The 202,808-nt window shown below is 39.2% G+C and overlaps 12 protein-coding genes and 1 pseudogene across 20 annotated transcripts; 5 read left to right on the top strand and 8 right to left on the bottom strand.

Moving 5' to 3' along the window:
* Positions 1-388: 388 nt before the first annotated feature.
* gap43 (growth associated protein 43) lies at positions 389-13,341 on the bottom strand. Its single transcript, XM_044118881.1, has 3 exons — positions 12,887-13,341; positions 4,604-5,207; positions 389-1,645 (listed from the first exon to the last, which is right to left on the bottom strand). Exons 1-3 carry the CDS (start codon positions 12,914-12,916, stop codon positions 1,566-1,568), a joined length of 714 nt encoding a protein of 237 aa, XP_043974816.1. The 5' UTR covers positions 12,917-13,341; the 3' UTR covers positions 389-1,565.
* A 5,468-nt stretch (positions 13,342-18,809) lies between these two features.
* On the bottom strand, positions 18,810-30,199 carry mpzl3 (myelin protein zero-like 3). Its single transcript, XM_044118880.1, has 6 exons — positions 29,921-30,199; positions 27,706-27,872; positions 22,328-22,541; positions 21,605-21,761; positions 19,602-19,671; positions 18,810-19,412 (listed from the first exon to the last, which is right to left on the bottom strand). The coding sequence occupies exons 1-6, from the start codon at positions 29,985-29,987 to the stop codon at positions 19,332-19,334; spliced, it is 756 nt and encodes a 251-aa protein (XP_043974815.1). The 5' UTR covers positions 29,988-30,199; the 3' UTR covers positions 18,810-19,331.
* Positions 30,200-35,941: 5,742 nt separating this feature from the next.
* LOC122832289 (myelin protein zero-like protein 2) lies at positions 35,942-60,990 on the bottom strand. Its single transcript, XM_044118879.1, has 5 exons — positions 60,646-60,990; positions 41,107-41,276; positions 40,570-40,780; positions 40,005-40,179; positions 35,942-37,802 (listed from the first exon to the last, which is right to left on the bottom strand). The coding sequence occupies exons 1-5, from the start codon at positions 60,698-60,700 to the stop codon at positions 37,619-37,621; spliced, it is 795 nt and encodes a 264-aa protein (XP_043974814.1). The 5' UTR covers positions 60,701-60,990; the 3' UTR covers positions 35,942-37,618.
* A 4,758-nt stretch (positions 60,991-65,748) lies between these two features.
* On the top strand, positions 65,749-68,495 carry LOC122832288 (T-cell surface glycoprotein CD3 epsilon chain-like). The gene is made up of 5 exons (XM_044118878.1): positions 65,749-65,887; positions 66,111-66,311; positions 66,384-66,527; positions 66,631-66,674; positions 67,853-68,495. The coding sequence occupies exons 1-5, from the start codon at positions 65,824-65,826 to the stop codon at positions 67,913-67,915; spliced, it is 516 nt and encodes a 171-aa protein (XP_043974813.1). The 5' UTR covers positions 65,749-65,823; the 3' UTR covers positions 67,916-68,495.
* Positions 68,496-69,313: 818 nt separating this feature from the next.
* On the top strand, positions 69,314-74,334 carry LOC122832286 (T-cell surface glycoprotein CD3 epsilon chain-like). The gene is made up of 5 exons (XM_044118877.1): positions 69,314-69,644; positions 70,095-70,319; positions 70,405-70,548; positions 70,632-70,684; positions 73,407-74,334. The coding sequence occupies exons 1-5, from the start codon at positions 69,581-69,583 to the stop codon at positions 73,482-73,484; spliced, it is 564 nt and encodes a 187-aa protein (XP_043974812.1). The 5' UTR covers positions 69,314-69,580; the 3' UTR covers positions 73,485-74,334.
* A 1,547-nt stretch (positions 74,335-75,881) lies between these two features.
* On the bottom strand, positions 75,882-82,314 carry LOC122832285 (T-cell surface glycoprotein CD3 gamma chain-like). Its single transcript, XM_044118875.1, has 7 exons — positions 82,203-82,314; positions 81,810-81,871; positions 79,853-79,879; positions 79,557-79,733; positions 79,251-79,394; positions 77,879-77,934; positions 75,882-76,864 (listed from the first exon to the last, which is right to left on the bottom strand). The coding sequence occupies exons 2-7, from the start codon at positions 81,844-81,846 to the stop codon at positions 76,811-76,813; spliced, it is 495 nt and encodes a 164-aa protein (XP_043974810.1). The 5' UTR covers positions 81,847-81,871; positions 82,203-82,314; the 3' UTR covers positions 75,882-76,810.
* An 896-nt stretch (positions 82,315-83,210) lies between these two features.
* LOC122832284 (transmembrane protein 25) lies at positions 83,211-90,878 on the bottom strand. 3 transcript variants are annotated; one of them, XM_044118874.1, is made up of 10 exons: positions 90,620-90,878; positions 89,554-89,623; positions 87,943-88,056; positions 87,027-87,371; positions 86,654-86,944; positions 85,735-85,866; positions 85,591-85,624; positions 84,754-84,863; positions 83,851-83,940; positions 83,234-83,746 (listed from the first exon to the last, which is right to left on the bottom strand). In XM_044118874.1, the coding sequence occupies exons 3-10, from the start codon at positions 88,019-88,021 to the stop codon at positions 83,673-83,675; spliced, it is 1,155 nt and encodes a 384-aa protein (XP_043974809.1). In that variant the 5' UTR covers positions 88,022-88,056; positions 89,554-89,623; positions 90,620-90,878; the 3' UTR covers positions 83,234-83,672. The 3 variants fall into 3 exon arrangements, with proteins under 3 accessions (XP_043974808.1, XP_043974807.1, XP_043974809.1); XM_044118873.1 differs by lacking the exon at positions 90,620-90,878 and having other exon boundaries at positions 83,211-83,746; positions 87,943-88,059; positions 89,554-90,384; XM_044118872.1 differs by lacking the exon at positions 90,620-90,878 and having other exon boundaries at positions 83,211-83,746; positions 89,554-90,384.
* A 495-nt stretch (positions 90,879-91,373) lies between these two features.
* sik3 (SIK family kinase 3) lies at positions 91,374-139,233 on the bottom strand. 3 transcript variants are annotated; one of them, XM_044118869.1, is made up of 26 exons: positions 138,880-139,233; positions 121,908-122,024; positions 121,457-121,520; positions 120,016-120,177; positions 119,757-119,881; positions 119,550-119,673; positions 118,481-118,599; positions 118,196-118,306; positions 117,972-118,106; positions 116,614-116,694; positions 116,047-116,156; positions 115,234-115,390; positions 114,993-115,142; positions 114,833-114,906; positions 113,492-113,626; positions 111,295-111,436; positions 109,631-109,750; positions 108,430-108,488; positions 108,203-108,312; positions 106,113-106,282; positions 105,899-106,026; positions 103,218-103,990; positions 102,950-103,104; positions 101,333-101,462; positions 101,113-101,239; positions 91,374-94,439 (listed from the first exon to the last, which is right to left on the bottom strand). In XM_044118869.1, exons 1-25 carry the CDS (start codon positions 139,216-139,218, stop codon positions 101,118-101,120), a joined length of 3,912 nt encoding a protein of 1,303 aa, XP_043974804.1. In that variant the 5' UTR covers positions 139,219-139,233; the 3' UTR covers positions 91,374-94,439; positions 101,113-101,117. The 3 variants fall into 3 exon arrangements, with proteins under 3 accessions (XP_043974804.1, XP_043974805.1, XP_043974806.1); XM_044118870.1 differs by having other exon boundaries at positions 116,614-116,691; XM_044118871.1 differs by lacking the exon at positions 113,492-113,626.
* On the bottom strand, positions 94,983-98,819 carry LOC122833059 (annotated as a pseudogene).
* Positions 139,234-140,865: 1,632 nt separating the features above from the next.
* sidt2 (SID1 transmembrane family, member 2) lies at positions 140,866-156,085 on the top strand. Of its 3 annotated transcripts, XM_044118868.1 has the most exons (27): positions 140,866-141,731; positions 141,818-141,939; positions 143,324-143,488; positions 143,596-143,641; positions 145,646-145,747; positions 146,063-146,146; positions 146,252-146,417; positions 146,636-146,729; positions 147,410-147,465; positions 147,617-147,643; positions 149,294-149,332; positions 149,412-149,489; positions 149,615-149,677; positions 149,964-150,079; positions 150,470-150,543; positions 151,444-151,510; positions 151,590-151,663; positions 151,743-151,866; positions 152,089-152,206; positions 152,610-152,746; positions 152,884-152,992; positions 153,857-153,933; positions 154,043-154,089; positions 154,171-154,276; positions 154,358-154,468; positions 155,134-155,247; positions 155,358-156,085. In XM_044118868.1, exons 1-27 carry the CDS (start codon positions 141,483-141,485, stop codon positions 155,418-155,420), a joined length of 2,628 nt encoding a protein of 875 aa, XP_043974803.1. In that variant the 5' UTR covers positions 140,866-141,482; the 3' UTR covers positions 155,421-156,085. The 3 variants fall into 3 exon arrangements, with proteins under 3 accessions (XP_043974803.1, XP_043974800.1, XP_043974801.1); XM_044118865.1 differs by lacking the exon at positions 149,615-149,677 and having other exon boundaries at positions 140,870-141,731; XM_044118866.1 differs by lacking the exons at positions 147,617-147,643; positions 149,615-149,677 and having other exon boundaries at positions 140,872-141,731.
* A 611-nt stretch (positions 156,086-156,696) lies between these two features.
* On the bottom strand, positions 156,697-172,189 carry LOC122832281 (centrosomal protein of 164 kDa-like). 3 transcript variants are annotated; one of them, XM_044118862.1, is made up of 28 exons: positions 172,013-172,189; positions 171,542-171,625; positions 170,373-170,484; positions 169,595-169,820; positions 169,198-169,362; positions 168,975-169,106; positions 168,816-168,896; positions 168,604-168,708; positions 165,895-166,917; positions 165,383-165,436; positions 165,141-165,274; positions 163,151-163,678; positions 162,922-163,053; positions 162,324-162,519; positions 162,040-162,117; positions 161,807-161,929; positions 161,514-161,657; positions 161,350-161,433; positions 160,526-160,594; positions 160,191-160,450; positions 159,612-159,782; positions 159,355-159,532; positions 159,137-159,244; positions 158,820-158,922; positions 157,717-158,082; positions 157,559-157,631; positions 157,355-157,474; positions 156,697-157,174 (listed from the first exon to the last, which is right to left on the bottom strand). In XM_044118862.1, the coding sequence occupies exons 2-28, from the start codon at positions 171,618-171,620 to the stop codon at positions 157,081-157,083; spliced, it is 4,938 nt and encodes a 1,645-aa protein (XP_043974797.1). In that variant the 5' UTR covers positions 171,621-171,625; positions 172,013-172,189; the 3' UTR covers positions 156,697-157,080. The 3 variants fall into 3 exon arrangements, with proteins under 3 accessions (XP_043974797.1, XP_043974798.1, XP_043974799.1); XM_044118863.1 differs by lacking the exon at positions 172,013-172,189 and adding an exon at positions 171,712-171,871; XM_044118864.1 differs by lacking the exons at positions 169,595-169,820; positions 170,373-170,484; positions 171,542-171,625; positions 172,013-172,189 and having other exon boundaries at positions 168,816-168,909; positions 169,198-169,339.
* Positions 172,190-179,243: 7,054 nt separating this feature from the next.
* On the top strand, positions 179,244-181,230 carry LOC122832280 (apolipoprotein A-I-like). The gene is made up of 3 exons (XM_044118861.1): positions 179,244-179,936; positions 180,030-180,174; positions 180,262-181,230. The coding sequence occupies exons 1-3, from the start codon at positions 179,894-179,896 to the stop codon at positions 180,863-180,865; spliced, it is 792 nt and encodes a 263-aa protein (XP_043974796.1). The 5' UTR covers positions 179,244-179,893; the 3' UTR covers positions 180,866-181,230.
* A 706-nt stretch (positions 181,231-181,936) lies between these two features.
* On the top strand, positions 181,937-186,605 carry LOC122832279 (T-box transcription factor TBX1). The gene is made up of 8 exons (XM_044118860.1): positions 181,937-182,317; positions 182,491-182,665; positions 182,851-182,952; positions 183,322-183,493; positions 183,615-183,770; positions 183,891-183,958; positions 184,256-184,359; positions 184,931-186,605. Exons 1-8 carry the CDS (start codon positions 182,311-182,313, stop codon positions 185,095-185,097), a joined length of 951 nt encoding a protein of 316 aa, XP_043974795.1. The 5' UTR covers positions 181,937-182,310; the 3' UTR covers positions 185,098-186,605.
* The last annotated feature ends 16,203 nt before the right edge of the window (positions 186,606-202,808 follow it).

Raw genomic sequence — 202,808 nt, 5'->3', positions numbered from 1 at the left:
TTGAAGCAGGGAAAAATCTAAAACATACAGGGCAACAGGGATAGAAAACATTGATGTAACCAGTGGGTTGCTGGTTCAGAATCCTTTCAGTCTGTCTCTCATGTCCTTGGACAAAATCACTTCACCCACCTTGCCTGTGGCTGGTGGTCAGAGGGCTTGGAGGTGCTGGTGCATAGCAATGTTGTGAATTGCTAAATGTAGTTTGAAGTGTTTGGGGTCCCATAAACTTGAAAAAAGAATAATACAAATACAGACGATTTACCATTTGACATAGAGTCATTATTTTAATATATTTGTAAATACCTTGAGGCAGTCTTCGTCTGCAACCTAAATGTTTCCATCCATTAGACACAACAACTCAGCTTTAAACAAACTCAACTGCTTAGGATGGTAATTGGCACATTTGCTTTATTTTGAAAACAGACATTGAAACCATTTTTTATTTTTTTCATCATTTTTTTCACAAGTTTGAACTCTTTGATAAGTTTGAAACTGGACATTTTACTCACTGGAACATAGGAAAAGAATTTTGTATCTTTGAATTTTTCTTTTTCAGATTTTTTATCTTTTTTTTTCAGTAACATCAGTGCAAGAGTAATTTTTTTTTTTTTCCAATTCATAGAAACCGTCATAACAACACCAAAGACATTAAAAAGAAGCCGCCACACCTCTTAAGTTTTTGTGACTGCGAAGAAGTTCCTCTCGGAGGGAGAGTTCCCATCATGCATCTGGTTCCATGGTTCATGCTACTGTTCTCACGCTTGCTTGGCAGAACACAAGTCAATATATATAAGAGCCAGTTACATCAATACTCTAGTAATTTACTATAGTTTATTATAGGATTTAAATGGCAACAGGTCCTTTACTGTAAATGTGGGTTGACAGAGTTTGTAAAAGGGGTGTAAACCAAGCTTGAGTGACTCAAGCTGAAAAGAAATAGCAGTAATTTTATTGTCTTATTTTTGATATGGACTAGAACTACCCAACTAGAAATCTCACACATTTAGATATACATTCGAGTATCCATCTGATGTGTTGCTGTGTTTTCAATGCACTTGCGCGGTGCTGAAAACTGGAGTTGCATTTAAAAACTGACTTGTTTTTGTGCATGCTTTTGCAGAACAGATTTTTGTTTTCGCAATGTGATTTTAAAAAAGAGTGCATTACAATGCAAATGAACCATGGTGCATTGGCAATGCATTTTAAATGTGTGAGAGGTCCAGTTGGAAGCAGATAATCCAGTTGTGATTCACACATATTCAGTAGTGTAGCTTTTTACCTTTGCAACATCATTATCATCATCAAGGTAATATCATTTTTCACACTCATTAATACAGACATCATCATCATCATCACCACCGTCACACTATTAGCTTGAGCCAAAAAACTTCACGTTGGAAACTCCCCCAACATGAGAAAATCATTGCCACACAAAAAATGACAAACAAATAGAAACTGACTGCCCTCGACATTGGGAAGGCAAAGAGCAACCTTTTAAGATTTTTGTTTTTGTGTTATTCATCATTTTCTCGTGATTCTAATTTCCAGTGGGTAAGACTTTGCCTTTAGTCTTCCTTGGCCTCAGAGGTCTCCGCAGCCCCATCTGGGTGGGCATTCTCCTCCACTTTTGATTCCTCTGCAGCATCTGTGGGGAAGTGAGGGGAGAAGACAAAGGAAATAAATGTAAACCGAGAAAAAGGAAAGAGGAAAGGGAATCGTGAGTTTGAGAAGAAAAGTTATAAAAGTTAATTTTAGCCAACTACTGTTAGACTAGAATGATAAAAGTCTAAATGTTTTTTCAAGATCCTGAAAAGTGCTGCAAATATTAAATGTGAGTTTTAGAGCTTTAAAAAGTCATGTCTGAATAACATTGGATAAAAACAACATTATGGAAAAAAAATTTTTGAAAAACATGGAGAGGGGCAAAAATATTTAATATTTTTCATCAAGAGCTCACCATTTCAAGCTTCAAGCTAATGCCAAAAACATCCCTTCTACTTGTGTAAATAATAAAGGAGAAGAGGGCTCCTAATGGACCCATGAAGCCCTTGAACAGACATCACAATGCTAACAGCAGCATCTTGGCCTGCCACATCTGATTATGTGTGATGCCTATAGGGAAGGAGTGGGCTACAATAACAACCAGAGTTGGCTGTTGCTAAATGTGAATCGTTGGTTCCTCACAAACCTATATGTGGGTTTCTAGGCTGTGGGTTATGTTGTTCTGATGTTTTTATTTTACATTCTGTCTAATGAGTTTTTCTCTCCAAACAAAATTTTTAAAACAGCAAGAAAATCATACGAGGCAAGGTTGTATTAATAAGTAAATACTTCAGTTACAGATGTGCCAGACAGACGCATATTAGTAGAGTGCTCTTTGAGAGGTGATGTCACACTTGGATGATCTCATACTTTTTTAATGAAAAAAAAATTAAGCAGATGACATCATGGCAGTGGGCCCGGGGTGATGGAGTGCATGAGTGTGTTTCAGTGCATGTGTGTGAAGAGATGCAGGGAAAAGTTGGACAGTCATATGGCTGCACTAATACTATGACTCAAGACAGAATGAGTCATAGTAGATCTTCCAGGTGAGAGGTAATTAACTTGTTAGCCAGCATGACAGATTCAAGAATGTCCTTCTCCATGGCTGCTGAATGTGTGTGTAGCAAATACAATCTCATCCAATTTCCTGAGCCAATGCTTGTTTCTAATGTTGTGGCATTTGTTCCAAATTATCCATGGCATCATTGGGACCAGCAGAGATCCGTTGAAGAAAGGAACCAGTGTGACAAAATGGCTGGATTAGGATTTTTATGAATAAAATCCCCATGTTGCCACCTGTTATTTTCCACTTGTTTTTAAAGCAATTTGTCTGACAGGATATCAACAGTCATCAAAGGACTTTTCATAAAGACAGATAACTGATGTAACACACTATGCAGATGACATTTGATTGTTTAAAGCAGGTACTCCTTTTGGATAAATTCTGTCAGTAATATTTAAAAGTATTTGAAATTTATCTATGCATGTAATTTTGGATTTTTTTGTATCTCTTTTCTTGTTATTTTAAATGTCCAGACTTGGTTAGGTACTAAATGTACTATTTCCAAACGACCACTTGATGGTTATTAAAGCAAGCTAAGATTCCCATCAAAACTGAAAACAGAAAATCTAAAATGAAGACCTTCAAAAACCCTTTTTGTAATTACCAAATATTTGGTGCATCAATGAATCTGGATCCCAATACAGCAACATTTTGATGAAAAAAATTCACTTCCTGAACCTCTAAGCATTAAAGTTTTGTTTGAAATCTAGAGCTAAGCATTTTGTTATACAAATCATTGTTCTGTAGAAGTGGAAACACTTTAATAGTTTTTACTCACGTTCCCCTTTGTAATAAATACTAAATTATTTCCAAATTATTCAATAAGGAACAGTTTGATGCTATGAAAGTCAATTTTGAATGAAACAAATGCCAGACACAGGCCTCCTATATCCAACAGTGCTCTTCAGTATATTACACCAATCTGCATATTAGAAAACATAATCAAATTATTCAGTAATAAATATTAATTTACTCTGAGTCAGTTCAGTGAGTGCAGCAGTTTTTTTGCTTGCTGTGGCTGTAGGTAATTAGATGTTCCTTGCCAGGTTGTGCTTGTTTATGACATGCCTTCCCGGGGTTGACCTTTACCTATAAGGGATCATTAATCATTCATTTAAATCAGAACACCTGTTATGGCAGCTCTTCTCCACACAGGGCCAGCTATACCCATTGAGGTGGTAACTATGACAACAGGGAGACAGGTGACCTACTTTCTTTGTAGTTTTCGAGTTGGTACGTCTGTGTGCTTCACCATTTCACACCCCCACCGACTCCGCACTGAGCATGCTCCACTACCCACCTGTCTGACCCAGTCTGAGAGTCCTTGGACCAGAAATATCAACTCATGTCAAGAGCATGTTGTCAGAGTCTGCTGCATGACTTTGGGTTGTTACTTAGTGTTCATCAATATTTGTTGTTCATTTTAAAACCATGACAATGGGGAATTCAAATGTACTTCTGTCAACTTTAAATAGAACTGTGTAACATTTTCAAAAGATCTGAATGATTTAACAGGCATGGTGTGTTATCTTTAAATAACAAGTAATCTCTGCTTGTGAAATACAGCTCTGATTACTCCTAAAACACTCAGCACATTATTCTCAGAGATAGTTATTCTTCAACTCTGCATTTCTCTCCTAAGCATTACCACATCAGTATAGAGTTTCCATCAAGCTGACGCTGAGATACAAGGCTGTTTAATGTAATATTGAGCTGCATTTCTGTGTTAAACAGTGAATGCTGGAGCCCAGCCAACGATCTTTATATCCCAAAGACTTAACACGAAGTGATGTCCTGAGATGCCTGCCAAGCAGCCTGTCTGAAAGTCTACCAACTCTTCTTTATTACTTTTTTACACCTAGTAATTGCTTCTATATTGTCGGAATTGACTAGTATTTTCTGTCTCTTAAGTACAATCACAAACATATGCACAGAAACGTGTCCAATTAAACAGCTTGAGAAGATTCTTATCTAAATGGAGCGCTGTGATCCGCATACCTTTTTTATCATTTGTTTGGTTAGGCTCCTCCTTTTCAGCTGTCGGACTGACAGCAGCAGGCACATCGGCTTTTCTGGCCTCCTCCTTCTTCCCCTCACTCTTCTCCTCCTTTTTCTCCTCGGCTGTGGCTGTGGTGGGACTCTTGGCTGTGGCCTCCACCTCTTTGGGCTTCTCCTCGGCCTTCGGCTCCTCTTTCTGAGGTTCAGAGGGGGCTGTGGCAGCAGTGGGAGAGGCAGCAGCTGGAGCTGCTGCTACGGGAGAAGTTGCTGTGCCTGCAGGAGAGTTAGCTGGCTTATCTGCTCCTGGGGTTTTGGCCTGGTTTGTCTCCTCCCCCTCCTTCTTGGCCTCCTCTCCTGTAGTTTCCTCCTGCTTAGCAGGTGCCTCTTCTCCCTCCACCTTCTTCGTCTCCTCTCCGTTTTCTGCCTCTTCTGCAGCAGGACTGTCTCCGTCCTTCTCTTCTTCTCCATCTTTCATCTTTTTCCGAGTTATGTGTCCACGGAAGCTTGCCTGTATTTTGGTGGCAGCCTTGTGAGCCTTGTCTTCAGGCTTGTTGGGGGTGCCATCCTGTTCAATCTTCTGATCTGCATCATCATTCTTCTCCACCTGAGAAGCAAGAGACATTTATGCAAGTTGACAACTGAAACCAAGAGTCCAAGTTTATGAGAAGCAATCTGGAAATATTTATTCAAGGGTTTGTTTTTTGTTTTTTCAGGAAAATATACATACAGAATTCCTAAATATCTTGTTGGCATTTTTGTCTGTTCATTACACATAGTCCTAATGTAATGAACTGAGAGGTTAACAGCAGGAAAGGTTACTGAAGAAGTCTTTAGCCACCTTGTGACTCTTTTTCTATTTCTAATGCTGGCACATCTAAAATCACAACTGATGTAGTAAATAATAAAAAAGTTTTGTATTGTTCTACTTTGGATAATGTGCATTACTTTTAGTGCCAAATCACAGTTTAATTTTTTTCCTACTTAATAATAGTCTAAGCATGAGGGAATTAAAGACTACAAGAGTTTCCCTCAAGTGGCCATGCAATTGTTAGCTGAATCGATAAAAACATAAATAAATAAATAGCTTTGCCTACAGTCAGTTACATCCACTTGAAGCATTTAGCATGTTAAGATAAAGGACTCTTCATTAGTACAGATTGAGCATATGCATTGCATTACACAAGAGTCATACTGTAGGTTTATGGTTGTGACATTTGAGTAACATTTATCTCAGGCCTGTTTTAGTGGTAAATAAGTGTGATGTTTGTTTATTTTATTTATTTATTTGCTCATGGTGCACATGTATTTTTACTTTATTGTAATGCATGTATGTGACTAGAACCTAGCTTAAGAGTACTCAAGCTAACTGACTGACCAAAATCAAAAGACCTGAAGCAACATAAAGAAAACCAAACCAGCACATAATTTATAGAGGAGGAGATGTGCTGGCCTCAATTTCATACAAAATAACTTTGGGTTTCTTAAATTGCTTTGTGCTGGTTAGTTGTGATTAATAATCAATCATCTCTATGAAAAGAATCCTCTAGATTAAAATATATATTTAAAAAGCTGCCAATGTTCAAAGAAAAACTTTAGAAAAAAAATGCTCTCAAGCTGAAATTTAAGCATATAGTTGGTTAAAGACTTTTTCATTGGACTGAATAAACTGTATTTGTAACCATTAAGAAAGAACTGAAGGCTGGGAAAAGTTCAGATGCAGGAGGCATATAGCAAGATGAGGAAAAGGGTTAGGAGCAGGACAGTGCTGAGTGTAAGATTAACCAGGATTTAATGATTTTACCTTGGGCAACAGGATCCATAGCTGTCCATCAAATAGTGGGTTGTGTTATGAGTCATATAAATCTAATAAAAAGAAATCAAATCCAACAAAAGCATGAACGATGAGTACTGAAAGTGGCAAACAAAATAAATCAATACATTCAAAATGAATAGGAAAATAAATCAATATGAAATATTCATAAGTCAATAACCTGAAAACAATGTTCATCTCAAACCAATGTAAGTAAGCATAATTAAGCAACAAAATTGTCCAGCAGCATGGAGGTTGTAATAATTTATTTATGCTAAGTGGTAGTGAGGCAAATGGGGAAACAAGCAGCTTCTAAATGGTTTGAGACACTTCTTCCTTCCAGCTTGAAATTATTTAGCAGGAGCAGATGACTGACTCCAGAAAACATAGACCTGTAGTATCATTTTATGTGACAGTAACAGAAGACTTAAAGTTGTGAAATCAAAGTTGTGTGTGTGCGGGAACGGGTGGGGGTCGATTGTCTCCACATAACTGGGATTTAAGGGAAGACAATTTTCTCTGAGTATTTATTATGATGGTTCAACCTAGGCAGAAGGCTGATATTGTTCTCTGTGCATGTTGCTGAATTAGATTTGGTAAATCCTTCCCTCAGCATCCATTTTTCCCGTGCCGAGTCAATTTTCTGGTAATGATTTTCTAAAAACTGTAAAAGCCATCTCTATTTTCTGTGTATGGTTGGTGCTTCCCATCTGAATGAGATGCCTACACAAAAATCTCCTCAGCATTTATTCCCATACCCCTCCCAACCGTCAAAGGTTACCTTGACAACCAGAGTGCTAACTCATCACAGCTCTGTATGCTGGTTGGTGCTATGAAAGACCACATATCACCCTGATTGGCAGTGCATCTGACCCCTCGGGTGGAGTGGGCCAATGGGAGCACATAAATTAAGACAGAGCAATCGGGAACAGCTACAGAGGGGTTGCAATTCAGCTGCAGGGCGTGGTGGGAGGAAAGGGTGCATGTGTGTGCATTAATGTTGGTGGTTTGTGACATTAGGCAGCAGGAGGATGTAGAAATCTGAGTGGAAATTGTGTCCTCATCACTGTTACTGTACCTTTGTTTCATTCTGCCTCTGTTAGTGTCACTGTATGTGATGAAAGGTCTAAATTGGAAAGCTGCCTGCCCAGGGAATCACATCAGTGTCGGATGATTTACTGTCAGTGTCAGAGCCCCTAAGCCAACATGTTCTCTTCAGGGTCAGTGTGTCAGGGCAATAAGGTGCAGCAGTCTCACTCCTTCACATTTCCTCCCATGGGTTCAGATAATAAATTCTACTGCTCCATAGCAACCCATCCTCCTAAATTATTTTGCCCTGATAAAATTTTTAAGTAAAAAAAAAAAAAAAGAAAAACCTGTATAAAAAAAAAATCAATAGCTTAATCCAAATAGAGTATTTTAGGCCTGAAGGTTGCAGCTGATTGCAGAGAGGTCAATACCAAAGTAGTTTAAGCAAATACTACTTAGTGAAAGAATCTTCATTATGTTTGCATTAAGTGGTTAATTTTACATAATCCAATAATTATTTACACAGAAAATGCAAGCAGGAGGTTGTGTACCACTAATAAACTTCCTGTGTTAAGATGTGTCTACTCACAGTAAAAACATGATAAAATGTAAGGCAGTGCAAAAATCTTTAAAATGGTGTTCATTTAAACCTTAATACCATTTTATGAACTACACTACTTTGATTGTTCTTTTACTGAAAACACATACTGAGTTTCTTTGTTTCATACTGAGAACTGTGTAAATTATTATTGAATTATGTGAAATTAACCACTTATTGCAAATGTAATGAAGCTTCGAATCTTAGTTCCCTGAATAAATAACCACCCAACATTTTAGCTAAGTTCCAAGGTTCAGAAAGTAGCATTTGCCTAAATTGTTATAACATTTTTGAAGATGGATTTGTGTTAGGATAGTAGAAGTCTGGTGTTAGCACCTATAAATCTAGCTGTTAGCTTTAGCCTTGGGGATAAATCAGCATGGATTTTCACTAAACTAGGATGTCAAGACATTTACCTACTGCTGGAAAGAAAATAATTGCCTATAACTTTTTGACAGAAGCGCACTAAAAAATTGACAGGAAACATTTGCCAATTGGCTATTAAGTGTTGTAATAAACACAAGAATGAGTCCTTTCACTGGGCTGGACGGCATGGGAGACGGACAAACTACACTGCCCGGCCCTCTCCTCTTAGTAATATGCAGGCCTCCAGAGACTTGTTTGGCTTTTATTGGTCTGATCTCATAGAAGCTTGCAATTGCCAAAAAACTTGACCTGTGCACTTAACTCCAAACCAAATTACTTACCGACTGCATTCAGTGAGTCAGGCGGACAGAGAAAAGGATTGATGAGAGTGTTTGGGAATATAGACAGGGTTGTGGGGGGTATGACATCATTGTTGGAACAGAGGTGATATCATTTACTTTATAGATGAGTGGAAATATAAGAAAGCATCAGCAGACTGCTGAGTGATCTCATATCAGTGTATGAGGGCAGGAAACGCCATCACCTTCACATCACCAGCTTAATTAACTGCATTCGCCTGCATTACACTCTTCAGTGACGCTGCGCTGTCATGTTTTTCAGGAGGATGCTAGACTTGTCATGTCAAGTTCATTGAGCTGTAATATACAGGCTAACAGTGATTAAAGCTCCGCTTTGTTGGCTATGGAATGTGAAAACCCCCATTTTGTCTCAACAAGAACGTAGTTGCAAATGCTTTACAAAGCTTCTTGAAGAGCTGTTAATTGAGGCCCTAGTCACATAGGAATCCTCCTCCGGGCATTTTTCCACTCTGTCCCTTTGCGGCGCACATTTTCATTCATAAATACAGAGCTGCATCCCTCAGGTACAGCACACTACAAGGTACGCTCGGCTTAAACAAAGACTTTATGCCTGTTCATGCTCTTCCTCAATTCATTTCCGACGAGGCTAAATATTTGGATTATCCTGCTGATCAAATTACTTTTTAATAAAAATCAGCTAACAGAGTTTTCTCTCTTGTGCATAGTCATTTTGGTTGCCATAGATACAGAGGAAGGACGCATAAAATGTGAAATCTTTGTCATGTGAAGGCAGACAATGTCAGTTCTGACTGTGATGAAAAGCCTTGAGTGTGTTGGGATGTCTAAGGCGTCATGCTTGATGTAAGTAACCCACAACGACTCGTATCTACCTACACAATCCTGCAGAGGACAAACACCTCTCTTCTGTCTTGTTTGGTTTGTAAAAGTAACAAATAACTGAGCAAAAATGTCTTCAGATCACCATCTACTGGCTGAATGTGTCGATTAGAGCTTTTGCCAGCAGCTGCAGTTCGCCTCCAGCCTTGGCTAGCCACCGGGAAAACCACACCCCACACAGCCAATGGCTTTACCAGCTTTATCCATAGCCACTCACATCACCATCCCCCCCCCCCCCCCTCCTTACCCTCAGTGGGGACACGCTCTAACAATTTGCCACCTTTCCGCAGCCTCCCTGAAAATGCCATTAGGGACTTGTTCCGGGAAAGGGAAGGAAGGAGAAAGGATGGAAGTGGTGAGGAAGACACTGCCTGATCAACCACAGAGCAAGAGCGCAAGCTAATGCATACACAATGATGGGCATACAGACCAAGAAGATCTTTTTAAAATAAATATTTGATAGTTCTACACCAAATACAATTACGGAGCTATTAAGAGTAATTTTTGCATTCACAATGATAATGTTGCTCAGCATTGCTTGGCAGAAACTCTTCAGTCACAAAGCCAACAGGTGCAGAGGCTAAATCATTTTTATTTATTTATTTTTTACAAAGCCTCGTTTAGCATAACAATGGAAATTGCTCTCATATCAACAATTTAAATGCCAGAATAAAAACCAAATGGCAATCATTTAGAGCATATACTTCTCAAACTTTGGTCACTCAGGTGAGCTAAGGCTCAGTAGAGCGCCCCTCGCTGAAAGCCTCCACAAGATTTAAATATCTGTACGATGTCTCCAATAAGCATCCAGACACCAAAGAGCAAAGGCTGCAGTCTGCATCCACTGAGCATCTCTTCCTCGTTCTCTTTCTCTTGTCTTTCACTCTTCTTCTCTGTGAGCAAAGTGCCACCTACTCACTCTCCGTCTCTCTCTCTCTCAGTCTCACTCACACACACACACACGCACACACAGGCACAGCAAAGCACCACACCCTTTTAGCCGGCTGTCTCCTGCAGATGAGGAGAGAGAAGTGGGAGGGGGGACTCAGCTCAGGTGGTGGCTGCCACAATCCCCACTCACCCTCTCTCTCACTCGCTGCCTCTCCCTTGATAATGAATTCATTAGGATGTAATGTTTCTTTACCTTTTTTTTAAATTATTTTCACCACAGCCCAGAAAAAGATGCTTTGCAGCAACCACTAACAGCCATATGCTAGCTTCATTACATCCTCCGAAGCAGCCTTTAATTGAATTACACCGGCTCTCTGTCTGAACAAAGGCTCTGCAATCACGCTGATCTCATAGGGGGCCGAGGATAAGGATGGAAAGAGAAGCTGGAGAAGAAGAAGAAGAAGAAGAAGAGGGCTGGACATGAGAGGTGGGGGCTAGTTGGCAGAGGATAAGAGACAGTGGTCTCATGCTTCGGCTTGGAGTTAGAGTGCAAGAGCAGCCAAAAGAGAAGAAGGAACAACTCAAGTAGAGAAAAAGGTCTTAATAGCTGAGACGATAAAATAGATCCCAAGATAAAACTGAAGACCTTGATGCAGGTGGAATACAGGTAGAGCCAAAGAGGGTGAGAAATAATAACTTCAGCTAAAAAAGTGAGAAGGAGTTGGAGACAGCTTTGAATTTGGGTAGGAGCTGGATGTAGAAATAAAGCTTGAAGGCATGCGCTGGCAAAGATACAGCCATAATTTGGGGCAGCAGGGGACTTCTAAAGTAGGTGCTAGCAGCCACTCCTGTACACTGAAACGATGCTGCAGCAGCACTTAGTGCTCCACAAAGACATGGTCCAGTATTACTGTGCTAAAAAGCAGAAAATCATGCTCTTTGCTCATCCATCCATGAGGACCACAGAATGTGTCCAGATTCATTTATTCTTAGAAGCGGGAAGATGAGGATAAGTGCTTATGGCCCGGGGGAGATATCTCTCCCCAGCGATGAAGTGTGCAGCCTCACCCACATGGCTGCCGTCTGCAGCATGCATGCCGGCTTTTTATTCCTTAATGTGTCCACCCCCACTTTGATCTTACTCACCTTTGCGCTCGCTCACCTGCTCCTCATATTATCAGCCGCCACTGTCTTTCCTCTTCATTCCTTTTTTTTAAATCACCTTTGCAGCATCCCTGCCTCTGCTGCCATGCCTCCCTTGTGAATTGTCATTTCCTTTTGCATCTTTACCCCAGATCACCTCCATGTGCAGCAGCCATGCTCCCTCTCTGCCTGCATCTCTCCATGCAGCCTCGTGCATGCCTTTTAAGCAGCCTTAGCTCTACCACTCTCTCTCCTCCCTCCTTGCCAGAGCTAATATGACTCATGTAAGCTGACATTTAAGAAGCAATCAAGGACCATCAGAATCCAACATGTTATGAGTCTGATAAATTCCCAATATGTCTGAGGTAGCAGCCTGAACCTTTCTGAGATCACAGAGAATGACCATGATGAATGCTACCTCCTTCTCTTTCTTACTATCCTCCACCACTGAGACCGGACTCTGGTTTTCATAAAGAACCCTTTAACATCCTTTAAACAAGCACTCTCTTCACACAACCTCTCCACTGACTACATCCACTTGTAAAAAGCTGGAGGGCTGTGATAATCCATTTATACTCATTCATTCCCATTGTATTCCCACGAGGCCACTGACATGATGGTGCCGGCAAACTCAATCCGTACCCCACCCATTTTCTTCCTCGCTGTGGAAATTTTCTTTCCCCTGTCACCAACTAATGCTCAAGATAACCCAATTACAAAAGACACTCAAACACCCCTCATTTAAGGTATCAATGAAGACATCATAGAAGGTTGGTCCAATTAATATGAAGCATCATTAAGAATGATAGATTCTGACTTTTGGAGAGTTTCTCACAATAAAGTGCCCTTTCATAATCTTTAACTTTTTGTCTCCAAGTGTTCATTGTATAAAAAAAAACAGCTGACCAAGATTATGTTCCAGCCTTTTGCCTCCTCACTGGAGCAGTGTGAGGTCTGAGAGACATTGTGACAACATCCATTCATGCGGGATAATCACATTAACTAGGCGTGTCAGGGCTTTGTGGCTAGATTTCTATGAAGAGAAGTCGGGCCCAGAGTCAAAGCAAATGAGCCCGATGCTTCCCTCTAATCTCCCCCACCCCACCCCCAAAGCTTCCTAATCTGACTACCAGGCAGGCTGTGACAAAAGTTCAGAGATGAGATGAATCATTTAGCGATAGGAAAAAAGATGCTGAGGATGCTGGAGAAAGCAAAGCGGTGCACTTTACCGGTTTGGTTCTTCTTATGCAGCACAGCATAGTTGGAGTTGTAGTATCCTCCCTTTCTCTTCTCTGCTTCTTTCTTCCCTTTATCCCTTCCCTTTCACTTCTCTCTCACCCTCTCTCTCGCTCTCTCTCACTCACTTTCTTGCACACACACACACACACACTCTCTCGTTCTCTTTCTCTCTGGCTGTATCACCAGCTAAGCCTTCCAGTGCATTTATTCATCCCAGTTTGCACACACACGCTCTTCACTGCCTGGGTGCAACTCTTTTCTCTCTCTTACTCTCTGCCTGACAATGCCTACAAGCCCATCCTTTAGGCCCCTCCCTTCCCCTCTCTCCTCCTCCTCCTCCTCCACCATCACTTTTAGATCAGCACTCCTCTCTTCTACATGTTCTCACCCTCCTCTTCCTCCTCCCTTTCAGCCTAGCTCCAGCTAAAGCTGCGGCCCCACCCAAAAAGGCAGCCCCCTTTGATAACTGAATGGACACCTCCAGCCAGGATTTACCAGAGTGGTTCCATTTTATTCTGGTCAAATTTACTTTTGCATTACTTCCCACCCCTTTCTCTCACACACAAATGAAGAGATGTCTCTTTTCTTTTTGTTTGGCTCCAGTATGAGGAGTGGGGGGTCAGGGGGGGGGGGGGTGGAGGGAGGCTTGTCTGCTTCTCAGATTGCGAAGACTCTCAGTGTGTCAGATTATATGCCTGGATGTGCAGTGCCCAAATTTTCAGGGAAATGCCAAAAGCGCGTTTTCTGGCACAGCCAGGGAGCAGCTTCTGCCAGCACAGACGTATGAAAGACAGCAGCGATGAGCACTGATGCATGCAGACACACACACACACACACACACACCCATATATATATATATATACACATGCACGCTCAGTGCTTTTAGGACACGTCACCCACATCACCAAAACCACCCACCCACCCTCACTCTCTCTTCAAACCCCCCTCGATACCCAGCGCTCTCTGTTCTCATGGAAACACCACTCTAGAAGAGCAGAGGAGGAGAAGGAGAGAAGGAAGAAAAGGGAGGAATGACGGCAGGAGGACGAAGCAAGAAGGCCGGGTGTGGCAGACAGGCGGACTGCTTTTCTCTCTCTTTTTTTTTCTTCCTCCTCTTGTGTCCACCTTTGCACATAGTCTGGTTTAATGAACAGGGACTGGGCAAGCACTTCCTCCTATTAGAACCATTAGCATAGAGTGAGGCTTACAGGCGCATGCTCATACAAACACCCACACTCTGTATTTGTATTTCATAACACACACACACACACACACCCACACGCACGCACACGCACACACGCCGATACACAGTGGTGTCAAAACTGTCCCCACCCCCGCTCTGACACCAGCAGGCTTTAGCCAAAGACACAGAGACACAATGAGGATGAGAAAACAGGTGGATGAAAGGGAGGAGGGGTGGATGGTGTGAAAGAAAAAGAAGGAGAGGATAAAGACCTGGAGGCGTTTCCAGTTTACTGAAAAAACTCATCAACTGGTACCACCACGTCTTCCCCTGCCTAGTGGTCACTGCTGTCACACATTCAAAACCTAGCACCATTACTTGGCAGCACTACATCATCACTTTGTGTATTCATGGTCTGTAGCAGGCACAGTGACACAAGCTGTGTAATAATGCAGGGTTCTGCTGAGTGTGCCTGATCTCGTTTTTACCTCTGCATAGTTATGCACATTCTTGCTGAACAGCTGCCAGTCCAGGGTCCTGTATACAAAACTGATGCACTGCAATAACTGTTAGATATGGAAAATGAAAATGTATTCTGTATTCTGCCTGGACTTACTGAGACAAAATGAAAAAGGAGGTCAACAAATAAAGTTCACAGAAGAACCACGAGAAATAGGTATTTTAATAAAGCTAAATAAACAATGATATTTGTTTATTTAGCTTTATTAATTTAGAAAGTAATGGAAAAGAAACAATTGTGAATTCAGAATGACATCACACCATTACCAAAAAAAAAAAAGACACAGTCCTGTGGTGACTATTGTCATGTTTTGTCATCTTTTATATTTTCTCTCATTAGCTCTACAATTACTGCTCAACCTGACAGAACATCAGCACACAGATCAACAGAAGATGCAGTCTCCATTTACACTAGCCAAATTTCACACATTGATTTCAGCCCACACGTAAAACAATTATACTTCACAAAATAGACCAGAAATTGAACAAACGTTTGTTTTGGCAGGTTGCACACAGAATCTCAATGTCCCGAGCCACAGTTTGTAATGTAAATAATTCTAACTCAAATTCAGACTGGGGCCAGGCAGCATTTCTGAACAGCAATTTGAATGTCTTGCCACAGATTTTCAATTTGATTCACTTCTGGACTTTAACAGGGTCATTCATACTTTGATATAAACTATTGTTTCTCAATTTGAGTCACCAGGCACCATTGTCCTGCAAGTTTTAAATATGTACCTGTTCTAGAACACCCAAATCAAAGTGTTGTATAACCTCCTCTTCATGCCATCAATTGCTGTAGAATCCTATTGAAAGCGAAACCTATACCATGCAGTGGTTCCTGAGAACTGGATCCAGAAACATTGAACATTGTATATGGTTGTGTTCCTGCTAGAACATGAATATGTCTTGTCTTGGAGGATACCACAACTCAACAACCTTATCCAGAACTTGCCTCCTGTGTTTTTTGATCATCATGATGTTCTGTAGACAAGTTCTAAGTTCCTCACAGATCACTTGCATCTATACTGAGATTAAACAGAGACTCAATTCACTAACCAACTTGTAGTCTAGTGGTTGGACAAGATTTGATTTTCAAGAGTATAAAGGGTTTTTTTTCTTTCTTTTAAATTACTAGAATAATTTAATTCCATTTTACACTTATGCATTATTTTATGTTTCATTCATCTATATTTACCAAAGATTTGCATCTATGTCAGTCATCATTAGTGCATTTCACTGTTGGTAAAATATTTACAGCATCAGCAGTTCAACATTAAAAAGCAAATCACTTAAAATCAAGTCCCCATTCTGCAAGTGCTGCTGCAAGTCCTTAGAGAGAACAAATAATAATCAGCTCCCATTTGAAATGAAGAGGGCTGTTAAGAAGAAAAACTCAACAAAAATAATAATCAAAACATTTCAATCCCCAGGAGTCAGAAATCAGGCCGGGGCTGTAGAATCTGCAGAAACCGGGCGAGAGTGTGTGGGTTGGCCTTTGAAAACAGTCCATCTGCCATTGCAACAGATTGGGCTGCAGTTGAGTGGAAACTAACTCAGCAGACATTATAGCTGTTCCTGCTTCCTGAACAACTTGGTATGCTAATGTATGTCCAGTTCTTTGATTGTTTTGTTAAGCAGTTGAATCTGCAGGATTTACCGACCACAGAAATCAATAATGTCACACTGATCGGCCAGCGCTGCCGTGATGTGTGCTTCGGCAAGGCTTCACACCTGGCAGACTGCACCTCCAGTCACAAAACAAATATGATCAGTTGTACTCAGAGGTTGGCAGAGTTTTTTTTAAGTAACTGTTGAGTCAGAGTTGCATTATTTCAGTATGCTGATTATTAAATCATTTCTAAAAAAGAACCAAGTCATTTTTGCACAAATGTTACAGAATTATAGTATAACTGGCTGTGCTGATATATTAAACTTATTTTTTCCCCTTTCATTTTCACCTCAGGCCATCTCCAATTCTAGTCAAAGAGAGATTTAACATTCACTGTGTGCCCAGCTGAAGGCCGCTAAAGAGGGTTCGCAAGAGTCTTAAATGAATGTGCATTCCTTTAAAACTTATGAAGCTTGTTTTTGCAATATTTTAACTATTTGTATGGTTACAATAGTCATGTTCACTTTTAAGGTATTTTAAAGCATTTTATTGCATTCTTGGAGAATCTTCTAAGGCTGTGGGTGAGAATATCTTAACCTTTGTTAAGGTATTATACTACACACAATTGCTAAAACTTAGCAGGCAGGGTAAAAAAAAATATCATTAGAAGTAATGCATCCTTGAATTTCCTTAACACTTAAATCTACTAAATGTATAAATTGACTCTGTACATATAAGAAAACTGCTTACCGTGTGTCAGCCCTGTACACTTGTGAGTGCATTCTGTTTGTTGCTTAGTCGATTAACAACGTACCACTTTCCTCGCCGTGATGAAGCTCCTTGTCTGCAAAATGAAAGGTCACCATGTCTGTGAAAGGCAACGAGGTTCACAAGTAATATGCCAGCTGCTAGCTATGTGAAAATATTAATGCCAGGGCCAGTTTCACCTAATTGACCATAACTACTGTAATTGATTAATTTCCTGTAGAATGCTAACGCAAATGTCAGAACTCAAGCAGTGCAGATGGCCGTGAACTGTGAAATATTTGGCTTTCTAGAGTTGCTAAAGTAGTCATTATCAGCTTATTTATAGTCAGCACTTTGCTATTTGGTAGTATATGACACATCCCACATGGACTTTAAATAGATGATTCCAACTGGGCGATGCAAACCAACTCAGCTATACAGACATACAGAAACATTTATAGAGGTTTGTAACAATAAACAGAATGTGCAGCAGTAACACAAACTCCTCCAAATAAAACAGATATGATGGGTAAGAAGTGTGAATGTATTTTTGTCTGCTGTTTGAACGCCTCGGTACAAACAGCTCAGAAAACATTAGGATTGTTTCAGTATCAGCAAGTTTTAAAATGTAACTACCAGTAATTATATTTTGTTTTGGCACTTCATGCTGGTTGTGCCTCTCCTGAAGTAAATTAAAATTTAATTGCAGCATTAGGATTTCAAATTGAAAGATTTACAGAAGTGACATTTGGAGGGAGTTTCACCTTCCATAACCAGGCACTGGTACATGCCTAAAGCTGAATTTCTTGTGGTGAGGTTGGAGATGGTTTGTGTGTCTGCCGTTATTGTTTTGTCCAGCATCTTGTGAATGATGTTCACAGGTTTTGTAGGTCTCTTGTATTACATTTTCTGTGATTCAAGCAACCAACAATACGCCAAGAACTGAAGAAAAGAAATTGGATAAATAATTTCACATCAGAAGCACTTCAGCTGGTAAAGAACTGAATCATTTATGCATACTTAGTAACAGAATAAAGACAGATAACACAAAGGTTTTGAAAACTGAGAAAATTGAGTTTTTCTTCTGTCTTCTCCGAGTGTGTTATCCACTGGAAGAAGACTTTGACATTGATGGTGTTATCATACAGCTTTGTAAGTCTGGAGTCCAAATCCTTTAACCTCCAAAACACATTCTCCTCGGAAAATCAAGTCCTTGCAGGAAACCGAGGCTTCTTCATTCAATCAATTTTCTTGATTTTCTTTTTCTGACCAACACTAGTAAGCTGTTGCCATGGTAGTTCAGATGAAGCGGGAATAATAATTGTTTCACCATAGCTGCGTGTGAATTATTAAAGCCTAGAGGGCATGAGTGAACTGACGGAGATGCAATGAAGTCAGAAAGATAAGGACTGAGTTTTATGAGGATTTAATGTTTGTGTTGTCCCTATGTCTCTTCACAAGAGTCAAAGCCTGCAACCTTACAGTGCAAGAGTCAAATCTTACCTACAAGATTTGCAGAACTACTCAGCAACATTAGGAAGCAGCTTATTCAGAAAAAGTATCATACATAAGTGGAGACTCAACTTCAACAACTTGCGCTTACTGATGAAGCACTGCATGTTGCCTTTTAGAAGGAAGTCTATTTTTAAAATCAATGCTCATTCTCTCACCGAAAAATAATCATCTCATTAATAATTTATTTAGGCAAAAAAGATGCATCCAGAGATAAACTGCCACTCAACAGCCCTCAAGAAAACACAATAACAAGTATACTGACACAAGGCGGGTACTACAATGAAACAGTGAAAGACAGAAAACATGTTAAATAGTCACAAACACAAAGTGAGATCAGTAGAAGTTTTAAATCAAAATGTTTATTCTGTCCTAATCTCAAGCAAACACCAAAAATGTTCCACTGCTGCGCAAAGACAACATGAATACAGCCGCTCTCTCAGGCAATAAATTAGGGAAAAAAACAACAAAATAAACGCATCCACAATAACAAAATGACACACAATAGGTAAATGAAAAAGATAAAAAAATATATACAATGCTCGGTTGGCTTGTTTTGTCAGGTTCCACCTGATTTAAGGGTCCTAGGCTTAGTAACTCTACTGAAGACAAATTAAAGTACACCATAACCCACAAAGGAATAAAGGATTTTTGTATTCTATCAGAGCTCAGCTTGCTCAGCTCAGCAGTCAAAAGTAAGCCAAATATTTGTGGTAAATATTGGGGTGGAGCAATTTCTAAAAATGTCTCAAAATAAAAATGAAAAAAAAAAAGTAAACTTGATGACCAAATGCCAATCAATAAGGCCAGTTTTGTTTTCTGTCCAGTGGCCAAAGTTTTTGAACGGCTATCACCGTGGATGTTAGCACTGAGATTCAACATACTCCTCTTCTCTGTGATGCATCTTCTGTACACTGTAGTATTCATCCTCTACATCAGAGTCCTTGAAGAGACCAGAGCAGGGATAGATTAAAAACTTTGTACAGGAAAATTATCAGTATGTTACGCATCTTAATGTTCTGCTGTTATGCAATGAGATTATGCAATATTTATTTGATGAAGTGGACATGTCTATTCAAGTTATTTAAGAGCTGAAAGTTATTGTTTTCAAGTGCAACACCGTTAGACGTACCATTAGACACATGTCACAGCAAGTGGTGCTCTTTATGTAGGCTGCCTGTGGGTAGCCACCACTTTCCTCTCTGATGGGAGGAGAACACACAGAGGGTTGTTAATGAAAATAACCACACAGACGGATGTCAAAACATGCTCTATGTCACACATTTTAACCTGTGTTTTGTGTGTATAAAATATATCTAAAGCTTATTTTTACCCAGCGCTGAAGTGTCTCACTGTCTCTTTCCCTCCTATTACTTTAATATCAAGGCAAACAACCATATAGCTTAGCAGGGCAAAAAAAAAAAAAAAAAAAGAAGAGTAGAATTAAAGAAAACACTTAGAGGCAAGTTCAAACAAAACGACTATTTGGAGATCTTTAAAATGACTATTTTCATGAGTTATCACCACACAAAAGAAAGCGGTGCATTAGTGCCAGAAGCTGTAATTCTTGGAGAGACTGCCTCCAAATGTGAGTCAGTCCCTGCAGACCTTGGTGTTTGAAAACCCTGCTGCTCAGTGCTTTCTCGCTGGTCTGGAGTCGGAAGTGGTGCATATGCTTAACTGTCTTTGCTGTTCACATCATGAACATGCATGTCTGATAAACCCTGATGAAGGTTTCCACATTCTTGCTCCCAAAGAAACAGTGCAATCCAAACTCTCATGAACTATGGTTGAGTCTGTAAATTTGAGTATCAGTTTCTCAACTGAAGACAAGTGAAATATTAAATTCTATTAGAAAAAAAGTGATTCATTATTAAAAGGTTATTAAATTGGGTAATAAATGATGGATGGCTGCTGCCCTGTGCTCTGACTAAATGGATGTTAAGCAAAAAAGAAAAGCCTAAAGCTGAAAGAAAGTTGTCTTCAGTAGTGGAGTTTAAAAACTTACATATAAGGACAAGAATTGATTTTGTCACAAAACTACACTATGCATTAAGGCATTTTTTAAGGTATTGTTTAAGGCATGTTTAGTAATCGTTTTATTTCTTTTGCTTAACATTGTCATCTCATTTTATAGTAACTATAGTTTGCAGTTTGAGCTCATAGTCCCATACCCTGAAGATGAACTAGTTGGAATAGTTCAATAATTTTTCAATTGGAAATTGTCCTTGATTAAGGAACCTGTAATAATTACTAGGAATAAACCTGAATGCAAAATATTGAAATTTAAAAAGAAAAGTTAGAGAAAATATGCTTAGGCATAATCTTGACTTCACTCCCTGAATCCCTTACATTTTAAATACATTCATCAAGTATAACTAAGCTACATCTCTATCCCATAACACACTTAGTGCAGGGGGATTGAGGTCGTAATTTCCTTCATGCTCCCCAACCTGTCGCTACATCAAGTTTATCTTGGCCTTCTGGTATATAGGTGTGTTTTATAAATCACATTTTTATTACTTATAATCTATTTAATTTTATTTTAACCTAAGCAGGGATTGATCCTACATCTCAGTAAAGCAATTACATTATGTTCTAAGTTTTTTTTTAACCTTGTACATATTGTGATAGTTTTCAAATATTGATATTTTTTATCAAAGTATATGAAGAGCATCTCATATTGGACCAATATAGCTACAAAGATATTATGGTGTGGTTTTTTTTCCCAGTGCTTATGTTTTAGGTTTAAGTGCAGATAATAAAAATATAATAAAGTATCTATCAATCCATCTATCTGACTTTTATTGTTATGCTAAGGTAACCAGTTTATCCAGAATCCCAAAAGAGTTAAAAAGAAGAGAAAACAGCAGCTCTACTCAGATTATGAAGTCACTGCCTGCCATCTGAAGCCAACTTAGAGATCAATCGTGGCACGACGGTGTTGATTCAAAGCACGTTCCTCCAAGACACCTGACCTTTCGTAAGCCAAATCTTTAACTTAGACCTCAGTTCTTGCTTAACCTTCGCAACATTAGCAATCCAGATGTAGAATCTATCACCGCTGAAGGCTGACTTGACTGTCATTATCCCCAAGAGAGCAACATCAGTGACTGGTAGAACAAATTTACTCACCCCTCTGTGACCTCTATCGGTGATCTGTAGGCCTTTGATTGGTTGTGCTGTTTCTTGGGACACAACATCCGTCCAATCAGGAAGAAGGTAATGAGGCCAGAGGGGAGGAGGATAAAGGCAAGGAGCACAGCAACATCCGAGAAGCGGATGGTCGTAGCTGAGGACAGCAAGAACATTGGGGTCATTAGGTACAAATTAATGACCTCAAGATGATCATCATCAGCTATTCACAGATTACACCAAGAATACAAAATCATTACAATTCTCTCCTCAGAGAAAAACAAACATTTCAGAAACATATTTAAAACAATTTCACTTCACTGTTTCAGTATAAACAGTTATGACTGTATACAGCAATCATAACTTCATTGACAGGAAGTTTGTGGTCCTCTTTGACTGGGACCACAAACTTCCTGGTTGCCTGGAAACAGCTTTCAGACATAAAAAACTAAAATGTGCAAAGTTTTCCCAAGAGCTTTAGCAGTGCTGCCACTGCAGGTGCTGAAACACACATGGCAGAGGAGGGTGATCTTCTCCCAATAGATATCCTCAACCTTACCTCAAAGCCAGAACATTTTGAGCCAGATTGCTTACGCTATAGGGCAGCCCAATGCAAACGAGGCCCAAATGTTTGCCTTAATCTGCTGAATCAAGAAATATTTGGGAGGCAGTTGAATTCAAAGGGCTGCCCACCATCATAATTTCCCATCTGTTCCAACTTACCCTTTGGAGTAACTGTCAGAACAGTGTTTGACTTTGGGGAGTCAAAGACATCTGGAGGGTTTGTGACATCACATGTGTATGTCCCATTGTCATTCAGAGTGGCATTGATCAGGGAGATGGAAACGTCCCCACGTGCAGGGGTTCCCTCCCATTTGATGCGACCAGCAAACTGACCACTCTTTGGAAGTTCAGCTTTAGAGGAGAAGTGGAAAAACTGCAATGGAAAAGAAAAGGCAAAAAAAATGTTTCATAAAGACCAGGTGGTGAAATAAAGTGTAGCTTGAGCAAAAGCTGTGCACTTTAAATATTTTAATTCACTGTCAAATATAACACCTGAAAATATCGAGTCTACTTATTCAGAGCAAATAAGACCAATTGCTGCAGAATTCAACATGGGACACTGTATTTGTCCTATTTTGGCAAGGTTGTTCATAAAAAAACAGCTGCAGGGATTCATGGTTGAGAAAAATATCTGCACATGCCTGAAAAGCAAAATTTAACTATCAAGTTGACATTTACCCGCATCAGTTTGTTTACAACAACAAACATCATCACTGAGTCACTACTCTGTTATGCCGACCAAGACCTTTTCAAACACTGTATCTAGAGTGTGAGTTTGTTGTATGTCTGTGTGGGAGCACAGAGGGAACGAAAAACATGTTTTAGAGTACATTACGACAATGGCTAATAAAGTTACACAAAAAAATTTAACTATAAATATAATTAGATTTAAACAAAAAATAGCAGTGATATATGATGATAGATTTTTCTAAATGTAATGAATAAGGACTACAAATGTTTTAAATATTGAAATGAGGGCCAGAAAAATAAAGATTCCTTGATACTATACGTGAAAGCTGGAGCTTAAACCTGAGAGATCATATCCAAGTTCAGCATGTTTGAGTTGCAGGATGAAAATCACCTGACCTCTGAATACAAAGATAATGCCCTATTGCTTCCACATACAGTGCACAAAATGACCATCATCTATATTCTCAAAGCAAAGATGAAGTTAGTATTTACTTCTAAGAGCATCAAGCCAAATTTGTCCAGCTGCTCCTGTTTTAAATCTTTCTGTTAGCCTTTTTTACCTATTACAGTGTGATTAATTTAAAACTCAATGTCTAAGTGTGAAAACAATATTGATGAATATAATCCTGATTACAATATTTTCAATTACCAAACAGCTTTAGTTCTCCTAAATCTCACTGGAAGAGTAAACAAAATTCTGTTGAAGCTAGCTTCCTAACTTTGCCTACAGGCAACAATGATATGGAGAAAAAGTGAAGACAGGGTGACTTTTTTACCCATCACAGAAAAATATAAGGTAATTCCAGGTAATTGAGGGTTTTAAACATTGGTATAAACCAGTAAATACCCATGAAATCTTCTGAATTATTCACAGTCTGGTCTGCTAACAACTGTAAAGAACAGTTAGTCAAAGCTTTAAATTCATGAACTCATCAAACCACATTTTTAAAATGTAACCAGACTCATTTTCTTCCATGTCCCCTCACCGTGGGACAAAATGTTGCCTGTTGCAAATTTATGCAGTGGCAGCTAGGTGAGTTCAGTAAGAGTGATAAAATTACAACTGTCTAAAGTAAAGGTTACACCGTTATACCCCATTATGCAATATTTCATTTGGCAACTGTTTTTATGACTCTTTAGTCCATATAACAGAACTAAGGCTAAAACCTCCTGAGACGATCATGATTAGATCTATAAAGCTTCCCGAGAGATTTTACTTTTAAAGCTAATGACTAATAAAATCATGTGACAGTCAACGCAATTAAAAAAAAATATCCAGACCTCATTTTTATCACTAAAATAAAGAAACAAAGAAAATAACAAAAATCAAAAACATTTACAATAAGAAATTATACATTTGCTCCCTAATGAGGATTGGTATAACTTTGTGGTTAAGGATGCTGTAGAGTTCATTTTGACAAATGAACAGGTGCACTGCAGCCTATAATCCTCAACACACTGACCACTGGCTGTCTACTGCATCGTCCTGCTGCCTCTGCCCTCCTTCCATCAAGCTACAACTGAAAAGGTCACTAATGTCACCAAAACTTCAAAAAAAAAAAAAAAAAAAAAAGAATTTTCTGAGATTTTTTCCCAATTTCACCTTATATTTTTTTTTTATTTTGTGTGTATCCAGGTGTGTGTTCAAGGGAACTATGCTTATTATTCATTTAAATACTGTACACAGAAATGATCCAAATAAGATTACAATTTTTAAAAAAATATTGTGTGTTTAATTCTCTCCATGTGCATATTGTGAGTATTTGAAGCGCTGAATTTTCATCTCTTGATTTGTTAGTAACTACATTCTTTCATTCAGCTTGTTATTGATAAAGAACACTGGTTTAATGGTTAGTGTGAAATTTGGATGTCGGTCTTACTCACAGTTGTGAGAAATAAACAGGAAACAAAGAGAAAGCTTTCTTTCTCAACCGATTACCAAGAAAATAGCATTCTGGAGCATTTTAGATCATAAAAAAAATGGATAAACTGGAGAGAACTGATAAGTAAGTAAGCAGATAAATCACACTCCACATAGTGGAGATCATCATTCCTGATCTCCACTACGCTAATTAGTAAAGTAAAATTGAGAAACCTGGTATATTTTGGAATTTGTTATTTTTTAAACATTGATCCAATTTATACGCTCAATAAAAATGCCTGAAACCTTCAGAAAGGAATTAACATAACACACGCAGAGTTATTTTGTTAATAACATATTCTAATGCACTATTCTGAACTTTCCTGCATCAATACTTTTGAAATAAAGATCACACAGCAACATTTCACTTGTAAGAGTCTCATGTTTATGTCCACAAGCATGCAAAAGACTGTGAGAAGTATCAACAAGGTTAGCTACATGTGGTTTCCCAAATAAAAACTATATAATAGCAAAAGCAAACAGAACAATCACAGCCACTGATATATTTTATGGTTTTACAACTCTCTGTGTCTACAAGCTCTACTTTCTAAGAGACTGACTGCATGCTCATACTGATAAAGCCAATCATCTCTATGTACTGAAGCTGGACAGGCCTATACACAACGAATTAGACCAGGACTAAAAATCAACATAGCATTTTAAACCAGGAAGACCTGGATGTATCAAAAAGGTTTAGAAAATAAGCATTTGTTTCAGGCCCAAAGAAGCTTTCAACAGCCAAATACTCCAATTACTATCATTTTCTACAAATATTTGATTGACTATTCAGCCTCTCTTCCGCAAAGTTTATTCTCCCTGAGACAGAGGTAATTACGCAAGCCACTGAAGCACTGCAGCAATGCAGATTGACACTAAAGCTTCAGCAGCAAATTGATATTTTCTGACAGGGTTTCACATGCTTATTCATGGTCTTTCCCAGTGTGATATACAGCCAGGGGCCCGCGGGCCAATAAACCAACGACATTAATGAAATTGGGAGGAAAGTAATTGAGGGCTTAGAAATAAAAATTAAAAACTTGTAGACTGTGCCGTCTGTGGGTCGTATCGAGATTCAGAATCAATAAAGCAAAAAAGGCTCCATAGCATGAGCACTAAAAATCTGAGGATTTATCTTCTTTAACTTTTTAATGGTCGCTGGTTATTCTGTCCTAAATACTTAGAGAAGACAAGTTTGTCTTAAATGAGCCCCACCAACAGCATGCCACACCAGCAGAACCACAAAGCATTAGCTTCCATTTAATGCTGAGTGCTCCTATAGGAAATTACTGCATATAGGGTTGCAGCTACCACACTATAGAGTCTCACAGTCCAAATGCAATTAGAAAGAACCACACTCTATGGCCATCTCCAAGTACAATGGAGCTGCTTAAATTATGTGGTGTACTCTTTGTGGACTGGAGAGTGAATGTTAGCCCAAAGTGTGCAGGGTTATAAGACTGAATGCAGTTATGGTTTAGAGTGGATACAGCTGAACTCATTTCAAACAAGACCACAATACAGTGAAGGAAGTGGTATCGGGTTGGGCCGGCCGATATTTACTGTGAAAGCTGCGGACATACACAAATGGTGGAAAGGAACGTAAAATTCTCAGCATGGGACTAATAAATCAAACATGCAGGTACAAATGGTGTTCAAATCGAAGATGAATGAAATCAGAATGAAATGCCTTCAGTTATTACCATCACAGCTTGTGCACTGATAGGTTCGAGAATTAGATCACACTAAAATGCAAATAAAGTAACCTGTTATTCGAACAAGTCACTTTCCTGTATGTTAAGTAGGTCCTGATAAGTTTTATCTATATGTAAATATGATCTGTATGTTTTTGGTCTGTATGACTCATAAAGACATTTATTCAGTGAAAAAAAAACTTTTTTTTGTTCAAGGCTGAAAATATGGAGAATGTCAAACCAAGCTAAGAAAATCAATCCCTATTTTAAGCACCAAATGAACCATTTTATGTGTTCCCAAGAGGCCACCATGCTTTTCAGACACAGCAAATAGGAAAAGTCAAAATTAGTAACTTATTGGTCTGACAACATATTCAGCTAGCAGGAAAATACATTCAGTTCAAAATAAAATTATTGGAATAAAATTGGAATCAGATTTTCAGTTCAAAAGTATACAGCCTGCTGCATCCCCTTCAGAGCAGACAAGGTCAAGATGCTGGTAGGTTGATTTCTCACAAAAACAACATGTAGAGGTCAGGAGTTGATTCTGTTCTGTGAGAGCTCTCACATTTTTCTAGTACTTAGATCTATTGAGTTCCTGGTTCATGTTGCTTTTTTAATCTAGGAAAGTACTAGATCAAAAAAGTACTTTCCTTTTTTGATAATAATATGTATTATATCTGCATAATACACATCCTTTTATGCAGATATTTTCAACTTTACACTCAGAGCAGAGATAATTGAGTCAATTAAGAAAAGAATGAAAAATCTTAGACTTGGAAATCTCGCCATCTGGTAGCTAACAGTGCATTGAAAAGTCATGAAGAGTTTGGAGGAGCATTTGTGAACCAGCTGCTTGATCAGGTTGAATATCAATTTAAAGAAAAGAAAATGAAATACTGAATAATATTGTCACTTTAGAAATGGACAATGGTGGGAGTTTTTTTTACCCCGTCAATCAAAATATCAGACAACAAAAAGTCTAGCAACAACCTCTGCATAACATAGAAAGTTCCATGATTTTAAATTTATATAATACTCACTCTTTAAACTTGTACTGCCTTAATACTGAGCCAAGTATCTAAGTGTTAATAAAGCAGAGTGTCAATAAAACTACCGTCAACCTGTGCTTGGTCCATTAGTTTGTCTTTAAGTATTATGCTTTAGAACACAACAACATTACATGGATTTTTAATATTGTAAGGAATTATATAAGCAGGTTCTCAAATACTCACCACCAGTGATGAACCTCCAGTCTGTGGTGTATAGGACCAGCTAACACGCATTTTACTTGTTGGGTTTGCTGTAGAGGTAAAAGTGCACGGCAACTTAACCGTACCCCCTTTAGTTGCACGGAGCTCTGGTGGAGTGGTCACTATGATGGAGGAAACTTGGGAAAGGCCTGGAGAAGAGATGAAGCCAAGTAAGCAATTGGAAATATGATACGAGCTGATTCATGTCTTCATGAGTTCCACAGAAACTGAAGTGGAGAACTAGAACAAAAAAAACAAAAAAAAAAACACACTGCATGTGTTTTTCTCCACCCACTTTTATATGAAAAACAACTGATATCAATCCAGAAATGTTGCAATGCTGTCACTTTTGTGATTGTCACAAAACTGACAGGACAGCAAGGTTCTCCTGGTACACATAACACTGAGTGACACTTTAATGCAAGTTTCTCACTAGCTGCTCTTCTTGCATTTGACAGACATGTTCAACATCTGTCCATCTGACCTTTAACAGTTATGAGTTTCTTAACATGTATCTTTATATCCATCAGTTCACTGAGGACATTAAGTGGATATAGAGATAACAACACGAGCAGAACTATTTTCTCATAAAAAGGAAATGAAGCAGAGGACTCTTGAAAGAGGAAACACTCTAAATCTCAGTGATATGATGGATGGTGCTAATGTGGTAATTAAAAGTATCATAGGAATCCTGGCAGGTCCTCTGTGGTCTTTGCACTGACACAAAGTTTCAAAATGTTGTGATAACCAAAAAAAAAACAAAAAACCTAGCAAGTAAAATTATGCAGAATAACACAATGTCACAGCCCCACAAATGGAACAAACACCTCCATCTGTATTTAGATACAATATATTCAGTTATTTTTAGATAACTACTTTTTGAAATAGTTATTTTTTTGCTCAGAATATCACCATCACAATGGGTTGAATTCATTAGTATAAACCCAACAGTTGTTGATTTATGTTAACTATCTGATTTAGAGAAGTAGTATATGATAAACAATATGTTTTTTGACATATTAATTAAAATTGTCACCGGGATTTAACAATCAGAGCCAGGAGGAAGGTCCTGGTGCTGCCAATCATCATTACTTACTGCAGCTTTAACTACCACTAACTGAACTTATATTTCTATAGTGGCTTGGAAAATGTTCATACCCCATAAGCTTTCTTTTTCAAACAAAAATGTCAAGAGTGTGCAGTGGATTTATATTCAGCCCCCTTTTCATGTGGGGTCATATGAGTAATCTAAACTAGTAAAATACACTTGTGTGTAATTTATTCTCAGTCTGCAAAGAAAAAATGGGGGCTTGGGGTGAATTACATTGATGTATTTGTAAAAAGTTCTGTATTAATGCAGGCAGGCTGAGTACAAATACAAACCACAAATTTACTGAGAGAACAGAGTACATTTTTCTTCAAAGATCTCAAATACATTAAATATAAACTAAATAATATGACAAAAAGGTTACTGGTTAATTAAACTTTAAATAATTAAGGCAAAAATAAAACTACCTCAGATTTATCCAAAAAGACACAATACTTGGTGTACATAAGCAGCATTCATTATGGATGCCCTGGCAATGTGAATGTTATTGTAACCACCCAGCATAACGCAGGTACTTATCCATATACAGAAGCTAAGCAGTCTGAATTAGTACTCAGTGCTAATGACTATTTATGTCCTATGTAAGTTATTTAAAGAGAGCTTTTGTTGGAAGGATGTTTTAGTGTATTTTAGACACTTCCTAGTCCACATACGGAGTCCCAGCGCAGAAGCCTGGCTCTGGGCTCTTCCTGAATTTACCACTGTAGGCCTGTTGTTATGCAATACTGTCCCACCCAAATACTTCTGTCAATTCAATTAATATTCTATTTACTGTTATTTTATGTATTGACCTTTCAACATAAGGTTTTAAATTTAGCGTCTTAAATTTATTAATGGTGTTTACTTATCTTCTAAAAGTAAGAAACATACTATACTGTACTAAAAATAAGTATTATAACAAACAAACTTGTACCTGCACTATTGATATAAGTAGGACTCGCCAAGACAAAGCATTTCTCTAAATAAGTAATGACTAAATAAGCAGCTTCTAAGAGCAAATATATAAGTATTTAACCGCATGTTCTTCAGCTGACGCTACATGTTGAAATATTCACTGCGACACGGCACCGGATCTCAGGCCCTACTTACCGAAAACGCCAAACAAATACAGCAACACAACTACATTTAAAGCTGTCCTTGGGTCCACTCGACACATAATTGACTTGAAGCTGGATCCACTCCGGTGACGACAGAAAAAAAATCTATAAGTTGCGTCAAAACTTTGGTAAATTTCCGTCCATAGTATGTTTCGTCTTGAGTCAGTTTTTCCCCCCTGAATACCTGTCAGGTAAATCAGGAAGTGAAAGCTCTGCGTGCGTAAGATCAGACAACAATTGGGAGGTGGTGGGAGGGAGATCAGCCAATCCTGGCAAACATGTTAGAGACAGACAGCTCGAAACTTACGCCGAAGGAAAAAATGTCAGATTCCACCATAAGATCCAAAGTCCATGACTGTTTTTGTTGTTGTTTTTTTGTTTTTTGTTTTTTGTTTTTTTAAGATAAATTAAAAACTGTAACCAGAAGTTAGTTTGGTTAAATACATTTTAAATTAGATAGCTGCACTATGTTCATTGAAAGACATGGCACAAAATAAATAAATAGTACAAATAATTTGGATTTCAATGGCAATGTGTGCTATTGGAAAATGCAGAAGCTTGTCTGAATATGTCTTTATTTCACATATGCATATTTTGGTTTTTGAATTGATTTAGACTCTTAGTGTGACACTAAGTATTCAAAAAGCTTTCAAAACAGACCTGGTCTAAATCAGAAGCGAACTAAGCAGCTGCTTACTTCCTTCCTCAAACCAGCAGGGGGTCTCCAAGAGCATTCCATTTGCCACAATTTCATTTACTTATTAAAGTCAGAGTAATTTGCTACTAGAACAACAATACTGAGCAGCACCTGTAAAATGGTAAATAAAGGGTAATGACAAATTATTTGAAATTCATTTAAAATATTATTATAAACTAACAAATTAAATAATCTAGATTAATTTTTTTGAAAGAATCTGATGGTGACACAGATGCAGTATTAACTCATAGGCTCTAGTATCCATAGCATTTTTTTATATATCAAAAAACATGTGTTAGTTTCAAAACTTTATACAACGTGTTACCAATAATCAAATAATCAGATGAAGTGTCATTCAAGCAATCTACAATTAGCTGCAATTATTGAAATAGATTACCTGATGTTGCTTTGCAGCTATAAGCTTTGAAGATACTTACAGTGGATCTGTTCTGGATAAAAGACTCATCATCATATATGGATGATATATATGGGGAATATTACTTGAGCTATGGTGATTTATGGTAGTTGGATGAAATCAAAATGAATTATATTACAACACTGTTAGAAGCAAACACATTTGGTTTTTAATTGAACCCAAACTTCTTTTAATATGAGCCCCTGTTTGCAGTCCTTATCTCCCTACCCAGCCTCTATACATAAAAAAATGCAGATGATCTGTTGGGACAAACTCCTCTTCTTTCCCTGTTCCCAATCTCCTGGTCCTACTGATGTAATTATGTCTAAAGGGAGAAGGTGTTTTCTTTTCCCAGCCTTTATTAGTTTACTTTCCCAAGGGGTGTAGTGCTTTATCTCTCAACTACTGCATGTGTTTTTTCAAAAATCCTTTGAAGTATATATGTATATATCTTTATTTGGTCTCCGTAGTCAATTTCCTTCTTACATCCATCATGTGTTCCCCAATCATTTTCTCTAAAGGAATAATTTCATGGCACATCAAAGGATATGCCAGGATAGCATCTTTTTGTACATTGACCCTGACATGCTCTGCACTTTTATGGACTTATAATAAATTCTAGTATTTGTCAACCTACACAGAAAACTAATGCTGTGAAATTTATTATATGACAAACAACTGGGAAGGGAAGTAAATTGTATAATACATTATTCCCAAAGTTGGCATTTCCAGTCCTGGTACGCTGATGTCTTCCATGTTTCAGTGGAACTGCTTCTGTGTACCTCATTTAAGCATTTGATTTATTCCTCATCTTGTCGGAAGTTCTACTAGATGCTGCAGATTTCTTATTCAAATCATGTAGATACAAAGTGAGAAAGAGATAAAACATTCAGAACTTCACTAAAAACTTGAACTGTACACCCCTGAATTAATTTATAAATCGATTCACAGTTTTTTACTGCGTAACTAAAATAACCAGCAGAGAAACCAAGACTCCCCTTACAAGGACACTCTTCGTCTCATTTTAGGGCATCCTGATGAGTTCCTAGGTCAGGAAAACGAGCACCGTCCCTTCAATGAAGTTTGGGTTTGGCATTGGTTCTCCTTCCAGTTGGATGTGCCCAGAAAACCTCCATAACATATGAGGTCTTTTTATTTTTAGGTGTCTAGTCTGGCTATGTTGCACTCAGAATTGTTGCTGCGGGCCAAAGAGAAGCACAACAGATTTAGTTTCAGAAGTGGAGCAGTATGAATTCTGCTGTATTGATCAAGTTGATTATATATATATATATATATATATATTATTTTTATATTTCTTATTTTATTTATTTTTTTATTTTATTTACTTTAATAAGTAAATGAAATTGTGGCAAATGGAATGCTCTTGGAGACCCCTGCTGGTTTCAGGAAGGAAGTAAGCAGCTGCTTAGTTTGCTTCTGATTTAGACCAGGTCTGTTTTGAAAGCTTTTTGAATACTTAGTGTCACACTAAGAGTCTAAATCAATTCAAAAAACCAAAACATGCATATGTGAAATAAAGACATATTCATAAAAGGGATTGAAGGAAATAAAAACACTATAGAAAGGACAAAAGGAATACATGAAAACAGATATCTCCTTCTTCTTCTACATAAAGTGACTAATAAACAGATAACCATGAAAACCACTGCAACAAACATCATATTTATAACAACATCACTGAAAAGTACACGGTACTAATTAATGCAAATTTATTTAGTGGCAACCACAGCCCAGTATAATGTCTCTGTAAACACCTGAAATTAACATGCAAGTGTGTGTGTGGGGGTGGGCGTGTGTGTGCGTGTGTGACCTCAGTGGTTGTGTTATGATACTTAAGGATAATAAAACACAATTTGTAAAGGTTGCATTCACTCTTTCATTACTAGGACGGATGACCAAATTAGATGTTTGAATCCAAAGTTTAGTAACCAGTTGTCTCCTTTTCCAGCTGCCTGACGCAGTGGTGTCTAGATGTGTCCCTGCTCCACATGAACTGAATTATGTAATTCTCTTAATTACCTTTTCAGTGTCTCCTCTAGCTGTGCAGAGGCCTTACAATGAACCATTTACAAATCCAGGGTTGTTAAATTAGGAAAACCCCTCAATATGCTGGACAATGGCCCGTAAGAGCTCATGTAGGACAGCAAAGTAAACCTAAGGAAAATTACCAAGGGAGTGACACGGTAGGGTTTTGGTCCTTTTTTTTAAGAAAAAAAAAAAAGGGGGGGGGGGGAGTAAAAGAGCAGAAAATGAATTCCAGTGAGGGATCACATTTCCCAGTAAAGGAGCATTGAATATTAACAAAGCATTCTTTTTTACTTTATGACAGAATATGCTCACAAAAGTGTGCTTCTCAGGTTGTTACCTCTTTTGTCTAAATTAAACACTTTACTGCATTATAGTGCTATATGAAATAGGTGTGTTAATGAATGCTAAACTGTTCCTTTTTGCATCATTAACTGTAAATCAGGACAATGACAAAATCAACACACAGCAAATGCAGCAATGTTTAATCAGAATATATGACATAATAGTTTCCATCTTCCTTTTTTGAGCTGGTGGTAATGGTGATGACCCATTAAGTGAGTATTTAATCTCACATCTTTCTAAAGAAAGATTGCATAAGCTGTATTTTGCAATCTGTTTTTACAGTCTGGTGCCTCTTACCTGGGTATGCAAACACACCATTGTATCCCGTGACACATTGTGTGTATGAATAAAAGGGTTCTCTGTTTGGCTACAGTCGCAGGTTCTCAGTTACAGCAGCAGTCCCCTCATTGACAATCAGGGCTCTCCCCTGCTCTCTTACTTTCTGGCTTCTGTGAACAACAAGAGACTCCTTTTTTTGCTGTCAGTGTGGAAGAAGACTAATGAAGGTGATTTAAATTTCTGGGCACCAAAACGTAGATGCAACCATTGTCTGGCCCCCCTAAAATGTAGAAGCTTTTCTGTCGTTTGGTTGCTTTTAATGCACTGAAAAGGCAATGATATACTGTCCAGTTCATGTCTTTTATTTAAGGTTTCTCATACACAAGTGTTAACTTCTCAGGAATGAACACAAACAAGACTGGATTGCACAAACGTTTAGAGCTTCTTAGCTGCACAATGTCCTATGAATAAAGCCGTCGCTCCACCTTTAAATGAATGCCAAACATTACTTGAACATTAGTCTTTGCATGTTAAGGTGCAGCCCTGAATAGAAATCCTAGTCTAACATTGAGTCATATTTTACATGGCAGTGAGGCAGCTATAATTTCTCTGTGAAACATGTCCTGCCAAGCCCATGTTTGTGTGTGTTATGTGTGAGCAGGCACGAGCAAAGGAATTTAATATGAGATTCCTGTGCCAGGTACAACCCAATGCAAGGTGTGGAGAGCAAAGAAAAATGACCGGTAAGTCTTAAGCACAGATTTACATTATAAACAGACTGCAGTTTTATGTAATAGTATGTAATTTCTTTTCAGAAACCTATTTCCTTTAACCAACTGTTCTAAATTGTGGAATATTACCAGTTTATTTCTGTCTTCATTGATATGTGGATCTACTGATTACATTTTTGTGCTAAGAGCAGCCAAGTTGAGACCTCAAGCTTCCCCTGTGTAATAAACACAGAATGATGTCAAATTTGGTTTGAAAAGATAGGAAGGGAAAGCTGGATGTTTCTACTCTGAGAAATTACTGTGAAGTAAACTCTGCATCTCTAATCAGCTTTCTGAATGACAGACTTGTTTAGACCTGCAAAGCAGCTTTCATGTCAGTTTTAGTGATAGAAATTTCTGATAAACTCAAATTAAAACTCAAGCACAGAGAAAGTGAAAGTGACCCCAATCCTCGCCCTCCTCCTACAACCCATGTCCACAGCATAGCATCCCTTTTAGACAACCATAATATACACTTGGTTTTCCAGATCTGTCAATGGAAAAAAAACATGAAACATGCTGAAATTATTGACACATTTGTTTAAGCAGTCATGCTGGGTATCATGTAAAAGAACATTTTTTATTATGTAGCAGGATTTTGGTTCTGTAATTCATTTACATTTTACTGAGAGACTCAGTTGGGTCAAATGTTTTCCCTGCAGAAAAACACGTTTTGCTGTGTTTCAAATTAATGTGTAGCAGTATGAAAGAGAATCAATGTTTCATAATGCACAAGCTCCGATTGTCTCTATTGCAGTATAGAAAAAAAAAGTCAAACTGTTTAACTGGAATAGTGTGTTCAATCCCACATACAGCGATAATTGCAGATCTATTTTCCAAAGTGTATAAAGAGATACCAGCTGATGCTTTCGTCATAAAACTATATTTTCCAGCAGGTTTATTGTTTTATCAATTAGCACAGGGAAATGTTTTTCTTAGCTTAAATAAACAAGCATTCCCCCCACCTCCCTCACACACACACAAACAAGATTTTTCTTGAGCGTGACTGAAGCCTTCTTCTGTCTGCATAATTCTGCCCACATTCAAGGTCTGTCATTCAGTAACTAAAGCTGCACCCACAGGGGCAGACTTTGATCAATACACACAAATAGACTCAAACACACAAGCTAATAAATGGAACCATGTATTCACAGTCATGAACAGTCAAGCATTCAACAATGAAACCCAGACAGGAATAACAGCAGAGAGAGTTAGCATAGTGAAAGCACAACAAGTTATTCACTACTGTCATGTTTTCAGGTAAGCATGTGAAGAGCTCTGCAGACAGACAAGTCATGATTACACAAATGGATACAGTGCATTAAATATACAAAGCATGTGGCTGAATGATATCATTTTGTTACATAATAAATGAGCACTTTCATATGGTTTCATTGGATTATCATTTAATGAGACACTCAGTTGAAGACTCTGTTGGAAATAAAATAAGGCAATGTAGAAAAGATTTAAAGCCTTTTTATTAGAAAACTTTTTCTTTATAAAAGCTTAATTACAAATAGAGTTTTTATCTATTACAAATACAAATGTAACATTTTCTTATAAATCTAGAACACTTTGAACACGAATATAAAATCTGCCACAAATCTGAAATATGGGCATTTTAACACACTTGTTAGTTGGAATGCATTCACAAATGAAAGAAGAGAGCACAGGCTTTCAAGGACATTTTGCAATCAAAAAGGGTTTTCAGATCTTACTGTGCACTCCCACTTGAGTGTCAGGGCAGGTGTGTACATGTGGTTGGTTCCCACTGATCAAATCTTTAACTTTTAGACAGAAGAAAAAAAAAAAATCACATTCTTACCGTTTAATATGAGAAATTTGATGCGACAAATAGTGTTACTTAAGCCTTAATGTAAAGTACTCTGCTTCTCATTCAACTTGCTTGGGTGAAATTCTCAAGTTATTTCTAGTGACTTAAAGCTTTAGGACTTTAAATTTACTAACAAAGCAAACTTCTCAAAAACTTGTCGATTTTTAGCAAAACAATATGTAACGAGGACATAAGACAATGGAGAATTTAGGGGAAAACACTAAAGTTAAGCTTTTTATGACATGACTGAAGATGTCTATTAAAGGAATTGGACACCAATTAATTCCGATAGCAAACAGGACAGGTGTGGCGAAAGAACGACAGCAGCCTTAACACTGAGTATTTTTCCACAAATGGAACAGTCACCATCCTCCATCCAAAATACAGCAGGTACAACGGGTGTAGGGTCAACTGATTTCTAAGCTGGACTAGTTAATCCAGTTGAATATGTGGAAGTTCAGTTTGTTTTTTCTTTTTGGTTCAAATACATTTTCTGTGAAATATTTTACAATAAAAACAAAAGCAACCAGGGAAAAAGCATATTTGGAAAAAACAAAAACTGCATGGATTGTTTCACAAGTGTTTCTTGTAATGTTAAAAACTCATGTAGTCCAATTAAGACAAAATTTTAAACAAATACAAGCACAAATGATTCATAATCACATTTTAAACCGACTTTCTGATCTTTTATTAGAGATGAACACAGTTAGCATGGCTAGCAATACTAAACCAGCAGCCTCCACATGTACTCACTGGAGAAAGCAGATTTATACCTTAGCTTTAAGATTTCCAAAAGGCTGCCAAGATTTCTTAATCCACCATTTCTCATGACAGACAGGTAGAAAGGCGTTCCAAAGGATTATACAGTGCAACGTTGGTCTTTCACATTCAGCCTTCCTGTTATCTTCTGAAAGTATTGGTCCATCTGATTCTGTTGCAGACTTAATGAACTGCACACAAGTGTTGACAGGTTTCCTTTTAGGTAGGTTCTTACGGCTCCATGTTCTGACTTAATTTTTAAACACCTCACATACTAAAAATAGCCAACCAAGTCTACTTTACCGACTTGTTCTTGTAACCTGGACTTGTTAGTGTTTGGGTATTGTTACCAGTCAGCACACATCAAGCTAGAAATCAATCAGATGATTTATTTGTGGATCTCTACAAATAGCTGGAGATATTTCCATTTTGAAAACAGTCTTTAAGAACAGACAACTCCCAAAATATTACACATTTGTGTGGCTCAGAATTACAGCAAAAGTTTCCTGGTGGGATCTCATCAGCATTCCTGTCTTTGGTTCTTCTCAGTCAGAGTCATCACCACCAAAATCATCATCCAAGCTAGGGCCATCATCCTCTGAGGAGCTTGGGTCTTTGGTGCTGGGGTCTGAGATCATGCCATCTGAACTGTCTGACAGGTAGAGGTGGGTGGCCTCTGATTGGTGGCTGGAATAAAGCCAGTAGAGGTGGATGGCCTTTGACTCGTGGCTGGGATAAAGTAAGAAAACACCAAGACCAATAAATGCAAACACAGAAGCAGGATACAATCGATTAGCATCAAACTGGGTTGGGCTGAGAGAAGGTTGGATAAAATCTGTTCACTCATCTGCATTTGTTTTGAGTCGGAATCAAAATTCTCAAAATTTTTGAATGAATGTTTTGTTTTGAAGCTTCAATAAATATGATCCCTAACAATATAAGCCAAAAAAAAAAAAAAAGCAACCCTTACAGAAAGATCTGAAAACCCAGCAAATTGGAAGAAAAACCTTAGGTCGCCAAGAAAATTCAGCAAATTGTTTGAAACAGACAACCAGCTATTTGAAATGCTACATAAAAACTGACAATATAAGAAAAAGAAAAAAAAATCTGTCAATAGAAAAATGAACTGAAATTATTTGTAAATTTGTACAATATTTTAAGATGTAAAAATTGTCTGTTACCAATAAGTGCTTACAATCAGGTATAATTATGTAAGACACTTATATCACAGAAATAAGAACACAGTAGCAAACAGAAACACAGTAACATGACTTCAGTAGTGATTTCTAATAGAAATGGTCAGTGGCCTTATAAGTGTTAACACCCCTGTTATAATTCCAGGTTTTCGCGTGTATGTAAATAAAAGTTGAAACCATAAACCGTTGCAACACTTTTAAAACATTTGACTTTTCAATTTCAGCATTCAATTTTCTTTGGTAGGAGTAAGTGAGCATCCATCATCTTAACTTGGTAATATCTTTCCATTCTGCATTGGAAAAGCTCTTCAAATCTATAAGACTCAACGGTAGTCCACAACCCTCTTCAAAAACCTCCTCAGATTTTTAAGTCCGAACAATAGCTAAGCCATAAAACATATTTTCTCTTATTAAGCTGTTTTGCTGACTTTAATGTGTGATAAAAACCACACTTCATATTAAACTCTCAGGTTTACTTTTTAAAAAATCCTTCAGACACCTGGAGATTTTTTTAAGATGTTTAAAAGAAATAAAAAATAAAAGAAGAAGTCTAGTGCCGTCTCCCAAAAATAAACACCAGGTCTTGGTGCTACCACTGCCATATTTCACAGTTGGTATGGTGTAATTTTGGTTGCTTCTGGTTGTTTTTCCATCAGAAACAAAATCTTTTACTCTTTGTCCATAAAAAACACAAGGTGTTGTAACATGTAAAACACAACCAGTAGTAGACGATTTTCTAACCAACTCAGTTTTAATGTGAAGGTCTCGGAAGCCCTTCAGATCAATTTTCATCTTGTCTTTTTATTTGTTTTCTGTCACTGGTGTCCCGTTTTTCTCCATTTATTTACAGGTGGGCTTACTGTTCCATGCCACGCAAAGACAAAACTAAACAATGCTGTGAGTGTTTTCACTGCTACTGTGTGTCTCTGAGAAGACTAAATGCTGGAATTGAATAAAGAAAGTGGCTTGATTCCTAGTTTATGTACGTATATATGCATAGAAAATTTTGATTCATCCTAATTTTTTTTTATTTGGCATTTTAACAGGGGTGTGTAGACTTTTAACATCCACTATAAGCAAACCCCAGAGGTTAGATCAGACAGTCACCATATACCTCCACTGAAAATGATCAGAGCTTTGTGCAGGGTTTTTATAAAGTGATCAAATACATTTTCACTGGAAGCTTGGAAAGTGCTCAATGTTTCTATTGTTTCTTGAAATAATACACCAAACATGTGTCATGTATTGCATTTGTACAATGGGGTTTGGATTGTATTAGTAGGGAAGAAAAAAGCAAGAATACACCATTGTTCTACATCTTTATCATCAAAACATTTACTCTAAACAGGAAATGTGGCTGGAGGCCCATTTAGCTAAACAGGAAAAGATGAATCGATAAAACAGTTGTTTCTCTCGAGAAATGAAAGGCGCATAGTAATTCCACAGAGGCTAAGCAGCAACATGGCTAAAGTTCAGCATCTAGAACGTTCTATATAAAGGCACATTCTTCCTCACTTTCTGTCTTACAACAGCTGCCTATAACCAGTACAAATGTGGGATCCAAAGGCAGAAGTCGTATATGGAGGAAGAAAGAAGCATCAAGCAGGAAAAGAGCCCAAGAGGGAGCATAGCATGCCCTGATCCCCAGAGTCTCTCGCAGAGGAAGAGAGAAAGCGTGTGAATCTTCTGCTCCTCTTAGTCCCCCTCTTCATCTGCTACACTTCATTGGTCTTACCACACAGTGGGGTCTTTCCTTTCTTTGCGGGGAACCTCTTCATCACCCTCCAGCTGCCTCTGTCTGTGTTTTCTCTTGCATCTCCTGCAGGACACAATGACTATGAGACAAAAGACCACAGCGGCGATGCCACCTCCAATGGCCAGGACCAGGTAGAGAAGTTCGTTGAAAGAAGCTGTGACAAGAAAACACAAGGATGAAAAAGACATGGTGTGCAGGTGTAGAAAAATAAATGCTGCATTTGTTAACATTAAGGTCAAGCAGAAAATTAGCACCGGATGAGCCACAAATAGCGGTTAAAAAAATCCCTAAGTGATAAAATCTTGCTCTCCATTAAAAGCCTGTGAGATGAGGCAGATGTAATCATTTCAGTCCCAAGTCTGAGCCAAATAATTTTATAATAATTCGAGTTATCCAGCAGATTGTCTTTGTAAGTTCTCATTTTTGCAGTGGCCAGTCGGACATATTGTTTCATTTATTTTAAAATGAAATTATGTTTTTTGCCATTTACTCACTGACAGCTTTATGCCTAGAGTGCATTTTTTGTAAGATTTCTGCTGCTCACCTGTTTTGACAACACGAAGACGAATCTCCCCAACTGGGCCATGAACATCAGGAGGATTTGTCACCTGGCAGGTGTAGGTGCCATTATAGATGAACTTGACCTCCCGAATTATAATGGAGGCATCACCCCCCATGATATCACCAGCCCAAGAGATGCGCTTCTTAAAGATGTCATCGAGAGGCGGATATGGTTTTTGCTGGTAATGAAAAATCTACAAATAGAAAAATAGTTAAAAAAACAAGAAAAAAAAAAACAAAAACAAAAACTTACCATTGTGGGGTAAGAATAAATTTTATTTTAAAGAAAATTACAATGACTCCAGACTTATTAGGATGTGCTGCTTCTTATTCTCTCAAATCTCAATATGCAGACACAAAGGAGCATAAAGACAGGCTCTCTTAGATGCTCCATTATGACTCACCACCTCCTCCTTTGGCTGGATGAGGGGGTGGCTGCACCCTGACACAGCAATGGAGGTGAGAGATTTGTTCTCTCTTTCTCCTGCTCAGACACACACACATACACATATGAACTCACCCTAATTACTCGGCCTCCTGAAAGGGGTTTGAAAGTCCAGGAGATGATGACAAGATCAGGGTTGATCTTAGCTGAACTGTCAAATGTGCATTTGAGACGAACGTCTGTTCCATTGACCGCCTCAACATCCCCAGATGTGTAAACACGCATTCCGCTCACCTGCAAAACACCTGCAAAGGGACATGTAGTGAAATGTTTACATTCAAAGCTAAATGGCATGAACAATTCAAAACAACATAATCCCCATGAATATGTTAATCAACTCTTTATGCAATGGAAGTGACCACATTCATGGGGCAAGAAATTCACCAATTGTAAGTAAAAGTAAAGGGGGAGACGGCGTCATCAGCCACCAGTGTCAAGCAAAATTGGTGCCAAACTCCCTGGAAATGAGCAAGCACTTCTACCCACATGCATTGTCCAGAATCATGCACACACTATGGCCTAGAAACACATTCATTTATTGCTGATGTACCGCCTGGCAATCACACTCCCCTTCTCCTGGAGATCACAAAAGAAGCAACTGTTTTTTGAAGCAGCCTGCTGAGAAAGCAGGCTTGTGGCTATGGGGAAGTTTATGTGAGGGCTGTCTGTTCAAAATCACCCCAGGGCTATTAATAGAAGGAGCCATGTATGCTCTAAGAATAGTGGAAGGCATTTCTAGCCTTATTAAAACCAATGCCCAGGAGAACAGTGAGCTGACCGTCTGCCAAGCTGCTGCACAACTCAGAGTAGACGAGACTTGGTTTGTCATCGTCACCATCCCTCTGTGTATAGAAGCTCTGCTGAACAAGTTGAATAGCACATAATGTCACAGACACTATTGTATGAATTGAAAGTAGTTTGGTTCTTTGACTTGATATGCACTCTTTGACAAAATCTGAAGATTTGGGAAGAAATTACAAGTAATTATTTGTGCTGCTGGATTATAACCACGTTGTAAGAGATCTGTCCTTCCTAAAAAGAAACACATGCAATAAATATAGTCTGCATTTTGTTTAGGATGGTATTTGGACTCAAACGCGTTGCTCAAAAGACCATTCAACTTTGAAAGGCAAAAAAAAATAATCATCCATAAATTTGATGTTCAACAGTTATTATCCAACAGCAAAGGCTTCCATTGTAACTGGCAGTACAAGAAAGTTCTGCTGGATGCATTTGTAGGAAGCCCAGTGGATGATGCTTCATTGTGATATGGGAAGTATTTTCCTGCTATGGTGTAGCTTCAGGTTGTGCAGACAAGTTGAACTAGAGTTGATAACACACAGATGTTATAGTGAGCATCTTTGAGTCCTTGTCTGTGCATTAACGACTGAGTCTTTCAATAGGACCTTTTGCCAATAACTCCTCATCTCTCTCTCTTGGTTCACCCATTGGAAATATTTCTGAATGCAAGCTTTACAAATTATGTCACATCCAGACCATTGATATGACCCAAGATCAACTCTTCCACCAGGAAAATTCACGCACCACCAATATATGAACATATTTCTGAAACGAACAACAAAAACAGCTGGATAATTCATAACAGTCATTTTCTGTTGCAAAATGTACTTCTAAAATAGATCTTCTAGATGTGTGTGCATGAGATTGACTAGAGGAGGTTGAGAAGCAGTTCAAGAAGGATGTCTAATAATTCAAGGCATTCAATTGTGTTTTTATGATTGTTTAATCTGGTGCAGAATGCCATGAGAGCTGGACTGTTCAGGACTCATTTAAGGAAAATACATGATCCCTTATTAATTCTAGCACCTTTCCACAACTCCATTGCAAATTCTACACCTCTTTTTATGTTGTATTCTTGCTATCTTTCCTTTGAATAAATGTATCCCTTAATCCACAAGAAAAACTTGTTTACTGTACTGGAATTTTATTTTGGTACTACAGTTAATGAGAATATTGAGTCAGAAGCAAGCTCTGAAAATATCAGTAAGGGACTTAGCTTTCTTAAGCTGCATTTTCAGCTTCTTAGCAGTGTTTCCTGTAGACAGGGAGGAGAATGAGAGGGGCTCCCTCACGTCATTAAAGAGACCTGCTACTCTCTCATCGCTGGGGCCATAACAACGCTCTGCCAGCCTAATGTGTTTTAAATGAGCCTGATGAAATCTGGGAGTAGGTCAAACAAGTGAGCAATAGAAAAACTGCAAGAATCCTTTCCATCCTTTAGTTAAAACACATTTGGTGTTCTGGATAAGCAGGCATTTTCTACCCCAACTTCTTTTGGCCTTTCAGCTACCTTGCTGTCAGTAAGGATGCACTGAAGTCAGTGGATTAAACTGCCAACATGGAGGATGTTCATTAAGCAGATATCATCAGTTCCAGCTCTATCAGTCAAGCCAGTAATAACTCCCTCCTTAGCTTGCATGTAGGTGTGTGTGCGCGCAGATGCGTCCTAAATCCATGTTGATAAGTTCAAAACACTGAGTGCGGATTGAATTATTTATTTTTTATGAGATTTGAAACCGTTTTGGTTAAGGTTGACCAGAAGAAATAAATGGCAGAGGGATGGAGGATGGTCAAGACAACATTTAACTGAACATCTCAAACAAAATATGACAGCCCATATTGTTTTGTTCTATAGTGATGATTTGCAGCTGATTCAACACTTGAAGAAAATAGAGATATTTAAACATGTGCTTTTAAGAATTACATTGTCAAGGGTTGTAGTTTGTTAGAATAATAAGTAAAACATCTGAATAAGGGACTCCTAATTTAAATGTCATGCAGAATTTCCATAAAGAAAACCTGGGCTGCAATTCCAAAGACAATTTAAAGTGAAAGTTGAAACTACCTAATGTTTCTTTGAGAGAAATAAAATTTACCCAAATAATTTCAACTTCTAGGACATGACACTGAGGTATCTCTTCACACAATAAGTGACCAGTGTTGCCAGATAATGATGAAGAAGGTGGCATTTTCCATTGACACAATAAAGAGAGTAGCACTTATGATCTGGAAAAAAAAATAAAATAAAATAAAACATGGAGAACAACAACGTCACCATGTTGGCTGATGTTGAACAAAAACTACCAGCTACTGTAAATAACATCTTGGCAATTTGGAATCACTTAAAAGTAGATGATATAAGCAGAGTTTGGTAGTTTACCCAGATAACTCTAGAGTCATTCACAACAGCCCACTAAGGACAGAAATCATTTCTCAGGCTATCAAAGTGGCAGAGAATACAAGTTAACATGTGAACCTGCTAGAGCCACAACACATCCTCCCATTTCAATATAGTAAACACATTTCTACCCAGGCTAGATGAAAAAGTCTGCAAATGTCTCTATGGTATCCAGCTGCTATTAACTTGAACACATACACTGTTCAGAGGTCTGACTAATGTCACTTTTTAGCCTAAAGTCATGTGGGGCGGATTCCTCTATGATTAAATACAGACTTTGTCCAGTGGTTTTGTAGCTCTCATACTGCAGAGCATATGAACAAGCTATTGAGGTGTTTTAGAGATGGAAAATGTTTCCAAGCCATTCTAAGAAATACAAAGGACGTGATTTATTGACTTTGAGTATTGGAGGCTTCAGATGCATATTTTAGGTTATACTCAATAAATTCCTTTGACAATGCAGAATTACAGAAGCACTGGGTACAAAGAGAGGAATATTGGTCATCTAAAAATCACTTCATACTTCCACAGACCTGTAGACAAGTCAATAAAGTAATTGAATAAAGTAATTGGCATCGATATTAGTAACTTTATCCTACTTATAGTTTGCACTTCTGGGTGTAAAATTCACAAGTATCCCAACTGATTGATAAATTACTTCTTTTGGAGGCTTAGCTTTTAGAAGAGTCTGAAAACTAGATGGTGCTAATGCTGTGGAGAGTCTCATTAAGCCTCTAAGATAGCTCTATTGAAGCATGCCGCCAAGACTTGTTTACTCATGAGGAAATTGAATTAATCTCTGCAACGTCTGCTTCTCAGACATCACAACCCAAAGTTAAACACATTACTTTTTACATTCTTCTTTAGTGCTTAAAGACCAGAGGCAAGATTAGCAAAGCAATCAAGTAAAATTTTAAATGACTTCAAAGCTCATATTTACATTGTCCCTCATGTCTACCATTAGAAAGTGCATTTCCAGGCCATAGCACTTCATTTCCCAGTCCTGCCTTAAGTCCATTTACAACATACAATTTGAAATTTCCACCTCTAATCTCTGAACAAGAATACAGCACAATGCTTTCAACAACACTGTCCTTTGACGTAAACTGTACTGATTGGGAGTTAAGGTTAATTAGGGCTTTTCGAAGGAAAACATTTAATTAGCAGAATGATATTGCTTTCTAAGCTATGGACAGTGCCATGGTTACTAATTTTTCCCAGTGGCAAAAAGTATAAGAACATGAATTAATCAGTCATTAGCAGGAACTAATTGGGATGTCATTACTTGAATAAGACCATAAGGATCCTAGAATTTGAGAAATTCATTCAAAGAGAGAAGAGATGAATGGTCAAATGATTAGCTTACAATAGTGGGATTTTTTTTTTTTTTTTTTAAAGAAAAATAAAAGGATGGAGGGTTTGTCTGTTTGCACTTTTAGAGTGAGCTAGCATAATTATATTTGTTTTTTCTGCTTATTGCCAGTGTTATTGTTGCATTTCTTGTTTTGTTTTTTTGTGTGTGTGCCCCCCGCCCCTTTCTAATCTAGGTCACCGACTTGTTTATATGACTGAACATCCTGTCTGGCCAGAGCTGACCACACCCAGCGTCCAGTGGTTGTTTCTGCAACTTGTTTACCTCATATTGGCCTCAGAGGTGACAAGATCTTAGGTTAAGTCAAAAAATTACCCATTTATAAATAAAGAGGGTTGCAAAACTAACCACTAATTAAAATAAATAATGTTGTGCAACATTTTTTTAACTTTTCCAGACCAAGGAAACAAGGGTGAAATGGTAAAAGGTAAAATTGAAAACTACAGATAGAAGAATGAATACATGGAAGCAAGGAATTAAAGGTAGAAAGAAAGGACAAGGAAGGAAACAACGTAGGACATATGAAAGGATGTAAGAAAGGAGGGTCAAAAGAAGAAAGGAAATGAAGAACAGCAAACAGAAGGAAGAGAAGATGCAATGGAAAGGTGGAAAAACACAAAGAAGGACTGAAGGAGGTAAGGACAAGAAGGAAGAAGGGAAGGAAATAGGGAAGGAGAAAACAGGAAACAATTTTTCAATTGCAGTGTTAATTTTTTTTTTCCCACAATGGATAGGGGAAGAAATCTGCAAGTACAAATATCTCTTTATCCACATTATCCAGACAAGGGAAATACATCAAATTCCATACTTTTTAAAAATGCTGTGGGACTGCATATAGGAGCCCTGTGTAAAGCAAGTTGATACAGTGACTGAATTCTATGAAAGTAGCTAAGATTAGCATCTCAAATACAAACACTAACTTGCTCAGAAAGTGTATGTTTGTATATTTGTGCATTTTTGTCTTGCAACTGCAGATGTTTAGAGTCAGAAAAAGCAGCAGGAACACTTTGAAAAGGTCAAAGTACATCTTTCCTCAGTGTGTGTAACTCAGGATGCTCATTGCTGACACACACACGCATACACACACTCCCTCCACGGAACATACTGCTGGACTTGGCATTACTCCATATTTTCTGTCAATATAGCCAATATATTACATTACAATGAACATGCTGAACCATTAACACACTTTATTCCACCTGTCAACACTACTTGGTGCTAGCTGCTCCACTTCACAGTTCTGTCTGGGGCCAAAGGGGTAAATACTTTGATATACTGTGAAATAATAAGCAAGGCTCACTCAAGTGTGATTAGATTTGCTTGGCTGTGATCCCATTACTGTAAAGAAAAGCTTTCTGAAGAAGACTAATGAATATTAAATAGTATTTGACTCATTAATAGGCTTAATTCAGAGGAAACCAGGGTTGACATGTTCTTACGCATGTAGCCAAATTGACAGATTCATGTTTCACACCATCAGGTTGGTACATTGCTAACAGAAAGTGTTTAGAGCACCTCAAGTTTTTGTTTCAGGTCCATTATGGCTCAAAAAGAATTTTTCAGACATTCCTCTGTTCAGCTATCCAGAGGAATTCTGAATCATTCCCAAGACTATTGAGTCATAATGAAAATAATCTCTTTAGCAGATAGTCTCTGTAGAATATGCCTGAAGATTTCTCTAGGAAGACCCCCAGACAGCATACATACAGCAAAATTATCACAACTGGAGCTATACAAAAAAGTAGAGTAGATATATGACCCAAGCCAAAATCTGGGCCAAAATTATGTCCTCAATGGTAAGATCAGGATTGGCCTTCTGTGGTGGATTTGATAAGCTTACAATACATACAGCACATAGAAAACCAAACAAGAATGCTGGATATGAAGTTATATTAATCTACTTATAGTCTAAATAGAGGAGTTGGTAGCTTACCCTGTTGAGGAAAAAAAGAAAGATGTAAAAGTTCATTAGACTGCAACAAGTCCAGCGCACTGCACACAGCCCTGCTTCAATCCTACAAATCTCACACCCCAGATGGCTTGCACTTGACTCACCCTGTGGTAACAAGCAACAAAATGGAGCTGGAAGATGTTAAACAAAACCTGCAAAAGGGAGACGTTATATTGCTTTCTCAAATTATGGACTAAAAACAAAAACAGTAAAATCTTAATTAAAATATATCAGGTTTACTTTGGGCTCTGGTCTCTAATTAAAGTTAATTAGTCGGGTTGGATCCGGCTCAGGGCGGGTCGGGTTGGACTTTTATAAGCCTGATGTAAATACTACAAAAACAGAGTGGCTGTGACTCAATGAGCAGAGTTCCCTTTTCCATCGCTAGGAATGAATCCAGCTGCAGACAAAGACTGTTTCATGAGTGAGGAAAGGGTGGAATAAAACTTTCCCTTCTGGTTCATCATTTTCTGCCCCACCTTGCACCAGCGCAGTATCTGCATTACAGCAGCCTGTCAGTCTCCCACCGGTGCTTCCTCCACCCTAGATATTTGAATTTCTTTTCTTCTAGAAGCAGCCAACTCACCCGAGAGGTGAAAACCCATAATAACCTCAGATTCGAAGGTGCCAACCTTCATCCCAGTTGTTTCATACTCTGTTGTAAACTGTCTCAGTGCCTCCAGGAGGCTGATTTAGGCCAGCCGCCTAAATGAACCTGTAGAGCAAAATGCTCCTTTTGCACTACATCTGCAAAAGGAGCATTTAAGCTTGAAGTCTTAAATGGTAAAGTCTGAACTGAGATCTTCCTGGCTGCATTTAGAAATTCCGTCCATGAAAGTTACAACTAGAATCAGTGACAAAGGGCAACTCTGGCAGCATCCAGAACAGTCTGAAAACAAATCTGACATTTATAAAAGCAATGCAAGCCGAAGTTCTACTCCCATTTGGTTTTCATACTTTTAAAACAAAAATAACAGTGGATAAACATTTGTGCCACTGACAGATTCTTTGAGACAGAGGCACACTTTCTTCTAAGCTTACAGAAGCAGCCATGCCTTGGTGACATTTTAGGAGGATCAGCAGAACCCAGACATTTAGTTTTACCTAAACTTTCTGTCTCCAGGAACCTCATGTCTTCTCTCTCTTGCAGCCAAAGTAATAAACAATTTTATCAATACTTTAAATGTCCACAGTTTATTTTATATACTTAGCATCCTAATGAACATTAAATTTACAATTCTACAATTCTGGTTTTCATAGATGCTTCCTATTTCACCACAGACGGTGCCTTCTCCTTAAGGCTTGCAAAAGTTTGGCTCCCTTGACCTTTGTTGCATTTTGTCATGTCAAAATCACAAATCATATTGTAATCCACAGAAATTTTTTGTGATAGACCAAGACAAAGACAAAATATGTTAAATAAGACAAATACATCAACGTTCATGTTTGCAATGTGAAAAAAGGCAGTATATCTTTTAAAGATTTAGGCAAAACACTAAGATTTATCCTGTATTGACATAAACCAGGCAACCTGCTCTTGTGTGTGACTGACAGTCATTTACAAAGAAGTATTCCACGCTCCAGCTTAGGTTAAACAGCTTACACAAGCAGCGTTCAGCCAGAGCTGAAAATCATCTTCCTTCAAGACTTTAAGAAAGGGGAGGACACATAATGACAGCAAGTAAAACGAAGGACCTGGCAGAACAGACTGAATCAGAAAAATCAGTGCCATTACATTACCCCCCAAATTGCCTGTTTTTGTGCATTTCCTCTCGTAATCATGGCTCAGAAACAACAGGACCATGGGAGGAAACCAGCCTCTTTTGCTGCCCCGCGTTTGAAGGACACATTTTAAGACGGAACAAAACACGCATAGAGCCGAGTCTCTTACAAAGAGCCTGTTCTGCTCTTTGTGAGACGTTTCACAAGGCCAGTTTTGGTTCTTTCTGTCTTTGTACAAGGCTTGCCTTTCACGAGGGGCTGGGAAAAGCCGGTTCAGGTAACACGTTTCCAGAATCCAGAGCTGAGGGAGCGGGTCAGTGTTGAGTGGTGTAATGGAAGGGATCCCCTGAGATGGACACAGTGCTGAAATAAACATTGTGATATAGAGATGGGAAAAGCTGGGAAGAAGTACAGTAATACAGAATTGCTGCATTACTGTACATTGTAATGCAATGTTTGCTAGCTAGAAATATGAATACCATATAGTGACTCCAGTCTATTTGTGGATTTACCAATTCACAATTTTTTCTCTGAAATGTAATTTCGAAGTATTGATGGAAAAAATTCACCCATTTGCACAATTATCTGCTGAAGCATATAGCAGATAGTTATGTAAAGTGTCCCAGTGCCTGCAGGAGGTTGATGTAAGCCAGTAGTCAGTTGACCAAAAATCAATCTCTCTTTTAAACTACTTCAACCATGCATTCTCTTTACATAGAGGAAAGAAAATGCAGCTTGGGAAGTGAAAATATCTAGTCAAAATGCTACTTGAAACACTATTAGCTGGCATTTACAAATTTGCATAGTTAGTCAACTTTAACTCTGACCTTTAATTTCATTGAAAAAAAATAAATCAGTAAGAAATCAGCTTATTGGACAATATTACAAATTTATACCAATAATTCCTTAAAAATATATATTTCTAAGATTTTTTCTTAAATCTCAACTTTTTCATGTTGATCATACATTTATGACAGTTCAATAAGTAATCTTTTATGTTTTCAGTAATTTTACATATGCACTTAATGTCTGTATGCTGAGAGCATAGAAAAAAAAAAGTCTTGTTTATGCACTCAATCTTGGCCAATAACTGATTCTGAGACTTCCTGTTCCCCGGGGGCAGAGGAAAATATCACATAGCAGAAGCCAATGTCTTGGAAAAGAACGGAATGACCTATCTAGCTATGGCAGATGCTTTTTATTCTTCATATGTGAGGAAATTATTTTTTTTAAAACAGCTACAATCATCTGTGATTAAAAAATGCTTGAAACTGGGACAGTTTAACTGAGATTGGACTTTTAGAATCAAGTATCTGGTTTGAATCAAAGTATACTTGTGTGAAAAAGTACCTCATCAGCACTGTACAAGTATCCGATGAAGTGGGCTTGTTTTTACTTCAATTGGCCAGGGAAGCTTATTAATGTGCCTGATATGATGAACTCAAACACCAGAAGATTGACATGAAAACTGGTCATCACTACCTCTTTCAGCAGTATGATGAGACAAAGATATTCTGCTAAATCAAGACAAAATCCTTTAGAAAACATGTGCTGAGCTGAAGAGAACAGAGATGGAAACAAACTGGAGCAAATAGTCAAAGATCCTTATCCATTTATTCTTATGAAATATTAAGTGCATAAAGAGTTGTTCAAAGTATTACAGAGGTGCCAATATTTGAGAGATGTGTGAATTAATGTAAAAACTACATTTAACATTTTTTTTCTCCCACTGAAAAAAATAAAAACAACATAAAATAAAAATTACTCAAATCAGAAATTGGGTTTTGAACAATTCTCAGGGTGAGGTTTTGCTACTCCAGTTAAAAAAAAAGTATTTCTTTTCACACATTTTTAATAGTGGAGCAAAGACGTGTAGAGGATGCTCCATTTAGAAAACATCCTACAAACAGGATTCTGCTATGCCAAAATGTTTATTCACAAAAAAATTTAAAATACACAAATTAAGCTTCACGCATTTGTTTTTAAACATCCATAATTTTCTTTCTTCCTGTGCAAGATTAAAACTGTCTCTAATCTTGTTCAAAGCTCAAAAACAACCAAAAGCAAAAGAAAGCTTTTAAAAACGTTTTGTATAAAAGGTAATGAACAAATTTGCTTTTTCCTCAGACTGAAAATGTTCATCATACTTGTTTTGCTATTAAACCTTCCATCCCCACTTTCTTTAAAGACAAAGGTGGAGAAACATGTCGGACTAATGTGTCCGACTGCAGTCTAAAGGTCAGTTCACCAAAGATCAATCTCTTTGAACTCTCTCCTCCTTTCTTTCTTTCTTCCACTCTCCTCCTACTTCCTCCAGCCCAATTGTAATTCATCAGGCGACAGTGTCCAGAGGAAACGTGAAGTGAGTGAATGAGGATAAGTATTTAATCCATCAAACTCCTTTCACTCCCACCAAGCAGCTGACTCGACAATTTCTCCCTGGATTAGATACTCTTGTGAGAGGTATAGAAGGAGAGGGTGTAAACTTCAATCCAGCTCAGCCCACAAACTCCTGGTACACAAACAATCCAACTGCAAAAAAGGCTACCTTATAATTTAACATATTTACTACTGCATTACATAGACAGATGTCCCTTGTGCAACAGTGGTGTGAGTCAGAATGGATCCAGTCCCACTGTGGTTTCCCCCTCTGCTCCAGAGCTGATGATGGAGTGGGCAAATGACAGTATACACAGAGAGGACAAGCCACATTGTGTAGGAGGTACAGACCTCTGATCGTTGCAAGCTGCCTTAAAGGGGCATGTACCAATTTTCCAAACTAGTCACAAAGAGAACTGCTCCTTGCAAACAGTTTTATTATGTGGTGTAGAAGGACTGGCTTTTTAAAGAGGAAAAGCACACTCCGTCTCTGTGTTTTAGGTTGAATCAGGCTTAAAAAACAATAACAAAAAAACAAATTTATATTTGTATATTCGCATAGTTCTTAAACTGTGACTCTGGTTCCATTGGTTCCACATTTGTCACCTACAGAAGACAAATTTGCTTCTTCAGTTATGATACAAATGAGTTATCTGTTACATGGCACTAATAACCACAGGCAAGCTGAATCTTCACACACTGATCTTTGCTTCAGACACATCTAAGAGAAGTGCAGTGGGGAAATAATCAAGAACTAATAAGGACAATAGTGAACAAAGAACAAGTGCCAGTGGCTGCTACTTCTACCATATTCCAGTTTCCACGAATGTCAGAAACTGAATCTAGGAATGACATAAACCCAACTCAACTTTCCACCAATTCCAAAAAGGAAGACAAATGGGATTTGTAAATTAATGTTATACAAGCATTGAATATTTCAGCTTGGGTGCCATGTGGCTTATTAGTAGAGCGACTGCAACGTATGCTGAAACTATAATCCTCCACACCGCAGTCCCAAGTTTGATTCCCCATCCTTGAACAATTTTACTGCATTTCTTTCCCTTCTCTTTCTGCCCAACTTCCTGCCTCGCTGCTAATGAAAAAAACCACTAGTGTCAAACAACCCTGCAGCTCTGTCATGGCTTTCTGTGCTTTCAAACACTGCAGGAACATATTATTGGAGAGTGTGTGAAACTTTAGCTTCTGAGAATAAAGAACTTAAGTAACATAAGTTCTACTTGAAGTACTTTGTTGATGTGACTGGCTATAACCTGCTCAGCAGCTTATGAAACTTTTTCAAAATAAATAAATTGTCTTTTTTACAAAGAATGACGAAGCACACTTTTTAAATTCCAATGTGTGATAAACCAACAAGCTAGTCGCATTGGCCCTTTTGTGAGCTGTTTATTTTGGTGTTTCTTTTCTGTTAACTTTAACATACTAATTTTACTTGCAAATGAAGTGAGTGCTTAGCTTTGTTCTCTTAGCAGTGGAAAAATCCACAAAGTGACAGTGTGGAGGTGGAGAAAGCAAGTACAGATTTTTTTCCAGAAACTTTGGTTTTAGCTCCAGATTTTCCTGCACCTCCAATGGCTGTGTTGAGCTTTTTATTTATTTCTCTGTCTGATTATATCCAGACCTTTGTTGTGTTTAATCAGCATTGGGGTTTGGGGAATTTTCTTCAACAGCGAGAGTGAAGCTGGTCACAGTGGATTGAAAAGGGTTTTATTTAAATACAAGGTGACACTGGCTAAAAAAAACAAACAGAACAAACTTCTTAAATCCACATAAGAATCTGTGGCAAGACTAGTTTGATGTTCAAATATGCGTTTCATCCAAACCTGACTGGTCTTGAGATGTTTTACAAAAAGATTAGATGTTTTAATTCTCGTGCTGAAAACATTATCCAAAAGACATGCAGCACATTGTTAAAGCAAAGACATTTCACAGTATTTATTCTGGGGAGTTGAATATAAATACAACAATTTTCATAAGCTTACCATTTAAAAACTCTAAAAAGAAACATATTGTTTTTATTCCACTACACAATTCCTACTTTGTGTTGATCTACAAGATAAAACTACAAAAAAAACCTGACACTATAATATAGCAAAATTAGAAAATGATAGCTTTTTAGATATATGGATACTCCTATATGTGAGGGAGTGCCAAATGTATGTACACTTCTGAATTAGCCAATAGAAATAATTTTGGTAATTCTAACTAACCTACAAGATGAGATGTTTGGTCCAATTTAAATTCAGACAGTGAGAAGAAATGTGTGCATTTTAATTGGATTTATGTTTATATCTGGTTTGGACTGTCTTAAAATAAATGACTGAAGATGGATCATATTTTTCTTTTCTGGCTTTGACACTGATTTTATCATTAATCTGCCCTTAATGTTTCTAGTTTCTTACAAGTTGACTTTCCGTTTGTCACAACGCAAACAGAAAGGGATTCAGAGGAAAATAATGACCAATATGGAAATTTACTTGAGGTCCAGATCTGCTTGTTTGTGCCTAGGTCTTTGAGAGCCGGGCCAAAAAACAAAATATAAAACTGCAGCAACGCAAAAAGAAAATGCTACTAGTACCAATGCAGAATTAGAATTTTCCAGAGATGGAGATAAATGTGTGTGAGTTCAAATCGTACACACACTGGCAAACCCAAACACTTTACAGTGTGAAATAAAATCAAATTCCCTGTTTGCACTTGGTGCCAATGACCTTGGTATGTTGTAAGACTTCACAGACTGCTGCTTGTCCTTGCGTATTAATACGTCATTGTCGACTCAACGCACACTTGAGCCGTTCTGTCAACTCAGCTCATAGGGCTGGGCTCACTCCAAGGTGTGTCAGCACACCATGTCAAAAACAACAGCCATGTTTTCTTCTGTTCCCACCACAGGGAAGAGATTAATGGCGCCAAGAGAGACAGATAACAAATACATCTCAGTAAACAGTTCCAAGATGCTTCTCCTGTACGGTAAACTCAACAAGATCCAACTGAAGCCTCACAGCCTGTGTAATCGTTTGATATGCTGCAGTCAACAGCAGCTGCACGGTCACTGGCAAAGTATGTGTTCTTGTGTACTAAACCTGTATGTTAAGACAGGCTGTCACATGTCAGCCTGTGAGCTTTCCATGTTACTGGCTGGAGAGAAAAAATCTTGTGGGAAGAGAACCATTAAAGTACAGGCATGAAAACGACAGAGCTACAGTCAACAAAGACGCATGGCTATGATAATAAACGACTTAGTTGGATATCTGCATTTGGATGAGACAAAGGAGACAAGGAAGTAATCTAGTTTAAGAAATTAAGACTGAGTGAAGTTGACTGGATCTTTCTACAAATTGTGAGTTGGGGCGTAAGTGAGTCATTGTCAGCCATGTCATTAAAAAAGAAAAATGTGACAAACTTAGTTTCTAATAACAGCAGTGTGCCAGAAAATGTGGTACCGATACTGTTCAGTATGACAGTTTTCTCTGTCTTGCAAGTTTTTAAAGGAAGTCTGACCTCATACAAGCCTGCACACTGTCACAGTCAAGCAAGAAACAAATTTGATTTCCAATTTTAAACATTCCCTCCTCCCCTCACTTTTTTCCTTAAAAAGAAAACAAATGACAGAAAATATTCAAAAAATTCTTTTTATTTCAATCATTTCTTCTATGGAGTAGATGAATTCAAAGTCAAAAATAAATACATGAAATAAGTAGCTAACACTACTCTGGAACTGAACTATGAGCATTAATGAAATATGCAGATTTTTCAAAAATTTAATCTTCAAAAACAGGAAATTCGATTAATAAAAATCTATTTATTTCCAAGCCCCAATGAGCCTTTTTTGTGTGTGTTTGTCTTGTTAAAGACTATGTTGGTGTAAATAACATTTTTCAATAACACATAATTACCTTGCAATATTTTCAAATTGACTGGAATGTCTATGTTTTTGACTTTTACTCAAAAACATAGTGGGCCATTAGATGACAGCCCTACCACGGAGCTTAGCAGGTTTTCTGGGGAAAACCCTGCCAACCCAATCCATGTGTACCATTTCTAAAACGCATATAGTGAAAGATTGAAGGACTGCGGGAAATGTTAAGTAGGACTAGTTTGGAACTGGGAGTTTGAACTAATGCATCTGACTCCATCCTCCTTCCGAGCTCACCATTTACAAGCTCAATAACAAAGCCCAATGAGTAAAAGGAGAACAAATGATGTGTGAATTATATTATTACAATGTGTGTCAGCGCAAAGACACTAAATGCGTTAATCAGAGGAGCTCAACCAACATAAAACACCTGGGAGTTTGTTGCCAACAACTTCAGATACAATCAAAACAACAACGTCTATCTAACGTCTACACTCGCTGGTCTTTGTAAAATCCCATGAGGCTGATGCCTGTATCCTAAAAAAAAACAAAACGCTACACACTCCACAGAAACACCCATCAGCTTTCTAAACCTTTAAACCCCAAATTGTGATGAATTAATTTTTTTTTTTCCCACTGATGAAAATTCTAAAATAAAATTCATTAAAACTTTGAACCAAAAAATTAATCCTCTTCGGTTTAATTCATGCAGTTAATTGCCTAAAGCACTGAGCAGCTATGAATAATTTTTATAGTACCATTTATGGCAAAAAAATTTTTATATTCAATACATTGCAATGCTTTTAAAACGTTTATTTAAATAACTGATTTCACCATGTGAAACCTATGATAGACTGTTTACACACATCAATGTTTTCAAGCCTTCATTTCCATTAAGATGAGTTTCTGTTACAGCTAATGAGCACAACATTTTAGGTAATGGAGCCTAGGCGAAAATTCAAACTGGGAGACTCGACCAGCTTCACCACATCATCTAATCACCACGCCTGGCCTCAGCCAATCCGGAACGGAGCTCCACGCCGCTCCAGCCAATCGGCATCCAAGGACACCTTCAAGAGTTCAAGCTACCCTGGGGACTTCCTGCTCGTCAGCCGTGCTTCGACCCACCTCCTCCCCATTGCCACCTCCACCATGAGGGAAGTCCTCCAGGATCCCCTGTCGTCTCCCTCTCCAGGCTGCTCCACCACCAGTTTCGGTGGAAGACTATCCCGAGTTCGCCGAGCAGACTGCCTGCTCACGGCGATCCTCGGCTCACGGTCTTCTGCCGGGGCCGAGCGCCAAAGAATTGTATCATTAAATCTTTTTAACTGCTATTTTCTTCTCTTTGTGAGTCTCTCCAGATTGAAATACTGGAACAAAAATAAATTCTTATTGCAAAAATGTCTTTTTGCATTTAAAAAAAACTACCTGCTGAAAGGTTATTTTAAAAAGGTACTTTTAATCTGTGATTATGTAGGTCCAGATATTCTAATTTACTGAAAATGACTGTACACAAATAAAATTTAAAAAAAGACAGATGCAAACTCCCTGATCAGCTTTAAGTTTTTCTAATGATTATTTTGATCATATTTTTCTCACTTAGTTTTTTGAAAACGTCATTATTGATTGCAACATTTGATTAGTAGTTCCGCTTACTAGTCCTAGTTTTGTGTTTACAGAGCTTGTTTGTTTTTGATCTGACCTTGTTTATACATCTTACAGGAATAAAATTCATAAGCTTATTATCTGTTTCAGCCTCTGCTATTCAGATCCAGGTTTGCATGCATGGACAGAAACAGGAAGCCTTCACCACTCAGCATCGTGAGCCTTCAGCAACCCCTAGATTGTTATTTTCATGTCTGCTTCATTACATTTTTTTTTTTTAAACAAAACCCTGGCTCTGTTCTAAAATCATATTATATTCCCAGAAATACCAAATACCTTCTATTAGGATGCAGTGAGTTTGTGAATTTTATGTTATTTAAATGTTTATCCAATCAATTCTTAAACAAGTTCACACAATGTAGGCTAACTATTATATCTAGTAGTAAAATCAGCAGTTTGCTCTACTTTGACCTGCCTGACGTCCAGGTATCTCTGGGTTGTATGTTATAGTTCTCCAGTACTGAACATGAAAGAAACTTTGTTCACCGAGAGGAAATTGGCAACATATGCTAGAAGTGTGGCAGGACCTTTGGTGGGGTAAGTATGTTAAGTATGAGGCTGTTTCAAATGAAAACATACTCAGTAGTTTAAGAATAGGATTAATGCTACAGAATATAGTCAAATATGAAGATGTGTCAACAGAATTTGGTTATACATTCGTATCTGAGGGATCTCTAAAAGCACAGATTGAATTATTACTTTGGTAAATTGTTGCAGAGCGAGTGTGGGTTGAAGCTGATGACTTCCAACAGAACTGGCTGCGTGGCTGACACCAACATCCATTATATGTAACTCAAATGTAACCACTGATGACAATTTTCAGAAATGTAGGCCCGTCTAAAAGTGCAGTACAATGATTGGCGGAAAAACGAAAACCACATTTCCTCTCAAGGTTCATATTTCTAACTGTGGTAGATGGAAACTTGTGGGCAGCAGTGTGGGCTACACACCCAAAACAGGGAGAGAGCTCCAAGAAGACTTAAGGCTGATGTTTACCAGTGATGGTGGGGGTTGGGAGGGAGGAGCAATTAACAACACAGCTTTCAAATGAATACAGACAGTAATCAGAATTTCAAATGTAATATCTTTCAAAACCTACAAAATTTACATTAGCAGTCATTACCTTTAACTTTTCACATTTTGTCACATTACACCCACATCCTCCATTAGTTTCATCTGGATTTTATGTGTTAGACTAGCAGGAAGTGGTAGATAACTGTGACTGGTTAATAGTCATGTGCTTGGATTGTTTGAGAAAGCTGACAAATAAAGACAGGACCCTCGGTTACATACGGAGAATATAAAAGCCCCATGCAGAAAGAAGCCAAGCTGGGATTCTAACATGGGACGTTTTCACTGTAATACAAATAAAATCCTAAAAACTGAAACTGGAAGGCATTGCATTGTAGAACCAAGATGATTGTCTCACCACCGTGCTTCACGAACAAAAATGATGTGCTTAGGATGATGCACACTGTTTGCCACACAGTTTTTGCTGGTGGGTCATAATGTTTGTTTTGCTCTCATTTAACCATCTTCCACTTGTTTGCTGTGCTCCCTGCTTCAGCTTGTGACAAACAGGGCAGGTTGAGGCAGGAGAACTCTGTAGCTCCTCCAGACTCAACTCAGGCCAAGGCAAGGGCAGCATCTATCAGAAAACGTTCCTTAGAAGCCTGTCAGTTTAGCCATGCAATTGTAAGTTTGCAGTTGTCCCATATTCTTTCCATTTTCAGACTATGGACTGAACAGTGAGTTGTTCAAAGTTTAGGACATTCCTGGTTTAAACTTCTCAAGAACTGTATTTCTAACCCGCCTCCTGTGTTCCTTGGTTTTAACCAGGGAGAATTCCTACAACCTACGAGAACTTAAACATATGCATTCTTCCTACAATTAAATTATGCACAAGTTGACTCCAATTTCTAACCACTTGACTTCTGATGGCATTATTTTACATCAGACATTTAGTGGTTTCAGCATAAATGGGTGCTAAATTAAAATAAGCATCACATTTTTTTTGGAGTTGTAATATGTTTTGAAAAGCCTTTATCTTTCATATTAGATCATCTCTCAAATTACTTCGAAACTATGCGCTACTTTGTTTTGGTCTCTCAGAAGAGATTTAGGTAAATGTCATAAGAATCATGTTTTTCATGGCCCTGAATATTAGAATGAGGTCATAGTCACATCTGCACTACATGTGATGTCCAAAGCTTAGGGCAACACCATTCTGTTTTGCAATATCATGAGTCTTTCTGTAAGTTCAATAATGAAAACCAAATGTCTTTAGGAAAATCTTTCACTTGTTAAATCAGCAGCAGGGAGAAGAGCAAAAAAAGTATTTCAGATTATGTAATAGAAACAGATGTTAAATAAAAACAGATGAAAATTATTTTTGTGCACATGAGTTATATCTATCATGAAAGTGAGACATGTGCTTTCTTGTTTTATTAGTGGGATGCCAGTGTAACAAAGCTTGAAGGAAATCTCTAGAGCAAACAATCTTGAGAACTGAGATACTGCTGAGCTGCAATCAGTTCCCACATAAACATGTACTTATTTGATCAGCCACTCTTCCACATACAAATATTTAGTCATCCTGCTGCTCAGGCCCTGTCAGACTGTTATGATGGATCCACAGGCACATGTTCACTGTAAACATAAGCAGCTTGCTGCTACACTGGATCCCTGCGTGATGCTTTGGCACTGGATGGAAATGTTCAATCAATATAATCCACTTAACAAGGCTGGGCGCAGATTACTTCAAGGTTAAACAACCTGCCGTATGCCGAATGAATTGCCGCTGATGCGCCCATTTGCGCACTTATTAAAACATGTTACATTTAAGGCGCTGTCTGGGCGCTTTAATAAGAGGATGTGCTCCATTACTGTTTATCCCAAGACATATCCTGAACCCCCTGCTAACGGGAAGCAGGTGGACTTGCCTGCGTCCAAGTGGCCACTTTAGAGTCTCCGCGTATACGTACACAAGCACGGATGCGCATTAATGGGCAGGAAAAGGAGGTTGTGCGAAAACACAAAGACAATGCGGCAGACCTCTGTTGCCGGTAAAATCATTAGCTCGTCAGAAAGAAGTTCTATCTAAGGATGTTTTACAGGAATTCTTAAACGACCCACCCGGTGTCACAGTGCCAAAGTTCTCTACTTCCCGATGACGCACTGCAGCGCGTTAAGATGAAGGTTAGGGGTCCCCACGGAGTCTTAACAAGTGGACAGTCAATTACGGTTGTCTTTTTATTTTAAACCTCAATTATTTATGGAATATCCAAATAGTCTTCCAGTTCTGTTTTAAAATCGCCGACCCCCCAAAAAAAGGATGGAAACTTTTGACTCGAAAAGTCAAATTAGATCGAAGTGTATAACCAAGAAAAAGATACAGAACATCAAGCGTCATTTTAAACTAAAAGCAAAACAGTGTTTTCAGTTTCACTCACCTGAAGCAGCGAGTCCAATCAGGACGGCGATAATATAGAGCCCCTTTACGCACATTTGGTTGGCAAGTCAACTAAGCAGTGGGGGAGAAGAGTCAACAAACCCCAGCCTAGTCAACCTTCTTCCACAGAGACAGCAAAACTGAGCGGCAAAAATCTACGGATCCCCCTTGCAGAGAGTTAAAAAAAAAAGAGGAAAAAAAGAGAAAAAGGTCGCGATAAGTCCTCTATTTCAGCTTTCCTGTCCAAAGACGCTTCCTAGTTCGTTTTCTGGCCTCAAAGATTTGACTTCTAGTACCCTCCCTCCCATTATAATTTCGGGCGGAGTAAGAAAAGAAAGGAGAAAAAAAGGGAAGAGGAACTAGATCTGAAGGACTTTTTTCGATGCTTACATCTATTTCTCAACAGACCAGTTCTGCTGCTACGTTTACGCATGCCTGGGGTTATGCAAACTAACCATAAGCTGGAAATTCTAATCAGTCTTAAACATGTAATGGAAACAATTTTATAATTTAAGTTTTATACACTATAAAAACAAATGTATATATTTTAAATAATTTAATTTAAAGCCAAACCTATTGTAAAGGTAACACAGCAATGGCTATAGTAGCAAAACTTGTTTGCATAGAAAATATGTTTTTATGCCATCATTTTTAAAGTATTCTTTAATGCGCTTTTCCATAATATTAAATAGTGAGATGTCGCCTCATTAATCTACTCGACAGTTTGTTTTTATTTATGACATCACTTCCCCATAAAAGTAAAGTCAATCATTAAGGCTGACGTTTTAAAGAAGACTGGAATCTTAGCCGACCTTTTTAGATATTAACTTTAATAATGACGTTTGACATCCCTTCACTGCACAGTACTGAAAGAAAAAATAAATTTTAATCTGCTTATTGAGAAGCAGAGAGTTTATTGATAAGCAGAGAACAAGTTCAAGAAAACAAAGACTACATATAAATTAAAGCTAATCAAAAAAAAAAACAACTCTTGTTACTTGTTGGTGTGTTATTGAATCGTCCAGTATTTGGTTTATGTGGCACTTTAATGTGCCAGGGTGAGGTACTCGGATTGATATCTTTTATTTTATTTTATTTTATTTTTAAAAGTTAATAACTAGTCTTGTTTAGAAAAAGATACCACAGAGCTTTATTTATATTCAATGCCCTTGCTCATAAAACAAAAACAAGCAAGAATTTGCCTCCAAAACTTTAGAAGAGAATGTTTGCTACAACTTACTTTGAAAAAGCATCACTTTGCATCATTTAGCCACATGGGGGCAGAGAAGCACCACAATCTCCACTAACTTTCATCAAGTGCGCCCATGCACTTACTGTTGAAGTTTAAAATAGCCTACTCTAAATAAAAAAAAAATAAAATAAAAATCTTCTGTGTCTGAAGTTAAATCAGAAATTCCTCTTATTTGAGGGAAATTAAAGTAACCACAATTATTTTTATTTGCTAATTGCCATTTTAATTAAAGGGTAGGTCAGATATTTATTTACTAAGCTCTTTAAGAGCAGATTGGGAAAGCAGAATATGTGACAGAGTGTTTCCAACCCTGGTCCTCAAGACACACCGCCTTACACATTTTAGTTATTTCCCTGCTTCAAGCACACATAATTTAATCTGACGACTGAATAACAGACTTTTGTGGAACTGCAGTCATCTGATTCAGGTGTCTTAAATCAGGGAAACATCTAAAACATGCACCGCAGTGTGTCTTAAGTTCCAGGGTTGGGAAACACTGAGCAACAGTGGCATGGTGCACCCAGAGCAAAGGGAAGGACCCAGTGGCAAGTAATGAGTCCAGGAGGGATATATACAGTTAGAGAGGAACTGACTGCAGCTGGGAAGGTAGCAAATGAGACTATATGAGATAAATGATTAGCAGCTGGGAAAGGGGAGAAGAAGAAGAGTAAATGGCAAAGTGACTAGGACAAAACAAAGATGAAGCTAAAAGATATAGAACCTAAATAATAAGAGAAATAATTACCAAGTATAACAAAAATTAATCCAAGAGAAACTAAACTAAGAGAAGGAATAAACTAGAATAAGATAATACTAAGTGCAAAACAATTCCAAAACACACGTATGACCAAACTGAAAGAAATAAAATGAAAATAAGAAATCTATACCCGAAAACAACAAAAGAAGAAGTCCACTAACAGAAGGGAAATGACAGGAACACACTGTTTTCTTGTTTGACATGACTGGAAAGTGAAAAAAGTCACTGGAAACAATTTTCAGACATTTGAAGGTGCCGCATTCGTCTGTTAAAACAATGCAAGTATAGAAATGATGGGACTGTCCAACAATCAGACCACTCAAGAAGGAGACTGGTTATACGTCCCACAGATGAATCCTTTTTGGTCCAAAATATACCAATAGACCCCAGAACAAAAGCCAAAGACCTTGTAAAGATGCTGCCTTGAAGGGTCATTATTCACAGTAAAATGTGCCTTGAACAGACATGGGCTGAAAGCCATTACTTCAAAAGAAACACAAGAAAGCCATAATGACCATCATCACATTTGAGTAAAAAAGGGGAACACTTGTAAACCTGGCAAGACCATGCCAGCGGTGAGATATGGAGGTGGCAGCCTCCTTTTATTTTGCTGCCAGAGGAACTGGTGCACTTTCTAGAATAGATGGCACCATGAAGAAAGAACATTATGAAGCAATATCCAAAGACATCAACCAGGCAGTTAAAGCTTAGAAAAAAGTTGTCTTCTAGATGAACAGTAACCTCCGGCATACAGTGGTTGCTAAATTCTACATGAACTCTTAAAATGATCGGAGAGCTTATGTCTAAAATGTGCAAGATTAAAAAACTGACTTTGTGGGTTATTTTGTCATCTGCTTCCTGGTCAAATGTGGACAACAGGGTTGGATTACAGGTGTGACCCCATGCATACTGGGTTAGGCTGTCAACCATAACATAGGTCTATGTCACAAACATTTACAGTGCCTTTAATTGCAAATTTACAAAAACATTATGTCAAAGTGTAAATTAGTGCATTTTTACTATTGCCTGATTAAATTGGGGTTTTACCTGTTTAATACCCAGCAATATAACACAGATTGCAAATTTGACAATCAAAAATTAATAGCACATTATAAAATAATCTTTAAGGAGGAGGATACAACAGCTGCAATGCTCCAGTGAAATGAAGTAAGCTGAACACAATACAATAGAGGTGTAGCAGCAAGAAAGAAGAATACACAAAGCAGCACAGACAAAGGAGCAACTGAAACCCTAAAAATAAAATTCACTGCGAAAGTAAATGTCAAGATGCATGAAAGCTTTTGTAATTATTCACAGGCTGGGTGTGAGGGCAGAAAGCAAAGAGAATGGAAACAGGAAATGTGACAAGAGCTATTAAAGACAAAACCAAAATGATTGTTATCAAAACCCAAAGCGATAAACAAAATGAGACAAAGAGTTCGCTCATTAACCAGGGGGAAATTTACAGTAAATGATATGAGACCCAAAACGCACAAAAACAATGAGACACAGAAAGCAGAACCTACTAAACTCTGATAGATACATTTGCTAAACCATTAGCTTTTCTATTTCTTTGCATGAGGGAAGAACACTGATGCCAGTTATCTGTTACCTGCTGTCAGCTCTCGTATACACGAGCTTATCAATGCATTAGGCACTGGTAAAATAATTGACATTGAACCCAGAATATTCTCTCTATTTTAACAGTTATGAATACTATAAATCACCAATGACTCTTTATATTTAATGTATATTACACAGAAATACATTGTTCTTTCATTGTGAACCTAACAAGCATGCAACAAAAACAGAAGAAGTTTTTTCTTAAATCACACAAATACAAGCTTCTTTTTCCAAAAAGTACTAAATATTATTATAAATAAACTATTTAAAGCAATCTTTGAATATGAATACAGTGAATCTTTTTTTACCCAAAAAATGAACATCATGTGAAGGTTCCAGACATAAATTTTTATAGCCGGAGCTGAAACACCTCTTGAAACCCTGACATTGATTTGTTGGTAGGATTAACAGCATCACCCAAACACAATTAATAGCGTCTTAGATAATATAACTATAATATAATGTGCTGTTAAAATGGAGCCGGTTGTTTCTACTGTCACCACATGCTTGCTCATTATAGTAGATCGCGCCTCAGTGTGGCTTTTTTCTAATAGACTCCCAAATTGTCATTATAAATTATTCTAGACTGGACTGAGTCATTAAATCTGATCAGTCAAATTGGTATGAAATTATTGTATTTTTCTTTATAATCATTTAATTTCTTTAGAAATTAAATTGACCTGTTTTTTTTTTTTCTTGTACAGTTCTTTGATATGACATTAATTTTGAAGTGCTATATAAATAAACAGAATAGTTGGGCGACATTAACATTAACGTTTGGACACTCTGAACATTTGTCGAGACTAACCCTGGAGACACTGACCCAATAGATCGCAGTGGAGTAATATAAGGGGTGCCAGTGCTGCCGTGTTGGTTTAAGGACCCAGAACATAATTTCTGAAGGTAAAAGGCACCAAATAATGTTCTCTCTTAAGTCATAATGAAAGATAAAATAAAATAAACTCTTCTAATAATCCAATCCATCAGTTGTCTCCATCATGCTAACCAAGAAGGTGCCCCACAGAAATCTTGCTCTCTTACTTTTTTATTTCATTAAAATGTCATCATGATACAATACTTCTAGCGCAGTTGCTGTAGATAATAGTGAGCAATACTTTCTAATTGTGGTGGACCGGGTCTTGATTTTTTCTGGGAAAACTTGTTTTCATATTCAAATTGCCTTCTTGATCACATAATTCTCATCTAGAGTTTCCAGTGTATTATTTGCCTAAATCTGTTACTTTTTTATTCCTGCTTCTTCTCCAGATTGTTTTGATCTGGAATAAGTCAGGACTCAAAATGTTTCTTTCTCCAAGCTTCACTTCAGTTTGACTTCAATGAACAGTGAAATCCTCTTGAAAAACTACACACTTCCTGTAAGGCTAAATGTGGGTGTCTTTTGTAAATTTATTAGTGCGCACAAGCGAGAGAGCACAGAGAGAGAGAGAGAGAGAGAGAGCTTCAGACTGTCATTAACCAGACTGCTGAGTATAATTCAGACTTCACAGATTTGATCCAAACTCCAGACGGATAAAGAAACACGCAGGATGGGTGTTCAGGTCATGTTCATTGTCCTTTTCATGTTTTTAGCCACAGTGGAATCTCAAAAAGGTAAGCACCAACATGTCCTGCAACCAGTCTTTAATTTTACTGTAAAGTTGAAATATTTCATTTATTTGTCTGGTGGTTGGACAAATACATATTTCAGCTCTAAATATACCATATGCAAACCCTTTAGCGTCTTTGATCGATCACAATTTTAACAGAAATGGATGTAAACATTCTGGACTTAAATGATTATAAAGTTATTGATTAATTGTGTTTGTGGTTGAAGGAGGAATCTCATTCTGGAGAGACCAGGTTACACTGACCTGTCCAGAAAACGGAACATGGACAAATAACAAGGAAAATGAAAATGCTTTAGGATCTGGTAAAACTTATGAATTCCACTTTAAAGGCCAGTCCCAACATTATTGTGAATATGACAATGATGAAGGGGGGAAGACAAAATACTACTTCTTCGTAAAAGGGAAGGGTGAGTAAAACCAGATTTAATTTTGAGGCCTCGTACAGACCTGTTGTTTGACGGATCACTTTTCTTCTCCAGCCTGTAAAAACTGCTTTGAGGTGGATGGATTCCTGTTCATGCTGGTGATTCTCGTGGATGTGATCGGGACTGCAGTGGTGATGAGGATAATCTACGTTTGCACCAAGAAGAAACACACAAATGTACCGCTTCAAACCTCAAGAGGTAGGAATGAACTTAAGATCTTATCCCAGTTTCTGGCCCTTGGGCCCAAGTACTCATAAAATCCTTGGAATTAATTAATATTTATTATCTTTATTTCTTTAAGCACGTAGAACCCGGCTTCAAGGGGACCAATCTTCTGCCTATGAGGTGGGTATTGACAGGAACCGTATCACATAAAGTCTGTTTTGTCTGGCATTTTTCTCATCTTGTTGAACTAAAAGAAGCATCATTATACTAATATGTTGTGGTCTAATCAAATCCTCCAAACTAAAGCTTTTTTGTACAAGAAAAAAATGTTTATGTATATATATACATATATATATATATATATATATATATATATATATATATATATATATATATATATATATATATATATATATATATATATATATATATATATATATATATATATATTAAAGTGATAAGAATCCTTCTCATTGAACCCACAGCAGGTTCTCACAGCAGGGTTTACTAAAGTCATGTTGTGAGAAACACGCTTTGTTGTTTGGTGTTTGATGAGAGAATTTTTTTTGACTCTCTTACTTACTGTAGATGTAAGTAAGTTACATATACAATCAAAAGAGCCGTTTATTTAGCGTAACCGTTTTCTTAAAGACATCAGTTTTTTTTAAAAAATAGGATTGTGCAAAGTGTGCCTATTTAGTAAAATCCTTCTATTTAGCAGAAAGTAGATCGTTCAGAAAATGGAAAATGTATGATAATTGAGCTGAGTCAGCACCAAGCTCACAGATTTTACACAGAGAAGCAATTATTTCTATTAACACCAACTTTTTTTTAATTAAACTATTTTACACGGAACAAATAATATTTAGTTTCAGCATAATAAAGATAGTCTTTTTATAAGAAGCCATCATTAAAAATGCCTTTAACCCTTTGGTAATTTATTATTGAGTACATCATAAAGTTCCAGTATGGTCTGAGTGTTTCCTCTATTTGAAAATAATTGTGATCAGTTATGACACTTGAAAATTTACTGAGGATCCATTGTTCTTCAAAAAAACACATTTGGAAGGCATTATACCTTACAACTAACACCCCTTAATACATGGGGATTTTGTAGCTAAATGTTTTATTTTATTTTATTTAGTGGCTAATTTATGTGTATTGGATGACTGACTTGAGGACATTTATTTATTTGTTTGTTTTATTCACATTTGCGCTTATGTATTGGGTGATTTGTGAACACTTTGTTTTAATTATTTATTTGTTGTTTGTTTGCATATTACTGTAATTTATTGTTTTATTTGCACATTGTAACACATTCATTTTAAAACTTTTGGTTTTGGATTGTGTCTCGGCAGTCACTGAACTCCAACACTCAAAAAACGGAAACTTACTCCACTCTGGTGCACAGGACAGGGTAGATGTCCATCATCAGGAAGGTCAGAAGAAGGCAAACATTTATAAACTGATAGCATGAAATAGCAAGGAATTACCAGGCATTATATTAGATTTAACTTCATTAAAACTGAACATTGTAAAATTAGTTTAAAACGATTTGTAATCATTTGTGTTTTTTAATGTTAAATTGCGCAGCTGTTCAAAAATTGTGCAGAAAACGAGTGGTAGAATTTCAAAAGCAGGGCTGAAAGTAAAAATATCTAATTTGTTCATGCATATGTAATTTATTCTATGTATTTCTGTACTTAGTTTTGCGATAGACAAATAAGTGGATAGAGACGAGTCATTTTGCAGACATTTTCTACTTTTCAATGCTGTGAAACAAAAGCTAGCAAACCACTTAGATAGTAAGCGTGGTACAGAGGAATCCTTCAAAGAAAACTAATTTCTTTTATTAAGGATGATGTTTAAACTGTTTGATTGAAATATTATTTTCCTTTTTATTTTGACTTTGAATTGCAACTCAGTATATTTTATAATTCATAGCTATGTAACATATCTTTTCATGGCTTCACAATATCATTGCTTGTAATCTGTGTAAAAGTAATAAATTCCCATATTTACTGTAAAATCAGGCTTTATCTACTTTTCCTTTTTCCTATATGAAGTTGTTGTTGGTTATTCTGCTTTTCTCTGAGAAATAAAGGATTATTTGTTTTCATTGAAAGACAGAAGTCTTTCTGTTGAGTTAAACCACTAGGTGGCAGACGTGTACTAAAGGATACACCAATAAGCTTTATTTATATATTTTTATGAGGATACAGAGATTACATTTGTACCCTAACTTGCACAAAACTCTTCCAAATATTTAACTGCCAATTTTATACATTATATTTTATTTTTTGCAAAGGCAATAGGAGTATATTTTGTAAGTCTGGAGAGAGAGAAAAATGAAAGAAAACCAGAAAAACATTGGTAAAATGCATCTGTTTGTTGCATTTTAGGTAGAGGGTTTGAAGTCAGCTGCTTAGTGGGTGAGATGTGTCCCTAAACAGTGTGCTTTTCTAGAGTGAGGTTGATAAAATGAAGAAAAAAAAAATATGTCAATATTTTAACTTTGAAAAATCTCCTGGCCGAACATGATTTCCAGATAAACATAATGCAGCAGACTTGAGGTGTAGCAACAAGTAAACAACCAGATGACTCAAACAAATGGGAGCAAATGAAATTAAATAAATAGAAGGCACACTTAAGAACAGGAAGAGAACATTTAACAACACAAGATTTTAACGTAAAGGGATTCCTTATATTCATATGTTTATGACATAAGTCATAAACATATTAATAAAACTAATAAACTCATAAACTAAGCAATTGTTTTACAGGGAATGGACAACAACAAAACACGAGTTTTACTCTGCACACGGTACTGCATGTAGACTTTGTTTTAGGGTTTGTGAACTCATCTTGAAAAAAAAAGGAAACACTTCCTGTGTGCATGAGTGTGTATGTGTGAGAGTGGATCTTCACTAGAGACAGTGTCAGGAAGACAACCATCAGCTCCATTTTGAATCGTTCTGGCTTTCTGAAAAGACAGTTTGATGTAAAGCATATCTTTTTAGAGAGTTTTACAGATTTGACCTAAACCTAAAAAAACATTCAGAATCAGACAATAAGGATTATTTAGGATGGCTGCTCAGGCTGTGTTCGTTGTCATCTTCATGTTTGCGACCTCCGTGAAGGCTGAAACTGGTAAATATGGCACAATATTACCTGATGTTGCTTTACACTGTAGAGTTGGATCAATTCAGTCTCTTTCGACTGAAGACTAAAGCAGATATTGTTTCCAGACATGGTATTTGTTAGTATCAACTCCATTTCCTATGTTAATGTTTCTTGACTGCTTACAATCTTGTTCTTTCTTATTATTTATCGACAGATTCTGATAATACTTTTTTTCAGTTATAAGGTGTTGATTGGAACACTTTTGAGTACAGTTCTATAAAATGATCATTGTGCGCTTTAAAGAAACTGAGAAAAAATCTGACATGCATAAACATTTATATGAGAGCCTATAACAGCTGTGAGAGCTTTCTGGTTCTGTGTGATAAGTACTAAGAGGTTGAAAACTTTGGTTTATTATAAGGTTTTAAACTATAACATATGCAAAAAAGTAACTTTATAACTGTACAACTGTTAAAGGAGGAGCAACATTCTGGAGAGAGGACGTCACACTAACCTGTCCTGAAAGTCATGGCATGACCTGGTACAATGAAAAATCAACTCAAGAAACGTCACCACTTGCAGTAAATCAACCAAATGAATTTAAATTTAGATATGAACGCCCAGTCCAATACAGATGTCAACACAAGAACAATGACCAGGACCCTAAAACAATGAATTATCATTTCTATATCAAAGGAAAAGGTAAGTAAAAACATCTTTAAATTTTTTGCCACCTGTGTTAATTACAGGACTAACTCATGTGCCATTGTTGTAATTTCCCCATCAGCCTGTAAGAACTGCTTTGAACTGGGTCCAATGTTCTTTCTGACTTTCATTGTTGTGAATGTAATTGGGACCGCTGTTCTGATGATGATTGTCTATAAGTGCTCCAAGAAGAAAAACTCAGATGGACAAACCTCCTCTATTAAACGTAAGGCTGTACTGCATGTCCCTTGATTAAAGTGGAGTGGAAAGTTTAAAAATCATTGCATTGTTTCTCTTTATGTCCTCTAGTGACTCCAAGACCTGGGCCCCGGGCTCCACATGGTGCATCTACTGAGTATGAGGTAAGTATTGTCAAAAACTTTTCAAGACAGACTGACTGTCTCTTTAATAATTACTTATTACATTACAGAAATTTTATTATTGCGCTTCACTATAAGTCATATATGCAGTGATTTTTTTTATTATGCTCAAATTAAAAAATCATACCCAAATAAGATGATTCAAAGCACGCCATTACCATTATTTGAGAGTAGGTTACTTGACTTATGACAAAGACAACTTGATATAAAATGTTACAGATGTAGGTAAGTTCAACCAAACAAATCTACTTAAATCAGAATGTACATTTGGCTTTGAACTACCTCCTTTATACAAGTGTTTATTTAATTAATAATATCAAGTATCTCATTGGATTTTATCATCCATTGGATTTAGAGAGTTTATTTCAAGCTCACTAGTTAACAAAAAAAAATTTTGTGTTAAATTTAAGCTGGGCAAACAATTGAGAATGGCAAATTTAAAAGAAATATAAGTAATGCTGGAGAGAGTGTTTTTTTCAACTCTGCTTGGGGCCCAAACACAGTTCTGTTTTGGGTCCCACAAACTCTTGGGCCAGTCTTACTGTCCAGTATCAGCATCATTATCAGTATCATTGTAAGATTTATCCCTTGCTCACCCAAATAATTCAAAATGTATCTAATGTATTGCATGGGCTTCAGTTCTAACATCAGAACACTTTATTTGATTTAACTCATCACAACTGGATTATCTGTTAAATACACACAACTACAACTTTTCAAATGCCCTGTGTGTGTTTTTGGACACACACAGGGCATTTGACGTGGTCAGCTGCTTGGTGGAACAGAAGAAACTCAACAATTACAATCTGTCTGCAAAACATTTAGTACTTCTTTTCTATCGATATGGGGTAGAATACTATCTCTGTGACTCTGTCTAGTGTCACAGAGATGTAAATAAAACAGTGGCAACGTATTTTACAATAACTAGAAAACAGAAGTCTGTCCCTCCCATCTATGTAGACCAGGGGTCTCAAACTCAGGTCCTCGAAGGCCGCAATCCTGCAGTTTTTAGATGTGCCACAAGTACAAAACACTGGAATGAAATGGCTTAATTACCTCCACCTTGTGTAGACCAGTTCTCCAGAGCCTTAATTATTCTATTCAGGTGTGGCGCAGCAGAGGCACATCTAAAAGTTGCAGGACTGCGGCCCCCGAGGCCTGGAGTTTGAGACCCCTGATGCAGACCATTGTCAAAGGATAGTTACAACTTGTTTTGGATCCAACATTTATGTTCAAAAGTCATTTTGATGCATTTTTTTATTCTTTAAAATACAGTTTGTTTTTAGGCGCATTTGAAATACACAGAATTATGACACTGCAAAAATGTATTTGGAAGCCGTTTCTTAGATTAATTACTTAGGGTGTAACGATGCCTAAAACTCATGAGATGAGGCATGAACAGATTTTACAAGAACGAAACGGAAATAAATTTTTATATTACTTTAACGACAACTTCCAAGATCAAATTTTGCTTTAAAAAGGCCTATAATCTTCTCTTTTAGATTGTGCCTCAAATTTAACCATGTGACTTTTCATTTTCTGATTTGTTTTCTTCTCTTCAGACCTCAGGACAGTTCTCGCACTATGCATGGTCTGCTATATGAGATTTCCCAGTTGTTATTGACAGAGTGGAGTGTGATTGTTACATAGCTTAACGTACCATTAGACATTTATCCATCGTTTGTTATGGTGATGCTTTCTGCCTCTTTTTGCACCTAAACAACTTGGAATACTAACACATTATCCGTGTCTTGGTTGTCATTCTGTTGCATTTATGATTCCAACTGGAAATCCAACATGCAGCCATACAAATGATTTAAATGTAGTTTGAGTATCTTCTATTCCACCTTCTTCATGCAAAGCCATAGTGACTGTAACTGGCAAGCGCTTACGAGATGGAATTTACCTCAACGAGAAATATTGTGAGATCTTGTTACTCTAATTAATTACTGTATTTTGTGTTGCTCTGAACCAAATGAGATAACAATAAAACCTCTAAAATCCCTGTACGACCAAGCCGTAAAAGTGATAGATAAAAGCCAGATATAAAACTTGATCAATTTAGTTGTGTATTCTAATGGGAGGCTTGTTTTTATAATTGTGAATATTACTGCTCCACCACTGAAACCCAAGTGTCTTTCAGCCTTTGCACAGAAAACCTTCTAAATCAAAGGTATTTAAGAACTGAATAAACTCCCAGAAAGTCTAAAACTCTCTGCTGACCTGAGGATTTTTCTCATGTTAGGAAAATGCTATTAGAAAACCAGCAGTGCCAGAACTGAAAATGAAAACTGTAATTACACAATTTAGTACTGTTTTTATTGTGATAATTTTACAACTTGGTCAGTGATTGTAAATAGGGTGTGTGTGGTTATTAAATGTATGTCGTATTATGTTAGACTGATATTAACTTTCATGCTCAGAGATTATAGATAGAAGCTGTTTTAAGCTAAACCTGGTGCACAGAACCATTGCCGTCCTGCGCTATTCCATTTGATTAAATTCTTGCTAAGCGCAGAATAAGGGGCTAGTTTATGGGGGAATTTTTATGCCATAATTTGAGAGCACACATTTTAGCATCTTTCATTAATAATTTTTTGTTTGTTTTTATTTTGCATATTGTCTCTGTCAGATTAATAAATTTAATTTGAAAGTCACTGTGATCCAACCATGTTACAAAATGTTTTCTGTTTGTTTTTTACAGACACTCAACCCTAACACTCGATCACAGGACACCTACTCTACTGTTGTGAACAGTGGTTTGGTGAACAGGACTGGATAAAGACATCTCCTCTACAATTATAAAACTCCTTACATACATCCTCACATATTTTCATTTTGCTTTATTGCAAATCCCAAATTCATCAAAGGTGTAGCTTCATACCGAATAGAGGAAATGTGCAGTCCTTGTACATTATGCCAGGTTGAAGTTATTTTATGATTTCAAAACACATGCAACCTTAAAACATTAAAACAAAACAATAAACATTGTTGACAGTTGACACAAACCATTTTGTTCTACTTGTCTATTAAAACAGTTTAAACAGCATAAGTGAAATAATAATTTATGGGAGATGTGTTAAAAACAAAGTTAATATGTTATATAGGAATGATTTTAAAAAGTACAGCTTTATTTTTATGTATCTGGGGTTTCTATAGGTTATGTTTTATTCATTTACGTCCAGTTTATTTACATGGCACAACTCATGTCTCAAGAAAATTTTAAAAAACAGCTTAAGGTAAATGTGAAATATGTTTCAAACTATCAAAGACAGAAAGTTTATATATGTAAACCTTAGAAAGCACAAAGGTGGACTGGTTTAAGTTTTTACAACTAATTACAACTTTCAGTTTTACCAATTAAGGGCATCTTGCCACTCTATATTATATGTATTATGCTTTGAATATTCAAACTTTTTATTAGATTCAATAAATATCAAACTTGTATGATCAAACTCAAACAGTTATTTGCTTTATTGCTTTTCTAACTGTATTTGTGCTTTTACTGATGTTTATATTGTACAAGCAGCACGTTTTGTCAGCCGTTTTACTTCATTCTCTTTTCTTCTTTTTGTTTTTATATTTTTCTCTGTATTAAGTGTCTCTAATTGAAATAAACATGGTTAAACATCTTCTCATTTTTCTTTCTGTGTATGGTTAGAAATGATACCGCGATGGCTCAACAGATAAACCGTGTGATTCATGAGGCAGTTTCAAATCCGCATGTCATATCCGCAGTACACCACCTAAAGAACACAATCACCACTAGTGTCTCGTTGTCTCCCTTCATGTCTCATGTAAGACAGACGTGATGGAAACATTCAACAAGTCTCTGAATATTTCACATTATAAGAGATAGGATGGAAAGGTTGTGTCACATAATGTTTCTGCTTTCTGTTTGTTCTTCCCAGCAGTGACAGAGAGCAGTTAGACTAAATGGAAATGAAAGCATGAAATGTGATGCAATAGTTCTCTGAAATGTAGATTTTTATTGATCACACTTATTGTAAAGCAGCTCATGTTGTATCGCTTTGTGGAAACACTCCACCTCTTGCTGCTCAGTTATCTTCATTTACATCTGCTGTTTTTTGTGTGACAGTGTAGAAATCTAAATGATGGTTTCTTCTATGACACTGTGTCAAGTCAAACCGCTCCCACACACAGACCTACATCTGCTCATCTGCTTGTGTGACAGAACATCCGTGCACCAGTGTAGATACTCGTGTTCAAAGTATATGTGCGCTGTATCATTAAAGTGTGTGTGTGTGTGTGTGGGGAGGGAGTGTGGGCGTGGGTGTGTGCATGCTTTTAGGTAGAAGTTGATTTAGTATGAGTGCGTGTGGGGGATGATTAGGGTTTGGTTTACTCAGCCCAGCTGTATGAAGCAGTCTCTCACTTTCGGTTAAATTTAAAGAAAAAAAAAGACGCATTTGTTACCAGGCTGGAAGCTAAGATACTTTATTTTATCCTCCTCAAAGACTCTGGTTTCCTCCTACCAGATTACTGAACTAACCCTATAATAATGTTAATTTGTTGGTAAAGTCCTCTCTTCAGTTTCCTGTCCTTGTTGCAGTAGTACAGTCTGCTTATTAACATTTACTATTGTTTTTCCATTAATACATGTTCTATGTCTCCCTTATTTCTCTAAATGTAAACCCAAAACCTAAACAAGGCTTTCTGATCAGATGCCATTTATATTTTTTCATAAAATGTTTTTGCGGTTCTAGTAACCTTTATTCATTAGTAGTTAAACAGGAAGAAGGGGAAGACATGTAATAAATAGCCCAGGGCCAGGATTCAAACTATTGAAAACTATGTTGAGGATTGTAACCTAATGTATATAGTGCACCTGCTCTAGCACTGAACCATGTGTCTTAAAGCCGTAGTAATTCCCTAATTGTTTTGTGATCATGGTGTCTTAAAAATGGAAACAACTTTAAAACACACTGGACAAGGATGGAAAGCATTTAGAAGTTTGAAAAATTCAATTAGCATTGATTTGAACATCACGCCAATAAGAGTCTTTATTGGTTGAGTGCAAAAGCGTTCAAAAGGAAAGATCGGTCGTGACTCACCCCTTTTCCCCCTTTGATCAAAGTTAGAAGAAAATGATTATAAATTAGAAGAATCTCCATGAGAACACAGTGAACATTTCAGAAAAACAACACTAAAATGCTCATAGTTTGAAAAACTGTGGTTTAATACACTATATATGTAGACAAAAGCAATAACAATTTGCTGTTTGTTTCTTAAATACAATGAAGAAATATCCTGATTGAGGGTGGGGTTGGGAAGCAGACAGATCAGGGATAAAGTTTTTTTGGGGAAAAAAACAAGCTTTCACAATTTTAAAGAACATTTTCCAACCATCATACAAGAACTGGATGATTTCAACCCATCAGTAAACCTTCCACGACATGACAAACCACTTTACTTTCTAGCTGGTGGAGACATATCAAAATACACTTGTAGGAAAGACCTCAGGATAAGAGACTCAGCAAGACTGAATACAAATACACATTTTTTTTTTTTTTTTGTAAAAAATATTTTGAAAAACATCCATAATTTTCCTTCCACAATCCTGTATTATTTTTGTTGATCTTTCATGAGGAAACAAAAATGCGAAAAAGACAAAAACATGCAATAAAACCAGAATAGATAATGTAACATAAATGAGCCTGTTTAAAACTTGCAGTCTAATAATCAACAACTGAAGTATAAGCAATAATAGTACACTTTATTTGACCAGCGACAAATATTTACTTAATTTCAAATGTTCCAATTTACCAACTTTCCACCTTTGAAACATGAACGTAACTTAAGAAGCTTTTCATCAGTTACAAAAATCAACATGGAATTAAATATTTTCCATTGGCTGACATACTGAGTTCATCCAAAGGGTCAGAAAGAGACCCATGTTCAAAGCATCATAAATGACAAATAGAAATTGTTTTCAAAGACAATGCTAAACACAGCAAATTACATCAGTTGAGGACAGAACAGGTTGTACACATATCACACCGTCCTGATGGAGACTCAGGAAGCAGGGCCGGTTGTTTCCTCCGGTAGAAGTTTGCTTGCAGTCGAGAGTAAGCATGGACCTCCGTTCTACTTTTTGTTGAGTACATCATATTCATCTTTTCCTCTCCTGTACGTCAGTGGCTGAAACAGTAATGGCCACAGTGAATTTGGGGACAGTGAGATCAATGATAGGCTGATAATTACAGTGTTTTTTTTCATGTGCTTTGGGGCATTTCTCTAATCAGAAGTGCAGTTCTCATAGCTGTTAGCTCAACCTCTACAGCATTTAGTATTTGTGCTCATCACAGAAGCAGTCTGTCGTTCATTCAAAGAAATTGCATATTAATGCACATCCATCAATTGTCTCCATACACTTCTCTACTGATTTTGCACTTTCTCATTGTTATCTCTGTCAAAGCCAACTATACTCCCCTATAACTGGCAGCTTGGACCAGCTCCTCTGGAGAAATCTCAGGCCAGCAGGGAATCAAGGTCCCTCCAGCATGTCCCGGGTCTTCTTAGCTCGTCCCAGTGGGATGTACCTTAAACACTTCATCATCACAGAGACAATGTGGAGGCATCGATGCCAAAGTCTGCTCTCAAAGAGGAGGAGCAGCAGTTCCCATCACCCCATCTTTAAAGGAGAGCACAGACGCCCTGCGGAGGAACTCATTAGGGCCGATTGTATCTGCAATCTCATTGTTTCTGTTACTACCTATTATGCTGTAAAAATGTGAAGCATCAATTCAGTGTCTTTTACTCAGTTAACAAAATACAGTAACACTAGATTTCAGATGGATATGCAAATAAGCTCTGGCGCTGAATTGAGCATTTCAGGTATTGTTACCAGGATCAAATAGTTTTGTATTGGAAAACAAAATGCGAGTTGTCATAATATTAACATTTGCCAGTCTTGTTCAGAAACATGGTGTCTGACTTTTCATTTTATGGATAATGATACTTTCATTGACACAAATACTTACTTTTCAGGAATGCATTGATTGACCATTTTGAGTAAGTGAAAAACATTTGCAGGTTATCAACCAGGTCTTGCATTTTGCACTAATTGTTTTGAGAAATGCACCAAAAGCACCTGAAAAAAAAAACAGTAAAAAAAACAAAATGCTTTTGATAGCTGTTAATTAATTAGCTCACCTGGTAGCTGGGGTCACTGGGTGCTTCATTATGAATCAGATTTTGTTTGTCAGACCCTGAGGAGGGAAATTATAATGATGATGAAACATGACAAAGAAGCTATAATTTGATTAAACTTAAAGTCCTAATGCAAGCAGGCAGGCTGATTTCAACAGACACTTAACTTTGTTTTATTGTGTTAATGTGATGTGCAACAGTCAGATTTTTTCCCCCTAGAGCTTTCTTCAGAATTAGGTGTGTCGTCAACAAAGTAAAGAGAGTTTGAAGCTTTTGTGATTCTTAAAGAGCAATTCAAATAAACTTTTTATTTCGATTTTCCTGATTCTGATGTACTGAGGAAAAATTGTGAATGTAACAAACATATTAGATTCTGTGACATATTATTGTAGGTCGGCCATATAATATGAGTTTCATGATTCTGTGGGGTGGGTGCCGATTAACTGTAACCTTAAACTATTTGACTTCTGCTAACCTTACATAAATGGTGGTGTTCTATTTCTATGTGGCTGTTATGGCAATTAACTATTTTAAATGTCTTTTGTTTTCAGTCAAAAGAGTTTTGTGTTCACAAAGGTAAGCAAAAAAGAAAGTTTCTGATTAGCCCAATAGTCACAACTGCAAGTCCTGAAAGAGGCATATCAAATTAATGTCTGTTACATGAAAATGTGCTAAAATCAGAATTTATTGACTAGAGGACAAAATGCCAGAAGAAGAGAAAAACTTGTTCTCTTCATGTTTTTATATGACTTGAAGCTTTTTCAGTCTTATTGTGATATAGTAATACGTTTGTGGCTCATTCTCTGCAAACAGGTGTAAATGACATGTACAGGTGACCCAGAGCACCTGCTCATCATCCAACATCGGCCTGCAAGCTCATGTTGGAATGAGCCTGCAATGGCTGTTATGTTGGTATTTAACGTAACAGCTCACTTTCTTTTAGAAACTATTGGGGGGTTTTTTGTGTAAATTTGACCATTTTCAGAATTTAGAAGAAAAAAAAACCTCAACCACCACAACTCAGCCTCTTGATTATCCCAACATGCTACCAAATTCTTCACGTACCATTTTGTGTTGTCTGCATTAGAAACTTATTTTCATATTAAGCCATACAAAGGGGTTAATCTTGGTTTATCACTCTCATCAGAGTTTAAATCTAGTACCACTGAAGAATGCTTTTTCTCAATGACAGTTCCATTAAGAATTAATAGAACTGTTTAAACCTTGCACAAGTAAGTTTTACTAGTTGTATGTAGAGGAAATGTCCCTCAGAGAAAAACAAGACAGAGAAAACAAACTGGATCAGTATCTTGTTTCAGTAAAGTGTGTATGGTACAACAAATGGAAAATAAAAGATAGACAGGTAGACTTTTACTTTTCTTGGTGGGTTTAACTTGACCAGTCCGAGCTTGAGAAGCAATGAGATAGACAGCTACTCCAACCACAACAGTAGCCACAATGTCTCCTACTGCCAGGCCCACAATAGAGGGGGCGTCAAGCTCTACACAGTTGTCGCACGCTGAAATTAAGCAAAGTAATCTCTTAAACAGTGGTATCTTCACTGATTTTCCAAGCAAAATAAAATGTAAATTACATATGTATATAAAATTGCACATTCTTATCTATAAAACCACTTTCATCCCACAAAACCTTTGGGAGAAACACTTTAGGTAGAACTTACTACGAAATTTTACGTAGATTTTTGAGCCACTATAACAAGAGTATTCTCCAGATTCATCATCACGGTATTCCAATTTCAGCACTGTCCCATTCTTGCCATTTCCTTGAACTTGACCCTTATCACCACAAGACAGCTCGATTCCATCTGCAATCTCCTGAACATTTATCTCTTTATCTGCTGTTTAAAAAAGAAACTTTCAGTTAAACACAGTTAGTCAATCAGTATTTATAAAAATGTTTTTAGATGCGCATGATTTTAAAATAATTTTGTATTTTTTTGCATAACTGTGTTCTTACCTCCTTTAGCCTTATCAAAGCTAATTGCTGAAAGAAAAAGATGAAAAGAAACATAAATAAATATTGAATGAACCTGACCAATTATATTTCACAATGAGAATGAAAAACTCAACAAGAATGTAAAGCTCCACCAAAAATAAAAACTCAATCTGGTCTTTCTTTTGGTCCTGTATTTTAAATATTTTAGGCAATGAAGAGAAAGTTGTAATAAAGACCTTGCTGTTATATGTGCCAGAAATAGTTCTAAACTAAACTAAGCAAAAACTTCAAGGTATACAAACTGTACATGTGTGTCAAGTGCTTTTAACATACATTCCACTAGAGCTCAACTAATGGTATTAAAAAAGAAATGACCACCACAAACTAATCTGACTCAGATATTTATCAGACAAATACTCAAGCAAACTGTAACTGTAAATAAGTCTGTTTACATAATTAAAATTTGCAGCCAGTTAGAGAATACACAAAAAAGCGATTTTCTGATCAGACAATAGTTATTGTGCACAAGAATTTAAAAAAAAAACATATAAATATTTTTTACAACAATTATCTACTAAATTTCTTAAACATGTAAAACAAGCCAAAACAGTGACACAAGACCAAAAACATTGATTTTTTTTGTTGTTTTTGTTAGTGCGACCACTTTTTTGGGTAGTCCTACAAAATTTCCTTTTTCTACTACAGCAGAAGTATGGTAGTGGCAGTATTATGGTGTGAGGAATTTTTTTACAGGACTTGAAAAATTGCTAGCAATTCTAGATTAATTAATTGTATAGATAAGAGAAGTATTCCTGAGTGTTCCAGAGACTCTAAATTTTGCAGCCTCTGGGGAGACCCAGAGGCTGCAAAGGCCCCTTTCTCACCTCCTAAAATTTTCTGTGTAGTTCCCAAATGACCAATACATATTTATTCGGCAAGCAGAGGCAGTTCATGTAGGTAGATGAGAATTTTGTTATTATTATTAAAGCCAGGTTTGTACTGATGAACTGAAATCTTCTGAAGATGGAAAATATTAGGTACATCAAAAATGTTTCTAATGTTAAAACATGTGATTTGACTAAATTTAATATAACTGAACACATAATTTTGTGGCAGCAGCCTGCCAGCAGGGAAAATTACTCAGAACTACTTTAATTTGGTCAGGATTTTTAGGGTCAACTGTCTATAACTGGGATCAGGACTACAATCAATAAAAAGTCCTCCTAACTATTTTTTTATAATAAAAATTATATGTGAGAGTTGAGTATTTTTATGGACATTTTTTCACACTTGTAAGACAGTACTTAGCTACAGAGTCTGTAATGAAGTACACAGGTATATGAAATTGATTGGCTGATCTAGGGTACAAAAGGGAAGAAATTATCAAAATGGCATATTTTTGATTTTGCTATCAGAGTTAATAAAGAAGCAAGCTGATCCACAATTCTTTCCACACACCATTCCTGTTGTTTATTTGAGTAATACAATTTTTTTAAACTTTATCAAATGTGATAACTATTTATCAAGTGATCTGAGTCTGAAAGTATTACTTATTAAATGCATTGAGTTTGCATATAGAGCCACTATAATTATGACAAATTCAAGACTTACTTCTTCTGAATTAGAGTGGTGACTATTATAATTAATATTAAGTACATAAAAGTATACATGCAGAACAAGACAACATAACATAGAGCTTTGTATACATAGTTTTCTCTTCCTTTGAGAGATATCTGCCTCGTTTTCTATAATAACAAACGTTTTGATTGAGGAAGAAATATTTTATGGCTTTCACAATTTTGAGCTTAGCTGTGTGGTCTAAAGTGCCTTACTGATTTCAGACGATCAGAAAGAAAATACTTCGAGACAGATTGTAATAAAAGACTGTGATAAATTGTGGTCAGAACTTCCTACTCTAATAAGCAATGTTAGATGTTACTTTGGTTCATTAAGAGCATAAACAGTAAGAAAAACATACCTGCCAGAAGAGAAAGAAGCACCAGCTGATATTTCATTGTGTTGTACCTGCTGGTTGCTTTTCTAAAGACAGAAGGAAACAGAGGCATCAGCAAGCACATTTCAGAAACCCGGAAGGCTGCCATTTTCTCACTCTTGTCGACCATTTTATTTTGCTAAACTTAACGACTAACAGAAGATAAACATCTTATTGCTGCTGTCATCAGATTAATATTTCAATTGATCCACAGTTCCAGGCCTTACTTTGCTTTAGAATTAGCTGGGTTTAGACAAAGATAAATTAATAGAAGTAATAAATCAACACACTTTTGGTGTTTTAACAAAAGTACTCAAAACATGAGATGAATGTAAAATGTTGCGTAATTCTGACAAAAATTTAAACAAAAATACTAACCTTAATCTAACAAAGTTCTGGGACTCTGCTGAAGGATTTAGTTTCTGCCTGAAGTCAGAACGTTTCCAGTCTGCCTGTTTGAGAGGGAGAAGGAAGTCACTGTGATTGGTTTGTCAGCTTCATCAGGCTTTGTTGATTTTATCAGAAACACTCCATCATGTCTGCATGCATTTAACATCAAAATCAGCACATGAAACACTAGAAAAGGTTTTGTGGCAAATAATATTGGCACTGTTTAGCAGATTCTTTTGGCTGTTGCTGTTTATTTGAATAAAATCAACAGCAAAAATCATTAAGGTATTGCTAATTCATTCAGAAATAAATTAGAGAGATTTTCATGAGGCATAATAAAACTAAGTCTTGCAAGCACTTGTTTTATCCTCCACACTTATAATTATATATTTTTTTAACAATCTGATAAAGTAAAAAAAGATACTAACTTGCTAATTGCAGTACAGTGACTTGGTGCAATAAGTCTCTACATCTGGCGAAACAGAGAATCTAACACAGTCATGCAGTTTATATGAATATTTCAAATCCCCTGTTTATTGGGAATGTTTCCCTCATCAATGACAGTCTGCCTTCCCTGTTCAACACAGGAGTTCTAGCAGACACATAGAGAGCAAATGCATGCTCCCACAACATAATTCTGCTTCCTGTTTGTAAAAAAAACCACAGCAACCTGTGACCCAAGAGCTAACACCTGGCACATGCACACACACACCCACGCACACGCACACACGCAATGTGTCTTTAGAAACACACACAGATATACACCCCTTCTCCTCTCCCCACCACACACACAATCATCAATATCATCCTCTCTTGCACCTGTGTTAGAAAAACAAAGCGGATCGTTTCATTTTACCAAAGAAAACTGACACTTTCTGCTAATAGACTGTTAGAAGAATTTACATTCCTCTTACTGTGCACAACCCAGTTACCGTCTTGTACACCACTTCATGGCGCCCCCTGGTGATTACACATTAAAAGCACAGCATGTTCATATTTACTTTGATACAATCTCAATAATACCTTTATTAGACTTTTCCATTTTTATACACAAATATACAGGGCGGGACATGTGGCAAGTCCATAAACAGTTCTATTTAAATCTGCACCATAATATTCAGGCTATATTTGTCCAAATAAACATTCTGGTTTCAGCAGAGAACATTAAATGCATCCCATTAATGCAACAAGAAAGAACATCATGATAAAGTGTTTTACAGCAGCACAGACGCCTGAGTACCTGATTTACTGGATGACAAACATTCACAGGTATGTTTTACAGGTTTGAAGAGTAATCTCAAAAATCTAGTTGGTCTCTGAACTTTATTTCCGACTTGAAGGTGACTGAAAGGTGCTTGACTCGCTGACTGGTGCAGCTCTGGGTTTCTTCCCAAACAGCTGCATTCTTAGATGTAGATATACATGCAACAAACAGTTGAATTTGAACTGAAATGTCCATCAGAGCCAGATTTCCTCGCTGCTTGTGCTGTTCACCTTATAGATGTAGCCCACCATTGGATACCTGGCAAAACCTGGAAGCACCACAGAAAAAAGACAAAACAAAACATAAACAAGCCATGACTACAGGTATAAATAGTTTAAAAAGCAGCAGAGGTTCGGAGGGCATTTTGTTGACCTCTTGCTGCATAGGCTAGAGACAGATCTTCCTCCTCCTCTTCCTCTTTCTTCTCCTCTCCCACACTGTTCTGCTGGGCAGCTTCTCGAGCTAAAAGAAGGGCATGCAGAGAGCGACAGAAAAACAAAAACATGCCTTAGTAGTTTGAAGAAATGATTTCATGTAGAATAGTGACTATACAATGAATGTTGATTCTTTTGCACTGTACTGTGCATTATATTATATTTATAGCTACATATAAAATTCTAACTTTTATCTTTATGTCGTGCTGAACTATGAAATACATGTACATACATTTGAAAGTGGGAAAGCTGTATGGAGTTCTGTCAGTGTTTAAGTGTGTGCTAAAGTGTGCAAGCTGGTTAGTCCACTAGGAGGAAAGTATGTATGTGTGTAAATAACTCAACAAATCGCCACACTTGGCTTCTACTGCCTTGTACATTCATATATAATTTTTTATATTCACTGTACTTTCAGTAATGTAAAATTTAGGTTATCTAAGATTTATCTGTGTGTGATCTAAGTCTGCACAGAATTTCTTGAGCTGAACTAACATGTGTATTACCATGCAAAATTAATCATATCTCCACAAATTTCAATGTATAGTATTGAGACCAACACAAGCTGATATATAATTGCAACACATGTTTTGTTTCCTCTTCAGTAAAAAGTGTTCCCTGAGTTAACACTTTGTGGAACATTTTTCTCTTACAATCAATATCTGTCCCTGCAGTTACACATTATCCCTCAGGAAGAGTCACTCTGAACCTTTTAATATCTATTTAAACCACTCTTCTTTCTCAGGAAGGTGTAACAATACAGACAATAATAACTTATAACTTCTAGCCAAATGTGCCTTTGCAAAATATGTCTGAACATTCTTGCGCTGGAGAAAGCTCTTACCTTTCCTCAGAGTGCTGAGGTCATGGAGCTGCATGTTGGAAGGCAGAGACATGTTCTCTCTGGGAATGTTGGTCTTATCTGCTCTGTCTGTCTTCAGGTTTGCTGATTCACTGCAGGGATAACATGGAGAGGTGTCAAACTTGGATCAAAGGTGTTATTGATCTCTTGGGTGGACGTACTTTTCTTAAGAGCAGAAAAATATGCTTTCATCAGTGTTCCCTTCCATCGAGCTAATGGAGGAAGATATGACATGGCATAAAGGTGAGCCAAAAATATAGAGACATAGACAGTTGCGAAAGGCCAGATGTCCTTAGTGAACACAAGGAGACTGGTGAGGCTGCAGTTACATTTTATTATAAATAATGTTGGGTATGAAGTATACTTATTATAGAACATTATTCAATACACGTCTTTAAGAATTATGTGCAATGTGTGTGAAAAGTGAAATTATGTTGAGACTCTAAAATAATCAAGACAAAATTTTATTAATATAGATTAAACTCTTTTCTAAATGATAAAACATCAAAATTTTCAATTCTAGGTGAAAAAACATTAACTAAAGTCACTAGACTGTCTTTGTGTTGGATTTTATATGCCTGTGCCAATGGAAGTGACTGGAACTGATTTGGATGAGTGAGTAAATACTTTTGGCATCACAGCTGTTTTTATAAAGAAATATTAATTCCTAAAATAGTAGAAAATACAATAGCTCAGAAGAGGTCTGTTTTTGCCAATTCAGTGTATTGCTTATATTAATACATCTAGAACTTTAAAAAGGTAGATGTCAATAAATTATTTCAGTCTCTGCTAACCCAAAAGCCTGTTGTGATTTTTTACCTTTTCTTGGTCATCAGAATCTCCACTGGTTCATCTACAACAAAACACAGAGAAAATGGATGATCACATGCTGCACCTCACTCAAAGGTCCATGCCACAAACATTTTCCTGCTCAAAAAATACACAAGCATACATTATTCTCACCGATAATCTTGCTCTTGTTTTTTTGCATAAGGCAGAGAACAATTAAACTGAGGATGAGGAGGGCCATGAAGGCCATGGCTCCTCCAGTCACGATACCCAGCATGGGAACCTCGACACGAGACTGCAGGAACTCTGGAGGGCAGAGGAGAGGAATTTAAAGGAAAGTTATAGAGAACGCTTTGCAATGCAGCTACTAGCTAACAAAAATAGTTTCACCACAATTAGTGTCAGAAGGGTCTAAAAGAAATAATAAGGAGAGTTTAAGATATCCCAGAATGAAGACATATTTAAATACATTTAGGGAAGCTTAAATGACAACGGATTCCTGAGATGATTTTTCTATGCGATCAGACTGTTACACCTGATTCTGGAACCCTTTTGAAGAGCTCGTATTGTGCTGCCTAAGGGAACGCACACATGTAATCTGAAACCTGGGGTTTTCTACAATTACACTAAGTTAAAGGGTTTTACGAATCGCCAAAAACTGAGCATGGCTAAATGGACTTTATCACTGCAGTATTATTAGAAGAAGATGCTGTGCAGTTTAATTCAGCTGCTTTATCAAGAAATTCAAGGTATATATTATATTTCAAACAATTAGTTATGCCAGACTGGGTCAGAAATTATTATTGAGTTAGTTATTATAGAGTATTTGCCTAAGGTCCCATCTGGGAACTGGAATAGCTGTTTTCATGTTTTTGTATCAATGTATATAAATAATAAAATTTTGAGGCAATTTTTTGTACAGATGAATACATTCGTAGAAAGGATGCACCCCGAATAATCAAATGGTTGGTTATTTATGAAAGAATCACATCCTAAATCACATGCTAGTGGCACAAATGAGAAATTTGTGGCATTAGAAATGCAACAAAAGAAATGGACAAAAGTCTTTCCTTGCATGGAAATAATCACTAACCTGCCAGTGTGAGGTTGCTCTGAGCCATTCCCACACTGTTGGTGGCATTCACCGTTAAGTTCCCTGATAGACTGCTCAGTGTGACCCTCAGCGTGTGGTTGGTCAGCCATGGATAGCTCCGTGAATCCAGGATGAGGAAGTCCGAGGTATTGGCCACCAGCTGGCCCGACTGGTCTACGAAGGTGATGGTGGCAGGAGGATTAGAGCGAACCAAGGCGAACAGGACTAGGGAGAGGCCGGGGTCTGAGGTTTCACTGTAGTGGGCGTTGACCCTGAGGATTTCTGGCTGGACTGGGGCACAGAGGAGAGAAATGGCTTAACAATGTCAACTGAAACAGACTTTTAGTACATGAGATATTTAACCCTGACTCACATTGGACATTGAGAGTGACCGTTGCATTGTAGCTTTGTCCTGTCCTGGGATTTGATGCAACACACACCAGCTCCTTGTCCCACTTTCTGGCCCGCAGAGAGAAAGTACTGTTGTGATTGGTCCCCGGTCTTAAGACCTCAGAATCCTTTTGTGACGTCATCACCAGACGGCCTCGGTTTGGCGACGGCTCCTTCTGCTGTTCTCCGTTGAGGTACCAGGTCAGTAACGGGGGCGTTCGAGGATCCCAGCCGTCTGATTGGCAGTTGAACCTGTGTGTCATGTTCTCCTGAAGTGTCACAGCCGCTTGCTGCCGCCCATCAATTTTAAGAGCGGGTTCAATAGCACCTGAGGTACAACACAACAAAATATTATAGCAGAACCAAATATAGTCAATGGAAATATTAACGCTTTAGACTCCTAAAATGTTAAAGGGTAATTTGGACCTGTGTTAGACAGTAGTAAAAGATATCAATATTGTTTCATTACAGACTCATTATTTTTTAGGAGCTTTTAGTTGGACTATGAACACTTTTCTTTCTGTCTTAAATACTTTATAAATGCCTTGCTGCCTGATTGGCCATTTTATTACAGTAAAGGTATCAGGTAGCTCCAAATTAATATAACTTCAAGAGGTGTGATTCACTTGATTATCAATTAGAACTGCTAATGTCAGAAATTTCTGCTGGAATTGAAAATAAGAGCAGAAACTGTGCAGTCTGGGAGCTAAGTGTGTATTTTTATGGATACCAAAGTGTCAATTTTAGGTATTTTGTACACCTAAAGCTTAGCCCAAACTAGGTCATCAAAATATTAATACAATCATTCTCTTTTTCTGACTATCAGCATTGTGATTTTTAACAGGATTCATTATTTGCTTGTGTGCAGTTTAAAGTGTTTGTGTTGGAGTGTGTGCTACCTGTCCAGGACAAGGCCAGTGTATTGAAGAACACAACAGCGGAGCCTGATGTCCATGTCCTCAGCCACACACTCTCCATCCTGGCCGAACCGCCACACACTCAAATGCATCTACCTGCTTAGACAAGGATTTACATTAGAGTGAGGAAAGCAATTCATATATATCAAATCACAACAGTGCAGGGACAAATGTTACATGAGTTACACTTTGGTATCCAAGCAAAGGGCATTGAGTACTAATGGAAACTGCAATTTTCAGAATTTTATTTGTAATAAATAAATAAATAAATGATAATAACAGAATTCTCAAAGTATGCATTGTTTTAGTTCCAATGCATAAGATGTGGTTATAATTAGGGCTGCAATTAAACATTATTTTAGTATTAAAATATTATGTCAATTAGTCTGACAATGAAACACCTAATCAGTTTAAGAATTGGCTGATTTTGCAGACTTTTTATTAAACAGCTTAAGCATTTTTTACATTGTAAATAGATTAAAACATGCAAATTAAAAATATATACATATTATTTTTTAAATAAAAAAAATAATACTGCATTTCCATGAAACATAGTTATGGAGCGTTCCTTTATTGTACGCTGGATCACTTTCAGCAAAGGATGCATCTACAGCTAAAAAGAAATACTTCTAACATCAACGTGAAAAGCTCAGCCCTTCCTGCTTGACTTACATCAATACTTGATGTACTGCTTGACTTGAATTACATCAATACGGTGTAGGGCTGATCTGTTGATTTTGTTTTAGATCAATCCATTAATAATTGGATAGCAAAAGGTGCTTAGATTCTTTTTGTTTCTTTACAGAATTTGAACCAAGTGAAGCTAAAACTATGTTAGTTGAGAAGTTGTGGATAGAACATATTTACAGGAAGGGAAGTTTACATATATATACAATACTTAATTTCTACTCTGAGTGTGTTGATGATTCAGTAAATAGCCTTGATTAAGAGTCTTCAAGAGCTATTAATGTCTTTGCAGTGTGGTACATATTAAGATGAGGGTTTGGGTTTATAACTGGGCATAAATCTCTAACAGACAAATAGGTTCTGATAGGAAACATGCCTCAAAGAACAAACACACCTTCTGACAATAAGATCACAATGCATTAACGACAACAGCAAAGCCAACACAGGTCTGTCCTCACAATGACATGGCTTTGTTCAATAATTCACTGCCTTTGAAGCTTTGATCTGCAGCGTACTACTACATCACTGCAAAACCAAATATCCTCATGCCAGCTTAGATCAATACACACACACATCTACAGTAAAAGGGGGCAGAGCTAGCGGTCTCCAGAGCTGGCTTGCTGTATGGGGTCATGTGATCTGTAGGAGTAATAGCAGAAACTGAGCTATTAAAGATGCACACATAATCTGCATAATCAATACAGTGATCACCAGGAATAATCCACTAATACGAGTGCAAGACAGGAGCTGACAGCTCTCTGCGCTGTGGGGAATGATGCTTAATGCTTTGAGCTGACAGTCGGGGGCAGAGGAGGGATACACACATCAGTACAGCCACACACACAAATACACTGAGACACAAACAGTCAGGGTGCACACACACACACACAAAAAAAAACAACTCACCTTGTGCAACAAATAGACGTTACTACCTCAGCCGCTGGTACAGATCTTGTCTGGATTCAGCCCACCGGAGCTCCATGTCAGAGAAGAAGGAGAGGAGGCAGAGGGAAATATGGTGATGACAGCAGAGGGATGAGAAGCAGCCCTTCCTGACTCACTTGCTCTCCCATCTGCGTACGCTCATACTATTACACACACACACACATTTGGCTCTCTGCACGATACGGCAACCTCCAGCAGCAGCTTTCCCTGGCTGATGCAGGCAGTTGGGTTGCCGCCTCTCTGAGGTAGAGAGGAGAGAGGGAACTGGGAAACAAAGCACAAGGAAGGAAAACGAGCAAAGGATATACAGAGAGAGGAAGGAAGGGAAGATGTGAGAGAGGGACAACAGCTGGTGTGGAGGAGGAAAGGGAGGTGAAAGAAATAAGCTTCATGCACAGGAGCAGTTTGAAACTGTCAGAAAATATTTGGTGTGGATACTAAGCTGTCAGCTCAGAAGGTTTCCCATAAATCTTGTAATTCATCGCTACATACACCAGCTGGATATTGTGGTAATGCCATGATGGGCACTTATACAGAACATGATTCACCTGGTCTGAGCTCAGCTAATTCAGACTGAAAAGCCTCTGCAGTGCAGCTGTACAGACCAGAGCAGCAGCATGCAGAGCAACGCTACACAAGCAAAAAGTTTAAAGGAAAAACCATTCAAAACTATTCAATGGAGACTGTTTTCACACATTTTGTCAAGATGCAAACAAAAGTTTAATGTGATTTAATGTGACAGAGCTGCAAAGTATGGTGCTTAATTACACATCCAAGTTTAAATACCTCCAGAAGTTGCAGAGAAAGAGACCCCACTTGTGCCTAATATAATCTGTTAAAATTCAGATGTTTTGCAAAGAATGCCAGAGACCAATAGAAAAAAAAAAAACAGCATCAAAAAGACCAAGAAACCCAGCAGGTCAGGGAAAAAGTTGTGGAGAAGTTCAAAGAAGAGCTAGGTGAAAACCCCAAGCTTTGGTTCAGTGCATCATCTGAATGAAAAGACTTTAAAGGGCTGCAAACTTACCAAAACGTGACGACCATCTAGAATGACAAAAGGAGGTAAAAGGACCTTGTTAACTCTGGAGGAGATGCAGAAATCCACATTTTGGATGAAAGAATCTGCCAACAGAACAAATATGAATTGCAAATCTGGCTTTTATAAAAGACTGGTAAAAGAAAAGCCTTAAGAAGTCTAATTTAAAACTGGCCACAAACCATGCTGGGGACAAAAACCACATGAAAGACACTGATCTGGTCAAACGAGAGCAAAATGTAACCGTCAAGCCAAATATATTGATCAATGTTCCAATTTTTATAAATCAAAAGCAACTCTAGGCAGGTGGGTTTTTCGCCTTGATTTAAAGGAACTCAGTATTTCGGCTGTGTCGCAGTTTTATGAAAGTTTGTTCCAGACTAGTGGATCATAAGAACTGAATACTGCCTTTCCATGTTTGGTTCTGGGGATGCAGAACAGACTAAAACCTGAGTGATCTGGAAGGTTGATACAACAGATCCTTAATATATTTTGGTGCAAGGCTGTTTAGTAGGAGGAAGAGAACTATTGTTGAAGGAAAGCCATGGGAAGTCCTGTCTGCCTGTCTGTTTTAGTTATTTATGTACAAAAATTAATCTCAGTTTGGTTGCTTGGATACATGTGGTCTTAACGCAGTTAATGTAATATTGGACACTTAGGGACTGACCGGCTAAACACTATATTTTTATAAACTGCAAAAGATGAGACTGTAAGCCAGATTAAAAAAATACCCCACACACATAAACACTTTTAAATTATTTATTTATATATATTTATTTATTCATCTCAGTTTGGTTGATATTCTTTTGAACCATTGTTGTTGCACTTTAGTATTTTTGTACCCAACAGAAATGAACAGGAACAAAAACAGGGGGGAAAAAAAAATCATAAAATGAACTGATAGAAAAACAAATGAATCTAAGGAAAAGGGGAGGAGCAGAGAGTCGACTTGCAGGGATGGAGAGAAAGGACGACAGTCGGCGTCGACAGAGTTAAAAAAAAGAGGAGGTGGAGAGAACAATGGTCAGTCTGATCAGGCTGAATGTGTCTATGCGAGGCAGCTTGCTTCATAACTCTGCAGTCTTTTAAATTCCCATAAGTGGTCCCTTCTGCCATGCATCTGCTCCCACCTCCACACACACACACGCACGCGCGCACGCACACACACACACACACACCCAGGTCAGTCACAACATTACATCAGATGTGAAGTTCCTGGTTGGATTCTTTTGCTGCCATGCTTTCAGAACCATGCTCCAGTATTCATATAAAACGCTCCTTTCTCTTCCAGACCTCCTTTGGCTTGGTGTAAACAGAGAGGAAGAAAAAGAACGAGGACAGATATGAAAGAGAAACAGAGCTGAAGTGAACACTGAATCTGTAATGGCAGAGCTCCTATGAGATGAGAGCCCTCCCTTAGTTTTAGAGGACAAACCAATCACAATGGGTCTGTTTGGGCGAGCTTTGGTTAAAAACAAGCCGATTGGACAGAAGCAGCTCTCTCAGGCGTTTATAGCATACAGTATGTCAACCGTGCAGCCAGTTACTAGGATATCTGACCTGTACAAACATGAGTGGAGATTTGCTTTCTCTAAAGCAGTCTTTTTGATGGTCAAACTTTGTTTCTATGTTAAATATATTGGGAGGACAGAGTGAGAGAACAAAAAATAAAGGATAACGGTGAAGGTTTCATTCATTGATGATGGTCCCCAATGTGCTGCAGCTTGAATTTGACCGAACTTCAGAGTCATGTCTGAATACAATCTTGGATTTACTGTAGAAGACTTCAGATGACTCCTGAAATGATATCCTTTCACAGTTCGCTGGCGTCCCCCAACGACAGGAACCTTTAATGGTTCACGAGACGCAGCTCTCACCTCCCGTCCTCGCTTCTGGTTCAGGGTTGAACAAACCGGTGCAGGAACCAAGTAACATGAATAAAAGGGAAAATAAAATATACAGACGGGTAACTGAAGCTGTAGTTTTCCTCCGTGGTTGTAGCAAAGTTAGCTCAGAAAGAAGGGCCGAGTCCATAGGGCGCCATCTTGTCAGAAGTCAGTGTAGTTGAGGACGGTGGGAGGATCACAGCAGGAAGGGGTGGTTGGGAGAATTGGGTTTATCTGTCTCCAGGCTTGGGATGTTTAGGATGATATGTCAGCTATTTTACAAGTTATTCCCTTGTTTATTTGTCTTTTTTATTTTAAAAGTCTCTGTAGCACCCAAACCAACCCAGACAAAGCCCCAAGCCTGACCCTGTATAGCCCGCCACGACGACCCCGGTAACAGAAAACAGGCCCATCATCAACTAGAATGACAGTCACAACAACATCGATTGAAATGATACCTTAAAAAGCAACGCAAAATAATTGCTCTTCTCTTATTCAAGTGTCTCAATATAATAATATTAAAATAATAACAATCGTTTTTACGACAGAAAGAGCAGAGCCCTCTTCTCTGTCCTCTTTTGGCTAGAAATCTCAAGATTCATAAAGCAAAGAAAATAAAAAATAAAAACAGAAAGGAAAACGTATTAAAAGACTCCAAAAATACAAACAATAAACAATAGCAATAAAAATGAAAAATAAAAGCTTCCCCAACGACATCAAAAAACAAAATAAAATGGAAAGAAAATATGATTTGATACAGAAACTGTAATAGCGTTCTATACATGGCATCACTGTACAAGGAAAGGAGGAAATGTCTGGTAAAACTACCCACAATGCAATACAATGGTCACTGACGTGGTGGGAGAGGCGGATGAGAACATAGAGGTGGGGGGGGGGCATTAGAGATGGAGAAGGTAGGGAAAAGGAGAGGGATGAGGTGATAAAAAGGAGGTGAAACATGAAGGAGAGGACAGGAAGCCCAGAGGGACAGCATGAACCAAAAGTGCAGAATTAAGTCAAAGAACTTTGTTGTCCTCCTCACAACACATAACTATTCTCCTTTAATAATAATAATTCATATAATAAACATCTTTTACAGAAAAAACATGAGAGTAACCATATTGACCATAATGCCTACATTAACTGTAAAATGAGTCTTAAAATAATAATTAAAAAAAATAAAAACAGAATGCCTGAAAAGAAAGAACAGAGCTGGTTTGTCCTGTGCGATGTCGAAGCGCTCCGCCGCTGGATGAAGCGGTTTTTGGTGCCCATTCAGACCCCGGCCTAAAACCTGAAAGGGGCCTTCGTTGCTAAGGTTTCAGCCCCGACGGTCCTCGCCCCGTTGCCTTTGCCTCGCTCATACACACGCAAACACACACACTCACTCCGAATGGGAATACTTTGGGTTTGTGGCAGCAGTGTGTGTGTGTGTTTGATTGTGTCGCTGCGTAAATGCACTGGCCAGTCAGGCACGTAATGAATGTATGCCGTTAAAGTTGCCGGGGATGGGGGTGGGGGGGTGAAGGAAGAACGGAGGTTTCGGTCAGAGCTGCAAGTGGGCTTGAAGCGGGCCGGTTCGCCAATCGGAGGAGGTGAGCTCGGCGAGTCAAAGGGGAGGGGACTGGGGGGAGTGGAGAGCGAGACCTCCAGCTACCCAAGATGAGAGGTGAGAAAAGGAGGCGACCTGCAACAGAACAGTGCTGGATGTCTGTGTAAAAAATGCTGGCACTTTGACCTTTGAACCCCAAGGACCCCACCTTTGGCCCAACCCACCCACTCCCTCCCTCCGAAGGGACAGATGGAAACAGACAGATGGACACAGAGCGCCCCCTGCTTGGACAGACAGCGGTGGTTTGGCGTGATGCTGCTCAACTCAAGTCAACAACTCAGGGTGGCTGATATGGACGACGTGCACAGCGCTCCTACGGGAAGACAGAGGGACAAAAGACAGAAGCTTTCATTGAAAATTCCTCCTTAAATTGGAAGAAACATGTGCAGCAGAAATCATGGGAGTTTTGACAGGAATAATAAAGAGTTGCACTGATTGTTCACTCCAGCTCCAAAACTCTGTTTTTACATTATAATCAAACTCCTGTGGTGTGTTTTATTTGGATGTTCAATAAAAGGCAGGAAAAAGAAAAGTTTGTATCCCTGATAAAAACTGATGTATTCATTTTCAGCCCTGTTTACTAAAATACCCATAGATTCCATGCCTCTAGAAATATGTCTAATAGCGAAAGTTACTACCGTAACTACGGTTCTATGAATCCCGGATGACCGCCAGAGGCGGTGCTTCAAGCACTGAATGATCATTCTTGCGCATGCGCAGGTCGAGTACTAATGACAACAAAGTCACCTGTGACCTGCCGGGGACCCATGTGACTCTATATAGTCACGTGGCACCCGGCAATCAATCCCTCAATCTTCTCGCGAGAAGCAGAGATTCCGAGGGACCCAGCACTCTGGCGGTCATCCGGGATTCATAGAACCGTAGTTACGGTAGTAACTTTCGTTCTATTTCATCCCTACTGACCGCCAGAGGCGGTGCTTCAAGCACTGGATGACTCATATCAACAAGGTCACGAGGAATCAGCAACATTCAAGGGAAACGACTACACCACCCACACTAATGTGATGTAGAGGCATGCTGCTCCAGGATGCCTTGAAGCGGATGGGGTGCAGCCACATTCACCCTGTAGAACCAAGTAAAGGTACTAGGTGATTTTCAGGAGGCCGCACGGCATATAACATCCAACGGCACCACAGTCATGGCAGTAAATGATGTCGACATGCCCCTTGTAGAGTGGCACTTCACTCCCGCCGGCAGAGGCCGGTCCTGCAAGGCATAAGCCTTGGAGATCAATCCACAACCCAGTGTGCAAGTCGCTGCTTAGAAAGTGCCTGAACTTTCCGTGAGCCAGCGTAGCAAACAAAAAGGCTATTTGTCTTTTGGAAGGATGCCGTGGCATTGACATATGCCTCAAGGGCACGAACAGGCCACAGTGGTTCAGAGGGGCTACCGGTGTCAAACCGGGCAAGATGGAGCGGCTGGGTACTGCGTGCCGCCAGTGACACCTTAGGAATAATGCAACGTCAGACCACAGTGTAACGCCTGAGCCACCAGTCTTCCACCGGCAGTAGGGCTCAGCTGTCGAGAGAGCCTGTAATTCCTCCATACGTTTTGCAGAAACCATAGCCAAAAGGAACGCTGTCTGCAGTGAGAGCCACTTGAGGTCTGCTGATGCCAGGGGCTCAATTGGGAGGGACCGAAGAGCCTCAAGCACAAGAGAAAGGTCCCACGCCGGTGCCACAGGGCGGTTGGGTGGTCGCAAACGCCGAGCACCCCTTAAAAACAGCACAACGTCCTTGTCTCTGCCCACAGAACAACCATTCAGTCCGACATGCCAACAGGAAATGGCAGCCACACACACCTTCAAGGTAGACGGAGACCGTCCTTGATCCAGTAACGCCTGCAGGAAGGTCAGTATGTCAGAAACTGAACACTGCACCGGGTCCCGCCCTCTATTACGGCACCAGGTCGCAAAGACCGTCCACTTGCTAGCATAGACAGCTCGCATAGACGGCGCCCATGCATTAGCCATTGTATGCATTATGGACCCAGTGTATCTTGAGAAAGTGGACCCCGGCCTTGCAGGGGCCAAATCCAGAGCTGGAGCCGGTCCAGTTTGGGGTGCAAACTCTGATCCCCATCTGGGAAAGAAGATCACTCCTGGAGGGGAGACGCATCGGCGAGCCGGAGCGGAGCTCGCACAGTAGAGGAAACCAAGTCCTCGCTGGCCAGTAGGGGGCCACCAGCAGAACCCTGTGCCCCTCCTGACGCACCCTGAGGAGAGTCTGAAAAAGTAGGCTGAATGGTGGAAAGGCATAAAGGAGGGTCCCAGTCGTGGTGCCAGAGCATCGTGGCCCAGAGGGCTGCTGTTGTACAATGAGAACCAAAGGGGACAGTGAAACGCGTCCCTTGAGGCAAAGAGGTCCGCCCTGCCAAAGACCTTCCAGATGCACTCCACTACCTTTCGGTGAAGCTTCCACTCCCCTGGAAGCAGCTTCTGACGGGATAGAAAATCTGCTGGCATGTTCTCCGGCCCTGGGATGTAGGCTACTCTGAGGCTGGTTATGTATGGAGCTGCCCAGGTCAGAAGCCGTTGAGTCAAGCACGACAGTTTCCATGACCTGGTTCCCCCCTGGTGGTTGATGTGGAAAACCACAGTGGTGTTGACTGACATCACCAGCACATGCTTCCCCTGCAAGCCTGGAAGAAAGCTCTGAAGAGCCAGAAGTACAGCCCGTAACTCTAAGACATTGATGTGTTCCCTGCTCTGCCGCTGGGGTGACAGGCAAGCAGTCATTGAGATGGAATCCATGGCAATGCCCAGGAAGACAGTCTCCTGTGAGGGAGTCATACTGCTTTTCTCCATGTTCACCTGCAAGCCCAAGCATCCCACATGATGGAGCACTAACAGAGTATCTCGAACCGCCTGGTCCCGTGTCGCGGCACAAATGAGCCAGTCGGCCATATATGGGAGGATCCTTAATCCCTGTGCCTGCAGAGGAGAGAGGGTCGCTGCAACACATCGGGTGAACACCCTGGGAGACAGTGAAAGTCCGAACGGGAGGACCCTGAACTGGAAATGCCTCCCCTGAAAAGCAAAACGCAGAAACCGCCAATGGGGCGGAGCGATTGGAACGTGAAAATAAGCATCCCTGAGATCTATGGAAGTGAACCAATCGCCCGGGGAAATCACCTGCAACACTTCCTTGTGGTCAGCATATGAAAAGGCATGGCCTTCAAGTACACATTCAAGTACACTCCGAGGTCCAAGACTGGACGCAGGCTCACGGTCTTCTTCAGAACAAGAAAATACATGGAATAAAAGCCCCCTGGATCCAGCAGGGGGTCCACAGGCACTATAGCACCCTTGGCCAGCAAGGTGAGGGTTTCTTGGTTCAGTGCCTGTGCCTTCACCGGGTCGCGGATCACAGTCATCCTGACCCGGCCGGGGATAGGTGGCCGGCGGCGGAACTGAAGACGGTACCCCACAAGTCCGGGGTGTGGGCAGCCCAGAAGCTGAGCTGCCCCAGAGTAAAATAACCGACTGCCGGCAATTAAGGCATCATCCACGGGCCCCCCGGCCCTTTGAAGGCCTGGGAGGATGCCGGCCAGACTGAGCGGCTCGAAAGGGATGAAAGGATTTTGTCCCAGCTCGGTCTGGAGCTCTGTTTCTCTGAGCTGGAGCAGGTCCCTGGACCAATCTCTGACCTGGTACCAGACCCTGGGGCTTAGTGGAAGAAGGAGAAGGCCCTGAGGACCTCCGTGAAGGACCCGCAGCTGCCCAGGTGCTGACTGGCTGGCGATCACACCTGTGAAGCCCTGCCAGCTGTTGCCTTGTTCCACAGGCCTGAGCTGTACGGTCCAAGGCGTCCAGTGCCGCAGAACCAAAAAGATCCCCCAGATGCACAGGCAGGGCCCGGAGGGTCCTCCTACAAGGCTCAGTAAGTGGTGACTGCGCCAACCAGACCTGGCGGCGAGCGTGAACCTGTGTGGAGAGTGTGCGTCCAAGTTCCCTCGTCATAAGAGCAAAGGCCTGCAGAGATGCATCAACCAGGCCTTGCGTGGCATGGTCCAGTGGAACAGATTCCAAGGAGGAAGACAGGGCCAGCATAAGATGGGAGAGAGAGTTCCCAATCCGGCCCATGCGGGCCCCAGAGTCATAGGCCTTGCAGAGAAGGTCGTCGGTAATACAGCACGGAGGACGCAGACAACGGGCATTGGGCTGCAAAGCCTCATCAGGTGGGATAATAAGAGAGGCAATGCCCGGTTCCACCACTGGCATCTGCCCCAAGCCAACCCTGGGTGCCTTCTGCATAGCTGCCAGGACCCTGCCATCCGTTGTCAGACGTGAAAGCGCCTTGGTGTCTGACCAGCAAGCACGTAGTTCCCGCACATACTCCGCCGAGGGAGTTACCACAAAGGCAGTCTCTGATCTACTGCGCTTAAAGAAGGCGCTGGAAGCCGTAGGCTGGGCCTGAGGAACACTAATCTGTAAACGAGCAAGAGCCGTTCGAATAGCGGATGTCACAGACTCCCCCGTATCCTCCTGGGAGGCAATGGAGTCCGACCCAGAGGCCCCGGAGCCCAGCTCCGGAAGATCCTCACAGAAATGGGTGCCAGAGGCCGCCACAGAAACAGCATCGTCGTCATTGACTGACATTTCATCCTGCTCGGGAGGGAGAGCCGCGCCGCGATCCCCAGCAGTCTGAAAGGACTGGAGGAGGGCTTTCATTTGGGCCGTCTCAGTAGTGAGATGATCCGCTCTCGTGGACAGCCTCCCTGTATCGGTCTGTCTGGCTCGCTTTGCCGGTACCAAAGGTGCAGCCACAGTACATCGTTTGCACATCGCTTTCCCCATCGGCAAGCAGCGCCGCCCAGTCGGTAGGCTGCTCCAGAGCAGCCAACCTATCCAGTCTGACTGACCGGGGCATGACGCAATAGTTGGGGCAAGCGTTATCCGACAGTGCCTCCCGGAGATGTTCCACACCGAGGCAGGAGGGACACAAGTCATGCCCGTCGTCGGGCTGAAGTGGAACCAGACAGGTCGAGCAGCATAAATTATCCAGCAACATACTGCTGAAAGGCGTGATTAGCCCGCCAGCAACAAGAAGTCAAAACGAGCAGAAAACGCTACTGGTGACTCCGTTGTAGGAAAACCCCCGTAGAGGTTCCAAACTCAGCGTGAGCAGAAACGCCACTGGTGAGTCAGATAAATAACAGCAAAGTAAAATGGACTCAGCACGAGCAGAAAACGCTACTGGTGAGTGTAGATAAACAAACTGTAGAAGAACTCAACGCGAGCAGAAACGCTGGTGAGTTCAGGCAAACAAACTATAGAACTCAACGCGAGCAGAAACGCTACTGGTGAGTTTAGGTAAACAACTCAACGCGAGCAGAAACGCTACTGGTGAGTGTAGGCAAACAAACAAACTGTAGAACTCAACGCGAGCAGAAACGCTACTGGTGAGTTCAGGCAAACAAACTATAGAAGAACCCAACGCGAGCAGAAACGCTGCTGGTGAGTTTAGGTAAACAACTCAACGCGAGCAGAGACGCTACGGGTGAGTTTAGGTAAACAACTCAACCGAGCAGAAACGCTACTGGTGAGTTCAGGCAAACAAACTATAGAACTCAACGCGAGCAGAAACGCTACTGGTGAGTTTAGGTAAACAACTCAACGCGAGCAGAAACGCTACTGGTGAGTGTAGGCAAACAAACAAACTGTAGAACTCAACGCGAGCAGAAACGCTACTGGTGAGTTCAGGCAAACAAACTATAGAAGAACCCAACGCGAGCAGAAACGCTGCTGGTGAGTTTAGGTAAACAACTCAACGCGAGCAGAGACGCTACGGGTGAGTTTAGGCAAACAAACTGTAGAACTCAACGCGAGCAGAAACGCTACGGGTGAGTTTAGAGAAACCAACTGAAAACGAACTCAGCGCGAGCAGAAACGCTACCGTGAGTCAAAAGAGCCACAAAAATTAACGTGGCAATTCAAAGCGAACAGTAAGCTATTGCCGAGAAAAGAAGAAAAACTTGCGGCCACCGCAGATCAGGTAAGGTGAAAGCAGCTTGTGCAGCCCCTGGAGGGCGAGACTTACCCGCAGCTCCGACCAAAGCCGGTCACGGGGCTACCAGCAACAAGCAGCTAGGAAAATAGTGGTACACACAGAAGCAACCAGCTTCACACGACCACACACCTGTACTCAACACACCTGCGCGCGAGAAGAACAAAAGGGATTGATTGCCGGGTGCCACGTGACTATATAGAGTCACATGGGTCCCCGGCAGGTCACAGGTGACTTTGTTGTCATTAGTACTCGACCTGCGCATGCGCAAGAATGATCATTCAGTGCTTGAAGCACCGCCTCTGGCGGTCAGTAGGGATGAAATAGAACCATATATAATCTCAATATGTAACCTGTATGACAAATTGAAAGTTGTTAGAAATAAATTTTGCTATGTTCAAGGTCATCTAAGGAGCAGAACCAACTATGGAAGAAGGTTCTCTGGTCAAATGAGAGACAAGTTAAACTTTTGTCCCTGTCGCCATGGTAAAACACATAGGTGACATCATCATACTGTGGAGAGGCCTTTCTTCTGCAGTGACAGGGAAGCTGGACAGAGTCGTAAAAAAAATGCTGTGAAAGACTTGAGGCTAACACTGCACTGAACTACACACAACTGACTGGTTGTAGCTGCAGCAAAAGATGTTTTTTCAGAAAATTGACTTGTTAAGGATCAAGACAACTTAGATTGATTTGAAAAGCTTGTCGGTTTTCTTTTAACTTCACAATTGTCTGCTACATTAGTGTGACCACACCAATGTGACAAAAACTGAAACATGTAAAGGGTTTGAATCAGGGAAAACAAAAAATAACAAAGGCTAGAGCAGCCAGGGACCAGGGTGTAAAATAGGATTCTTGTTCAAAATGCTGGAAGCTTTTGGTGGCAATTTCATTTTGAAAGGTTCAACAACAGCACAAGTCACAAATATTTTTTTTTCTATTACTTTGTACACATACCTGTGCTAGACGCCAGCCTGCTCCATGCTGTACTGCAGATCTGGGGGTTTGTAGCTGAGGAGCATGTCACTGGTGCAGGACGACGGGTAACAGGCTGCAGCATGGAGCTCCCCTTCTACATCGCAAACTGAGAGGGGAAAAAAAACAGCTAATTTACTGGATTTGTCAAAAAAAAATTGAACATCTGCACAACGCTGGAGGTGTTTGCACCTCTACCGACCTGACTCCTCTCGCTGGTGAAGCTGCTGGCTTCCAGTCAGAGACGTCTGGCTGAGAATGTCGGACATGCGAGCCGAGCTGAGCGCCTTTCCTGCCAAGAGGCTCATACCAGACATGGGATCTGCCTGATCCTGAGCAGAAAGAGGGAATGACAGATATAGTAGCAGAAAGATAATTTAATATGTTTTTCTTAAATAGATAAGACAAAAATAATCCATCACGGTTGATGTGGAAAACTAGGAAGGCTAAGGATTTGCTTCCATTGGATTTAATAAGAAAGAAGGTGGCAAACAGATGAGAAACAAAAATGACGTAAAGGTGATTCTGTGGGCTATTAGCAGAAAATACAGTTAGAGAGTCAAAACGGTGGCAACTTTCTTAGCGAGCAAAGAAGTTCTGATTATGCTCCACTCTTTTCACTAATTATACATAGAAAGTCTGATTCAATTTGCATATTTCATTTCTTCCTCCCGGCCAGTCTTCAGGAAAGTTGGCTCGCTGAGAGATTTACAAAGAAGACGAGCTGCAAACAGCCGGACGTGCACCACAGCACTTCTAACGAACCACACACAGAGGGAGACTGTTCCTGCCAACATATTTACATGACATCACTCGCGAATCATGAATCCCTTTGCTAATTCTTTCAGCTTAAGTGAGAAAATAATATGTATGCAGCACTAATTAAATTATGATCTGCTAAGAAACAGATCTTATCCAAAAAACAAACAAAAAAACCCATCATTATTTGACCCTCCTAAAACAAGATTAAAAACAATTTGCTCTCCGGAGCTGCAGATATGGAGAAATTTGCTGGTGAATATTTAAGTCAAATAAATCCCTCTTTTACTGCAGTAGCATAATCTCATACTGAAAATCTAAGAGCGAGTTTACTATTAATTTAAGTGCATTTTGGGAAATAATGTTGCCAAGAATTGTGCCATCTCTTCAAAAAAAAGGTAAGAGGAGAATTTCTCTTATTGAAATGTCACTTTTTTTAAGTTATTGCACGGTAGCTACAGGCCTGTTTCTCTTCCACAATAAATTTTAAATGAAATCCACGTAGATTCTATCTGTAAATGGGTTTCCAAAGGGCTTTTCAATAGAATAATCCAAAAAATAAATAAATATATGGCCAAATCAACTCATAAATCAACTTTCTTCCATGCCCATTAGAGTCTCCAGAACTAAATCCTACAGTTCTCTTTTGGTGAGCTGAAGAGAGGAATCAGGAGGATCTGGATGGGTTGAGTCAAGAAAAATGAAAAGATCCAAACTATGATATCGGAACTAGAAACTATGCAGACAAAAATACTTGGTAACATTTCTTGCTGTTACAGTAAAAGTGAAAGGACAAAACTAAGTGACAGTAAATGGAGTCCTAATACGAGTTGTAAAAGGATTGGCAGCAGGGGTGCTTATGAATTTTCAATATTTTTCATAGCACTGCATAAATCTATATAAGAGGCTACAATTTTTTTAAAAATGCTTTAGTGTAAAATAATCATTTTAAAATAGAAGCACATTTATTTTAAGAGGTTTTGCACATCTTTACCAAAGGAACAAACAAATTGGTTTGTTTCCTATGGAACCGGAGAAATCTGAGCTGACTTTCACTCACGTAGGCATCGTCACAGGTCTGAATGGTGTGGTGACGCTGAAGCTGCCCTCTAGATCTATAGACTTCGCTTTGGGGGCCTCGCTGATAGTTCAGCCCGTTGTGATCAGGCACTTCCATGGCCTGTCCTTGGGGCCGGCACTCTACATGCTCAGATTCTAAAACAGAAGAGTTCACATGAAGACATTTTGACACAAAAGAGAAAACTGCCACTCGTTTAAGAGTTGAATTGTCGATTGAACAGATGTCGCTTTTGAAGAACCAGTCTGACCTCTTGAAGCAGGAGGACTCCTTATGTAAGCACCGTGCCTGTGTGTAGGGGAGTTGTAAGGTGGGGTGCCACCGCGGGGGGGCCCCAGGAGCTCATGTGCGTCTCCTGCTTTAGCCAGCAGGCCTTCATGCGGGTGGTGGTATCCAGCAGGAGCCTCGTCCTCTTCCATGCTCTCCGAGTGTGGTAAACTGGGACATGGCGCCTGCGTCACGTGCTGCGGCTGCTGTTGAACCTCTGGGGGCTGTATTTGGAGGAGATGGTGGTAGTGTTGACCCCCTGAGGCAGGCTGAGCCACGGCGGGCTCCAGGGTGTCTCCCGGGCTCAGCTGGCGGAGGAGCAGCATTTCTCCAAACTCCTGCGCTGCACCGCTGGGTGGGGTCTGGGGTGCAGGGCACTGCCGGAGGTTCTGTCTCTTCAGGAGGGCAGCCAAGTCCTGCGGGGGCAACCTGGGGTCCGCGTGGCCCGTCAGAGAATGCCGAGGAGACAGGAGGCCCTGCAGGGTGGGAGTGACGTGTTGCTGCGGGGGGCGGTAGTCCAAAGGAGTCGGGGAGAGCAGGGCCTGCTGTAGTGTGGAGGGGGTCCCGTAGCTGCCGGTCCCCACAGCCCCGCTCTGGTAGCCCTCCAGGCCGGGGACTTTCAGGGAGGCAGCCTGCAGGTAGGGGTTGTAGGAGCCGACGACTCCGGAGGCGCCCCGAGAGGCAGCGTCGCTGGAGAAGAGGTGCGGATTGAAATGGGCCTGGTCGTAGGCGGAGGTGAAACGGCCGAGGCTGCGGCTGAACAGGAAGGAAGGAACAGGAAGGTTAGCGACAAACAACATTGTCCAGTTTTCACACAGAATGGACACAACGCATGGGCCAGGATCACATTCTCATCGGTTTTTATTTTTAGATTTATTTAGTTTCAGTTTATTTTTAATTTCTCTTTGGGATCAATAAAGTATTTTTTGAATTTGCATTTTACATAAAAAAAATACCCCAGTTTTACCATATTAACACAATATGATTTAATTGCTTTAAAAAAAAAGAAAGTAAAAAAAAGAAAAAAAGAAAATATTGAATGCTTGGCTCAACTTTTATTTGGCAGACTTGGACTATTTTGCGTCCTTTGGTTATCATGCCCTAGAGCAGTTGTGGCTATAATCCAGTAGGTTGCCATAATCAGCATTTGAATGGCTGTGTGAATGAAAATGACTCATTTCATATGAAGCGTTTTTGAGTGACCTGAAAAGTGATAAATCAGTGCAAACAAAAATGACAGGTGGGGATCCTTTTGAACCACTTTTATTTAGCATCTACCGGCTCTCCCTAGCCCAGATTATACATCTCTTAATATCTCATCATATTTCTGTGTTACCACCTCACCACAGACCACTGCAGTGACAGAAGCAGTGTGCGCAAAATATTTACTTTAGTACATTTGACTGTCGGATGTAAGCCACGTCTCATCCTCAGCTTCCGAGTCAACTCAATGAAAACCTTGTAACTTTTCAAACAAACTGTGGATGCCATTTATCATTTTACTTTTTAAAAGTCAAAAACTGTTTAGTCACGTCATGTCTTAACTTTTTAGTTTGTTTTAAATTTGAATTTAAATGACTATTTTTCTTTGAATTCACTCTGTATATAATTTTCTCTGCTCCATTTTTCTTTAAAGCACCTACAATTACCCAATGGAAGAATGATGCTATTGTTTTCCATTTTAGCCATTAGGGTTGACATAGCATTAAACACTGGAAGCATTAAAGCTGACAATAGATTGTTAACTGGTCAGGCGTGTTCCAGATTTTAGTTCAGACAAAATCCGTCTTTCATGTGAGTAAGAGAAAAGTGAAGAAGGCTTCTTTCAGCCAGTTGATTGGCAGTGTGCAGCGCTGTGATGCTCTGCTCCACGTGGCAGGAGAAAACTCACATTGGTGCATTCTCTGGCATTTCTTTAATAGGTTTTTAAACCATAGGGACAGTGTGACAAAAAATGTAACACCTTAAAACAATATCTGTTTAAGACCTCGATTTACCTTGAGATTTGCAACTGGCCCATGCCTAGTGGAAACCTTTTACAATAATCTAGAAAACTTCAACACACACAACCTAGCAAACACTTCAGTCTGGCCAGAGTACAAGTTTTCACTGAGGAGTGTAGAAACAAAGCAAACATTTTAACTGTGTAATACAGTCTCTCAGTGAAGACAGTCCTGACAATAATAAAGAGTGTAAGGAGCTCACAAGGTGACTGATCTAATCCACTGGTTAGATCACACTCATATCTGAACACTCACCCAGACACACTGATGTGGAGAGTTAGTTGATGATCTCTCAGCAATCAATGATGATGAAGATTTACATGCATTTTGCTTTTTAAATGGTAACAAACATGATGCTCATTCTCACATACACACATCTTAAAACCTCTGAAACATAATGGATGCTTCAAATGTTAAAATCCAAGTATAAAAAAAACAGTAACTGTATCCACAATGTTAATAACCAAGGAAAAAAAAAAAGAAAAAGAAAATTCATTAAATTCATAAAAGAACAGAGTAATTACATTTTTTAAACAATCAGATCTGTCTCAAAGAAAAAACAAACAAACTGTAAGGCTGCAGAAGAAGAAACTGTAACAGTCCATTGGGTAATGTTGGTAGCCACCAGGGGGCGCGCTGACTGGCTGTTCAGAGGGGTCACCTGTGCGTCTCGGCGTTGTCTGCACTGAGCTGCTTCCCGAGGACTCTGTGTCCACCCGGTGTGGACAGGAAACTGCCTGGTCTCTGTGCCCCTCCTCCCAGCTCCACATCCTGCACCTGAATGGTCACCTGCAGCAGCAGCAGCAGCAGAGAGTAAGTTCCTCCCGGCACACTGGATTCAACCTTCAGTGACTGGTTTGGCTGTTGGTAGATACCTGCTGCTGTTGCGGTACGCCCGGTGCCAGTGGGACGGCGGGGCGGCCGGGTGCTGTCTGCGGATTGGCTGGGAGAGTGACTCGAGGAAGGCCTGTGGGGGGCGGGCTGCCACTTTGTCCCTGGTACAGCGCTGGAGCACCGTGTTGGTACTGGACCGATGACTGAGCCGCTGAGAGAGGAAGCAATTGGTGAGAATAAAAGCACCGTGTGAGCACATCTGACATAGTCAGTAAGAGTAAAAATCATATTTTAGCGCAAGGACACCTAAAATCTTAAAACTACACAAGTTTATGAGGCAACATGAGCTCTTTTTGGGAGAAAGAAAAATAAATAAATAAACAAATATGATTTGACAGCTGTTTTTCTTTTATTTTAAGTGTCCAATTCTTTTCTATTCTACTATATGTATGGCGTACTTTAAACATATGTTTTGATATGCGATATATATGGATTCAACTAGAGCAAACTAAAGTGCAGATATCTTGAAAGCAAATAATGAATAGGCAAAATTAAGTGACATCTAGAACTGTAATTTTAACTTGTAATAATTTCTTCTAAGATATACCAAGATAAATTAGAGATATCTTGAACATAGATGGCTTTCTATTTCAGATACCTTGAAGTAGCATTCTGACTAGAATAACATTACTGATATAGTCAATAATTATTCTGTCTAGCCAAAACATCCCAGATTTTCATAGAACTTTGAAATTTCAATGAGAAAAGATATCCAAAATCCTGCAGGCAACTGCTTGGTCAGTTCTAAAAAAGCGGCATTTTGGCAAGTCATAGTTACATTTGTGATATCTTGAATTGTGTTCATGGATGTCAGGCCATTTAAACGATGAATTTGGTGATATAATTTAAGATGTCATGAAAAGAATTTGACTTGTTAGAATGTATTTGAATATATGTTGAGCTGTTCTTCATACCAGTTTGAATGAGAATGCAGATACCTTAAATAACCTTTCAGGATTGTCAAAATGTAGTTGTGTCCAGTCAAAACCTAATTTTAGATATCAGGAATTTAATTACGGATAGTCAGATGGAACTGAAGCAATTTTATGTTAAAATGGCCTGCCGTATGCAAACAGACAAACACTCAGTGAAGGGGCCACCTGTGACCTAAGATTAACATCTTTACAGCTACCTTACAGTACTGCAGCTAAACCCTCATGAGTAAATCACCAATTAACAGTAAAGGAAATTGAGACCAACAGCCTCTGCCATGTTATATGTGAACACTCAGCAGATACAATGAGAAGAAAGTGCTGTTGCACCCTTGCACGTACTTTAAGTTACATTTAGCCAAATGACTCCTGATTTTGTTCTTACTTTTGACTATTTCTTTAAAAAGCAGCTGAGCAGAATGGGCTTTCCACAGAGTGCTTCCAAATATCAAATATCTTTTTCCTTAATTTCAGGACAGATCTAAGTATGTAAAGTGGTGGAAATAGTGATAAAGATACACTTTCAATTTGTATTATTTCAAGAAGACAAAATATATCCAGGACATGTTCAAGAAAAACTTTTGATTATCTGAGATTTTTGTTTCCCCACATAATGTAACAGAATGTTCTCGTGAAGACTGGCATCATAGCACTGGAATATAATTTCAACATTGGCATAAGGGGTTATTGCATTAACATCTAGTGATTTTTTGCCTGTTTTCCCAGTTTGAACTTTTTATCCAGTAAGCAAAAACTTTGCCTTCATGTCTCTTGCATTACTAATGATCATGTGAAGAATTACCACACAAAAGTGTTTATATAAGGACAATAAAAACAAAAAGTAGTAAAGCGGACCTCTTTAAAACCTTCATGCATCCCCACCTCATTTTAATCCTACTTCTAATTAATGTTTTAAAAAATTAATGTAATTACCTAAAGGGTAATTAGCCATTAATAATAGATGTGCGGCTAAAATATAACAGGACAGTTAAAGCGGAGCAGTAGAACATTAAATCAGCCAGTCCTCTGGTTCTTGTAAGTGATCTGCAGTGATCACAGCATTTCTGCTTAGTTACTGCACCTACACCAAAATTTTGTGTTGAAACCAAAAAAAAAAAAAAAAAAGGGCCATTACTAACCATGCCCTTGCATTAGGCCTGCAGAGCCAGGCGGAGAACTCTGATTGGGTTGTCTGAAGAGGTGGTTGCTGGGATGTGTTGGCGGAGGGCTGGAGGGCTGGATGTGCAACCTGAAGGAGGACGGGCCAGAGAGAGACAGCAGTGATGTAACACTTCAGTCGATATTGTTGCACCACAGCATCATTGTTCACCGTTCAACAGCTGATGAGTAATGTGTGTTTGTTCACCTCTGGAGCTGGTGGGTTAAGTGACTGGGCTGGCTCTCTCCATGGCCTAAAGACAGACCCTGTTGGCAAAACGCAAAAAAAAATATGTCACCTATATAGCATCTGCTATAGAAATGCTATAGCAGTGTGGTAAAATGTTTTTACCACATTTTTACTATATTTGGTAAAAACATAACAGCACTTTATGTGGTTATGTTTTCATGACCACACGTTCTGTCCTTTTGATCCAAGCAACAAACAGGACTTCAATTAGATTTCTTTCAAAAAGTGTTTTCGATTTGCTGGTCGCCCAAAAAAAGCAACAAAGTCGCCAAATTCCTACATTCAAGTGTTGAATTCTGCAGCTCCTCCAAAGCTACTAATGGTGTCAGGTTAGCTGTTGTGTCCTACCTTTCTATTTTAAGATGATGAATTGAACAGGGCTGAAAGTTCAAAGCCAGGAATATGGTTTCATATTCTAACCCTCCCTCAAAAGGTCATAACTTTAAAAAACAGTTTGGTGAATTCAATGTAGCTGGACAACATGGCTAATAATTTATGACACAAATGTTATATATCAGTTGATAGATAATTCTTGATTCTGTTTTTCTTTTAAATATCTGAAATACTAGCAAACTGATGTGAACTGTTTTTATTATTTTTAAACGGCTCTGAGGTGGTGAAACCAGAAACTACTGCTGCGCAAGTTACTCAACAAGTTGTTGCTAGGCAACCAAGGAGTGAGTAAGTTGATGCTGATCTGGCTGTGAAAAAGCTACGTATATATAAATATATACAAAACCTCTGCCTAGAACCAGTTCAATACAATTAAATAGTCTATTGATATTGATTACGTATATGTATATATATATATATATATATACACATACATTACTGACTCATTACCCAACTCTAATTCAATGCTCCAGTGTCTGTTGGTTTGACACCTAAAACCTAAAATTTCCATATGTCTGATTATAACATAGAAAAAAACCACAGAAAGTATTAGGCTTCATGTCTTCTGAAATTATATGTAAAAACCTGCATTGTCAAACAAAAGCCATCTGTTTATAGCGCTGATAACATGAGTGGAGACATCTAGATGTACCTCAGTCAGTGGGAAATTGTTTGAAGTATTCCCCCACGGGGCTTTTGGGTTTATTGCTGCATTTTGGTGTACTTTGTGAACTCAGTCAGAATATTTAAAATGATCAACAGGAACCTGGATTTGCTGGTGAAGGATTTGTTGCTCTTGCTGGTACAGAATGTGCTGCTGCTGGGTGTGCTCAAGGAAGCGTTCATCCTGCTGGGCAGCATACTTCTTCTGGAGCTGCTCACACTCCTATTTCATACGCAGACATGAGAAATATTTTATATTAATACCAGAACAGACAGTACAGATTCCAGAAAGGTTTGCTATCACCTTGATGAACCATAGCCAGACTGGCTTGAAGGACTGTGATTGTACACAGATTTTGGAAAGTTTTCAAAGGCAGCAGTAGTTAATCGAAATGTGGTAAAAGTCACTACTGTGGACTCAAACTAAGTTCATATCTGGATCCTGATACTTTAAACTACGGTTTATGTGAGTGAAAACAGTTTTCTGTAAGGTCTTAACCTGGCTCTGCCCTACAATCTGCATATGGAGTACATGACCCTCTAGTTGGCTAGAGGAGGAGTTAACATCACTATGTCTTCTAGCCTATTAACCCCTGGGACACTTGAGTAATGATAATCCCAGCACATCAGTACAGGCCAAAGATGGCGCACCTGCTGCCACCATGATGATTATCCCTTTCCCTGCCAACGTCCCTGAGATGTAATCCTACTGCGGATGATGTAATGTCTCAGAAAGCAGCTTGTGGGTTTTCCCAGGTCAGAGCCTCGGCCTGATCTAATCTTTTCCAAATACTGCTGAGTGTCACATTCCCAATAAGGCCACAAGAGTGAGCAGAGCAGAGAAAAGAACAAAAATATCAGACAGGAGCAATCCTGTTAGATAAATGGCCTCTACAAATTACAAAGGTTCTTTGTTTTTATGCTGTGATGGGACAACATGATCCTGCTCCTTTCCTACCATTAACCAGAGTCTGAGCCTCAGCATATCTTACCTACAACTCCTCATGATGTGTGCACGTGGAAATGACTGATGTTTCCTTTGAAACAGTTTGTTTTTAAAGGGGCAGTAAATAAAATGATCCCATTTTATTTCCCTATCAAGTACCTGTAACATTAAGTTGTTATAAAAATGGTGTTTATTTCAAACATGACTTGATGCCTTGAAATTGGGCCTCTGCCTCTTTAAGAAGCTCCTCATCCTTCTGACACTATGCCTTCATCATGTCATCAGAATAATGTTCCTCATTATGCCGTTTATGATCTTCCTACATGTTGAGCTCAGCAGATGCGCAGTTTCACCAAGTGTGGCTATTTGCTGCTCTCCCTAGTCTGGAGGAGTCGCCGGACAGAGATGCTTGGAGACCGCAGACCAGACGAGGAGTTGCGTCTCAAAGGCGCCACTCGGTACACCCAAATGTTTTGCACATCTGAATGGTTGCCATGGGAAATTCAAGGATTTCTCAAACATACATAAAAGAATCAAAGCAAAACTCTAAGTAGAATTTTTAAAAAGGAAATAATATTACAACATGACACAAAGCTCAAAAAAGTCCTTTTTACACATTACTGCCTCCTTACAGAACCTAAAGTAAAGAATATTTATGCATCAGATGAGATTCATGACATAAAAAAATAAAATGGAACCCAACAAAAATAATGTAATTTTATAATAAACAGTGACGTTGTTTATTATAAAATAAACTGAATTTACTAGTTTGGTAAATTCAGTTTGACGCCCACCTCCTCTCACCCAATCAAGTGACGCACCTGCTTGAGCTGCTTTATGAGGCTGCTGTTCTCCAGGTGAGCCTTGAAGGCCTGGATGGAAGCGGCGCCATCAGAGAAGCGTCTGACAGGAGAGAAGCGCTCCATGGGGAGGTGGAGGGTGTTACAGTCCTTATAGGTGGATCTGAAACAAGGTGGGAGCCGCAGGGAGCACACACACAAACAGGTGTACGTATACACACACACACACACACACATCCACGTAAAAGGTCACACGACATGACACATAACACAGGCACAGTGACACACACGGACACATTCATTCAGAGACACAGAAACACACAAGTAAGATCTTCCAACCTTTGCTTCCAGTTGTCATAATGCAGTAAAAATGTGCAAAAATACTCCGAAATTCCCAGAATTGTTAGATTTAAAAACAAAACAGGTAAAGGTTTTATGTAAATGATTTTCTTTGTCATACAAATAGTGACCAGGGAGGGTTTGTAATAATAAACAGAAAGGTTTTTTTTTCTCTTTGTTTTTTGTTGATTAACATTGAACACGCGAATAACTACTGTAAATTTTAACTTTTTCTATCATTATTTACAAGACTTGTATCCAAAAATGCAACAATAAATTGTTTGTTGAGAATTTCAGCTTAATCAATACCAAGCTTGTCGAAAATGTAAAAAAAATTCTTTGCTGAGCTGAAGAAGACTTAATGTGGATTTAAAGACAAACTATTTCTTGAAAGATATGCTGGCTATCCATTACAAGTTTAAATCAGAGGAAGATTTCAGCAGAAACCAGGAAGACTCATTTTGACAGAAATTTGCTCTTTTATCTTTCAAAGCTTTTCACCGATGTCTTTCACAGTATATGCTGAGCTGTGAATTTTGGGAAACTTCTGGAAATCTTAGAGATGGTGCAACCTGTGGCTCTTACACACACAAAATAGGTGAAAAAAAGAAATAGAACTGAGCAGTGAGTTTAAACTTAGTGGTATTATGAAAGGCTTAAATGTTTTTTTTTCCATATTTGTATAGAACAAAAGGACACAAATGACATAATGGAATATTAATCTTTTTTGTTCAGCCATTTAATAAAATGTTTTGCTATCAAACAGCAAAATGTATTCAAATAAACTTTATTGAATTTATTCTTCATAAATTTCACTCAAAACAATCCTTTAAGTTTATTTTCACGGTGAATGTTTTCCGGTAAAAGCCTCTTCTGTAATTCAATAATTAAATGAATAAAAGTAAATATTCTATTCTGCTAAAGGTTTCCATGTTGTGTTGCCTCCCTTCACTAGTTACTGTCAGGCTGGGAAACCATTAGTTTCCTGATTGGTAGTGATTCAGGCAAGTAAAAGTGTTGTTTTAAACGAGCTGGTTCAGCTTCTCAGTTTCAGTTCTTATTTTACAGTCATTTAGTCAGTGTATAAAGTAGAGATGAAATGATTAATCTGATTAATCGTTATAAACTGATTCTAGAAATAATTGGCAACTAATTTAATAATAAATCAATCATTAACTGGAGAACACAGACTCAAAAAGACAATTTGAGTGTATACTGTAATTAAGTCAAAACTATACAAAAAATGTCTACATTTTGAATTTAGCACAAAAAGATTAAAAAGCGTGCACTACAGGAATGCTATTTCAGCATTTTTGGCAGCAAAAACTTTTTTTATTTAAGAAGAAATTGAACTGTTCAGTTGCATAATTTAATATATTTCTAATATTCCATAAAAAGGGTTAAGCGGTTAAATAAAATTTCTGCAGTGTGAACATTTTTAAATTCTATTAATAGTCGGAATAATCAATTACCAAAGTAATTGTCAGTTCCAGCGCTAAGGCATAGAAAACAGACTACTCTACAGTTTGTGAAATAATTTCAAATCTTTAGTGCAAGATGAAAAATTTCAAGTTTGTACTCATTTTATGATAAAATAGAACATCAGTTCTATTATAAAATGTTGCTTCTACTCCCAATATATAAATAATTAATGTCTGCTAGCAGCTGGAAGGCTACAAAGTTCAGAGTCAGGTAAAAATCAGCAGCGCAGGTCCGACCTTCACAACAACACAGCTGTGATCGGAACATCTGTAACTGTGGCCCTGCCTGGAAGGGCCAGGTGCTTCTTTCATCCACGTGACTGCGTAAAAAACCAGAGTGCTCTGTGCGTGGGAGTGTGTTGGTGTGTATTCAGCTCAGAGTGGGCGTGTCCCCTCACCGGGCGTATGTGTCAGGCACCCAGCCGGCCCTCTGGCGGGGGCCCTGGGGCCGCTGTGACTCTGTCGAGGGCTCGCCATGCGATGTGCTTGGGAGCACGTGCGTCGTGTGCCGCTTGGAGCGGTTCGCCAGGTACCTGGGCCGCAGGAAGGGGGGAGGAGGACGGGGTGAGGGTGGGAGACAGGAAGCAGCGCTGGTCAGCTCTCTGTCCTCATTGGCTAACAGGGATGGGGGCGGGGGAAGGCCCTGCCCTTCCCTCCTCTGCCAATAGGTGCCATCATTCATATCATCTTAGCCAATCAGAAAACATCAAATAAAATGACACCACAGATGGATGTTAAGGCTTCATGGGAGTCAAACAACCACCCAGCTTCCAATTAAAGGATTGGGCTGGTTGCTATTTGTTCTTTTAGGCAGTCGCCGCTTTGGCAAGCTTCAGGAGTTAGCAAAGCTGTGTGAGAAAGGGTGAAAGACGTCCACAGAGTCATTTGGCACTTACGCAGATGAGAAAGATAAAGAAGCTCTGGCTCAGAGAGTTTGAGAGAACGGATGGCAGAATCGCTTCGGGATGGTGGCAGAAGGCACTTGCGCGATGGAGAAAGAGGAAAAGATGGGATAAGCACCACAGCACAGTGGCCACCACCCGAGGGGGAAAAGAAGCAGAGCAGCCTGAAGGCACTCACTCCCAGCAACCCAGGACACCGGCAAGGAGAATAGATGCTGCAGTCTGAAGAGGAGCAGCTGAAACACCGTAGCGCACTCTTTTCAGCCTATTATCCCACAATTAGCTTTATAATTAAGGCTCCAACATACTTCATCCAAAGTCAACACGCAGTTTGCAAACATCTTTCAGTCACAGACCACCTGGGTGATATCTCTCCCACTTTAATAAATGTCACGGACCTACCCACCAAGGTTCCCCTCCATCCTCTGTTTTTAGAATATCATGGAAATTACGGCAAACCTGTCTGCAGACAGCCCCCTCCATGAACAACAACTTTTAGTTTGGCAGGTTAATGCCTTTCTGCGAATAAATTGATGCAATTTTCTTTACATGTCTATGTCAGTGAGAGACTTTTTTGGCATTTTGGATGAAGTATGTTGGGGCCTTTAGGCCTAAAGAAGATTGGATCCAATATTTTAAGCCCTTTCTACGCAGCTATTTCATCTTTAATTAAAACTGAAACTAAATATGTTTTCCAAATGGTCAAAATTCTTGTTTTAACAAGGATCCACTATCTCTAACTTTTCCCCAAAGGCCATGAGATTTCAGCACTTCCCTGTTCAGACAGCAGCTCTATAACGAAAACCATTAGCACATAAACCCGTCACCATGGGTTACCTCTGCACCGCCTCTTGGTCTGGCTCTCCATCTGAACCCTCCTCATCCACCGGAGCTACAGCGGTGTTAGGATGCTGAGAGAGGCAAAGAGTTCACTGGTCAAAGCAACGTGGGCACACGGGCAAACAAACACACAACGTGAAAAGATCCGGACCCTCACCGGGCTGGTGACGAGCGGCGAGGGCCCTCTGGGCCTCTTCAGGAGCTGAGCGTGCAGCTGAATGTTGGCCCCGCCATCGGAAGCTCTTCGGCCCAGAGGCCCCATGCCATTGAGCAGCTGCAGGGTAGGCGGCTGCAGCAGCGATTGCTCCTGAGGCATCGACGGTCGTACAGGGAAAATAAATCATGATGGTTCCCGCACATATAACAAAAACAATCCGGTGTAACCCCGGTGACGGTACCTTGTACTCCAGCTGCTGTGTAGGCTGCAAGCTCTGTGTGGGCATGAGAGTGTGCATTTGGGCCATAGTGGGGGCAAGTTGGGGGAAGGGGGGTTGAGGGATCACACCACGAGGGAAACCTGGTGGAAGCTTTTGGAGTTCTTCCTGCATCTCTGTCCTGTGATGGAAGCAGGTGCATCATCAGACGTTAGTTAGCAGATGTTTACGTTTCCATCCCGCTGACCCAAACTGCCCCCATGTGTCCAGAAACACACTTGCTTTCCAGGACTCTGACAGTTTTTTTCTATTAGACTCAATGAACAGTTGAAGGTTTTTCCATTTCATTTATTTTGTTAATTTCATTCAGTATTATCTAAAAAACAGTGGTAGAAAAACTCTTAACATCTAAAAAATTGCTTTAGTTCTCTCACATCTAGAAACTGAAATCTCTTTTAATCTCAGGGATTTAGGTCTGGACTTTGACTGGGTCATTCTTTCATCTTACCCAAATCATTATAGTTCTTTAACTCTGCTCTTACATACTTCTAATGTAAGACAGGTTTTCTTAATTTCACAGTTTCATTTGGATGCATCTAAGTAAGGGTGGCATGCCACACTTTTCACATTTTTATTTGTAAATAAGTTGAAAAATTAGGCATAATCTTTCCCTTTTACAGGTTTATACTGCACATAAAATTCACAGGTGACTGTGGTTGTAACGGGACAAAGTTCAAGGGGTGTCGAAACTTTTACATATCAGTGTTAGCATTAATTTTTAAACTAACAAGAGAAACAGGTTGAAAACAACATCAGAGTGAAAAGTTGATACGTTACCTTTGGTCTGGTACCCCCACAGTGTGCCGCCTCATTGAAAGGTAGCGAGCCATTGCCTCTGGAGACGGCTCCTCCCCTTCATCACTGTCCAGGGCCATGTTACCATCAGGCTAAAAACACACACACACACACACACACACACACAGACACATCGAGTTAAATATTAGGAATCTACGCTTATACTTTAAGTGGCTCAAGGAAAATACAAAACCAGAATTCCACTAGAATTATATAAAAAGATCCGGACCCTTTCATTAAAATCTCTGCTGCAATGCAGTAATTTGACACTCTTGGTTTAGCGCGTGTGAGTCAGACCTTCTCTGTGTTATGTCTGCGTGTGCATGTGTGTGTGATTGTGACCGATAACAGTCTGGGAGGAGGGTTTGAGTCAACACAGACATAGTAAACAAAAGTAACAGCAGCAGAAATTCTTGACAGGAAGTCGATAGTTCTTCAGGTCTGACTTTGAAAAAATTAAAATTGAAAGTAGCTCATCTCTGACTTCTTTCAAATACCTTCACAAAGATATGTTGACAACAACCCACGAAGAGTTCAAAGTTGACTCACCTCTACAATTTGGTTCTCTGGGTTGATGAGCTGGACATGGGGCACGGTCATGCCAACAGGATTACCTTGTTGGTCTGTCTGCTGGGTATGGACACACACACACACACACACACACACACACAGGTTATGTGGAGCACTGTGCAGCTCTCACCCCAATCTACTTAGAGCAGTTGGATTTACAGATGTGGGTTAAAACCTATGAACTCCATTCAGTGGATACACACGACTACCACAAGATTTACCCATCAAAGTCATGGAAACCCCGATGCCTTCCATAGAGACATTTGAGGACCAAAAAGTCAATTTCTGCTTAAATAAAAAAAAATCTGAAAGACGAGAGAAATTGTCTTTCTGTGTTCCCACACATATTTATCATCAAAGTTAATAAGTAACAAAATATCCACAATTAAAGGACAACAAAAAATGTGGTTCTTCTCCAGACCATTTGGTAAAACTAATTAGTTAACTTTCAATATTCTAGTCACATTTTATTCATAAAAATGAAATGTTACTTTTGTAAAACTAAAGATTTGCATACGCTATGTTCATGTTCAGGGCTGCACAGTGGCGCAGTTGGTAGAGCTGTTGCCTTGCAGCAAGAAGGTCCTGGGTTCGATTCCCGGCCGGGGATCTTTCTGCATGGAGTTTGCATGTTCTCCCTGTGCATGCGTGGGTTCTCTCCGGGTTCTCCGGCTTCTTCCCACAGTCCAAAAACATGACTGTCAGGTTAATTGGTTTCTCTAAATTCTCCCTAGGTGTGAATGTGTGTGTGCATGGTTGTTTGTCTTGTATGTCTTTGTGTTGCCCTATGACAGACTGGCGACCTGTCCAGGGTGAACCCCGCCTCTCGCCCGGGACGCAGCTGGAGATAGGCACCAGCAACCCTCCCGACCCCATTAGGGAAGAAGGGTGTAAGAAAATGGATGGATGGATGGATGTTCATATTCACAAAACAGCTCATTAGATTGAAGATTTCATACAAATCTTCGACTATTATACATAATTAGAAAATATATTCATAAATCTGACATTTAATTTTCAATAAAGTGGTTTCATAATCAACATCAAAACAATCTGCAGCATTCCTCTCTTGTCCTTAATATTAATGCAGGTCCCATCTCATCATTGTCTCCATAAACGCAGATTAACCTTTCCAAAAGGAAAGATGTTATGATAATCAGATTTTATCACTAAATCTGTTTATGAATCAATGCATTTTGAGAGGGAGAAGAATCAAATGCCTGAATTGCAGAAGTATTAAAACAACCATTGAAGTTCAGGTTTCTTCTGGAATGGAAGATGAGTGCAGTCATGAGTGATCAGCATTTCTAGACACAAAGAGACAGAAAGTGGTTCACCTGAACGGCATTTAGAGGGTAGCTAATGGAACGTGGCGGGGGCGGTGCGACACGCAGCGTCTTGTGTTTCTTGAGGCGTTCCGCGAGCAGGCTGTAGATGGCACTGTAGTGATCATATGCATCTGTTTGCAGGGACTGGAATAAACCAATAAGGTATGAGAATTAACTGTCAGAAATTGGTGCTCCAAACTGAGATGTATCGATGTGAGCGAGTTGTGTCCAACCTGAATTGTGCGCTCTCGGTCCAAGCCCATCTCAGACATGGCCATCAGCACCTGCTCATTGATTAGCTCTATCTCTCTCTCCGTCTTCACCTGCTCACACTCCGCTATCAACTGAAAGGAGAGACAGGCAGCGTGAAGCTAATTAGCTTTCAGAGAAGGATCAAAGGAAACGTTTTTGGGTTACGACAAACATTGTTTAATCCTTGGTGATGGTTGTTTATATGGTAACAGAAGAAAACACTGAGTGTAATATGTTTGGTTATATATTTAATAAAAGGTTGTCACCCTGTCGAAGTCTGGGTCTGGGTCTCCTTGTCTCATCCACTTGTTCTTACAGATCTGCTCCATACTCAACCGTCTGCTGGGCTCCAGAACTAACATGTGTCTAATTAAGTACTCACAGTCTGTAATGACACAATCAAACAAACACAATCAATGTCCAACGTGAGACAAGAGAGGCTGAAAACAAAACACACACCAACTCCAGAATTATTGAATGACTGTTAAGCCACCTAGAAGATAAGTCTAAGAGTGAAATGCATTGGTTTTTAGACATTTTTTAGTCAATAATTTGTATTTTCCACTAAAATTAAGTCATACTGGGAAGGTCTCAGTACGACTGAGACTTTAGTTTTTCGGTCTTACACCGAAAAACTAAAATTTCTGTCAAATTTTCTCTACAAATGGCTCAATCTCAATCAGAGGATCTGTGAACAGATATAGGAGTTTATTTATGTCTTGACTCTAGAGTCTAGACAACCTTCTTAGAGTTGCCTTTGATTTAATAGTAAGTAAAACATTGATCAATTTATTTGAACTGTATTTCCTTGATGCTTTTGCAGGACAGCTGGGTAGATGATGAAGTTATCTGAATTCAATTGAAATTACACTCATCAATTCTTCTTCGAGCTACTGAACTCAAATTGCACCCTATTGTGTTTAGTAGCTCGAAGTAGGGATTTTATATAGGTGTATTCACAGTAAACGGAAAAAACTGAAAAAGCTAGCTTTTTTTCATGTTAAATATCTAATAATCACTTTTCTTTCCATAGTAGATTGTATGTCTTAGTCTTTGTCTTTTTTTTTTTTTACTTCTACATGCTGAAACATTATTTACTGTTAGGACTTGAATAAACCTGAACCCTGAATCTTAGTCATCCTCTGCTTTATGTTGGTCTAACACAAAAAATGCTATTAAAATACAAAGAAGATAATGTGAAAGTTCAAGGGAAACAAAATACTTTGGATAGATGACAAACATTATAATGTGCTTTCACTGTTAAAATATTGTGTGTGTGTTTGCTTTTATTTATTTATTTGTTTGTTCAGTCCCCAGGTGGAAATAAATCCCTACCTGTGGACATGAAAAAGGGGATGCGGAACTTTCCACTGAGGACACGCGCTCGCAAATTTTGGAGAGTGCTGCCATCAAAGGGTAAGGCGCCACACACCAGCACATATAACACCACACCTAAACTCTGTGCAGGATAAAGACAAAGTAAGTATGAGCACAAACAATTGATTCTGGATTTTTACATAAGATTTTAGTTCATGCTCTTACCCATATATCTACTTTGGGTCCATCGTACTCTTTACCCTCAAAAAGCTCTGGAGCAGCATAGGGAGGGCTGCCACACCACGTCTTCAACAGCTGACCTCGGGAAAATATGTTGCTGAAGCCAAAATCTGATCGCACAGGGAACAATAAAAATTATAGCACTGTACTGTAAAATAGGAACTTTAAAAAAACTGGAAAATGATCCAAAAGAACTTGCCAACATGCGCCTGCCAAACAAACCCCATCACAGAAATGCACAAACCTGCGATTTTAATGTTTAGGTTGTGGTCCAGTAACAGATTCTCAGCCTTCAAGTCTCTGTGGACAATGTTGCGGCAGTGACAGAAGTGGACCGCTGCCACAATCTGCTTGAACTTCTTCCTGGCGTCCTTTTCGGCCATGCGCCCGTGGGCCACCAGGTGGTCTGTGAGAACAAGGAAGAGTTAGGAAATTTTACACCATAAGGACAACTCATTTGTTACCGTTGTGGAAAAAGTAAAACAAATAACTAAAATACAAGAACAGAGTGTTTTAGCTCAGATTTTATACAACAGGGCAGTAATACCCTCCTCCAGATCACACAAATCCATGCACTTTGTTACATGATCATCAACAACTAAGAGAACCTTTCATATAACAAGAAATATTTACAGTTAGCTGCTAAAATCTGTTTATGCTGCTCTACAGCAATCAGATCTGTGTTACCAGAATGCAAAGAAGGAAAAATCTCATCACAGATTTAAAGAAAGGAATTGACACTTTGCATCAATCTAGGAAGGTTACATCACTGTATGATGTACATATTTTTGCCAAAGTAAAAATAGGACTTTTGCTTTAATAAATAACGCCAAATGCCAAAAATGTGGTTTCCAAGTCTGATAAAAGTACTAAAGAAAAAGATGCTAATGTTAATAAAAATGGTTAAACAAGTAAATTAGGATAGTCTGGTAGACTCTATTCAATTTGGGACCAGCGTTGCAAATATAACATTTGTTATATTTTCAGCTGGTGCAGTTCACTTTCACACTGCACTGTGTCAAGCGATGCAAACCCTTTGAAGCTATTTATTCCGCTAGTTCGAGATTTATGCGTTTGTTTTGGTTGCATTTTAGCAGAATGCTCTGTGTCCTGCTTTTGGAGCGTTCTGCTTGGCTTTCACATATGCATTTGAACCACACCAGAGTTCACTCCAACTGAATTAGAGTTCCAAAGCTCAGATTTTTTATTTATTTATTTATTTTTTTTAAGATCGATTGCATATTCGCACCTTCCCAAACAAACCAGACTTTTGAGACAAACACTTGAATTTGAGTAAATCGGACTAAACTGGGCTGGTGTGAATGCAGGCTTAATCTCAGGAAATCCCTGTTTTGTTTTGTTTTTTTATTACAAGATATCACAGCAACGGATTATAAATTACAGTTAACTGGAAGTTGCAATCAAATACTTTTAGGTAGAAAAATGTACCGCCAGGAATTAAGAGGGCGCAATTTGACCTTTTAGTGTTTATGCAACTTGAGTCAACCCTGATTAACTACTGCATTTATTAAGAGCTTATGGGTTTTATTAATATAAAAAATATGTTTAAAACAAACAACTGCATCTTTATGAAAGAAATGTTAAGAATATAAAAAGGAAGATGAAAACAGTGAAGGGAAAGACAATAGCAAAACCAATCAATGTTAAGACCAGAAATCCCTTACCGAATATCTCTCCCCCACTCGCGTACTCTGTTACCAGATAGATCATCTTCTCTGTCTCCATCACCTAAAGATACAAACGCATCAGAACTAGAGGGACAGACAGACCGACAGACACAGGCAAACATCCAGTGATGGGCGGTTCACCGGTTACACAACAGTATGAGTAAGCACAGTTTGGCATATAAACAAGAGATTTAAAATAGAAAAAGACCTGTCGTGCACTGTGGTGTTCAATCTGTGTTTGAGAACTCCCGGATCAAGTTTTCAGGGAAAAACTCTGGAAGGTTTTTAAACCTCTCTGAGGGTTTGGAGGTAAAATATAGCAGCAATGATAAAGTTCGCTGATAAAACCTCAGGTCTGTTGCGTTTGGGGCAACTGGGGTTCCCCGCCACACCACTGGGTGTAAGATGGTAGCTGAGTGTGTTTGGAGCTGTGTGTGCGAGTGTGTACCTGGTAGAGGCGGATGATGTGGGGGTGCTTCAGCAACTTCATGATTTGCACCTCTCTGAAGATCTTTTTCAAGTTTTCGTCGTCCAGCTGGGTCTTATCCACAATTTTTATAGCCACCTGGAGAAACAGACAAGACAGAGGGACGAAGAGTGGGGAGGAATTTACCACACAGTACACCTACCTTATTCTGAAATGCTTTAGTTTAGTTCACATGCAAAAACTACATATTTTTTATAGTATAAGAATAATACAAACTATCTTTTAGGTTAGTGGTTGAGTGAAGCTGTATTCGTGTTATCAGGAGTTTGCAACCAGTGGCTCCAGGAAATCTTTTATTTTTATTTTTATCTGTAACAAATCTTTTTTAATTATAAAGGCAATAATACGTGTGTCGAGGAGTTCTTCGGTTTGGCTTTGTGGAGTATCTGCACAGATTAACTACAATGGAAGCACATAAATGGTACAAGGTTTTTAAAATACTAACAATTTAAATAAATTTTACTTTCAAACTAGGTGTTATATTTTTAAGTGGGCTACTTTTTATTTTCCACAGTTAAGGGGGAAAAAACTCACTTGGCTGATCTTGTTGGACAAAATAAGGACATTTTTTGATTATTCATTTTGCTGTAAAATTTTGTAAATAGAAATGAATTTTTAATTTTAGTTTACTACCAAAAGTAATTTTGGTACCTGTTTGTTTACATAATGTTTTCTGTGGCTCTAGACAAATTTCATTTGGTAGCAGCAGAGGCAGAAGTGGCTCTTTCAATTGAAAGGGTTGCTAACACCTGGTTTAGACCAAACTCCCCGAGTCATTATAGCTCATAAGTCCCCAGACAATAAGCAACCCACCTCTGGGTCTTACAGGTGCTTTTCATCATTCACCTTTTGGACTTTCCTCCAAATGTACCATTGATGGTTGTGGCTACATAGTATCAATTTTGGTCTCTCTATGAATTGCTTTTTTTTTTTTTTCAGTGCATCAGCTAGTCATTTCTGAGTTTTTCAGCATCCTGAACAACTTTTCTGGCAGCTGTGGCTGAAAGTTTATAAACCTACCTGACCTTGGCTTGGTTTCAGCATGATCCCTCTTTTTCCACTTCTTAATTCACGTTTCAAAACAACTGATTATCTTTTCCTCCACTGTAAACTTGAACTACTTTCTCTAGCAGATGCTTTGTGAATTTTTCTTGCTTTCCCTAGTGGTTCTTAAACAATAAGCATCAGTGTGGAATTGAATGGTACGTGCAGGGATCTGTCTGGGGACCTGGAAAGCAGACTTCTGACTCATACATACAACTAATTACAACCCAAAACCTCAAGGTTCTATAAACTTTTGGAAAGTTTATATATTATTCACCTTTTCTGAGGAAAAAAAAAACAAAAACCTGTCAAACATTTAGAGCAGCCAGGGTATATAAACTTATCAGCACCACTTTAGATTCATATCTAATAGTTTTGAAACATCATGCCAACACATCTCTGTTGCCTGTGTATTACAGCCCAGATTAAACAATCAGGAGAGGAGTGCGAGTTGTTCACAAACATGAAGCCGTGTTATGCATTAGCACAAGACCCGTTGCCTGCCACTGGTTGGGTGAACAAGAACTGAGGAGATAATTGTCCTAAGTGCAAAGGTTTTGTCTGCGTTCCAGCATTCGTAGGTTAGCCAGCCAATGGCACAACCTTTGACTGCGAACACAACTGTTGCATAACCGCTGAGGACTGGACAATAGCTCCAGCAGGGTGAAAGGTGATGTTGTGTGACAGGAGCTTTGCTCTGCCACTTAGGAATGGGTGGATGACTTTAATGACTTAATCAAGCAGGGATAATGGGAATGCCCCAAAACACAAGCTTCCGCCAAAAATAGACGGCCGAGGACAGAAAAACATGAAAAGCATTTAGTATTTACACACTTGCACACCCTCATCCCTTCCAGTTCTGCTTGGTGCCACACCAATGTCTCTATTTCCAAAAGAAAAAAGAAAACATGAAGAAGATGAGGCCATGTGGGGACCGTCAAGGCCAACTTCCCATGGAGACAGGAAGGGGAAGTGAGGAAGAGTGATCAGGGGGCTCCTGAGAGAGTGCAGAACAGAAACAGTGACATTACCCCGGCTCATTGTGTGAGTTTCCCTTCAAGGGTATTGTACAAATTGTGGAAAACATCTGCCCCAGTGGAGAGAATGTCTTCTGCACACGTAGCTTTGTCCAAACAACAATGTCTGGGTTTTGATCGGTTTGTTTCGCAGCAAAACTGGATCCTGTTCTGATTATCTGCTCAGAAAATGAACAGGAATGACAGAAAAATCAAAGATATGGTCAGACGTTTGCCTGCCTGTATCCTGGACATGAAAGTCACTAATTATGGGTTTTCAATGTGTTAATTAAATGCTACTCTCCAGGAAAAAATATTTTAACAATTTCAATCATTTTAAAACAAGAAATGACAAAAAAATGTTGTCCTCCATCTTCAGTATTCCACCCTCTTTATGTAATTCATCATGGTTACAGGAACCAAAACAAATCATTGGCATGATGCTACCAACATGCTTGATAACAATTACATTGTTCTTGTTTTAAAATCTACACCTTGACACCTCCAAAGGTACTTCTTGTCACTGTGGCACAAAAAAGGTATTTGGTTGTCTATTATTCATTCAAATTGCCAAATTCATTTAAACTATTTCCTTTCATCTGCAGGTGACAATTTGAGTCAGGTGCTCAAAACAAGGGCACAACTGAAAGGATAATGATCCCAAACACAAAAAACTAGTTTAGAAGACTTTCTACAGGAATTCCCTGATCCCTGATCTCCATCCTGACAAAATACAGACATTCTTTAAAAATGGGTCTGTCCCAGAAAATCAGCCAATTGAAAATAACTATGATTGAAAGAAGACATTGAAGTAAATAACAATAAAAAAGTCAAATTAGGGCTGGATGATATGGCTGAATAACAAGGCACAATATTACAGCTTCAAATCAGTCTGTCAATAACTATTGATTAGCTTTTTGTTTTAAATATCAAAAATACTTCCAAACTGCTGATGTAACCTTTCCTCTTTTATCCACAATTTCCTCTTTAACTGTTGAACTCAATTTCTCCTTTCACTCCACCTCAATCATTTTTATTTTTAAGCACTTATGGGGCACATTCACAAAATGTGAAACTGCTCCCATACTCAGATGTACTTTGTGTATTCTATGAAACGTGCAGACCTTGTGTGCACTGTGGACAGTTGACATTTTATAATCAAGCATACCGATTCCCTACATTTCTCATGACAAATTCCTTAATTTCCCACAATACGAAAGGTTACTAGCAAGTTTGAACTAGTTGGGCGCCTCGTCCAGTTTCTCCTCCATCAGGGCTGCAACTCCACACCTGTCGCTACTGCACAGAGTGGCAGTCACAATATGCATCTTAACCATTGGTTACACTGACTCTCAATATTATCAGTTCGGCGATCCATACAAAACTGCTTGATGCATTGTTCATTTCCTGTGATATGTCTGATGGACAGCACGGAGTACATGTGGACCTCCAAGGAGTGAAATATCCCAGAGTATGTAGGTGCGCATTCAACAAGTTGTTGCTAGGTAACCAAATTGAGTTAGTTAGTTAGTTGGTTGATCCCACCAGACTTACTTAGCTGGTCTGTGAGAGGTTGTGCAGCTGCAGTCTTTCCTCTACATACATCCCCAGAATGTCACGCGGTTCTGGATCCCAGTCCAGACAGAATGAGTCCAACATTTGTTCAGGATGCAGAAAAACCAAGAAATAGCTTTAGCCGACATATGGGGGGGAGAAAAGCAGCTATCCGTGTTTCTACTAGAAAATAATATTCAGACACGTGGACTAAACAAACACTCAAGCACGCATCTTCACACACATGCATGATGTGTTTCTTCTGAATGGTGTGAGACGTCATAAAAACACAAAAAATCCAAATCAGGTAAACCACAGTTGTATGTCTAGAGGGAAAAAACCTAAGGGGGGCCGTGACAACATATAGTGAGAGGAAAATGGAGTAATCCACAAACAGGTCTGTCCCGCGTAGCGAAGGAAGACTCTAGGACATCTGTTGTCTGTTCAGTTCTGAGTAAATAATATGCCATCACACTCTATCCAAATAACTAGTTGCCATGGCGATCTGATGCGCAGGACTGACTGTGACGTATGTTGTCTTTGCTGCTTGCCACAGAATAAAAGCTACCAGCAACTTTCAAGTTCATCTATTCACTATTTAAAGACAGCATTGAGCAAACGGTGGTGTGCAAACACTGCAACATATTGCTGGTACCAGCAGCAACCGTCCAACACGTTGGCTCATCTACAGAAGAGTTATTGATTGACAGCATGGGGAAGATAAAGTTAGAAAGAGAAGAAAACACTTCAACTTCCTCGCCTGTGAATAATCTCGGGGAACTGAGCAACTAAAGCATGTTTCACAGCTAAATTTTTGCAGCCTGATGCTATTGTGTGGAGGGCAGGATTTTAACATGATTTATGTTTTAAAGCTGAAGCATAATATTATTTCCTGCTGAAACAGCAATTCCTAAATTTTAAAGGTTGTCTGAAAGACAATAAGTTTCAGTTGTGGGGAGACTGATCATCCACAAAACACAAACATGACAGAAACCAGGTTGTAGTTTTGTATCCATAAAACTTAAGATGAGACATTGAATACCTGCTAGTACTCTCAGCAACAATTTAAGACAAAGTCTTAAACCATTTTTTTTAAATTGAAAGCCTCGCATTGGCTTTAAATATTCATAACAACTTCCGACCATCAGTGAGGTTCCAAATCATTTCATAGGTAAATCCTCTATTTGCAGAGACCTTAAACCTTAACCTTGGTTTTAAAAAATAAAATACATACATGTAATACAAGAGAGCCATTTCTACAGATGTCAGGCTTTAAATATGGAATTTGGAAAAGCAAAAACTGACAGGAAGAAAGAAAATAAGGGCACAAAAAATAGAGGGATGCAAAAACGGTAGGACACAAAAGTGAAGGGACAGAAAAAAAATAAATGTATAAGGAACAGAGAACAGGCATGAAACAGACAAGGAAAGAAGGAAACAAGAAAGTATGGATAAAAGTAACAAAAGGAACAGAGGACAAAGAAGAGAGGACACACAACGGAAAAAAGAAAGGCCAGAAAAAGTCAGAAGTGGGAAAAAAGAAGGACAAGGAGCAAGGGAGGGTAGGACATGAGAACAGAAGGAAGAAAATAAGGGTGCCAGGAAGGCCAGAAGGGGGGAAAATGACTGACAGAATAAATTATGAGCCCAAGGTCAGTCTGAATCCCAAAAGTTGAGTTTCAACTTTCAGCCATACAGTAAATGGCTGCATGCTGGTATTCAGATGGCCAGTACTAGATTCTATGACTGTAGTATTTCTTCTAGCTAGAATATGTGCATACTATCATGTTCATTAATTTATTATTTCCCACTCTGGGCTTGTTTGTTCAATATACCGTAGGAGGAAGTCCAGCCAGATCAGTTTTTGCTGACTAAGTTTTATAGACTCAATTAGTATACAAAAAAAATCATTTACATAATACCCACAATTACAAAGCAACATGCATTCTGTATTATAAGTTTAAATAACAAATATATGAAGTAAAATAGACTGCTGCTTGATTGCTTTACACATAGAGGAGTGTCTATTCTTAAGGAAGTACTCCTCATTTGTTGACAGATGATGATAAGTGGACTTGTAATACAAAAATTGGCAGTACCAGATAATAAAGCCCGTAATAAAATGTCAAAATTTATCATGTCCCCATTGGAGTTGTTCCTCTTTTTAGCAAAACATGGTGCATCTCTACTTGACACTGAAATATTGAGAGCTGTAGCTAAATAAGATTGGATCGTGTCCATGTCATGTTGTTATGAAGTCATTTGTATTGAAAAACCGCTAAGGTAGCCTGCAGATAGCTTACAACAGAAGACAAGCTGACCAACAACAGAATAGAGGCCAGTAGGGCTGGGATTACTGGGAGCTTGTCAGCAGCTTAGAAGAAGGTTAATGACACACAGCAGCACTTGCAAGTCCTTCTACAAGAACATAGTAAACAAATTGTGCTGTATCAACACACTCTGACGCATTTATCTCTGGATGAGACAATAATAACATTAGCTCTTCTTTTGTTTACAAAAACTACTTCTCTCTAATCTACAGCAGCTGCAAACTGGATCTAGTCTATGACCCATGACTTGCTTTTCTTCTCTAAGAAACTATTTACATAGTAAAGCTACTTTTTTCGAATAATGCAACACCTCTTGACTTCTCTAAATATTAGCAGTCTGTCCCTTGATAAATGTCTGTTGAATCAACTGCAGGAAGTTTAATTTATAGACTGTGTGAACCATCGTACCTGTCAAAGCCTCAGTAATATACGAGTCCGTCCTTTAGGTAAACAGTTTCTGGGCCACACATTCTATCTTGTTACTTCTTGTAACTGACGATTTAACATTCCCACTCGCCATTTGTCACTCGATGTCTTCTGACACATATCATTTGGACAATTCAACACTCTCAACTTCCTCCTGGAGAAAGTGTTGAAAAATGTGTGACCTTATCTTCATTTCAAGGGACTTTTTATATACGCAGCGAGTGTGTCAGAACTTCCTCTGGTCAAAAAACTTGAGTCTATTTCATTAGGATTTAATACTGATATTTTATCACTTAAGCAGAAAATGATAAAAATCTGAAAATGGTGGCATACATTTCTATTCCACCTCCTCTACTCTGAAATCCCCCTATCCAGCGCCAGAGTAACCAACTGCCTTCAGAGGTCACATGATGAGTAAACAAAGTCCACACAAGTGTAACTATATCTTACTGAAATCCATCTGTCAATGTAAACTGACAGACCGGTTGAGGAGTGCATTAGTCAGAGGTTTCATATTTACAGCATGGCCAGCTCATTCTGAAGGAGCAGAAGAACCTGTAAACAGGACAATTATCAGGTGTTTAATCAACAAAACTTGGATTTTATGAAGCAGTGGCAAACGGAGGGGCATTCTGTGGCGTAGCAGTACAGTAGATGCCCCATACATAGAGCCTATTGTCCTTGATGTGACCTTCCTCCGTTTGATACCCGACTTTGTTGATTGTCTTCCACCCTTCTCTCTAGTCACTGTCAATTATACAAAAAAAGTGGAAAGATAACCAAGACATTGTTGAAAAAAACGTTCTAGGAAGTCCCGTTTAAAAGTAAACACAAGGTACGTAGAGAATGTGGCAAAAATATGGAAAAAGTGCTCTGGTCAGATTAGACCTGAACTTTACCTATTAGCCCACATGATGGAAAACTACCACCACACATCACCTTTACCACATTATTCCCATGGTGAACTCAGACGATAACATCATCATGTAGTGGGGATGAGTTGGCAGCAACAGAGAAGTTGGTTAGAGTTGATGGGAAGAACCCTAGATACAACTGAAAATCTACAGCTAAACCTAAAAACTGATGTTCACAGATGTTCTCAATCCAAATTGCCTGGCTGAGGTATTATCCAAGGAACAACAGGCAGACATCTCAGTCTGTACATGTAGACACGTGCAGAATACGTCCATGTGTAACAGAGAAAGGCGGTTCTAAAATTCATTGAGGAGGAGCTGAACATAAATGCATGCTATGCGTTTTTGCTGCTTATTTGCAGAAAGTTTCCTTCACTTCACAATTATTTAATACTTCAATCACACAGAATCCCAACTAAGTACATTAAAGTTGTTGCAACATAACAAAACTGTTGAAAACATTCAGGAGGTATAAATACTTTGTCAAGACCCTGTATGAGCAACAAAGCCTTTGAGTCCTCTTTGGGACTTTGAAAATAGTCATCCATGACTCAACTTGTTACTCCGAGCGTGTAGAGTTTCTGCTGGGGAGCTGGAAAAGTGCATTTTGCACACTCATCTACGTTCACACACTGTGGTAAGGCGATATAATGGATGAGGTTAACCTTCATCGACATGAGACACAGATTACGACGCCCTGAGAAGGTGTAATGCTCAGGCTTGACCTGTACCGGCGAGTGATGGGGTTTGACTCATACACATGCTGACAAGCACCCTTCCCAGTTGTGACCCTCCACAGCAGGACCCTTAGCTGACTGTATGGGACTAAAACTGGGGCTTTCATGTGTGGAAAGTGTTTTTCTACACAACAAAAGATCAAGCAGGTGGTAAAGTCATGTCAGGTGAATACAAACAGCAAAAGAAAAATTGCACCATGGGAAGCACGAGGGTTGATGTGATCAATGAGTCAAAGTCCTTATAGGGATTCAGCTTGTGGGTTTCACATTGTGAGAATGACTCGGTTTGAGTGTTTCAAAGTGAAAGTAGAAGACAGGCCAATGTACTTTCAATAGACTGGACAACATACATTCTGATTTGCTAGTTTTGTTGCCCAACAGGCATAGCTGGTTACCAGAATAAAGCTGTACCAAGATTTTCAGGAAGTTGTGGTTTCCAAACCACTGAATCTGTTTCCATGGCTTAAAGTGTTCACAATGAGGTGCTGGAGGTTTCTAATACTGTATGGAGAATAAAGGTAATACTTTTCCCATGCCTACAAGGAAGAGAAGTACAGCCAAGAGAAGCAGCTTTGTCGTCCATTGCTTTGTTCATAAATGTCACTTGTGTATCACTTCAACTGGTGTACCAGAAACACCTGAATACAAAGGTTCCAGCCAGAACAAATAATTTGATTAATTGTGTTAAAATTTTTAATATGTTAAAATCTATCTAATTACTTAATCAAAATTAACATGTTGAAGTTCCAGCTGTAGAAATAAAGCATAATAAACTATATGTGGTGTTTGACCAAACAGAATAGAGAGTTACATGCGTTTTCATAGGGGGCCTCAAATGTTTCTGGATTTCAGCTACTCTTGGGCTGGTGTGGTTCCTAACTCCCATGAATACCAAAGGGTTTAATGCATTGTCAAGCACTGTGAAAACATTACAGAGCTCAATTTTATCCTGCATTTCTGTATTTATTTAGCATTTTGAAGTTTTCCACATCCATGTCTCCAGGATATCTGCATTGGTTGACAAAACCTTGAAGTTTCTACTAAGGAGATCTATTCAGGCCACTTCTTTTATGAATAATTTGTGTTACATAATGTTCTACAAGAGAGAGAAAAATATGCTGCCTCATTACTACATTGTCTTCAATCTCCACCAGTGACTTTTGTTATGCTGAGATCTGGATTTTAAGTCTTTTCGTCTTCCAGTCTGTTCCACATTTGCTTCTGCTTAAGGCTATTATCCTGCTGTATTAAGCAATTTTGGTCAAGGTTCAGTTTGATCTATTGATCTGTCGAACCTCACTGCAGTACATTTAATGTATCTTAATTCCTATAACAGCAGAAAGAGTAGACTAAGTGAGTCTAATTCCTCTGCAGGTCTTCTGTTGCACACCTGCCGTATATTTCATTTCTTTGACATGCAATCTGTTGTACACTTGGGGTTACCCTGTGAGGCAGATGAATCCTCACAAGATCAAGATCAGAGAGCTGAGGCACAGCAATCAGCATGCTGGCTCTGAGGAGCTAGCTCTCTCTATACAGACATTCAACAATGGAGGCTAGATAATAAAAAAAAAAAATACTCATGTGGGCGCTTAAACCATCACTTATATCAGAGAGGGGGCCTTTCTTTATTAAAAGGAGGCATTGTTAGATTATTTCAAACATGTCATAAAATCAATACACCAAACAATGTTCTATTGAATAAGTATAACTATATTCAATAGCAATTATATATGCTTTGTACACAGAATATATACTTAGGTTATTCCTTAGATAAACAAAAGAGTTACTGACATTAGTTGGTTTAATTTAGTCAGCCTGCTTGTAGCTAAATAAGTTAGTATGAGTCACTGATTTTTTTTTGTGACTTAAAATAAACTTGTAGCAGCTGTCTTTAGGCCAGCTGACCTACAGTGCACAGAGATAAATGGGGGAGGGCTGATCCTGAATTGTTGCTTAATGCTCCATAACAATGGAGGACACTACAGCATCTCATTAATGACTTTTAACAGTAGGATGAGTATGATGCACAATGTTTCAGTATAAAAGCATGACTTTTTAACCCCTTGTATCAATAACAGGCCTCTGCCTAGTTCACTATTTAAAAAATGTAAATACTACTTGAGGGATTTCTCCTTTTATCTTCACTGAGTTAGTACTGTAATAACACTGATTGCCCGTGTATTTTTTCTCATGATTAAGAAAACAAGTGAGGCGTGAATGTTTTTTTTCTACAAATCAGTACAACACACACGTGCATGTAACTGCTGACATGGGTTCTATCATCTTGACAAAGCCTACTAAACTCATGTCAGAAACTGAGACACTTCTGTCTTCTTCTGATGCCGAGGGACTGCAGAAACTGAGATGCAGCGGACAAGGACAAGGCGATATGTCAAGCAGAAACCCAACATTTGTCATATTACTCACTCAAATGAAATCGCGTTTGGCCATGTGCAAGTAAGCGTGTGTCTTTGAGAACCAGAGAAGAGCTGCTGTTTATGAGCCTCCTGTGAGTGTGTCAGAGAGAGGGAGTGATGTTATTACTCAGTGTGCTCTGCCTGTTACCCACTGCTTACCATCCTGTCTGTCCTCTTCCTCTTGCCTTTCCCTTTCTCGCCTAAAACACTTAGGAGGAAGAGGGAAAATACAGGAAGCGTAAGGGAGAACAACAAGGGGAAAGGTCTACCTTCCCTATCACCACACGGGTCAGGACGTGTCAAACAGTCCCACTGACCACACACAAGTCCGAGCAGCCGCTTTGATCAGCAAGGTAGAAAAACAGATGATAGAAAAACGAGCTCAGCCAATGGCAAGCAACTTCCATTCAAAATTGTTGGCTAAAGTCAATCACACCCACTATCACGACTGAAACCATGGCAACCGCAAAGACTTCAATGGAGAGACATTTCTCCGACAAAGAGCCTTGACAACACACATTTCACCTTTAAATCCAAGAAGCTCTGGATGAGTTTCAGCCAATGTAAACTGACTTTAACCTGCCAGAAGGCTCCTTATGGAATCAAATACACATTTACAAACACTGAGCAGTCGGCTGCATTAATTTTTACAGAGCATGTTCCTTTACTTAGAAGATTAAGCCATATTATTTATTGCAAAGGGAAATCTGAGACGTTTTGGTTCCATCAGAGAATATAAGCACTGACCCTTTACCTAGAGTCCAGCCAAGACAATATATCTGCAAAGGTCAGAGCTGCAACAAATGGAGATTAAAGGTTTTGTGGGATCTGATGTAATCAACTCTGAATAAAAAAAAAAGCCAGGAGGCGGCATTAGAAAGAAAATGCTAATATTATATCAATTAATGTGACATCTTAATAATAATAAGAGTGAAACAAATCCAGCCTTCTCATCTTTATCTCAAATCCGCCATTACAGCAAGTGACACTACATTCACTTCAATTTTAAATTAGGAATTGTTAATGATGACTCTCTTTCTTTCCATTGACATCACCTCCAATTAAGTTCATAAACATTTCCATTTGAATAGAATAGAATTACTTTATTCATCCCAGCAGGGAAATTACTTCGCAGTTGCATAGAGACAAGACACAGTAACAACTACCACAGAGTAGTAGTTGTAAATAAAATATAAAATATAAAATGCTATAAATTGTAAAATTGTAAAGTGCTGTAAAATATAAAATGCAACTTAAGAGCAGTCCTTGCAGAGATTCAAAAATGCAAATATATATATGTAAATATATGTACAGCAAGTGTGCCACAGTGCAGTTGTGCAAAATTGGGCTGATTAGTGCAGAACAATGATTTAGCTTTAGGAAAAATATGACAGATAATCTGTAATAAAATGACAGGATCATAAGTTATATTCTGATTAGAAAGACAAAATTATTCTTTCAGAGCTTCAAAGGGAATCATAAGTCAAAGCAATCAGTTACTTTCAAAAGCTGATTAGTGATCAACCAATTTGAATGGTTGATGCTGATATATATGTGATATAAAGCATGTGTGCCTCCAGGATTAGAAATTGGAAAAAACTCTGGGATGCACCGTTTATGGAAGAAAACTAGGAATAGGCCAGTAGGAGATTTTAATTGTATATTTATGCAAAATTGTAAAAAAGGATCCAATCACTGGGTCTTAAACAGAAACACAATGTTCTCTCCAACTGCTGCTAAAGCAACAAAACATATTTCTTATTACAGTGTTAGATTTATTCATTAGTATTTTAATTTTGTCTTCTCATCAGCTCAAAGGCAGCATACAGCAACAGGTGGGGGAGGGAGAACACAGCACTACTGGTAAAACCTCTGGTAAAACTACTGTCATCCCAGTATATTCATGGGGAATCCAGTTCACTTAAGAAATTTTGCTGGCAGAAACAAAATCCATGTTAAAATTTATCTATTTTAGTTTCAATGCTAGATAAGAAAAAGAAAAAAAAACAAAAATCTTGATATTTATAGAATCAATATGTAACCATTGGAAATGACAGCAGCCGTATCATCAGCACTGTAAACACATCGGCTTCTCAGCTTTTCAACCTACAGGATTTTCTAAGCCGGTTCAAAACGTGACTTCACCACAAGCCTGTGGCTTAAAAAAAACTCCCCCAAAAATCCAGACTCATTATCTATACATTGGTGAACTGCATTGTCATTTTAATATTTACCCACTGTTAATCTAAGCTCCATTTTCTGTTTGCATTATTACAAAAACAATCCTAACACATGCCCTCTGATACACATTTAGAAACTGTTTTAAAAAAGTGAAAATATCTTAAAGCTCAATATTTCTTTGTCTTCAGAAGTGCAATCCACTTTTTGACCTGTTCAAACTGCTCAAACTCCACAATCATTTAGATCTCTGCTAAAAACTCATCGCTTTTCTCTGACCTCCGACTAACTGTATATACAGTTACTTTAAATCTTACCTTTGTAATGTATTCTGTGAAATGATGACATTTTATACTAAATATTTTCATACCCTAAGAATACGCTGTTGACTCATAACTAGTTACAAAAATAAAATCAAAAATATTCACATGACTATTCTGATTACCATGCTGATAATGATTTAAAAAGGATAATTTTACTGACTTGTAACAATTTAAAAAAGAAATCTTAAGTTGGCTGACAACTATGTTCAAGGATCACCTGAGCTCTAAAAAGTCAATTTAAATGAGATCACATGTAGGCGGTGCACAGCTTTATCTGTCCTGACAATTTTAAAATTCTTGTTTTGACTTCACTTCTGCACCTTATCTTCATCTGGATGAGATCAACTTTCACTATTACAACGGTAGTTTTCAGACACTTTGTGTCAGATTTGTGTTGTCTTAGAAGGCGAGTTGAGAAACCAACTGTATCCTTTTGAAAATAATTACTGTACTTTTTAAAAAATAGATTTACCTTAAAGAAAATGGAAGGAAGCACGAAAAAGGCATCCCACTATATGACTCTAAACCTTCAAGCATAAACATAGGGTCCTCCTCGGTGTGACTGCACTGCAGGATATTATCCACCTCCATCCAACAGCGGAGAGGAGCTACTGGGCTATTTTTGACGAGTCAGCATTTAGAAACCCGAGGCCATAAAATAAGGCTCCATCTCATCTCATGACTGATCATCATATCCATATTCATGATATCCACAGGCACGTAAAAGCACACTCATTCTTCTGATATTCATGAGAAACTGGGGACGCAGAAACCCCTGTGCGTGTTCATGTAAATCCTGAGCTGACTGGCTCCATCTGTGGCACCCATCAACAAACAAGGCCCCTCTTTCATTCTGTCAGTGTCATTTTGTCCTCCGCCTATCATAGATCCACACAGACGGCACACATCAAGGCAGGCAAGAACAGAACACGTCACCGCTGTCACTGGATTGCTCTTACGGGATTTTGAGAACCCTTCTGGCACACCTACTACGCTGTAAATTATACCGCGGTCGTATCAAATCCAGGTCTGTCAAGCAGCGTCTTTTTTTCCACTTTTAAGAGTCACTTCACGGCTCACTGGTCCAGGTTTATTTTGGCCTCACGAAACTGAACTGAAGGCTCTCGGCTGTGTCGTGGAAAACATCCAAATGACCCGTGTCAGCCCGTCTGTGTGTATATGAACAAGGAGCATCGAAGTATAGGTACAAACTCAGCGGCAGGAACAATACACCTTTATTTATTCCATCTGAGTAAAAGCCTCCAAATTGCTTAAATAAAAGGAAAACACAAAAGATACCTCAACTGTTCCCAAATGTTTCACTGGTAATGAAGAGTGAAGCACATGGTCAACCATGTCCCCTATAATGATCAGCCATTATAGGGAACGTACACACTGATCAAAAGAACCTTTTATAAGCAAGCGGAAAGCATACTAGCATACTATTTTTGTTTATTTGCTTGTCTTGTATAATCTTTTCACATCATTCAATGCAAAAGGAAAAAACTAAATCAAGAATACGGACAACTCTGAGCATTTTCTTCATCAGTTTATTACAACAGAGTGCCTTATTCAGAAGCTACTGCAGATCTGCTGTAATACGGACTATTCCAGAACATCATCCCTGCACACATCCATCAGCATCTGCAACAATTGTTCGAAGAAACTCGGAATACTTGAGTTACAACATTTAATTTCCCTTTGGGATAAGTATCCTCTCACTGCTATGCTGATGATACCCAACGCTTTCTAAATGTAAACACTGTGTATCATTAAAGTTGAATTTGTGCTACCCATAGATTGTCACTCACTATGGTAGTTTCTAGAGACTGCTAACTTTTATTGTTTGGTTCACACATAAAAATGTCAAATAAACTGAGAGCTATTAACCAATATCAACATGCCTTAAATTAATGGAAAGATTAATGTAGTTCTTTACTTGTCTGATAGACATTTCCCTGGGAAAACTGCAAAATTTCCAAATTGCAGCTGATGAGCTTTTGACTAGATCCTCCAAGCTATGTCAACTCTCTGCACTGGTTCCCTGTACAAGACAGAATAGAATCTGAGGTTCCAGTTTAAACTTTTAAAGCACTGCATGGCCATGTAGCATAAAACATTTCAGGTTTTGGCCAGCAAGTCACAACCAGGACCTGGAGATAATATATTTGGGTCATGTTATCAAAGATTAACAGTAAAGGGGACAGAGTTGTAGGTTTGTAGTCCCAATATTCATTCCACCTACATTCTCAGATTTAATGATCTTGTTCAAAAACCAGAATGAACCTGTTTACTCGGCATCTTGTGGTTTATGCTATTATATTTCAGATTTTGTTTTGTGTTGTTTATATGAGATGTAATGATAATGTGATTGATGCAGATTAGTGGCCTTCTTTTAAGTTTACCTGGTCACTTTGTGTGATTCAGACTTTTTATTCAAACACCTAAAAAACATGAGCAGCCAGATCTTTGACAGAGGTAGTAGTTTTAAATCAAACAAAACAAACAAAAAAAAGGATTTATTAGATTATCCTCACCTATACAAATAAAGCATGTTATGAGATTTTTGTTAAACTCTACATTAATTAAGAATATTTAACACATAATCTAAAAATATAAGATTTATTTTTAAGTTTTCAAAATGTCATGCTAAAATCTTCTGTACTTCATTATTACACTCCTATAAACAAAGCTTACTTACTTGGTAAGGAAGAACACTTAACGATGCAGCAAACTAAAGTGGTTATTATTAGATTTTGTACTGGTGCTTCTGTTTTGTTGTGTCAAATTTAAATGATTCTGCAACTCAAACCGGTGGCTCGGTCACAACATAATCAATTGGGCAAACAAAGCTTCAGAGTTTGTGAACGTTCCTCTTGTGAAACAACAATTACTGGTTTCAAATCAACACATTTCTTGAACCACAAAATAAAAACTGTTCACTTAAAAAAAGGGGGGTTGATCTGAAGCTCAATGGGATCTCACGGCTTTCATTTGTTTACAGTAGTACGATTCTGTCAATGTGGCAATCATCCAGTGTAAGAAGTATGCTAAGCAGCGCCCACATATTCGCAGAAGAATCTATGTATGTTCTTTCTTTTGAAAACCACTATTTCGTTTTTGTCACTGTCGGTGTTTTCTTGTCCGAGTGGGGGTTGGGGGGGGGTCATTGGAAATGCCATGCAGTTATTAACAGAGAACTCTAAATACCGCAAAACTTGATACACAGAGATGGAGAGTAGCTCTGACAAACCGGTTGCGTTTCGATGAAAAAAGGCGTAAGAAACTTTCCAGACGCGAAACACCGGATGAAAACAAGTAATCATACCGAGTGAAGAAATCTGCAGCACAACTCTACGGCATTTGACTCAGCTATAGGTATAGCAGTTTAGTTTTCTGAATTTCCCGACACTTGACTCAGCTATCGGTATAGGAGTTTAGTTTTCTGAAATTCCCGACAAAGCTTACAGGGATTGGGTATCCATATTTGGGCAACACTAACTTAATATAATTGTTAGTCTATAGTTCTGCAGTAGTACTTTTTCATACATATCTGCCTTCTTTCTTGTTGTAGTTAGGTTTTGTTAACATCCAAAATATGTCAAAATAGCTAATTAAGCATTTGAGCTAAAGCTAGTAACATCAAAATATCTCTCTCCTCTTTATCCTCCTTCGTTAATACCCTTCTGTCTGTTCTCTTAAAACACAGGCCTTTTCGGCTCTAAGTTGATAATACAAATAAGGCATTAACGTACTGGAGGTATTATGTTAGGTCGTGAGTGCCTACATATCCATCAGCTGAAGGTGATGCCCGGGTCGAACGGACCCCCAGTACTCCGAGCTGCGGTGCCACAAGAGCGAACACTGGTTGTTCAGTCTCCGGAGTATGGAGGCCCAACCGTCATTCCGAGTTCATGTTTGAAAAGCTTTAAATAAATCACTGACAACTTCTAATTGTTTTTCTATAGCGTAGATAAGGGACTCGTCTTACCTTTGCTTTAGTGATGATGTGTGTGGCTAGTTTAACAACCGCGAAATTTCCCTTGCCGATGGTCCGCTCGATTTCGTAGTGGCCCACTCGGGCTGGAGGGGGCCTGGTGGCCGAAGTGTGCCCGGGATTAGTGATGCACCCGGTGGCCGTGGTGGTACGACCATTGGGGTTGATCCCAGAGGACGGCGGGGCCCGGTTCTGGGAGACCATTCCTGCGTGGGTCGGTCGGGCAGGGTGCGTAATTGCAGCCGCCGCGGACCCAGCAGCACCTCCGCTAGACACGGCCGCCATCTTCTCGCCTCTCTGCGGGAACAACAAGCAGCCCTGCGCAGCGCGCATCGGGCACGCCCCCGCCCTGCGTCATTTTACGTGAAGGGCTCCTCCGCAGCGCCCTCTCTAGGTTGTAGCCATGGCAACGATCGGCGTAACAAATGACTTCATCCACGAAAACGTATTTTGGTTGCCGTGGAGACAGAGAAGTGCGCATTATCACTTTGGTTCCCATGATTCAGTGATTCCTTACAAAAGTGCTGCGCTATGTGCGATCAGAGGGCTTCCTGAATCTTTAAAGGTATACGCCATGTTAACGCCACGAAGATTAAATTAATCAATGTTGCTAACGAAAATATTCAACTCCACTGAGACAAAAGAAATGTTTAAACAAGGAAGTATTCACAGACTAAGGTAATCAGTTCAGCGCGACTATTGTGGGACAAATCAGTAATCCATGCGTTTACACACAGATAAATTAGATAATACGGGACAAATACAGTTTTATTGATACTTATAGAACCACGAATATACGGACTATATCTTCAAAACCTTCGCTTTGGAGGCAAACGTGACTAGTGTGCAAAGAGACGGCCTTGACATTCGTGGGTAGGGATGGGAGGGGATCTTTTCAATAGTGCTTTGTTGAATGTTTTGGTATTTAGTAGAGAGACAGACAGACAGACAGACAGATAGATAGAATTCTGATACCAGGAAATTAAGGACTTCATCGATGTAAAAGATATAAAAAGACAACATTTATGTACATTTATATTATATGTACAAATAACATTTATAAGCATTCGTTTCTTGTTGCAGTTTTAACCTGTTGTAGTTCATGACTCCCTAACCAAGTTGTAGACGCTGCCATCTATTGGTAGATATGGATACTGCTTTGTGCAATGTTGACAGCACAAAGCAGCCATTTGCCATTAACCAAACCTAAAGGACATTTCTATGTAAGGATGTACTGCTAACTGCCAATGAGTTATTGTTTCAAAACAGCAACTGGCGGTCAGAAACACTTTTCCGTTCAATCTTATCACAAAGAGGAATATCACATGCATAAAGCATAGAACTGGAGCAGACAGATTTCTTAAATCAGTTTTGTCATTCAGACCTTCTATCATAGAATACCCCCAATCCATATTTCGTAGTTTAACGAAATTCTTTGATCTAGAATTTGAATTGATGCCATCACTGCAAATAAATAAGATACAAATTTACGTGTTTCACGGGAACAAAAATAAATTAATCTTTTCTGCCACCATGAAATGTAATTTCAAATCAACAAACTTTTAAACAATTTTTTAAAGCATTTTATGAAACTGTATTATTCTTATGAAGTATTATGTATTCGCAATATGTGTTGTACATTTATTCAACTTTAATAAATGCACAACAAATTCATTTAATTTGAATCTTAGTTTTCTGTATTTTAATTCTTTTATTTAAAATATAAATAAATAAAAGTCATATTAATTAAATATATTTTTATTCATACTGTTATACCGTGCAATTCAGATCAAATTAATTTTTGAAGTTTATTTATGACTGGTGGATTTTTGTTGTTGGTTATTCTGATTCATTACTTTATGTGCCTTGTTATTCAGCTTTGCTTAATTCAATTTGCATGAGCTTAAATATATTTATTCTTCTATTAAATTAAGTTGAATTAAATTAAATTGTTGGCATGTCAATTTCCAATCGTGAAGGTGTTCCGCATTGACGTCATTACGTCGCGTGGCGTTTTGTTTACTGTTAGAGCGTGGAGGAGGGGTGCGCGCTAATAGAACGGATTTTTCGTAGTGTGTACAGCTTTTAGACGAAAAATACTTTCACCTGGTGCTGGCGTCTTTTAACGTAGATATGAATAAGAGTTAAGAAGGAGGGCAGAATTAGTTAGCTATAACGCGCGGTTCTGTATTCCCACTCTTTCTAACCGATTTACAATCCGCGGAGATTCTACCTTGGCGTCCTAACTTGCGAGCTGTTAGCACAGCTCCCCACATAGAGGAACGCAGGGTCATTATTGCGTCGTCGTCTTTGAGTTTTGCGTTTCTGGCTGTATAGCTGCTAGAGCAGAAGTTGTTGTCGGTGCCGAACTGACTGAGAACAAGTCTGTCGCTTGAACATTTCGCTGTGTTTAGTTTGTCAAGTAGCTTGCAGCAGCTGGTGCTTCTGCTCTTTGTCAGTGTGGAAGTGGCCCAGTTCATCAGGACATCTCGGTTTAACTGCTCCTTAATGGGGAGAGGTTATTTATTTGCTTTGCCATTCAGGCTGCAATAAGCTTAGTTGTCGGTTTTCGGTTGAGGAAGACGGTGTCAGACAAAATGGTGTTAAGGAGCTACTGGAAATGTCGTCTTAAAAGCAGCTGTTTTCCTTTGGCTCGCTGGATACGAACAGGGCTGGCAGCTTTGTTCTGGATCTGTGTGACCCAGTTAGTGTGTGGTGCTGGGACGCTTGGAGAGGCTAAATCTGTGATACAAAAGGATGCAGAGTTTGATGTGACCTACCATGACACGGTTATAAGCGAAAATCAGACCATTTATGCGTTCAATCACACCATCTCCAGAAATAAGGTGAGTTTCCTTCTTTAGATCTTAGAATATGGTGTCCAGGTAATGATTTGGAGATTTAATTGTTTCCTTGTTCCTTTGACTTTCAGACAGAGGGGGTGCGTGTGACCGTAGATGTGTTGCAGCAGTATCTGGAGAGTCCTATTCTGTTTGTTATTCGGCAAAAGCAAGCTGTGATGTCTTTTCAAGTCCCCCTCATTCTCAGAGGCCTGTAAGTAATTCTCACTTTTCTAAGTTTATTTAATGTTAACTCTAAGATGATTTGTTTTCACCAAAACAAAAAAATATTTAAAGACAGTGCACTCTTTAAGGATATCCACTTTATTTACAGAGATGCTCTCTGTAAATAATTATGACTTCAGGTCACATGATGGAACACTGTAAACGTTACCTGTGCCTCTCATAAGTGTTTTTTCAAAAGTCTTCATAACCTATGAACACAGACCATGCAGATTTTCTCTAGAATTCATATTCATACATTAGGCCGTTCTAATGTATAAATATGCTTTTATCTAGACCATTCCATTGTAATTCTGACTGTATGTTGGATATTCAACTTACATTGAGAGTTGTATGTTGGACATATCAATCAATCCTGAACCCATACCAAACGATGGCAGTCTTACAGCCATGTCTGTGTACGTCTGCAGTTGTGTCATGCGTTTTCCTATTGAAGTTGTTCAGATTCTGGAATATTGTTTCATATCATAACTCTGCCGTAAACTATTCACAAAGTCGCCCTTGATCTGTCTGCTGTTTATTGGTCTTCATGTTGCAGTTTGTTTCCTAAATTTTACTACTCTGTTTTTTTCTGAAGGCATTTGGATACACTGGTTTTATTTTAAGAACTTCAGTGTAACCATGTCAAACATTTTGGACTTTTATTAGTAGAAATCTTTTAAAACCTCTTCTCTCAACTTCACAAATGTGCAGCACTGTGGTCTATTAGCCACAACCCTGATATGATAAGGTTGAGCTTGTGTTTGTGACATGACAAAAGGAAAGGTAAGTTATGAAAACCTCTGCAAAGGATTGTATTTTGTAGAAAGAAAACAGCCATTTTCTTCTGCTAGAGATTAGAGGGCACTCATGTAGTTTCACGTAATTGGGGGAGTTTTTATGCTTCCCTCAGCAGTTTCTTTATGTGATCTTTGTCTTGTGTCTTTTGGTTGTGCAACTTCAGAATTACCTTGTCGCCCTTTTGCTGTTGCACCCTCATGGACAGACATGTTCCAATGGTTCATTAATAAACCTTGAACTTTCAGTTCCTCCACTTGGAGCCACCAGGGCAGATATGAGGAACCTCTGTTATTGGACTTGAGAAACTTTAGAATATTTTCCTGTCTGTCATTGTACAATGTGGTTTGTGTGCGATATGGGAATTTGCAACAAAGGTGATTTTGGTTATCAATCATTTATCCATATACTATAGAACTTAAAGATCCACTATTGGAAAATATTCTTTACACGTCATTTAAAATGTCTCATCATTTTGTAAAATAAAAGACATTTATATTTACCTCAAAGCTGAACTTTGTGGTAAATAGAAGCCCTGTTATCCTCTGTGTTTATCAGCATGTGTTCCTGTGTGTCAGCTATCAGAGGAAGTACCCGTACAAACACGTGGGCAGAACCTTGTGCCAACCTCCAACCCGAGCCGCGTCCGAGACCCAGTACTTCTTTGTGGACGTGTCCACCCTGTCGAGCCAGGGTACAAACTACCAGTTGCGAGTGAGCCGTGTGGAAAGTTTCACCCTGCAGTAAGTTATATGACTTAGATCTTAGCTCTATGGATATGGCTTTTATGTCTCAGTGTCAACAAACAGCTTCTGGTATGCCTGACATGCTATATTTAACTCGATTACAGGACAGACAAGAAATTCAGCTTCACGGCATCACCTTCCCAACCTCAGGTAACCCAGCTTTATGTTTGGAATAATGACTGTCGCTTTCCAAGATTATATTTATTGCAGTCATAGCAACGTCCTCAACAGATAAAGTATCGGCATGGGTGGAGTGAATATAAGACAAATAAAAACACAAAACAGGAACTTACATTTTCCAATGCAAGTGTCTGTCCTGGTGTGCCAAAAATTTTGACTTTTTGGTACGTGAAAAAAGTTACATTTATGGTCAGGGAGGAATGGTAATCTCTACCATAAGAAGTAAAAATACATTAAGAAGACTAAAACACTGAGCAACTTCAGTGTAGTGATTCTGTTATCTAAGCAAATGTCTTAAATGTAAATTAAATCCATATCTCCTTACTCTTTTCTGAAATGATGAGCGCATAAACCACACGTCACCACTACATCACTCTCTCATATCGTTAAAGTTAACTGTAAAAATGTACAAAATAAACTGTCCTTTTTCAATTCTTATCAATTCATGGTCTATTTGGACTAGGCCTGTCACGATAGCAAATTTTGCTGAACGATTAATTGTCTCAAAAAACTATTGCGATAGACGATAGTATTGTTTGAAAACCTTTTTACACTGATTTAATGGAAATGACATAATAATGCATGCGATTTCCTGCCAAAGATGGATGCACTTTATTTTAAAAAGAACACCCAACACTGGAACTGATAAACAAAACAACCGACAATCGACCGACAGCACTAAGATGGTGTCGTGTGCGCTGGGCATTACACTAAGGAAATGAGGAAGGGAGGGTCAGTGGAGAGCACCGGAGTTGAGCCTTTTTTCATTTAGCGTCATCAACAGAAAGAGAAAGGCTGGAAGAGACGATAACGGCGATAATTAAAATGACGTAGATATTTTTAATTTATCGTACGATTAATCGATTTCTCGTTTATCGTGACAGGCCTAATTTGGACAGATTACCAGTGTGTTTCTAAAAGGAAACATTTTGTTTGACTTCTATCATGCAATCAGTAAAAACTAATGGAACAGTCAAATTAATTGTATTGGTTTTGCAAAGTGCTGTTGCTGCTTTGTTTCTTTATTGTAGTGACACAACATAATAAGTCATACTAGATTGGTGAATCAGGTCTTTCCATTAATGTTAATCTTTTACTGTGTGATGGATGTATAAGGTAGCGCATGCAGGTCCAATTGTTTCTGCCCTATATGGATTGTTAGTTTTTGCCTGTTGTTTTGGTACATTTCTCAGATTAGAATTGGAAATCTCAAAAGTACTTTTTCCATCTTCACAAATTAGAAACTGAGGAAAAAATTTGTTTCTAATTTCTTTGAACAAGTTACAAATGCTTTTGTATGTCCATGCAAGTTAATATGTACAATTTTCTGCTACTTTACACATTTTTAATTGCTTGTCCTGTTGACCAAAATGTATTACATGGGTCTTTGTTGAATAGTCTCAACCTCCACAACATTTAAGCACACGTTACACAGGTCGTAACGTGCAAAATCCTTGAACATGTCATAATATTTAAAATATATTTCTATTCATTTTCGTTAGACTTTTATTTTTCGAAATTAATCCTGAATTGGCAATTTGCTCCCTGGTGAATCCTGACGTTCTCTAAAATAGGTAAACATGTAAATCTAACCACCAGTTTTTTATGATTTTCCCATCTTAGAATCCAATCTTAAAAATTAGATGTTTTTTCTGAAACCTGGAAATGTTAGGTTCTGGGTTTAAGTGTAAAACATAATTAAGCTCCATCTTCAACCAGACATGTTGTGCAATTAGATAAGAAAACTTATTCTCTTTTTCAAAGTCATGTTAAAAGTGTTAAAATATTTTGCATGATGGCATCCAGGAGGCCTATTATTCACTGATGCAACATTTGTAAAAAGTCAGAGTTCCACAATATAAAATATAATCTTACCACCATGGATCACGCTACAGCTCTTATATCAGATAACCACAGAGTGACTCCATTCATCTGCTCTCTAACTCCTGTTTACCTCTCCTTCTTTTATCCCAGTTTTTTAAATATGTCTTTCCTGACGGGGTGGATACTGTCATTGTCAAAGTCAACTCAGACGAGAACTTCCCCTGCTCTGTTATGTCTATCCAGGACATCCAGGTATATAGTTGGGACTGCCATGCGTTCTGTTTATTTTCTCTACCTCTGTTCTATATTTTCCTTTTCACAGCAGACGCCTCCCTCCAATGTTTTCCATTTGTCTTTTTTGACAGTGGTAGCATTTCTAGACCACTAGAGGTCACCATAGAGGCACCTGCATAATTTTGTTTCACTGTTTTAACATTAATTGTATGTTATTGAAGCAGTGAGAAACATTTTTGTCAATGTTTTTTTTTGTCTTTTAAATGAAATTGTCTTTTTTAATGCAACTTTGAATGCAGGAAGTATTTTATTTTCTCATTCCTCTCCTCATAGTGTCCAGTCTTTGACCTGGACAACAATGTGGCCTTTATTGGGATGTATCAGACTATGACAAAAAAAGGTGCCATCACCGTGCAGGTATTTGCTTTTTAACATTACACTTAATCCAACATCATTTTTCCCCAACCATTGTGACAATGATCACATGTAATATCTCTGTGTGTCGCTTTATTTTTAATCCAGAGAAAGGATTTTCCTAGCAACAGTTTCTATGTAGTAGTAGTGGTGAAAACGGAGGATGAGGCATGCGGCGGTCCGCTGCGTTTCTACCCCCTGCAGCCCGATAAATTAATTGATGCTGGTAACCGCACCAAGGACCTCGACGTGGTAGTCTCACCTGCCATTAACTGTAAGCCACATATATTAATTAAAGCAATTTATAGTTTTTGTTGCACACAATTGCTCCATTCTTAATGGAACAGATACATCATGTGAACTAAATTCAAGATCTTCATCTTTTATATTTGTTAGACAAAATACTGAGCTTTGCTAAATAATAGTTAGAAGTGTGACAAGAAAATGAAATGTCTCATTGGCTTTAGAATGAGTTTGTATTTTCCCTCACAGCTGACAAATATGTGATCGGAATGCTGTTCTGTCTTGGGATCTTCCTGTCGTTCTACGTGTTGACTCTGCTGGTTTCCTGCGTGGAAAACAAACGGTAGCATCTTTTACTTGTTCCAGCTCCCTGTTAATTCTGTTAATCATCTGTTAACAAGTTCATAGAGATCTAAATCACATTTTAAAACGTTTGGCTCAAATTTGAAGTGTATTTTTGGCTCCATCCCATAGAGAAGTAATTCATAGTTGATTAATTAGTGCTACTTAATAACATTTGAATGCCTGATTGTTACTCACAAATGTAAGTGGCATAAACACACATAAGTGTACTGACTAAATCATAATTACTCAGCTTCCTCAGCATGTACTCGCTGAACTGCAGTAATGAAGGCTACCTGAAAGATTTGCTTTTCAATAACCTCTGGAAAACAGAAACATTATCAACATTCATTTAGGTGACTTTAATAGGATAATCGGAAGACACTGGGTGATGTCTGAAAACTATTTGTTTCTTTCTAGATGTTGGTGTCTCTTTTCTTAGCTCTAATAATCTAACTCCTGTATTTTCCTAGATAGCCAGGAAGTGTATACAGTTTTTTTTTCACAATTGTCATGAGTTGTATCTATCTAAATACAGTAATTAGCTGTTGTACTGAAATAAACCTGATCAAAGAGTTGAATTATTACCTGAAAGTCTCCAGTCATCACTTATCATGACTGCGAATCTGCACACAATGAAGGAAACTATGTATGTAATTAATTATTTTTGTTTTTCTGCAGAATGAAAAGGAGAGAATTGTTTCTGAACCCCCCTGACATGTCGCCTGCTGAGACAGGTAACTGATTTCATTTTTTATTTTTATTTATCTTATAAATTAACAATTATCTGAAATATCTTATCCGATTTCTACATTTTTCTTTTAAATATAGCTTTAAATGTTGTTGTTACTCATTGTGTTTTTGACCTTCTCTCCCTGTGCGGTTCAGCCTCCCTTCTTGGGAAGAACGGCGACGGTATAACGTCACTCTTCTTGTGCACTTGCTGCTCTTTCTCACACTTGTTTGGCTTATCTGTAGTTGCTCTGCATGCATTAGCTTGCACACATAACCTTGCCAGGGTTTAAGCATCCTCTATTGAAAGAAAGTGTCTGATTGGTTGCTGAGCTCTGTGAACTGTGCATTAGCATGACTGCAGCACAGTTCCAAGAGTTTCATTTTACAATCTCGAACAGATAACGCTGCAAGCTCTCCTCGGTGCTTTACAGGTTTGACCGATGGCTAATGCACATTATCAGGAGCTATTAAAATTATGACGATGCTGCAGATTTATGGACACTACAGTTGAGATAAAGGACTCACTCTGATGCATGTCTGGAGTTTAAAACCGCCTCTGTGTGTTTCTGTTTGGTTCACTAGTGTTTGCTGGCATGATTTTCATGAGAAAGCTCACAATTCCTGCAGTTCATAGTCAACACATTGTAAACTGTACCTTCTTTGTGCCATCTGTCACACATAAAGTGCCCTGCAGTAGTTTGTTTGTAGTAACTAACACTGATCAGTACTTAACAAAACCTCATTAATTTTTTTTCACGTTGTCAAGTTTCAGGCACAAACTGATACTTGAGAGAATTTTATTAAAATTGTATGTGACATACTGACACAGTCTCACACCTAAATGTGAAATGGCAGAAGAAAAGCAACATGGTACACAGATCAGAAGGGAGAAACCAGTTTTATAGTAAGAATTGAATGGCTTAAGACCCAGAGAGTCTGTCCTGCCATCCAGCTAAACAGAATTTGTTCAGATCTACAAAAGCTACAAATTATCTAATTTCTAATTAAACGACAATCTTATTGTGTTTTTGAGGTTATATTAAAGAAAATGATCAAACTTTCATATACAATCAATTAATTCATTTTCTTCAATGGGAAGTTAATTATTCATGCAAAAAGGCATTAAAGCCGCATGGCTTGAAACCAAAAGACAAAACAAAACTTTGTAAAGAACACTGTTCCTTACACTATTTTTGTCATTCTTCGGAGAATTGCTGTGGTTAGCATCTTTTAAAATTACCTAGATTTTAAAATATTGTTCAAGTCATCAGCATTTTATGACCAAAGTCATTGTTGGCCACAGTGGAGGGTCTAAAGAGCCACATGAGGCAAGATAAGTGTGTTAGAATGCCATAGTCAAAGTCCAGATCTAAACTGTGTTAAGAATCTGTGACCTAAAACAAACACACACCACATGTTTTCAGTTATTGAATAATACAAACCATTATATTTATGTTTGCTTCATCTACCTCTTCTCCATTATGGGCTACTTTGTGTTGGTGTGTCCCAGAAAATACCCCAAAAAACCCTTCAAAGTTTGTGGTTGTAATATAAATACTTTTGCATTGCATTCTTCTTTTTTTTTTAACTATGCTGATATTTTTAGACTTTTGACTCTTTTAAACAAATCTCGATAATAATTCTGTGTCCAGACTTCTGTATGTGTTTGTACATCTGTTGTATCTTGTGTGTTCTGGACTAACGGCTCATGTGCCGTGTGTTAGTAGTGAGGGATGTGGAGAAACACAGTAGTGCCAGTGTGTTTAATGTGTGAGATTTGTTTTAAAATAGTCTCTTCTGGCTTTTTAAATGCGTTTCTCTTTTTCACAGGCAAAACTCCAGCCTCTCCGTATGAATATGGCTCCTTTGGTGAGTTGGAGGCTGATATCTGTTACTAATCTCTCAGCTTTGTTGGAGGTTGTTTAATCAACACATTTTCTTCTGCCAGCTGACAACGGCAGCACCCTGAGCTCCGAGGCCGTCACTGACAGCGCCACATCAACGGACAACAACTATGGCTACTTGGGTATGAGCTCCAGCAGACACAGCTGTTATTTTTCACCTCACCATTCTCACCCTGAAGCATTTTGTTGTGGCCGGCTTCCCAGTGCACCTCGGGTCCCTCACTGCTGTTCTGTGTTTGTTCAGCAGGACAGGAGCCTTTCAAACGCCGACCATTCCTCAATCACCTTCACCACTTAGCCATTCACATTGGTGACACCCTGCCTCACAGTTTCCCAAATCACTCCCCAGATTTGCTCCAAACCAATCAGCACTGTACTAATCAGACACACCAGATTTCATATTTTATTCCAGATATTATTCCATGTAACCCAAATTAAATGTGAAGTGATTCGGTGTACCAATGCAAATTCTTCTTTGAAAAATTTGTGATGCATTTGAGCACTCATGCACCAATTTGCCGATACCTTTACGTATCCAATCACCAAATTGCTCACAGTCTGTATCCAATCGGCTAAGCTGTCTCTCTTCTGTTCAGAGCGATCATTGGACAGCGTCGCACGAAGCAGGCAGGAGTCTTTAAGTTCTGTGGAGGAGGACGACTACGACACGCTGGAGGATATCGACTCGGATAAAAACATTGTCCGCACCAAGGTGCACATCATCAACACAAACATGCTGTAGAGCAACAGAAAGTAATGTGGAAGAAAAAAAAATACAGGGCTTTATTTTTTTCATTTCAACCCCTCTTTATTCTAACACTCTTAAGTAAATCCATTGCACAAATTTACCTTTAAAATGTACCCAAAGTAAGAATAATCAGCAGGAATGTAATTAATTTTCACTAGTTTGTTAGAGAACAGAACGATGGATTGAATGAATTAGATTAAAGCATGTTCATAGCCCAGATCGGAATTCAGTTGAAACTTTGTAAGACTTAAAACTGGTGTTAACTGATAATCACTGTCAAATCTGGCTGAGTTCATCTTTCTGTGTTGCCTCTTTTCCCTCCTGATGAATTCTGATTTGTTCTCCTTATCACAGAAGTACCTGTGTGTGTCTGACCTCGCTCGCAAAGACAAAAGGATCCTCAACAAAAAATACCAAATCTACTTCTGGTGAGTTCACCAGAAGTTCATTGTTATGAAACAAAGGCTTCTTACACTATGGACATCCTCAGGACATTTTCACATGGCAAGAACCATTAGAGAGGATCTGCCACATGTTGATATTACGGGTGCAACTAACAATTATTTCAGTAATGACTTTTTGTAACTATTAATTGATTTTTCTGATATAAACATTGACACATTCTGCAGATTTTTTATTTCACTACTTAAGCCTTTCTCATACTTCAGAAACATATTAAAATATGCAATAAACAAATAATTTAGACAAGAAAATAAAAATTTTACAGCATGCAATGCAATAGCATTGCATTCCTTTAGTGAATGTTTGATCATTGGTAGGAATGGAAGCACCTGCAGCTAAAAACAAAAACCTAACATCAACATCCGACTCAGCACTCTTTGCTCGACTGAACATCAATACAGTGTGAGGCTTGTTGACTAACATTTGGATTAACCAATTAATTGAATAAGCAAAAGCTGCTTATTATGAGGGGTTTTTTTGTTGTTTTTTGTTTTTTTCAGAATTAGAACCAGGTGAAGCTAAAATTGCCGCTCATGAAGTTCTGGGTGGAAAATATATATTTTTGAACAGTGTTGGCTTAATTATTACTCTTGACTGTATTATTTCAGCAAATGGCCTTTTGAGCCTGTGTGCTCCAGTTAACAAATAATCACTTACTAAATTGGTTGATTGAATGATTAATCGTTTCAGTCCTGGTTGATGTAACTGAACGAGGTAAAAAGAGCTCTTTGTATAGATCCAAGAGACAATTACTTAACTATTTCATCCATGACACTTTGGTCACCATGGCTACCTCGTTAACATTTCATAGATCAAAGTGTAGACTGATGATTAGCATCACATTCTAATAATTATTCTCTCCTTAGGAATATTGCCACTATCGCGGTGTTCTACGCGCTGCCAGTCATCCAGCTGGTCATCACATATCAAACGGTGCGTTGGTGATAAACAAACATGGCTGCTCAAACTGCCTTCGAAACATTCTCATGGTAATTTCATGTTTGGTCTACAGGCTGTAAATGTGACAGGAAACCAGGACATCTGCTACTACAACTTCCTGTGTGCTCATCCTTTGGGAGCTCTAAGGTGTGTGTTTATTCATGCTTCCACTAATGCAGCAGTAATACACACGCTCAGCTGGTTGTGTTAAACCTTGTGTGTGCAGTGCATTCAACAACATCCTCAGTAACCTTGGATACGTGATGCTGGGACTCCTCTTCCTCCTCATTGTCCTCAAGAGAGACGTCACACACAATCGAGCGTTGGTCCGCAACGACCTCAACGCTCTGGTGAGGCGCCTGCCACCAAACTGATGCTTGATGCAGGGAACAACCGTTTGATGCAGTTGTTCCCTGCAACAATGTAATACAATATTAAACAGAACCTCAAGATGGAGGTTCTGTTTAACATTGTAGCACAAAAGGTGACATGTTATTATGGTCACTTCCTATTAAACAGATAATATCTGAGCTGAAATAGTCGTTTCAACATGTTTTCTGTTTCTTCTGCAGGAGTGCGGCATCCCGAAGCATTTCGGTGTGTATTATGCCATGGGAACTGCTCTGATGATGGAGGGCTTGCTCAGTGCTTGCTATCATGTCTGTCCCAACTACACTAACTTCCAGTTTGGTGAGACATGCATCTTTGCTCTCCAGTCACATGAGGATTTATTTGCTGCTATTTCATGTTTGTTTTCTCTAGATCCTGCCACACGCAATAGTTGTAAATCATTGAAAGTTGACAATAAGTGGAACTAAGTCTGATATAGAAACATTACCAGTTCTAATTCCTGACTTGCCATGGATGTGTCTGTATGAGTGAGATATATTTATACAGCTTGTCAGCAAAAAATGGTTGATTTGGGGTTTAGTCACAGTTTATCAGGAAGATTGAGTCTGTAAGTTTACTTTAAGAAACCATTTGAACAATCAGTTGCATTTTAAGCCATTTCCAGTATTTTAATTGGTTAAAAAAACAAAACGGTGTCAATATTTTCCAGAACAATAACTGTAGTCGTTCTGCTGCCCTACAGACACATCCTTCATGTACATGATCGCTGGGCTGTGCATGGTGAAGCTCTACCAGAAGAGACACCCCGACATCAACGCCAGTGCCTACACCGCCTACGCCTGCCTGGCTGCTGTCATTTTTTTCTCTGTGCTGGGAGTGGTACGCTCACACACACACACACACACACACACACACACACCTCACACAAGTTGCAGTCAAGCTCTTGTTAATTGTGTGCAGCACAGTTTAATGATTGTGGGTTGCTGTAGAATTGTATTTGTTTCTGTTTTTTTCAGGTGTTTGGGAGAGGAAACACTGTGTTCTGGATCGTTTTTTCTGTGATCCACATTCTGGCCACTCTGCTCCTCAGCACACAGCTCTACTACATGGGCCGATGGCGACTTGGTAGGATCACAGCAAAAAACCAAAAACACTGAATCAAGAGCCTGTTTAAATGAATCATAAGCAGTTTTATTTTTATTTAAAATATTCAAACATTAAATGCTTTCAGGTAAAAAGTGCAACAGCAGAATTAATGTTTTAAGTAAAAGGTTGCTTGACACTGCTGCTTTCAATGATAATATTTATTCCTATACCTTCACATTTTATCACTATCATAAACTTCAGAGCCTTTTATTGAGATTTTATGTGATTGCAGTGGTTGAAAAAAAACCTCTGTTTTACATGTCATTAACAGTCTCTAGCTGGTTTATTTGAATCCATCTATTCCATTTTCTCATGCCAGTTTTGCTTCAGCATCTTCATTCATGTTCCCTGTGCCACTCGACACAGTCCTGTGACGCTGTGTCCAGTGGGACTTCTGGCTTTCTTCCGGCATTTGCTTTCTGTTTTACGCGCTTGCATAAAAAACAGATTTGTGGTGTGAACAATTGGCAGGTGCTTGCAAATTTTTTTTTAACCTGAGCCGTGGCTCTCTGCAGCTCCTCCGAAGTTACCTTTGCCCTCTTGAATGCCTCTGATCGGTGATCTCGGTGACGTTTGTGATCCAGTCATAAGTCCTTACTCCACACTTTGTGAGCCACATGTAGGATTACGTTGAGGTCGGGCAAAGGTTTTATTCTGACAGTTAAAGTAATCAAAGGTCCTTTGATTAGTTCTAATGTGTTTGCATTGCATAATCCACAGCTGTGGTTTTTGTCTTCAGCAAACCAAACATTGAAAATTCTCACCCAGTAATCAGTTATTTTTCTCAACTAAATACAGTAAAAGTCCTTGTTTTTCTTTTTTTCTTGTCATTTTGTCCACTAGATGCTGGTGTCATGCGCCGGATTGTCTATGTGATCTACACAGATTGCATCAGGCAGTGCAGTGGACCCATGTACATTGTGAGTTGAGATCTAAAGACCTTGCAGCAAAAATGTACATTAACAATTAAAGATAGTTAGATTTATTACTGACCTCTGGACTGACTTAATAACTCTCTTTGCCTTTCAGGACCGTATGGTGCTACTTGTTATGGGTAACATAGTCAACTGGTCTCTGTAAGTAAACACACCGTGTCCGTCTTTGATTAAGCGCTATAATCTGGCGCTTCATCTGGATTGGCTGTTTGCTCTCCACAGTGCTGCCTACGGCCTCATAGAGCGACCCAATGACTTTGCCTCATACCTGCTGGCCATTGCCATTTGCAACCTGCTGCTCTACTTTGCCTTCTACATCATTATGAAGGTGTGTGTGCATGTGTGTTAACGCAACCAGCATCAGATATCAAGACTATATTTGATCATTGTCCTTTTTGTGTCGCTTCAGCTCCGGAGTGGTGAGAGAATCAAGTGTCTGCCGTTGGTGTGTATTCTCTTCACGGCGGTGGTCTGGGGCTTTGCACTCTACTTCTTTTTCCAGGGGCTCAGCACCTGGCAGGTCAGCAACACACTGACCAGATTATTTATGTATGATTGAATAAGATGTACAGCAGAAAGGGCTATAAATGTCTTAATTGTTTTTAGGGCTGCGACTAATGGTTTTTTTGGAAATTGATTATTCTGTCAATTCTTCTCAATCGTTAAAAAAATTAGCACTGCAGATTTTTTTTTTATACAATATTAGAAATATATTAAAAATACAAATAAACAAAAAATTCAGTTCTTTTATAAAATAAGAAAATTCACCTTTTATTGGCTAAAACCCTGTTATTTGTAGCAAAGGAAAAATGCGTCCAACATCTTGGTGGTGCTGCTCAACTCGGCATCGGTGCAGAGCTGAACTGTTGACTATTTGGATGAACTCATTAATAATTCATATCCAATGCTGATAGGTTTTTTCTTTCAACAGAACTCGAACTACATGAATCTGAAACTATGCTACTTTAATTCTGAGTAAAACATATTTACAAAGGAGAGTTTTTAAATATTAAATCCAGTTTTTGGATTAATTTCTCCTCCGAATATGTTTTTTTTTTTTTTTTTCAGCCAATAGCCTTTTTTGAGTCTGTATTCACAAGTTAATGATTAATCCATTGCTCATTTAGTTGACAATTGTTTCCATAATCAGTTCACCAACCCAAATTTCTTTCTTTCCCGACGCAGAAAACTCCAGCAGAGTCTCGCGAGCACAACAGAGATTGCATCCTGCTGTCGTTCTTTGACGACCACGACATTTGGCATTTCCTGTCCTCCATCGCTATGTTTGGATCCTTCCTGGTATGGTTGTTGTTTCTTGTTTCTAATCAGGACAAAATGGTGATTGTTTAAAGCCAGTGCAGCACTTGACACATTTTTGAGTTGGAATCCCTCTTGTCTTCCCCTCATAGGTCCTCCTGACCATGGACGACGACCTTGACACAGTTCAGAGGGACAAGATTTACGTCTTCTGAATCTGTTGGGTCTTCTTTGAAAAGCCCAGCTCATCCTCTCTGCCTTATCATCTGTTTTTCTCTCTGTTGGCATCTTGTCCGTGTTTGGGAAAAAAGAAACAGCCAGTAGCCTGATGCTCCTCAGGCGGTCAGTGAGCATGTCTCCGCCTGGAGCCAGGCCAGGGACACTCGCGTGCCAATCCACAGCTGGGTCAACGTGGAATGGTCCTGAAGCGTTTTGTCCTCCTGCTGCTATCATCGATGTTACTGTCGCTCTGCGTGTTTATGTACTGCTGCTGATGAAGACAACAATGCAAACACTGAACTCTTTTTCTCCATTCTTTTTATACATGGTCCTCATTATGGTCGAAACAGCAGAGATGGATGCGTTTTGTATGCTGTGTGTGGTTCTGCAAGGTTGTGTGTTTACAAACCGGGGGAGCGTGAGTCACGTCCAATCTGCCAGTGGCCTTCCGTGTTTCTAATCACGTCAGTCACACACTGTGCTCCGATTGGTCAGCTTGTTAAAACTAGCCGTCCTTAAATGATTGTATTTACTATTTGACTGCCCTTGTGTGTATGTGTGACTGCGGAGCTGGTTTTTTGCACTGTTCTGTACGAAAAGTAGATTTTATTGTCCAGGATTGCAATGAGTGGTTACTAAATAAAAGGTTCTTTTTCACAAATGGGACTGTTTTCATTTATTGCCTTAATTAACTATTCCTTCTCTTTGAATTCACCCATATTTTCTCATTGCAACCACAAACTTTAATATACTATATTGGGAATTTATGTGATGGAGCAACACAAATGGTCCAATATTTCCGTAATGCCTTAAAGATAAAACTCTTAAACACATAGATATGTGTTCAAGTCCATCAACTTTGCATGCATACAGACTGAAAAATATGTTCTTTACAAACAGCAAAAGCTGTCAGATTGGATTACATAACGGCAAATATCTCTCCATTTAATATTGCACTGGACTTTGACTAAGCCATTTTAACACAACTATACTTTGATCTAAATCGGTCCATTGCAACTATCTGCATGTTAAGTGTTGGTTGAACCACAAACATAATTTTAAGGTTTTTTTTTCAAAGGATAAATGTGTTAAGTGCCTCATTAATAGTTCTCCTGTCAGACTCTCACCTGAGCCATAGACCTCTGGCAGCTCCTCCAGAGTGACCATGCTGTTTCTGGGTTTATTTCAATACATTTTCTTGAAGTTTTTAGTTGTAAGGTGAAGACGTTCAAGCAGTATGAATCATTTTTATAGGCGTGGGCAAACAGAAAATTTATAAAAATTACATTTATTAAAAAATGCAATATTTACACAACACATGGACAAAATATGGGTTTGCAGCAGTTACTGGTCTGGAAACACTGAAGAGCGCTAGTAAATGTATTTTTCTGCAAAAGTTAAAATAGCTAAAACCCTTTATATAAGTGCTTTACAAAAACCAGTGGTATAAAGATAGATGTAACCTGCACATGGTTTTAGAAGAAATCATGTCTGTACCTGACTTAGTAAACCAGCCTGAGTTTTCACCATCCGGAGAAGGAGTTACATCCCTGAAGATCTTTATGCTGAAAGCTTAAAAGCCTTTGTAAACATCACTTGCTGACCTATCACAGTGTCATGAATGACCCAAAGTCCACAGAACTGCTGGTTACAACCTCAGTAGTGATAGACTCTGATCTGGTTGTTGTCGTCCAGGCCCAGCTGGACCAGTCCGTTAGAGGAAGCAGCTCGATAGCGAGTGAACAAAGGTCTGCAGGGCGGAGTTAAAGACAGCAGGTGAAGATGAAAACACTTTTTTTCTTACTTAATGGGAATCTGAAAATGTTAAAAGCTCTTTGATCTGTTTCTCTTTAATAATTTATTCCAGGTAAAAATATTCAACCACTACAAAGTGACATGTTTGTGTCTCAGTTTTCTGCAGGAAGGATACATGCTGGGGTCTTTCCTCCGCATGTTCAGCCACTTCTTGTTACTGTCAATCAGCCCCTGGAGCCTCTGACCATCCAGCTCCACTGATTTCTGCATCACCTGATGGCTGCGGCTGTGCTGACTAACACACATGGAAACACACACTTTAGCTCGCTGTCAGGCAGTAATAATCAACCGTTTGACCAAAAGCAAAAGGCCTCTGTACCTGACGGGAGTGTAAGATGGATAAGACGGGCCGGTTCTCACAGCGCTGGAGGCGAGCGGGTCAGCAGCTGCTCCTGCAGAACAGAAGAACTGCTCAGAACCAGCAGGAGGGACGAACCGCGCTCAGATGTCCAGCTATTAATTTGACCTTTGACCTACCAGGGAATATCTGGCTCCACCTGCTGTTCATTAAGTCTCCTGGGGCAATCAGCCCGCTGCTGATGGGGGTGCTGAACAGAGGGGGCGCTGCAGAGCCGCTCCACAGCCTCTCAGACAGAGGCGGCGCTAAAGAGCTGGGGGCCAGGCCGGGCCCCTGTGGGAAGACCGGCGCTGAGGCAGGAGCTGGCCCCCACGCCTCTGTCCCAAACCGCTGAGGCAGCGGCATGGAGAAGGAGGCGTAGAGTGGGCTGCTATCCCTCTGGGTCAACGAGCCCAGAGCGGTCAGAACGCTGTCCAGCTGGGCTGAGATGTGCTGCAGCGACTCGGCTAACTCCTGGACTTTGGCTGGCACGGTGGGATGATCTCCTGATGAAGGGATGAAGCAAAAGCTCTATTAGCATGGACAGAAATAAAACAATCAACTGATTGTTATTGTTTTTTTCTAGCTCAGACATATTTTTATTCCAGCTCCGCTGTTGGCTGTTGCAAAGGTTTGGGTTTCCTTAGACAGAAAACTTTGCACAAGTGACTGAATTTGAATCCGTTTTAATTCTAAATGATACATTTCTATACATAAATCAAATCCGTTTGTTTTTTAAACAGACTGGCGGTGACCTCTGCTCGGAACTGAACTCAAGAAAACAAACTACTAGAATTCACGATTCATATTAAAGCATAAAGAAAAGAGCAAATTAACGCTCCAACCCTGCAGATGAACAAACCAGAGATCCATCCTGGACACGTCGATGTTCAAATATCGCACCACCACAACAGGAAGTTACACGAGCACAGCCTGTTGCAGTAAGAGCCTCAATCAAGGCAGACAATGAGAGTAACGAAGGGAAAAAATATTAATTTTGGAAGTTGAGAACTGCAGTATTATATGACATCACTCATCCTTTTTATCACTGGTTTTATAGTGCGATCAATTGATTTATGGATTTTGAACTGGAGAACAAAGCTTCGCTCCTTCCTGAGGTGCATTGATGATTTTAATGATGGTCATACAGTCACAATTGTTGACTGTTTGATGTGTTTATAATGTTTTTTATGTTTTCATGATGCAAACTGTTCTGAAGTGCGTTGTCACTGTGAAGCGTTACCTGTCCCATCCTGCGGCTCCGCGGCGCTGCTGCTGATGTCTGACCCGGTCACATCAAACGTCACCTTCCTGTCAGGAAGCCGAGACGAATCCTCAAACATGGCCTGAGGGAACACGGCAACAAACACGGCTGCTGTTGACTATGTAATTGGACACACACTGATGCTACTCGATGACAAAATGTGCAAGATTTTCCAGATGAAAAAGAGAGATTTATGACCCAAATATTTCATTTTCAATCTTTCATCGAATCAGCTAAGAAGAATTATGTATTTAATAAGCAAAGGAGCAAATTTGTTTAGTGTTTTTTTTTCTGACTTCGTCAGCCATGGAGCTCTCCAGCTGCTGCAGCTGCTCCTCCTTCCTCCGCAGGAGGGAGTTTCCTCTCTGAACCGTCCGCTGAAGCTCCGCCACGTCTCTGGCCTCCTGACAGAACCAGAGACACCAGTCGGTATTCAGTGGCGCATTTCTCAAAAGTCAGCCCGTTGTTTGAGGTGTTTACAAGAGGAGTGGGAGGGTCGCACTCCAGCCTGCACCTGCTGGATGCTCCTCATCCTCTCCTCACTGGGTCCTCTGAAGCCGGGGCCCTGGCTGCTGCCCGTCTGTGCTGCCCGCAGAGCTGCCTGCCTCTCCATCAGTCGGCTGCTCTCCTGCTCCAGGAACTGCTTGGTCTTCTGGATGGAGGCGCCGTGTGAGGAGACGTACTGACGCAGCCTAGGAACAATTTGATCACGGTTGTTTTACGCCTTCAGCAAATCATCAGTTTGATGCTCTGGGCTTCGCTCCCCCTTACTCGTTGATGCTGCACTGGCTGTCGGCTGCGGGGGAGAGAGGCGAGTCCAACTCGTCCACATGGAGCGATGAGTCTATCCTGTCATCACATGGTGCTGTTGCGTTCTCTTCTTTCTTCTTGTTCTGCTCTGATTGGGGCAAAGTGCTTCCATCTTGAGTTTGTTCCAGCTCACTGAAAAATAAAACATTTTTAATGTTGAGATTTTGTTTTAAGGAGTTACTTTTGAGGTGTTGCTTTTTACTTTTTTTTTTTATTCTTTCGTATAAACCAGCAGTTGTAGTTTTGCACCAACACGTGTGTCAAAACTCGAGGCCCGCGGGCCAAATCCGGCCCACCCAAGATATTTATGTGTCAAGACTCTAGAGGGGCGCATAAGTAGAACTTCAAGATAACTGACATATGCTTAAATGTTATTTTACCAACCAAATCAAATCAGTTTTTATTTGTATAGTATCAAATGACGTCAGTGTGAAAACGTGTGTATCAATACATTCAGCCATAAATGGCTCTTTGAGGACATTCATCATTTTCATGTGCCCTGAAATGGAAACGGGTTTGACACCATGATCTGTACCGTACCTGACTCTGCGGGTGAGGCGGTCACATCTCTCCTGCAGCAGCGCCACCTTGCGCTCCAGCCGCTCCCTGTCCTCCCGGGCCGTCCTGTTCTCCACCCTGGCTTTGTCTCGCTCTTCTCTCATCCTGTCCCTCTGGTCCTGGGCCTCGTCCCTCTCCTCCCTGGCTCTGTGTGAGAGCTCTCGGGCTTGTGCCACTTCCTCCCTCAGCCTCTGCAGCTCCTCACTCAGCTGGTCTCTTTCCCGGACCAGCCGAGGGAAAGCCTGGAAAGACACGTGCGAACGCAAAGTTGGTAGACGGCACAAAAAGCGAAAGAAATTGGTAAGAAAAATCCGCACCTCTAACTGCCTGTCTAAGTCTTCCTCGTCTTCACCGAGTTTCTTCCTCTTCCGATTAAGATCTGCAGCCTGACAGGAGGAGGACATGATCAGCTCGGCTAGGATTTAGGATTTGTGTTAAGAGACCACACAGTGCTTTGCAAAAGTATTCAGACCCTGGAACTTTTAAACATGTTGTTTCATCACAACCACCAAGTTTGTTAGACTTGTTTTTACTACAAGTCAAACAAACTTCAGAGGATGACTGCTTTTTTTTATCCACACAAGTAACCAATTGTGTTGTCTTACAGACCATGTGTTAAAATGGTCTAGTCAAAGTCCAGATCTGAATCCAACTGGGAATCTGCAGTCTTTTGAAAGCTGTCTTATATTCTGTCCATATTACAATTATCCACTGTTTTTGTTAGTTTACTCCAAAAATACAAAATCTTACAAAAGTATTTTTTGTTTAGTTTCTAATGCAAATATCTTAGTACACTAAAACGAGACAAAACAAGTAATGTTTCAGCATGAATGGGAGTTTAAGTAAACAATTTATGAATATTGATTTTAAAAAGTACTAGCTCCACTGGCAGATTTTTGCCTTTGTAACAGATGTTCCCAAAAATTCAATATTCAATATTGACTGAACACAGTCAAGCTCCTATTTTCTTTCTGAAAAGTTAATTTAAATAAGTAAGATTTTGTGTTTTTTGCAGTGTTTATCACATAAATTCACAGAAAACACAAAGACATTGGGGGCTGTAAAGTAACACAACATGTTCTGGGAGAGATCAACAGGCCTGAATGTGTCTGCAGAGCTCTGTGTTTTAATAGAGGAAAACCTTAGTCTGCAGCAGGACTTCCAGGCTCTGCAGCTCTTTCTCTCTCAGCTCCAATTTGTCAGCTAGATCCCTCAGCTCTGATTCCTGCAGGAGAAAATAAGATGATTGCATCGTTTGGACATGGTTTAAATCCCGGCAGGACCTGCGCCTGCATCCCGACTAACCTTGCGGGAATGAGCCAGCTGCGTCTTCTGTATCTGTCCATCGAGCTGCAGGCGGAGTCTGTCCAGCTGGAGGTCGTGTGACGCCTGGAGGCGCGCCCTGTCCTCCTGTAGCGTATGCAACAAGCGCTCCCTCTGGGCGGTCTCCTACAACACAAGCATGTAGACGTACCATCAAGAATCGTCTGAAAGCAAACATGAGGATTTTATTTTTCTACAGGATATTTGTAAACATCCCTTAGTTATATGTGGGAATTTGCCTCCGTTTTAAATCAGAAGTTGTTCCGAAGTCTGACCTCATCCAGATATTTCTCTCTGACGGTGTTCATCTCTCTCCGGTGGTCGTCCTTCAGCTGCTCCAGCTTCCTCTCATGTTCGCGCTGGACCTCGTCCCGCACTTCCTGCAGCACATCGCTCAGCTGGGCCGGGTGCACAAACGATCACAAGCAGCACAAAGTTTACTTAGATGATGCTGATGACATTGGGTATGTGTGTGTGTGTGTACGTTTGGGTGTGTGTGTTCCCTAACCTCTCTGTGGTACTCTGCCAGCTGCTGTTCTGGTCGGGGACTCACTATCAGCTCCCTCCTCCTCTCAGAACTGTTGACCTTTATACAGACGAAAAGTTTTAAACACAAACTGATCTTTCTTTATTTTGCCAGAAAAATCCATCAAAACAGACCAAATAAAAACTCTGCAGGGGATTTCAAAAAAAAAAAAAATCTTTTGACATTTGATCATTAAATCTGGTGAGTAAATCTGTTAGTAGTGCGGTATTGCTAGTTTCAGATGCAGCTTATCTAAACTCGGTCACCTCCTCCTTCAGCGTTTTCAGTTTCTCCTCCCTCTCCCTCTCCAGCCTCTTCCTCATGGCCTCCAGCTCCTCCTCTGACTCCGCCTTGAGTCGCTCCATGTCCTGCTTCTTCTGCGCCTCCAGCCTGTCGCGTGTCGCCGCTCGCTCCTCCTCCAGGGCGACGTGCGACTCCTTTAACATCGCCTCACTCTCTTCCCTGAAAATATGAAATCAGTCTCAATGTTGACGGTGGAGTTAAAGATGCTCAAAAACATTTTATGTTTTCTGGAGAAACATTTTTTTTAAACAAGTAACAATTATACCTTTATCATTTCCACTAAAACATATTAACATAAAATTGTACATATGTATATTTTTACTATTATTTTTTATTACTGTTCGTCTTATTTTTTTTATATTATTATCACTTTTGGAACCACTTGTGTGAACCTATGCTGCTTCTACACCTGAATTTTTATAGACAATAGCTTTTATTGTCTATAAATAGCCTTTATAGACAATAAAGGTTATTTCTATTCTATTCTAAGCTTTTTTCTTGTAATATGGCATTAAGTAAGGAAGTCCTCAGTGCTCCGTATTTTCTTCATGTATGTCTGACCTGACTTTCTGTTGCTGCCGCTCCCCCTCCTCTCTGGCAGACTGTCGTAGCTCCTCCAGAGTTTTATCAGCCTCCTCCTTCAGCCTGGCCTCCTCCTTTCTCCTCTCAGACAGAAGATTCTGCTGCAGCTCCCTGGAAATACAGGCAAAAATAAAAGCAGAGCAACACAGGTTTTATAGCTCAAGTAAGTTTGTGATTAAACTGTTAGGGAAATTCAACCAACACCTACCTCAGTTTATTCTTGCTTTCCTCTCTCAGTTTCTCTTCCTCCTCCTTTTCTTCCCTCCTCAGCTCCTCCTGAAGGAGACGCATCCTCGCCTCCTTTTCCTTCAACAAACGCTCCCTCTCCTTCTCCAGCTCTTGTTCAAACTCTTTTCTCAGCCTCTCCTGTTCCCTCTCCATCTCCTCCCTCTTCAGCCTCACACTCCTCTCCTCTCTCATCTTCTCCTCCTCCTCCTCCTCTCTTTCTCTCTCCGTCCGTGTTTTCCAGTTTGGCTCTTCTTCCAGAGAACTTTCCTGTCTTTTTGAGGACGGTTCCGTATTTTCGACCGGGGCATCTACCGTCCTGCCAGGCCGACCTCTAGAGGTTTCGGGTCTCTGCAGCCCCAGAGTCACAGCGAGGTTTTGTGTTTTGGGATGTTTGGGGGATCTTAGTTCAAGGTCGGAGGAGCTGGATAGCGAATGGCTGGACTGGTGGAGGACAAGCCGATCAACTTTATGAGCCATTGGCTCGACTTTGACTTCAGGCAGCGCCGGACTAAAGAGACATCAGGAGAGGACAGAGTTACGGTCATTCTACAGTTTATCTTTCAAGTATGATGCAACAAAAGCTGTGCTCACTTTACAAACATGGCAGCTTCTTTTGTTTGTATTGGGGTGGGTGATATGGACTTAGAATCTCATCATAACAATAAAAATAATGATTGAAAAAATATATATTAAAAACTTACTTTTTTAGCACCTCAAACAAATACTGCTGAAAAGCATTCCCATTTGAAACAGGTTTCTAAAGGGACGCCACTTAGTTAAAGAAGTTGCATTTAATCATGTTTTAGGTTCAAATTCACTGATATTTGTGGAACAGGGGAGAAAATAGTGAAAATTAAGTTTTTTTGATAATATGTTCAGTTTTTTTTAAACATTGTTGCCTGAAATTTATCAACAACCATGAATTTATATTCTTACGATACATTTTTTATGCTAAATAACAAACAATACTATAAATGCTCACTCCTAGTTTGTATCTTAATACTTAAAAAACGTGTGTCATAATAAGAATGCACTCACCAGCCAGAACATTATGACCATCAACAGCCAAAAGTGAAAATGATCTCAGTGCAATAATTTGACGCAAGAATACTGTGGTATTTTTTAATCAATATGATCATAGCAACCAGTACCAAGACCTTAAAGTCAGTCTGACAACACTGTTCTAGTAAGCAACGACGACTGATTCTCCACAACTACAACTATTGTGGGACTTTTCCAGGCTGTGGGGTTCAGGAAGCCTGAATGAGTTGACCAAGGAAGACTGGTAACACGGACGAAAAATGTTCACTCTGGTTCCCTGATCGTGCGATAGTTCAGACGACAGACGCTTTAAAAACAACCCAACATGTCTCAGAATTAGTGCCACACATGGAAGTGGCACAAATTGGACTTTGTTTTTGGTAAAAAGATTGCAATTAGAACGCTGAGCCAGCAGTGAAAGGTGGTTTTGGGTGGAATCTGCCTGCTGTCTGAACGTAGCCTGTGAGGCTAATGTTAAATGTTTTGCTTGGAAATCAGGCATTGATGTTAATAATGCTTTATTTTTGCTGACTGAGTACACCCCAATTGGAAACGTTTTCACTGCAAGATAAATCCTGGGATCAACTTCTCCTTCTCACTTTATTCCAACTAACAATCTGTGGTTGACCTGGATGTAAAACAAAAAACAAAAAAAACTACTCTTTTTATACAGCCTACACCTCGTAACCAACAGAACCAATGATCTTAAGGAAACGGATACCAACAGCATGATGTCAGGGATCACAGCAAACCCAAGGTCATGGTCTAATTGTTAAGAAGTATTTTAGCAGAGGAGGGGCAACCTTCTCTGTATAAGGAGGGTGATGATCATTTGTACCATGAATGCTGGGAGCATGAGATCAAAAAAGCTTTGAAGCGACTTCTCACTAAGATCAGCATTAATATTCAAAGCATCATTCACAAATAACCTCTTGCTGGCCTCAGTCTTTGTCTTTCCTCTGCTCTCTTTCCCCTCTACATCTCCCGTTTCCTCCCTCTCATCTTTCTCCAGCAGACTGATTGTGCCAGACAAATCTTTGATGTCTTGAACCTTCTGTGACAGCTAAAAGACAGAAAAAATAAAATAAAAATCCAGAACATATCCGAGACTTTCAGAAATCAAACAGCAGGGTTTATGTGTGATGTGTTTTACAGAAGGCAATCCGATTACCTTCAGGTCCAAGGAAGAAAAAACCTCTGCCACGTTCTTATTGGCCTCCGACTCCTGCAACAACACAAACGCGCTCAGTGGAAGAGCAGCGGCTCTGAGCATGCATGAACAGAAGCACGCAGACAAACACCGAACCAAGACTAATGCAGGACAAACATGCAAGCAAGGCTGCAAACTGCACTCTGAAGATTTCTAACATCAAAGCCAAAGCTTTAAAATGGGAGGTGGTGGCAAGAAATGGAGGTCCAATTTCTGACTGAACGCCTCACAAAAGCAGCTGGCTACTCTGTACCACCAATGTGGTGCAGGGACCAAAACTTTCTAATCCAATTCTCAAGGACACAAGCAGATTATCCTTTGATGAGGTTAATCTCCTTGCATGCACAATGACACCCAGACAGAGAATCACAGCAACACAACTCAGCCCCTAAGGTGCTGGAGTTGGACTTGGGGAGCTACATGCTTGCAGAGCCGGGAGCCTGGAGGAGGACAGAGGCGACACCGAACCCTACCTCTGCAGGAAGGGAGGAGGGAGTCTTCTGTCCTTGTCCGGCCGGCTGGGCTGGAGACGGACGTGCTCTAAACACCTCAACCACTTCCTCCTCACTTTCAGACTCTCCTGCAGGAGCTCGGCCCTCTGACTCGTCTTCTATGTCCACTCCTTCCTTCGAGGTCCCCTCTCCTTCGCTCTGTACAAACATTTCTAACTCCTCCTCTGGGGTCTCTGTCAGTTTTCTGTGGCTTATGGAGCAACCGCCCAGAGCTCCGCCACTCTCACCCTCATCCTCCTCATCATCTTCATCCCCTTCCTGCCCTCTTGTGTGATTCTTCTCTTCTTCTTCCTTCTCACACTCATTCTGGGATTCATCATCATCATCATCATCATCGTCATCATCAATGTTTCTCTCAATCTCACCTCTATTTCCATCTGATTTCCTTAGCTTCTCGCTTCCATTTCCATCCAAAGCACTGAAGCATTCTTCAACAATTTCATCCTCAATTTCAGGCTCTTCTGCTTCTTCCTCTCCTCTATTTTCCTCCTCTACATTCTTCTCACTCTTATTGCTTTCAGTTTTCTCCTGTCTGTTCTTGCCTTCGCCATTCTGGGTCTCAACATCTCCTTCTAACACCTCATTACTCTTCTTTTCATCCCGTCCACTGCTGCGACCCGTGCTCTCTGAAACTTGCTTTGCTTCATCTTTGCCCACACAGGCTCCCTCCTCCAGCTCCTCATGTTCTCTCTCTGTACTTCCAATCTGAAGCTCTTCTACTTCTTCCCGTTCCTTTTCTTGGCTTAGATTATCTTGCTTCTCTCTCTTTGTTCCATCGTTATTCTCATTCCCTGTCTTATCTTCCTCTGCCTTCTTTACTATTCCTTCTTTTACATCATCTCCATCCACTTTCTGGACATCTTCCCCTTCCTCCACCTCCTCTTCTGACCCCTCAGCTAAGAAGTGTTCAGCACCCTCCTCACTGGCTCGGCTCCTGCTGCCCGCCTTGGCAGAGAGCTGGATGTGGCGGCCATTTAAAGAGTCCTTGTTGGAGGGGCAGAAGAAGACCAGTCCATCCATCCCAAAACAAAAAGGAAGGCGTGCAGAGACACAAAGGGGCAGACAGGGGGGAGGGAGAGGGAATCAGGCAAACAAAAAGATTGTGAACCCCACAGAAGGACAATAAAGGTTGTGATGTTTCTTAAACAACAGCATGCAAAACAGATGGACACAATTTCAACATAAAGAAATTCCCATGGACAATGATGCAACTAAAGAAAGCATGGTAAAAAAAAATAAAGTAGACCCTCCTTCAAATCTAAAACTTATAATCCAAAAAGCCAAAAGAGAGAGAAAAGAAAAAAAGCCAAACAAATCAAACTGAGCTTTTTCCATATTCATATCTTTGGTTAGATTAAGACTCAGTCAGAAGAAAGGTTTTGTGCAAATTAAATGATAACTTAAAATTTAAATCTTCCGGAGAAATTAATATTTTTGGGTTTAACTGTGGTTGTACAGATTTTTCACATAAACAAGAAAGGTCAGAGTAAGTCATTTATGAGAATGAACTTTTTATTTCAGGACTGAATTGAGGCAGCGGGGGAATTCTTCAGACAACGGTTTGGATAAAATGTAGGGACAGTAATCCTAATCTCACTTTATTAAAGCTGTTTTATGTAACTTTTATAAAGAATATATGTTTTTACGTATTTATTTAAACTGCCACTCACATATTATAATAGACTAATGTGCCTCATATTATTCAGTCAGGACACAGTGGCAGTCAGAATAATGTGAAAACAATCAAGCTCCTCTGCCTTCTGTCAGTGGTCCTACTGCCATTTGCAGAAATACACGCTCAGTCAGAAACAACCAATCAGAAGTTGGGTTTTATCTCAGTTAATCACTCTCGTGTAAGTGCTGCTCACAACCTCTCCCTAATTCATTATGTTGGTTGCAGAGATGTCCTGATCACAACCTTTTCAAATGTTTATTCTGAGTTTTTGAGAAAACAGTAGACAAAACTCATGACCCCTGTTGGTGGTGTACTATGACTGCCAGCTCTACTTCAGTGAGGCACAAAGAGGTTAATGTGCATTGGCCAGCTTTTACACGTTACAATCTCGCTTCCAAACCTGTATTATAGCCAATCAAATCAAATCAATCCAAGTTGCATCAGGTTTTCTTATATTGTGCACCTCTAATGTAGAAGGCATTGATGGAAATAGGGCTCATTATAGGCAAACATATATTCATAAATGACTGATACATGGTGATAAAACAAACAAGCCAGGGTTGCTTCGGCTCAGACAGCAAAGCAGTAACAATGGCAGTAGGAGGACAGGAGGACAAAGAGGAAGGCGCAGTAAAAGCCGCGCCGGTAGGACAGATCCCAGCAGCACAGCAGCTGCAGGAACACGAGTGGGTCCGGGAAAGGTTGAGAGATTTTAACGTTATAGAGACGAAGGACAAGGAGTGACACATGATTCAAACAAATGGCGGGAAAAAAAAACATGATAAATGATCAAAAACAAGTTTTCTGAGCACAGCATTCAAGTGCTGTCAGAATATTTTTGGATTTTCAAACAAGAAAAAATTCTCAATGCTAACATTTTTTTATAATTACTATAATCCATAAATAGTAACTAAACATAGTTTAGCTAACAGCTTGAATGAACAAAACACTTCACAGCAAACCGGAGGGAGCAGAAAGCTTGATGATGTGTTTACCTGATGGGACGGTGGTTCGGGGCTGTGGTCTCCAGACAAACCCAAATCCTGCAGCTCCGGCTCCGTCCTCTCCTCAGCTGGAGTCGCACCACTGGCCTCGCTCTCCTGATCAAGACGAGCGCACAGAAACCAAGCGCTTGAGGACTTCGGGAAAGAGTTTTAAAAAGCTTTACATCATTTGCTGAAGAGTTACTCAAGCTTAAGCTGTCTACCTCATACTGCAGCCCTCCTCCAAGAGCATCCAGGTCTAAATGGAGGTTCTTCAGCAGTCTGTCTGATCCACGGGGACTCAGCTGGAAATAAGACCTGGTCTGGTTTGTATAGAGAAAAAAAATAACCAATTTCTGAAAGCATCGGAAAATTAAACCAACCTCATTATCAGAGATTTTCTCATCATCATCATCACCATCATCATCATCATCATGTAAACCGTGCAAACTCAGTGAAACCCTCTCCTCCTTCCTGGAGCCTAAAACACTCGCTGTCCCACTGCTTCGAGGACCCTGAAGAAAAAAAACAGAAACAAAAACTATATTAAAGAAAACATAATGGCAATACATAAATACAGAGATGTATTCTGGTTTAAGGTTTTACTGGAAAGGACGTCTTGAGAGGTTCCAGCCCCCCTGAGCTGCCGAGGGACCCCCTGGCAGATGTGACAGACCCAGAAAGAGGGCCTTGCCCCAAGATGTCTAAACCTCTAAGAGGAGCCAGCGCACGCAGCGGGGATGGTAACGGCCCCAAAGATGAACTCGGTGCCTACAGAAAAAGATGGAGAGTCAGTGAAGAAACGGCGGGCTTCCCACTGTTTTAAGTGAAACCTTTTCCCCCAAAGATTTATCAAATCAGATGAGAGGATTCATGTTTTAAAGTTTTATTTAGTTGAAAAGGAATGGTGAGTCTCTTGTTATCGAGACCCTAAAACAATGTCTAAACATAAATGTTTTAATTGTTAAAAATGGACATCATAAAATCCAGTGGAGTCACTAACTGCTGGAGTCTTCAGTGGCTCTTTCTTCCTCTTCTCTTTTTTTTCCTTCTTCTCCTTCTTCTTCTTCTTGTCCTTCTTAGCTCCTCCCCCCCCAGCGGCACCTGTGAGAGGGGTGCGCTTGCGCTCCTGCACCACCAGGCGCCGGTAGTGCTCATCACAGGGGTGGTCCCAGGTGGACTGACCCGTAGAGAAGTTGAAGTAGTAGATGTCCCCCGTCACGTCCTGGCTGCCACGAAAGAGGAGAGGAAAAATCAATTTGAGCTGAAAATGCTGAAAGCACATGATCTATCTCCTGATTTATCAGTAACAAATCAAACTAGGGATGTGTTGTATTAAACCAGAATAATGTAATAGAAAACTATGAGGTAAAGTCTAGTGAGCATTTAAATTTTGCCCTCTTTACTTAGATGCCCTGAGATAACTAGTGAACAAACCCAACTTGTTTCCTTAAGGAACACACAACAGGATGGCGTTGATTAATGTGGAGAGGTTTCAAGTAGAGTTGTGCTCGGCTATGAAAGACCCAATGTAAAGTAGATTTTATTTTATTTTGTCTTGTTTTTTATACGTCGTGTTGCTGTGTATCATCTCTTTTTGGACCACGAGTCTGTGGAATAAAGCAATCACAATCAATCTCTAACACACTGAAGGCTGTCTTATTCTTCGCTGATTAACAACATTTATTTAATTCCGAATAAACCAAACAAACACCCTGCTGTACTAACTTCCTGTTGAACTCGGAGAACCCTACTGGGGAAGATCTTTCTTCTTTACTCACCATGGTTTCCACTCAGGAGGCAGAGGGGCGACTATGCCCTCTCTGGCCAGCCACAGAAGTTCCGGCTCATTGTCAGGATCAATGCCAATCTCTCTTGCGTACTCATGGATCTCTGACCACAGGGAGTGAGAAGAACATGGGAAAAAATGAACAGAAGATAATACAGTTTTTAAACATTTCTGTGGTACAAGACTATATACGTCGTTATATGTGTCTTTATTATCACTGATCAAGATAAACTATCATAGTCAAAAGATAAACAGTGAGTCTTGATGAACGGGAATGTGCATCCACACATTGCGAACATCAGATCAATCATGGGAATGACGAATCAAACAGAAGTAAACTTCAGAAACCTATACTTATCAAACAAGTCACTTTAACAGTGAATTTGTTTTTGTAAATGTGTTTTCAGAGATAATCCGAGAGAACAAATTTGGTCATCCTTGATATCTAGCATATCTAGAGAACATTTTCTCCAATTAGATGTTGAACATTCATCAGGAAGAAAGAAAGGAAGAAAGATGAATGATAGAAGGACAAAAGAAGAAACAAACATAGGAAGAAAGGAAAAAAAGAATTATGGATTATGGGGAAAATGGATACACAGATGGAAATCAGTTTTAGACAGTTGGAGAGGAAATATAACTTATAATATAAATAAAATAATAATAAATCAAAGATTTATCAACACTTTATTTCCTTTTCCAGTACATTCCTTTTCCTAACTCTCCCTGGCTCAACTATTAGGATTGTGAATTAAAAATTATTCTAGTGATCTTATATCTGTCCATGTAATTTGACAACTTTCCAGACTAACCAGACAGCGATCCAGAGAAACACCATTAGACATACAATGAAATAATACAGTGATTTGATGAAATGAGTCCTGAAGGAGTAAGGTCATTGAAGCAGTGGATTTGAATTATATGTTTAATTTAATTTTGATTGTGTCTCAAGGAATATTATTATGTCTTTTTTGTAAAGTTTGTAAATAATTTTTACAGTAACGTTTGGTGTGGACCTCAGGAAGATAGTCTCTACTACGGTGGAAACTAATGGGGATCATTAAACAAACAAATAAACATTACAACTGCTACAGATTTTATAGTCTTGGGTTTTCCAACACTCTACAAAGCAGTCAAATTTAATCAGGTTATAGTGTGTACCTTGTTCAGATGGGATGTAGCTCTCATCGTAGTCCTCCTCAAGGATCAGCTGGTCTCCTATGAGAGCAGCCGCTGTCATGGTTACTGCAGAGAGAAGAGGAAAACTGGTTCACAAAGCAAAGATCTGATGCTAATGTAGAATAACATGGTGAAGATGGAACCGCGCTCACTAAAATATCCTTAAGGCAGTTTCCCCCACCCGGCTGCGCGAATAATAGGATTACAGAATGAGATAACTTCACAGGTCGGCAAAGAGAAAAACCAGCACCATATAAATCGGCGAACTGAGTCCAAACCGCCAGCTTTAGCAACTACAGAATAGCACCTTCAAAAGAAAACATTTTATGAGATATTGTATTATTGCGTAGGATGGGGAGTGTTAGAAGAGCTTCGATGTTAGCTTAACGTTAGCTCAGCAGGCTTAGTAGTTGAAGAAAAACTCATTAGTAGCGGTCAGATCACCTTCCTTACCTAAACTGCTTCTTCATCAGGACTTTCAACAGTTCCGAGAAGTTTCCAGCTCTTCGTGAAAGCCGTGGTATTATCAGAAAGCAATAATGGACGAACAGTTACGATAGAAACATCATCTCCATGGACGCTTTTCTTGTTTTCTGTGGCTCTGACTGGCTGAGCCACTTGACGCCTTCATGTAAACTCGGATATTGTTGTTTTACCAAGACGGTCTGTGAATTTCCTTAATGTCAGTGTCAATGAATGGCATAACATAACAATAGATTATGCTAAAAAAAAAATCTTTTATCATATTTATATCGAAGAATATTATGCAAAATAACTGTCACTTGTCACATAGGAAGTATATAAAATTCTTATAGGAATAAATCATCCAATTTTTGTATGTTATTAACAAGAAGACAGATTTTCTTATAACCTTTAAAGTGGTCTTGATAAATACCTCAAACCTGAAGTTTATTTAGTTAGTTATTTAAATAAATGAACTGTACCATAGAGCGACTGTGGCTCTTTGGTAGAGTAGTTTATTATATAAATGTATTAATATAAATGTAACATTTTTGGAAAAATGCATTTTTAGTTTTACTGCATCGTACTTTAACTTTTACCTAAGTAATATATTTATGAAGTACCACTACTCTAACTTGAGTACAATTTTGATACTCTACACCGTATTCATGTTTATGCTCTATCCACTGTGAGTAACTTCAATCATATTTTAATCAAAAATATGAAATGTTAAAGTGAGACCTTTTCTTTGTACAAGCTTGTTCAGATGTTTAGTCTTTTGTGCCATTTGGGGGTAAAGAGAGGCTACAATAAAAACTATATAACTTGTTCTAGCATATACTGTATACACATTATCTGAAAAGATTTGATTTGGAAAATGTTTCTTCCTTTGAATTTATTATTTTGTTAATATGTTATCTGCGCTGTTTAAATTTTAGCTTTTAAAACACCAAATTTGCAGATTACTTTACATCTTTTGCTTGTCTGGTTCCATCTTTAAATTTTAATCAGATGTTATTCAGAATATAGCCTTTTTGCGAAATACTTTAATTTTCTTTTAGTTATTTTTGAAGAAGTGCTGCCCATACTTGAGTTTAATTTTTGCCAACTCTTCCCAGCTCTGTTTATTTATGACTGTTATTCTAATAGTGTGCAAGGTAGGCTGGGATATTATGAAATTTAAAGTGATGCAAACTATTTTTGTGTTTTGGATATGAATTAACAGAAGAAAAAGCAAGTTAAAACAATTTGATACAACATATACAGAAAATTTTGTTTCTGGATGGAAATGAGACAGCTGTCTCTCCAAAGATAATAAATTATATAAAAGAATTACTAATTTTAAAAAGAATAAAATAACAATAAAGAAAGTCAATGGCTTTTTCATCTTTTGAGAGGTGCTTGTTTTCTTTCTTTTCAGAAAAGAACATCTTGGATGAATGAAAAGAGTTCAAACTAAATTTGCCTTAGGTATGAATAGTCCTAATCAAGTCAGTTTCTGGCTTTAAGAATACAGCATGATTCCTACCAATACAAAATATTTTTATCATTATTATCAACACAGCTTCAAATATGTACAAACATTATATGGTATTCCAAGATTTGACCACTAGAGGGCAGCCGAAAATATACATTCAGAAGTGTGATAAAGTGGGAATGGAATATGGATGGCTGGGTGGCTGAACAAAACGTTTTTGAAGCTCTTTATCAATGATAATTGACTCTGAAACTAAATTGTAAATGTAAGTCTGCAAAAGTTAGTTAGTTTGTCTTAACGGGGTGCAAGTGATTTATTGCATTAAAAAAAAAACTTCCTAGTTTTTATTACACTATTTCTGCTTTTGTGAACAGTAAATGCAATACAGATAAAATGACAAGAAATAATTCAGTGGTTTCCATAAATCTGCTCCAACTCGCTCACATTCATGGGTGGACAGCAAATCATCCCTATCATGTGTGTTTTATTTAAGTATCAGGGTGAATGGCCTCTTCATCTTGAGCAATGCTTTAGAATCACAAACAGGCCTTGAAACTTTGATGACCAACACCTACGCAAAGCACACAACCCCAGTGTGAGGTTGAACTTTGTAACATATTCATTTCAAAGCAAATTACACGATGGATCTTATGGTAAAACTGGTTTAGTAATGTCTCGATCGGAGACTTCAGTCGCCAGCGATTCCTTCATATTTCTACTGCGGGTCTGTTCAGTTCTAAAATGCTGCTCTGGGGTTATGCATCATGTAGTGAGATGCCCACTTTCTAAAAAGTTTACCTTTAGTCTCTCCAGTTCCCAGAATAGTTTTCTAAAAGTGTTAGCTGATGGCAAACTATGATTTTAACTAAAAACAGTGAGGCCTGTAGTGATCTAACCGTGTTTCTCGGGTCTTTCATGACCTTTAATGACTTTCTGGATGAGCATCCAGCAAGAACGTTTTCTCTATTTGTGGATAATGGTTCTTATTGTAGCTTGCCAAAACCCCAGGAACAGCTTTGTAACCCTTTCCATACCAATAAATGTAATTGACACCTTTTTTAATCTGGTCTCTTGGATCTGTGGAACAGGAAAGACTTCAAACTTTGAAGAGTGAAATGTTCTAACGAGGTTATGATGTACCCATTTCAGTAAGTCCCAACATTTACTGTCCATGTCAATAAACTTGATTATCTAAGGAACAGAATTTGGAACAGCAAATGGCACCAGAAACTCATAAACAGGGAAGATAATGTTCCCTATCACTGATCAAAGAGCCAACTCACTGATTGCTGGTTGCCATAGAACTTGCCCAGGTGTGTCCTCAATTTTCTTCGAATGCTTTTGTAAAATCCTAAACAGATTGGATTGTCAAACTTGATCTGGTTCAGATACAGATATAAGTTTAAAGACATAAGTTGTGCTGCCAGCTTTTTTGATTACATGAATTTTTTTTTTCTTAACAGAGGAGACTGGAGGAGCTTAAAAGATCAACAGCTCAGGTGGGAGTATCTTTCAGCTGTACAAAAAAAAACCACTCCATAAATGTCTCCTAGATCAGAGGCAATTGATGAAAGAAAACCACAAGAGTCATGCTTGCTGTTTGCCAAAAGTATTTTGGGATAAATAGTAAACAAATAAAAGAAGGAATTCCATGGAAAGTACAAAATATAACTAACTATAGATTACCCTGAACCCACAAACCCCCACATTGGAACATGGAGGTGGCAGCACTATGCTGTGCTGCTTTGCTTAACAGGGACATGGAAGTTGGCCAGGACTGACACGAAGATGCATACCACTAAATATAGGGCAGAAGATAACCTGTGAGACGTCACCAATGACATTAGACCTGGGCAGAGTGGAAATCCAAAAAACACACCACATTTTAAGATTTTTATTTATTAGATTTATCTTAACTGCCATGTACTGTTTTCAATCCACCTACCTTCTCCTCTGGGCTGGATTAAAATTAATACTCTACTTAAATTATACATACTGATATGAACTTCATTCATTAAATAGGGGACAAAGGAAGTGACTGCACTGGATTTTGTATAGACGTATAAAGTAAAGGGGCTAAAAAGATATGACTGTTAAAATGTATGGGTTTAATTGGTAAAAGCATATGTCTACAGTATTTTCTGAAACTCCACCAGTAACTCCTACTTTGTGCTGATCTATCACACAAAACATCCTTATTGAAATGTATCAAAGTTAGTGTTTTAAATGTAACAAATATAAAAGGGTTAAAGATTATGAAACTGTTTTGTGGCCACTGCACATCTAAAGTCTCAGAATGGAAGAACACCTTTTTATGTCTGAATATTTTTAATAAAATCTCTAGAAATGAAAAAAAAAAAAAGCATTTTGTTTAATATGTGCGATCAAGGGGTAAATGAGTTTATGATTAAATAATAGCTCTTTTGAGTTTCCTTAACTCTGTTTGTCCCGGTTATCTGAGTTCATGGTGGATTGTCTTGCTTTGCTGTCAAGCTTTCCAGCCCTCAGGACATTACAACCAACAGTGCTGCTCTGCTAGAGAGACTTTGTCACAAATGTCTGTATTAAAGAAGAAGTGACCTTAGCAGATGTGATATTGCAAAATCACACCATACAGTTAAATGGCCTGGGTATAACGATTTACGACAGTGTGTGCTTTGGAGAAAAATAAGTGCAAGCAAGTTGTTGCTTACAGCTGAGATAACCACCCCTGCTGGTCTGAGAGCAGCGCTCCACCAAGGATGCAGCTGGAACAATGAGATGACCTTTGACCCTCAGCTAGCACATGATCAAATGTTGGATTTTCCAATAAAATATTTAGCAAACCCTGTGTAATCGTTTAATCTGTTCATGGAAGTAGTTTGCATTCGTCAAAAGAAAAAATAATGTTCTAAACAAGATCTAATCAAAGTCACAGAAGAATTGCTTTAAACAGATCAAAGTTTTCAAACCTTCTTCCACTTCTGACACATTAGGAGTTCAGCAATTCTTCTGCCAGCAACTCTACTGACAGCAGTAATCTACAGACGCAGATCGGCCTGGAATGCTGAATCAATGCACAGCAATGCAAGGAGTCTCAAAGGTTATTGTTCCAGATATGTTTCCTCTCTGACACAGCCTGTTTCACTCATGACACTTTTGCAACATACCAAACAAGTTTTCCAAGATGATAATAAAACACTTTCTGAGACTCCAAGATACTTTGGTGAAATCCACAATATGTTAGAGCCTACTAATGTCTTGCAAGACTCAAGATCCAGAGTTACTATCCAGACCTCTAATCTCCTTTGCATGACCTACAAGGGTTTAGCAAAATTCTCAGTCAGTTGGATTGATTTTGAATATGTTTTGGCAAAATGTTATAGAGCATTATGTTGCTTCTAAGAGACTATCTTTAAGATTAGTTTTTGGATGAGTTTGCTAAAGTTTTACAAGATCCCAAGTTGCTAAAAAAATTGCATGATCCTGCAAAAGGTTAATGAAATCCCAAGCAACTTTTGAACAAGCCAATAAAAGGTTTTCAAGACTGTGTAAAAATCCACATTTTTTCTATGTCCCTTTGTGCATTTACACTCCTTCAAGACCTGATGGCATTTTTTAATAGTAGATGCAGAAACACAACAGAGACAGAAAGATAGCAAAATGTGGTTTTCTTTTCAGATGAAGAAGATGGAAACATCTCGGCATTTCTGATTAGATAAAAAAATAAATAAACTAAATTTTTTCATGCAAATGTTTCCATGTGATCTGTCCTCACCCATTATTGTCACAGTTTTCAGCTTGTCTGAAGCATTTTGTTAATCAGTTTCAAACAAATCCCCACAGCTGATAACAGCATGGTGAAAGTTTCACGACGGGGAGGGAGGGAAAAGAGGGTCGACTCGTTGGTCTATTTATCAAACTAGCTAGCCTTCTGTGAAATGTTGGCTCAATAATGCAATCAGGGGAAGAGATAGAAGACAGAGAACAGACAATCTATGAACTTCAAAGGTGACTTAAAATTAGGTCTAAACAACACGTGCTAACCAATTAGCTTACTGGAAAGAAGCAAATTATCAACAAATAAATCTAAAATATAGATTTGGGGAGAAACAGTTTGGCCAGAAACATTACTGAGTTATAGATCCATCAAAACTCATCATACCTTTAGTTTCTTAATCTCACAAACTGGAACAAGTAGAAGATAGTGACACGCATGTCACTTAAAATGGTCTTCAGACCAATTTAAATGACAACATTATTATTTTCCAAACACATCTTATTTCAGCTTGTAAAAGCTGGTTATTTAATGGAACCAAATAGTATTTAGCAGTAATTCGTTTTGTCAGTCCTCCGCACATTTACTGTTTTTAGAGCTGTGAGAGGTTATATTTGCTGTATTTACCAAGCATTATTTGCCTCCTATTTCAAATTATTGTGCTATAACGATCAGTGTTGCATAAGACATACTGTGGAGATGTTGCAATAGAACAGAGGGAGAAGTCACAAAAAAAACAAAAAAAAAACGGTTTGAAAGAAATAGGATTCACAAAGACATGCATCGACCATATAGGCCTGACATTATGCAAGAAAAGTAGTTCCAGTGCTTCCAATGATTAATCCTGCAACTGGTTGCCATGCTGACACTACAGCTTCCACTCTGCAAGGATACTACTGCTAAAAACACTTGGCTGTTATTCACTTTCTTTTCCAGAAGTTTCACATTTCAACCTCACATGATAGTGCCATCAGAATGCACTACACATGTACATGTATAATTATATAAAGTGATCACTCCAAATCCACAAATCACTTGAAGCCAGAGTGACAAAGTCCACAGATGACAGGACAACAAACAACAGGACAGAGTACACAACTCTTTGACCTATTAATCAACACGCAAACACACACACACACACGCACCCGCACCCCCACGCACACACGCAATGAACCAGTAACAAATTTTGTTATCTAAATGCTGAGATAATTCTGTTTTGATACTTTATACATGATTTGTGGGATAGTGTGTGTGTTTTTGTGTTTGGTATCTTCAACACAAAACATTTAATTGAATGTTGTTGCATTTCAGAAAGCTGACCGTATCAAGTCCATGTGATCTCTGTACTCGTCATTGTTTTACTTGGCAGCATTTTTGGAAGTACAACGAGTAAAAATAATGTGGCTTTCTGGCAAACACATTTGGATAACTTTTTCTGCTTGTGTAAAATTCTTTGTATTCACTCTTTTCCCCTACGCTTTCCTAGCCTCCCCCTCACCTTTCCAACATCTCCACTACTGCGGACAAGTTAAAAAAAGATGTAATTAAAAGTTCTTAATAATCATACTTCCCTTATTATCCTAGGTTTCTTGGTTTAGTCTGCATAGTTTTGTTTTCATAACCATATGATGTCTCAGACACAAGAAAAGCAGCAAAAAAAAGAAAGAAAAACAAAACAAAAAAAAACTTCTTAGAAAGAATAAAATCTGTAAAAGTTACCATGTGTATTGAACAGTGATAATGTATGGTATATAGGGCATATTTTGCCAGATCTGTTGACGTGTGTTCCTGATCTCCTCGCAGCATGTGACCGTTGAACCCTCAACCCGATTCCCCTGCTGAGGAAGACGGCTCAGGGGTGAGGTCCACCTCCACGGAGACACGCAGCCCTCACTGCTCTACTCCTCCTCTCTGCCCCCTCCTCTGCAAAGGACTCGTCCCTCATCCGGGGACTATAAAAACTCTGCTGTGGCTAGAGTTGTTCAGTCTCGACACCAACTCCACCAGGTAAGGCAAGCAGCAACTGGGATAGGAACTGTAATTTGGTCTTCAGACTGGGGATCAGAAAACAAAAATCACAACTTTTTAAAATTTCAAAAGTCTTGCAGTCTTGCTTTTCTGTGAGACCTCAACTACTGAATGAGAGGCTAAAACATACAATTGTGGAAAGATAAGTATTTTCTTATGGCAGCATTAGGACTTTTTTTCTTTCTTGTCATTGTAACTTCAGGTTGAAGCTGTTGGGCCTCAGGAGATATTACAGTTGGTATTTCCATTTAAAGATGTCTCTAAACTCATTTATTCATCCGGATTGAGATCGTCTTCTAACCCTGACAGCTGACTTGCTAAACCCTAAAACAAGATTACGAAACAGTTCGGATTTTATCGACTTAAACTGCTTTGCTAATCTACTCAGATTCCACGTTGTCCCAATAGACAGCCATATGTTGGCTGCCAGCTAATTTAGGTCAGTTTGCGGATGAGTGTTTTGCAAAGCATTCTTAATTTTGAGACCTATAAATCTGCTTTTAGGCAGGATATTTAACACTGCTTTAGTGGATACATTACCATATTCCTTTGTGTGTTTCCACCATTCCTCTTTAACATCCTGTGTGTTTTTTGACTCTAGACCACCACCATGAAATTCGTGGCTCTTGCTCTTGCCGTTCTCCTGGCAGTCGGTGAGTAGAACACACATTCTTTCCTGAATCTGTGATGTCTCAGAAGATCTGTTGCACATGTTCAACTTTTTGTCTTCGCACCTCTCACCTCAGGCTCCCAGGCCGCTTCCCTGCAGGCTGATGCCCCCTCCCAGCTTGCCCATATCAGGGCTGCTGCGGATGTCTACATGACACAGGCAAAGGAAAGTGCCATCAAAGCTCTGGACCAGCTTGATGACACTCCATACCAGGAATTGAAGTAAGAAAATGTTTTAGTTGATGCCTCTCTTACGATTCCTTCTGCAATTATTTAGTCATGAGCTCTTCAACCTTTGTATTGTTCCAGGGCTACCCTGGCTCAGCGCCTGGAGGATATGCACAACAACATCAAGCAGCTGCAGAACCAAGTGTCCCCTATGACCGACACTGTTGTTTCCAGCATCTCTGATGCCACTGCTGAGTTGCGTGCTTCTATTGCAGCTGACATTGAGGCTCTCAGAGCTGAACTAGAGCCCAAGCGTGCCAAGCTGAGGGAGGTCCTCGAAAAGCACTTGGAGGAGTACCGCACCCACTTGGAGCCCTACGTCAGAGAGTACCAAGCTAAGCAGAATGCTGAGATGGAGGCGCTGAGGGCCAAGATGGAGCCCGTTATGACGGAGCTGCGTCAGAAGGTAGCCACCAATGTGGATGAGACCAGAGCTGCCCTGATGCCCATTGTTGAGTCTGTGCGCACCAAGCTTGTTGAGCGACTGGAGGCCCTGAAGGCGATGGCTACCCCTTACGTGGAAGAATACAAAGAGCAGCTGAGACAGGCCTACAGCCAGGCACAGGGCGTCAACACTGAGCAGATCACTAGCCTGAGGGAGAAGCTGACTCCTCTTGGAGAGGAAATCAAGGAGAAGCTCCACGCCATGGTTACCATCATCAAAGATACCTTCAACAAAAACTAAATCCTCTGTATCTTTCTTTTAACTAACCTCACCTTGCTGTCTGTCTTAGATATATTGAAGCTGTCTCTATGTTCTTTCTTCCCCCTCACAAACAGACCACCTCAGAAGTGAAGCTAGTGCCTAACTTATGAACAAAAATGGCGGAACTTCCTTCCCTCCGAGCACGCAATTTCATGCCTAAATGCAAGCACGCACACAGAGACACATACACACCTAGCACATATCTTCATCTTTACATGCCATTTGCTAACACATTGGGTATGAAGTGTTTGTGAATTACCACACAGGCTTGAATCTCTGTGTAACTATGGTAACTGTGCTTTGATGAAAAATACAGCTCAATAAACATCTGACTGTTTATACAACTGTGTTCTCTGGAGTCATTTTCCTTTAAACTGCTTGTTAAAAATACATCACACTCACCTTTTCAGCCCCTCAAGGCAAAAGGGGCAAGATCAGGATTTTAACAGGTCAACATTGATCCCAAAGACCACCTGAAAAGAACAATATTAAAACAATCAGTTACAGTTAAGACTGCCTTTCAGCTGCACATGATGTATTTCTGCCTGCTGTATTAAAAGCAATGATTAATGAGTCGATCAGAGAGGGAACCGGCCTATTGACAAACCAGAATCATGCTGTGATTAATTAGGGGAAAGTCTTTACAGCTTTGGATCCCTCAGGCTGTAACAATCAACACCGTCCCATCGAAGTGCAACATGAGGCTAAACGTGGAAGCAAAAGCCTCTCAAGCAGAATCTTATTGTTAAAGTCCTGCAGACTACTGATCACCTTTCCTCTGATGTTTGTTTAAATTAGCAACAAAAGCTTGCTCTAGTCATGCTAACTGGTATGGTGGAATTCAACCTTTAAGGAAAATCAGAACTTTAAGCTATAGATCATGTGTAAGTGAATCTCCAATTAACATGGTGTTGAAAATCTGGCCCTATGAATAATGGAAACAGATTGTTTCTGTTCTCATCTGTTCACACCCAGTAACATCAAACTGTTACGTGCAAAATGTTAATCCAACTTGGGCTTCAGGCTACAAGTCACAATGAGATCTTTGCTTCTTCCCAAAGAATTGCATTCAGGTCTCCACCGCTATTGCAGCTGAATGCAACGAAGTGCTTCCAGCTTTGATTAGTTGGTGTCAATGCCGCTATGAGTATTATAATGGATGAGGCCAGCTTTGAGGTCCCTAGTGAGAGTTCTGTGCTCTATAAAACCACGCTGTTCCCCCAGCCACAAACGACCACTCAGAAAACCTGATTGCACACCTCTACGGAAACCGGAGGGAGAAAACTTTGTACAGGCTGCTACGTTTATGTTACACACTAAACTTGTGGGTTTAACTCACTGCTGGACAGCAGCTAGCAGCCAGATTTGCAAAAACTAATAGGAGTGAACAGACATATCAGTAGACACTTGTAAATGCTGAAAGGATGAACGGTAAGTGTTTTCTATGTATTGTATTGATGACATGATGTGTGCTCACTATTTTACACTGAGCTCCCCACTTCACCAGGGACAAACCGGTGAAGTGGGGAGCTGACCTTGAGCTGCTTTGAGATTTTGGAAAAATGTAACAATGTACATGGATGTTTGCCTTCTTTTCCTCTTAGGTCTTGCACTGTCCCAGAGCTGTGAACTTTCATTGCCTGACTGCACAGATGGAGGGACACTATTCATCACCAAGGCCCCCCAAGTCTGTGGGGTCAGAGTTCAACTTGAAATGCAGGCACTGTGGCGGCAGTTTGACCAACTGGGCACAGAAATGATAGTTACAAAATCTGGAAGGTGACAAATGCTTCATACAACATATTGTAGTGTATTCTATAGTTAGACTGTCCCAGTAGCTAAAACTGTCTAACTACAAAACATGCTACACTATGTTCATCCACTAGCTCTCTTTGCTGTAGGTTTTATGTACTGTCTAATGTGCTTCTTTCTTTATTTGTTTCTTTATACTCACAAAATGTTAGGAGGATGTTTCCAACATTTCAGGTGAGAATCTCTGGAATGGATCCTTTAGCCGAATATGTTCTGCTCATGGACTTCATCCCTGTTGATGACAAGAGATACAGGTTAAGCAATATTCATTTAATTCATAAATATGAAGACCGTTACAGACTGAGCTTCCTTTAATTTTACAATATCTTGAGAGTTTTGTTTAATTAATACAGAAGCTCAAGACATTCTAATTCAAATATGTCCTGTTTATAATATTTCTGTTTGTTTTTAATAAGTTCTATAGTTTAACGTGCTCTTTGTCTTTTTAATTATGCTTTAATTTAATTATGTTTTAATGTTTATACTCCATCTGTGTAAGGTGCTATAAAAAATAACTTTGCCTAGATTTCACTACAGAAAAACTGACTTAACAAGTTGATCATCTGCATCCTTAAATTCATATTATATATAAAAAAAAGGAAATAATAATGTGTGTGTTTTAGATATGCATTCCACAACTCCTCATGGTTGGTAGCAGGGCGAGCGGATGTTGCAGCCCCGAGCCGGATGCATTTCCACCCAGACTCACCGGCCCCCGGAGCCCAGTGGATGAAGCAGACAGTGTCGTTTGACACTCTCAAGCTCACCAACAACCTGTTGGATGACAATGGACATGTCAGTTGGATGTTCTTATTGCTTTTTACTCCATGCGTTAATGACCTGAAATGTCATTAACATGCCCCTGAAATGTTTATTTAAACTGACTCTTTGTTTTCTCCTGCTTTGCGTTTGTAAGATGATTCTGAACTCCATGCACCGTTATCAGCCACGCTTCCATGTAGTGTATGTGGACCCAGCACCCAGCAGTCATTTAAACGCCTACAATAACTTTTGCTCTTTCTCCTTCCCTGAGACACGGTTCATGGCCGTCACCGCCTATCAGAACCACAGGGTAAGAACTGGATCTTCAGTAGCCTAAATACTGAATGTGCCCAACCATTCCAATAGAGATGAAGTTAATGACTTAAGAGAAAAGAAACTGTTCAATATTTGAATTTCTCTATGCTTTTAGATAACTCAGTTGAAAATTGCAAGCAACCCATTTGCTAAAGGCTTCAGGACCACAGACCCACAGGCATGGTGAGTGTCAGTCCGCCCTAAATTCAGCTTTTGTCCTTGACTAGCAGCAGAATCCTAACATGATGGTCTTTTTCCACCGTTATCAGCTGCTAAATGATAAGGCTGCAGGCCGGATCCCAGCTAATCTTTCACCTTTGTACTGTCTTTAACTCGTACAGTCTCCCATGTCAGGGAGGTAGATTGCTTCAGATACAGTAGATTGATCACAAATGTGTGTAAAGGCACGTAGGCTATACAGCTTTCTAGAAAGGACTGCGTAACTGCATGTAACAGCTGTGTTCTTACATTTGCGTGCAGGGAAGGTACTGCAAGCTCCCTTGCAGTATTATGCCCACCAGATGGCGGTACAGAGCCCCTCGTCTCTAAACCTAAAGATCAGGGTCGTTCAAAGCCTTCAGCCAGTGAGTATTTTACAACATATTACTTTTCAGCTCAGTGCACAGTTTAATTATTTAAAGTCGTATGATTCATCTAGCAGTACTAAGACTCTTAGTTATAATTTACTAGTCTTACTGTGTTTGCACAACTTTACTGATTTTGAATAACATCTTTGCTGTTGCAGTTTATAGTCTGTCTTTTTAATTCTCAAATGAACATACACATTTTGTACATTTTTAAATTTACCTTCTCATTTGCACATTCCTTTGGACCAGAGTATTTTAATTTATTTTTACAGTTCCATGGTATTTAAGTTGAAATGTTGTCCTTACGTTACAGTACTTTTTTTCTTTTTTATTTGTTTTTATATATTGCATATTTCTATCTTTGTGTGAATCTACTTGCTGTGATTATGTGCTGCTGTTGCACATAAATTTCCCAGCTGTGGGACAATAAAGAATATTTCTATTGCAAGTTATAAAGTCATGTTAATAAATGTCTGTTTGCTCAAGAGTTGTAATTAACATACAAAATATTGGACAATAAAACAGGGCTAAACAGAACCTATTTAAGCATTTTCCTCTTCATTTACAGGACAGACGAGTTCATCCTCTGTGCTGCTGCAGGAGTGTGAGCTGCCTTACCAAAAGGAGGACTCTGTGGAAGTCACCATGGCGAGCAAAGATGGGAACAGTTTAACAACATCTGCACATTTCCTCCATATCCCTGTGTACTGGGATTGCACTGGATCATCTCACTAGAAAGTCAAACTGTTGCAAAGCAAGCAAACAAAAACCAATTGTTCCAATTAGTCCCTTAACATCTGGCTTCTTTCTTTCTTTCTTATATTTATGGATATAGTATACATACGGTAGTTCTATTTACTGGCCTCCATGACAGACTCTTTAAATTACTTATTAAATCCTTTAAAAACAAGATGTCAGGGGTGGCATTGTGACATAAATTATTAACTTTTTTGTTTTGTTAAAAACAGGGATTGCCATAAATGATTTCAAATGCCTTTCATGACAGACTCTTTAAATTACTTATTAAATCCTTTAAAAACAAGATGTCAGGGGTGGCATTGTGACATAAATTATTAACTTTTTTGTTTTGTTAAAAACAGGGATTGCCATAAATGATTTCAAATGCCTTTCCACACCTAATTTATTATTATTATTTAAGTCAGAAAGAAACAAAATAATAAACAAATCTATTAAAAACGTAAAAATAAGTAAATAAATAAAAGCGCAATAGCATGGTTGTAAATGTGTGTGCACCCTGAAACTGAATTGTTGCTGAAGCACCTTTTGATTCAGTTTCACATTATTTCATCTCTTGTCCAAATTAACTCTGGACTTTGACTAGGCCAATTCAAAGCTTTTATTTTCCTTTCCTAAATTGTTACTTTGTTGATTTGGATATATGTTGATTTGGATATATGTTTATGCTCACAGCAATGCTAAAAACTAAAGCTTCATAGCACACACCTGAAGGTTTTGGGCTAAACTTGACCGGTATTTTGGCCAAAGCCTGACTGGAACTGTTTTCATCCATCCTGATGAAAGATTTCTGTTCCATTTGAATAAAAAGTAACCAGTGCATGATACTACCCTGCATATTTCGCTGCAGTGTAGTATCGTGCTCTGGTTAGAGTTAGTAAAGTGTTATTTTGGTGAAGTGCTGTGTTGTTTTTGCAGGACCCCATGACACATTCTCTACAGTTTCTCTACAAAATTGGCTAATTCCATATTTTTTCTTGAGTCTGTGTATCAAAATCAAAATAACAACATATAAAGGTTCTGGATTACTATATTAAAATTGTTATTTATTTTTAGGTTTAATATGTAAAGAGCTGACACCAAGTTCATTTAAATTAAGCTCATCATCACTGTGACATTAGTGTCGTAAAAATATTAAATATGAATACCTTTAAAATTATAGAGAGGATGAAAGAGAATGGAGAAATTCTTTGAAGCCAAAGGAGTCAGGCTAAAAACTTCACTACCCATGATACCGCTCTTCTCTAGACGTTTCTTGGAAGGGAGGGGAGAACTGAAAAACGATTTTGCTTTCAAAATAAAATACAACAAATGTTCAGCAATTTTTTTTTTAAGGTGTTACAATGTAGCAGTTTAAATGCTTCATTTGTTAATGGAAATTGGAATTATTGCCAATATGTTTTATTGAGTATTGGATTAGCAGTCAATAATAGCTCATTATATTTTTCCTCCTGTTTACCATATTTTTGGGGTCTATTCATTGTCTATTGAATGGGTCAACATACATAATTGGGGCCTGCCCATAGCAATGCATAAGGAGAGCAGTGACTGACTTGCGAAGCAAGTCAGTCACTGCCTCCATGCATTGCATGGCAGGCACCTATTGTTCTACACCCAATAGAATGTTTCTTTATTATTATTGGGGCCTGCCCATAGCAATGCATAAGGAGAGCAGTGACTGACTTGCGAAGCAAGTCAATCACTGCCTCCATGCATTGCATGGCAGGCACCTATTGTTCTACACCCAATAGAATGTCTCTTTAAGTATTATTGGGGTTTGCCCATAGCAATGCATAAGGAGAGCAGTGGCTGACTTGCGGCAAGTCAGTCACTGCCTCCATGCATTGCATGGCAGGCACCTATTGTTCTACACCCAATAGAATGTCTCTTTAAGTATTATTATTTATTATTCTTCCGTCACCCGAATGCGGCTCGACCGCTGCAGCCCACCCACAAAAGTGGTATCAAACGCGCGCTCGATCCCGGAGGTGTGCTATTACTTTTGGTGGGATTTGGAGTTACCATGGCGATGTAAAAAGCAAAAACGACCCCAAAATCACTAACGAGCTCACCAGGTGAAATCTGTCATTCAAGGGACGAGGGCAACCTCTAAATCTTAAAAATACCCTATTTTTGAGGATTTTCTGTGTCGTCATAACTTATGTAGAAACGCCATTCAAACTTCATTTTGTAGATACGTCTGCGTGATCTCTTTTAAAGTGAAGACAGCACATCAATATGAAATTATGGTTTGTCCACAACTTCTTTCTAAGCGACCCAAAGTTTATGATTTTTGGAAAAATCAGATTGAGAAGCATGCTCCTCTAGAGAGAGAGTCAGAGCGACATTTTGACCCCAAATCATTTTTAAACTCGCCCTCACGCTCACAAATATAGCATGATTGGTATCAAAATTGGTCATGACATTGATACGCATGCCTGCTCCGTCAAATGTTTTAAAAATTATCTAGCGCTTACAGTTTTCTCTCCAGGTGCTTCAGAGCAAAGTCATGCGCCAGGGTAGCAGACAGATCTCACTGATTCACTTCCATGTATTTCTGAAAATTTCAGACCTTGGCACACACTTTTTTATCTCATCGCTGTTAATACTGTGAGTGAGGTAGAGATATGAATGGCGGGACTATGTGAGACGACAAATAGCCCTCTCATATGCTTCAAACGGTTTTCGAATATGTATTACGGTTCCCGAACGGGAAACAGTTTTTTGCAATGCTTTTTTTAGTCAAACTGGCTGGCTCAAACAGAGAATTGTCTCCCCCTGGATGTCTCACTCACAGCTGGCAGAGAGGATTATTTACCATGGCAACGGAACCCAGAGCAGGGAGAGCTGCTGAGGACTTCAAATACGCATCACTGTAGTTCTAACTAGTAGTTCAGTTAAAACAGAGGAGGACTGAGCTGGCCTTTAGAACAACTTGCTGCTAAGGGCTGTATATAACTCATTTAACCCTGTCACTGTTACACATGGGATGAGTCTAGCCCTTTGAAATGAAGCTTACTGAAAATTTCAAAATAAAAGCCCTTGAAAATTTTTACATCAGGTCATTGCTTTTTTGAGCGTTATATGACTGATTTAATCCAATGACTGTTACACATGGGATGACTTTGACGATTTCAAATGAAGCTAAACAAAAATTTCAAAATAAAAGCTTTGGCAATTTTTACATCATGTAATTGCTCTTTTTGGCTTTATGTGACTGGTTTATCCAAAGCACTCTTACACATTGGATTAGTGTGGGCATTTAATATGAAGCTTACTGCAAATTTCAAAATAAAAGCCTCAATATGCCCCTCTGGACAGTGCACCACCGCAGGCGGTGCAATGATATCATTCTGCATTATCTGTTTATCCGAGGTTAGGGAACTGCCTTGCGCAGCAAGGCAGTTGATTAGCATTAGCCTTTTAGCTTAAATAAGCTATTTTCTATTTTTCAGACTTATTAGCCATGTTTAGTATACTTAATGGAGTAAGTAAATGACAGTAAACATTCTAATGATACCCCACATGCTACTGAAAGTATTTATGCTTACATTAGCATATTTGCTCATTTTAGCTAATACACTTACTTTATCATACTGAATGTTGCATGTCCAGCTTACTTAACATTCTTGTGATTCTCCACATGCTATTGATTACATTGCAGCTTTCTTTAGCATTGATGCTAATTCTTAGCATCACAACGCTGGGTCCAAACCGACGGGCACACTTTGGCAGGCCCCAGTTAAATTTCTTCAGGAATTTTCTAGTAATTATTTATTTTTCTTCCGTGACCGTTAATGCGGCTCGTACCGCTGCGAGCCCACCCACAAAAGTGGTATCAAAACGTGCGGCTCGAACCCGGCATTGGAGCTATTACTTTTGGTGGGCTTTGGAGTTACCATGGCGACGTAAAAAGCAAAAAACGACCCCAAAATCACTAACGAGCTCACCAGGTGCATCTCTCGTCGTCAAGGGGACGAGGCAACCAGTAAATCCTGAAAATACTCTATTTTTGAGGATTTTCTGTGTCGTCATAACTTTATGTAGAAACGCCATTCAAACTTCATTTTGTAGATACGTCCGTGATCTCTTTTAAAGTGAAGACAGCACGTCAATATGTATTATGGTTTGTCCACAACTTCTTTCTAAGCGACCCAAAGTTTTTGATTTTTGGAAAAATCAGAGTGTGAAGGCCGCTCCGCTAGAGTGAGAGTCAGAGCGACATTTTGACCCCAAATCATTTTTTAACTCGCCCTCACGCTCACAAATATTGCATGATTGGTATGAAACTTGGTCATGACATTGATACGCGTGCCTGCTCCGGTCAAATGTTTTCAAAAATTATCTAGCGCTTACAGTTTTCTCTCCAGGTGCTTCAGAGCAAAGTCATGCGCCAGGGTAGCAGACAGATCTCACTGATTCACTTCCATGTATTTCTGATAAATTTCAGACCTTGGCACACACTTTTTTTATCTCATCGCTGTTAATACTGTGAGTGAGGTAGAGATATGAATGGCGGGACTATGTGAGACGACAAATAGCCGTCTCATATGCTTCAAATGGTTTTCGAATATGTATTACGGTTCCCGAACGGGAAACAGTTGTTTGCAATGCTTTTTTTAGTCAAACTGGCTGGCTCAAACAGAGAATTGTCTCCCCCTGGATGTCTCACTCACAGCTGGCAGAGAGGATTATTTACCATGGCAACGGAACCCAGAGCAGGGAGAGCTGCTGAGGACTACAAATACGCATCACTGTAGTTCGAACTACTAGTTCAGTTAAAACAGAGGAGGACTGAGCTGGCCTTTACAACTACTTGCTGCTATGGGCTGTATATAACTCATTTAACCCTGTCACTGTTACACATGGGATGAGTCTAGCCCTTCAAAATGAAGCGTACTGAAAATTTCAAAATAAAAGCCCTTGAAAATTTTTACATCGGGTCATTGCTTTTTTGAGCGTTATATGACTGATTTAATCCAATGACTGTTACACATGGGATGACTTTGACCCTTTCAAATGAAGCTTAACAAAAATTTCAAAATAAAAGCTTTGGCAATTTTTACATCATGTAATTGCTCTTTTTGGCTTTATGTGACTGGTTTATCCAAAGCACTCTTACACATTGGATTAGTGTGGGCATTTAATATGAAGCTTACTGCAAATTTCAAAATAAAAGCCTCAATATGCCCCTCTGGACAGTGCACCGCCACAGGCGGTGCAATGATATCATTCTGCATTATCTGTTTATCCGAGGTTAGGGAACTGCCTTGCGCAGCAAGGCAGTTGATTAGCATTAGCCTTTTAGCTTAAATAAGCTATTTTCTATTTTTCAGACTTATTAGCCATGTTTAGTATACTTTATGGAGTAAGTAAATGACAGTAAACATTCTAATGATACCCCACATGCTACTGAAAGTATTTATGCTTACATTAGCATATTTGCTCATTTTAGCTAATACACTTACTTTATCATACTGAATGTTGCATGTCCAGCTTACTTAACATTCTTGTGATTCTCCACATGCTATTGATTACATTGCAGCTTTCTTTAGCATTGATGCAAATTCTTAGCATCACAACGCTGGGTCCAAACCGACGGGCACACTTTGGCAGGCCCCAGTTAAATTTCTTCAGGAATTTTCTAGTTGGGGAGCATAAGGAGAGCAGTGACTGACTTCAAGTCAGTCACCTATTGTTCTACACCCAATAGAACGCCTCTTTATTACGTATTATTTATTATTCTTCCGTCACCGTTAACGAGCCCACCCACAAAAGTGGTATCAAAGGCTCGGTCCCGGAGGGTGCTATTACTTTTATAAGGAATCGGACTTACGATGGCGGCGTAAAAGAAAAACGAGCAAAATTTCCAACTGCCGAAACGCAGAGCATAACTGACACCAACTGCCGCTTTTTTAGAGTGAGAATTTAAGCAGATTTTTGACCCCAAAGCAATTTTGAAATCGCCGTCACGCCCACAAATATCGCCCGATTTGTATCAAACTCGGTCATGACATTGATACGCATGCCTGCTCCGGTAAAATGTGTTCGATATTTCTCTAGCATTTACGGTTTTCTGTCAAGGTGCTTCAGAGTGAAATCATGGGACAGGGTAACTGACGCTCTCCCAGATTCACTTCCATGTATTTCTGAAAAGTTTCTGCACAATTTTGTCTCATCACTGCAATTACTGTGAATGAGGTAAAAATATGAATTAGTACTATCGGCGACAAATAGCCCTCTCATACGCTTCAAACGGTTTTCAAATATGTATTACGGTTCCTGAATGGCAAAGGTTTGTTTGCTTTTTCCATATTAATTGGCTGGGTGTCTCACAAAGATAGAATTTTTCCCCTTTCTGTCTCAAACACACTGACAGTTAGCAGCTGATCCATTACCATAGCAACGGAACACATGAGGCCAGAGCAGCTGATTTATGGGAGGACACTCTGGAATGAGCTGGCCTTTATAACTACTTGTGTTTTGGGCATTTTATAACAGATTTTAACAAACCATTGTTACACACAGGATTATGTGTAATTTTTAAATAAAGCTTAATGGAAATTTCCCAATAAAAGCCCCAATATCTCTGTTAGGTGAGTTCAGCCGTGGGCTGCAAAAATCTCTGCCTATATTATCTTTCCTCTCAGGTTATGGCACTGGCTTGCGCAGCAAGCCAGTGCAATGGCATTAACCTTTGACCTAATGATAATAAATAGGACTATCAGAACACCATATCTGTAGTTCTAACTAACACTCAGTTAAAACAGAGCTTCCATTTAGAACTACTGGCTTCCATTTAGAACTACTGGCTGTTTAGGCATTTAAACAGCATTTTAACAGATTAGTGTGGGCATTTAATATGAAGCTTATGTTTATATTTCAAAATAAAAGCCTTCATATTGCCCTCAGGTTAATGCATCGCCGTAAGGCGATGCAATAATATTAGAATGCTTTATATTCTTCTCTCAGGTTAGGGATCTGCCTTGCGCAGCAAGGCAGATCATTAAGATAAGACTTTTACCTTAAATAAACTATTAGCTATTTTACTTACTTATTAGTCATTTTAAATATACTGAATGGAGTAAGTCAATTACAGAAAACATTCTGATACCCCACATGCTATTGGCAACACTTAGGTAAAGATATGTTTGGCCTGCTTTGATCAGAAAAACTAACTGCTTCAAACTATTAGGATTCCATCTCTCCCTGTGTGTTTCACTCTCATGACAGTTGAGCTGCTCTTTAGAACTACAGAGACTGAAGGTCAGAACTACAACATGGCGGAAATGTCTGTTACTACAGAAGAGGACTGAGCTGGCCTTTACAACTACTTGTGTTTTGAGCATTATAGAACCGATTCAACACAATCACTGTTACACAAGGGATGAGTTTGGCCATTCCAATGAAGCTTAACACAAATTTCAAAATAAAAGCCTTGGCAATTTTTACATCATGTATTTGCTCTTTTTGGCTTTATATGACTGGTTTATCCAAAGCACTCTTACACATTGTATTAGTGTGGGCATTTATAATGAATTTTTCTGCAAATTTCAAAATAAAAGCCTTAATATGATTTAGGGTCAGGGAGGAAAAGATATCATATTGAAAAATATGATTCTGCATTATCTGTTTCTCTCAGGTTAGGGAACTGCCTTGCGCAGCAAGGCAGTTCATTAGCATTAGCCTTTTAGCCTAAATAAGCTATTAGCTATTTTTTGGACTTATTACCCATGTTTAGTATACTTAATGGTGTAAGTCAAGTATAGACAACATGCTAGTGAGCTGATTATCATGCTTAATCGTGCATGTCCATGTTAGTCAACATTCTTGTGATTCTCCACATGGTTCTTTGGAAGTTTTTAAGCTTAGCATTGATGCAAATTCTTAGCATCAGAACGCTGGGTCCAAACCGACGGGCACACTTTGGCAGGCCCCAGTTAAATTTCTTCAGGAATTTTCTAGTTGGGGCCTGCCCCAGCTAATGCATAAGGAGAGCAGTGACTGACTTGCAAGCAAGTCAGTCACTACCTCCATGTACATGAGCAGAACCTATTGTTCTACACCCAATAGCCTCTTTATTATTATTGGGGCCTGCCCCATAGCAATGCATAAGGAGGCAGTGACTGACTTGCGAAGCAAGTCAGTCACTATGCATGGCAGGCACCTATTGTTCTACACCCAATAGAATGTCTCTTTAAGTATTATTTATTATTCTTCCGTCACCGGAATGCGGCTTTTACCGCTCGAGCCCACCCACAAAGTGGTATCAAAGCGTGCGGCCCGTTCGGCAGGTGTGCTATTATTTTTATAAGAATCGGACTCGATGGCGGCGTAAAAAGCGAAAAACGAGCAAAATTTCCAACGCAAACACCAGAGCATAACTGACACCAACTGGCGCTCCAGTAGAGTGAGAATTTAAGCAGATTTTTGACCCCAAAGCGATTTTGAAATCGCCGTCACGCCCACAAATATCGCCCGATTGGTATCAAACTCGGTCATGACATTGATACGCGTGCCTGCTCCGGTAAAATGTGTTCGATATTTCTCTAGCATTTACGGTTTTCTGTCAAGGTGCTTCAGAGTGAAATCATGGGACAGGGTAACTGACGCTCTCCCTGATTCACTTCCATGTATTTCTGAAAAGTTTCTGCACAATTTTTGTCTCATCACTGCAATTACTGTGAATGAGGTAAAAATATGAATTGGTACTATCGGAGAAGACAAATAGCCCTCTTATACGCTTCAAACGGTTTTTGAATATGTATTACGGTTCCTGAGCAGCAAAGGTTTGTTAGTGCTTTTTCCATATTAATTGGCTGGGTGTCTCACAAAGATAGAATTTTTTTCCCCCCTTTCTGTCTCACACACAGATGACAGTTACCAGCTGATCCATTACCATAGCAACGGAACACATGGGGCCAGAGCAGCTGATTCATGGGAGGACACTCTGGAATGAGCTGGCCTTCAGAACTACTTGTGTTTTGGGCATTTTATAACAGATTTTAACAAACCATTGTTACACACAGGATTATGTGTAATTTTTAAATAAAGCTTAATGGAAATTTCCCAATAAAAGCCCCAATATCTCTGTCAGGTGAGTTCAGCGCCGTGGGCTAAAAATCTCTGCCTATATTATCTTTTCCTCTCAGGTTATGGCACTGGCTTGCGAAAGTCAGTGCAATACATTAACCTTGACCTAATGATAATAAATAGGACAACCAAAACGCCATAGTGTGGGCATTTAATATGAAGCTTATGTTTATTTTTCAAAATAAAAGCCTTCATATTGCCCTCAGGTTAATGCATCGCGCCGTGAAGATGCAATATTAGAATGCTTTATATTCTTCTCTCAGGTTAGGGATCTGCCTTGCGCAGCAAGGCAGATCGATAAGATAAGACTTTTACCTTAAATAAACTATTAGCTATTTTACTTACTTATTAGTCATTTTAAATATACTGAATTGAGTAAGTCAATTACAGAAAACATTCTAATGATACCCCACATGCTATTGGCAACACTTAGGTAAAGATATGTTTGGCCTGCTTTGATCAGAAAAACTAACTGCTTCAAACTATTAGGATTCCATCTCACTGTGTGTTTCATTGTCATGACAGTTGAGCTGCTCTTTAGAACTACAAAGACTGAAGGTTAGAACTACAACATGGTGGAACTGTCAGTTACTACAGAGGAGGTCTGAGCTGGCCTTTAGAACTACTTGTGTTTTGAGCATTATAGAAACGATTTAACACATTCACTGTTACACATGGGATGAGTTTGACCATTTCTTATGATGCTTACTGAAAATTTCAAAATAAAAGCCTTGGCAATTTTTACATCATATATTTGCTCATTTTTGCTTGACGTGATTGGTTTATCCAAAGCACTCTTAGACACTGGATTAGTGTGGGCATTTAATATGAAGCTTACTGCAAATTTCAAAATAAAAGCCTGAATATGACCCTCAGGTTAATGCATCGCCCGTAAAGGCGTGCAATAATATAGAATGCTTTATATTCTTCTCTCAGGTTAGGGAACTGCCTTGCAGCAAGCAGTTCATTATTAGCATTTTATCTTAAATAAGCTATTGGGTATTTTTTGTCTTATTAGCCATGTTTAGTATACTTAATGGTGTAAGTCAAGTATAGACAACATGCAAGTGAGCTGATTATCATGCTGAATCGTGCATGTCCATGTTAGTCAACATTCTTGTGATTCTCCACATGGTTCTTTGGAAGTTTTTAAGCTTAGCATTGATGCTAATTCTTAGCATCAGAACGCTGGGTCCAAACCGACGGGCACACTTTGGCAGGCCCCAGTTAAATTTCTTCAGGAATTTTCTAGTTGGGGCCTGCCCATAGCAATGCATAAGGAGAGCAGTGACTGACTTGCAGCAAGTCAGTCACTACCTCCATACATTGATACATGGCACCTATTGTTCTACACCCAATAGAATGTTTCTTTAATACGTATTATTGGGGCCTGCCCATAGCAATGCATAAGGAGAGCAGTGGCTGACTTGCAAAGCAAGTCAGTCACTGCCTCCATGCATTGCATGGCAGGCACCTATTGTTCTACACCCAATAGAATGTTTCTTTAATACGTATTATTTATTATTCTTCCGTTACCGTTAATGCGGCTTTCGTGCACCGAGCCCACCCACAAAAGTGGTATCAAACGTGCGGCTCGTTCCCGGGAGGGAGCTATTATTTTGGTGGGTTTTGGAGTTACCATGGCGACGTAAAAAGCAAAAAACGACCCCAAAATCACTAACGAGCTCACCAGGTGCATCTCTCGTCGTCAAGGGGATGAGGCAACCAGTAAATCCTGAAAATACCCTATTTTTGAGGATTTTCTGTGTCGTCATAACTTTATGTAGAAACGCCATTCAAACTTCATTTTGTAGATACGTCCGTGATCTCTTTTAAAGTGAAGCCAGCACGTCAATATGTATTACGCTTTGTCCACAACTTCTTTCTAAGCGACGCAAAGTTTTTGATTTTTGGAAAAATCAGAGTGTGAAGGCCGCTCCGCTAGAGTGAGAGTCAGAGCGACATTTTGACCCCAAATCATTTTTTAACTCGCCCTCACGCTCACAAATATTGCATGATTGGTATCAAACTTGGTCATGACATTGATACGCGTGCCTGCTCCGGTCAAATGTTTTCAAAAATTATCTAGCGCTTACAGTTTTCTCTCCAGGTGCTTCAGAGCAAAGTCATGCGCCAGGGTAGCAGAAAGATCTCACTGATTCACTTCCATGTATTTCTGATAAATTTCAGACCTTGGCACACACTTTTTTTATCTCATCGCTGTTAATACTGTGAGTGAGGTAGAGATATGAATGGCGGGACTATGTGAGACGACAAATAGCCCTCTCATATGCTTCAAACGGTTTTCGAATATGTATTACGGTTCCCGAACGGGAAACAGTTTTCTGCAATGCTTTTTTTAGTCAAACTGGCTGGCTCAAACAGAGAATTGTCTCCCCCTGGATGTCTCACTCACAGCTGGCAGAGAGGATTATTTACCATGGAACCAGGAACCCAGAGGAGAGCTGCTGAGGACTACAAATACGCATCACTGTAGTTCGAACTACTAGTTCAGTTAAAACAGAGGAGGACTGAGCTGGCCTTTACAACTACTTGCTGCTATGGGCTGTATATAACTTATTTAACCCAGTCACTGTTACACATGGCATGAGTCTAGCCCTTTGAAATGAAGCTTACTGAAAATTTCAAAATAAAAGCCCTTGAAAATTTTTACATCAGGTCATTGCTTTTTTGAGCGTTATATGACTGATTTAATCCAATGACTGTTACACATGGGATGAGTTTGACCCTTTCAAATGAAGCTTAACAAAAATTTCAAAATAAAAGCCTTGGGAATTTTTACATCATGTAATTGCTCTTTTTGGCTTTATGTGACTGGTTTATCCAAAGCACTCTTACACATTGGATTAGTGTGGGCATTTAATATGAAGCTTACTGCAAATTTCAAAATAAAAGCCTCAATGCCCCTTCTGGACAGTGCACAGAGTGCAATGATATCATTCTGCATTATCTGTTTATCCGAGGTTAGGGAAGCAAGGCAGTTCATTAGCATTAGCCTTTTAGCTTAAATAAGCTATTTTCTATTTTTCAGACTTATTAGCCATGTTTAGTATACTTAATGGAGTAAGTAAATGACAGTAAACATTCTAATGATACCCCACATGCTACTGAAAGTATTTATGCTTACATTAGCATATTTGCTCATTTTAGCTAATACACTTGCTTTATCATACTGAATGTTGCATGTCCAGCTTACTTAACATTCTTGTGATTCTATTGATTACATTGCAGCTTTCTTTAGCATTGATGCAAATTCTTAGCATCAGAACGCTGGGTCCAAACCGACGGGCACACTTTGGCAGGCCCCAGTTAAATTTCTTCAGGAATTTTCTAGTAATTATTTATTTTTCTTCCGTGACCGTTAATGCGGCTCGTACCGCTGCGAGCCCATCCACAAAAGTGGTATCAAAACGTGCGGCTCGAACCCGGCATTGGAGCTATTACTTTTGGTGGGATTTGGAGTTACCATGGCGACGTAAAAAGCAAAAAACGACCCCAAAATCACTAACGAGCTCACCAGGTGCAAGTCTCGTCGTCAAGGGGACGAGGCAACCAGTAAATCCTGAAAATACCCTATTTTTGAGGATTTTCTAATAAATCATAACTTTATGTAGAAACGCCATTCAAACTTCATTTTGTAGATACGTCCGTGATCTCTTTTAAAGTGAAGACAGCACGTCAATATGTATTATGGTTTGTCCACAACTTCTTTCTAAGCGACCCAAAGTTTTTGATTTTTGGAAAAATCAGAATGTGAAGGTCAGCTCGCGCTTAGAGTGAGAGTCAGAGCGACATTTTGACCCCAAATCATTTTTAACTCGCCCTCACGCTCACAAATATTGCATGATTGGTATCAAACTTGGTCATGACATTGATCGTGCCTGCTCCGGTCAAATGTTTTCAAAAATTATCTAAGCTTACAGTTTTCTCTCCAGGTGCTTCAGAGCAAAGTCATGCGCCAGGGTAGCAGACAGATCTCACTGATTCACTTCCATGTATTTCTGAAAAATTTCAGACCTTGGCACACACTTTTTTTATCTCATCGCTGTTAATACTGTGAGTGAGGTAGAGATATGAATGGCGGGACTATGTGAGACGACAAATAGTCTCATATGCTTCAAACGGTTTTCCAATATGTATTACGGTTCCCGACGGAAACAGTTTTTGCAATGCTTTTTTAGTCAAACTGGCTGGCTCAAACAGAGAATTGTCTCCCCTGGATGTCTCACTCACAGCTGGCAGAGGATTATTTACCATGGCAACGGAACCCAGAGCAGGGAGAGCTGCTAAGGACTACAAATACGCATCACTGTAGTTCGAACTACTAGTTCAGTTAAAACAGAGGAGGACTGAGCTGGCCTTTAGAACAACTTGCTGCTATGGGCTGTATATAACTCATTTAACCCTGTCACTGTTACACATGGGATGAGTTTGGCCCTTTGAAATGAAGCTTACTGAAAATTTCAAAATAAAAGCCCTTGAAAATTTTTACATCAGGTCATTGCTTTTTTGAGCGTTATATCACTGATTTAATCCAATGACTGTTACACATGGGATGACTTTGACCCTTTCAAATGAAGCTTAAAAATTTCAAAATAAAAGCCTTGGGAATTTTTACATCATGTAATTGCTCATTTTTGCTTGACGTGATTGGTTTATCCAAAGCACTCTTACACATTGGATTAGTGTGGGCATTTAATATGAAGCTTACTGCAAATTTCAAAATAAAAGCCTCAATATGCCCCTCTGAATAATGATATCATTCTGCATTATCTGTTTATCCGAGGTTAGGGAACTGCCTTGCGCAGCAAGGCAGTTCATTAGCATTAGCCTTTTAGCTTAAATAAGCTATTTTCTATTTTTCAGACTTATTAGCCATGTTTAGTATACTTAATGGAGTAAGTAAATGACAGTAAACATTCTAATGATACCCCACATGCTACTGAAAGTATTTATGCTTACATTAGCATATTTGCTCATTTTAGCTAATGCACTTGCTTTATCATACTGAATGTTGCATGTCCAGCTTACTTAACATTCTTGTGATTCTCCACATGCTATTGATTACATTGCAGCTTTCTTTAGCATTGATGCTAGATTTTTAGCATCAGAACGCTGGGTCCAAACCGACGGGCACACTTTGGCAGGCCCCAGTTAAATTTCTTCAGGAATTTAGTTGGGGTTTGCCCATAGCAATGCAGGAGCAGTGACTGACTCATGGCAAGTCAGTCACTGCCTCCATGCATTGCATGGCAGGCACCTATTGTTCTACACCCAATAGAATGTCTCTTTTTATTATTATTATTAACTTATTCTTCCTCACCGTGAATGCGGCTCGCCATCGCCATGTAGCCCACCCACAAAAGTGGTATCAAAACGTATGCTCGATCCCGTGAGGTGTGCTATTACTTTTGGTGGATTTGGAGTTACCATGGCGACGTAAAAGCAAAAAACTAATTCCCAAAATCACTAACGAGCTCACCAGGTGCAAGTCTCTCGTCATTAAGGATGAGGCAACCAGTAAATCCTGAAAATACCCTATTTTTGAGGATTTTCTGTGTCGTCATAACTTTATGTAGAAACGCCTATTCAAACTTCATTTTGTAGATACGTCCGTGATCTCTTTTAAAGTGAAGACAGCACGTCAATATGTATTATTATGGTTTGTCCACAACTTCTTTCTAAGTTTACCCAAAGTTTTTGATTTTTGGAAAAATCAGAGGTGAAGGTCTCCGCCAGAGTGAGAGTCAGAGTGACATTTTGACCCCAAATCATTTTTTAACTCGCCTCACGCCACAAATATTGCATGATTGGTATCAAACTTGGTCATGACATTGATACGCCGCGGCCTGCTCCGTCAAATGTTTTCAAAATTATCTAGCGCTTACAGTTTTCTCCAGGTGCTTCAGAGCAAAGTCATGCGCCAGGGTAGCAGACAGATCTCACTGATTCACTTCCATGTATTTCTGAAAAATTTCAGACCTTGGCACACACTTTTTTTATCTCATCGCTGTTAATACTGTGAGTGAGGTAGAGATATGAATGGCGGACTATGTGAGACGACAAATAGCCCTCTCATATGCTTCAAACGGTTTTCGAATATGTATTACGGTTCCTTTAACGGAAACAGTTTTTTGCAATGCTTTTTTAGTCAAACTGGCTGGCTCAAACAGAGAATTGTCTCCCTGATGTCTCACTCACAGCTGGCAGAGAGGATTATTTACCATGGCAACGGAACCCAGAGCAGGGAGAGCTGCTGAGGACTACAACACGATCACTGTAGTTCTAACTAGTAGTTCAGTTAAAACAGAGGAGGACTGAGCTGGCCTTTAGAACAACTTGCTGCTATGGGCTGTATATAACTAATTTAACCCTGTCACTGTTACACATGGGATGAGTCTAGCCTTGAAATGAAGTTTACTGAAAATTTCAAAATAAAAGCCCTTGAAAATTTTACATCAGGTCATTGCTTTTTGAGCTGCTATATATGACTGATTTAATCCAATGACTGTTACACATGGGATGACTTTGACCCTTTCAAATGAAGCTTACAAAAATTTCAAAATAAAAGCCCTTGAAAATTTTTACATCAGGTCATTGCTTTTTGAGCTTTATATGACTGATTTAATTCAATGACTGTTACACATGGGATGACTTTGACCCTTTCAAATGAAGCTTAACAAAATTTCAAAATAAAAGCCTTGGGAATTTTTACATCATGTAATTGTTCTTTTTGGCTTTATGTGACTGGTTTATCCAAAGCACTCTACATTGGATTAGTGTGGGCATTTAATATGAAGCTTACTGCAAATTTCAAAATAAAAGCCTCAAAATGCTTAAATAAGTGCATGTACGGGCGTGTGCAATGATATCATTCTGCATTATCTGTTTATGGAGGTTAGGAACTGCCTTGCACAGCAAGGCAGTTCATTAGCATTAGCCTTTAGCTTAAATAAGCTATTTTCTATTTTTCAGACTTATTAGCCATGTTTAGTATACTTAATGGAGTAAGTAAATGACAGTAAACATTCTAATGATACCCCACATGCTACTGAAAGTATTTATGCTTACATTAGCATATTTGCTCATTTTAGCTAATGCACTACTTTTATCATACTGAATTGCATGTCCAGCTTACTTAACATTCTTGTGATTCTCCACATGCTATTGATTACATTGCAGCTTTCTTTTAGCATTGATGTAATCTTAGCATCAGAGCAACCGACTGAAGGGCACACTTTTGGCAGGCCCCAGTTAAATTTCTTCAGGAATTTTCTAGTTGGGTTTGCCCATAGTAATGCATAAGGAGCAGTGACTGACTGCATGGCTAAGTCAGTCACTGCCTCCATGCATTGCATGGCAGGCACCTATTGTTCTACACCCAATAGAATGCCTCTTTATTTATTCTTAACTTATTCTTCCACACCGGAATGCGCTCGCACCGCCATGCAGCCCACCCACAAAAGTGGTATCAAAACGCATGTGCTCGATCCCGGAGGTGTGCTATTACTTTTGGTGGATTTGAGTTACCATGGCGACGTAAAAGCAAAAAACGACCCCAAAATCACTAACGAGCTCACCAGGTGCATCTCTCGTCATTAAGGGGATGAGGCAACCAGTAAATCCTGAAAATACCCTATTTTTGAGGATTTTCTGTGTCGCCATAACTTTATGTAGAAACGCCATTCAAACTTCATTTTGTAGATACGTCCGCGGATCTCTTTAAAGTGAAGACAGCACGTCAATATGTATTATGGTTTGTCCACAACTTCTTTCTAAGCTTACCCAAAGTTTTTGATTTTTGAAAATCAGAGTGTGAAGGCCGCTCTGCTAGAGTGAGAGTCAGAGCGACATTTTGACCCCAAATCATTTTTAACTCGCCTCACGCTCACAAATATTGCATGATTGGTATCAAACTTGGTCATGACATTGATACGCGTGCCTGCTCGGTCAAATGTTTTCAAAATTATCTAGCGCTTACAGTTTTCTCTCCAGGTGCTTCAGAGCAAAGTCATGCGCCAGGGTAGCAGACAGATCTCACTGATTCACTTCCATGTATTTCTGAAAAATTTCAGACCTTGGCACACACTTTTTTTATCTCATCGCTGTTAATACTGTGAGTGAGGTAGAGATATGAATGGCGGGACTATGTGAGACGACAAATAGCCCTCTCATATGCTTCAAACGGTTTTCGAATATGTATTACGGTTCCCGAACGGGAAACAGTTTTTTGCAATGCTTTTTTAGTCAAACTGGCTGGCTCAAACAGAGAATTGTCTCCCTGGATGTCTCACTCACAGCTGGCAGAGAGGATTATTTACCATGGCAACGGAACCCAGAGCAGGGAGAGCTGCTGAGGACTACAAATACGCATCACTGTAGTTCGAACTACTAGTTCAGTTAAAACAGAGGAGGACTGAGCTGGCCTTTAGAACAACTTGCTGCTATGGGCTGTATATAACTCATTTAACCCTGTCACTGTTACACATGGGATGAGTTTGGCCCTTTGAAATGAAGCTTACTGAAAATTTCAAAATAAAAGCCCTTGCAAATTTTTACATCAGGTCATTGCTTTT

This window comes from Gambusia affinis, linkage group LG06 (assembly GCF_019740435.1).
Source record: "Gambusia affinis linkage group LG06, SWU_Gaff_1.0, whole genome shotgun sequence".
NCBI classification, from domain to species: domain Eukaryota; kingdom Metazoa; phylum Chordata; class Actinopteri; order Cyprinodontiformes; family Poeciliidae; genus Gambusia; species Gambusia affinis.
The sequence above is the reverse complement of the archived record's forward strand: the minus strand, read 5'-3'. Positions and strand labels throughout refer to the sequence as shown.

What these genes read in the sequence shown, in the direction of transcription:
- LOC122832279 (XM_044118860.1), top strand. An exon ending in TGTTGGATGACAATGGACAT is followed by an intron (nt 183,494 to 183,614) that starts GTCAGTTGGATG and finishes TGCGTTTGTAAG; the next exon opens with ATGATTCTGAACTCCATGCA. An exon ending in TCGTTCAAAGCCTTCAGCCA is followed by an intron (nt 184,360 to 184,930) that starts GTGAGTATTTTA and finishes CTTCATTTACAG; the next exon opens with GACAGACGAGTTCATCCTCT.
- LOC122832285 (XM_044118875.1), bottom strand. Translation starts at nt 81,846, where the DNA reads ATGAAATATCAGCTGGTGCTTCTTTCTCTTCTGGCAG. An exon ending in GCTTCTTTCTCTTCTGGCAG is followed by an intron (nt 79,880 to 81,809) that starts GTATGTTTTTCT and finishes TTTTTCTTTCAG; the next exon opens with CAATTAGCTTTGATAAGGCT. An exon ending in AATCTACGTAAAATTTCGTA is followed by an intron (nt 79,395 to 79,556) that starts GTAAGTTCTACC and finishes GCTTAATTTCAG; the next exon opens with CGTGCGACAACTGTGTAGAG.
- LOC122832280 (XM_044118861.1), top strand. Translation starts at nt 179,894, where the DNA reads ATGAAATTCGTGGCTCTTGCTCTTGCCGTTCTCCTGGCAGTCG. An exon ending in TGCCGTTCTCCTGGCAGTCG is followed by an intron (nt 179,937 to 180,029) that starts GTGAGTAGAACA and finishes CTCTCACCTCAG; the next exon opens with GCTCCCAGGCCGCTTCCCTG. An exon ending in ACTCCATACCAGGAATTGAA is followed by an intron (nt 180,175 to 180,261) that starts GTAAGAAAATGT and finishes GTATTGTTCCAG; the next exon opens with GGCTACCCTGGCTCAGCGCC.
- LOC122832289 (XM_044118879.1), bottom strand. Translation starts at nt 60,700, where the DNA reads ATGTGCGTAAAGGGGCTCTATATTATCGCCGTCCTGATTGGACTCGCT. An exon ending in CAGGAGGCCGAGTAATTAGG is followed by an intron (nt 40,781 to 41,106) that starts GTGAGTTCATAT and finishes TTCTATTTGTAG; the next exon opens with ATTTTTCATTACCAGCAAAA. An exon ending in TCTTCGTGTTGTCAAAACAG is followed by an intron (nt 40,180 to 40,569) that starts GTGAGCAGCAGA and finishes TTCTTGTCACAG; the next exon opens with CTTCTTTCAACGAACTTCTC.
- LOC122832284 (XM_044118874.1), bottom strand. Translation starts at nt 88,021, where the DNA reads ATGGAGAGTGTGTGGCTGAGGACATGGACATCAGGCTCCGCTGTTGTG. An exon ending in GAGCAACCTCACACTGGCAG is followed by an intron (nt 85,867 to 86,653) that starts GTTAGTGATTAT and finishes TCTGCCCTCCAG; the next exon opens with AGTTCCTGCAGTCTCGTGTC. An exon ending in ATTCTGATGACCAAGAAAAG is followed by an intron (nt 84,864 to 85,590) that starts GTAAAAAATCAC and finishes TTATCCCTGCAG; the next exon opens with TGAATCAGCAAACCTGAAGA.
- LOC122832281 (XM_044118862.1), bottom strand. Translation starts at nt 171,620, where the DNA reads ATGACAGCGGCTGCTCTCATAGGAGACCAGCTGATCCTTGAGGAGGAC. An exon ending in CGGCAGCAACAGAAAGTCAG is followed by an intron (nt 162,520 to 162,921) that starts GTCAGACATACA and finishes TCATATTTTCAG; the next exon opens with GGAAGAGAGTGAGGCGATGT. An exon ending in CGGAGGAAAGACCCCAGCAT is followed by an intron (nt 157,175 to 157,354) that starts GTATCCTTCCTG and finishes TCCGCCCTGCAG; the next exon opens with ACCTTTGTTCACTCGCTATC.
- mpzl3 (XM_044118880.1), bottom strand. Translation starts at nt 29,987, where the DNA reads ATGTGTCGAGTGGACCCAAGGACAGCTTTAAATGTAGTTGTGTTGCTG. An exon ending in GTATTTGTTTGGCGTTTTCG is followed by an intron (nt 27,873 to 29,920) that starts GTAAGTAGGGCC and finishes TCTCTTCTCCAG; the next exon opens with GCCTTTCCCAAGTTTCCTCC. An exon ending in GCTGTGACATGTGTCTAATG is followed by an intron (nt 19,413 to 19,601) that starts GTACGTCTAACG and finishes GGTCTCTTCAAG; the next exon opens with GACTCTGATGTAGAGGATGA.
- sidt2 (XM_044118868.1), top strand. Translation starts at nt 141,483, where the DNA reads ATGGTGTTAAGGAGCTACTGGAAATGTCGTCTTAAAAGCAGCTGTTTT. An exon ending in CATCCTTTGGGAGCTCTAAG is followed by an intron (nt 151,664 to 151,742) that starts GTGTGTGTTTAT and finishes TTGTGTGTGCAG; the next exon opens with TGCATTCAACAACATCCTCA. An exon ending in CATGGGCCGATGGCGACTTG is followed by an intron (nt 152,993 to 153,856) that starts GTAGGATCACAG and finishes TTTGTCCACTAG; the next exon opens with ATGCTGGTGTCATGCGCCGG.
- gap43 (XM_044118881.1), bottom strand. Translation starts at nt 12,916, where the DNA reads ATGCTGTGCTGCATAAGAAGAACCAAACCG. An exon ending in GCATAAGAAGAACCAAACCG is followed by an intron (nt 5,208 to 12,886) that starts GTAAAGTGCACC and finishes CTTGCTTCTCAG; the next exon opens with GTGGAGAAGAATGATGATGC. An exon ending in CCAAACAAATGATAAAAAAG is followed by an intron (nt 1,646 to 4,603) that starts GTATGCGGATCA and finishes ACTTCCCCACAG; the next exon opens with ATGCTGCAGAGGAATCAAAA.
- LOC122832286 (XM_044118877.1), top strand. Translation starts at nt 69,581, where the DNA reads ATGGCTGCTCAGGCTGTGTTCGTTGTCATCTTCATGTTTGCGACCTCC. An exon ending in TTTCTATATCAAAGGAAAAG is followed by an intron (nt 70,320 to 70,404) that starts GTAAGTAAAAAC and finishes TTTCCCCATCAG; the next exon opens with CCTGTAAGAACTGCTTTGAA. An exon ending in ACAAACCTCCTCTATTAAAC is followed by an intron (nt 70,549 to 70,631) that starts GTAAGGCTGTAC and finishes TATGTCCTCTAG; the next exon opens with TGACTCCAAGACCTGGGCCC.
- sik3 (XM_044118869.1), bottom strand. Translation starts at nt 139,218, where the DNA reads ATGCGCGCTGCGCAGGGCTGCTTGTTGTTCCCGCAGAGAGGCGAGAAG. An exon ending in GTGGGGGTACCAGACCAAAG is followed by an intron (nt 115,391 to 116,046) that starts GTAACGTATCAA and finishes CTTCCATCACAG; the next exon opens with GACAGAGATGCAGGAAGAAC. An exon ending in CACAGCAGCTGGAGTACAAG is followed by an intron (nt 115,143 to 115,233) that starts GTACCGTCACCG and finishes TCGATGCCTCAG; the next exon opens with GAGCAATCGCTGCTGCAGCC.
- LOC122832288 (XM_044118878.1), top strand. Translation starts at nt 65,824, where the DNA reads ATGGGTGTTCAGGTCATGTTCATTGTCCTTTTCATGTTTTTAGCCACA. An exon ending in CACAGTGGAATCTCAAAAAG is followed by an intron (nt 65,888 to 66,110) that starts GTAAGCACCAAC and finishes TTGTGGTTGAAG; the next exon opens with GAGGAATCTCATTCTGGAGA. An exon ending in ACCGCTTCAAACCTCAAGAG is followed by an intron (nt 66,528 to 66,630) that starts GTAGGAATGAAC and finishes TATTTCTTTAAG; the next exon opens with CACGTAGAACCCGGCTTCAA.